The sequence below is a fragment of the Falco rusticolus genome, chromosome 1 (assembly GCF_015220075.1).
Source record: "Falco rusticolus isolate bFalRus1 chromosome 1, bFalRus1.pri, whole genome shotgun sequence".
Taxonomy (NCBI): domain Eukaryota; kingdom Metazoa; phylum Chordata; class Aves; order Falconiformes; family Falconidae; genus Falco; species Falco rusticolus.
This window is the reverse complement of record NC_051187.1, coordinates 82,817,452-83,102,493: the sequence shown is the minus strand read 5'-3', so window position 1 is coordinate 83,102,493 and position 285,042 is coordinate 82,817,452. Positions and strand designations below refer to the sequence as shown.

Below are 285,042 nucleotides of genomic sequence, written 5' to 3'. Positions count from 1 at the left end.
ATGACCAGGTGTTTAAAGCGTGAAAGCCCCTATGCATAGAAGAGGAGTTTTTTTCTGTATGAGATCTCATGTATGTTCAATACACACAAGAGGCAGTCGATAGCTCACCTGGAGAAACAAATACTTTCCCTTCCCTAAAGCTTCTCTGAGACAGTCAGCCAACTCTGCCTATATGTCGGAAGAGTTACTCTGCCCATCCTGTTCCTCACAATTTTGTTAATGATTCAGTACAAAATGTACATGCAAGGTACAATGAAGATCAACAGGGAGAGCAAAGCAAAATCCAGATGCAGGTAACAAATAACTTTAGATGAAGGGCCACTATGGTCACTGTCTAATGACTTGCAGAGACCACACTGTTCAATAACTACTTATTTGCCTCTCCAACTGACCCACTTCAGGTTCCCCGCTGCTTTTTGCAGCTTTTGCAAATAACAGAATAGTAAATCTCAACTCCAAGAGGTAGACTCTGGAATAACTCACCTCTGTGTCTTTCCTGTCATCTTCATCTGCTGGAGGAAGCTCTAATCACAATTCTGAGTTCAGGCACAGAGGAATGAGAAGATGTCTTTCAGAACTCAGCGCTGAATCTTGGAGGTTGAAAGATCTTTGGGCAAAGTCAGCACTTCCTTAAAAAATAAATAGGCTTGGATAATCCTGTGGGTGAGGTTAGGTGGCTCAGTCAAGCAGCAGAGACAGACTAGGAAGGATTCAGTACTGCAGACCATTCTGCAAGCAAAGCAGTTGGCTTCCTGGATGGTAAGGACAGCAGGCTGCAGAAAAGGTGGGTCTGTGCAAGGAACAGAAGACTGGTATTAGCTTACCAAAAGAATGACTTTTAGTTCACACCCAGGTTTTCAGAAGTGTCTGCTTTCCCTTCAGCACAGAGAGTGATGGGTGAAGCAATAGCCATGGAGACCCGCCATCTGAGGATCAAGTGAGAGGAACCACCAGTACGTTGGAAGAAAGGGATACAGAATGAGCTTGCCAAGTCAAAGATTCAGGCTGGAGAAAAAAAAAATTATGTTCCTTCAATGGCACAGATATACAATGCCTGTTGGCTAGCAGTCTTCATGGCAGGACTTGGGGATTAGGCTAGCTGAAGAATTAAAGTCAGCACATTGTGAAAGCAGCAGACACCATCCTGGGATGTGTAAACACCGGTCCCTTGAAGCAATCCTTCAGTCCCCTCAACACCAGTGGGGTTTTGCTGGAATAGGATTTCAGTTTCTCAGCATAACCATCCAAAGATGATGTGGGCTACTGGGGAGATGCTGGAAGTTGTTAACAAAAATGTCTGCATCAATCATAACTTACACAGAAAGGCTGGACAAACTGGGATTCCTTAGCCTAAGGAGGAGAACACAGAGCAGGAATAGGCTCACGGCCTTCACCTATGTAAAAGGCTGCTGTGGAGAAGGGAATGGTCTGTCGTCTGTGTCCACAGAGCAGCACAAGCAGTAATGGTCTCTGAATTCATTTTAGCCATTAGGAAACCTTTCCAGCAGTAAGGTCAGGAGGCAGGGGGTGGAGTGGGGGTGGGTGGGTGGGTGGGAGGGGAGTTGCTGAGCAGGCTGGGATGCCTGCATCACTGGACAGCTTCAGAAAGTGTACCCAACATGTGGAACAGCCTTGAGGTGTGGGGACAGACTTTTTGAAGTCCCTTCCAAGTCCAATGATGATGCCAAAAACTGAGGCATTGGTTAGAGAATTTTATTTCTACTATCTCTGAATTTTTCTTATGATTTTTAAATAGGGGATGGTAGAATTCATGCCCCTGGGTTGACAACTTCAGTCGTAGGAAAAACAAAATAACAGCACTAGGATTACCTGTGCACCAGTTTGCAAGACCAGGATATAAAAGACATAATTTATAAAATTCCAATGTAAACTCAAAAGTTCCTGAATCTGAAGGGGAGTTCCATCCCTCCAGTAAGCCCTTGCCTTATCAAAATGGTGAACAAGAATATAATCCTGCATTTCAGTAAGCCTTCAGCATGTGTACTTAGTCCTCTACTATCAATGTATGTATTTGTATACTCTTTCATTTTCCGACCTTTTTTTATTGGTGGTAATGGTGTAGTACTGAATGCAGAGTGGAATCTGTTTTCCAGCAAATATTTGTTATCATTCAGAAGCAAATGTTTATTTAGCCATCCTCACGGTGATGTAGACTCCATTCAGAACTGATACATAAACACGTTTTAGTAGCATGACTCATCGCTGAACTTTTAACTACATACATTTTTATTTGTGACTGTGTTAAGATTACAGACAAACGATACGCTGTTTTTTCTGGGGTTTGAGATACTGGCAAGTTTAACAATTATTTACATATCTACATGCACTACATTTCTGCTTACAGAAAGTTAAATCTGCAAGATCTAGACAGCTGTAATGTAGCATATATGGTGAACTGCATATTTTTAGAACCTTCCATAGACAGGGAGAATGGAGATCAATGATTACTAGCTACAAAAATTCGCAGGTCTTTTGAAGCTGTAAACATTAAAATTTTGCAGGCTGTTGAGTGACAGTATATGTACATTACAACCACAAGGATGGCCTGATGACAAATAACAATTCTTATTAAAATACCATAGTTTGGTATTGTCTGTGAATTGCTTAATTTTCATCTGCTCAGGTGGATTTTAGAAGTCCGAATATTAGTATGTCAGTAGGAAGATGACATTACTGTACTGCTGCTACTTATATTACTGCTAATGCTACTTAAGGACATGAGGGGCAGCCAGGAATGGGTGTCTATGGTCCTTAATGAAGGACATTTACTAAGCAATAGGCAGAATCTGCTCCACACCAAAAATTGTTATGTATTAGAAAACAGTGGTGGTAGTAACTGCTTGTGATCGTATCCACTGAGTAGGTAGCACTAAACTGTTTTGTGCAGTTAACTTCTAAACTTCCCTGGGGATGGGGACTCCTCTTGGCAGTGAATTTTGTAACAGAGAAGATTGCTAACCTCTCTGTTGGGAGTTTATACTTTTTGCTCTGTCTATAGTTCCCATGGCAAAGTACAAGTGTTTTCTGCTGAACTAATTCAATCCATGAATGGCATTTGCTTGTACCTACACAAGGAATTCGACAGCCTCCTTCAGAAATCAGCTGACAGTGTTCCTACCTTCCACTCACAGACTTTGCCAGCACCTAGCAAGCTGCACACACTCACCTCTTCCCATCTTTCCCCCCTCACAGAGCCTTTGCAAGGACTTTACACACACAAACTGTCCTCAGCATTGGGTGTCTGATGTCCCAAACCCACTGAAGTCTCCAAGCCTAGGGAGCTGCTCCCTGCAAGTTAAATTGGTTTTGGCATGCCTAAACATCAGCTTTGTGATTTAAAACCTTAAACACCAATTCTAGACTTCTAAGCTTGAAAATTGTGCCTTGAATGGTCCTCTCTTCTTTTTTACAAGGTATTGGTCAGATGTAACTCTGCCAGCACAGTGGAGTTACACTGGTGCGTATCTGCAGAGCAAGGAGGGAGCACCACAGTACATTAATGCACTTGGATGTGACTTTTGCATGATGGTGATGTACCGCATGCCCAGGCTGCTCTGTTATGCCAAAAAGCAGAGCCTGGATGCCAGATGTTGGCCCAAGTTCAGGTGCACTCAGGCCCTCAGAGCCCTTGGTCACTGCCAGCACTGCAACCACAGCCCTGGGAGCTGCAGAAGTGTTGGAGGTCTGTGCTACAGGGGGGAAATATGGAGCGCAAAGGGAATGGAGCTCACCAGAAACCTGAAAGGAAGAACAAGTGTAAGGACTGTCTGAATCCTGCGATTATTATTCTTTTGCTAATGTGCTCCGCACTGTTCTCTTTATAAATTACTGAATTATCCTTAGGAACAAAAGGTATTAGGGTCCTGCAAGCTTCTCTCAGTTTGTGGTAGGACTAATTCATTAATGTGGCTCCAACAGGAATGTGTGCAATGTTCTTTCTAATTGGACATGACTGGTCAAGAATGACTCGGCCTCCATCCAGATCACACTGTCACTTATGCTGTATAATAAGCTACTACTACTGGCCCATGAATCAATTTTTAAACAATCTCCAGTAATGAACTTGGACGGCCCATTGTTGTTGACAAAGAAATGCACAGTCCTGCTATTGTCAAGGGGCTCAATTATGGGTTCTTGCTGATAAAATAGAGGAGGGGGGATGGGGGGGGGGGGCGGTCTGCGGACAGTAGTGACAGACTGAAAGAAGTGTTTCATCTCTGGGGTCCTTACAGAGACTGACAAGCCAAAAGGTCAGTTTCATAGAGGTTTAACTCAAAATGTTTGAGGACAAAAAAGGCATCTGGAATCATTAGGAAATGTGAAGTTTGACTTGCACCATTGGAAATCCTTAATATATTATTTTAACTGTAGATCTGACAAACTCTTTGCCCACTGGGTGGGAAAGAGAGGTTAAGGGAAGTAAAAGCTTTATATTTCTCCAGTGGGGGGGAATAAAAAGGTTAATTTTAGTAACTCTGGGAAGAGTCTCGGGGAAACTGTCAATGTTTCAATCCATTTGCCATTGTCCTGAGCCAGCAGAGTCAACATGGGTAGCGGGAGAGGCTGCTGCCAGCACTGGCTGCTGGATGCTGGGGTCCCAATGCTTTCCCCTCAAATAACCTCACCAGTCACCGAAATGTCAGGGCTCTGCCCAGCTCCTCTTGCCTGGACCAGCCCTGTCAGCGTGGCAATGCTGCCTCTGCACTTCACACTTTGTTCAGGATTACTCGCACGTTACTGGGATTCCCTGAGCCTGCCAGCATAAAGAAAATAAATATATCTGAAGTGGTTCTAGCAGGCTGGGTCTGGTGTGGAAGAGCACGTGTTTGCAATACTCTTCCGAGTTGACCAAGGCCTTACAAAGCAAGCTCTTTGTCATGCCCCTGTGGGGCCACAGTTGCCAACTCTTATTTTAAAGCTCTAAAAATACCATGCAAATTCAGGGACTTGATTCCAGATTTCTTCCAGTGGTAGAGTATACTCCCATGAACCCATGGAAGAATGCACGCCCAAATTAAAAAAAAAAAAAAAAAAGCATGGTGCAAATTTGCAAATGAACGTGTCTACTGGGCCTGTGGGTAAAAACCTTCTCCCTTTCCTGGCAATTTCACCACAGAGCTGGAGAAGGCCAGATGGCAGCCTGCACTGGGCAACTCCACCATGTATTTCCCAGGATGGTGAGTCACTTCTGTGTCTGGATAAGACACCTAGTCTGTGCTCCCCAGCCCCAAAGCAGGACAGCCTCGGTGCATTCAGAAGGCCAGCCCTGAGCAAGAGCAGTGGGTGGGAGGGAATGAGGAGGGATCCAGCAAGGAAGTGGGGAATCAAGTGCATGCCAAGACTTTGATGGAGCAGGAGCTAATGTGGACATGCACAGCTAAATCCTGTTTGTGTCACAGAATCATAGAATGGTTTGGGTTGGAAGGGACTCTAAAGATCATCTAGTTCCAAGCCTCCAGCCATGGGTAGGGACACCTTCCACTAGACCAGGTTGCTCAAAGCCCCATCCAGCCTGGATTGTTCTGTCCCACCACCCTCATAGTGAAGAATTTCTTCCCAAGATCTAATCTAAATCTCCCCTCTTTCAATTTAAAGCCATTACCCCCTGTCTTGTCACTACATGCCCTTGTAAAAAATCCCTCCCAGCTTTCTTGTAGGTCCCTCTAGGTACTAGAAGGCTACTACAAGGTGCTCCTGGAGCCTTTTCTTATCCAGGCTGAACAACCCCAACTCTCTCAGACCATCTTCATAGGAGAGGTGCTCCAGCCCTCTGATCATCTTCACAACCCTGCTCTGGATTGGCTCCAACAGGTCCATGTCCTTCTTATGTGAGGGTCCCAGAGCTGGACGCAGTACTGCAGGTGGGGTCTCACCAGAGCAGAGTAAGAATGGGAGAATCACCTCCCTTGACCTGCTGGCCATGCTTCTTGTGATGCAGCCCAGGGTACGGTTGGCTTTCTGGGCTGCAAGCACACATTGCTGAGTCATGTTGAGCTTCTCATCCACCACCACCCCCAAATCCCTCTCCTCAGGGCTGCTCTCAAACCCTTCTCTGCCCAGCCTGCGTTTGTGCTTGGGATTGCCCTGACCCATGTGCAGGACCTTGCACTTGGCCTTGTTGAACCTTATGACGTTTGCACGGGCCCACCTCTCAAGCCTGCCCAGGTCCCTCTGGATAGCATCCCTTCCCTCTAGCATGTCGACTGCACCACACAACTTGGTGTCATTGGCAAACTTGCTGGGGGTGCACTTAATCCCTCTGACCTTGTCACTGACAAAGACATCAAACAGCACCAGTCCCAATACCAACCCCTGAGGAACACCGCTTGTCACCGGTCTCTACTTGAACATCGAGCCACTGATGGAAACTCTTTGAAGTGTGACCAGCCAGTTGCTTATCCATGGAGTGGTCCATCTGCCAAATTCATGTCTCTCCAGTTTAGAGACAAGGATATCATGAGGGACAGTATCAAATGCTTTGCACAAGTCCAGGTAGATGACATCAGTTGCTCTTCCCTTATCCAGCAACACTGTAACGCCATCATAGAAGGTCACCAAATTTGTCAGCTGTGGTTTGCCCTTAGTGAAGCCATACCGGCTGTCACAAATCACCTCTCTCTTTCCCATGTGCCTTACCACAGTTTCCAGGAGGATCTGGTCCATGATCTTGCTGGCCACAGAGTTGAGACTGACCAGCCTATAGTTCCCTGGGTCTTCCTTTTCTGCCTTTTTAAAAATGGGGGCTATGTTTCCCCTTTTCCAGTCAGTGGGAACTTCACCAGACTGCCACAACTTTTTAAATAGGGTGCACAGTGGCTTAGGAACTTCACCTGCCAGTTCCCTCAGGATCCACGGATACATCTCATCAGGTCCCATGGACTTGTGCACCTTCAGGTTCCTTAGATGTTCTTGAACCTGATCTTCTCCTACAGCAGGCAGTTCTTCATTCTCCCAGTTCCTGCCTTTGCCTTGTGACTTGGGCAATGTGGCTGGAGCCCTTGCCATTGAAGAACGAGGCAAAAAATGTGTTGAGTACTTCTGACTTCCCCATGTCCTGGGTAACCAGGTTTCCCATTTCCTTCTGGAGAGGGCCCATATTAGTTAGATAGTCCTTTTATCACTAACATATCTATAGAAGCTTTTCTTGTTGCCCTTGATATACCTGGCCAGATTTAATTTTATCAGAGCTTTAGCTTTCCTAATTTGATCCCTCGCTGCTCGGATAATTTCTCTTTATTCTCTCCAGGCTACCTGTCCTTACTTCCACTCTCTGTAGGCTTCCTTTCTGTGCTGAGCTTTTCCAGGAGCTCATTGTTTATTTATGCAGGCCTCATGGCATTTTTGCCTGACATCCTCTTTGCTGGGACACATCATTCCTGAGCTTAGGAGAAGGTGATCCTTGAATATTAAACAGCTTTCTTCTTTCCTCCAGGGCTTTATCCCATGGTACTCCACCAAGCAGATCCCTGAAGATGCCAAAGTCTACTCTCCTGAAGTCCAGGGTAGCGAGGTTGCTGGGCACCCTCCTCGCTGCCCTAAGGATCGTGAACTCTACCATTTCGTGGTTACTGCAGCCAAGGCTGCCCTTGAGCTTCACATTCCCCACCAGCCCCTCCTTGGTGGTGAGAACAAGGTCCAGCATGGCACCTCCTCCTCATTGGCTCCTCTATCACTTGGGGAAGGACATTATTGTCAATGCATTCCAGGTACCTCCTGGAATGCTTATGCCCTGCTGTGTTGCCTCTCCAGCAGATAATGGGGGGGTTGAAGTCCTCCATGAGGACCAGGGCTTGTGAACATGAGGCTGCTCCTATCTGTCTATGGAGGGTCCCATCTGCTCAGTCTTTCTGGTTGGGCAGCCTGTAGCAGACCCCCTCTGTAATGCCACCTGTCCCTGCCCTCCTTTTGATCCTGTTCCATAAGCTCTCAGATAGCTCCTCATCAAAGTTGGAGTCCAAACCACACCTGCCACTGCGAAGGCTGCTGGGGCTTGTCTAGCCCATCAGCTCACCTCACAGGATAGTCCTTACAAAATGCCCTTCAGACGAACGGAGAGGAAGGTACTGAGGACACCATGCTCAGCACACTCCGACACCTGCTGGAGTCAGTGGTAGATGCTCCAGGACCACACATAGCAGCACACAGGGGCCTGGCGGAGCATGTTGTGCAGGTGTTCCATGACATAGCAGAGAAATATCCCACATGGAAGCATGCAACTTGGCATTCTTGGCTTTCTGTTATTGCCCAGACCCACAGCGTACAGGAAAAAGTCTCCTGGGGAGCAATGGCACAAGCCTAGGGAGACCCTCAGCAGAGGAAGGTGCTGAGTGGTGGGCTGTAAGGTCTTTGCAAACACAAGCTGTCACTGTCAGATTATGTCCTTAGGACAAGGTCCAGTCGGTGGCACTCTCTCACTGAGCTCCCAAAATAGCCAGGTGGTTCCCAAGTTCCTCAAGGAAAGGAAGGAAAGCTTTCCCTCTCCATTCTCCCAGCTGGCAAGAAACCCTTTTTTTCCTTCCTAGAATGTGCCCTCCTGTGAATGTACCTGGACCTGTGGTACTAATAGTTCGTGATTCACCGGGCAGGAATGCATCTCTGCATCCAAGCACTGGGCTCTGGTTTTCCCACTGCTCCCCAAGATGGAGAAACAAGCAAAAGGAAGGGACTTGAGCCTAACCAGAGGAGAGGGGCTGCGGGGTGAAGGGCAGCAAACATGGGGAGTGAGGGCTGGTTTTCCACCCAGCACATCAACCCACTGCTCATTTTGGTCATCAGAGAGCTGAAGACAGCCCTTGTGCATACTGGCGGCACGCTGAGACACCTCCAGCCCTGGGCAAGCCATACAGCAGCAATCCTGGATCATGGGACAGAGCCAGACATCCCAGCACAGGTGATTCCCACATCAGCCAAGGTCTCCATAGGGGTGGGTGGAGGAGAAGGGTCTTGGGAGCTGCAGCTATTTGGGCACTGGCTGAAAACCCTTTACTTACACAGCCAGAGGCTGCAGGGGCTGTATTTGGTGCCTCTCTCAAGTCTGGGCGACCCCGTCTGTTCCCATTAGGAGGCCCAGGCGGTAAATTGGGCCCTGAATATATAATTAAGCAAAGGGCACCATCCTGAAGCCAAGGTTCACACTGATTTGTTGTGGCTGGGGTGGGAACAGCCCTCTGCAAATCAGTTGCAGGATGTTGCTCCTAGTCAGCTGGAAACTTGGTAGCTCAGCTCCATAAAAGCTGGATCTAACGCTTCAGCTCCCCAGCTGGTTTCGGCATCCTGACCAGCACGCAATCCTGTGGCTTGCTTTTCTGCACGACAGTCTGGAAACCTTCCTTGAGAGCCTCTTGTTTGCTGGCTGCCAGGATTTGCCATGCAGATTCTTGCCAAAGGGATAATATAAACAAAGCATAATGTCAAGTTTCCCACACAAGTAAGATGATCTATTAGCACTGCACTTTGTACTAATTATTGCACAGTGGGTGGGGGCTTGTGAAAGGAGATTTATGCATTCAGCTAGCCTCACTTTTATTATTTGTAAGTACTTTTTGGCAAGGAATGAGCGAGATATGTATTTTATTGTTACGCTGTTGCAAACATCCTAATCTTCTGCACTCATTAAAACCTCATAACAAATAGTAAGAATGATATATTGCAGCCACAGTGAGCATCTCATTCATTCCGGGGGGGTGGGGGGTGGGGTGGGGGTTGAGACACAGAGGAGAGGGAGGACAGGGGATATAGGAATGTGGGGTTTTTTGGGCCATGGTCATATCTGCAGCACATGGAGGGCCTAGGTACCCAAAGGGTGGAAATAAGGCAACAAAGAAAGGCTGCTGGGATGCCAGGGTGGATGGGAAGATCTGCAGTAATGTCCATGGAAGAAGGATGCTGCTGCTCCGAAGTGTGAGTCAGCGTTCTCAGAAAGCAAGACCTTCATCTATGCCCTTCCTGGCATGAAGCAGTTAAACTGCACATCTGCTCTGGGAGGGGGTAAGTTCACATCACTACCCACAGAGCAGCCTGGCTTGCAAGGCTTGTGCCCGTATGTCAGGATCTGGCATGAGGAAGAGCCCAGGGTGCCCTGGGAAGGTATCTCAGAGTATTCCTGCACTACCTGGACAAGAAGTAAAGACCCCAGAAGTTTCCCAGTGGGTCAGTTTGTCCTTGGGTAATACACTGCTGGGTGACAAAGGCTGGATGTCAGCACTGGCAGAGCTGGGTCAGAGCAGACTGATTGTCGATTGTCGTGATCATCGCTTTGATAACCTCTGGTCATGACTTAACTCCCCCAGTGCAGCGCTTGTCTGGTGACCCAGGAAGGAATGGAACAAGCCCAGAACCTGATGCAGGAGAGATGCAAGTGACAACCAAAGTGGGGATGGTTCTGCTACCACAGCTCTCTGTGCAATGCTGTGCCTTGGCCTACACTGATAGCCTCCAAACTGCCTTAGTAATGCACAGGATCACGGTGGACATGCCCCAAATATCTGCCTTGTGTGAGCAGCTCAGGACAAGAGTAGGAGCAGGAGTACCACTGGTCTTACCAGGGTAATACTCGCTGGAAGTCTTGTTTTCCAAACCAAAGTTCAGGACACCCTGCTCCCAGCTTTCCTCCTGATGACAGCAAGGCAAGTTCAAAGTGCAGCCTTTGGGTGTTGTACCCATTGAGCCAGTGCTGAGTAAAAGCCAAAACCTGCCAACTTTGGCTGTCATTTTGGAGGAACAAAGTTCAGTGGGAAAACTTATCACAGGTTGAAGGGCTCTGATGGTGCTTCCAGGGGGTCACAACAGTTGTAGGGCATTTTTTACTGGGAATTCTAAGGTAAAGTTCAGAAAAGACAATCTGGACTCATACACACACACTCTTGATGCATTGGAAAAGATTGCAGGAGGAGGTGAATGGATGGGTGGCAGGAACACCAGTCAGACACAGTCCCACATGCTCCCACCCAGGTCTGCGCACCACAGCTCTCAGAGCTATATCCAACCCTGGCTCATGCTCACCTGTGAAGGGCTAAGGTGTTTTTCCTTATAGCTGGTGGGCTCAGATCCCTTCTTGTCCAACATTGAGCCATCTGTAGGGGCTGGTTTAAGAGAAGGACTTTCATCCTCTTCATCCGTCATTCCTCCCCCACCTGAACATTGTGTTTCAAACATTATAGGCAGGGCTTGTCCCCAGCCCCAGGCTGCTGCCAGCCAGGGACCTTTCCCCTGGTCTGACCCCATTCAGATGTCCTTTTCTCTCTTCACCTGCTTCTTCCAAAATACCACTTTTATCCTCTCTCTCTCTAGCCTCCAATAAGTTACATTGCTGCACTGACCTCTGGTCACAGAGGAGGAGATTGTGACCCAGAGGCTAATTCTGACTGTCAGCTAGTGCCTGGGGCAGGGGCAGCGTGGAGCAGAGCTGGGCAAAAAGTCTCAGACACCCTGTTCCCAGCCCAGCTTTGGAGTGGCCACATGTGTCAGGCAGCCAACATGATCCTTCACTAGGTAACTCCAGGAGGAGGCTGAAAAATGGTACTGACTTTTCACCCCTCCAAGCTCAAAAGTCATGGCATCATCTTTCTTCTTCAGTTTCAGGTAAACAATGTTTTGGGACTGGGTAAAAAATTACAACCCAAAAGTTTTAAAATATCTGGGGAATACCTCCTGCATTTGTCATCTTCACCAAGTTTTTATGATTTTTCCAGCTGGTTTTATATTAGCCCTGGGATGTTTCTAGGAAAAAAAGAAAGAAAAAAAGACATATAAGATGGAAAGGGGGAGAAAGGGTTGAATTTAAGAAATAATAGATATTGGTTGGACCTTCAGCCCATGGCAAATGTAGAGGGAAAGAATATTTCACAGGGATCTTTTTTGGTGTTTTGTTTTTGAGCTGCCACTTTGATGTCTAAATGTTTCATACCCACTTCCTCTGGCTGAGCCCTGTTACTGCAATGGCACTGTGTTCCCGGGAGACCAAGGAGGGCATGTCTCCATGGGGGAACAGGATAATCACACATCCTTGGCCTGTGCCCTCACCCAGATATAGGAGGTGGAAGGGTGTCCTACTCTGCTCCACCATCTGGAAGCATGGACAGCTTGTTCATTACACTGAAATCATGACATGGCTAGTATATATGCAGAGGTTTGGGTCACATCCTCGATCTGTGTTGGATGTTCAGCTCGAACAGCAGCACCAGGTGGAGAAGTTGGTTCCTAATCCTGCTATCAGCACGTCCAGTGTGGGACATTGTGGAGATAGTTTCTGGAGAAAGCCTGGCTCCTCTCCCGGGCAGGAAACACAGGTGTAAGGGGGAGAAACCTGGCATCCAAGAGGGAAAAATGAGGATTAGGAAAGTTGCTGGCATGAGGTAACTCGTCTCTCAGGCTTAAGAAAGTGTTAGGTTGCCAAAACAGAGATCACAGAAATACATCCAGCAAGGAAAGGTTTGATACTGTCTTCGGAACTCCTGGCATGAACTCAAAATCGCTGCATTAAGGTCTCAAATTGCAGGCCCACGCTACTGAAGGAAGGGTTGTCAAGGCTGTTACTGCTGGTGGTGGCAGCGGGCCGTCAGTGAGTCTGCTTCACCACCCCACCATGGCGTGAAACCCCAGATGAACAACCTCACTTCCCTCCTTCCCATCACCGACAGCCCCTCTCACAGCTAAACCCTGCCTCATGCCTGTCTGGCCATTTGCCCATCCTCATTTGATATTTTGATCCTTTCAGACCTTACCCTGGTCATAAACTTCAGCGAGAACTGGGAAACCCCCTTCTTCAGCCAGTGTCTGTTGTAGCCCGGTAGTATTTTCATTCCTACCTTCCCCTCCAGTCATCTCCATCGCAATGCAGGCTACCGTCCCATCCCTTCTCCCGTTTCCCCCCATGTGCCGCACTCACGCTCCCTCTGCACAGGCTCACCCTGAACAAACCTCTTTTGTCGGGCCACCCCACACAACAAGAAAATTAGCATCATTCGGGCATGTTGAGGCCACCACAGCAGCTACAAGCCATGATTATGGTGCATGTGGTTAGCACAGCCTGCAACATCAAACAGCATGTTTACAACAGATGTAATCCATAATGATATAACAGGTGTATAACAGTCAATACCAGTGCTGTAGTGATCAAATAACTTTGTGGCACGTTCACATTGATCCGGTATTAATCCAGCTCCCTCGGGGTTTTGGTCTGTGATTTATATGACTCACTGGGAGGTTTCGGCACCTATTTGGCACAGTACCAAACTCAAGGCAGGGATCAGTATATAATTTACCTTTGCAGTGAAAGCATTTTAAATCCACGCTCTTAACAAGCCAGGTTTGTCAATGGCACTTTGAAAAGAAGGGCTTGTCGGAGCATGCAGAAACACGTTTCTTTCAAAGGGTGATTCATGTGCTGCAGCTTCGGCGACTGTCCTGGTTTTACATGCTCGAATGCTGATGAATTAAAGCAGCAACAGGAGCGTAGCCCTGGTCAGCTCTCACAGGCTCCTGCCCGCACTATGAATTTTCTCTGCACCCCTACATTAGCCCAAACCTATTACCTTAGCAAGGAGACATACAGGAGAGGACGGGATAAAAGCATACCCAGGGAAGGAGAATAGGGAGTTTCTGAATGGGAATTGAAGCAAAATCCCAAGGTGGCAAGCCCAAAACCAATGGGGGAAAGACTTTTCCACTCAGGCTCTGCTCTGGTCAAATTGTTAAATGGTTTAACTGTTAAATTTGAGACCGAAAAATGGGTGAGATTCAAGGAGAAGACAACCATTTGGAAGGGTAACAAGAATGTCTGCAGCCATCTAAGTCATGGGATGCTCGCCCGGGGCAGGCGCTGGAGCCTGGGTCGTGGCTCTGCTCTCACCTAACAGGAGTCAGCCCACCTCTGGCTAGTCAAAGGTCCTCATTTAGAAACTCATCACACACCTAATTTTAGTTCACACCTCTACAGGTAATTTGCAGGCAAAGCACCAGCAATCAAACATGCAGAGCAAATTAGGAGCTGCCTTTTAATAACGAGGGCAAAGCCCATTGCTGAAGGAGCATGGAAAGGAAGCTGGTGTTGCGCATGCTGCAATCCAACAAACGAGCTTCGCTTGCAGTGGTGGCAAGCTGGTAACTTTCATGAGTATTAAATGCAATTAAAGAAACAAACACTCTCCATCATTCCCCAGAGTGAGAGATATTATCAGCTGTGGCTTTGTATTTTTACATAATCACAGTTTAAAGGAATATTTTTCCATATGTGGAAATTCCCTTTTTTCTACTCCAAACGCTAACAAAATCCTTGCCGCTGGCTGGCTCTGCTCTCTTCACGACTCCCTGTTATGGCACTCCTGCTTGCCCCAAGGCCCCAGGGAGAAGAGATGGGCCCAAAACAAAAGCCAGAGGTGAACGTGCTGGAGATCCAGTCCTACACCCAAACAGCACACATACCCTCTGCTCAGGGTGTTTTTTGAAAATTCCCCTCTCCCAATGTTGAAAAGGCTTTTGTGATCTCAGAGACCTCCTCTTTCAGGCTTCCCACCCTCGCAACGTGATCAAGAGGCACGTCCCACCCATTGCTGCATGCCCCTCACCCTGAAACCTCCATGTCTAAGTAGTATGAAGGGTATGACAAGCCCAGGTTGCTCCCCAGGGTTTAGCCCAGCTGAGTCAAACCCACCTGTACCACTGGGTGGACACCTTGGGATCTAGCTAATGATAATGGAGGGCTTCCTTCTCTGATGCAATTAAGGCTGTTGCATGCAGTCTTACTCCAAAATGAAATGGGTAGCAGGTGGGTCTTTGACTCGGAGCTCAGCTGCTCTGCGGCAGCATCATGCTTTTTTCACTCTTCAACCCAATGGCCAGATTAATTGCCCCCTTGCCAGGGAGTGTGGCCAGGTACAGTAGGCTAGGAGGGAGGCTTGTGCCAAGGGTGCGCTCCTCAGTATGCCCGTATCTGCACGAACATGTTTGTATGCCCAAGCTGCCTCGCACACCCATCTAGAAGTGTCCACACGCGGTTGTCCGTGTGTCCGTCTACACCCCGTTTCAGTCCAGCCGCAATTGCTTTACCCCGTAGACAGATGCGCTTTGCTCACGTCTTCAAACCATCGGGCCAAGCACCCTTTGCACTGAGCGGTGATTTCTGGCTTGCTTACATGGCCTTTGCTCGACTTGTTTGTTTGTTTGCTGCGCACACTGTTTGTGTGCAGCTTGCCTGCTGAGCTTTTCTGTGCCTGCATTCAGTATGTGGGCTGACCTGCTCCACTCTTGGATATCATCTCGCTTGGTTGCAAGTCTGCAGAAGCTCCCTGGCTCTCCTGGCCTCCACCACTCAGCCTATGAGCAAGCCCCCAGCGTGACCAGGACCACTCCTAGGCATTGAGGTGAGGGTCTTGGGGCATCCTAAGCTCTCCCACCACCTCACTGCAGCTCCTGGAGACCTTCTCTACAATCTGCAAACCTGATCACCAACCCTTGAAACAACAAAGATCTGCTTTTCTGGTGTCGAAAGGAATAAGTCTAATGGCACCAGCACACAGTGAGTGGAGGCACTTTGTTACAGTGACCTACTTATGGATGTTGCCTAAGGAGACCTAAATCCACATGGAAATCATCCAGGAAAGTCTGTTGGTACTGAGTCCATCCCAGGAGACACTTAACTCAGAGCTGGACTTTGAAACCTGTATCCATTGGATGGTCCAGACAGATCAGCTCAAGACATGGGACACCAGCCGTGTGTCCAGCATCACGTAATAAAACCAGGAAAGAGTGAGGAACAGTCCCACCATCTTTCTGCCAAGCCATGCTGTGCTAGACACAAAATTCCTTGGGAAAGGTCTAAGCTATGTGGTATACTGACCCTTACTGTGTTTTCACACTCTCCTGCAGGCACATTCCCAATTTCATGGGAGACAGACAAGACGACACCCAGGCTTTGAAGTTTTTCTTAGACGAAGGCAGTTATTGCTGTTATTTTCCATCTGGCAAGACTTTGAGGACCTATAGCTGTTTTCAAATATGTTTTCTGGGAATATTACCATATTAGAAAGCATTTAGATATAAAACATCGCTGCTTATGGGAAAATCTTGTTAACATGGAGCCACCGGCAGGAGCTCTCATTAAAAATTCCTTTCTGCTTGATAAGGGCTTTCCTTATCTAAACAGTGGTTTGGTGTCCTCCCCCCGTGGGCTGGTGTTGTGTCATGGAGTGCGGGAAGACTCTTCCTTACAGGCACAAGAGGAAAGCCTAGATGAGTCCCCTTGAGTGCCGTTGTTTCAGTGGCTGCAGCCCGTAGCGTTAGTGTCCATTATCGCTGCCAGGGGAACCACCCGGACCTCACCACTTGATACGATGCTGCAGGCAGTGAGAACTGCAAAAATATTTTTGCAAAAAAAGTCCAAAATTAAGGATGGACACTCATCGCAGGCAGATCACAGGTTCCATGCATAATTGATGCTGTCTGTTGCATTGCAGAGTTGAGGTGGGACAGGTCTACCAGGGAGATGAGCCCTTGGGATACCGTGACACCCTCCAGGGACGTGTGCAGGTACAAGGCTCTGTTCTGATTCTGGACCCACTGGCCACGCACCTACCCATGTCCTGGAAGCAGAATCAGCCCCTCCATGAGCAACCTGATAACCACACTCAGGAACGCCTCTTCCCCTGTCTCTTTTCTGTTTCCCTGCTCTTCTTCCTCTGCCAAAATCAAACCATCCTGGATACCAATCATCTCTGATGCTCATGCTCCTTCAGCCACACAGAGCTACACGTAGCTGCTGTTTTTCAAATTTATTTCTAATCCGTTGTCATTTTTTTGACCAGATCCCTTTAAGCTCCTTTTAAATAGCTCAGGGACCATCAAGAGCTGTTTCCTAGCTTTGTTTCTCCTTGTGCTCAGTCTCTTTCAAGCACCTTTAAATCCTTTTCCATTTTTACCCTTTCTGTTCCTGTCAAGTAACCAGTGTATTGCCTACAGCAAAGGCTCAGGTCCTCTCCACTCTGATGGGCACCTCTGCAGACCAAGGATCTCCCTGGTGACTACTACATGAACTTGATGCCCAAACCCCCTTAGCTGCAGGAGCTCTAGCAAGGATGACTATTTTCTTGAGCAGCTCCCAGCTTTCCATGTGGATTGGAGGTTTCAGGGCTTGCAGGCTGTGAGGTGAAATGCTGCAAGCCCAGGGAGAGCTGCCGGACCCAGGTGTCCTCAAACCCCTGTCAGGTTATGCAGGATCCTAAGAGCCCATCCTGGGATGTCTGGATCTCAAGCTTAAGCCTGGAGCTGAAGGCTTGGTAGCTTCCAAGGGAAGTAACTTAGCGGAGTGGAAGAGGGGGGTCCCAGGACTTTTTAGATCTTGGCTTGCAACAGGGAGGCTGAAAGCCTAGAGGCAGGTTTACCACTCCACCCTTAGCCTACATGCCTAGGCCTCTGCTTCTGGTCCATGAAAGCTTTCTGAAGCCCAGACCTTCCTCTCAGAGGGAATACTTGAGGATGAGCAATTTGGCGTGTTTCTACAGTCCTCCACTTGCAATGTCCTGTGGCTGTGGGCATTGTGATCCTGAGCTGGAGGCTGGAGGCACCAAATTAACCTGGAACATCTATGTTCACCTATGTAGTGTCCACCCTGGCAGGGACCTCCAGGAGCTGAGTCCAAGACCCCCAAGCCACCTCATATGAACCATTGCTGTTTGGGAACCTCAGTGCATGGGCACAGCAGCTGCCACTGAATCCAGCTTGCCCATGGCCTGGGGATATCTGCAACCTGTGCCTCAGTCTTTGGTCTGTATTTTCTAAGCCTTTCTCACTCCTCCTCTTCCTCAGTCTCTCTGAGCTGCGAGGTGAGTCCCCAGTGATAGCTGAAGGATTCACTGCAGAGCATTGCTTGCATTTTTTGATTATGCAGTTCACAGCCCTCGAAAGAGCCCTGCAGCCACTTAGCTCATGATGACAACTGATACCAAACACCATTTCCTCTTATTGCAAGCAAGTAAAAATAAACAACATCCTACTGTACCTGCCTCTATCCAGGAAAGCACAATAACCGGTATTTATAGATAAACAGTGATACATTGCCTGCTGGGGTCTGCTGCAATGAATTTAGACCTGAAGATTGAAAATCCAATTGTGTTTATAAATCAGCTGTGACATGCCAGTGTCATGTCATCAGCGGAAGGCAAAGGGCATGTTTACTACAAGCAAAGGCACACGCTACAGTCATATGCATAAGCAAGTCTGCGCAGACAGGTTATTTTTTGCATTGTGGTTTTTTGATTTTTACATGACTTGAGGATAATGCTCTAGGAGTCTTCTTTTTTTCTTTGTGCATTTTTTTTTTTTAGTAACATTGTTTTTTCCCCTTTTGTGATTGACTGGAGGTTTTGTTCGGGTTTGTTTTTTTTAATGTTCTGAAGAATGTTTGTGCTTTTTTTGGCATCTTACTACATGCCTCAAAAAACCTGACTAAAACCCTGGCTGCTTCTAAAGCTCCTGCCAAAAGGAATTCATGCTCCTCTAAATCTGATGTTCGCATTTCTCCTTCCAACTGATATTTTTAATAATATGGTTACTAAGAATAGCTGTTTACCACCTCTGTCAGCTTCGGTCTTATATTTGGACTCAGATCTCATCCTTGGGTTAATTGTTTGTCTTGAACAAAAATCAGCAACATATAAAGACTCTGTGGGGACCCTCCCAGCAAGTTGTCTGGTGTCCTTAGGCTGTGCGGCAAGGGGCCAGCCTGGGTGCTGGCATGCTGCAGCCTCCTACCAGCCTGGAATCTTGGATGTGCCACGATTTACACAGCTAAGCCCAGGATTTCCCAGTCCCCGATCCCTTTCCATGAAACACTTTGTTTTCCCCGATGCTCCTTGTCGCCAGCTCCGCAGCCAGGTTTCTACATCCATCTCCTTCCATCATGCTAGCCAAGGTTTTTTAGCTGCTTTTTTCCCCCCTTTTTCTTTTTTTTTCCCCTCTAGACCAGGTCCTCTTATTAGATATGCCCTTTTCACTGACCCTGAATTATTGCTACCCATGGTCTTAGAAGAACAGTGCTGTTTGTTAGTCTAAGAGCACATGTGACAACCCTCTTCCTGGCCAACACCAGAGGTTGCACCAGAGATTTCCAGCCCAAAAAACAGGCATTTCAGCAAAAGCCACGAGCTCTGAATGTCATCTGTGGGGTCAGAAGAGGACAAGGGAATCATCGTCTATTTGGGGACCTGCCGGAAGACACTAATCAGAAAGACATGCACAAATTTAGTCTAGAGCATGCAAGAGTTTCCCGGGGCTGAATCTAACCTCCATCGGTGGCAAATATCCCATTCCCACTGCAACGGGGCTGCCAGCATGAGACGGTATTTTAATGCCCAGGAGTTTTACTACAGCCTGTCTGGAGCAAGCAGTGCCTGACCAAGCCTGCCCAGCGGCAGCAGGGAGTGGGACGTTAATGGGGAAGGGCATCCCAGTCCATAGGGGTCTGGGCTGAAGGAAGGTTCCCAGCTCCACGGCTCTTTAGGATTTGCAACAATTTGCAGATTAGTGTTGGCACTTCCAAGGCTGGGCTGGCAGCGAGACCTTTAACCAAGACAGACAGATTCCCTGCTGTGGCACTGTTCAGCGGGTTTAAATGGAATAACGACGTCTCTCCAGCTTGGGTGATATTGGGTCAATCTTTTTCTGTCTCACTGTGTTTCCACCCCCACCCACCCCCTGTCCCCATCCTCCCCTCTCTGCAGGTCACCGTCACCGGCAGCCTGGGCTGTTGGGAGGGCTGCGCTCTGCCACTCTTCTGCCTTTGTGCCCTTGGAGGGGTGGGGGGTGGGGGATGACAGGATCATTTTTATAACTCTTTGTACCAACGCAAGCAGAGCTAATGGTAAAAGGCAATCAAATCTTCTGCTCCAAGGCATAAGCTGGTTGCCTGCGGGGTCAGGGAGAATTTTGCCCTCCCTCCCCTCCTGGACTTGGAGGCTGCCCAGCATCAGCACAGTTTGAGCCTCACCCCAAAAAACTCTCTTGTTCTTGTAACTCTTCCCCTTTTTTCCTGTGTTGCACAGCTGTGAAAAATTACAAAGGGAATGATGGGTGCTTATGGGGTCCCCAAGGATGGTCCCCTTTAGCACCAGCAGTGAGCGGGGCTGGGGGAGCTGCTTATTGGCTCTGCCAGACCTCGGGCAAAACCCTGCTCTGGCATCAGGCTGCCTTTTCTCTCAGGGTTTTTGACTGCCTCCCATTCCCCCTCCTTGACACGGTCCTGTTCCCCCTTCTGCCTTTAGGTCCTTCCTTTTCAACTCCAAATCCCTATGGCTGCTGCATTCACGCAGAACTAAACCTTTACATGTGCCTGAAGGGTGGAAACCTTGGCGTGGGAGATGCTCCCACCACCACTCTGGCATCCCGACCTGAGCCCCTTCCCAGGGTAACAGCTTGCCTTAGCTCGGTCAAGGCGCACCAGCAAGACACACGGCAAAAATGCAAGCAGGCACAGGCAGAGAAACAACCGTTGGGAAGGCAGGAGTTCAGAGGTAAGCTGGCTGTCCTCGGGTAACAAACTCCAGGCCACCCACATAAGAGCACCAACCTCAGCTCCCTCCCAGCAGAAATGACCAGGGGCAAATCTCAAAGGCAGAGCCAACGAGCAAGACACACACCCCTATCGTCATGGTCTCACAGGGGAAGAGCAGGTATCAAAGGCATCACGGCCTTTTCTCCCGAATCTGGCTGTGCCACAGCCCCAGGAAGCCATGCCAGGGAGGATGGAGGTGCAGGGTGGCTTTGTCCAGGCTCTCTCCTGGCTCTCAGCACTCCTATTCTGCAGCTGGATCCACAGAGGGGTAAACCCACTGAGGCTGCCTCCCACGAGAAAGAAAACACACACACGTGAAAAAAAAAAAAGCTGGAAATCTTTTTTTCTGTTGCGTTCTGAAACCAATAATTACGTTTTAAAAATAACCCAACAACAATTAAAGCAAATTAAGTGTGAGGTCTAAGCTACAAGCAGAAGTTTGATTTGAAAACAGCAAAGCAAGCACTTCTTTCGGGAGCCCTGATATAGTTCGTCTCGTACAGATGGTCAGAGAGCCAGAGAGAGAGAGGGAGGGAGGGAAAGTGGGTGAGAAACCATGGCTAACACGGGATATGACCCAGAGATGGCATGGGACTCTCTGGAGCTGGAAGGTGGGCTACAGAAGCAGTTTCCCCCTCTGGATTTACACCAAAGGACCATTTGGGTGGCTGTGGCTGAGCAGCACTGGCTCCACTCAACCATCTCCAGCAGGTACAAGGTCTCTCAAAACCTTACCCAAAATAAAGCAACTTTGCCCCAAAATCAGAGAGCTCTCAAACCTAGAGGCACAGGGAGAAATGTATGGGAGATACTGTGTTCATAGGTGCGATTGCACCATCCATCCCCACTAAGCATTTTTTGGGGCATCCTTTTTTCCAGGGAGAAAATCCCACCGTTCCTTCCCATTCCTGCCCTCCTCACCTCTTGGGGAAATTTTGGTGCCTTTTTGGTCCCAGCCACTAAATTAGCCCAAACCAAGGGTGCCACCAGTAAACAGCTGTGTCCTTCTGTGCTCCGGCCACCAGCTCATCCCTTTGGCATGGCTGAACTCCCATCTCACACAAGGCATATCTGTGTCCCCCTGAAGGGGTAGACAGAGGGGCTTACTCTGCCATCCCCCAAAACACATCACTGGGCTGTGCTACTCAACCTTTTAAAAAATTTCCAAATTGTTCATTTATTTATTTATTTATTTATTTATTTATTTATTTGACTGGGTCTCAGTCCATCCTAAATCCTGGTCTGTCTAGGGAGATGGAGGAGTGGAAAGTGCCCTTTTCCTGCTGGCTGACCCACTTGGGCATCTCTCACTGGACACTCATAGGACCACAGTGTTCCAGCAACCTAATCTCTTGGGGTTTGAGGTCTTGGGGGTGACCCTAAAGAGAGTATTTTGGGCAACCTTAGGGGACAGAGGCAGCAAACCCATGGGCTCAGGGGAACCACTGCTGGCTGCTTCCCCCACCGCCCCCCTGCCCTCTGCAGCCCCCTCCCCACATCCCCCACCCACGGCCCTTCGCTGGGGGAGCCGCTGCGCGGCGCAGCCAGCCCAGGGCTGGCAGGTCTGCGCCTTGCGAGAGACATCAAAGTCTCGCCTGGAATGTGTGTGGCTCTGCGGGGCTGTGAGAGATACAGAGCCAGGGATCATGAAAGAGATACTGCGATGGTTATCGCCCCATTAAATCAAGGGGAAGCAGAGCGTCAGGCTTGCCAACAATACCTGTTATTGTTCCTCCCCTGTGCAGCACTTTATTAAGCGCTATAATCGTTTTAATATTCATGCATCTCCACAGCCATTCCACCCCCCTTCCCTTCTCCTCCTCTTTGCTTTTCAACATATTCCACATTGGAAAGTGCCTTTCTTGCATTTCCTGGGAACTCGGTTTCCCTCCGGGCAGCAGGTGTTTCGGTCCACAGCACCTAGGCAACGTCCCTCTCTGCCCTGAGAAAAGGGGATTTTCTCTTGGTCTTTTGCTTTGCTTCCCCACTACCACCTCCTTCCATCCACCACCACCCCCTTTTCCTTCAAGCAAAAGCTAATTGAACCCCACAGGCTCAAGTGATGGCATTGTTTCACTACCAATGCAAGGGAGAAGCTGGAAGCCCGTCACCAGTGCTCCTACTCTGGTGGCCTGTGTGCTGCTGCGACATCCCCTCCATCTCTGGATGGCTCAAGAGTGGTCCAAGTGTGTCTCTGCACCGATGCTGCAAGGCAGATGCTTCTCAGTGGCTGTGCATGGGGTTGGGGTTTGTACCAACCAGCCCTGGGACAAGCAATCAAGGCACAACAGTTTGCACCACTCGGTGGTGCAAGGATGGGGAAGTTTCTTTGCCCATCCTTCACAGACTCTCCAGACTTCATTCCTCAACTCACAGAATACAATTTTGATGGGTGGGTTTAAGTGTGGGTACCCCAGAAATCATGGCACCACTTCCCCAGCCTCCCTGACCTGGTGGCGCTGCTCCTCGGCACCAGGACCCAACAATCCCCGGTCAACGCATTAGCCCCAAAACAGACAAAACTCCATGCTCACCACCTCCACCCTCCTGCCCCATCCCTGGACTGGTGGCAGCTTTTCATGGTATCTTAGCTGGGCTTGGTGATTATCATGCAGCGCACAACAGGTTCAAGTGGCAGGATGTTTGTTCAGGGATTACAGCCCCAAGAAATACCTATGACATGGAGATTTATTTTGCAGTGTCTCATCCATTCTAGGCTGGGCAGTGTTTTCCCAGGGGTGGAGGTGTGCCTGTCACCAGATCCCTGGGAGCAGTGATGTGATCCGGAGGCTGTAAGTCATTGAGAAAACAGCAAATCTGGGAGTTGTTTCATGGGCAAATACTGCAAAAACCTCCTTCAAATGGCTGTTTATGGGATTAACTGGAGATAAGGGAGAAGTGTTGCAGCTGGCAGGCCCTTGCAGCAAAGGCTGCTGCTGAGGATATCGAGAGTCATTTGGAGAGGAGGCTCCAAGCTTGATGCTGTGCTGCTTAGCACCTCTCCTGGGTGCTCACAGTGTTGCTTTCCTACCGCTTGGCCTAGTTGGGATCCACCCCAAAAAATGAGGCCATAGATTCATGTGCTTTCCCCAGAGATCCAGGCAGGCCTGACACCAGGGTGAGGGACACTTCAGCCAAAAGCAAAGCCCAGCAGCAGCACCTCCAGCTGGCTTCCAGCTCCACCCAGAGCCCATTGCTCATCTCAAAGTGTACTTTCATTTTGAGGTACCTACATCCATTTCTGAACTCCTTCCTCAGTTCAGTAACTGAGCATTTTCACTTGGAAATGAGATGGGGAAAAGGTACCTCTGAAATCATTTGAGTGAAATTAAAATTTTTAAAAAGGCACGGTGGGATAATTGCCCAATTTCCCCCAAGAAACTTGGGATCCCTTCCAAACCCCGGCTTTCTGGTTACCATGTTTGAGTAAAACCTTCCCCTGGTTGTTGTATTCAGAGCACCTGTGGCAAAGGGAACGGGTGCACTCAGAGTCCAATGGGAAAGATGGAGGCATGGAGGGGGGACCTGTGAGCTGCTGGGGGACAGGCAGGGGGACAGCAGAGCCCACTCCAGGCCAGGGGAAGGTGTTGGCCACGCACCATGCTCCAGGGCCAGGCTTCCCATTGGCATCATCTCAGGGTAACCCACCCCAAAACAAGACAAGACTTCAAGCTGGGTCAGTTTTTGACTTAGGGAATGTGTCCTTCTTTTGCCTGTCCAGCAAAAACCCCTTTCCAGCAGCAGCTCTGAAACCTGGTGCTGGGCTCATCCCGGGACAGTGCAGGGGTGCAGGATGTGGCCCCTGGCGACTTCAGCTGCAGCTGAGGTATGCACAGCTGGGGCTCGCTGGCAGGGCTCTGCGCCGCTGTGGAGTTCCCCTGAGTTCAAAGCTCTGCTGCTGACTTTGTACCCCGCTGGAAGACACTTCCCCTCGCCGCCTTCCGGGTGAGATTTCATAGCTGCAGGAGAGAGGGCTTTTCATCATCTGGCCTCAGCCTTTTTTTTCTTTCTTCCCACCCACCCCCCCACACACCCACCCCCTTTTCTTTTTTTGGTAACAATATCCTATACAGAAAGGAAACAAACAAATTAACCACTCGGTCTCCAAGCTGAGGCAGCCTCACCCACACACAGCAGCCGTTGACCTTGATCCCGAAAGCCTTACATCCTACATCCCCTGCGCCATCCCAGGGGCACGGCTGCAGTGGAGCCAACGGGGGCAGCGGGGGTGTTGCAGCTGCACGGAGCCCCACTCACCCTATGGCAGAGCTCAAGGTCAGGAGGGGTCTGCTTTGGTAAGGCAGTCAGGGTTCAACCCAGGGCTTGGCATCAAGTGTTGGGGATCTGCAAGGCTGCTGTGCAAACATGCCTCTGCTTTGGTCTCCTTCTCCTGCAGGGTTTCCCCTGTGAACACAGAAGCTAGCAGGTCTTTTTCCCTGGAAGGGAGTATAAGCCATGTCAGGGTACCTCAGTGTGACTATTTCTGTAGTATTCACACCTCATGTGCAGTTGCAAAGCAGCACTAAGACTTAAGGGAAACCCATGGGTGCTTGGTGCCCTGTGTTCTCCTGCCCTGCCCCCACCCCCCCATGCATCAGCTTAATGGCAACCTGTGAGGTACAAGCCTCTACTAGTGCTGCCTGGATCATTGTGTCCCTCCAGGCAGGTCTCTTGGAACTGTCACCATACCCAGGCACAGTCACCAGGGAGCGGAGAGACACCTTGAGCTGAGGTCACGCATGGGACTGCACAAGAGGTCCTTAGAGGTCCGTCAGCAGGGATGTTCCATAAGACAACATAAAAGGTCTGAACCAGGGTGCAACTGAGAGGCTGGCAGGCAGTGATGAGACCTCAAGGCAGGCAAGGCTACAGGAGAGAGATGGCTTGCCCCAGACATGTGCCCCTCTGATGCTCTGATGACTCTCACTGGTGCTCCCATCCCTCCATGGCTCACACCCTGGGGGTGGGGTTGGGGTGGTTTTGGTTCGGATGGGGTCCTGGGCTAGTGCGGCTCAGCTGTTCTGGGAGGCTGCAGCTGTCCCAGACACAGTAAAAGCCTTGCAAGTGACAGTGGAGTCATGAGGGAGAGAAGGAAATTCATGCAAGCGCACCAAGGGACCAAGGATTTGGGAATGTACCCATTTTTCTTCTTCATCAGATGGTAAACAGCCACTATCTATACTAAACCCTTTAGCACAGCAGAAAAAGCAATTCAGCTCTTGAGAAGGTGGGTAGGAAGGAGATGTTTGAGTTTGTATGAAGCAGTGTAGGACCCTGGACCATTTTAAGGGGAAAAATTAAGCAGTGCCACTGACGTGGTGAGCACCTAGCAAGGCAAAAAACATTTGAGCACCAAGTTTCCTTGGAGCACTGTTGTGTTGATGCTAAATATTTCAAGACACAAGACCAAATTTTAGTAATTGCTGGGTGACCTAAGTCCCATTCCTAATTTTGAAGCGATGTAAATCTAATATGTAACCAACAGAATGAAGTAGCCTAAGTTTATTATGGGGCACGCAGTCATACTTATAGCTTATAGTAAATAGGTAAGTCAAGCGGCTCAGTGGATAACAATCACATTCAGGGGTTAGGGTATTGTTAAGAGCTGTTTTGCTAAGATAAGATTTCTGACATTCATCATTGCTTCTGTCAAACCCAAGAGGTTGTGAGCATAGTAAGAAGTTGTCGTGGTTTTGCTTTGTTGAAAGGCTTTCTTGAGTTTAGCAAAGAGATTTTAACAAAGATTGATTTTGCAGTGGGGATAATTCCCTGCAGATGGGTAGCATGCCCTATAGTATCTTAACTACTGCGCAACTATTTTGGGAGACAATTCTGGGAGCTATTTAACTATTCTTGTCTATTATCTGCCAATTTATCTTCTTATCTATTTATCTATTTTTGTCTATTTTATCCAAAACCAGCACTTGATCCAGGCAGGTAGCTATTCCTGCTGCTGTAGTTCAGCTGAGTTTGATGGGAGCCACGGCTTCCTGAGAGTCACTTTAGGTCTCGTGGTCAACAGCTTAATGGGGATTTACCATATTACCACTTGTTAGCAAAGTTGCATCAGGTTACCCTAAACAGGGTAATTCAGCCCAAATCTCCCTTGCTGAAGGCTTTAGCCCTCATTGGAGCTCTGCACTGCTCCGGGCTGCCCCATCCTCTCGGGGATGGAGGCAAAAGAGCAAACCTCCCTCTCCAAAGAGTTCAGATCACATGGGAAAACCACACAGCAGAGCGTGGAGGGATCTCGGTGTACAAATGCGCAGTGCCTCTTCAAAGCTCCAGCACAGAAGCTGTTTACACTGTAAATAAACAGACACAAGTAGCGGGTGCAATCCTTTTCCTCATGCTTCACTCCTCTGGGGAAGAAAGGCAGCTCCAAAGGTGCCGTGTCTGAGCTCAACAGCAGCAAAATCCTCTTTCTTTTTGTTTTTGGGGTGATGGTGGAAGGGGTCCTCTGAAATAAACTGAGCAAAAACATGCCAAGGAGGTTGGAAACAGTGAAATTGCAGGACCTCATTTTAAGGAGCAGGTTTTCAGAGAAGGCATGCGAAGGTGATGGTGGATTTGCTCCGGCCATCCTGTGCCCAGGCATGTCCAGATCCTCCACCGGCACGGTCAGCACTGCAGAGTGCTGGGAAACAGGGGCAATTCAGGACCGGCTGGCACTGCCTGTCCCTCCCAAAGCACCGGTTTCCAGGAGGGGAAAAGCAAACTTCAGATGAGCAATAACTGAATCATTTACTGCTGTCTGATTATTAAAAGAAAATCTGGACTGGGATGACAGGTTTAGTGAGTACGAGAGTTACTGCTGCAGGTACCAGGCTGCAGCTCCCTCACACAGGTACTTACCCAGGTTGCTGGGGGTCCTGCATGTAGGACCCCAAAAAGCAGCCCTGAGCAAGCTGTGGTAGGGAAAAAGAAAAAATTTTCCCTAGATTAGGTGGGGAGAGAAGAAAGGGAGGGAAGAAAAAGGCCATGTCTTAGTGATGGGGAATGTGAAGCAGGGCAGAGCAGCACTGATCCCTGGAGAGGGCAAATGGGTGCCCACCTGGTGTCCTGAGCACTCAGCAGGTGAGAAAGCAAGGACAGGAGCACCACAGGCTGTGTCTGAGCAGCTGCTCATAAAAGGTGCATAGAGGATCTCCCATATGTGACACTTTCAGCCAGGGGACAGCTCTGTGATGCTTCTCAGGGCTTTCAGACCTACCGGTCCCTTTGGCTCGACCACCCAGCACCCTGGCATCAGGTACCAGAGGAAGGAAGCAGAGCATGCCTGACCGTGAAAGCAGCATAAGACTTTCATATGATCAGGGACACACAGCAGCCCTTGGAGCTGCCTGCCCAGAGCAAGGTGTGGAGCAGCTCTGTGGGGTCTGGCAGCAGCTGGTGGGGTGGGTGGCACCAGTTGGACCAGCGGATTTGCAGCACCACTTGGCTTTTGGCCACCAAATGCACTTTACCTTCCTGTCCAGCCCTGTGGGATTGGATTTTCCTCCACCAGGTGCCCTGTGGTTGGGGCAGGGCCTGGTGAAGCTGGGTGGTGGTGGGCGAGAGAGCTTTAAAATAACCCAGGGTGTGGACAATGCTCTCGCAGTCATGTTATAAATGGGCCTGGTTTGCCCTAACAGGTATGTGCTGTGTGTCCTTGGCCCCCAGTGATGGGTACTTCTGCAGTGGTGGAGTCAGCAGCAGGTGCCCTCATGGTGGCCAAGCCTGTGAGGCTGGTGAAGGACCAACACTCTCCCACGGTGCATGGCAAAACCACCCTTTGCATGTCTCCAGGTAGAAAGGCTTTGGGTCAGGCTGCCCCAGGGCTTGCTGCCAAGCTTTGGAGAGCTGAGGTTGGACTAGGCGACCTCCAGAGGTCTCTTTCCACCTGAATTATCCCGTGATCTGAGGAATTTCCTTGTAACCGCAGGAGCACCTAGATGCACATCACGTACTGCTCTGTAATGAAGCCATATCCAAAACTCCTCCAGACAGGGCTTGGGCCATACTGTCTCTTGGTATAATGACACTACCATCTCAACCAGTGCAACAGGATCCTATTGTAAAACAAATGTTACATGATAGAAGTATGGGAGAGATAATGCCCAGGTCCATGGATGGGTTTTCACCAGGAGTCAGGAGCTGTTCTGTCTCCAGGCGTAAGAACCTGGTCCCACCACAGCCTGAGGCTATACGGCCAAGCCAAGAGGATACCACTCAGATCTCATTGCAGCCTGCCCATGCCAGTACCTGTCCTTCAAACCAGGCTCCAGCCGTGGCCATCCCCACCTTTGGGTGTTTATTTCTGCCTTGTCTAGTGTTGCCCCAAAACATTTCTGTCATGGTTCACAGCACCTCAGCTGGGCAACCAAAACTGGCCAGAAGATGAGGTGGGTTGAGGCCATGTGTTCCTGTTATGGGAAGAGGGGACACAGGGCATGACGATGACAGTACAGCTGGGAGAGTGGAGGTGGCTGCTCCTGCTGCTTCTGGATGGATGAGAGGCATAGGGATGGGCAGAGAGAGCTATCAATGGAGGGGGTCCTCAGCCCGTGGCTCCCACCTGCCATCAGCACAGCACCAGGGACCCCACCGCTGGGGGCTGGGGGCTTTTCACCAACCGAGCACCCAACTGCTCACATTGCCAAGGTCTCTGCTCCCCTCCCCCCAAGCCATCCTCAGCGCTGCCTTCCCCACTAACAAGGGACCACTAGCGATGAGATTCCCTGTGTTTTTGTTTGTGCTAGCTTTGCTGAGATAATTGCCAGCAAACACTGTAGCTTGATAAGCAAAACATTGGCAAGCTGCAATTTCTAAAGCATCTTTAGCTAAATTTGTAGTGGTTGTCTCCAATTTGCAGTCCTGTTTGTGTCTGTGAAGAAGACACACACTTTCTCAGCTCCCTTCTCATGTTCCCACTTGCCTTGTACAGCCATGGAGGTAGAAGGAGGATTCCCCTCGCTTTATGCAGCTTGGCTTTGACTGAATAGCTTCCAGTTACCTTGAAACCTAATCTTCTTTTGAACTCTTTTTAAGTCAGTTGCATTCTTGGAAGGAGATGAGCCTGCGAACTTGTATCATCTGATGAGAGAGATAACAGCTCTGCAGAACCTACGCCCGGTGGCAGGCACAAGCCAGAAAACATCTGCACCTGCTCACATGGAAAAAGCACCCAGGTATTAGAAGAGGTGATTTGCCTTTCATGAGTTTTGAGGTGTTTATTCAATTGGGGAGGTTCCCAGAGATGTCCTGGATGCCTACTTTGGTCCTATATGGGCCACGCTGGGATATGCTGCAAGACAAACGGGTACCTGAATATCTCCATGTGAAGATGATCTTAGAATCTTAGAATCATAGAATCATAGAATTATTTAGGTTAGAAAAGACCTTTGAGACCATGAAGTCCAACTGTTAACCCAGGACTGCTAAGTCATTCACTAAACCATGGCGGTAAGCACCACATCTATGCATTTTTTTAACACCTCCAGAGATAGTGATTCTACCACCTCCCTGGGCAGCCTGTTTCAATGCTTGACCGTCCGTTCAGTGAAGAAATTCTTCCTGATGTCTAATTTAAACCTCCCTTGGTGTAACTCGAGGCAATTTCCTCTGGTCCTGTTGCTTGTTATCTGGGAGAAGAGATTGACCCCCACCTTGCTACAGCCTCCTGTCAGGTAGTTGTAGAGAGCCATAAGATCCCCCAAGTCTCCTCTTCTCCAGGCTAAATAACCCCAGCTCCCTCAGCCACTCCTCTTTGGACTTGTTCTCTAGACCCTTTACTAGCTTCATTGCCCTAAGTATCTTGATAATTGCCTTTTTAGGGTGGTCTGGTGCTGGTTCACAGCTGGTAAAATGGGCTTACAGAAAGAAGCTGAGAACCCTGCCCCTCCTTAGATCCAGGATTCCCAAGCTTTGCTATTCCTCTTGCTCTAAAATAGGGACTGAGCCACAAGATGTGCTCAAAATTAAGCTCTGTCTTCCTTGCCAGTCTAGTTCCCAGTGGCAGTAGCTACTCATGGCGACTAGTGACCGTGGAGGGAGCCCAAAGATCACGTAATTTCTAAAGATCACATGCTGGCAACCCCTCTTCTAGGGGCTTCTATAGAGCTTTTCCCATTGCTGGCCCCATACCCTAGTGATTCAGTTAAGATGTGACTTTTGGGTAGTCTGTCTGGTTTCCTGCACTGATGGGTATCCCTATAGGGTCCAAGCGTCTCTGACGAGTGTCTGATCTTCCACCTGCAGGACCCAAGGGTTTGGTGTTCAGTTCTTCTCCTCCACATGGAGCCAGCCCAGGGTGGCCTTGCTCTGCTGTTGGCTTTGCATCAGTAAAGTTATTAGCTAAGAAATGAACCCAAGGAAGCCAGCAAGGAGAGGCAGGGACTATAGGAGAGAAGCAACCAGATATGTTTGCTCTCACCCATTCCTCCACCTAACCTGGCCACGAGACAAAATGGTGGCCACCACCTTTGGTCTCCGCCATGGAGCAGAGGAGCATCAAGAGAGGAAAGCTGGAGAGAGGGACGAAACCACCGCATGTAACTTTGGGAGGCAGGGCTGGATGCTGAGCATGGAGCAACCAACCTACCCAAGGGCAAAGATATGAGCCCTCAGGACTCCTGCGGGGAGCTGGGATGATGCCACCTTTTTCATATGCCTTCTGCACTCCTCTATGGCTCCTTGGATCCTCAGCTTCAAACACAGCTGCTTATCTTCCTGCATTACTCAAGTGTTTCCCTACGTGTGCTCTAATGCATCTTCAAAGCACAGCGCTCACCACAGTGAACAGACCGGTTGATTAAATTAAAGCAAGTTTTAATCGTCAATGGTAGCAACTGTGAGAGCTGGGGAGATGTTTTGGGGTAGCTGGGAATAAAATTGCCCTAAAATTGCTCATTGTGAGAGCCATCTGAGGCAATACTTGTAACGGCTCAGGAGCCTTCCGTAAGGTCTCACCCTTACAGGAGCAGAGGAGCCTCTGCAAGAGCAGACGTGTACTAATGGGTTTTCCTTTTTTAGTAGTGTTATTCCCACTGGGATATTAAAGAGCTACCCCAGAGCATCTGGGCAAACAGCTAATTCCCCCGAAACCCAGGGCGGTTCATCAGCCCAATCCATTGGCTCTGAGTTGTTCTCAACACTTTGAATGCCAGATGCGGGTTTCAAATTGTAACAGTGAGGGCGAGCAAGAGGAAACAGTCAGCCCTTTTGCCCCTCAGAATTCTTTTGTTCATTAAAAATATGGCAAAAAAAAAAAGTGGTGAAAACCTAAATTCTGGTTCCAGAGGGTATGTGCAAGCTTTCAGCTGGAGCAAAGCTGGGCTCCTAACAAAAACAGGCTCTTGGTCCTGGGCATCTCCTGGCCACTGGTGGTGGTCAGGAGGGATTTTTTTTCATTATATACGCTTTTCCAGCCATGGCATAGCTCTTTGGTTTTGCCCTTGTTCAAGGCAGCGGTGCCTGCCCTGTCGGCCATGGCGGGATGGCATTGGAGCCTCCCAATGACTGAAGAGGAGCTTTTGTCAAGTAACCCAGCTGGAGTCCTCCCAGTCTGTGATGGTCACATGATGGTTGTGGGGCTATGGGAAAAGAGGCGAGTGGGAGTGGGACCGCCGGCTGCCAGAACAGTTCATACAGCCCACAGCATGCTCCTGCCCACATCTGAGGATCTGTCGGGAAAGCGAATGAGAAGGAGGGAGCTGCGGACCAGATGTATTGCTCTGGTGGGCCGTCTCCAGCCTGCAGGCCATTGGGAAGGCACGCCTGCACCAACGCTCCTGGCAGTTGCTCTTTGATAGGTGCCGTGTAGCGAGATCGTGCATCGGAGAGAGAGCGGTGGGGTGATCCAGTCCGGGAAGTCATGTCTATCTTTGTTCTCCTCCTACCTGATTGCGGGATGACTCATCCCCTTCAAACCAGCAAGGCTATTTCTGACACGAGGTGCTACTTGGCGTGAGTAAAGATGGAAAAGCCTGCCCCATAACTTGGATGATAAAAAGGATAATAATTATGCTTTATATAGCAGACTTACAAATAATGGCTTGCTTCTTTGGCTGTTCAAGACCACACACGCTTTTTTTTTTTTTCAGGGGGAGAGGTGTGGGGGGTTAATTTGGGACTTTTTTAGCTGGAACAGGAGATCTGTGTGGTCCCGTAGGCTCCTGTATAATAATTCTTTTAGCTTAATATCTTTTGATCTCCTCTAAGTTATTCATCAGCCCTGAATAACACACTGCTTGACAGTCAGAACGTTTTATTGGTGAAACGGTGCTTCATTTCGCCTTCAAACAAAAGCAAGCTCGATGTTGTGCTTCACCAGTTACTGCAGGAACCCACGGGCAAGTGTTGGGTACTTTAGGAGAAATGGGATACTAAATGGAGACAGGAAGTAAGAGGAGGAAGAAAAAGGAGAGAGGTCAACAAAGAAACGTACAACTTAAAGGAATAAAAAGTAAAAAACAGCCAGAAAAAAAAAAAGGAGAGGTGCTGGAAAGGTAACAACCAGTAACAGTTTTGGGGTTTTTTTACCCATTTAAATAAAAATACAAGGGGAAAGAAGGGCTGAAGTGAGGGACAGGTAAAGGGAAGTTGGTTCAAGTCATCCCAATGCATTCAGTGACTCTCTGTTCCAAGTTCCCACAGGGAACAGACCTTGGCCACTGGGGAAAAAGGGAGTCTGGAGGAGAAAGTGGCCACAGTTGAGGAAGTGGGTTGAGGTGTTCAAGTCCAGGAAACCAGGCTGACCTGCAGAAGCTATCAAGTTGGGAAAGGCACAAGTGAAGACCACCTCCAACTGAAGAACAGCCCAGGCTCCCTATAATGGAGAAAGGAGGAAAGTGGTCTGTCCAGCTAAGCCCTCTGGCCTGGAATCAACAGCATGCTGCACGCAGAACATCTCCCAGACACCAGGAATGACAGTACATTTTTACAGTGTAAATGCTTTGGAGTCTTGAAAAATGGTGTAAGACTGCAGTGGCACACAGGGCATGGCAAGCTCCTCTGGAGGATATGGGTGATGCCATGAGCTGAAAGGGAGCGCAGACCCAGCTGAGAGCAAGCAAGCAGGGACCTGTGCAGGAAAAAATCAGCTGAAAGTAAACGGGATCATTACTGGGGCTCCCTAAGGATGAGTTTTTGAAATCATCTCACATCCTCCTTGGTGTTTTCAGCACGAAACCCAATAGCATGTTGATAAATCAGCTGACCTCAAAAAATAGGGGAAGAAGGTGAGGCATAACCAGTGTGAAAAAAGGCATAAACAGCAGTCCAGAAAAACTAACTGCAACAACAGGGACACCAGAAGTGGGGTGGCACTGAAGAGCACAGAAGGTAGCTGACACATTTAGGGTGGCATTCATCTGACCTTGTGTTGGCCAAGTAAGTAGGAAAGTAGTCCAAATACACTCTATAGCCAGTGCAGAGAGAAAGGCATGTCCAGAGGGTAGTTTCCTCTACATAAGGTGTGAGTCTGACTTTTCTACAGCTGAAAATCATGGCAGAAATTAAGCTCCCCAATAGGAAGCAGCAATGATAACTGCTGCAGCACATACACCATGTATGAGAGTATCACGCAAGCCAGTGTAGAAGGAAAAAACTGATGATTGCTCTAATACGTGGTTTTCCCTATGGAGAGGCACAGGCAATGCAGGACAGGGCACGTGCAATCACAAAGACACAGAGCCCCAGGGACATTGCCAGTGTCTCTGCAACACCTGCTTTAGGAAGCAATGGTCACACAACAGTGCTTGCCAGCACTGCGACATAGAAGTGCGGGAGACCACAGCAATACAGCAAGGAGCTGGCTACCCCAGGTGGTGGCAGGAGATGGCTAACCAGCTTTGGGTTGGCTGCTGGCATGTTCCCAGCTCATGGCAGAAGGGATTTTGAGTTTCCTTATCAAGTCTAGTTGGGACAGAATGGTGTTAATGCATCCTTGGGCCTCCTACCAGTGCTGCTGCCATGTCTGAGAAGCATTTATTCCCTGGCAAATCTGGAGGAGGGAATGGCTCTTCCAAGGCCTCTGCAGCTCATGTAATACTGCAGCCACTACTTCATCCACCCCAGCTAGGGAGGATTTCAACTCCATTAACAGCTGAAGGATGGCATTTCCCTTCCTTCTCCCTGGATGCCTATGTGGCTCACAAAGAGATCAAACCACAGTGAAATGAAGGCCATCTTAACGCATCTGGAACAAGATCACCTTAGTTCTGACATGGGGGACCTGCTGCTGCTAGGCTGAAGATGTCCCCTTGTGAGAGCAGGGATGCTGGGAGAGACCTGTGCAGTTTGGTGTCCACCACATGCATCTGTCCATGCTGAGACCTATCTCCAACACGAGTCTTGGGCTAGAAGCAGCAAACAGCAAGCAATTTCTGATGTCTGGGAAGCGAGGGAATAGATGCAGAGGTCAGAAATACAGTCCCAGTGAACTGTGGGCACCGTTGGCGAGCTACCCAAATCAGAGTTTCTCTCTCCAGGTTTTAACTCCATCCTCGCAGCACAGTAGACAGGTCAAAGCCTGCTTTGAAGCGAAACCCAGACTGTAACCTATATGCCCAGGCAGGCACAGGGCCAGGTTCACATTGTGCATTAACCCTGGCTCTTAGGGCTTGTGTGCGGACAGTCTGGGTGAACGCTTTGGTGGAAGAGTCAAAGCTGCGTGGGAAGTGTGCTCCTCAGGAAAGGGGCCAGCGGTGCAAAGGCTGCGGTGTAGCCAGGTGGCAAATGCTGGCGAGTGAACTGACGAGAGCAAAAGCAGTCCAGCAGTGGTGAGTGAAGCCAGTGGGTGGGAACCAGGACTAAGATCCTACATGGGGACAGCTGTGAGGAGACCAGCTCCAGCCAAGCCCCTGTGTTGCATTCCCCAGATGTGGTGTGGTCAAGACAGTTGCAGCATCCAGACGCTAGCAGAAGCAGGGCCATGCTCTGTCTTCTGCCCCTGTTGGGGCTTTGCAAACCAGCTTCACCCCGCACATGCTGCCCCATCCCAGGGCTACCCAGGAGCAAAGTCTTTAAGAAAGCGCTGGGAGAGGGAAGGCAGAAAGGCAGAGCTGCTAATGCACAGTCTGGATCTGGGAAATCTGCAAGGTTATCGGTATTAATATTTTGGTTTGGCCTGGAAAATTAAAGATGAAGAGCAAAGCATGGTATTTAGGTGTGGGTTAGAAAGGAACAGTAAATAATGGGCAAGAATGTAGCCAGGGCAGGAGAGAGCCATGGGTCTGGGTCTGAGAGGCGGAAGAAGGCTTGCAAATTAAAGCCGGGGCTGAGCCAGCATGCTGACAAATGTGTTCACAGCCTTCAAATACAACAAGCTACAGCTAGGATCCTGGTCCTGGTTTTCTATGGGGAAGTTGAGGGTGGTGTTGGGGTGTGGGGACCTGAACTGGGGGTTTCTGTCCCTGTAAGGACTGAAGATAAACCTGGCTCAGCATCCCTGAGACTCTGCTCTGAAAGTGGTAAAAAAACACATGGTGAAAACTGAAGCTATGGCTAAAATCTGCCCTTACTCTCATCGTGAGGGACTACAGGAAAGTCACTTTAACCTCAGCTAAGAAGCAGACTTTTTGACTAAAATTCTGTTGCCTTAAGAGAGATGTCGAGATGCACTCAAGTATCCCCCCAGCCCCCAGCTGCTGCTCCAGAAGAGCACCAGTCTCCTGTGGACACATAAGACAACCCTTGAGAACGTCTCAGACACACCAGCACCTCCCAAACAGCCTTGGGTACCCTGCGTGTTTGACAAAATTTGGCCTCCTCAGAGTCAGCAGACATGCTGGAGAGAGCTCATATGGCCTGGACAAGTCTATAATAGAAAGATCCCCAAATTTAGGGATTTATGCCTCAATTCTGCTCCATGCTCAAACTGGGGAATCTTTTTCCTGCTCATTACTGAGCCGCAGGCTTCCTTGGCCATAACGGTGGCTGCTAAAAACTGTCTCTTGCACAAGCAAGACACCGTGCTTTTAAGCAAAGCAAAATTCATATATGCAACACTGACAAACCCTCACGAGACAACAACAGTCGATGGGTCAGATGGGTCACATTTCCATATGGTGTAAATCAGCTTCTCTACATTCAAATGAAGGCAGTCACAGAAATTTACACCTACTGGAAAAGTGGACCCTAGAAACTTGATAGGAAAGCCATTTCGTCTGTCATGATTCGCTTTGCAAAGCAGGTCACAAGGCAGTTTATTGAGTGCAATGTTCAGGTGCAATATGATAAGGCACATCCATGCCTGGAAGAAACAAACACCTGTCTAGAGAGATTTTAATAATGACTGCCTTGCAAAAGGGTCGTACTGTTGGGCAGCAAATGTCCTCGTTCAGTCTGTGAAGAAGACCTGCATTTAGTGCTGGTACACCAGTTTTCCTGTTAAACCAGACTCCTAGGAAAGACTAATGCGGAAGAAGATGCAATCAAGGCAAGCTGGTGGAAAGATAACCCATCAATTACCCAGCGGCTTGGGATATTCCTTCAAAGGCCCATTCAATTAGACATCTCATTTGCATGTCTTTCCCATTTGCTGTAGGTACTCATTAGGAGCATTTAAATACAACCCTGACTGCAGCCCCACAAAGCCTTGGGTGGATGCTTTTGAGAACCTCATTTTAGTTTATCAGAGTTGTCAGAAGTTGCAATTACTGTAGAGCAAGAAACAAAGTGCTTTATCGCCCCTTTGAATCTGCTGGGATTAACATCCCAGGCCCCCCCCTGCAAAAATAAGTGTCTTTGCAGTCTTTAAAGATGCCAAAGATCAATATCTCCTAAGTCGCATCAGAAAGACAAACATGGTGACCCCCAAAAACCAGACTGAACAGCACCCTTTCCCCCCTCTTTTTAGTAGATTTGTGCCCAGCTGGTTGTCATCCTGGTCCATGTTGACTCATACCATAGTTCAGACTAAGCTGGGGACAGCTGTTCTCTCTTCAGCAAAAGACCGTGGCTGTGTCCTGCCTGTCCTTGACTGCAGTATCTTGTTTTTTTGGCAGTGGAGAGGGGACCGCCCTTCAGTCCCCACACAACAGGTCTGTCCTGTCCTCCTGTCCTCCCTCCCTGAACTTTGCTGCTCTGTCCAAGCCTTGCACTATCCCTGTCAGCTTTATAGGCTGAGCAGCTTTTTCAACATCATCTGAGCTGAAAAGGACCAGAGTGACATGTGGACTCCCATCCAGCTGTGGTCAGATGCTCGGCAGAGAGTTTGGATTCTTGGATAGGCAGCACAACCCCACCAAACCTGGCCCATGGTTGGGACGTGTACACTGTGTCTCTCCCATGTGGGTGCTGATCCCTACCAAGGTCAAATAGATCTGGAAGCTGTCCAGGAGTCTATTTTCATGGAAGATGTAGAAATTGAATATCCTCAAGTCCACCTTTCCCCCTGAAAATTTACCCAAGCTTCAAAGATTGCTGTGGAAGGAGAGAGTTGAGACCTGATAGATCATTGAGGAAAATAGCTTTCAAAAAAAAAAATCACCCCTCCCTTTCTCCTTCCCCCCTTTGGCAGAGCAACACAAGCAGACATGATGTAGACACAGCTGTACCTGCACACAAGGGCTTTGGTCAGCGTAGCGTGTGTTATCGTGGGAGGCAGTGCAGCTAAACACGCTCCAGCAGGAGAAATCCTTGCAGCATTGGCCCAACTTCGGTCAATATTTGTCCTGAGTTTGCATGGAGCCGGCCCCAAGGCTGGTGAGGACAACTTCACCTCTGCATGCATGCCAGGCCAGGAGACCCAGGGCAGGCACAAGGGCTGGGCATCTCCTCTAAGCACAGCGGTACCCCAGCCCGGGCAGGGCAGGATGGGTGCTGGAGGAGGCATGAGAGGGAAACCGGCGTGGCCCCACAACTCCATCCAGCCTGGCCCCACCAAACCCTTTGTGCGTGCCTTGTGCACCAGCACCCCAAACACAAGCAAGAAAGCAGATGGTGTTTTAAAAGAAGAAAGCCATGCTAGCCTTATCCCAGCCTTTGATTTCTGCTTGGATGTTCTTGTACAAGGTATAAAAGCAGTGTCTGTAATGAGATTACATATTATAGTCAGTCAGGAGCTGTTAAAGGGTTGTTTCTAATGGGATTAAAATGTATAGCACACAGTTATAGCTGTAATTGCATTACACCCCTAAGGAGAGCCTGTAGTGTAAACCGAAGGCAGGTCAGGGATTCGGCGCACACTGCTTCGCTTCAGTATCTCCTGAGCTACTTCCCTGTTTTTCCTTTTTTCCCCTGTCTTGGATGAAGAACAAAGAGGGAGAAGATTTAGCAGAGTGTCAGGAAGTGACTGGAGGCTAATCCCTCCACTGACACTCCCCAGCACCAGGGGGAAGTAACTGAGATCAGCCAAATTGGCATATCAAAAGCCTTCTAATTATGTCACTGGTGGCTTAAGCCAATTCCTAACATTCTTATTCATGGAGTTTCCAGCACAAGAAAACCCTTCTTAATCCAGGCTGCTGTTGTGCAGAATGTAATGTCATGGATGGGTTTCTCTTTGTTGGTGCTGGGGACACCAGGACAGCTCCCCGCTCCTGGGTTGCAACCCCGTGTGATGGCAGGATGTGGCTGGGCATCTCCCATTCACTTTTGTGCAGGAAAGTTCTATCAGCATAGATGTATCATCTAAAAAATAATCAAATCCCTCCTCCCCATACACTTACACTTTGGTCATGGACAGATGCAGTAAACTCGGCCCAGCTTTTTCCAAACAATGATGGTGTGACAGGAGAGATCCTGCCTCCCTGCATGTCCACCCAAGTTTGCCATGTTCAGCACCAACCACCATGCCGCCAAACCCCACTTGCACACCATGCAGTGACTTTCTGGTGTTAAACCCACCAGGAGCAACGTTGAAGTAGCTTGTTCAGCCCCAGCTCATAATCTAGCTCTTAAAAAGATGCTCTTCAGCAGCTCCTCACCCCAGGTTTACATTCCTTGCTGCCATCCCGGTGCTAGCAGTGGTGAGGGTCCATGCCAGACGGCACGCGGGATGTGCTCCACGGCCATTGAGCAGTCAGTGGTGAGGGCAAGCCAAGGACCCAGGGCATCCTGGCAGCCGGAGTCTGTCCTACCTGTTTGGCCACACGCCTCCCTTTAAACAGGGACACCCAGCTGGCTCAAAGGGTGTGAGTGTAAAGCAGTAATAACACTCAGTCCGTAGGTAGCACTTTTCATCTGCAGCCTCAAATCTCTTTACAAATACTGCTCGCAGTAGCAGAGATCTGAAAAGAACAAAGGAATTGGGTCTGTGCCCATCTTGCTCCTTTATAATATGCAAAGAGGGCCAGAAATCACTTTGTTCATGTTAGATTTCATTATTTTTTTTCTAAGGTATTAGAAATGCAGATTTTCATTGCTCAAGAGCAAACAGCACATCCATATCATGGAACAGATACTGAGCAGGTGACACTCGAGCAAACAGGGAAGTGATTTGTTCTCAGGCTACTTAAATCACCACCTTTTGTACCTTTCTGTTGTTACTGTTGTTACAACTCAAGAGCCTGCAAAACACTTGGGAGCAAAGAGACTTCTGGTAAGACCTTGGCATGTCACCATCACTGCTGAGCAGAGCTGAGATGCTCCAGGCCCAGCTGAGGTGTTGGAGCCACTGTGTCCAGCAGTGCCCAAGCCACACACAGGCTGTTCAGGGCATCCTGCCAGGGCACGGGGACACCAGGGCTTTAAAAAGATTTCAGTGCCCTTTACCCTTGGCACCTCTGCATAGCTGGGGTTTGAGTCCGTGTTTGAAAGCAGCACACAGAGGCTTCAAGTTTAGTGTTCTAGAAACCACCTTTTTTAACTCTTTTTTAATGATATAGCAAAGCATCAGCCCATGCAGGACCAGCACCCAGCCCTCCCAGCTCCTCGAATGGTATCTGTCCTCATCACCAGGCACTCCTGCCTCCAAAGCCACCTTCCTTTAACCCTCCTGAGATATACGCCTGGGAAACACCTCTCCCTAGCTCTGGCCTTCCCGGTGCTGCACAGGACTGCTGGTGAAGCTAGGGAAGGGGTGATGATTCTCATGCCAAGAGCCTGTTGGACCCACAGCTGGCCAGTCAGAGTGCCCAGTAGACCTGGAGATGCAGGCAGCATCTCCAGGCTCCCTCTGTCCTCCCCAGGCCCTGAATGGGAAGGAGAGGCTCTCCCAACCTACGCAAGGCAGGGCAAAAATCTGGCACCTGCTTACAGCCTCACAGTGCTCAATCAAAGGGGCTTGGTCCAGGGAAACGTGCAGAGTGGAGCGTAGTCCTGAGGTAGCTCTTGGGGAGTGTGGGAGTGAAACGGGGGTTGCCAGCCATCAGCAGGGCATTAGGGCTGAGAGCGTCCCTGCCAGTGCTGGGCAGGGACAAGCTCCATCTTCCTTGGTGGTGGGAGCAGGGATGGAGAGGGGATTGATTGCAGTGGTCCTGGGGAGACAGCGGTGGGGACAGAGGTCTCCTGAAAGCACAAGGTGGGCAGACCAGGGACCTGGCACAGGTTTTTAGCAGAAGACAGCATGGACCATGGCTCAGCCATTTCCTAGTTTTTTTGCAATATGGCTCTTTTTCTAGCTCAGGTGCTTGGGATTAATACAGGGTAAATGAATAACATATCCCCCTCTTGCATTGCACAGCTGGCGAGAGGAGAGGGTGTAAGCTCCTGCCTGCCCCAAATTCCATCAGTGCTTCATTGAAGGGATGTTACAGCCAGCAGTGGGGTTGATGACACTGGGGACAATGTGGAGCCCTTTCCCAAACACCTTCTGGGTAACAGGGCAAGACAGGGATGGGAGAGGAAAACAGGCTTCAGAAGCAGGAGGAAAAGACACATGGACGCTAAGCACTGAGCCGCACTGTCATCCCCATCCATCCGCCTGTCTGCCTGAGCTCCCAACAGTGGTTGCCGTCCTGGGGTGAGCTGGCAGCGGGGGACATCCCCTGCCCAGCCCAGAGGCCCAGCACAAGCCCTACCTCCTCAGCCAGAGCCCTGCATCAGAGCTCAAGCTGGAGATGCTCAGGGCAGGGGGACTCATTTCCACCCCTTCCCCTGGGGTAAGCTGGAGCAGAAAGGAGCCACCCTGGCTCCCCAGAGCTGGCTCCCTTGAGATGCTGGCGGGCAGAGCCGGGAGCCCAGCCAGGGGCTTCGTGCGCCAGATGCACGCTCCATCCCCTACCCCAGGCTCCATGTCTGACTCGCCTCCCCCAGCTACAGCATCACCTGCCTGTTTATACGGGAGATCTGAAAGCTGTTACCTCCAACTCTTTTTATACCTTGGTCTAATCTAGATACTGTTAATGATATTTACTTTCAAGACACTCACCTTAGATTGGCTTTTCAACATCTAAATTAAGCGTTCCATCCCAGTCTTTGATATCATGACGGCACTTCAGCTACCTTTGATCATATCTACTAAGTATTCTCATTAGTAATCAACATTACTTACTTAAAATAAACACATGTTTTCTTGAAGCTTTGTGGTTACGCTTAATCAGCCGCAAAAATTCCCCTTAAGACGGTTTGTATCATTCAAGGGCATATGCGTCCATAACCTTGTAAATAGTCGTTGCTTTCCGTGTGCTCTCCAAAATGCCATCTGCCGAGATCTGACTTTCCATTAAAAGGATTTGATATCCATAACATCCCCCACCCCCCCCACCCCCACCCCAAACCGCTGTTCGATACTGCTGTGTAAACTGAATCGCAGGGAGAATTGCTGTCAGCAAACTCCATCTTTCTCATCCCAGACCATCGACTTTGGCAGAGGGCAGAAAAAGGCTCCCGTGGTGCTGAGCCTGACCCCTGACTTCCCAGCAGCGGCAAAACCACCCAAGTCATGGTAGCACTTGTGAGAGAGATAACTGGTGGTGCTCTGAATGGGAGGCAGGTACTGCTGGGTTTGCACAGCACCTGTGTCCTCAGACCGTGCCATGTAATTTAGGCAGTATAGATCCTTACAGTAAAGGTCTCTCTGACATGCTGAAATTGGTGGGAAACTGTTACGTTTTGGGTAAGCTGTGTGAATCAGCTGCTATTGCTGCACCCTGGGTAAGTAAACTCTACGTGGCTCAGGGTCCTGCGTCCAACACACTTCACATTGCTAATGAGCAGCTTCATGCATGAGCAGCCCTGACTCATCCCTGCCTGCATCTGAGGAAGCCTCCAGGGGAGGCAAATAGCTGCCTCACTTCTTTCCCTAGCTCAGAGTGTGTCCCTGGGTCCCCTTCCACCTCCTCCCTCTGCTACTGCTCTTGCTCCCCCTATTCCTCCTCTTCTCCCTTGGGAGCCCCGTCCTAGTGTCCCACATCTTGGGGTGGCCCCAGATCCCCCAGATCCATCAGCAGCCACTCATAATGTGGGATGGCAGAGAAGGTGGGCCCCAGGAGACAGCAATGGTGATGCTGGGCTCCCACCAGGACTTCTCCAGCCCTCCTGTTTCCAGTGGGAGAGGACCACGCCACCTCCCTGCCTGCCAGGCACAGAGGGATTAGGGACACAAAGTCCCTTCCAAGGGGTGAATTTTGCAGGGTCTAAATCTTTCTTGCTGCTGATAACACTTCCTCCAGGCTTCACTCGATGATCCCCTCTGGCCTTTGATGTCAACTGGAGGCACCGGGTCTAGAACAGCCACTGCTGGTTTTTTTAAGACAATTGATTAGACCTAATTAGTCCCTAATGCCCTCTTAAATCCCATTTTAAAAGGGAGCCATTCAGTACATCCAGGGCTGAGGCAGCCCTGGCTGAAGGCAATATTAAGGGGTCCGTGATCAAAAGGCGAGACAGTGCTCACCAGGGAATTCAAGACAGCCGGGGTGCTGGGTGGCTACCGGCTCTCATGGCATCAGCACACACAGGATGGGCAGGAGGGAAGGAAGCATCCCCCTGCAACTGGGAGCACCACCACAAACCCATGGCTTCTTCTCCACAGAGGAACCTCTAGTGTTGGGGACAGCTCGTTTCTCCACTGAGAGGAGACACTGATTTCTGAGGGGGGGCAGGATCTATCAGTGAGGCAAGGAGGAGGAAAGGGAATGAAGGATCCAGCAGTCCAGGAACAGTGCATCTGGTTTGACTCCCAATAGCGATGTTTTTCTAACCAGATGTATTTTTAGATAACTGTTGAATCAATACCCCTTGAGGGCCATCCCTTGGTTGGGGAGAGTCCCTATAGTCCAAGTTACCATCTATGCGTGCAGCTTCCAACAGCTTCACAAAGTCTTCTGTTTTGCCTTGTCCCTTCTACCCAACTCATCTCCTACCAGTGCAAGAGTCATGAACACAGACAGGTCTGAGCGATTAGGGCTTTGGTTTAGGAGGACACAATGGGGATGAAGTCCCGTTTATCACATGCTCCAGTGCCACTAACGCTCGCGGCTCCTTGCTGCTCCATCCCCATTCCATCTCCTATGTGAGGCTCAAGAGCTGGGAATGAGATATTCCCAGCCTGGGCCTTTGCCTCAGCCACACGACCAACCTCCCGCCTTTAGGTCCAACTTTCTCTAGAAACCAGGCCCGTGTCCAAATTAATTTTCTGTATGTGTTGTTGGAGCGATTAGATCTGCAAATCAACATAGCCACAAACTGAATAATGCACCAGCGCCTAGTGCTGTCGGGGCAAAGCCCCAAGTTCCTTGTCAAGTTCAGTCCTGCAGAGCCTGTAACTAATGATTTTTCTCACTTGGCCGAGAGTCAGCACTCTGTCTCTCACATGCACACACAAACATTGTACGTGTGCCTCGTTAGCATAGCGCGATCTGCAGATAAAGGGAGGGAGAGCGGTGCACCAGGGCTGGGACACTTGTGTGACACCTCACCCTCAGCACCCGGCAGGAGATGCTGAGACCAGGAGAGATGGTGGGATGTTGGGAGAAGCATCCCACCACCCAGCTCTAGTCATGTTGTGCCGCTTGCCCTTTTCCCTTGCTGGGACGGTCTGCAGGTCTCTTTTTTTGTCCTGTTATTGAGGGCTGGCCCAAAGCCCACGGATATCAGTGAAAGTCAAGGATGAGTTCAGTGTTCTGGCAGGTTCCAGGCCTGGACAACAGCACGTGGCCACATGGGCATGGAAGTAGAGGGTGATGGCAGATCTTGGGAAGTCCTCATGTGTCACCTGGCTGGATCCAGGGAGAAGAAACATGAAGGAGAACCAGGTATGAGATGCCTTCTACAAGCATATGCTAGTCCCCAAGGTTTCTTTGATGGAGATGTTGGACCCTGGTAAGGGTCAACAAGTTAGGGCTTCCATCCATATTTGTACTCTTCTCCAAGCCACAACCTTCATCTCTGCAGGTGGGCTCTCCCATGGCCCACAGCCTTTCAGGCCAGAGATGTAGCCCTGTTTGGGACACACCAGGTGTGCTGGTGAGACACAGGAATGCCCTTCAGCAGGGAGTCCAGCTCTGGGCTGCTCTGCCCTGCAGTCATCCTCTCGCAGCCATAGTGGTGGGCCCACACTCATGAGCTCTCCAGCAGTCTGGCGGGAGGCAGCAAGCTTAAACTAATGGAAAGGGGGATGCTCATCCCCTAACTTACCTCCTAGAAGCTACATGTGGCATATCTACAGCCCACAGCGAGAGACAGGATGCCCCAGAGAACCATCTTGCTCCATCTTCTGAGACATGTCTAGTTGCCTGAGTTGCCCTATGGACATGGGTATTTTTCTCTACTGAAGAAGCCCAGGCAGCCAAGTGGGAACAGGGTGGCATTCACATCACTCACCAGTCTCCGCAGCATTGACTTCTGGGGCTGAGCGTGTACCTCAGCTCCCTTTGCAGTCACCAAAGGCTCTCTGGAGGTGCAATTCACCCAGCCTGCTTGTGACTGCTTTAGGACAAGATGAACTGCACCCTAAAGTCCCCTGGCTATACAGATTAGATCTCCATCAACAATCAAGGGAGCATAGCAAGAACTCCAGGCCTTTTACCTGTCTGCATTTAGTCATATAGTTTCCACTGCTGGTGACTGAAGCTGGGTGAGGTAACGATTTGCATTAAGGGAGGAGAAACCAGCTTAGGTGGGGCCCCCACGGCTGGTGCAAGGAGAAGGATCAGCAAAATGGGCTTGGGGGTGAAAAAATTGATATGCCCCACAGGGATGTCCCTGCTTGGATGGGACCTGTTCTGATGACTGCTCAGGACAGAGACGACCTCAGCAGTGGATGCCAGCTCCCAGGAGAGAGTGGGTATTTAGTCCCAGCTCCTCACTCTACCTAAAGCCAGCCTGTGGGGTGAGTGGCATGTCCTATGGCTCTCAGCACTGCCATGAAGTGACACAGATCAGCTCGTGGCTTTAGCTTGACCTAGCTAACCTGCCATTGCACCAAACCACCATGCTGGTGCCAAACCAAGGGAGATGTCATTTTTCAGGACTGCATGACATTTGCTGGGGCAGCACCTTTGTGAGTGGCTTAGTCTCCCAGCCTGACGTCTCTGTGTTGCAGATACATGATGCTTAATGCAAAGCAGAGAGCAGAGCAGCAAACCCTCCCTTCCAGTGCTGAACAGGATGCTCTTGTGCTCAGCTATAGCTTTAGTTGTGATCACCACTTGTATTACCCCCTTCATTACCCCGTTCAATTTCCTTATGATAAAATTACCTTTTATCCATTCTACCATTTATGCTTGGTTGTCAGTCTGATGTGATAACTGTAAAGAGGTTATTCTTTATATTACAGCTCCTAAACAGACTGGGGCCTCCTAATCAGACACCAGCAGAAGCAGATCTATCTCCAGCAGTCCTTTTTTCCCTGTCCCATGAGCGGGCTGCCACTGAAAAGGAACCCCTCAATGCTATTGTTTCTACTGTAGCACTTCTAAACACGCTTCTTGAAGGTCCTTTCAAAGGACCTTAGCGTGAGCCTTGAGAAGGAGGTTGTGTGCTCAGCCCAAGCCCATCTGTCCCATGCCCTATCCGTATATGCCTTGTCCTCTTCTTTGTGACCATGCAGTTGCTCACCCAGCTCGACAGTAACCTGAGAGGGCTTCATCCCAGTGGAGTTGAAAAAGTTTGTTTCTACAAGATTGGGATCTTGCGGGGCTGCAAACATGACCCCTGAGCCCATACAACATGCCATCTGTGCCAGATGATGGGAGAGGAGCAGCAGCAACCTGGTGTCCCCCCATCAGCCGCCTTGTGCCAGCACTGATCTCCTGAGGTAGATCTAGCTCACACCAGCAGGAAGGGAAAGGAGTCCTGCAGGTGTAGCTTGTACCAGCTTGCCAGGCAAAAGATCAGTGCAAAAGAATGTACCTGCAAGTATAACTTCACAGATTTACCTTGGGGCCTCTGTCGTTGCAGAACTATCACCCTAGCTCACGCCAACCAGATGTTGCCACACAGCAAAGATTTCAGGTGAAGTCACCCTTGGGAGAGGAGAAGCCAAGAGGACTTCTGCTCTGGCCTGGTTGTGCACCATGCACATGGCCACAGGAGGGACAGCCCAGGCTCCCCAGCCAACCACCCAACAGAGACCATCCACCCCTCCCCAGGGCATCCATCAGCCACCCGTTTTGCTGCAGGAACCTGCCAGGGGCTTTTTCCTCTTTCCATGGTTTTCCTCTGGGATACAAAGCTATAGAGCTGGCCAGACAGAAGCAGGGTATCTAGGAGCCTGGGAAGGGCACAGCTTGCACCCACTGCTTGGTTTGGGTGCCTTCAGGGAAGATACATTGAAATAGGTGTCCTGCCAGCAGCAAGCCTTGCACAGATGTCTCCTTTCTGCAGGAGATGGGGAGGGATGGTCATCACAAGCAGTCCTCATCTCCTCTTGTGTGGCATCTAAGCAGTGTCAGGGATATGCCCACGAGGCCCCAGTGTGCACCAGGGCATGGCATGAGGGTGATGGTCCCTGGCCAGATCCTGACACAAGGTGCTCCATGGGGAGACACGGCCCCAGGCTGGTCTCAGCCACCCACTCACACAGCAATCTCTCGGTACCCCACCACGCAGTTTCTCCTTGCAATGCCTTTGCTCTGCAGCGAGATCAAAAGGCATCCAACCCACTGATCGCTCGGTTTTGTGTCGAAAGGCTCCCTGATTACCTCACCATTAGCTGCACCCATTAAACAAAATCCTAAAGGTTTTAGACAAAGCTGAGGTTTCAGATGAGAGGGCGAAGGAATGACTCAGTACCTTTAAACGCCAAAGTCTTCTCCTCCGTCCTGTTTGTACAGCACCTAGCACGAGGGGTCCAGGTGCATGCCTAGGGCTCTGAAACACCGCCACAATTAAATAATAAGTGTAATAGCAGCTGTACTCCCACCAGCAGGGTTTTGTTTTATTATTTAAATATTCAGTTACGCTCAGTAGCACCTCTCAGAGATGCAGTTTACATCAGTGAGGTGGAGAATGACCCCATGGCTGGCCACTGGCGCCCACCGTTGCAGCACGGGTACGGCCAGGAGCCCATCGCTGCCTGCTGGCACCCATGGGAGCAGCCCTGGTGCTGGTGAAAGCAAGGATGGGACAGGAGGCAGCAGCTCAAGGGTCCTGTGATTCCCCAAGGGCTGGGAGAGGGTCTTTTCTGCTGATACTCGAAGCTTATAGACCTATAAAGGTGGTGAGCCCCACCTTCGGACTTGTCTGAACGAGACCCCCAGCTGTAGGCATCTCTCCAGCTGAGACCATCCAGGGACAACAATCACAGTGGTGTCATCTGGAGTTGGGTGCAGGCTCAGGGGAGCAGGGAGGGGTGCAGAAGTTGTCTTCTCCTCCCTTTCCACCTGGAGAATCAGCAACAACACATTTCAACCCTAAAAAAAAAAAAAAAAAAAAAAAAAGAGAAGAAGAAGAAGAAGAGCTGATACAAAACAAGCAGCACCGTGGTTTGGCACCGCTGCCTGAGGTTTGGGCTGATGATCATTTACTTGCTGTTGGGTACCAAACCCAATGGGAAGGCAACCTCCAGGACGACAGGTCTCCCCAGGGATCCTGGAGGCTCTCTGCCCAGCTCCCAGCATCGTCTGGCCACAGCCCTCCATGGAGCCCACCGTTGGTTCCCTGGGCTGATGAGGCTCCTGGGAAGCAGCTTGCCCTCAGCCTGGTACTTCTCCTGACAGGTCCAGCTCATGGTTTAGAGCAGTGGTGGGAACCACCTGCATTTATCACAGAAGAAATAGTGCCATCTACTGACATTAATAACTGTTCCTAGAAAGCGAGAGGTGGATGCTTCTCTCCCTTGCACTGATGCACATTTGGGGTCATGTCAGCTGGAAAAACACCCATAGGGGTCCATGCTGGTGGGGCAACCCTATGAGTGACCCACACACAGGGCTGGGGCATGCACACAGCTTGAAGCCCTCACAGACATCCAGGGTGAGCCCCGTGGCTGGGACAGTCTCAGTACTGGGACATGGACCATGAGCACCCCCAGGAGAAGAGCTGGAGGGGAAGGTGCTGGTCACTGCTATCCAACAGGGTTTAATCATCCTTTAATCCTCTTCACTGTTATTAATGAACAAAGCTAAACCCCTCCAACAGGCTGCACTTCAAGAATCATCCCTCATCCCTTACAATTCCTTAGTATAGCTTTTTCCTCCCTGACCTGTGATCCTATGTCCTCTGATCCTGTGGCGTGCTGGATTTACCAGGGCTCCTGGAGGAGCTACCCTTGGCTGCTATGGTAAAAGCTGAGATATTTTAATGGTCCTTTTCAGCCTCGTCAAAGTCTCAGCTCCCATACAAGTCCCTGGGAGGTAAATACATTCAGCACAATGGTCCCTACACGAGTTTCAGACTAGATATAAGGAAGAAATCTTTTATGGTGAGAGTGGTGAAATGCTGAAACAGCTTGTCCAGACAGGTTATAGATGTCCCATTCCTGGAAACATTCAAGGTCAGGTTGGACAGGGCTCTGAGCAACCTGATCCAGTTAAAGATGCTAAAGGGGGCTACAAGAAAGCTGGAGAGGGGCTTTTTACGAGGGCCTGTAGTGACAGGACAAGGGGGAATGGCTTTAAATTGAAAGGGTAGATTTATATTAGATATTCGTAAGAAATTATTCACTATGAGAGTGTTGAGACACTGGAACAGGTTGCCTGGAGACGTTGTGGATGCCCCATCCCTGGCAGTGTTCAAAGCCAGGCTGGATGGGGCTTGGAGCAACCTGATCTAGTGGAAGGTGCCCCCTGCCCATGGCAGGGAGTTGGAATTAGATGATCTTTAGGGTCTTTCCAGTCCAAACCATTCTGTGATTCCATGATTCTATGCAGGGGGGGTGTACTAGATGACTTTTAAAGGTCCCTTCCAAGCCACACTGTTCTATGACTCATATATATATACACATACACTATATATAGATTGTATATATGTTGTGCAGGGACCATGGCAGGAGATACCACCCTTCTCAGATGCGGGAAAGGTAAATCTTACTGCTTGTGTCCAAAACTGCTGGGAGAAACTCTTCCCTGGGAGGATCCTTGCCCACACAGGGAGGCACAGGACCCCAGGTGGGGAAAAGTCCTCTGACAGGGAGATGATCCCACATCGCCAGCTCCCCAGGGACAGGTGAGTCGCAGGAGACTGAGTCAAAACAAGATGACATGAGCTGCAGTGAGTCGCTGAAGCCAGGTGAAGCTCAGCCTGGGAACAGCCTGTGCAAAGTGAAGCTGCTGATTTTCTGATTTTCCGAGCTGACCTACCAATAGCAAAACCATCAAAGCAGGAGGCACATTCCTGAGGTCTGACCCAGTGCGGCAAAGTCAAGGAAAGGTTCCCACTGAACTCAACAGACACTGGACTGTGGCCACAACACTTACATATAGCGAGGGTTTATTTATTATTTTTCCCCATGGTTTTGTCCAAGTCTTCATCCTGCCAGGGATCTGTCTCACCCTGCAACAAAGAAGTCAAATTTATCCTGCAGAGTCATTTTAACACAACAGATAACCAAATATATATAGTTAGAAACATAAATGTGTATGTATATATATATAAAACACATATATATACATACAAATAACCTCTTAAATGAGAGGCCAGCATAGAAAACAATCAGAATAAACACTGTAATAATTCTAATTATGCAACATATTCTGCCTAATATATTTATTTTTAATGGTAGTCATTTTAATAGCTCTAAGGCCCTGAATTAGTCCAATATGTTCCTAACTATGTTCACTTTAAATACAAATGTTAATGACTTTTCCAGAGGGTCCAGCACCCTGGATGAGCTTGCTGCACACAAGTATATTCTCCTTAACATGTTTACTTTTAATAACAGGTTTAATGATGCACTCGGGGCCTAATAACTGTGTTTAGTCACAAAGGCAAAAACCAGCTACAAAATACCTTCTCCAAAAACCAGGCTACAGGGGATCGCTGCGCTGTTTCAAAGCCACACCGGCCATCCTTTAATGTGCCTCTGTGTATTTTTGCTCTGCCTGGACCCAGGCTGGGGACCCGGGGCACAGATGAGTAGCCCCGATGGACTTTTGGAGCTGGTTTCGGGGTAAGCAGGGGACCACGTGCAGAGGCTGAGCTGTTTGGGGTGAAGGACTGCTGCCAAATGTGGCCTTGCCTCCTCCCACCTGTGATGCTCAGCGGCTGGATCTGGTGAGACACATGGGGTGAGTTTCAAAGGAAGGTGTTCCTGGGCTCCGGCGGAGGCATCCTGGGGCTCTCACTGACGTCGCCGGCAGAGACGTGCCAAAGGGGAGCGCATTTGAAAAATCACACCCACCACCTATTAAAAAAAAAACCAACAACCAACAAACCACCAAAAAACCCAACAACAACAAACCCCAACTCCTACCTTCAGCTTTGCAAGAGCTAGAAGTACAACCAAATTAAGAGGCAGGAGGCAGCTGCTCTCTGCTTTCATGCCCAGATCAACCTATTCCCCCAAGCCTGCAACCCAACCAGCCCCACTCGTGTCTCAGCACTCCCAGCTGAGGCTGGGGGCAGACAGGACCCCCTGGCAACATCTACCCCAGCAGAGAGCTGCTTTGGGCTTCACAAAAGAGAGCTTCACACAGCGGTGTGTCTGACAGTGCTTTGCTCTCCCTGACTGCGTCCAGACCTGTCCAAGCACAGACCTATGTCCAGACCTGTGAAATCCCACATACCGGGGAGATGCTCGGAGCCGCCTCCACGACCTGCAGGCATAGGACCAGCCCGACCCATCCCTTTCCATCCACAGTTTGAAGGGTCACCTCATGGGGTGTCACAGATGTCTCCAATGCACAGTGGGTCCACGGCAGCATGTGCTGGCAGAGCTGGAGCTACCCCAGGGGCAGCACCACACTTATCCCCCCAACATGGGAGCATCCTGGGGCACGCATCACGCACCAAAAACTTTATGGATGGTCCTAAATATAATCGTGGCAGACCTCAGCAGACTTCAGCTCCACTTGCATGAAGAACACTTGCAAGGCTGGAACCAGCTCTAATTTGTATACCTTCTGCCCCAGGGCCCGAGCAAAACAGGGAGGGTGGAATCCAGTAGCATGTTGTGCATAAAAAGATTATGCCAAAGATAACCTTATTGCTAATAATAACCCTGGAATCCGATCCTGTGAATAGGCCCTACTGAATGTTTGAACACAGGCATTCCTCGGTTAGGTTTTTCTGCCTACAAATATTTCACTTGAGTCTTTAAATACTAATCACATAATTCAGACGAAGGCTTTTTATCTTCAAAGTGCTGCAGGAAAAAAAAATTAATTCATTAATCAAAGATAATTAAAGGGCACAAAACATGCCTTTTTCAAGCGCGGGGAGCCAACCAACGCAGCGTGAAGCCATCGTGGGGACTCCGAGCATCTCTCTCCCGCTGCGAACGTGATTTTCCCGGAGCGGCGCCCAGGCAGTAGCCTCGCTTGTTCCCAGCAGCTCCGCTCAAGCTGTCTGCCTGACATGTGTTAGGCTGTATGTCTGCCACGCAGGAAATAGGGTTTGAAGCTCACAGCCAGGAGCAAAAGCTGAGATTGAGGCTTTAATGAAGCTGGGATTGAGTGGCTAGGGTGGTTCAGTGAAGCAGTAAATGCAAACACATTATCACCTGAGAACTTGCTCCAATTTCACACCAATTAACTAGGAATGAGAGAGGAGGGCTGGGGCTGGCTGCAGAGATGGCTGATAATCCTGTGAATGGGCAGAAATGGCTCGTATGCAGACGCGCTTGTGCCAGAAAGAGTTTGTTAGATAACGCCAGTCCCGGCAATTTTGTCTTGGGGAGCGAGCATGTCATTACTGGAGCTGCTTTTATTAGCAAATATTAAAAGCATTTGCAGAAATACAGATGCCCGTGAGGGAAGTACGGGTGGAAAGTAATAAAGCAATATCTGATTATTTTATTTCTCTGCCAATGCATCATATCACAGGGGGAGGAAAGCGGCAGGGGAGAGGGAGAAGAGATCAGGGATGCGAAGGACAGCTGGTGCAGCTCATGGAGGGGAATATCCCATCCTTGCCGAACCCCTCAGATGCTCAGCTCTGGATTTGGGGTGCGGTTGACATCTAACCCACCACCTGCAGATGTAGGTCTTGAACCCCACTAGGAGGGCAGAGAGTGTCCCCAGACTTGCCTCGGCAGCAGCAATGGGACCCATCCCCATCCCCTCCACCTGCACAGGGACCCAGCCCACGTTCACCACATTTTAATATTTGAGCTATTTCCCTTTTTTCCTGCTGGGATTATTTCCAGGTTAGGAGTTAGGGTGGAAAAGGGGCAGCAATTTAGGGGACACACTATTAAATGGATTTCTATGGATTCAATACTACAACAAATTGTATCCTTAGTGTGTTTGGCCCCACATTATCCCTTCATTAACCACTAGTTTCGATGTCTGCAAGTGACCCACCGATCCTCCAAACCACACCAGCCATGATATGTCCTGCAATCAGCAGGTTGAACTAGAGCAGTTTCTTGAATTTAGATGAAATCTTACCTTCATTTTAAAATGCATCAGTGATAAAGAGGCCACTACAAATGCAAGGGCAAGAACCCCTTGCTGGGTTTCATGATGGCACACTGGGCTGGAGATCTCCAGAAAAAAATCGGGTCTGGGTTGTTTTTTCTCATTTGGGCAGGAAATCTTTGAGAGGTGGGGAGTTTCCCATCTCCTGCTGGGGAAGGTTCCAGGACAAGGCAGGGAGTGCTCCTCATCCTCTTCAGCCCAAGGTCAGATGGGTGAGAGCAAAGCCCTCCAGGTTTAGCGTCTTGCACCACCGTTGTTGCTACTCAGCCGCCAGGCTGGTCCCATCCATCTGAGGGATGTGAACGAACCGCTGGTCAGCAGCAGCACCTTAAACCATGGCAACGCCACAGCCTGGATAGCAAAACACACGGGTGCCCCTGGGCATGCAAATCTATATGGATTAGCTTGGGCACTCTAATGTGGGGTACCCAAGATGCACTTCATTAGGGGACTGAAAAAGTCTGCAGCATTTTTAGAAGACACACCCTGTGTGCACCGTTCACCCTGGGGCAGGTCTGTGCCCTGAGAGGGGTCCTTAGTGCTGCCCCAGCTCTTCTGTGGCAAGGCAGCACCTGGGAAGTTCTGTTATCTGTGAGAGCTGCCAGCCTGCCCTGCTCCTCAGCGGGGAGCTCCAACAAAATAATTGCAAGAAAAGTGCGAACAGGGGAAAAGCAGTCACCACGCTCCTCTCACTCAATATTGAATTACTCCAGGATACAGGAGGGACCGAGATATCTCCCTTTAAAATCATGAAAATGTTTTCTTTCGTGATGGAGGATGGATAGCCAGCAAGGGACCAGGAATAACCATAATATGCTAAAAAACCTCAGGTGTGGTCCACCTCACTAAGAGCCAAGGAGAGTACTGGAGCTGAGTGAAGTTGATACCTCACGTCTGAGCAAGGGAGGCCCTGGGTGCTCCCTGCCCTGCTGTGAGTCTGATGTTTGGCGTCCTGCTCACTTCAGGTGTGCATTCCCTTCTGAACGGGCTTGGGAAGGAGGCGAAACCTGTGGCTTAAATGATCAAGAGCCAGCACCTTCTGAGCCCGGTGCTGGGGGATGCTTTCCCCCAGGGCAGGGTGACCCCTTGCTCCAGTTGTTCCAGCCATGGGAGTGGGGACCTGCAGTCCTTCCCTGTTGTGGTGCTGTGGCGTGTAAATCACTCTCCCAAGCAGGAAAAACACTGCTAAGTGGCAAATCTCCCGTACCGTACACAGCGGTACGCCCAAGCCCCGGTGCAAATCCACAGGGCTCTTCCTGTCCGCTCTCTCCAGCCTGTAATTATCTTAAAGGCAACAATTAAAACTATTGAAACGCATGTGATGGGTTTAGGGAGCATAGCTTGGCTAATCCTCACAAGCATCCCAGAGGAGCGGAAGCAAGGAGCTCCCAGGGGCTGGATGCTGGTGCTTTGCTGGGCAGGTAGGGACTAAGTGGAGCTGCAAAGGACCAAGCTCAGGGTGAGGAGGTGGCAGCAGCCTGGTCCCCAGCTAGTGTGGGACCCCAGGAGTCTCCCACATGGCAGCATCCAGGCTGGTGCCAAGGGATGGGTGGGCTGTGGGAGGGTGTTCCCAGTCCTCAACCCCACCTTGGTGCTCCCCAGGGTCTTGCAGAAAGTCAGCAACAGAAAAGACCCCATCCCCAGAAGCTACTCTTTCACTTAAAGCTGTGATTGTAAACTTCAACAGCAAAAATGTTATCTTGCTTTTTCCATCTAGGTCCAGGATCTAGCACAGTGAGTCCTGTTCCATTCCATATGTCAGATACCAAAATAATGCTACACTCATCATACACAGCCCCTTCTGCCTTCCCCATCCCTTATTGCAGCATCCCACTGCTATTTCATATTCATCTGCAAAAGGCTGTGCAAACATCCACGATGATCTCTGCTCAAGGAATCCCAAAGCAAAAGCAAGGAGATGAATAACAAAGAAGTGCATGAAATACCACTGACCTCCTGTGCTCATCACGTCTTAATTATTTATTTTTCCAAGGAATCCTTATTTTTGCTATTTTTCTGAAAGCATCACCCTCTTGGAGCCATGTTATATGTGATTTTCCACTCTGCTTTCTTTAAGAAGTGGTTTCTAACCTGCCCTAAAAAAGCTGAACAGCTTTGGGAGCCCCAAAAGACAGGGAACTAAAGTGCAAAAAAGAGAACACAAACTCTTTGTTCTCAGTATCTCGTGATCTTAAAGTGCTCAGGGTGATCTCAGGGGCATCAGGGCAAGGACAGAGCCACTCAGGGCGGCCACTGGCTTCTCCCTTTTCCGGCCCTCTTGCTCCAGCAAAGCAACACTTTCCTCTTCCCCAGATCACCTTTTATTGTGATATGGTGTTTTAAAGTTTTCTGAAACTTCTAAAATTCCTGAATTTGCTTCCTTTCCCAAACCTCGAACAGAATTTTAACCATTTGGACTAAAAGTGAGTTATTTTACCTTCAAAATATCCTTTTTTTAGCTCAAATCTTTTTTAAAAAGTTTCTGCTCAGAATCAGCTCAGTTTTGGTGGAGCAAAGTCTTTTGTTACAGTCCAAACAAACTCAAATTCCTTTTCCATTAAATATTTCATTTCTAAATGCAAGCTAGCTTTATTTTCTTCTTTGGTTTTTCTTTTCGCTTCTCATTTCCCTCCCTTCCACATTTCTAAAAGGCAATTAAGTGAAAAAAATCCTCTTCTGAATCACTTCTGCTACTGCTGACATCAATAACTCCAAGGAAGCTCCCAGCCCTGTGCTCCCCTCACCTGGGAAGGAGCCTACAGAGGGTCCTGCACCCCCTCCCATGTTCACCACTCCCCATGGATGCCCATCCAGCTGCATGAAAACCACAGGACAGACCCAGCCATGGGGCTGGGGGGACATAAAAGCCTACAGCAAATCCATCCTTGGGTTGATAGGACACCAAAAGGGCTGTGGCTTTTTTCTGAAAAGTGTAGGGAGCCATCAAGGCAGAGGAGCATCACTCGGGGTGCCCACAGGACTGTGCTGTCCCAAACCAAGGACCCCCTTGCAGGCAGGCAGTAAGTCTGTCTTATGTTCTCTGTATATTTATCGTACATACTCTACAGACCTCAGGTTATAAATCACACAACTGCATCCTTAAATGTTTCCATTCAAAAAAAAATACATATGTGCGGCTGTTGAACACAGTCCCCACTGTCTTCACCGTGGTGAAGCTCTTCATTGTCATTGTCTGGTGAGAACTGGGTCCACCTACAGGTGGATGTGTGGATTTGGGGTGACTGGCAGGAGCTGGCTCCATTCCCACTCTATGCCTCCTCTCCTCCCTCCCATGCTGCCTGACATGGCTGTGGGACAGAAACATGTTTGTCATGACCCAGCTCTGACCAGGGCATCCTCCAAGCAAGCTGCATCTTCCCCCACCACTCTTATAAGCGGTACAGCAGACGGCCGGTGTCTCTTCATATATTTATTGATTAAGGGTAGCATTTTAGATAAGCGAAACCTTTGAGGGCAGGAGTAATGTTGGGTGTAGGTGTCGTTCAGCATTGTGGGCATAAGGCAAATATTATTTAGGGGTTGCTTTCCATCATGTGAGCATCTGACTTTTTTATTTGCATTTCTAGAGGGCTTTAGAACTAAGTTTCTATTTGAAGCCAGAGGGGCAAGAGGGCAGCAGGGCTGGTGGGAGCTCAGGTTTCCCTGGGAAGCACACCCTGCGCTGGGAGATTAATATTGACCACGGGAGCAGCACGGGGATGGGAATTTACAGCACTGCCTGTTTTTTTCACAGCGAGGGTGAAAAAACTGGGGAAATCAAGAAGCAAGTGAAAAAGGTGGACTCCTATCTCCAGATCTTCAGATCAAGATGTTCATAAGCCAACAAGTTGCCGAGCTCAATGAACGCAGCAGAGTGATGTTCAACAGCCTGTGTTGTGCCGGAGATCAGACAAAGTGATCTCCTCTGTCTTTAAAATGTACGAAGCTGCAAGATCTTAAGGGCATATAAACTTACTTTGATTGCAGGGCTGGGATCTTGGAAGTCACATTCCTTTAATTTCCTTGAGCTGGTTGCTTTTCCCCGCGAAGGACATGCACAGGGTGGTGAGTTTTCAATGGAAACTGGTTTTGCCCCATTTTCCACTTCTCTCCTGCTCCAAGAAGTGCAGAGCTCCGGAGGCCTGCCTGCCTCTTTCTATGCAGACAGAAAGGGCTGGGTGTCTGTGTTTAATTACAGCCTGAAAGAACTGCATTTAAAAGACAACAGCAAGCTATTTCATTAATACTTATCATTAGCACACATAGGAATGCCTAGCAGCGAATTGCAACAACAAAGCAACTCCTTTTTTTTTTTTCTCGTTCTTGCACTTGGGATAAATTAATTTTAAAAAAGAGTAAACAAATGATTTACACCAGATTTGAGAGGATTTTTTATGGGGTGAGAGTACTGGGATAGTAGGTATTACCCTAGGACAGCAGAGATCTCTAAGAGCAGGCTTTCCAATCTCCAGCTTTCCTGGCCAGGAGGCTTATCTTCACCTATCCATCTATCTATCTTTCTATCTCGGCATTTACGCTGGGCTCATCCCCATGTCTGAGCGCCTACTTGTCTTCATACCTGTCCATAAATTACATGGCACCCTCAGGGTATTATAAATAATAATTCAACTTCCAAACCTTCAGAACACTGTTTTAAAGCATTGGCTTATAATTCACCACGTTGTGGACTTCTCCTCCCAGCCCATAAAGGTAACCTTGGAGCAGAAAGGCATGATGCTCCGGTCAGCAGAGTCAATGCCCCCAAATCAGTTCCTTGGGTGGGAGGGGTGGGGTGGGTGGCTGTGAGTTGGAAGATGAGGATGAACATGGTGGCAAAGCACAGAGGAAGTCTGGATTGCTCAGCTCATGGGAAATAGAATCCTCTACCGCAGCCCACCAGGGATGTTTATATCCCCCTGAATTTTAACTCAGCCAGCACAGGGGACAGCCAGTCATCCCATGTCCTCCTTTAATTAACAGCACTCTTAATGACACTATTAATGGTGGGAGCGATGAACCACAGCCTGGTTCTGCTGCTGAGGTCTCCATGGGGTGCAATGCCAGGCGATGACTGCTAGCTCGGAGTTAAAGGGTAGACCCCATGTGTAGCCAGATCCCAGCCCACCCTGGGGCAGGCACCCCAATCCCTTACTGGACATGCCAACACATGGCTACAGCACAGCAGGATGCTTTGGTATGTGTGAGCTATTGGGTAGAAACCTCCAGCTGAGCCATGGGGGACCCTGTTCCTATATCCCAATACATTGCTTTTCCAACCCAACATATTGCATCTCCATCCCAACACATTACTTTCTCCCTGGGGTACGTAGACATTAGGAACATGTCCCAGCCGTGTCACTCAGTGTGAAGGGTGTCCTGACCTCTGGGAGAGCATGGGATCCCCACGGAGGATAGCCACTGGCTTGTGGGCATTACTGTGTCCTGGATCATGTGGGTCAGATCTGCTCAGAGGGACCTGAAACTGGAAATTTTGCTGGAGAAAGGTGTGAGCAGTTGATGTATGAGACAAATTATTTGACAAGTCTGTCCTGGATTTGTGATCAACTCTGGAAGGTGCAGAACTAATATATCATTAACCCCAGGAGCACGTCAAGCTGCCAGAGCTCAGAGCCACCCATCAAAGTGTCAGATGAGGAGGTACCAACTTTCTGCATGACTTTCTTCCCTCTGTTTTCCATCAAACAAAGCTGACCTTCCCTCTCAGGTGGAGACCTGAGGAGGAGCGAGCAGAGCCCTGAGCACACATTTTGGGGATGAAGTGGGAGCTCCTGGTGTGGGAGCAGCCAGGGATGCCATGGTCCACAAGCAGGCAGTGGGACACGGCATGCCCACAAGGCCAGGTTCATCCTCACATCCCTGGCACCCAGGCCACCACGTGCAGCCACGCATTGCTCTCTGAGGGAGCGTGGCCGCCCTGCAAGCCAAGCCTGTCTGTGCTCCTTCTGCCTCAGCTCTGGGCATGAAACAGGCTTTTCCTGCTGTGCTTCTGCCAGAAATGGCAGAGAGAATTTTCTTAGTGTCTTGCCCAAAAAACATCTGGTTTAGACTGGGAGAGAAGCAGCACCCTCACCCTATAGGGGTATCCAAGAGATGGTTAAGAAATAAATCCCTTTCCACCTCACATGGGCATCGTCTGCAGTGAGGCTGGACCCTTCACCCATCGTACTGCTTGGAGTGCTGGGATGGGAGTGTGGGATGTGTTTGCCACACTTTCTCCTTGCAAAATGAACCAATGCTTTGGCTGACTGCAAGCCCAGCATCCTTCACCCCATCCTTCCCGGTGGTCCCCAGCCAGGGGTCTGGGTTTGGCTCCTCACCCTCCCACTCCTCCTTCCTGCTCCAGTCCCGGACAGTAAGCTGGATTTGCAACCTCTTGCTTGGATGCAGAGCTGGTGTAATTTCAGGCCTCTTACCCCTCACAGGGTGTTTTAAGCTATGATTAAGTGCTAAATTACAACTGGGCAGCCATCCCTGGCCAAGAACCACAAGATGTGGGGAGGCAGCTATTAAAGGTGGTGGAGTCCGACGAGTATAACGTGCATCAATAATAGGGGCAGTCGGACGCAGGGGTCAGATGGGATCGGGGGGGTGGGGTGGTTTCATCAGCACCACCAGTGACTTGCTGCACCACCTCCCAGTGCAAAGCCATCCTTTGGGGTGAGGTTATTCCTGAGGACTAGGCTGCATTGCTGCTTAAATAAGAGGTATTTTGCTGGCCAGTTTGGCTCTTAAAGAGGGGTGGGTGATGGCCTTGTGAAGAATCAGACCTTTCCTGGACCCCACCACCATTTTCCTCCCAGCTGCTCTACCCATGCAACTAGTAGAGCCATTAGCATTAAAAACATCTAGCACCCATGTGCTGTGATTTTTTGCATCATTTTCAACTAAGCTGTTCCCTCATCCCCATTAGTTGGAATGGGGAAGGTGCGGGTCCCTCCTCTCCTGCAGGGTTTTGGTGGGATGGAAAGAAGCAGTGTGGGGCTGGCTGTGCTGGGGGGGCTGAGGAAAAGGCTGCCCAGGTGCCAGCAAGGTGGCTTGCAGCCCTGGCAAAGCTTCCCGCTCTTCCCGCACATTCTGCAACATCCCAGACTGATTTACTTCATAGAATTTACTTTTACCCGGCTAAATGCCACTAAACCTTCAAATTAATCCTCCCTTTACAGGACTTCCTTTGATGTCAAAGGGGGAATTTTTTTTTTATGGCAATGGGGGATTTTTCCCCCCTGGTGTAATTATTCCCAATTCCCACCCCCCACCCCCCACCCCTTTTTAGGCACAAGAGATTCCTGCCAGATGCATGACTTGTGGAGGCAGCTCCCACACAAGGTATTTATATATTTATATGTATATGATGGGAACGTGGTATTGAAAGACTCAAAGTTTCAGGCAGAAGATAAGGGGAATTTCCCATTTCCTATTGTTTTCATGGAAGTTGCCCAGGAAGAGTCTGCAGCAGGACTAGGACCAAAAGTTGCGAGACACAGCATCGGAAAGTAGCTCCTTAAGACAAACATGTCCAGGGAAAACATTTAACACTATCGCTGAGCACGTTTGGATACCTGGGAATGATCCCTGGCATTGCTTAAATTACAGGGATGGGTAAAGTGGATCCACCCAGCCCTGCATGTATTTCCCATCGAGCATCTCGGATGGTACTGGCATTGCTGGGCTGAACATCCCAGCACTGGGCCAGGATCACTGGATAACGCTCAGGAAGCTGGCGACTGTGAGAAGTGCTAAGGGAGCTTTCTGTAATAGCTAGTAATGATGAAACAGGTGGGTTTACTCAGCATTTCATCAGTTTTTATGAATTACTAGGAAAAAGGGGATACAATTGCAGAGCTCTTTACTGAAAATGTTATGAAATAGTCTAATTCAATAGCAAAGTGTGTTCTCACTGATAATTCATTGCATGGAGAGTATAGGCTCCTCTCCCAGCACAACACAGGGCTCTCCTGGGAATGGAAAATGAGCCCTGGGAGGCATGGGCCAGCCGTGCCCTGGAAGCTCAGGTCTGCGTGACTCCCTGCCCGGTGATCCCCTGCTGTCCCGAGGCAGCCAAGCAATGCCGCTGTGCCTCCCGCCACTGTGCCATGGCTTCGATCCATCCCCGGAGTGCCTGTGCCCAGTCCTGTCCCCGGTCCAGGGGGGTGGACCTGGTCTTCATCGCTGTTAAGGCAGTGATTTCAGGGGGAAGCTGGGGAACCAGGCCGGCTCGGAGCAGGGCATCCTGAAATTTGGCTGCAGAGGCTGGAGCTAAGCAACACCGGGGCGCGCTGAAAAGGAAAGAAAAGCAAGAAAACTTTTGATGTGAGCCCTGAGCTGGAGATGCTGCAGGAGCAATGGGGAAGGGATGCTTTGGTCCCTGATGCTCCCGACCACCGACCGACCACCGCTGTCCTTACCCATCTGGCTGTGAGTAGTGGTAGTGAGCAGCTACAGCGGAGTGGGGGCACAGCAGGTAGTGGTTTTCCTCCCAGCAGCGCTGCATGGCTCGCACGATGTCCTCATCAGAGGCCGAGCAGGAGTGCAGGGTCTCAGAGAGCTGTGGCCCCAGGGGAAACAGGGAGGTTTGCACAGGGCATCACCACCCTTCCCGTTCCCAGAGGGGCTTGTGCCACCGGCACTCAGCAAAGCAGGTCAAAATAGGGAAGCTGGAGGATAGGGTTCCCCAGGGACTGAAGGAAAAGGGGTTGCTGCTGCAGCCAGGGGATGAAGCACTGCTGGAAACGGTCACAGGGCCGGCATGCAAGTGAGGTTTTTCCATCCCCAGGTGCTGGGAGTGTGAGTGGAGAGGAGCCAAGACTCAGCTCCAGCTCTGCGCTGCTATTTGCATTCTCCAAGGGAGTTTCTGAGAGCCTGTAAAACCTTCCTCAGTGCAGTATTCTTTCTTTCTTTTAATAATGCAAATTGTTTGTATTTATTTTGCTGCTGCTGAAGCAGGAGTAGGTACCAGGCAAAGGATGCACAGTGAGGGACAGCAGGTGTTGGATGGGAAGAGGCAGGACTTTGCATCTGGCCCAAAGAGCCTCGCAATTCAAATGTTTGGGTTTGTCTTGTATCTCTCTCTGTGTTCATGCTTTCATCTGGTGTAACACTGAGGCTGAATTGCAGCACCCAACCCAGCAGACTCCCAAATGCCATACTCAGTTTGTGCCAACACCCACTGCACGCTGCCTTGGTGGCCAATGCCAGATCTGGAGCGGCCAAGGACGAGTGGTTTCATATCCTACGTAAATAATTGTAGGCATTTTTTAAATAGTTTTGCAAAGAAGAAAGTGGCTTCTTTTTAAAAACATAATCCAAAGGGGTTTTTTAGCATCTCCGTGCCCATGCATCGGTATAAAACCCCTGCTTTGGATTCACGCTTAGATTTTTGATCGGAAACTCCCCCCTATGATCTTTTTTATTCTGAAAAGGAGTTGAAAACAACTGGTAGCACACACACACACAGACCTTTCTGTGCAAATCCTCTGGCAGCGTAAGGCTTTTTGATGCACTGAATCTCTCCATTAGTGTTTTTATCAGGTGGCTATCAGAGCCTGAGAGCAGCCAGAGGATCCTCTCCACGTTGTAAGGTTCCTGCAGTAACAAGGCAATAGATGAGCAGCAGAAATGCCGGCATCCATCTGAGGGGGAGAGCACCTGTGTGGATTCTCTCACGTCTAATTAGAGTTAAGGTCCTACCACCACGTCTTTCTTGGTGGAAGCTGGGGTGGGCTTTGTGTCTTGTCCCTACACACCTACATCCCAAGAGAAGTCTTTGGGAACATGATGTCTTTCTGACTTCTGACCTGTCAGAGCAGTCTGGCAGTGACCATCAGATTAAAAAAAAAACAAACTAATGAAGGGATGACTGATAAGTCAACAGTGTGACCACATCTGTACAATCACCTTGAGGAACCCAGGCTAATAACACACTATGTATTTGAGAACCAGAAATATCCAGCTGTTTACTTAGTGTTGCAGATGCTGCTCTGAGTCACCCAGCTCCCGCGTGACTTAATGAGACACCCAGCGCCCTGCAGGGCTGACTGCTAACCTTTATGAACGTATAAGGCACATATAGGGCCTGACTGGCCTGTATGGCTGTGTAGCAATCAGTGTTGCAACACTGCAGCAAAACTCGGTGCAAGACCTTACAGGAGGGTCCCAAATCAATTTCACTGCTCACTGTCTCATTCCTGCATGCTCACAATCACTAAGAAACATTCATCCAGGTATTTTGGCCAAGATACCTTGTAGGGACAGGTGGCACAAGAGGCACCAACTATCAAGTCCTCATCACATCACATGGCTTCAAGTGCTGGTTTTGAGTAAGCTCTTTATGCTTTTTAGTAGATGACAGTGCCTGTGACCTTTTTTCTCTCCATCCTATCCTACCTTGGCGAGTCATCAGGACTTACTCAGCCTTTCGTGTCCTTATCTGTGTAGCTTGTGGCCCCAGTCCTGTTCTTCCTCTTCCCACCATCATCTCCCAGAGCCTCCAGCCTGTAATCTTCAGTCTAGTCTGGGCGTAGCCTGCCCTTGGCTTTAGGCTGTCCTTTGCTTCCCAGCCTGACTGTCCTGAGAAGTGGCATGTCAGTGTGCCTGGACTTTGATGACCTGCTACTGGAGGTGCCTCCAGCACCATCCTCCTGACACCCCTTCTCCCATCCTTCTTTCCGCAGCTCTCACATCCAGACCTTCCCCTTCACCCTCCGTTCATACCAGCCTTATAGTTTCCAATAGAGATCACTACATTGACACCAGTAAGTTGAACTGGACCAGGACACTGGTGTGAGCACCGGCCTTCCCATTTAAGTTACTAGCCAGGTCTCTGGTCTGGTGTTGCCCCATGCCACTAGAGTTGTCCAGGAGAATGTTGGGGCCCAGTTTGGAGGCCAGGTCATGCTGGGGGCTGTTCCCAAGGAAAGTTTTGGCATGTGGACATGAGCTGCGTGGGGCTTCCTGACCTCAGGGCCAGAGAACAGCCCTTGGCTGGCTTTAGGTATTGCAAAAACACAAAGTCTACTGTGATTCTCCTGGAATTGCTCCTTACAAGGCTGACCCACACTAGACTTTCTGCTTCACCTTCAACTCTTCAGTTAGCATCTAAATGGAAAGTTTTCTCTGCTTTAGATTAGTCTGCAGAAGAGGCAACTGAAAGAGGTTGTGCACTCTCCATCCTTGAAGGTTTCCAACACCCAACTGGACAAAGCCCTGAGCAACCTGGTCTGACCTCAGGGCTGACCCAGCTTTGAGCAGGTCCCAACTAGACACCTTCTGAATTCCCCTCCACCATGAATGATTTGTTGAGCTATTGAAATATTTGCATGGATGCTTCAGATTTGAGCTGAACAATGATGTCCCACGCAGCCGTGGACAGGGATGTGCAGAGGGATACACCCATCCATCTCCTCGGGAAACTCTGGACATCATCTCACCTGGCTGCCTTCCCTCATGGTCCCAAAGTCTGGCATATGCTTAGGTGCCTCAGCAGATCAGTGCTACTGAAGGGACACAAGAGGAGCCCAACTACCCTTTGAGTGCTGAGGAGCCCCACAAATTCATGCCTTGGGACGAAAGACAAGCTGCAGACCACAGCAGCCTAGTGGTAGGAGCATAACAACTTACTGCAAAGCATGGCAGTCCCTCCAGGCCCCCAGGTCCTCACAATGTGTTTAAACAGCTTTTGGAAAACACAGGTAGCTTAAGGCCACAGTGATACAACATCAAGTATTTCACATTTTGGTCACTTGTTTGGAAGCAGATCCAATCCCTGTGGATCACAGGGCAGGTATGAAATGGGAGGCATTTAGTTCCAGGCATATGGTTTCTGTACCTCCATGCTTTTCCATGGCTGAGGCCTTTCCCTGCCTGCTGAGACTTGTTCTGCTCTGGGCAAGCTGCAGATGGCCATAGATGAGGCATTTCTTCTAGGCTTCCCTACCTTCTTCCCGGTTTCTTCTCTTACTCTTGGTGGAGCCTTTCAGAAGCATCAACAAAGCCGTTGAGACACGATAGGATTTATAATTTTCTAAGTGTCACGTTTTAAGAAACCATCCCTCTCTTGTTAACCTTGCACATAATGAAACCCCAGAAACCCAGCATTCAGCAATGCAGATTACAAAGTCAGGCCCTGAAAAGTAAGGAAGAAGCTGTTTGATCTATCTCAGCTCAGCAGTCTGCAACATAAATGCTCAGTATGAGTCACACCTCTTAATGCATCGCTGAGAGGCATTGCCAGTGGCAGAATTATGGTCTCATAAACCAGGTAGAACAGAGTACAAAAAACCCCAACTTATACAAATATATAATATTAGGTATTTTCCCATTTGAGCCGATTCAGTACATACCTGAATATCCATGGCTGATGCTAATGTAGCCTTCACGCTTTCTGACAGTGAGAAATCTCCATGCTGAACAGTCCTGTGAATGATGTCGTTGCTGTTGACTGCAGCAACAAGTCTAATCGGGAGACCCATTTTCTGGGCAATACAGCCAGCTAGAAAAAAGTGAAAAAATACATGCACGCTTGATGAAGAAACAGCCAAAGGCAATTTAGCAAGTAAGTAGTCATAAAAATTGAGTAAGCATATAGTTCAGAAGTGGACACAAATGACATTCTCTAATGGACTCTGAGATACCTGACTTTAACGTTTGGTAGAACACCAGATTATAAAATCCAGTGATGCAGTGTTCCACCTGCCATGGAACACTGAGCCTTGGGCATCTCCACATTTGAAGATGGATGGACAGGGGACCGAGAGGTCAGGCAGCTGCTGTTCAAGCAAGAAAGATGAAACTTTTGGGCTCTTGCAGCTTATTAATGCTGCTCAGATGAGCAGCCTGGAAGTGCAGTGAATGCAGTTGAGTGCATCAAATCCTTTATTGCTTTCAACAGACAGTTGCATGCCTATTTGGGGATTAAGGCAATCAAGGACTCACATTTAGAAGACCAGATAATTCAATTAAAAATGGTTGTCTTGACTGCACATCTCCAGGCAAACCAAAGTAGGACCAGGCAGGACTCCACATCTCTGTTAATGTCTCACTTAGGAAATGAAAGCCCCAGTATTTTCCCTCTTTTCTGGATCAAATACATTCTGTCCTCTTCTAATGTGCCCATTCTCGAGATAGCTACAGTTGAAAGGGTGGTTTGGGATTTTCTGCACCTTGCAAATCATCAGTGACACCTGAATGACTAATAACTATCCATGAGTAATGAAATGTCAGTGGTTCTGAAGAAATCCTACCAGAGAGTGGGTGTTTTAATAAATAGCAATACCCAGTATCTGCAAAGTGCTTTTAGTCCACAGGTCACAGCACTCTCTCTCTTCCTTATCTAACATCTTTTTTCCCTTCACCTGTGATGTTTCCTCCTCCTCCTGTTGGCACAACAATTTCCACCACTGGCAGCGGGGTGGTATCCAGGGATGGGGCACACTGAAAGTAAGCATAGAAGTGGTGAGCAATCTGCACCATAATCCTCGACCAATTGACGGAATTCAGGCTCATCAGATTGTATTTTCTGGCAAAATCGACATCAGCAAACAGTTCCTTGATAGGCTCATCGATTTCATCACTGTTCCCATGAGCTGTCAAAAGGAGAAAGGAAAGATTAGATCCGCCAACATGGGTGCATCAGGCGTGAGGTATTTCTGCTCAGTAGGGTCAGTGTCCAGCCCTGGGGTTCGCTGCCACCAGGGGTGTCCCGAGCTGCCGGTCTGCCTCGGGGGCTGCACGAGCCGGGGGCTGAGTAACACCACATGGATGCCGGGTGGTTTCTGCAGACGTGGAACTCTGGACTTTTGCTAATACAAAGTATGTATTTGCCTGGAAGGCAAATGCCTGCACCCCTTGTGAGATGCCAAGGTGAGACCAGACCCAGCTGAGCAAAGGAGTCCATGGGACAGCTCAAGAACCCAGCAGTGATTCCTAACCATGGGGACAGCACACGGTAGGGGGTAGACCACTCATGAAGGTGAAGGGACAGAGGAAAGGGGTGACTCTTGATCCTTCTAGTGCCAAGAAATGGTGCTGAATTCAGTGCAGCTAAACACCAACCGCCTGCATGGAGGCAACTCTCATCTGTGGCCAGGAGAAAAGGAAGCCTTGAACCACTTGGTCACCAAACTGGGGGTGTCAGCCTCCGTTAGCCAGGTGTCTGGGCATGGTGACCATGATGGCAATGACCCAGCGGCCTCATGAGATTTTTAGGGTGATGGTTTTGACACAACAGGGTTGTAAAGTGGACAGTCCAACAGCAATGCCAACCAGCAAATACATGGACGTTGTCTTCAATGACAGTGGTCATCTGAAGTTCCTGTATCTGGGTGCAGAACCCCTTGGGGAGCAGAACAAAGATGTCCATGTTCTTCTGTCCTCTCACGCTTTCAATGGCCGAGCTCCCCGTGTCCCCTGAAGTCCCTGTTTCAAAGTGAGGGAGAACCAAGGAAAACAAAAATTGATGCATCAATCAAACTTGCACCACTGCACTTTAAGAAAAAGATAGAGAGGTGTTCCATGAGATGTTTTTGGCTAGAGCAGCCACGCTGGCATTGCCTGGAGGTCACTCGCCAGCCACCCACAAAGCAATACCACCCTGGGACAGCTATGAGGAGAGCCATGGGATGGTGGCTCTCAAGGTAAAGACCTGCCCAGAAATGTTATCCCCGACAAAGAGACATACTCACCCACCAGAATAGTGACATGCTTCTGCTTTTTCTCCAAGAAGTACTGTAAAAACTGCCCTGTGCAGGACAAGGACAGATCCTTAAATGCGTAAGTAACCCCATGCCAGAGCTCCAACACATTCAGCCCATCTTTCAGCCTGGACAGATGGACAACATCCTTGTGTCTGAACCTGCTGAAGGCCCTGTCGATCAAGTCTAGAGGGAAAATGGTTAAAGGGGCTGTTAGGTTGGGTAGGGGAATGTTTTTCTGACCTGTGGCTTCCTGCATCTGTGCTCTTCATGCTCCTGGGAAGCTTTCTGCACATCCAAAGACTCTCAGCTGCTAGAGAGGCGGTAGTTATCCTACAAATTATTTTTAGTTATTAGGAGTAAACCAGTCCAGCTTCATTGTGTTTGATAGCTCTATGGCAAGTAACCCCAGGAGACACCCAGATCAAGCTGTGTTTAAATATAAAATACAGGAAGCCTGAATTTTATTGTAACGTGCTGTTGAGACAGAGGTTGTAGCTGCCCTCTGGTGGAAGTAATAGCTGTTAAATGTTAAAATATTAAAAACTGGATCTCGATGAGAGCATGGAGCAGCATAAAGCCCTGCTGGAAGGGCAGGTCTGGAGCCCAGCAGGGTAGCAGGGCACCCCAGCAGTGAATAGCATCAGACATCACTATTGCAGCCACCAGAATCCCACAAGGAACACCTTTTTGAGAAGGTAACAAGTGGCAGCAAGGTGACAGAGGAGAACAGGGTACAGAAAGGAGCAGGCAAAGGTGCAGTAGGCTCCATCCTCTGGGGGCTGCGAAGAGGATGGAGTGAAGGCAGGCAGATGCATCTGAACACCCCAAAATCCTCATGCACACCCCTGCAAGCAGCTCCCCGCACGGCTGGGGCTCACCATTGAGCATGCTCCGCGGGATCAGCTCAGCTGTGATGAAGAGGGAGCACAGCTCCTTCACCAGCTCCCGGTAGGAGAGGCTGCTCCACCTGCGCAGGGTGTCCCCATCCAGCAAGGGGATGTGCTGGGGCATGAAGAGGCCCTGGTCAGGTGCGTACCCAGAGAACAGGGCTCCCTCGAAGTCAACAGTCCCCGTGCCTCCCCGTGTGCTGACGTACTCCATGGATGCTGGGGAGGTACCGCAGTCATTGCCAGGGTCCCAGAGCACCCCCCCACCTGGGAACAGCCCCACATCCCAAGCTGACTGCTTCAAAAACTTTCCAGGTGGACAGACAGTACCTTCTCCCCCCAAAAGTCACAGGGAGCTGGAGCAGCTGTGTCTGGCAGAAAGCATGCAGCGTTTTGCAGGCAGTAGAAACGCTGCCTGGGATTTGCACTGAGGTGGCTGGAGCCTCCTCGTTCTGCTTTCCCTGCGTCCTTCCCACCCTGCTGCGAGACACTTCCTGGCCTTAGCCAAAGCACTGACTGCGCAGAAGTCACGGCGCAAGCACGTCATGTCCCCTACGAGCTATTTGCAAAAGCTGGAGTTTAATTTTTTTTAAAAAAATCAATAAATGAAAGGAAATAACTATGCTTTTAGAGCAAGTTGATTTTGTTCAAAGGGGTTAAACCAAGGACAGGATTTAACTTAGTGTAGGAAGGGCTGAGCTAAATCCTCCAGATTCATGCAAATCCCACCCAGCAGCTGCCGGCATTGCTGGAAAAGGCCCCCTCTCACCCCGCTTCCATGGACCACCACGGCTTTTCCCACCTCGGGCAATTGGGTCAACGGTGCAGCCCCCCGACACAGCACAGCACAGCATGGCTGCGGGCTGCTGGACCCCACGCAGCAGCAGGAAAGCAGCCAAGCGACTCACCGCCACCGCCGCCGCCACTTGCAGCCCAGCCACCCTTTGCACTTGTGCTCATGGAAAACTTCTCCCCGTTGCAACCGGCTGACGTTCCCCTCGCCACGGAGCAGGCGGCAGAGGCGGCCGCCCTGAATCGAGCCTGGGGATAGGAATACGTGAGAAAGATGGAGCCAGCTGCTCCTGGTGGTGCCAGGCATCAGGGCAAGGGGCAGCAGGCACGAGCTGCAGCTGGGAAGAAATCGAGTTAAATATTAGGAGATAGCTTTTAACTGCGAGGGTAATCAAGCACAGGGTATGGAGAGCTTGTTGTCTGTCTCTGGTATAACCCCAGGGAAGCTCAAAATCCAACTGTAAAAGCACTGAGCCACCCGACTTAGCTGTCAGGTTGGATTTAAATTTGAGATTGAACCTGCTTGAAGTCAGGTTTGGGTCAGAAACCTTCAGACGTCCCTTTCAAGCAAAATCAGTCTGTAATTCAGCTGTGCAAAGCCAAGTGTTCAGCCTACGAGGCTGAGACATCATAACAGCCCTGTCCCACCGATGGGGAAACTGAGGCACAGGAGGGAGAGGGGACGTTTGCAGAGCTGTGCAAAAAAACTCAGTTCTCCTTTGCAGGGAAAGGTCACATGCATCCCTTTTCTTACTTTTTACTATAATAAATAAGAAGTGTTTTTTGAAGGGCAAGGTCAGCACAGGACTGGTGGCTGTGCAGACCCATGGTGCAGCACAGCATGTGCTGCTGGAGTGCATGCAGGGACTTCAGCCCAGGGAGGCAAGGTGCAGAGGTACAAAGGATGGCTGATAACAGCCAGCCATGAGTCAGGAAGCCCACGTCTGCACTAAGGGACACATCAACTGCCAAAGCATCAGAGTCTGACTGAACATGCATTGCCTCTAACTCTGGTGAGTAACTGGAGCCATGAGAAAAGGCTCTGGTAGAGAGTGGTTCAGTCTTGCCCTGAGCACCAATGTGGCAACAGGCTTTTCTGCACCCAGCATCCAAAAATGACTGTTTCTGCAAGCCCCTCAGTTGGAGGCAGGAGCTAAATTTCAGGCTTTGGGCAAAGTTGCCCGTGATGGTGTTGCTCAAGGCCAAACAGGACAGCTGTAGCAGAGCAGGAAGAAAACAGCAGCTTTTAAATATTTCTGAGCTTACTCAGTGGGCCAGAGCACTGTTAATAGTCTCCGTTTTCTGATGACCTCTAGGAAATTAGCTAGAAAGGGAGCTACTTATCTGTAATTATATAAATTATATCACCTAACCAGCCTGCATCTCCCCACTGTAGGGAGATCACTGGGTTCAACATGTCTGATTACATTGCAAAGATGAAGCCTGAGCCACCCAAACCTGCTGTGACCCCAGGGCTGTCCCTGTACGTGCAGCCACCAGCTCTTCACAGCACATTGGCATGTAGTGGGGCGCTGACCCTGTAATCGGGGTCCGTCCCGCTCCCAGATTTGCATCCAGGTCCTTTCACAAGGCACTAGAAAAAACAGGCAGCAGTGCTGGATATTGCTCTTCAGGGAAGGCTCAGGTTTAAACTGGTGGTGAAACCTCCCCAGGACCATTCCTGAAGTCGCCAAAAGCCTCCAGGGTCACCTGGCCAGCTGAGGCAAGTGGCTATTGTCCCCGAAATGGAGCCTTAGCTCCCCATCACGCTCCAGTGGTAGCTGGCACAAAAACCTTCAAGTAGCTTCTCTAGACAAAACAGTGAAAAACTAGAAATAAAGAACATGCTAAAAGCTGCAGGATACGTGATCTGGCTTTTCTACTCTAACCTCTCCCATGACAGTGTGCTGAGGTGAATCCAGGATTTTCCTTCCTTGCAGCAGTCTCTGCCCACGCAGAGGCAGAGCACACTTTGAGCCTAGTTCAAATTTAGGCTAGAAGGAGGAAAGGATCAAACCCACAGGAAAAGTTGGACAAGCTGATAGTTTTTATTACCAGCGTAATAATTTAGTATCACCAACGTGCATCTGTTTGTCCTTACAAGGGTCACCCAGCACATCCCGAAGGGACCTCACCTACTCCCACCACCATGGGACTTTATGTCTCTGGGCATTTGCTTACCATACGCATAATTCTTTTAATGCATGCATTAGCTGTGTGAGATAACTTCACTGATTCATCTATTTATTTTTCTTTTTCCCAAGTGAAGAGCTTACAATGAGATCGATGATCCCTTTAGCATTACACCCCTCCGGGGAGCATGCAGGACCTCCGCAAAAAAAAATAGGTTATACTAGGATACCTCCTGCTCTACATTCACAGAGAGAAATAGCAGTAGGGCTATCGCCACAGCTTTACCTGTGCCCTGGGCCTATCAGCACTGATAGTCCTGCCTAACGAAGTCATCCGTTAATGCTATGGCAGGGACTGCTTATGTGGTAGCCACAGGTGAGCACAGAACGCTGGGGAAGCACCTGGGACATGCACCGGGATGACTGTGCCATTTTCTGAGGGGGCTTTTCCCATGCTTGGCCCTGCAATTTCCATGCATTCAAGCTCAGCACCATTTCTTTAATATTGTTTTGAATTTTAAGAGAAAGGAGGGGAAGAAAGTGCCCGTGCTGCTGCACGCCAGCCTGTTGGGGCTCACCCACTGCAGCAACACATCAAGAGCTGGAAAATGTAACAGCCTTTAATTAATTTGGTCTTACTCAGTGCCTCTCTATTCCTGTTGGGATTTGCACTTCCTCTTTGGACCTTGTCTGTTCCTGAGCAGTTTGTGCTCTTTGAACTCACATGGCAGAAATCAGCTGTATTTGCAAACCCCAGCTAAGGCTGCTGTCAAACTTTTCCAACTTTTTTTTTTTTTTGTGCATCCCTCCAGATGGAAGTTCCTCAGCCTTTCCACCTACCAAACACATCCCAAAGCGTGGCGAGGACCGAGAAAGCAGAAGGGCACATACAGCAGTGACAAGCCAATTTTTTTTCCTGCGCAAGTCCCCCGAAAATTTCCAAATTTTCCGGAAAAAAAAATAAAAAATAAAAGCGTCAGCATTTGAAGGATCCCTGCCACGCTCCCAGCTCCGCGTTCGCTGAGCAGTTTCCCACCTTCTGCAGCAGCGCGCTGTGTGTCCCCAGGAGAGCAAGGCCGCGGGTCCGTGTCCCGGCCGGGGGCAGCGCGGGGCCGGCCCGCCCCGCTGGCACTAGGTGGCGGCAGCGCCCCGCGTCCCGGGGGGCCCGGCCCCCCCCCCCCCCCCCCCCCCCCCCCCCCTCCCCCTCCCCCTTCCGGGCCACAGCGCCCAGCCAGCCCACCGGCACCCCAGCCCACCGGCACCCCCGGCAACGGCCAGCGAACGCCCCCGCGAAGGGCCGGGCTGGCAGCCGAGGAAGAGGAGGCGCGGGCGATGCGCTGCGGCAGGAGGCTGAGGCGCTGCCGGTTCCGTCGGGGTGGGAAGGGTGTTCTTCGTGGGCACCCCTCTTCTCCCAGAGATCCGTCCTGGGCTTCCCCCCCCTCTTTCCAGCAGAATCTTTTCCCCTTCGGGGGTCCCCTCAGAAAAGGGGAAAGACCCCAGCTCGCAGCCAGGACCAGAACATGCCAAATTTAATGAAAAAGCATCACATAAGCCTGAGCAGCACAAAAATCTCCCCATATCTCCCAGTCTCTGCCCACAAGCTGCCTGGTGTCTGAAAACCATACAGAAACAAAAGCTTTCAGACCTAGAAGTGACCCAAGCAACACCAGGAAGGTCAATAAGCTGGTGATGACGATGTCGTCGGGGTTGCGGTGCCATTTACTACCCCATACACAGTCCATCCCAGTGGGAAGTGTGTTATGTGGGCTGAAAAAAACCAAGCTTGTCACTGGGAGGTGGTGAAGAAGTTATGTGTGCCGTGCCCTCTCACACACAGAGGTATGAACTTTCGCAAAGAGGGACATTCCAGGTAAAAACTGGAAGGTTTTGGCCAGAAATCAAACTATTTTGGTTCTGCCTTCTCATAGGCAGACCCACATGTTGGTGAGGTTCAGAGATCTATAGCAGGAAGGGAGTTAGGGAAGCCTGCAGAGTGACTGCAGCTGCACCAGCAAACATGCACCCAGAATGATTTGTTTGAGCCTCATGTCAAGGAGATAAAAGGCAGAAATGTACAACTGGAAATGGAAGGGCATGAAGCTGCCCCTTTGTTACAGCAAATGTGGCTCTTTTTCCGGCTTTCTAAACCTGATACAAATTGCCAGTATCTCAGTTGACATGAGATAGGATTTCCACATGGGACAGCACCTCTTGTCACCTCCACACACGCTTTTCCACCTCCACCTCTGGTGATTTTGCAGGGCAAGGAGCTGCCAGCACATCAGCCCTTTCCCCACGGCTGGGTGACACGCTCTTTCCTCACCACGAGGTGTTTCACAACAAGCTCAAGGACACTCGTGTTGTGGTTTGGGTCTTGTAGACCAAAGTGCAGGACCCACTCGTAAAGACAAAGCAGAAAGGGAGCATGAGGATGGGATTGGGCAGCTCTGGCTTCTGCTGTGGGATGTTGAAAATGCTGTTACTTGGAGAAGATTGTGCAATCTGGTCCTACTATGCCAAGGTTTACATTAAACCGCACAACCAAATTCCATCTCAAAAACTGCAGTCCCATAGGACATGGGCTCTATGAGCACCCACTAGGGACTCAGCAAGGAGGATGCTGTGGAGGCTGAGCAGTTACACCATGTTTGCTTTATCAGCTTCTCCAGGTGACTTTGGGAAGATCAGTCAGCCTCTGTGTGCTCTATTATGTGCAAAACTGGGATACTGGGTATCCTGCTCAGGGAGGTGCTTTGACTCTAGCAAACACGGGAGCAGCACCAAGCAGGACATGCACAGCGGCAATCATGGACTTTGCCCACAGCTCTGGCCTTGCTGGCACCATGGCTGTTTCCCACGGAGCATCTCCCTGGCTGTGAACCTGATGAAAACTCAGATGCTTTCATGCAGCCTCTCTGCCCTCCTCGTGGCAGTGTCCTGCCTCAGCACTGAGCCTCTGGGTGGTGCATCGCTCTTGTGTCATCGCTTTCCCCAGCCAAGGAGCACCATCTGCTAGGGAAGGTCTTGGGGAGGGGTTTTTTGGACTTTCCTTTATTTTAAATATAAACTGTGGTTATATATTTGGCTCAGAAAGAGGCGGGAACAGTGTTCTTCCACACAGCACATCTGCACATGCACTCTGGAGCAGTTAAGATACCAGGGTGACAATTACCCTGGAGTGTGAGGCTCCACTAGATATCATGGGTGTGGGACACCAAGTCCATTGTTTTGATGGTGATATTACATTTATGAAAAGCCATTTCAGGGAACAGGACATTCATACAGTGCATGTGTGTGGTGGTGAGATGAGTTTCACACTGGGGCTCGTGCAAACAGTAGGGCACGCAGGTGCACAGGCTCCTCCTCGTGCCTATATGGGCCTGAGAAGCTCTCCTTGACTAATTAGCTGCAACCCACTGTGAGCAGTCATTAAGTGAGCTGCTATGCTTCATAAGTCAGGATCGAGGCCAGCACAAGCCAGCTGGAGAGGTGAGCGCAGTCCCACAGCAACAGCCAGGTGTCCCTCCAGGACTGGAATTCATCTGACCACCAGCAGGCGCTTGGAGGCTGCTGTTCTTTGCATCCCAACATGCAAGTCTCCACTTGGTCAGGCAAAGGTTTATTTATCCTCACTGTGTTTCGGGGGCTTTTCATGTATCTAGATCAGATGGAGACATCTGCACTGCAGACACTGTGGGATGAAGCACATTTGCATTGGTTAAATGTTCACTGGCTGTACTCTGGGGGACTCTTCCAGACCCTCCTCACTCAAGAATGTTAACTGCTAACAGCTCCATTTCTTTCCCAGCATTTTCTTTCCCTGCCCCAGCACAAACTAGCTCCATAAGCAGAGAACCATTTTCAGTCCTTGTCCCCTGACTCCATCAGCTGGGTGGTGGGATGGAGGGCAGCCTCATCCCACCAAAGGCCAAACTGCAAGGACAATACATGTCCTCCGAGGACATGAGCAGGGGTCCATGTGCCGGGAGAGAGGCAACAGCACTGCAATGTTTGAGATAAGGCAAGTGGCACAGCCAGCAGCTTTATTCCTGCTATAAAGCAAGACCCCCAACAGCAAAGGCCAGCTCTTCTGTAAGCTTTGCTCCCCAGGTGATTGTTGGCAATCAAAGCTAAGTCAGCGATAGGTCTCATACTATCAGTGCAACCGCTGCCTTGCCCTTGGAGAAGCAATACTGAGCCTTTGCTCCCTTTGGGACCTTTGTAATACAACAACAAGGACTGAGGGCTGCCCATCACTGAATTTTGGCATTAATGAAAGCCTTTATTGAGCAGCAGTGCTCTGGTAAAGCCGCCGTTTTCAACAGTTTTATCAAGGCTCTGATAATAGCACATCTAATCTAAATCAATATGAACTGGCGCTTGCATGTCTACAGCTTGGAAGTTACAGCTTGGAGGGAGCCAGCCTCCAGGAGACTGCCACGGCCATTTTAAAAAGAAAATTTTGGGAAAGGTGCTTTATTTCATCTCATTTCTATCTTGGTAATGCAGCACAATGAAAACTTGGTGGAAACCAAGAGGAACAGACAGTTCATGGCAGCAGCATCATCTTTTCCCATCCCATCCAACCTTCTGCAGCAATGCAGCCATGTGGCCTGCTGAAAAAAACTTTGTTCCTGGAGGTTAAAAATAATCAGACCAAAGATGTGAAGCCTGGACAGCAGACCAAGTTCCCAAGTACAAACACAGCAGAAATACGGGTGACCCAAGCAACACAGGTTGAGGCAGAGGGAAGCCCACCTGGGGATCTCTGATTAGCAATGTTGTGACCAAGGTCTTAAAAAAATGGCCAGATTTGCACTAGAGAAATCCATAACTGAATCATCAAAAGCCCGGCTTGTAGCCTTCCACATTTGAGCTAAAAGAATCCTAGCGTACAGCCCAGTCCCAGCTTCCCAAAGCACTGAGGTGAAACCACAGCTTCACGGAGTCTAGGGAATCACTGGTGGGATAGATAAGAAAAGCGAGAGAGGAGATAGAGGCAAAATGCATGCAGACATTCCCAGACCTTCACAGCAAAATGCCTCTCCCCACACGGTGCTCCAGCTGTAAAGTCATTTTCCTAGTTCAGAACTTCAATAACAGTTTTAGTTTCAGGAGCCCTGAGACTCAAAATCCCATTCCCCACCATATAACATCCAAATTGCCATGAGGCAGTGCACATAGGAGGGTGGTTCCCCAGTGCCCTGGCAGACACTGAGTGGAAGTGGGAGCCAGGACTGGGAATCCCAGGGAGGGGTTGAGGGAAGGTGAGAACAGCCTGCAACTGCCCCACAGGCAGCTACAGAGATGATGGGGCCAAACTATTCTTGATTATGACGGATGTTATAACATGAGGTTTGGGCTGAGCACCTCTTCTTCAAGAGGTGAGTGGTGCAGCCCCAGGATGGGTACCCAGAGAGTCAGAGGAGGTGGTTTTTGAGATTTGGCCAAAGCTATGGCTGAGCTGATCCAGTGGTGGTGATGTTTTTGCTTTGAGCAGAGACCTTCAGAGGTCGCTCCCAACCGGCTTTTCTCTGATTCATCACCTTGGGACACAGAGCATTGGGATACCTCCATGGCTAGGAGGAAGCTGAAAAGTTTTGCATGTCTGTGTCTTTGATTCAGGTGCAAAAAGCAGAAATGAGACACTTGTGTCCTTTTTTCTGACAAGCTTCTAATGTCCTACGCTTTATTTCCAAAGCTACTTAAAGTACTTGCTGGCTTCCCTCAAGAGGTAGCTTTCTCAGTAGTTTTTGAAAATGATGCATGCCTTTCCTCTCTCTGCAAAACAGGTCCAGGTTTTAGGGTATGGATTTAATTTTAATTAAATGGTCAACTGACTCTGTCTTGTGTTCATGTAAATCAGGTGCATTTTCTTGGCCCTGGAAAGTTAAAGTGATGTTGTGTTTTAAAAGATCCTCTATTCTGGTGGGGAGATGTTCAAGTATTCTGAACTTTGCTATTGAGATTAAATTTATCTCACCTGCCGTTTGCTCAGCAGACCTGGCTAGATAATAATTACCTTGGCCAAATTTCATTCAGTAAGAGTTTCTTCTTTTTTTATAAGAACTTCTGTATTTCTTTGCTGGGGGAAATAAAAGAACGCAAGTCCAACAGAGACTTGCAGACAAAACAAAGAGGTTTTCTTTTTGATCATTGATTAAAAAACCAGTTGGTTGCATTTCCAAGCTTGCAAGCAATGATTCATTGTCCACGTTTATCCAACTCACCAAAGCTGTTATATCTATCCACACTAAGTAGAAGAGGAGAGGATACCTGCAGAGAACAACTTGGGTCCCAAATGGGGTGAATTCTCTCATGAATTGTCCATTTCTGCCAGCTACTCAAGCAATTTCTGCCCAATTACCAAGGAAGTCCTGAACAATTATATTCCCTTTTTAATATTTGATGGGTGACATCCAGACCTTAGGAGCCTGGCCTGCCCAGGGGGAGTTCTCACCCAATTTCTAGTGGTTTTCTAAGTGGTTTAGCTGCCCAGGTTAGGCATGCTAACCATTTAGAAGTTTGTGGGATAAAACCTGGTGGGCTTTTCCAAATCCTGTTTTAGGCTCAGGTCTCATTAGCTTGGTGGCTGTATCCCCCTTCAAGCTGGCATGGGTCTCCCAGGGAGATGATGGGCCTGGGAAGTCTGTGGTGATGGAGATGTCAGGCTTCCTCGGAGGCCAAGGAAAACAAGGTACTCCTTCAAGCACCTAAAATTGAATTCATCTTGGATAACATGAAACATTTACAAATGCCCTGGACATGAAAGCTTGTTTTGGAGAGGCCAGGGGTGGGTAGGCAGCCCTGGGACACTACTCATGATGTGTTTCTCCGATTTTTCGATTTATCTAGACATCAGCTCAGAGGTATTCATTGCACTGGACGTGGCTGAGGTTACCTGAGACAGGTCTCTCCCTATGACTTAGGGGCTACCCCTTCTCCCTAGCCTGCACATGGAACTGGGTGACAACGGGGCATCCTCCCCGGCAGTGCGATGTGGTCAGGCATGGCTGCTCTAGGAGTGCATCTCACTGTAAAATGAATGAAAAACAATTCCAGGCTGCTCTAGTGGATGATGGTGAGCTGTGCAGAGCTGGGGCTTTCCCATGGTGATCACCCCACAGTGCATCAGAAGCTCTGGGCTCTGGAATGAGTCAGATATACATAGAGAAATATTCAGGTGTTCTTTCAAGTCTGAATCTCCCATCATGCAAAGAGAGGGGACCCGAATTGCCTGGAGGAGCCGCCAGAGGTCCAAGGGCACGAATGCATGGGAGACACACAGGTACTTCCAGGTGGCCCACGGCCAGAGGCCATGACCTGGTGGGACGCAGGGAGCTGCCAGCTCTGGCTGCTGCCAGGACCCAGCCAGAGGTCAGTCACCACCATCCCCATGAAGAAGACACTGAAAAGGGACATGTTGTAATGCAGCCCTGCGTGACCCTGGGATATTCACCCAAGGGCAGGGGAAAAACCAAAATGCAGTTCCTAAAGTGACATCCCTGCTGGGAAGCGGGGGATAAAAGGGAAAAAGGCTGAAAAGCTGTTTGGAGAAATTGCTGAACCAACCCCCGCCCTGCCCCCATGAGTGCTCTGAACCTGCCTGGCCCCTCCGTGGTGCAGAGGGGTGATGTCCCCTACAGACGCACCCCCCAGCCAACCTCACCCACTGCTCACACCACTAGCAGAGGTTTTCTCTCTCCTGCCTCACCAGGCAGATGCTGCCTATACTAATTAACCAGAAAGTGAAGCTGGATGCAGTGCAGGCAGTGTCACTGCACCACTGCATTGCAGGTGGGTGGCAGCCCCAGCTGAGCTGGCAGCAGCTGGACAGGCAGCTGCAGAGGGCTCAGACAGCAATCTCCAGACTGGAAGGAGGCAGGTTTTTTTCACGCTTATCCATGATTTCACTTTTAAAAAGGCCAAAGATGCTATAGGAAGGCAGAATGGAAGAACTGCAAAAAGGAGAAGGCATGTGAGTGAAAAGGGGAAAAATCCCTGAGCTGGTGACTGGAGGAGGAGGAGTTCACACTGGCAGAGGATGAGATGGGAGCTGAGCCTGGGAGTCCAGATCCAGAGGATGTGGGTGTTCAGACGCAGTGCAGCAACATGGGATGCACAGCCAAGGGACTGCACCGGGAGAGGAGCCCAGCCCTGAGTCCTGTTTTGGAGGGGGGAGTTGGGCTGAGCTCGGAGGCTGCCACTGGCCCTACGGCTGGGGTGGCATTTGGGAGAAACACAGCTCCGAGGGACAGAATGCTCCTTCGGTACACGAGTGACTGTGGCTCTTCTGGGGAAAGGAAAGGAAAGGGGGTTTTAATGGTGGCTCCTGGCAATAGCCTTGGGAGATCCCTAATGGCACCAGTCCATCTATCCACACGAATCCCGTTTCTTGGAGGCAAGGCCATAGTGATGGAGTCTGAATTAAACTGCAGTCTTCAGGATGGGCCAGGTCAAGTCCAGGATTTGATTTTGACTTGTGTTTTTTCCTTAGGGGGCAGTGATGATCTTGTCACTACTGCTACATCTCTGTCACACCCAAACCCACCTTCACAGAGGACTGTGAGGCATCTGAAGGAGTGAGCAGGTTAGTCCCTGCCAGCATGCAGCCACTACTCTTCATGCCAGTGCTAAAGACCCAGCATTCACACATCAGTAAGTAGAAACCCCACTGGTGTTAGCTCCAGGAGACACCAGAATCTTTTACTGCTTTCTCCTCTCCCAGATGTGTGCTTCTGGACTGCAGGCTGATCAGATGGGTCGGCTCATTCTTCTGATAATTAATCTCTTTGCACATTTCCTTTTTTAATCATTTGTTTATGGATGCCACGTTGCTACTTCTATAAAGTGGGTTCATGGGGTTTTTCCTACCCCCACGTTGTAAATCAAGGTCTGTAAAATGTACAGTTTATCACTGACCATTGCCCAGTTTTATGTTAATGTTTGAACATGGCCATAAAAGAATTACATCATCTTACCTCTGACCAACTTTTAAGGCAAAAGGACCTTATAAAACCAAGCTCTGCTTACCAGCAAGGCACCTTCTCTTGTGTTGGGAGCACAGAGAGCCTTTCCATCATGAACTTCACTGGAAAGTATGAACTCCAGTCCCATGAAAACTTTGAGCCTTTTATGAAAGCCCTTGGTAAGTGCCTGCATGTGCTCTGTCCTGCTTTGCACTGGTGTTTGGGTGTCTTAACTGTGCTGATGTACTGATGATGTAGATTGACAGTAGCTCTTGGATTTCCTATTTCTGCCTGTCATCTTGCAATTGTTGGGTTTTTTTAACAGTATGCACGTGGAGATGTGATATCAAAATAGAAGAGAAAGCTTCTCTCTGGATGGGGGCTGGAGGTCAAGAGATGCTGCGTGAAATTTTATGGTCCCAGCAGGCTCTGCAAACATGGGCCAGGGTGGCAAAGTGCTGCACACACACGACAAGCCAGTGGTACCTTGGTGGCTTAGGGCCACTGCAGATCTGCTCCGTCAGGCTGTGAAATTTGAGGGCAAATAGGACATTGCTCAGCCCACTGTGCTGCTGCTTGGCGATGCTGCAAAGACCCGAATTCCACCATTCAACAGAAAAATAGTTGGGTTATTTAAATGCTTAATGATGAGTGTGGCTAGCTAGATTTCCACCAGTGTCTGTGCCAGGGAACATGCTCCTGCAAGGATTCAGGAAGCTTTGCACTACTTCTGCACAGTTATGTGCTGGGCAGACTCTACCTGTCAGATCAGCTTTGGGCTTTGGGAGAAGACTTTAGTCTTCTGGTTCTGAGGGACATAAATTTCATTAGAAAAACACTTGGTTCCTTCATTCTGCCTCAATTTATTGTATTTTCTCTGCTTGACTCTCAGTGAAGGAAGGAAAACAGGATTTTTCCTTTCCATCTGTTGCTTAGCTAGGGAGGTAGCTGTTCTGCTCCCAGCCAGGTCAGCAAGACAAGGGAGATGTCTAGTTCCACAGAAAACCCAGGATGACAGCATTTGTTATTCTTCATCCCCAGCAGATGCAGGTCCATGTGGCCCTTGGGGAACCATCGTCATTGCAAGGTTCTTCCACACTGGAATAGAAATCTTCCCAGCCGTGGGTCACCAAATGCCACCACGTTCATTCAGCAGCAGCAATCTGCCCACCAATGTCTCCAAGGTCCATCTAACGCCTCTTGTTCCTGGGCAGGGCTTCCCGATGAACAGATCCAGAAGGGCAAGGACATCAAGAGCATCTCAGAAATCGTGCAGGATGGAAAAAAGTTCAAGATTACTGTGACCACTGGCTCCAAAGTGCTGCACAACGAGTTCACCATTGGGGAGGAGTGCGAGGTAGAGATGCTGACGGGAGAGAAAGTCAAGGTGAGAGATCAGCTCTTCCTTTGCTGGGGCTGCAGGGGTCAGGGACTTCAAATTTCCTTTCTAGCCATCTCCTCCACACTTAAGCAAAGGGAATGACCAGACCATGGGTGCTAAAGCTGACACAGGGAAAAGATCTGGGTAATTGCCTGGTTCTACCTCTCACAGTTTGCATGCATGATTTAATATGATGGTAAGGGACTAACCGCTGAAACCAAGTCTGCAGATGTGACACCTGCTGCCCTGCTCCCTGCAGGCCCCCAGCAAGTCTCTTAGGGACACATTTCTGAAAGTGTTGGTCCATTTCTGAGCCACCTTCCTGAGCAACTCAGAGCCCAAGACTCTGAAATTCCCACCTCCCCTATTTGCTTTTACAAAACAAGCTTCCCAACCAGCACTTCTAGAGATGAAGCCTTGCATTTCTAAAGCTATTTTAATAGCCAGTTTGGAAAACACTGGAAGCTAGTGTTTTAATAGCCCATTTGGAAAAGGGAGATAGAGATGTTTTGGTAAATTTTTCTGAGAACAAAAGGTCTGAAAGATTTGAGGTGAAAAAGGGCTTGACTTTCTGTCATGTTGCAACACAAAACATACTCCCACGTTCATTTTGTTGACTTAAAAGGTAGTGCAGGAAAGTCAGCCAATTAATCATAAACCAACCAATCTGTCTTTTAAAGTCCTGGCAGCTGTTAGCTTGTCTGCTAGCCTTTTGCATTGCTTCTGTTTACACTGGGTGAGATGATTTGGCAAGGAGAGGATTTATCACCCTTGAAATTGGGTCAGCTCCTGTTCCTTGATGTTAGTTTCCAATGGTTCCTAAAACGTCAAGACAGTGCCACTGGCAAATATTGCTTCTCACCTTTACCTCAGGAGAAGATGATATTGCAGGGAGTTTTGAAAGCAGGAGGGATGATCACCAAAGAAATTACCCACTGAATCAGGCTCTGAGAGCTGTACTGGCTGTATCAGACTTCGCAGCATCACTGAAGCCCATTGTGCATAAACTAGGGGGAAATGGCTATTAGAAGAGTTTTACCCTCTGTAAATTAGCAACTCAAGGCCAAATGAACACATCTTACAGCTGAACAGGCAGATAAACAGAAATGTTTTTTGCTGGCTTATTTATCTGAGTAATTTCAATGACCAGTGATAGCTGCCCTGGGGGTGCTGGTGCTCTCTGTAGCCTTTTTAGATGTGCAGCTCCTGCGGGGCAGAGCCTCAGCAGATGTGCCTGTCCCTCTGAGATCTTTCCAGCCATGACTTTCTGAAAGATCCTTAAGCAGTTTCCCACATGGACTGAACCTCCCCCAGCCCCATGCTTTCAATCAGCTCCCCAAAGGAGCTTGCTGCAGCAATGTGCCGTGAGTGGGTGGTGGAGAGGAGACAACAGGGCATGCCCTGGCCCAGCTCCGGTGGCTCTGCAGTCCTCTCCCTGGAGACATGCAGCTCCTCTTGGTCTGAGTGCTGCACAATGAGCTGCCCCATAGAACATCAGAGCTGCACGGAGGCACCAGCACTGGCAGTGTAAAGAGCATTCCTTCTTCTGCCCCAAAAATCATGTATTTGTGTGATGCCAAGGGATGCCAAGGATCCCTGATCTGGCATCTGACAGCCATGAGCGAGTCTCAGTTTGAAGGGGAAAGAGGTAGGTATGGTGGCAAACCCACATTCCTATCAAGGCCAAAGTAAACATGCGTACCCTTCTTGTGTTATAGTCACCACCAGCACAACACTCTCTCCTCCTCCTCCCAGGAAAGCCAAAGTCACCAGGGGAGCAGCTTGCTCCAAACAGCTTGCAAGGGGGGTGGTGACAACTCAGTACGGAAGGGGAGGGACAAAATGCAGGGGGTAAGATGGTCTCCAGCAATAACATGAATGTGTCTGTCTCCTCCCTACTAGGCTACTTTTCAGATGGAGGGTAATAAACTGATCGCAAACCTGAAAGGGCTGAAATCTGTCACCGAACTCAACGGAGACACCATCACCAATGTAAGTGTAGAAGAGAAGGGCAACGGTTAGGGTGATGGTGCACACAGCTGCCTTCAGGGATCTGGCCCTGGAAAGCCCTCAGAGATGCTGGGGAGTTTAGGGAGGTGCTGGAGATGAGTACAGGCTTGCACTGCAGCCAAAGTTGATAAACTGGCCAGTCACTGAAGGCAGCTTTCCATTACAGTCCGACACAAAATGTACTCTTTAAGACCCTAGTAGGCATTTCTGATCAGTTTCCTGTAATGAGGGCATGTTCTCACCCACCCAGAGGCATAGGTATGTGTCTGGGCCTGGGACTTTTAAAAAAGAGAGGTGCAGCAAACTGATCAGAGTTGAGGGATGCCAGATTATCCCTACCTGCTTTGGGGTATTCATGAAGCTTTAATAATTCAGTTTATAGGAGATAGACTGGGGACCAGTCCTGTTTTGTTTTACAAAACCAGATCCTTTCCAAGGAGAGTTTGGAGCTATAAACCATGAAAAGCTAACACTCTCCATTTGTTTTTCAGACACTGAGCATGGGAGACCTCACCTACAAGAGAGTCAGCAAAAGAATCTAGAAATCCTGTGCATGTTAATCATTTTACTGTGTAAAATGTGTCCATTAAAGTAAAATTTGTACTAAAGGCCTCTTCATTATCATCAACCACTTCACTGTTACTATAAAGAGACGCCAGTCACCAAAACTCACAGAAGCCCTGGCAGAAACTGGGCAACAGGCTGATCCAAGGCTGTGCTGGAGCCAGGCTTAGGGCACAGGCTCAGAGCCGTTGAGTGACCCTCTGAGACGTGCTCCATGCTGGCGAGCACTGTTCCAGCCCCTTCCTGGGGACAGGTGCCAGCATCCTGCTGGGGATGTCCCAGTGGGTCGTGCACCCACAGCTGCTCTGGCTGGGTGAATGGAAGAGCACTGGGCAGGGAAAGGGCTCTGTTCTCTGTTCTTGCAAACATGGCCAAAGTGACAACAAGGTGACTGGCAGGGACAAAGGATGGGGTGGTTTAGGTGTGCTCAAGGAAATGTCAGTGATCCGGGCTAGAAACCTGCTTTGGGGAAGCAACCAGCATGGGGGCAGTTCAGGTGTCCCAACACCTTCATCCTCACACCTCCTCAACAGGATCCAGCCCTACAGGCTCTGACCACCCCATCCCCATCTCGCCATCCTCTCCCACCAGCAGGAGGGCCCCAGGCAGCCTTCAGGTGTCCAGAGTGTGTTTCACCCCAGACCACTCCCGACAAATTGAATTGAACAGTTCTTCCAGGGTGAAATACAGGGGGGGTTCTCCTGGCAGGAGAAAGGCACTGGTTGTTCACAGTGTAGACACAGAAGGAGCACCGAAATCATCTCCTACACTCTTGCTTGGCACAGCAGGCTGGATGGAGATGTGGCTTTCTGATTCACACAGGAGAGGAAACTCTTCCTTCTTAGCTGCCTTTTCCAAGCCTTTTGCTAGGACAATGACTGGGAATCATCACTGAGAAATGGGTATAGGGCTGGTGGGATACACCTAGCTGGGATAATGTTCCCACAACCTCTCAAAGCTGATCAGGGTGTTAGGACAACACCACCTCCTCCTGCAACCCTAAGACAGGCCCCTGAAGGGAAAATTTTACCTCACATGCATCTCTCCCAGGACTCCCCTCTTCTCAGGGAAGGTTTTCATATCACAGGTTGACATAGGTCCCCATACTAAGAACTGAACTAATATGGATTGTCACGCTGGGCATCAGATGGGAAACTCATGGACAAATGGAAGGGCTTAGACCAACAGCACCTAAAAAGCAGATGTTGGTCTCCAGTGAACTCAGATCTGGAGAAACACCAGCAAAATCACTGAGAAATGTCGAAGAGGAAAAGCCCTGGCTTTGTTTTCTTGCTATTCTGCTGAGGAGCAGGTGGAGGATTCTTGAACAGACCATCCCTTTTCATCTCTTGGCTGCCACTGGAGGTCTGGAACAAACCAGTTTGACATCAAGACAGATGGGCAGACGTTTTTTTATCTAGAAATCCAACCATTGCCTTTAGACTTTTCCTTAGGTCCGTTGGCTGTCCACTGGCAGCTGATCCATGGACTACCCCTTTTTTGCTCGGTGCAAAATTGATTAAGCACCTGTCTAAGCTGAAAGGCAGGCGCTGAAAGGCATCAGAGCCCCAGCTCACCTTGAAGGTGAGCAAAGGTGGATTGCCCTCCCTGGAAACCACTTGTTCAGTTAGAGCAATCCACACAGCCAGTGCATCACATCAGCACAACTGGTTTCTGGCACAGACTCATGTCCATCTGCTGCCATCATTGCAGACATTTTCTGATTTTTAACTAAGGAGACTAATTTACCCTGATTAATTTATCCTGATGAAGTAATTCCACTTAGTCTCGCTTGCAAAGTGCCCACAGTTGGATATTGCACCCATGTCAGCTGCAGAATAATTTTTCAGCAGTTTTTCATCAGAAAAACACCACTTTACACAGAACACCATCTGTGGGTCTTACTCTGTTTGCACTCAGTGCCCACAGGCATACATGACACTTTCTGTAACCAGCTTCCCACTTCTACCATCCCTCAGTCAACCACTCATGGGCATCACTGGAAAGAAATTATGTCATCAGAAGGACCTGATAGGAAAAAAAACACTTAGGAAAGAATCAATTAAAATTAAACAAGGACTTCAGCCTCAGGATTGTAAAGAGAGAAACAGGCTTTCAATACAAACGTAAATAATTTTATAACAGCTTTTTTTGTTTTGATTTTTAATGCTAGTGGAAAAAAGGGTGTTATTTCTGCCAAGATCTCTTCTACTTTGAGCCCTCTGAAGATATTTTAGGAGTCTCCTCCAGCAGGTCCATGCTGTCAGACCGGTGCCACTGGAAACAATCCTTATGGATATATCGCATTCCTTTATCACATTCCCAATTTTTGGAGGTGTCACAAGTGACACGTGAATTTGTGTCAAGCTTTGGGTTTATTCCTTCTTGTGGAAGAGGCTTGGTGAGGTCTCATTGCTGGGTTCAGGCATGACTTGAATCTTTTGGTTTTTGAGGGCAGCTTCCCTCATCTTGTAATACATGAACTCATTCTGCTGGAACATACGCAGCTCCATCTCGGTCTGGACACGCATGACCTGAGGGACACAACATGTTACAAAGCCTGTGATGCAGGGGGATCTTGAAGCAAGTGAATAACGTGCTGCCTGAAAATGGGGCCTGTCCTTCAGGGATGCCCTAGGCTGTGTAATGACTGATGCACCTTGCTCTAGGTGTCCAAGCAGCAGGACCAAAGCTGACTGGACACAGACATCCAGTTACTTCCTCAAACCTGGTTGCCTGTGTACTGTGAAGGTGAAGAACACATCAGCCCTTCCTTCACCCAGTGCCGCAGCACAAGCAAACCAGTAGGCTGCAACAAGGCTTTACTGTTGGTCAGATTCTACTGTCTGTGCTGTATCTCCTTCCTCCAGAGGTCAGACCACACTGCACCTCCTCCATCCAACCACGTAACAGAACCAGGCACAGCTGCACCATGTCTACATCAGCCAACCCACTGCCCCTGAAGCCAGCCCACACCTGTATGTTATCAATGTTAATTAACCCAGCTTCATTCCTCTACAATTCCCTCCTTTTTTTTCTTTTTTTTCTTAACATTTCATACCTTATGTTTTTAACAATCATCACAACCTTTTTACAAATAAATTTTTCATACAGTCCTCTATAATTCCTCTACAACCCAGCTCTTCTGCAGGCTGCTGGGAAGCCTCGTGCTCCCAAACCTGATGCAGGACCTAGAGGTAATGCTGTGCAGAGCCACGGAGCGAGTGTGCTTCCCACCCACAGCCTGGGCCTGACCCTTGGTGTGACTCATCACCAGGATGGGGGTCACCTCATGGGGGAGGAGGCAGGGAGCAGGAGAGGGATGCTCAGCTCCTCTTCAACCACATCACAGTTGCACTCCCTGCACCCCCGGATTCACCACAAGCAGAGTCATTCCTAGTGCTGCATTATAGCAGAGGCTCAGAAGGGATTTTAGAAAATCTTTTTACACCTGTCTGTGTGTTTATTCAACCCTGGTTCAGGAGCACAGAGATAAGCATGTGCCATATATCCATTAATTTCCTCCTAAAGTAAGTGGGAAGGAAAACACAGAAATGGAAGTGTTGGGGTCTCGACCTCTGCTAGGTACTAGGTACTCATTTTTCTGATGATATAAAATTGTGCTAATAAAGGTTATAGCTCTGCTATAGTGAGGACTAAGATATCAATAAAGATTTCATTTGGTATTGTGTAAATGTCTTGGCTAACAAAGGAGAATGCTGTAAAGCCAACAGGTCACATCAAGTGAATTAATGACTAAAGAAATTATAGGCCCCCAGCCACAACTGTAAATAGTTCATTGTATCTGAGTAGATGTAATTCCCTGGGATCTGCAACTCTTGACCCTAAGTTAGCAAAAAAAGTGAGGAAAAAACACATTGCAGTTTAGAGGGACTGGGGAGTGGTAAAGAAGAATGGACACCGATAAAGAAAATAAGTTGGTAAACTGGGAACGTCCGCCTCATGTAATTTGACATAGTCAAATGGTAATACCATCCACCCAAAAGCATGAGATCAGGCTGTTCGAAGAATGGCAGGCTCTGTCCTTGGGCACAGCAGTTTCCAAGAAGATTCAGGGGCTCAAAGGCTATTTTTATTGTCTATCCTGGTGCAGGATAAAAGCTATTTTTCAGTGATGAAATTTCCCATGGGAAGGGACATGCATTTCCCAGGAGACTGTAACATAGAGAAAACCACAACACTAGTAAGAAGCAGTCAGCTTCTTACACCTGTCAGCTGTTACAGATGGGTTGTTTCTACAGCTTGAATGTAATTTTCCCCAGACAGACAGCAAAGACAACACAGGAGACGACACCTACCTCTAGGTCTTTGGTAATTGGGTGGGAAGGTCCATGGGTTATCAGGAGAATGGCATAGGCTTTACAGATCAAGCCATGCCCGGCTTCAATGAGACCAGCATGCCAGTGAGTCACGCCTGCCCGCATCACAGCCATGCCCAGCTGTGCATTGTTAGGATGGTATATTTTCCTGGAAAAACATTGAGTAATTTTAGTTCAGAAAAGATCTGGGTTCCTAAATGTTTGTCAGTGACATAATATGTTTTCCAAAGAGCAGACTGTTTACTCAAGTGAAAAGCCTATTGCATGCGGTGCCACCGAAATGTGCAGGTCTGCTTGGAGAGGGGCAGGCATGAGTTACACAAGGACATGAGTTATATGAGGACATGAGTTGTTGTGAAAGAGGATGAACAACTTGCAAACAGAAAGTTGCACACCTGGGCTGGAGAATGCCAAGCTCTGTCATTCCACATTATTTTGGCACAAACAAAACCCAGATCTCACCCTACAGCCCAGACAGCACCAACTTAACTTCAGACGCTTGATGCCATGCCTAAATTGAGAATGCAACAGCTTCTCATTCAAAGTGGGGAGAGAAACAGGTGGTTCCAGAAACTCCAGAAATGTTCATCTCATCCCCTGGAGATGCATCCCTGCCTCAGGGGACTGGCAGATCACTCCCCTATGGTCAGTACCTGAGGTGGGAAAAATGAAACCTGGCCTCTACATCCAACTTTAGAAGCTGAGGCAGCTAGAATGGACTTACTCAAAAACGTGCCTTCAAGAGTTTATTTGGCCTATTGAATTGGCAGACCTCAAAGCAAGGAGGGAAATCACTGCAGTCCTCACCCTGGCCTCAAAAACCGAGAAACGGGGAGGGGAAGCAATTTCCTCCGTGTCATTCAATTAGCTCGGTGACAAGGCTGGGACATGAAGTGGTTTGTCAGGCTTGCAAGCTAGGGAGGTCACAGTCACTCTGCTGAAAAAAAAAAAAAATATCGCAGGCTTTTTGGGGTAGAACTGGCCAAAAAGACAAGTAATAGGTATGAGGTGCTCTCAGCAGAAGGGTGACGCAGTGGGCTTTTCTCTCTGCTCTGTGGTTTCCTTTTTTTTTTCTTTTTTTTTTTTTTTCTACTTAATACTCATCAGTCCTGTAGTAAAACCTCAGTAGTAATAAAGCACATAATTTTTACTGTGAGGTTTGCCCTGGATCTATGTGAACTAAACCTGAATTTCTTTGTTCTCACAGAGCTTTTACCACAAGACTTGCGTACACTAATCAGCCAATACAAAAATCCATGTGTTATTCAAGAATGAAGGGATATCTTGAGCGACAGCCATTTGACACAGTTTGCCTTTTCTCTGCAACTTCTCCTTCCTGCAGGGTGCAGAGGACCAGACCACTTCCTGCAGCCACAGCCTCTCTGCCCTGCACCCAGGCTGTGCCTTGCTTCCAGGGCAGCCCTGAGATGCTTCTGAAACAAAACCAAAAGCCTAATGAATGATGTACCCTAACCATTTGCCAGTTACAGTTCAGTAAACCAAGGTGTTAGGGAGCTCTTGTGCATTTAAGAAGGGGTGCCTCTGGCTGGTGATATAATCAGGTCCCAATCTGAATGGTGATATATATCAGGTCCCAATGCTGAATGCCAGCACCGCTAAGAATATTATTCTTAAACACACTGCCTAAAGTTGCATAATAACAGAAAGCTGCCAAAAATACAGCACAGACATACAGGTAGCCATCCACCATCTTCTTGGCATAGTCAGCTGCTTCCTCAAACATCTGGAGGTAGGAAAGCACCTCAGAGGCAATGCTGAGGATCCTCAGGAGGTAGATGTTTGTGTCCCCCAGCACAGGCTCCTGTTTCTTCAGGCACTCACGGCACAGCTTCACAACCTGTGCCCGGAGGAAACAGGGAGAGGAAGGGCAAGTCAGGGCACCTTTGGCCCCAAAGCTGCCACACCAAAACCCTGTGAGCTGCATGGTCTGTACCAGTCCTAGAAGCCAAGTGAGCCTCCATGAAAGTTGGGGAAGATAGGATATGCTTTGACTTGTTGGGAAACATCAGCCTAGTAAATGGTTAGTGCTCAAAGCTTTCTCTCCCAGGGTTACTTTCATAAAACTGGTGAGGAAAAAGTGATGTCTACTGTTCAGGAGAAGGAAGACTCCAGGAGGTTGGGTTTTCTCAGATACCAAGTGACTACAGGGCTTTTATACCGCAATGCCATCCAGCCAACCTCCTACAAGCACCTGATGCAACGAATGCTCTTAACGACCCCCTGGGGCTAGAGACATGGAGCTGTACTGTCCCACGTCTGCCTCATACCTGCCTGCACAGCTGTGTCACATCTGCACCTAGCCATGACCTGACCTCCCGATTTCTTCTCGGAGGGGTTTCAGCCTTTCCCAAAGTAAGTTCAAACCCAGAGGCTGTTGCTCAACCTGGAGTGTTTCCCTGAAGCTGTTACACTCTGAAGAGAACAAATATTTCCTGGGTCAGCAAAAGAGGGAGAAAGGAAGAAGTAGCTTGAGCTCTCTCACCCTTTGTCCTTATGGTCTGCTCCAGGCGGGGTGTGGGTCTCCCACATCACACCCCCATCCTCAGCACCCGACATGAACAACATGTAGGAGCCAGGAGGTGAAGAGGAGATCAGCACAGGCAAACATAGCCCACAGCGTGATGTGGCAACTCTCCTGACTGTGCCACCCCTCTCCCTGGGACTACCTGAGGCTACTTGGCCAAGCTGACTCATTACACTTGCCCATGTTTTTTGCCAAGGAAGCCCTTGGTTCAACACCTGTGCCAATCAGTGGAAGTCACTTGAATGTCCCTGTATCATCACTATGAAGGAAATCAGTCTGGGATGTTGTCTTAGACAGTGTCATGCTCTACAGAGGCAGAAACCAGTGTCAGACTTTGCCATTTGATCTGCCAAGAGGGCAGAACTCACATGGTGACATTCAGGTTACAGCAGTGGGGGTTTGTTTCATCCTTATACCATTGACATAGAGACTGACAAGACCTGTTTTCCCTGGCAGTGCGTATACAGCAAGAGAGCAAAAGTACTGGGACTCACCTCATGGTAAAGTCCCTCCATGCGGGCCTTGCTGATCTTCTCCAGAGTGTCCTTGGAGAACTGGATTACCTCCTTCACCGTCTCTGCAGAGGGCTGGGGACAACAAGAGGAAAACCAGTGAGGAAAATGCACTGCTTGACTACATGCCAAAATACCCTGGTTGAAGGGATGCTTGGTCCACAGTCTAGGAACCCAAATCAGCTCAGCAGGATGCTTCCCACATCACCTGCTACCTTCCTACCACTGGCTGTACATACCAGCGTGCCTCTCAGACCTGCCTGAGACTGGCCTGAAATGGCCCTGCTATCAAGCGGAGTAGTGAAGCTCCTCCTGACTTCAGCAGGAGTGTTGCTCATCAGGGTAGCAGCTATGTACATCTGACATGCAAAACTGGGTTCCTCGACTCTTCCCCCCACTTCTCTGGATATGGGACAAAATCGACTCTGCAACTGGGAGGTCTCACAAGATGCCAAAGAGGCTGTGAAAGCCACCAGTTGGTGTGTGTCAGGTGCTCATAGCACAGCTGCTTGAGAGAGATGAGGCTCTTGAATGAGAGATGGGTGGAATAAGGATAGGAAAGATCACTAGATTTTACCCACTCTAAGAAATGCTGTTATTAAGTCCAGCCACCATAAGAGGGTTGACGTCAGATTTCAGCCGCATCCAGAGTGTGAAATGGGTTTTCCCACAAACCTCAAAGGAGTTTGGATTTCACTGTGTATTTGAAGCCGTGATGCACGTGTAGGCATGCCTGGCAAAACACTAACCAGCTCACAATTAGCTGCCTCCTCTTCCTTCATTTAATGCTGAAATATAACATTATGATATCCAGCACCATCATTCATCTTCAGCTTTTCTGAGCCTTTCAAATTTGCATTTTCGAATGACTCTAGCTATCATGACCTTCCTTTTTGTAAATGGGAAATCTAAAATCAGCCCACGATCACGTGGCTCCAGGATCTTGCAGGAAGAGCCTGGTCTGGAGACATACAACAGAGCCAGAGCACGGGCATGTGCCCAGCAGCCAAGAAGGACCTCTGGCTGTGGATCAAAAGCGAAGACCCAATGCCATGAAGTACACAGATACGGAGTTAGGACCACAGGACACTCCCACTGTCTTTCCCACATCTGGTCAATCAGATTTTTGAGGAATCTGTGACATTCAACTAGTTGGGAAAAGCTCTTGAAAGTTTACTATGGAAGGAAAACCAATAATTTTTCAGAGCCATATGATGCCCATCTATTTATGGATATATAAGTATGTCTAATGATTTATTATTCTATATTATTAGACTGAAACTATCATAGCTACTCAGGTTTTGGCAGCTGTTTGAGCAGCACACACGGTGTCCTAGTGTGAAGAGTACATTCAAAGGCCACGTTAACATCACTGCAAATCACATTGTTATGCTGTCTGAGTAAAGACTATCAGAACAGTTACTTTAAACAGCATTTCCACGGTGGCTTTATCTAATAAAAATACTCTCTTGCATTTACTAAATCCCTAAGTCTGTTGCCATTATAAACAATGGGAACTTTGCTACTATTTGGAAGGGGTGAAGGACTGGAGGTCGGAGCAGCTGTTGAGGATGTAAACTGTCAATCTTGCATATATTCATAATGCTTTTTCCACGCAGCTGTGAACGTTACTGCTCTCAGGCAAGTGAGCCTGAATTCAGAAAATGCGATACAGCTGGCAGCAAGCACACGTGCTCTGCTGGTGAGGTCAGTCTGGATACTTATTGTCTGTGGATGGAGTGTATTTTTAATAGCTGAAATCATGCACCTTGCACAGTTGCAGGCTTTTACTATAAAAGCCCTTTGGATTACGGAGGACATTTACCCAAAAGCACATGTCTTCCCACTGTGTGCTGCAGAGCACCTCTAATGCTCACAGAAAGGGGATGGTGTATCCACTGCTCAGTCAAGGCTTGATAGCAAGTGTTGAATGAGAGTTCAGATTTTTTTTATGCTGTCCGCTGGAGGAGGTGTTTGAAAATACTTCTACAGAAAGTCAGATAAAAATGCTTCTGCATCAGGGGACTGAGCTCTGGGACAGATTTGTGTCAGAAGTGGTGAGTTTCAGTAGTCAGGATTAGCTTTAAAATGAAGCTTGATAAGTTAGCAATGGGATTATATAGCAGGGTCTTTTGCATTAGGGGAGAACCTGACACAGGTAGATCGATGCCTTGATAATACATTAAATTGCCCTGCCTTGCTTTGCCTTCCCTTATACACTTTGTAAAGCTTGCAGGAGTAAAAATCCCCTAAGCTAACGCTGTCACAGAGGACAAAAAATATGAACAATTATACCATTGGGCAGAAGAACCAAAAAGAAACTCTTAGAGCTACTAGCATGCTCATGAACTGGAGCTGTTGGCCAAGCAGCACATCCTACCGCTGACAGCAAGACACAGCCTTACACCCTCCCACTCATGACTTGTGAGACCTCCAAGGAAAACACAGACTACTTAAAAATGAACAGTCAAATATGTTAATTATTCACAGCCAGTCTGCCCACAGCAAGCATGCACAGATGCCAAGCGATGGTACAAACGCCCTGTGACAGATCTTTGCAAGGAAGGATGGGAAATTCAGGCTTCCTTCATCCCTGGAGCCAGTGGGATGGTACACGCTTTACAAACCATACTGCTTCAGCAGCGCTCCTTAGTCCTGTCACCACAAATCACCTGCAACAACTTTTCCTTTCTGCTGTTCAGAACTTTGATTCCCTCTCAGTTCCTCCAAAAAAACCCCGCAATCTAAATGCCAGCATTTTTCTCAGCTCTAGATCTAATTTTCCAATATTTTAGCATTTTGCCTGAGGATGGACTTTTAGGTTAGAGTTAAAGGCAACTTTTGTGGGCTTTTTGTAATTAAAAACTTCACTTACATTACATAGTGGGGATTAAATTGGCCTTGCATGGTGGGCTTGAATTGGTGGTGTGCTCAATCAAGGTTCAGTTCTGTTCTTATTTTTCACATTGGTCCTAGTCAGGCTTCAGCCAAAATCTGAATCTGTTCTTACTGAGTGTTTGCAGGCTGACAAACCATGGTCACAGAGACACACAGTTGTCGTGGTGGAGGAGATGCAGCCGCCTCTGGGTTTGGACCCAGCAGGACAAACCATACCTTGCTTTCCCCCGCCTTCACTGCCAGCATCAGGTCATCCTTGATCTGTTTCTTGCAGTGTTCACAGGTGCAGTCGAAGTAATACTGCTTCTTCAGCTGCTTCCGCCGCTCCTCACTCAGGTTGAGGAAATCCACGTAGGAAACAGTCAGCTCATCCCCTGGAGAAATCTTGCTCAGTGCCCGCAGCTCAATCCTGAGTGCAAAGGAGATGAGATGTGGACTTGCAAGAAGCAGCAGAAGCAAATGTGCAGCCATAAAGCGATCATCAGGAACAAATCCTGCGACCTGCCCCTGCCTTGCAGAGGTGAGCCCTTGCCCTAAGGTGCTGCTTTAGCTCTTCAGGGAGGTCATACAGAGATGCGCAGCAGCCTGGTTAACTGAATACAGAGAAAAAGCGTGGTCACATCAGTTTCTCCTGCCCCTCTGCAAGTCCCTGGTAGGGATATATAGAGTTTGAGCTATAAACAGATTACAGCTCCATTATTTTATCTGGATGGGGGCTGAATCTAGACATAAAATTTTATTATGTTGCAGGAGATGTAGCCAGAAGAAAACCCTGAGATCAGAAATACTCAACTAGCCTTGCAAAATGCTGAGTTTGAACTTTAGGGCTTTTTTTAAGTACTGCTTTGCATGCTACCCGCACATCCTTGGCTAGACTCCCAGATCCTGAGCAGTGCTGCTTTCAGTATCATTTTCACTCAGAAAAGTTAAGATAAATTCCCTCTAGGTGCTGGATAAGAGATGTCCTCACCCTGTTCATGCATCTCTACCTAAAGGCTCAGCAACAATTCTCTGGAAATAGTCTATTTTTTTAATAGTTAATTTGATCTGAGCTATTTTTTAATAGATCATTTATATTAGTAATCTGCCTAATGCTGATATAAACCACAATTCAATTCCCAGGCCTTGATGACAGGCTTTTGGAAAGCCAGACCTTTGCACCTGCCTTTCTCTCATGTCGTTCCCTGCAAAAGGTCTTAGGTAATGCGGGTAGTCAAAATTATTCCCTTGCTATTTCACTCTACACGCTAAATCCCACAGTTACTCTGGGCCATCTCTCATTTCCAGGGGCTGGACAAGCACAACTGGCTGAAGAATTTGGCCAGAACGGAAAAAGCTTCATCAAACACCATCTGCAAGGTGGTGCTTCTGTATCCACCTGCTCCCCCACCTACTAGTGACTCTAACCATGGTGAGAAATAATTCACTGCACTTGAGACCAGTGACCTTGGGCTCTCCACTCAGAACAGTTGGTTAAAGATATTTTTGCACCAGCCATACTTACAGGTTATCCCAACGAAGCCAGCCCCATGGTCTGAGCTCCCACCCTGCCACTGCACCGCAGTGTGGTGCATCAGTGCTGGGATTCCCTCACCATGAGCAGCGTGCCTTGATATCCTCCTGCTGAGCTCAAAGGTGTGTTTGATGTAAGTGCCTGCTATGAGATGGACCTGGGGGGGGACGGACACGACGACCTGCTGGCTCCCACCTGAACACAAGGTGCTGTAGATGGGACCCAATGAAGGTCTCACCAAAGGTATAGGTGTCATGGGACTCGAAGGTCTCACCAAAGGTATAGGTGTCATGGGACTCAAAGGTCTCACCAAGCGCATTAAAAATAAATCTTCTGGGGAGGACACAACTTTTTCTGTGTGATCATATTACTGCAAAGGGAGTGTCATTCTCTTGTAATTCCCTTTTAAATTCCTTGTAATTCCTGCTACAAGCTCTGAGCGCCGAGGGCGTAGCTAAGTATTTTAGCTGTGCCAAAGCTGCTGTGAAAACTACTCTCAGGCTGATCTGGACCTTCTCTGGGTGTTAGATCGTATCAACAATATATATAATACAAAATTCATCACTAAACATGCCATCATCACAAAGGGCAGCTATTAGTTATGTTGCAACCCCAGGACACCACCAGCCAGAGAAAGGTGCAACCTGCTACTCCAGGAAAAAGTGCGTGAAAAAGAGTAATTGCCACCAGAAAGGCCTACATATCTGAACATTCCTGTTCACACTTAATGGGATCCTCATTAAAGTGAGTCATGCAACCAGAGAAGCAAAATCAAGCCTCTGACTTTCATGATGCCCCTGATAGCCTAAGCACCGTAGGTATACTTTAAGCAGCCATCCCTTGTGTGGAGGGGATTGATAGCATTTGGGATAAGCCTGGAAACACATGGCTTATTTTAAATGCTATAGTTAAAGAGACACTGTCAGCCAAGTGTACCCACCAAGCTTGTCCCATGCTCTTTCCCCAGTGTCTGCCCCAAGCAGACAGCCCCCAAGGACCGTGAAAGATGCACACACAGGCACAATGAGGGCCTGATACCTCAAAACTCAAATTGCCCCAAAATAGCAACTATTATGAGAAGCGAAACTCATTTGCCCCTTTTTATGGTCCTATCTATAATGTACCAAGGGTCAGTGTTGAAGAAAAGTACTTCAAAAGCATTTCATGTCTTATTTGAGGAGACTGCATGTTTGCTTGAAATTAAAGTTTAAAGACAACAGTGTCCCTTTAACAGGACTGACTATAATATACCAAGTGCAGTGAGCTAAGCAAAGAACTTTTTTTTGGCATATATTTTGGTGATTTCTTTAGTTTGGATCAGGTAACAGTGGCATCATTAACAGGTAAGACATTAATTAGGTATTATGAGAAAAAAGAATGAAACCTACATTTCATGGTACAGCTACTGTAGGCAACACGTTCAACGGGCACTACTTGTTGCAAAAGAAACATGGACTATTTAGTATGTCAGTAACGCAGTCATTTCTCATCTCCTAATACGTAAGGTTTTATTTTGGGCTGCACAAGATTAGTGAGACCTTGTCCTGACTTTCATGCTCTTGCCGTAGTCAGGGGAGGAGAAATGAGAAGTGAAGGAGGGAAATACTGACAGGGAGGAAGCCAAGGTTGGGAAAGCAGAGCGGGAATTTGCTATGGGGGGAGACAGTCACAGTATTACCACTATTGTTTTAATTTACTACAAAATGCAGAGTTAAGTGAGGTGTGGGTTTAGTGGGGCTTTACACGGGAGAGGAGTGGAAGTTCAGAAAATGGGGAAAGTGAAATTTTCTGCAGAGAGAGCCCCTTGGGCTGTCTGCAGCTTTTCCATTAACACCAGGCATGAGGGGTATGGGGCAAGGGGGGAGGATAATGCTTTCAAGACTGACCCACCTCATCTGTGTGTGGAACATTGATCTTACAGCCTCATGACTGAAAGACAAAACAAACATCTGCAGTTTACACAGGTACAAGTACAACCAAAAAAAACCCACATGAGTAGACGGCGTAGGGCATATGGAAGACAAGGGGGTTCCCTGTGGCTGACACATGTTTCACTGCATGAGAGCTTCACTTTTGCTATGCAGCTGCCATAACCAAATTGCCCATCACTGGGCCAGGGAGAACTTGGCAGAGAACTGTCCTGGCACTGTGATTTTAGGAGCATTCTTGGCTAGGGGGTGTGCAAAACATGTTTGGCAGGCACAAGGGGGCTAGTTGTCCTGCACAGAAATGTCTCCACTGACATCAGTAGCCGTGCTCTCTAAAACACAGTTTGAAATAGAAATCAGACCAGGATATCATCAACGAGGACTGTGCTCTGTATGATGAGTTTAGTGGGTCCTCAAGTCCAGTATTTGCCTTGAGTGGCTTATAGAGAGTTCAGTTCCCACAACAGGGGATTACCATCAGGTTTCCACAGAAAGACAAGAAACCTTTATAATTTTCCTGGCCAGTAAACAGATGGTCAAGTTTAAAGTCAGTAACAGGATACATGTGGGAGCTTTGACAAGCTGCCAGGCAAACAAAATGCCATTCCTCTACTTACCACCCAGAAACTCAGACTTCAGGTTTGCTACCACTGCTAGTTACCTCCTCCACTTCCCAGGCTGGTTGGAGAGGCTATGGATCTGATCCAGGGCAACTGGATATCAGAGTACAGACTCAAATCTGACTTTGGATCAGACCCTATTTCCCACCAAGGCAATCATTCTAGTGTAGTTTTGTTTTCTGTTTGCTCGTTTACCAGCTGCTTGATAAATGCTGGTATAGTTTTATCAGGTAAAAGCAGCAGCAGTAACTGGAGTGCACAAACAATGCGTTAGTTAAAGAAGGGAGGCTGGGGGTTAACTTGCAGCTCTAAAGTTCGGTGAACACAGGAATTTGTAAAACCTTAGCAGAAAATTTGGATGAAATACGGTGGCTGTGCAGTTTGTGGCAAGCAGTTTCCCACAGTTAATGTCTTGCAGATGATGCAACTTGCTGCATCAGCAGCAGTTCCTATCTGTTCTGGCCTGGAGGCTGGGGAGAGCAGAGCAGCCCTCCTGTGGGCTGCCCCAGGCACTGAGAGCAGCAGCCTCTGCTCCCAGCTCTGTTCAAACAACCCTCCATTTCCCACTTAATCTTTTTCAATTTCACAAGTCCCACAGAAGTTTTTTCTTACAGGATTTGGGTGGGAATGGGGAATGCCCAGCAGCTTAGGGCATCCCGCACTCACACATGACTCAGTTTGCAAATAACAGTCATAATTCTCATTAAGATCCCTTTGCTAAAGAGTTAATTGGTGATTAATAGAGATGGTACACTTCCACAAAATGAGGGTTGTATTAGGAATGGTTATAAACACATCAGCAAATAGTGATATAGGGCTGATTGCAAGCTTCTGTTATGAAAAATTTTTGGACTGTGGACTCCGTATAATCTTTAATAATTAACCGCAATTGTTCCTTAACTATTTATAAATAAAGCCTCAATATAAGGGGTGATCTGGGCAGCTGCTTAGTACTTTATCTACACACTTTGAGTCTGGTTTCAAAACTCACAGAAACCAGGGGAAAATTATTTGCTGGTTCACTGGATTTGGGGTCAAATTTGTATATTTGTTTAGTGCATCAGACAACAATTTTTAAAGTAAAAATAATGAGAGAGAAAACAGTTCATTTTTAGAAAGAAAATCCCGATTATTTTTTTTCCTGAGCTAGAGAAGGAAACAAGAATGAGTAGATTTGCTGGGGCAGAGATCTGACACTGTGGGGTTAGCACACTCTGCTGAGTTGCCCATTAAGATGCATCCCCACTGCACCTGAGGAAAGAAATCCACTTACTTGCCGTTGTTGAAGATGACAGTACAGTTGGGCCAGCAGTCATGGTTGGCCTGGCAGAGGTTGGGGAAGATTCCCACACCAACAGCCTGCAGTCCTCTTTGGTCACTGAGGGTAAAGCCATTGCAGCTGATCTAATCCCAAAACAGGCAGGAAGAAGCATTAAAGGAGAAAAAGCTGAACTCGGCTATATTCAGGATTTCTGAATTCCTGCTGATGCTTCAGAAGTGGTGTATCTCCAGCATCCCATCTCCCAGCTTCAAGGAGAAAGGAGTGCCTACATGACCACTGCAGAAGGCAGTTGTAGAAACAACAACTTTAGCTGGGATAAAACATCAGAAGAGAAGCAATGCAGGACTCATGCAGATGGACCAGCCCAGAGCAGAGCTGAGTAAATGTTGCAGAATATTTGCTGTTAATATTCATTTGGGATGTCTAAGATAAATTTGGGTTGACCATACATTGGTTTCCTTTATTTGCTTCCTGCCAGTAATTCAGAAAAAGGTCACAGGAAAATTAATTTGAGGCAATTCAAGCAGAGCATTGGCAGAAAGCAAAGTTCACACATATTAAAACAGGTATAAGATAGAAATTAACCTTGAGAGCTGCACTCAACCTGGTCACATTTTCTGGGTGGCCCACAGAGCTTATAAAAACCAATTGCTATTGTTTGTTATGAGTTCCAAACAATTTTCAGAATGACTACTTTTGCATGACATACATGCCAAGAATTAATTATTACACTTTCCAACACAGTACCTTACTATCACATATGAATGGAACAGGTTTTAGTCACAAATATAAACAAAGGAACTATTTGCAAAGAGAAAATGTGATAGGATATACCAAAGGAAATTATTAACTCAGCTGCTAATTATTTTACCCTGTTAATTGTTTTATTTCCTTTCTTAACTGATTCTGTACTTTATCTGTACTTCCTTACTTCTGCATGGGCAAGCTATGCTGGTCACTAGTATACAGGTCCCCCTGCACCCAGTGGACTGGATTTCCTTTGTGGGGTGGGTACCAAGGGATGCTGTGTCCCCTTCCCATGCTAGGGCTGGCAAAGCCGGCTTCTCTGTGACACCAACCATCTGCAGAGCTAGGAGCAGAGCATGTGTCTCGTCTCAGCTCACCCTGGCCCCTTTGGCAGTGTTGCTAGCTGAGGGGTTAGTGCAGCCCAGGATACTCTGACTTGTACCAGGACTGGTGGCAGAGTAGCTCAGCCTGAACTGGCTTCTGGGAATTTCCCTCTCTGCTACACTGAGAACAAAAATTTGGAGTTAACAAGTTAGTAGATATTATTAAATACATTTAGTATAGTTTACCTATTTTTATTATAGATATACAATATATATATTTATATCATACATGTAAAAATCTAATGCTCATAATATATAATAGGCATTAATGTATATACTAAAACAGATCTGCTATATTCAAATATATTCTACGTATATCTAATAAAATATATTTAACTAGATTTTCTCAGTTCTCCCAAGTGCAGGGAGATGCCCAGTGGGATTTGTGATGACAATGCAGCACCTAAGGTTGAGCAAGCCACTTGCCTGCATGTTTAGACAAGTAAAATGTTTCAGACCTTGCCCTTGCTGTGCCTCAGTTTCCCCATGTCAGTGCAGAAGTGGTGCAGATGGAAATGGGCAATATTCAAACCACCTGCAGCAAATGCTGGTCTCAGCTATCCCAATCGCTACAGCCTCTTAAGAGCAAGAGAGGGATGAACTCAGCCATCCCCAACTCAGGCCAGCTGGAATCTCTCTCTGGGAAGCTGTCATTAAAAGCAGCCCCCCATTTATTCTCCCACCCATCTGACATACCACTCCGAATATGTGGGAGATATTCTGCATGCCAAACTGTTGGCTCTGGGGCGGCCAAAACTCCAGGAAGCTCTCCATGTCAGCACGGAGCTCCTTTTTCTCCTCCTCGCCAAAGCTGTCCACATGGTTCTGCAGGTCATCGATGGAGACCAGGCAGCCCTCTGCCAGCCCACTGCCTTCCCTCTCGATCTTCCACATGATGCGGGCAGCCAGCCTGGCCAGGAGAGAGCCCCAGATGTTAGCACCACCACCACCCACCACACGGAGAGGGACCAAAGGGCCATCAAAATTCATTTTATGGGTGGGAAACTGCACAGGCAAACAGACCAAGACAGGCTCAGCATTGGATGGCTGAGGGCTGGTTACTATTCATGGGCTTTTGAAGGAAGGGGAGATGCAGGGCTTTGCCCCAGCATCTACGTTCTCATCTGGAGAAGTTCTACAGACCACCCAGGTCCCCAGCCCTCCACAACAGCTCTCATTTCCCTGGGGATTCCTCTCATTTTCTTATGACAGAGCTGGGATGTGAAGCCAAATCAAAGACAAATTGGGGAAGAGCTCATCTCCTCTTCCACTCTTCCACCTACTCCACACTTTCCCACACCTCCTAAACTATCCCACATGGGTTTTCCTCACCACGTTCAGTTGCAGAGTTTTTGGAGCCCAGCACCAAAATAACACCAACCAGGAGCACAACTCCCTTGCACCCCAGATGCTCCTCCAGATCCCCATCCCTTCAGCTCAGGAATGCTTCTGGCCTTTCCCAAATGGTCTCCCACTTCCACCCTGCCCAAATCAGGCCGTCCAGCTCTTCCTTGCCACCCTCTGGAGGGATGCCTTGTCCTCTCCCACTGTCCCCAGGCTGCCAGCTCAGCCCCTAGGGGTCAGCTCTCACCTGATGTTTTCGGTGGGTGCTTTGCCATGCCTCTTGATGGCAGAGCACTCGTTTTTGTGGTTCAGCCAAGCCGCTCTCTGGCAGGTCCGGTCGCAGTAGTAGGCAAACTTGCACTGGCCACAGCGGTGGAGCCTCTCCTGCCGTTTGAAGCAGGTGTGACAGACAAGGTGCGTCAGGCTGGAAGGACAGAAGGACCCGTTGGCTCATACCTGAGTGAAGGGCCGGCTTCACCCAGCGAGGGTCCTGCCCTCTTCGTGTCCCTTGGCTCCCCCCAGTCACTAAGGATGGACCTCTCAAGTTTTTTTGGGAGAATGAAGATATATGCCACCCAGCTTAATCCTCGTGCACTTGTCCGGTGCTGTTACTTTTCTGTTTGGCTACGTCAAAAAGACAAATGTTTTGTTTCAAGAAGGACAGTAATAAAGCATTCCCCAGCTCTTGTCTGCAGCTCATCTGCTCCTCCTCAGCATTGCCACTGTTAATAGGATCTACAGTCTGTTTTCATTTTCTGTCTGGCCAACGCTGAAACACCAGCCACCCATTTGCTGAGCAGAAAGGAGATGCCTGATGAGTTTGTGGCTCAGGCAAGCATGAAGAAGAATGCGAAGACAAAGAGCCAGCCTGAGAGCTTCCCCTGCCTGCAAAGCCTATGAAGTTGGCTGAAGTGAACACCTCCCTGAGCACTAAGGCTCTCCTGGGCCGCACATGGACTAGGTCACAAAATGGAGCAGCAGCCACCACCATGCCCAAGAGACTTAAGAAAACATTGGGTAAGAGGGACAAAACAGGAGCACAGCTCTGAGCCATCCTAACTGCTCTCCCAAGTTTTCCTTAGGCACAGGCACACTGTAGGGATAAAAACATACAACAGAAATGAAGAACAATAGATTGAAGTGGTTGCATAGGGAAACTCTGTTTTGTGCTGCTTGAAACCAAGATATGTTTCCATGGATTAAAAAGCAGCTTTACTTGTCACTTCTTTTTGCCTCCAGGCTAAATGTGTTGCTGTAATGGAGTCATTACACTTGGCAATTGTGGCATTCTGTTGGAAATGGCATGAAGAAGCCAACAGAACATCCTCCATCGAGGTAGATCTCACCACAGAGTGTTTTACATCTCTTCCTCCTTCCTTCAGTTATGGCACATATCTCATGGCTGTCCACCATCAGCAGACAGCAGCACAGGGCCCCAGGCTGGGTGGTTTTGGGACTATCCTGGTCCCAGTGACTCCAGACAGATGCGCAACATGGATTAGTGAAGGTCTGAGTGACCAGGACAGGCTTCCAGCCACTCAGCAGATCCCCAGGCATGACTGCTGAGGGACAAGTGGATTTTCAGCTACTTGGGGATGGACACCAAACACCAAACAGCTGAACACAGAGGAAAGACAAACTCTCAAGAGCTCACAGGTGCACTGGCCAGGGAGTAATTTAAAATATTACAGGCTGGCTGTAATACCACATTTAGAGAGCAGTACTTGCGTTTATGAACACCATAAGATTTTACTAATAAATCCAGGTGATCTTTTGTCTTCACAAGGCTGTTATGTTGCTGAGCTGAGAACATCAATGATTTAGTGCTGGCCAGTGGTGCAGAATACACCACCGATGGGGGTGTCGTTAAGCATTGAAGATAATAAGCACAGTGCCTAATGTGAGAATGTGCTCTGCTCTCAGGGCATGAAGACCTCCCTGTTTAGTCCTGTGTCAGCTTTAGCAATGTGCTGTTTAGGCCACTTAAAGCTTTCCTGCAGATGGGCTAGTGACACACATTTCACCTCCAGATCCAAAAGTCTGACACGTTTTCCTCTGGTGCGGCAGCAGTAAGTGCTGCTCAGGAGTTATTCCTGCTCCTGGCTCTGCGGTTTAACTAGCTGAGAGGTTACTGTGAGTTAAGTGGTCATGGGATAACTGGGAAACATCTTCCAAAATGGGCAGGTTTCTTCTTTGTGGGGGTCAGAACAGGATTTCCAAGAAGCATCCTACAATTGTATGTATATAACCATAACAAAGGCCAGGGGAGGAATACATCAGAGGATGCTGATTGAAGAAGTCTAACTTCATGTCCTTGCCCTGAGTGCCCAGGGTCCCAGACCAAGGGGAAACCTCCCCCATGTGCCCCTTTCACATGTCCAGCTGCTTGCTCCTAGGACTTCATTCATTGGGAGAGGCTGAGACACTTTGATCTCCTGCCCAAACAACTCTGGGACTTTCCCCTTCCTGCTAGAGAAGGATTTTCACTGCCTCATTTGGTGTCCCCAGCTGTCTGATTCTCCAGGCAACGGCCCACTTTGCCTCCAGCCAGGCTCGACAGTACAGGAGAATTTAAATTTCCATTGCTTAGACACTGCTGGTCCCAGGAGGAAGGTTCTTCTCATTGCAAAAGCTCACTGACCACAGAGGCATCATTACCAAGGGAACATTATCATTTCCCACAGCTCATAGTGAGGAAAATGAGACACAAGGTAATAAAAAAATTATTGATGATGACATGAGGAAGATGTGCCACAGGCAGGAATCAGACCCACAGCCCCAGAGTCCCCAGACCCAAGACTGTCCTGCCTCTCCACTATACACATATATATATAAACATATGTATGCATATTTATATCTATCACAGTACATTTAAAATGCACTTTCATTCCTCTGGCAGTATTGTATGAGCTGCTGACACAATCCACCCTATGTCTTGGCTCTTGCAGGATGAAAAGGGCCATTGATTTAAAGCAGGACGACCTGCAGCAGCCAAAAACGAGGTTTGGAAAACAACAGTGAGCAGTGCTGGTGCAAGCCTGACACAAGCCAAGAACCTGGGATGGGGCAGGGGGGAGCCTGTGTCCGGGAAGGGGGATTGCATTCAGCTTCATTATATCAAATGAAAGAGCTAGGAGCTGGTGAGAAATGCAAGGCTGTGCTCTGTCAGCTGTCAGGGCAGGGGGGCAGAAAGATTACACTCCTTGTAAGGCAAAGGAGAGCCAGAGCGCTGATAAAACCTGCACTGTTACATCGTACCAGGAAGCACGGGGAGATATCTTCCACAGGGAATAGGGCTCCCTCCTGCTGCCTGCAGTTAAAGACACTTCACTGTAGAGAGGAATGACAGGTCAGAAGGGAATACAGTGCAGCAAAACCCAAATCCTCAAACAGGCGCTTGTCTCCCCTCAGCTTGCTCTCACAACAGAAAAATACTGAAATGGTGGCTTTGCATTTTGCTGTTTATCACATAGGGTGTCCAGAGTTTCCAAAGCAAATCCAGCTAGCAGAACTTACCGACAGCCCTAGAAAGCCCTCATTTCTGAGGAGATGCAGAAATGCACAAAAAAAAAGTTAAACAAGACTTTCCGAGAAAGCAAAGGAACAGTTCATGTGTATTAAAACTGCAGACACAATTACTCATAGGTAATCTGACTGGTAGATATAAAACATACTTCATCTCTCACAAAACCCTCACGGGATCCTTCATGCTCAGAAATGGTTTAAAAGAAGACTGGATTTATTGATTATGTGCGTCACCAGGACTGCAGAGGCCTGGGCTCAACTCTTGGTGCAGTAAAGAAATTAGGAGACACAGGTATTTGAGATCTGTTGCCTAAATCTTCAACTAACACTGCCTAGGCACTGTCTCACCCTGCAAGCACCTAAATCCCCCATGTGCTCCTAGGCGGTTGTGCAAACTCCTGCTGTCTCAGAGGACCTCAGAGCCGGACACCCCGAAAGGGCATGGCAAAGTGGGGCTCTCCCTTGGCCACAGGGCTGGACCTTACACCAGGCTCTGATACCAACTGTCCTGGAGGTAAACAACACCAAGGACCAAAGGCTTGCAGTGGTCCACAGTGTCCCCTCTCACACGCTCTGCGATCGTTAAGGTCCCCCAAGGAGAGAGGGAGCAGCCTGAGGTTAAACCTCACAGGATAAGCCTGTGGAAATCACTGGTCTATAAAAACTTCTCTGTCTGTCTGAGACAGTGTATAACACAACCCAGAATGGCTCCGGACAGCCCAGACTCCCCCTCCCTGTAGAGACAGCAGCCCATGCCCATGTATCCGGGCACTGCACGGCCAGGCAGCACTGAAAGTTTATGGAACGAAACCTGGGTAGGTACCTTCTGGTGTGGCACCCACCCAGGAGCCCTGGGGGTTTGAACCCTCAGAGACTCAGTGCTCAGCTTTCTTCGCTTTAACATGGACAATACTGCTGCTTTCTGCTGTGCCTGCGTGCACCACAGCCTCTGGGGTGATCTCTGGCCACCCATTCACTGCTAAATTCCACAGACAATGTGAACTTCTTTTTTTCACCCTGCCCAAAAGCAGGATCTTCATTAGCACAGTGATGACCTCAGCCTCTTAAAGCCTTGCTAAGTCCGGGATTTAAGACTGACTTGAAGGCGGGTACCAGTGACTGACTTTCTGGGGAGCCTCAGGTTTCCTTGGCCTCTCCAAGTATCAGCAGAGCTGAACTCTCAGCTTCTCATGAGCAGTGATGTTACATAGATGAGATACACAGCTCCTGCTAATCCTGGACGTAGCTACAGTCACAAAAGCAATGATTCAATGTGCCAGCCAACAAATGCAAGAGGTGACAGAGCACTGTCAACTAAACCATGGCTCCCGCAAGCACAGCTCTCAGTGAAAAAAAGAAAGCTCTTGTGACTTCTTGGATTGGATTCAGATGGATTAAGATCTGTTGGACCTGCCAGGACAGAGGGCTGAGCACTGCCCCAGGAAATGTATTAACCTCATCTCTGAGACATGCACAATCCAAATATCTGCCAATCATTTCCCATCCAGCACCCACAGCATCTCATTCACTGATCTGGAAAAGGCACTTGAGATGGCTATAGTGCAAAGGAACAGAGGATTTAATCGAATAGATAATGAACATGGTGAGAAGCTCACAAACTATTTAATGTGAGTGTATTCTATTCTGTACATCATAGATGATACACCCCGGTGACCTAACTTACAGCTAAGTCCACCTGCTTCATTTTTATTGTTTGCTGGCTAGGCATCTCTCTCCTCAACATCCTACAGAGAACAGCATAAGAATAGCCTAAGATGTAGGCAAAGTCTACTTGGCTTTCAAAGCAGAGACTATAACACTTAATTAAATACAACAACCTAATGCACCTATTCTTTCAGCAGTGAAAGGAAAAGGAAGGTATTCAATAGCTGGCTTCTACTGAGGATACCTATAATGGTGAATTATTAGCACAAGAATAGTTTTGGTCCTTTAAAAGGGAGTTGGAGCTTAGTACTTTTATCTTTAAAATGTCAGGGATGACACATCCTAGTTTGCCTGATTTGAGTGGAGGATTTATTTCAGACTAATTTTAGACTATTTTATTTTTAGTCTTTCATTATAAGATTCCTCAGCCCCTTTTTAGAGTTGTGAGTGTGATTTTCTTTTAAAAAGGTAGGTTTTCTCCCAGTTTTATTTAAGCTTTTGAACAAATGAGATAATAATAAAAAAATCAAACCCCAGAAAATTTTAAACAACGAGAATATGATCACATTAGCTCCCAGGTTTTATTGGTATCAACTCAAAGAATTTGTTTCCATAATCTTTTCAGAGTCATACTGTTACAGAAAAATACGTGTTTCTTATATCCCTTGGTTGTCCCAGCTACAATAATGGAGCTCCCCCCATTTCCCTTGGAAAATGTTTAGGGCCTGCTTTATACATCAAAAAGAAGTGCAAAAATTGCATAATCTCAGGTTTTGAGCAATTTGCAGATCACTGATCAAGCAGATTTTCCTGTGATCTTGTCTTTCTACCACACGACACTGCCTTGACTACTGTCTCTCAAACCCCACGGGTTAAAGAGCAAACCTTCTTTTGATGAAGGTTGACAGGGATATATCAGGCATCCCCATGCCCGTAGGAAATGTAAACTCTTACAGGCTTGACAGCCAACTGACATGCCAGAGGAAAATGTCACATACTGTACATAGAGCCCAGGCAATAGGAACGCCATCACCCTGAAGGTGGCAGTGAGGAAAGGAGAACTGGGATTTTCAAGGGAAGAGGGAAGAGAGGATTAAACCCCAGCACGTAAGCAGAGCACTAGAGAAAGCTTCAGTGAGAGGTAAGGTCAACAGGGAATGCACAGGGGCTTTGCAAATCAGAAAACGACCCAAATGAAAGCAAAGAATCCCTTGAGAAGGTCTATTTCCAACCTTCTGCATCTATTTTAGGGCAAAGCAGGCCTGACACTGGTGTTTTCTGAGTGTTATTTCAGCTGATAACAGCAAGGCTGACTCAAACACAGATCAGAGTGTGTCTGTACTTTATCCCAAGAACAAAAAACCAGAGATCATACCGGGTTCTGCACCACTCTTCCATTAGTATTCACTGTCTCTCTGATCAGCTCGCTCTAGTTCAGGTAGAAGTAGCAGGCCTGATGCAGGAGTCAACTCCAGGTAACCACTGTGTTAAGCAAAAGGTCTATATTTGGGTTGGAAGAGACCTTTAAAGGTCAGCTAGTCCAAACCCCCTGCAATAAGCAGGGTTATCTTTGTGAGTCATACCCTGGGCTTAAAATCTAAGAAACCATGAGCCAGCTGATGTCTGTAGGAAGCTTCTCTAGCTTCGCTTTGAGTTCTGTGTACTTCTGGACTAAAAGTCTCTGGCACTGGGTAAGAAACTGCCTCCCAGATGGCTATCATTGGGTTGAAGAGTACAAGCCCTCACCAGCCTTAATGACTTCAGGGACCTTCAGGGACTTCCAGTCTGCAGAATTAGACACCTAGATGTGCTCCTTTGTACTCTCAGTGTCTAAGCAGAGATTCTAACAAAACGGTGGGATCTGGAAAGTCATTCAGCTCACAAAGGTAGATGTCTGTATTCAGTGCTCGTTACTTATAAGGGGCACTTAGGACTTGATTCACTTGCCTGGACATAGGAGCCTAGTGTTATTTTAGACTCTGCAGGGACATGGATCTGTTCTGAGAGGAGCCCTGATTCTCATAAATCCTGTTTTGTACCTGTCAACCCTAAGAGGATGCCTCAGACACCCTGGGGCATCTCAACTGACACTAAACACCTATGGCAACTGAATCCTGCCCTTAGCGCTACACAGACACTTATACCAGACCTTAGCTTTGGGTATCTTAATTTGCAAGCCGAGTCTCAAAGCATATTGCCAGACAAGCTACCACATCACCCTGTAGGCTGACCCAGTTAAATTAATGGGTCTTACTTGCTCAGAGTATGATGGCTGATTATAGATTTTTGTCAAAGAAAACATTTCTTCTTTTCCTAGCAAAATAAAATTCCCAATGCCTCATCAAACTCATCCTCCTTCTGAAAAACAGCAATTCACACACTGCTGCTGGGTGACAGTGCCTAAAGAAAGGCCTTTGCATCGTTTCAGTCCAAAACGTGGTATATCCACATTCCTGCTGTGAGCACCTAACACCAGCTGCCAAGGTGAGTTGTTCAGGCTCCCTAGGTCCCTGTACAGTTGGGGCAAAGAGGTTTGTTCTGATAGTTTCTCAGTCAGAAAAATAGGTTTCTGCTATGCAACAGCCCTCTGGTGGGGTTTCTCACTTACACGCCTGAAGTTAAACACCTAGAGCAGACAATGCAAATTTTTCATTTCATAACTATGTTCTTTACTAGGTCGAATGATGATCAGTTTTTATGGGGCTCCCTCCTTTTCTGAACAGTAGGACCTCCCATCTCTTGACAGCTTTGTGCCCAGGCACAAACACAAGCTGCTTTCCATCCTGTAGTACGACCAAACCAACAAAACCATATTGTATCTTTGGAAAGCAGCTCCTACTAATCTGAAAAAGAGACCCTCGCTTCACCTGCTGTGTTGCCATATCACATGCAGTCATGCAGAAGATCGCAGTGTGGCCACTTACAGTACGATTGCTATCCATATACATAACATACAGAACTTGATTTCAACAGCAAAATCAGGGGCAGGATTTCAGGGGCTCAGCATCCACACTGGGCCCAGACTTCCCAAAGGACTGAGCTCTTCGAAGGGCTGCAAAGTACAGACCAACTCTGCAATCTAGCGCTTCTATGGTTGCCTTTATAAACAAAGCTGAGCTTTGTGGAAAATCTGGTCACATATTTAATAGGACCTGAGCTAAAAAATTAAACCCACCAATCAGTCATACTTGAATCCACTCTCCATAGCACACATATACGCTGCTTTCAGCAAGTGATGAAGATGCTGAGTTGAATTTGGATGAGGGACTCTGGACTTCAGGTTTCCCAATGCAGGGTGAGACCCTTTCTAAGAATGTAGACTCAACACCAATTTTAGGACATACACATATGTGTTTGTGGGCAAGGAAACACAAAAACTTCTTCACTGGACTACATCCACGCAGAGGCAATAGCAGTGTGGATTTGTTCTTGCAGGTTCTACAAGGATCCACGCTACCCTTCTTCGATAACTATCAGTTCAGTGAGGCTTTATACAATTGAATGCTCTGGGATAGTGGTAGAAGGTACCTTCAAAAACAAAGCACTGTGTGTGTAGGAAAAACATCAGGGCAGTTTTCGAAAGAAAAATGTATGTTTCCATTACATCTCAGGCCCAGCCAAGCACTAACCAACAAGCATTTAGTTGCCACCACCTGCTTCAGAGATTTTCGGAATGTATTTTTCCAAATGTGTGATGTGTATGAAGTGCTTTGGGGTGAAATCTGTCACGGGAGCATCAGAGTTCATTATCATTGCAAAGCAGCGTGAAGAAGAATCAGAGAAACAAGAATGACTGAAGCCATCCCCGTCCTCTCTGGTCGCAGAGAAGGGATGCATTTATCTTCCGTACTTGCTGCTTAATGTCTGGACCTGCCCTCTGGGACCTAAACAAATCCAGCCTGGGGAGGGAGGGAAGTACATCTCTCCCCATCCGAGTTTTTCCATTGGAAGCCTAAGCCTAAGACACAGTCTGCAGTCTAAGAGCCAAGTGGTGGTGATAGTTTCTCCCCTTATCTCACATTACACAAATGACATTTGAAAATGCAGTGAAGTTGTAGCTCTTCAACACAGGCAGCTCTACTCTATGCATGATGCTCACAACATTTTACATAGAAGAAAAAATAAATTCTCAACCAGCAAACAAAAGTCAAAATGTTTGCAATGGCTTAAAAGATAATTAGTATTTTTAATAAGGCATATGGGAGAAATAATTGTCCATAGCTAGTTCTGCAGCAAACAGTATTACAGCAAGATTCCAGCTAGTGACACAAGTGAAAGTTAAGTAAGAGCTAAAAGGACATATCAAGGAGAGATGGTTTTGTCACTAGCTACAGTAACTGAGCTCAGGATCAAGAATTCAAGAAATTAAAATTTTAGAATTAAATTACATTTTTAATGTGAGCTTTTGTGATGACATATTAAAATAAAAACTAAAAAGTGTCATTGCTGCTATTGTGAAGACTCATAAACACATTTACCCACTGACAGTATAAGGGCACCGAAAAAGTGAAAGAAAGACACAAAAACCCCTTATTTCCTGCTCTGTCCATTTAATCCCCAATTCTCTGCTATTGCCACATCACACACTAGCACAACAGCTTCAGCTACAAAATGACCAAGATTAAAACAGCAGCATGAGCTCTGCTTGTGTCCCAGGCTTTGTAAAGGGAGCTGATTTGATCAGAGAAAGCTCAGCTAAGCAGAATCACTCACCACCTTATTTAGTGTGCAGAATATTCCCTAAAGTCACTGGCAGTTTGGGGCAAAAAATTCAGTCTCGGGACTCACCATGATGCCGTTGAAGAGTGCTCACAAATTTCCTAAGCCCAGAATGAAACCTTCAGCTGGCATCTAACTCCTCGGTCTAAAGTTATGGGCCAAATTCTGTTCTCAGCACATTGTAAGACTAAAAAAATAATAATCCATTAATATCTGAAGGCTTTCTTCTAGATTTATCCCATAGCAGATTAACATAGAAATTGGTTCTTTATGTCCTTTAGCTATTGGGGTATTTAAGTGAAACTTCCACTGATTTGAAGGGCAGAAGTGGGCACCTACCAGCCTCACTGGCAGCACAAGTTGATCGGATGTTGCTCATCGTTGAAACAAGCAGCAGAAAAGAAAAATACATTTGCACCAGAATTCAGTTTCTGGCTACATCAGTGTGAACAAAAATTTAAACCCAGTCTCATGCAACCGTGAAAGCTGAAATTCTCCTTCAGTTAACTGTGCTAGCTATAAATACATGATCACTTTAACAGAGACAGTAGCGCTCACAGATCCCCACCAGCTTCTAGTTTGAAGGCAGCGGGCAATGAAGCTGTGTGTACAGCTGGGAGGTGGTACACATCAGCAGAGCACAAAGTAACTCACTTTTATCACACATTATACATTGGAGGCTTCGGCAAAGTCAGTTTGAGATTGCTGTACCTTAATTACACTAATTCTTGGCAGTTCATCAGAGTGTAACATGGGTCCAGTATTGTGAGGCATGGAATACACACAACTTTCACCGCATTTGGTGAAAGCTGGCAGCACCGAGCACCTTGCAAGAGCACATCCTGGAAGCAGATTGCACCATATTAAAAGTAAAAAAATGATTTGAGCCCTGGGAAGCACATTCATTGTAAGTTGTGAATGTGTCTTTACAGAAGTGCTTCTGACTTCCCTTCGCACCCTTCTCTGACGTTGTCCAGATGTTTTCAAACTTCTACCCACCCAGCCAGATGAAATTTTGCATCAAGACTACTTCTGGTCCGTGTTTTAAAAGTGCTTTTCTCTTACCTATCAAAAACCACGGCTGCATAGGCTGGCTCTGCAAAGATGACATCCCCAGGCAAGAATTCCTTCCGGGCTTTCAAGCCCCTGCCTTTGCCTTCAGACGTGAACACTTCGACTGACTCCATTTCCCCTTTGGTCATCCCAGGGACCCCAAGGCTTGGGAGGTGGGTATCTCAGAGCGAGCCAAATCTCCCGTCACTCCTGTCAACTTCGACTTGCTGCAAGACCACGCTTATAAAAGGGTTGGCCTCCCTCCACCCCCCGGAGCACTGTTTCCCATAGGAGGGCCAGGGGGTGGGAGCAGGAGAGGCAGGAGGTGCCGACCTATGCAGGGAAGGCACAGGGCTGGGACTTCTGCTTCAGACTCGATGATCTTAAAGGTCTTTTCCAACCTAAATGGTTCTATGATCCTATGGTTAAGAAACTCCACTCCAAAAGGCACTTTTGGAATTGTTTCTCCCAGCCACAAGCAGTTGTATATGTTATGACTTGGATTAATTTATACTCTCCCGCTGGAGAGAGAATGTATTCTTTTTGCAGGGTATTTTTAGCAACCACATGCTTCTGTCTCTCAGGAAGCAACAGCTGAGACAGTGGGACAGGGAAGGCTGGTATGCATATTTCTGACCCCTTCCACTGTCATCTGTTTTTTTCCAGAAATTAAACAATGCTGCTTTATTTTTACCCTCTAGGAGATGGACAGCATATTTAGAGGCAGAGATAACAGTGAAACACATGCCTTGAAATTCTCAGCATCCCCTGTCACCACTGGAGCCTGAAAAACTGGGGTCAGTTCCCAAATGCCAGCAGCAGCGTGTGCACGGAGCAGCATAGGAGGAGTTGGAAGGACAGCACTGGTTCAGCACAGGCTACAGAAGCAAGCAGGACATCTTGGATACTCATACTATTTTGGATGCACTAAACATCTTTGAAACAGCACTGCATTTGAGGAGAAGATGACAACACAGGACTGCTCAGCATCTTCTGCTAAAAGCTTCTGGCAATATTCCTTGCGTGCTAATGAAGTATGGTATCATGCTTCAGCACAAATATCCTGTGTTATAGTTTGCTCGCGTGTGCCAAGCACAAACAGTATCAATCCACAACTCCATAAATTCAGTGTGATCCAGGTGCTCATGTGATTATGAACAATCTTCCCCAAACAACCAGACACTTCCACTTGTCCTGAAGCAGGCCAGAGCCATCACAGAGCCATCAGCACAAACCTCCCAGTGTTTACACTGCGCAGCATAGAAAAGTCACTACAGGAAATTAGCCTCTGTAGTGGGACCTTATTACAATTTTATTACAATATTACTACTACAATCAATCACAATTTTAATTGCAATGCTCTGCTGCTGTGATCCATGATGTCAGGATGCTCTGATCTCACCTGTTACGCATTAAGTGCCTTTTAGATACATATATTTGCCAGCAGTACTTCAGCACCTCAAAATTAAGTGCTAATTTTTTTAGGAAAAAAAAGACACAATTTGGACTGTCATTAATCACACTAAACACTGTTTCTGATCCCCAGATAACAAAGACTATAGAACAGAATAGGATAAGATAACAAATAATGTAATTATAACAAGTATCTCTTTTCCTAGTAGCCAACTAAAACCAACAGATCAAAGTCCTTCTAGGACAGAGTTACAAGAGACCAGGTCTCTGCATGGGCAGGCAGCTGTGGTATACCCACTACAATCCACTCCTCACCCTTTCAGGTCACAAACACACACCCCCCACCCCACCCCCGGCATTTTGGCTGATAAGAGTGTAACAACAGTCTCACTTCTCCCCTTCCAGCCTGGTGGATGCCACAGTGGTGTGTGCTCAGCCGAGCAGCACAGGAGGAGCTGAGCCATCCGACTGCGTATCACATCCCTGGTACCACCGGACCACGGTCTCAGACCCAGCTGTGTGTCAAAATACAGTGGTAAGCCCGTCGATTTGGGAAAAAAAGATAAAACCCCCTGGGAAAGTTGGAAAGGACCAAGAGAGGCTGGGCGAGAGAGATTCCTGCTTTTTAAGTATGTATTTGGAGCAGTAAACCTACTTTCAAACCTCGGGAACACTGAATTTCAAAGCCAGCTGGAGAGGTACCAGTTGTGGAGCGGGGAGCAAGGCTGACCCCGACACAGCAGGCGATTCTGTGCTCGGGGCCTGCCTGGACACTGGGCTGGAAGGGCCGGTGGCCCCATCCTCCGCACAGGAGAACAAACAGCACCCTCTACTGCCCTCTAAATAATTATCCAAAGCAGAATTTAATCAAATTTAATCGCCGCAGCGTTGGACTGTGGGGAGCAGTACTCAGATGAGACGTGAATTAGAGAGAAAAAAGGAAAAGAAGAGTAGTAAGAGCCCTGTCCTAGGCAGGTGCTCCTCAGACTGTCATTATAAATGTTAATTATAATCACCTGCAGGGTGAGGGTGGGCCCTGCCTCCGGATGAAACCCCTTTCTGGGGTGACAGCGGGGAAAATCTGGGGCAAATGGGAGTGTTGGCTCTCCTGGGGGTGGGTGTGAGGGGGGCTGAGGGGAGCTGGGCCCGGGGGAGGGGGGATGTGTGGGGCCGGTTTGCGCTCCAGCAGCAGCTGGGGGGGGGGGGGGCAGTGCTGGGGCCAGCCAGGGTGAGGGGAGAGGTCTGCAGCTACCGGTAGTTAGCTACTAGGTAGACACAAAGCTGTTACTAGTAGTTACCAGGCAGTTACAACAGTGCTACTAGGCTCTTCCTAGTAGTTACTGGGCAGTTATTAGGCACCAGCAGTTGCGCGGCAGACCTGTGATGTGGAGCCCTGGAATTGAATCTTAAGGTTGTGGCTGAGAAATGGGAACTTTCCAGGGCCTCTCCTTCCCAGGTAACCTCTCCTGAGAGACATCACGCTCCTGATGTCTGGCAAATAGCACCCAGAAAACCCACTGAGCTAGGGACACCAAGCCATCCAAAATGGGTGTAAAATACTCGCATGTTGAAAAGCTTTGGTCAGTGGTTTGTAAGCATTGACTATTCAGTTGTAGAATTAAAATCATGTTAAAAAAAAAAAAGCCCCACACTTGCAATGCATAAACATGGGCTTTTTTCTTAAATATGTGAAACATCCATTAAGGGCAGATTTGCCCATTGTCAATTGCATTTACTAGTATTCTTGAAGAGAAATAACTGGTGGAATTAATGACTTAAAAAAGCTGACAGCTATTTTAAGCAGTCAGCTTAAGATAGCTGTCAACTTTCTGGAGAAAAAAAAACGCAAGTATGTATGTTCTTCAAAGGAATATAGTTGGGGAAAGTTAGGAATGCAGTCTCAATATCTTTAGGTTTAAAATCTGGTTTTCACATGTATTTCTTGAACTGAATTGGCATGTTCCTGAACTCCAAAATGTGTTTTGGTGCATTAGCAACAAAGCCTTTAACTTTAGAAGTACTTTGACCCCCTGAGAATTTCAAGGGATTTTAAGGGTCTGAAGTTTGTGTTTCATAAATTCTCAGTGTTCAGATGTAGCTCACATGATTATTTTTAGTACAGAGCTGATACAGGTTTTGTCGTGAGCCAGATGCAGCAAGGATCGCTGGTTATGCTTGTTGATTCATAGCTGTGCCAAGCAGAGCTGTGGAACTGAATATTATGGGTAGTTTCTGGTTCAACAGGCTGTTGAAGGAGGGTATCCTTTATTTAAATACAAAATTAGCAGTACTTTTGCTTTGGAAACTTTCTGTGGCAGTAGTTCTTGGCAGTTGATTCACTCACACACACACCCCCCTTGGGGTTTGTTGTTTATTTTAGCCTAAGGGAGTTATTTTGACTCAGTGGTAACAAGATAGAAAGCCTTGGTACCTGTAAAGAGTGTAGTTAATCTGTAGTTACAACCATGCATCCTTTTTTCAAGATTATATAGTGCTGTCGTGTTATAAATGACTAATTTCCCCTCCCCCTCCTTTTCTATCCTACATATTTTCTTCACTTACTGGAGGGGGGTAAAAAAAGAGTTGGGTACCAATTCACTGACTATGTTTCTCACCAGCGTTCCACAAGCCTGTCTTAAGTAGCACTGAGAGTAGCCAGAGAAATAACATTGCACAAATTGCTATCATACCATCATGTTTATGTGAAAGCATTTATATGTCAGGAGAGAGCCAGGCAGAAGGGTAAGTAACCTGTCTTAACCTACCTCAGAGGGTTTACAAAGTGGGGACTGGGAGGTGTATTTCTTACATGTTTTTAAGACACAAGGAGGGCTAAACCATGACAGAGTGAAAGGGGAAAAGGGTCTTTTATCCTAAGGAAATAACTCAATGCCTGGCAAGGAAACTTAACAGCTTATCCTGCAGCGTTTGAGAAGTCTAATGCATTAGATTCTTCTTCAGAAGGAATCAACCACCCAGCACAGATTAAATCAGCCTTCTGTTGCACCCTGTTCACATTTTGCCTGTATGTTTCAAAAAGTAAAGTACAGCTGGATCCAGCTATGCTCAGAGAAATTTAAAAATATCAGACTTGTTTTCTGAAATCCTGAGAAATTTGTTGCAGTAAAAATGATGACACTTCAAAAAAATTTGCAACTTTTTTGCTGGTAAATGCAGAATAGCTGATTCCAGTCTGCTTCAGCTGTGACGGGCTGGCCCAGCTCATCCAGCTAGGATGCAGGGAGCAGAGGTCAGTGTGATGTTAAGCAGAGGCAGGGAAGTGGAAACAAGAGGCCATCAGGGAGAGAAATTAAGAGAATGCAGGAACTGTATTGCAAGAAGTGGACACATTAATTTTATTAGTAGTGATTGATGTATTGTACTTCAGTCTTAGCGCTTTAAAATATTTTCTGTGTCCTGGCTGAGTTCAGCACTAAGAGAGCAGGTGAAGTGTCTTGTTACCTGCTCACCCTGAGCAATAGGGAGGGCATTGTTTCACATCAATTGCAAGCTTCTGCTGTTGTGTGTCAGGGCAGATCACAGATACATCTCACCATCAGGGCTTTTAGCACTGTTTTGGCTTAGTTTGTGCATTTGAGAAGGTTTGGGCAAGGCTAGGTTTAACCTCTGTTTTGGTAGGGTAGTTGCACACTTCAAAGGCCTCCTGTGTGTGTACAGGCTTAGCCATGTGTCTTAGTCAAATCTGTGATAACATGTGATATTCAAAGATGCATATAAATGCTTGTAAATTAACTTGTTACAGTATTCTGTGGGGAAAAATCTTACAGTTTGAGTGATGAAACTAGTTTATAGAAACATGAAGTGCTGGCACTAACAGCATTTGTTTCCAAAGAACAGGGTCTAGTTTGGCATTTAATTTTTTATGATCACCTGAGCTTTGGAAATGAAACAAAACAAAAAAAAATCATTTAAAAAGATACCAGTGACTAAACTCACTGAGAAAGTTAAAATTTAGTGCTACTACAGTATTGTTTCCTTGGAGAAACATCCTTCATCTAACTGCAGATATCAAAATCTGCCTGGTTCAGCCTCCATTCCTCATATGGGAATACAGTGCTGTAATAATACTGCAGTTCAGTATATTTGATAAGGGTTTTAAAGTTTGTTATCTTTGCCTGCCTGTTCTAGATTCAATGTGTATTGATATGTGAGCTTATGTCAAAGGTTGCTTTCTGACTCCTACTGTACAGTGACCGTGCTTTCCTGCTGTACTACAACTAAAAGTTCCTGGATTTCAGTGATGCTGTTTGCCTGCAGGTTTGGACAGCTGATAATCTAAGCATTCAAGCTTTTGTTCATCTTTTATCCTTTTACGGAGTAGGGATATAGTTGCCTGATCACCAGCAATAGAGTTTGCACATCTTGTAAAGCTACAGCCAGTCAGCTGAAATAACTGACTGTGCGCAGGCTCCTGCCATTCTTTCTTGCAGAGTATAGCAAATTAATGTAGTGCACGTGATGTAAATTAACCTGTTTTACTTTGCAGCTGGGACAAGCTTCAGCATGCACACTCAGTTACTGTGAGGCTGGCAGGTGGTAACCTGGTAAGATGTGCTAACTCCATGGTTTGTGCAGATGTGCCTTGGAGACAGCCATGTGAAAGGACTTGTAAAATGAGAAAACATGTGGGTCAGTATTTGCTCTTGAGAACTTGCAGTTGTTGAACTTGGTTCGTGTATATCCATCTATTTCTCATTAAAATGCTGTTTGCTGTTGGCATTTGAGGGCAGAATTTAGCTATGTCATTTTGTGGGTTTAGTATATTGAACTTGAAAGTTTATGCCTTTGCCTTAAGGGATTTTCTAGCCTAGACTTTTTCTTTACCACATTATTCTGCTTTCTGTCTTCTTTGCCCTCAAGAATTGGGAAAGAAAAATTAATAATAGACTAAAGCTGGGAGCATTTTCTTTTTAATCAAGTGGTAGAAAATCCTGGGCTGAGCAGGCTTTTTAAAATTACCTGGTTTCTGATGCTTTAATTAATGTTAGTATTTTTCCTAGCACATTTATACTGCCCTGAGGGAATACTTTTTTCCTTGGCCTTTCCCACATGGATGCCACTAAGATTCCTCTACAATTAACCTAGCAAAAGTGAGGAAACAGCAAAGGTTTAAAGTTGAAAAGACATCCTCTAACTTTTCTCAAGTAGTAAAATATGCAAGGACAAGAATATTAAAATGTTCCTAAGCTTTCTCACATCAGTGTTTTAATGGCTTTATTGAATTGCTTTCAATTTCAAAATTTATAAAAAAAAAAAAAAAATGCTGGGTGCACTTCTAAGGTCATCACTGAGAATCGAGAAGCAGTAAGCAAATCATTGTATCTTTCAGTTCAGACAGTAAGAGTCTGACTTATTAGGTAACCTCTTTGGTTCCAGATTTCAAAATCCACCTCTTGTGTTTTTGTTGTTTTTTTAAAAATGTGTTTAAATTGCTTCAGCTTTCTTGTTAAGAGAGCCTGCAGTTCCCATTGCCTTCTCAATGTCCCCGTATTTCAGTGTTTGAACATTAAAACAATCAAGTTGATCTTGTTTTAAGAATGTATTCCACATTGCCTCTTGATTGCTTCTCATTGTCTATTGATTTAGGCTGGCTTTATTCTCTATATTGAAAGAATAATTGTATAAAACACATCCCTAGAGAAGTATTTTTGTAAACACTAAATGAATAAGCAAGACTGTAAGTATATTTGATATCACCTGGATATTCAGGTGGTACTTGATGTTGTCTGTCTTCACCAGTGTTAGTCACTGTTATGTCAGACAGCTTTTAACTTCACTTCATATGAAGTTTGTAGCTTCTGTGTCTTCTGAAGGCTCTCAGAAGATGCAAGTCAGAAAATTATACCAATAAAAAGTATGTTGTGTTTTAAGCATATATTTATTGTTATGGTCTAAATCTGCTCTAATAACAGATTTTTCTATTGACTCGGACATTTTTGTAAGTCACCTTGGAGATAAGAATGCGAAGTCATTTTTACAAGAGTTAAAGTGGGTATGTTTAAGAAACTTCTTGCACTGGTCCTTGTAAAGTTTGAGTGGGTTTTGGTAATTAATAACTCTCCAGTGATTCATGGCTTGTCTTAATGGTGGAGGGAGGACTTCTAAGGGTGAGACCAACTCACTAAAACACTAGATTTGAATGAAATTATTAGCTTAAATCTTAATCTTAAACTTAGAAGGTGGCATCATAAAAAAATAGAATTATGAAGCAGAACTCCAAGTGCAACTTAAACAGAACATTGACTTAGAAGGAACAGTAATGCAGCAAATACGCTGACTATTTCTTTGAAGAGGAGTAGAAGACACAAGTGTTTTGGCTTGTGGCTTGCCTCTCCAGCCTTTGCAAACATCTAAAGCTGTACTTTTTTTTCTTTCCTGTGGAACTGTATCGCTTTCTTTAATTAGTGGCTATGAATTAAAACTGCATGCTTTTTTGCCCCTTTTGTGTTTGCCATCTGGAATGTGAAGATCATGACTCTTCGCTGGCTGGATTGACCTGTCTTGACTATGTGTACTCAGGGGTGGCTTGTAAATAGCTCTCTACATGCTGCAGCTCACCAGGCTTGAGGTTCCCATGTACTCTGATCCCTGCAAAGTTGAGCTACTGTTATTAACTTTGACCAGGACCAGTCTGCTGAGGCCACAGCACCATGAGAAAAAGGAAAACTTCCCTCTCTTACACAATTCCCTCTCTTACATGAGTGTGGAGCAGCCATCACAGTGAGAAACTATGGTGGAGTGTTTTATCGGCAATAACTCACTGAGTGCTTTTCAAAAGGTAACTTGTAAAAGGTAACTTGTAAAATGCAACTGAAGTGGGAAGGAGGCATTGTGTCCTTCTCTGATAATTACTACTTATTTCATACTTAAATAGCAAGCTGTTGGCATCTGGAGTCACTTACAAAACCATTTGGCTTGAAAAGCTTGGTTTTTAAACCAAGATTGTTCATGCCCTAACAGAAAACAGTAATTTAGAGTGATGCTGTTTATGCCAGTTATGTTGTTTAGGATAATATAGAAAGTGAGGAACATTAAAGTGAGGAACAGTTGAATTAATTTTGGCTCTTCCCTTTGCAGTAGGTAACTAATTTCTCCCATGATACTGTTGCAGAAATCAGATGGACAGAAAGGGAAACCAGAGTTTTCAAGCTTCAGTGCCTAAATACAAACGTACCTGCGTTTGAGAATGTAGGTTTAACGGTGTTGACCAAGTTTAACAAGCAGGCAGCAGAGCTGAGAGTAGACCCAGGATCCCCCAGTCAGGGATAAACGTATGTGTACGCAGGCACATGCATTTCCCTGGCATACAGTGCTTGAAGACAGACAGTGATGCTGCTGTCTGGTTTCAGGTAGGTTTCTCAAACGTTTTCAGTGTGGAAATAACAACCAGTCATTAGCATCTCAAATGAACTTACCTTGTTCCATTTCTCTGGGCAGAGGCATAAGCTATATTTCCAGCCTCGTCCTCTCTTACCTCCTCCCACCTCAGCCTTCCTTCTCTGTTAGGGCTCCATGGTGTCTGCTTGCATTGAATCTGATTGTAAAGCAGACCTTTGTTAAAATGCCCAAGTATCTCAGATGACTACTATAAATTAATAGTGATACAAAACTGACAAGTGATACAGATTGACTTCTGTGTATGTGTGCGTGGTTTGCTTTTTGATTGATAAAAAAAATCTTTTTGGCACCTATTATGTGTCCTAGACTTTAAGGTCTTGAATCATAATAAGAGTCAAAGTAATCACAAGAAATACTATAACGACTGCTGAGAATTAGTAGTCAAAAGAATGAAAAATATTTTATTCCTTTCTTTGAAAAAAAAATATGGAAAACTTCACCTGTTTTTCTAGTTTTCCCTTTGGGAACTATGTTAATTCTAACATGGATCATCACTAAGGATAGTAGTTGTCTCCAAGGTCTGCTTTTTTTGGCCTTGACAGCCCAACAACAATAATTTTTTCTCTCTTCTTTTTGTGTGTGTATCTGTTTTGGTTTTTTTTTAAGGACAGCCTATAGGTACTACATTCATGGAAGTCTAGACTGTCTTTCATGTTTTCTTCCTGGGCACGCGAGTGAAGTATGATGAAACAGGAAGATGTTGCCTGTTCCATTGCTGGAATTTTGCCCTTTCTGCCTGTGTGGTACTTGAATGCTCATTTCCCATTCTGTCTAATCAACTTTGACAGGTACATTTCTCAACCCAGTTCCCTCTGAAAAGAAATACTTCTTAAAGAGTTTAGGAAGGGTAATGGGACAAAGCAAATGATACAGGTGGGGTAGGTGGTGTGTTGGCGAGCGGATAATTATGTTTGCTTGAACTAAGAAATCTATAAATACACATGGTTAATATCTGCAGCCTCATGTTTCTGTAATTGTTCATTGTCACCCAGGCTGCTTTCCCTTTCAGTGCATCCTTTTGCTGTGGTCAATGCCACCTTAGATCAGTGCAGTAGGTCAGGGGGGTGAGGTTTGTGCTTGCACTATGCCCACTAGAAATGGGCTCTAATCCTTCTTGGTGCTTCTAGACACTTGCAAATCAAGAACTGCACTCTTGTTTTCAGCCCTGTGTGGTCACGTACCTTCATGTAAACAACGCACCCTCAAGACTACCAAAGCCCTAGAGCTAATTATTTTAATCTACCATATGAGACCCTGTGTCTTTTAGTGACAGCCTTACCTGATGTTAACATCTGTAAGCACCAACACATCGTGGATCACCTATGCATTCAGAAGGTATGCTGCTCAGGACTAGTCCTTGCAATCTCATTGTTGTGAGGTGACACTGAAAGAGGGGCCATTACTGAAGAGGTACCAGTCTGGTCTGAAGGATTTCTGAGCCCAGAAGCCAGAGGAAACTGTTAGAGTCTTCCATGCTTCCCATGAACATGGAGTTAAGTCTTTGAGGGATCTTTGCACTTCCTTTATTGGGACCTTATGAGTATCTGAGGTTAATTGGCTGTGCTAAAGTCACTTGCAATGCTCTTAGCATTTCAGTAGGATCAGATTCATCCTTTGATTGCCAGCAGCTCCATACATGTGCTGCTTCACTTTGTGCATCCTTTTACATACGTGAACTGCTGTTAGGATTTGCAGTTGCTATATTATGTCTTTTCTTAGGATGTCAGTGGCCTTCACAAAACATGAAATCTCACAGCATGTCTGTGGCAGTACCAGGCACCGTAGGTTTCATAATACAGCTGAGCAAACTGTGGCAAGGACAAACCATAAGACCTGCTAAGAATCACATGAGAAAATTGCTATTGGGTCATTAGCAAATAGGTGTGGGCTGGATTAATGTCTACAGTCCAGATAGTCAAGAGACCTGGTTTTTCTCCAAAGTATGGGCTGTTGACAAACATTAACAGTTTTTTTGGGGACTAGCCTAAAAATAAAGGAAAAGCTGCAGGGAAAATTACTAGTTGACTTCATCATGTGGCATGAATGTTTGTCTTTTATTAAAAAATAAATAAATAATTTCATGTCTTACATTTCTAAAACATTTTTGTCCATATCCTTTTATTAAGGAGCAGTCCCTTTGTGACAAACAGCAGTTGGGTGGTTCTGCAGTGAACCACTTCTTAATGACAGAAAGTAGATTTGTACAATTGCTCCGAATTTGTGATAATGGTACCTTTATTTAAACATAAAAGTTTAAAACATAAAGGCATAAAAATTACAAGGCCAGTATGGCAGTTCTGCAAGGCTACTGCTTTTGATTGATTCTCTGAAAAGTTTCTGATGGCATGGTTGCAAACTGTAAGATAAACTATTTTTAATCTTTTTTCTTAGTTGCCAGGAAAGATACCTTGTGATTATGAGAGCTGAAGACCTCAAATTCAGCTTAATATTTATAAAATTGGTTGCACACAGGCAGCAGTAGCATAGATCTCCCATTTTTGTGCGTCGCAAATGGTCTTGAGGCATAGTTAAAAAGACAAGGGGCAGATTTTTTTGTGAGCACATAACATGTCGCTTGGCAAAGAGGGCTGTTGATGTGTGTGGTTGCTATTGAGAAGAAGCTTGCAGTTGCCCAGACCAAACTGAAGACCATTTACAACTCACTGCCTTGCTAGGATTTAAGTGAGAGATACATCAGTTTATTCCTGAACTTGTCTCCATGCAGTTCGTCGGAAGACCATGTAGAAATACATTATCCAAGGCATATATATTTGCCTAAAAGTCCACTAGGTATACAGAAAATAAAGGAAAAGGCTGTGTTTATATGTACAGGTTTTAACGTTGTTTGAGGCTGAAGTTAGCAGATCAGGGTTTTTAAAGTGGCTACCCAGGGTTTTCAGAATTGTTAGGTAGCTGTGCTCCTGACCGACTTCAGCAGCAGCTGCTGTATCCTTTTTGTGGGTCGGGATGTTCTGGCCTTGTTTGGCTTAAGGAAAGCAGGTGAAGTTGTGCTGTGCTTGGCTGTATCATACTGACAAAGCTGGAGCTGAACTCCCATGCTGTTTGCTAGTGTAGCAGCAGGTGAATGCCAAGAGCTGCGCTAAAGCAGGTTTAGTTACCATGCTCATGGTGCTGGGCTGCGTTCCCCAGCCAGGTTATTGTTTGGGAGCCCTGCCTGTTTCATGTGGTATATGTTAATAGTCATCTTGTGACCATGGCGTAAAACTGACAAGAGCAAATCTTTAAGGTTCTAAAATCAAGGCAAATGTCGTGAACTCTTTACGTGTAGATGCTTCTCTCGTGTGGGAAATCAATTCTTGGGCTTGACAACACTACAAGTTTTAGAGTGAGGTAGGAGATTTCACTGAGATTATTGTAGCTCTGCATTCGTTGTTGCAGAGGGACAACAGTGTTAAAGAGGTGAAAAATGGAAAGACAATGAGAAATAGAAAAGACAATGCTATGAAGAGAAAACTAAGATGTGATAAATTTACAAAAAGAATCTTAAGTTCTGTCAACCTCGTTACAATATTGAAGAATGAAAACAGCTGTTGTAACAATGAAAAGCAATATTTAAAACTATCCCTAGGATATATTTTAGTGCAATTCATCAGTTACTGCAAAATGCTACTGAGGACAAGGACACAACAGGGTTCAGGATGGCTCCAGGAGGCACAATAGAAGTTACTTTGACAACCAGACTTGTGCTCCTGATAATCCAATTTTTCCATTGTAGTGGTCAGCCAAGAAAAAGGTGAACAAAGCTCCATTTTTAATTTTACGTTGTAATGTTTTTAATTTTTCACATTATAATGGTTTTAGGGTGGGTTTTTGGTTTTTTTTGTAGCATGCACTTGATTGGGTTTTGTCTGCCTAGAAGACTGCAATTCACTGTTAAGTCAAGGAAGATGCACTTAGAATACTGTCCTTAACTAATAAAAAGAAGTCTACCTTTGAAACAAAGATATGTTTTCCAGTGAGCAGTTATGCAAATTGAAATAGAGTGGATACTGCCCATGATAGCAGCATTTGATAGACTTGTGCCTAGTTGCATTGCAGTTTGCCTTTTGTTGTGTTTTTAAAATAGAGAATACTGTTCTATTTATCTTTCTCTAGGGAGCTGTTTTTATAGTTCAGTACGCTTGGACAAATTGATGTAATTTTCCTCTGTAAGTGGCTTTTCTGTTACAAACATTGGCAATTTGTGCATTTTGGGTACAAGGTGAGCTTTCATCTAATGGCCAGAACTAAATCATTGGATTTTCTTGTGTGGATCAACTCAAGTTACTGTGTGTGTCTTTCACGCCTCTGCTTGAAGGGGTTAAGCTAAGTGAATCAATAACTGTAGAATATTGAACATTTCTGGATGACTCATACGACACAATAAAAAAGTTCTAAAGGACTCATTACCTGCCCATTGCACCTCATGAAAATAAAGTTTTTATTAGAAAATTGTTATATTGGGGGCTGATGGCAAACCATGCCACAGTGGCATTTTGATACCCAGTCGTTGCAGTCTCAGCCGAAAGTCTCGTCAGAACCAGCTTTATTAACATCTGTATGTTAAACAGGTCAGGACTGCTGCTTTGGGATACTGAAGTGGGGTTAGCCATGCACACAGCCTGAGAAAGATCTGTGCACCTGCCATTCCTCAGGTTTTGTCAGTGTCTGTAGAGCTGCCGACAGATTTTCAGCTGATTGCACATGCTAACGTTGGCTTCTCAAAGCAGTTTGGTGTTCCTTGTTTTCGGGCTTCCACTGGAATTTGTGTGGCTCCTAGGGCTCTCAGATGAGACCTTCAGTAAGCCATGGACACTGGAAACACATCTGTCTCTACAGGGCTTGAGGCAGGTGCATCACCCAAGAGAAAGAAGGGAATTGCGTTGTCTGCCCACATTGTGCGGAGCTGGGGTTGCACAGAGAATCTGGAGCCTGTGTGATGTCTTACTGAAGGCTGCTGGACTGAGTAAATACAGGTAAGTTCTGAAAAGCGATCATTTAAAAGCAGTTCCATAAGACGCCATTTAGTATATCTCTTATTGCCTTCAGGCTGCAAGAAAGAATTTTCTGAGCCTTGATGTAGGATCTGAAAGGCATCAAGCTGTTGGTTTGCACCACTCAAACAGAGCTTTTCACTGGGTTCATCTGTTTGTGGAGGCACCTGTGCTGAGCTGCTGCTCTCAGTAAATCTGCCCAACTGAAACTTCCTGTTGTGGGTTGTTTTGGTGTGGAATGAAGTAGAGACCAGGGTCCTGAAGCCTTGAATTCTGTCTGATTTGTCTTAGGTTTAGTTTTGTGTGTTGAAAAGCCGTGAAAATTACTTAGTCTGCTTTATTTTTTAAGGACTTGTGTTTTGTGGTTGATTGCAATCTTGGATTTAGGTTTCTTCCTGCTGCTGCTAAGTTATAAATCTGAGTAGTTAGCATCTGAGCTGTCCAGTAACTTAGTCTATCCTCTGACAGACAAGCTTAACTAGATAAGTTTACTACTAAACAAAGCTGAGCAGGAACATGTTAGGTGCCAATAACATTTCATTAGTCAGGAGTCTCAGGAATCTGAACTCAGAGGTCCATGGGGGTTCAGCTTTAAGTTCAAAGTATACATAGGGTTCTTGTTCTGGTGCCCATCCTTTAATCTCTCCTGGTTTTTGTTTGAGGTCAGTAATGCCTCTGCTTTCTTCAGTGGCTCCTTTTCTTCCCTCAGAAGTTGTATGTCTTTCTATATCTTTCCAAAGACTCCTTCCATGGCTTTCCTTAGCCCTTGCTTGTCACAATTTATAATTAATTAAAATTAATAACTGCTTTTCTCCTTATTTGCTTGGGCAGAGAGTAGGTTCAATCAATTTACTTATGCCAACTGTTGCTGACAGTTATGAGCTGTTGTGAGCTGCCAGCTGCAGGCTGCTTGTATTGTCCTACAGTGTAACTGGGGCAGTTTTCAAGCACTGTCTCCTATATATCCTCTTTGCTTTGAGAATAACATGGGCAGCACTGCAGCTTGTCTCCCATGTAAGACAAAGAATGACTTTCTCTTCTCTCAGGACACCCTAATTTAGCAAACTAGGCATTGTAAGATCTCTGATATTTCTGCCACCCTGTCAAATAGGACCGTGCAAATATGACCAAATATGTACAAATACGTCTTCCACAGTTATTAGCAGCGAACTCTTACTCCGTGTGGTCACGTATGCCTCCTTCCCTTAGGAAGTTGTTCTAAGAAAGCAATCCAGCTTCCAGCAGATGAAAAGGCCGTGACGTAGTACTTGTACGCAAGAAACAGGCTAATTCAAGGGACTTAAAGAGCCAATTTACTTGCTTTTGAAATAAGAATTACATTTTTGGAAGTCAGGAGAAGGAGATGAACAGCTCTGAAAATATGGTAAAAGCATGAGTAGGCAGAACAAGGAGATGGTTTTGGTTTTTTCAGTTACCATTCCCAAATCTCTGCTTGAACTTCATACCCTCCTCACCCACCCACTGGAAACTGGTTGCACAAACTATGTAGAATAGCTCTAAACAAAGTTTCTTGGTATCAAACGTGAAAGATAAGATCCCAAAAGAAGTGTTCTTGCCACATTTTGATTAAAAAATGATAAATCTATTGTGCAGATGCTGCAAAAGTGACATAGCAGATTCTCATCTAGCAGAAGTGACTTAGAACTCTAATTTAGATAAGTGAGATCCAATTTTCTAAGGTCATAAATAATGATTGTTGTTTGTGTGTTTCCCAATTGCATTGTTCCTAGTCTTTCACATTTGTGCCAATAGTTATCTACACATTCGCATTTTAAAATACCAGGCACAGAGACTGATGACTTTATTTACCCTTTACTGTAAATATCTTTTTTCACTTCTTAGTAGCAAAGGCATCCACACTGTCTGTAATAACAGCTAATTCTCTTCATTCTGTTCCTTCCATTAAAACTACCAAAACATTACAATTCTGATGTGAGAAACAAAGTCACAGATCTTTCTGTCGCATCTGAGCAGAAGGACTTGCAGATCTGTCTGGAGACCCCTTGGAGTCGATGGTGTTCTATGCAGGTATGAGGGCTCCTCTGTGAAGGCCTAACGGCACTGAATTTGATCTGTCTCCTCTTTCAGTAAACTCATGTGCTGCTTGCCTTTATGAATGAACTGCTGTTATCAAAAAGGCAAGTCAAAACTGTGTCCATGTAGCAGAGCACAAAAACAAGGTTAAAACTGCTGTTAAAAACTAAGCTTCTAATGAAGACTCCTGCATTTCAGTTTTAGCTCTGTCCCTAGTTCATCAGGTTACCCAGATCAAGTATTTAATTCTTCCAAAGTCTCTTTTTTCATGTACAGATGGTGCAGAAAGGGACTCTGGCAGATTTGTCCTGCTCATATTGTGCCCCTGAAGCCAAGTGCCACTGCCAGTTTCCCCTCTTTTCTCCTGAAGGTTACGATCCTTGGGACATCCTTGTGTCCCTGCACCCACTATTCCCATTCACCAGCAAACAGCTCAGCTCAAACTCTCCGTAAGGACAGCTGACATTAGAGGGAGGCAAGATCACCCTTCTGCTGGAGCAGGAATAAAAAGAAATGCCTGAAAGCACTAGAGTTGCTTAACACACTTCATGGAGCCTAGGTACTCACCTCTGAAAGCAGCTGTCGTGTTCAGGTCCTATGAAGAGGGACATAAGTGTGCTGTTCTGCAAAATAGTGTCACTTTTTTTTTATAGTTTGTTTTCCTTTTTATGACTTTATACTTTGGTTTCATGACTAGCTGCAGGATGTGAAAAAATTGTAGTGAGATTCTAGTGTGAGGTCTGCCTGAAAAAGGCCACAACTGAAATGGGCTGTCTCTTTCTGCGTCTTGTGAAGCGAGCAAAAAGTTGTTTTCATGGTGGAAGGTTCTCTGTTGAAATGTTGTCAAAGAGGTGAGAACCACCGAAGCTGCCTTGCATGCCCTGAACTCAGGCTGTGGTTTCAGCGAGGCACACTGGGAACACTAACAGCTGGCAAGTTAACCCTACCGTTGGCCTATGAGACATATACCCTGGTCATATCTAACCTGCTAACTTGTCCAATGTATTTTTATAAAGATTAAGAAGCATTCAGCTGAAGTCAATGTAAATCGCCTAAATGCAACACCCTGAGTGGCATCTCTATTTTAGCATGGATCTGTGGAATCAGGTAACTGTAAAATGGTTGAGCTGGTTAGAGGACTATTACAGTTTAAGTTATTTTTTTTTCAGGGTGGAGCTGTTGGCCAGCACTGCCATCCAACAGCATGGAAGCTAACAGTGTGCTTAATGGCTGCATTTATCACCCAGAACACCAGGATGAAATCACCAGAGTGAGGACTGGGAGATGTGGATTCTCTTTCCAGCCTTTTCACAAACTTCTCCTGCGATTTACAGCTTGCCAGGAACATGGTGCCAGATGAGCTCTTCCAGCTGCAGCTTTTTTAACCTTAACATGTTATAGCTGCTGGTTCTTCACATCCACTGGTGGAAATGACCTGAGGGGGAGGAGGTTAGAGGCCTGTCAGATCTGCTGGTGTCTTTCCACCTGTACCTGTTTCCTATCCTGCTTATATTGTCAGGGTGAGTTGGTGAGCAGCTAGGCACAGTATCCTTTTAACTCTGACCAGCTGTAGCATTCCCTGACTGTACCCATAAACTGGTGATGTACCACAAAAAATGAGTCACAAAAAATGAATAAATAGGAAACCATAAATAAGTACAGTGCCATAAATCTTGCTGTGAGAAAGCTTTGGAAAAAGAGCAGCAGCATTCCTCATCTCCAAATAAGCTACTGTCCTTTATTTCGAAGAGCTCAATTTACAGTGGAAGGCAACAAAGTGCTCTTTCAACCAGTTATTTCTGGCAGAGCAAAGGTTTAGGCGTTGATTCCTATTAACTTTAAGAAAATTCTGTTTTGATTTCAGAGAGCTACAGCAAACTGCCTGTCCAGCTTTGCTGCTAGGTGTGTGCTGACAATCACTCCTACTCCAAGGTGGAAGGCTGGGTGCCTTCAATTTCCACAAGTGACTGACATGTGACATTTCTACAGGTCTTGGACACATACAGGAGACGACCTTGCACAATATGCTGGGTACCACTTGTCTCACAGTTGGGCCGCATTGTAGGATTGATACTTGCCACTGGGCCAAAAGATACCCTCAGGTCACAGACCTGTTGCTCTTGCATTGACAGGCTCAGATCCTTGGTTTTTCTTCACTTGATGCATGAAAGTTTGAAATAAAACCAGAATCTCAGTGAGGGGAGTGTGAAAGAACTGGTACATTGTTGGGGTTTTTTTTTTCTGAGAGCTGTGGGGAAAACTGAAAATATCTGTGTGTGGGAGGGAGGAGAGATTTAAAAGAAACATTTAAAATTAAGTAGGATTTCTTAGAATCAACAGTGAAACTGTTCACAGCAATGTTCTGAGCACTAATGTAACAAACAGTTGAAATGCGGTTGTTTTCCCCAAAGCTAAGTTCTAGGTGTTCCCAAACCACCTGCATTATAAATTCAAGCTCCACAGGCTGAACCACATTTATCGATAATGTCATGCCGTAGGAAAAATACTTTGACTATGATACCTCTTGCTCGTAGCTAAGCTTTTTCCCCTAAAAATGTTCCTTTTGGAACTGCACTATATCAGTCACTGTTGATGCTATTTCTGAGCCACAGTGGCAAAACCTTCCCATTTGTAGTCCGCAGAAATGATGATCTCTATTTCTCTTCGCTCCCCTGTGTCAGTGATATGTCAGAGGTGAATAACACACTGGCGTACCATGGTGGGATATGCAGGTTCTCGGAGCGTTAATCAAAACTCTGAAGTCTGTATACTTACATTCATTTGATTTTGTGCAAATGAAGTCTGCCTCAAGAGCATGACAGGAGAAGCTCTGGGGTCTTTTTTAATTAAATCACTCTGCCTTGCTCAGCTTCACCCCAGTAATGCTCCCTCTCTTGCTTTGCACTCCTCATGTTGCTGCAGCACCAGGAAACCATTTGTGTCTCCAGTCACATGAGTCACCTGGTGTGTGACCACTGAAATGTGAGATTTCTCAGCAGCTTGCAAGGTTTGGACTTTTGCCCACTGCTTAGAGGTCAGTAGAAATTTTGGTGCTGTAGCTTCATGCAAGTCCGGATCAAGGGACCATGCAGGACGCACTCAGCTCGCAGGGGTTTTCTCAGACGGCACCTGGGTTTACCTTCAGCAGGAACATCTGTGCATGCACTGAGGTTCCTCGGCCAGGAGGCTTAGGGCCCCTTGGGAAGGCACCAGATTTGAACGTGCATCAGCAACTCCTTCACACGTGAGCTCCTTCCCTGCTCCATGCTGTCATGCTCAGGGTGGAAGAGGATGCCCAAGAAGCCAATGTGAAATCAAGACTGTGATAGCAAAGTTGCATCCTACAAAGCAACATGGGACATAAACCCTACCCCATCAGGTTTGTATAAAGCCCAGAGTCTGGGAGGTGAGTGGTCAGCAGTTAGTGCTGCTGGTGTTTGTGTCTGTTCAAGCACTTACAGATCTGTGATGTGTTTTGAAAGCTCTCGGGATGAGTCTCTCTTCCCTGCTAAGTCATTTCATGTCACTCTGTGAGGGTATCTTTACTCACAGCCTAAGCAAGCAGATTTACTCATTTCCTTAGAATTGCCCTCAAAATGAGAGGATTGTGTGGAAGAACCTGTGTTTTAAGAAAAAACCCTTTCAAATCAGGCTGAGAAGGTGATGCCAGCTGCTCCACTGCCTGCCTTCTGGTTTGTTTACATCTCTCTTTATTCTTTTTCTTTTTTTTTTTTTTTTCTAGCTCAGCAAATGAAGACATCAGATGGCCCACACCAGCCATGCTCACTTAGGAGTGCTGCTCTCTGTGCCTGCGGTGAAGGTGCTGGGTCATCCAGGCTGAGCAGAGCTGGCATGCTGCTGCTGTGCAGCTGCAGACAGGGGCTCGCTGGGCACGGGGTACGTATGCTGGTGCATAGCTTGCCTTTCGTCTTTCCTCTCCACACTCAAACCACCAAGAAGCACCAGCTGGTGAAGGAAAGGAGGTGGAGACAACACTCACAAGCTGGTGTCCATCTCAACCTCCACTGTGTAGCCTTACCAGCTCTCCACCACTTGTCTCATAGCTATGTCATCTTTCGTTATGATTTTACTGCTCTGTATTAGCTCTGGCAACTAACTGGGTTAAGATTATCAGCCACGTTTATGAACAAGCATGAAGGAAGTGAGGTCAGACATAGCACAGCTCTTGTGGCAGCACTTTCTTGTTTATTGGTGGATGTGCTGTCGAGGCAAATAAGTGTTCGGGGTTTTTTCTTTTTTTTAGCAATGTTTTACAGCGTATTCTGATGCTGTTTGCTTAGGCAAACATAGGCAAGCAGGCATCTTTGTAGTGTTACTGCTACATTGGCTAATAGAAAGCAAGGATACTGTGATGGGAGCCTCCCAGTGAGGTGGATTTGTAGTGGTTTTGCTTCAAAATGTGCTCATGTGGCATTTGACAAATAAAGAGACTTCAGAGACCAGCAAAAGGAAGCCTAGGCTGGTGTTGTCTAAGCAGTCTTGAAACTTAATAAATAAGCATCTCTGTCCCCTTGTAGGCATCTGAAAAGGAGGTTTAGTTTTGAGAAAAGCTGACTACCTGCTGCTCAGTAGCACTAAAAATGAAAGATGGTCCAATGAACTGTCTAAAAAGAGATTTGGGTGCCTTGTGTTAGACCTCCAGGTTTGAAACTTACGATCTTTAATCAGTTTAAGGGTGGCTGCGGAAATGCTGCAGTCATTAAACTATCTAATGGCAGTTGCTGTTTGTTTTCTTCCTCAGGAAATCTGTAAAGATTCCCTTGGGAGCAGTTGCTGCATAAGCCATGGGGGCTCGTCACTTTCCCCACTGAAAGACACTTGGCTCTGACAGTGAGGTGAGTCTGCTGCTTTCCTCTGTCCTCAGTAATGCCTGATCATATATGGGTTTCTGAAAATATTTGTGTCAGTCCTTGTATACACAGTGTATTTTCTGTAAGACAGTCATGTTTTGGCTCAGTGCAGAATATATATCCGTGCAAGCCCGTCTGTGTCCTTTGAATGCGTTCGGAAAGATGATACTAGAATAATTTCCTGGAATTGCATGACAAGGCTAAACAAAGGGTTATATTAAAGTACTGACTGCATATTGCCAATAACAGGGAATTTTTACTCCAGATTTCCTTTCTTACTGTGCTGGTATCAGCTAGGACTTCAGTTATCATACTGGATAAACCTTCATCTGTTTGAGGGGTGGAAAGGGGGATATACATACAATGCAGGTGGCTCCAGCCATGACTTTTCTCTCTGCACTGTTGGGGACCATGCGTGGGCCAGTGCAGCATCCATGGGCATACAGGGGACAGCACCCATCTGGGCAGATGGGATGGGAGGGCCAGGCCTGTAAATTTGTGTCCAGCTGCACAAACAAGTAATCAAGAGGCAAAATAGGGCATGATTTTGCTGGCCAGATGTGTACTCTTGTCCCAGGACTGGCGTGAGTAACGTACCTCAGTTTGATGGAGGGAGAAGTGGCTCTGGGCAGACCCTGCAGTACCAGCCTGGGGAGTGCTATTTCCACATGCCGTAAATTCACACCATGGCTCACCTTGTAGGGATGTGCCCTACAGCTGCTTCCTGCTCGCAGATTGGGTCAAATGCCATTGCCACCATCACTCATGCAGATGCCGCCAGCTTCCTGTGCCTCGATGCAGTAAAACCTCACATTACTTCTAGAGATGCTAGGAAGAAAGGGAAATGTAGTTGAAAGTTCAAGAGGGGTGGTTTCCCCTCGTATCTTCTAGCCTGCACTATTCCAAGTAACTTCCTGTCTTTCTGTTCTCTTTCCAGGTACCTGTGATTCTTATCCACTGCTGAAACTGCTGAAAGCAGCTGAAGGAGCAAGGGTGTTTTGATTGCCCCATGCTGTAGAAGGCCTAATTCTTAATTACAGTCTTGTGTTGGCTTTGCCAAACTCAACAGTAGTGCTAATGATAGATCTCTCTCAAAATTGGAAATTGTTTCTATTGTGTTTTATTTTTGAAGAAAAGGAGTGAGCCCATAAGAATGTCCTGCGTTTCCCTCTGTGGGATATAACTTCAGTCATTTCACCACTCCTAAGAATAAACTGACTCCCTACTGAGTTATTCATAACGCCTTTTCAGCCAGGCTGATGTATATCAGATCACTTCCTGAGGCTGCTGTGAGGAACACATCAAGCATCTCCCCTCGTGCTGAGTGCTGGCACATCACAGAATTTCTGTGGGACTCTACAAAGAAATAAAAAATAAAAATCAACACAAGCCAGACTCTGTCCCACATCTCAGATGAGCTGCGCAGCTTTTTAGCTCTCAAACCAACTCTAGTCATTGCACCCTCTGATGTTCTTCCTTATTCTGCCTCCTAAAACTCATTTCTTCCATCCTGCCCATATGTAATAAATCATGATCGACCAGGATACAGCAGCTGCAGTACATCACTGGTTGTATCACCCTGTCCCTGGGGCTTTCTCGCTCTTCCCTTTTTACTGCTCTGCTCTACTGGGTCATGTCTACAATAATTTTATAGACTGTAAATAGTTGGGGCTAGTATGCAGCTGCTCTGTGAATCACCTGGTGTGCTCTGGGGTGGAGTAAAATGCTTGGGAGTAAGAGGAACGGGGGAACAGGTTGCCTAGCCCCTAAGCAGGGCTGATAGGAGTAAAACTTTTGTTCTCAACCATAAAGGTAACTTACGGAGGAGTTGCAGCCAGAGCACTGCAGCAGGCGGTCCACTGCTGCTTTGAGATTGAACCCTCCAGGGTTATCAATTTGCTTGCTGCTGCTTTTGCTATTACAGGATTCCTCTGATGCACAGTGGCTTACAAAATGCATGAGGTTTGGAGGACATCAGCCTGGAGGGGTTCTAAGGCAGAGGAATCCCCTCTCAGTGAATGTGCACGTACCTTGTAGGTGCTGGGTGAAGGCAGAGAGCCTTGTGATGTCCTGCTCAAAGCAGGGAGTCCTGAATGATGATCTTGAGTGACAGTCATGTTCAAGAAGCAAGAAAACTGGTGTTGAGGAGGGTAGAAAGCACCTGATGGAGGAAGGGGGTAAGTATTAGAGGTGGGAAGGAGAGAAGAGAGAGAGGGGAAACGTAGAAAAAGGAGAGCCGCAGCCAAGCCTTGAGTCTGGAAGGCTAAGTTCACACCCAAGAGTGACACTGGCCAAAATGCTGATGATGGGTTTAGGGAGGCAGCTCCCAGAGACAGGAATCTGCCAGCCTGGCCATGCCTGAAGAGGTGCAGAATGAACCCTGACAGTTTTCAGAGCCTCAGAGACAGAAGTCCCCCAAGAATTCCAAACTCTTTTGAATGTTTTTATGAAAATATAATCATGTTAACCTGTTTGGGACTGGGAAATCAAAGCCTGAGCTTTTTCTGCACAACACTCTCAAGCACAAGCCTAGCCAGGGGAAAACCGAGGCTGAAATTCCCTCTGCATTTCATTTAAGCCAATGTGGGATGTATAGGTTCAGGGAAGCCGTTAGGTCTTTACCCCAGGACTGGCTCTGGAGCTGGCCCCAAGCAGTCACAATCCAGATATCCCCATGTAGCCCCTCACTGTGGCTTTGGAGGAGATGGACGCTCTCCGTGCCTGCTCACATGGAGTGAGGACCTGCTGTGGCACCTGCATGTGGTTGCACAGCATGTCCCAAAACTGGCAGGAGCCTCTGCAGCAGCAGGAAAGGTCTGTCACATGAGGTACCGAAGAGAAATGATAGAATATCCCCACAGTCCTGGGAGATAAGCAGGTGGTCTGCATGGAAAACAGGCTCCTTGAGTTAAATTGTATGTTTGGTACCTTCCTGTCCCTTGTGGGCTCTTTTTAGACTCACCAGAGGACTCCAGCATGTCCAGGGTTCTACCGGGGCTTGTTTTACATCACTTGTTCCACTTAAGTCAAAACTGCTTCGCAGCAGCATTTTAGCCCCTGGTTTCTCAAAAGTTAATCTGAATTACTGCCACAGGACTAGACCAGTGGGGCTAGTGACCTGCCCACATCGATCTTTGCAGCCTAAAATAGAGGCAGCCAGACTGGGCGAGTGCTGAAAATGCCTCTTCCGTGTACTTAGAACCAAGGAAAAGCTGGAGGTTGGGTTAATTTGATCTGAAAGCAGATGGGTTGAGGATTTCCACAGGCTGCAGCCTGCACGCTGTGCACAGGCAGGCTCCCCTCCACTCCGGAGCACAGGGACAAAACCACCAGGGAATAAATCCAATTGAGCTTGCCGTGTGGCTCAGAAAAGCGGGTGAGCTTGGGTAAAATCTTTTATGGGATCTACTGAAATAACTGGAAAAGCAATAAAATCTCTTGAGGTCATGCTGCCGGGCTGCACCCAAAGCCTATCACAGCCACAGCGGTACTGCTGCTACTGCAAAAACAGCCCTCCTTGGTTTGCAGTGATAAACAAATGATGCTAAAAGGGGGAAGGGATATTATAGTTTTGCAATTTTCCCAAACATACGTGCGTGCGTGTGCCATCTCTGCAGAGGGCAGCAGCTCATTGCAGCTGCGGAGGAGGATGCTGCGGCAGCCAGCTGCCATGCAGGGGCTGCATTCAGCTAAAACGCATGTGTAGCTGTCAGAACCCCTTTCCCTATGGCTATGCCATCATCCCGGGGCTAATTCACACCTGTCCTGGTGCAAGTTTGGGACTGAAAAGTGTATAATATGAATTTCCTGTGCTTCCTTTTTCCCTTACAGGCTCCCAAAGAAGGTTAGAGGGATAAAGGCTTTGTATAAAAGGGTCACTATTTATAGGGAAATTAATTCTCATGACAGGTTTAAGGTGTTAGCAAGTAAGGTGCTTTAACCAGAATAACCATGTGTGTTCTGTGAGGCTTTGTTATGGGCAAAATGAAGGGAGCAGGCACCAGCCCTTTCCCAGACAGGTGGAAGGGCTGGGGGGAGAGTTTAGCCTCCCATCCCAAGGGTGAAAGGGGCATTTTCCTGGTGCTTGGAAGGGGAAAAAGGTTTTCTGTGGTTTTAGACTGATCTACTTTTCACATTTTCATGAGCTCACTTATAATGTGTGCTTCTTAAGGAGAAGTGTCTTTTCCAAACCCATATATTGAAGTTTTGCTTTTCTTTACAAAAAGTTATGCTGTGGCAATATGCTATGCTGATTCTTTGCCCTTCCCAGCCCAGGGACTGTGGGAAGGGGGGGGTTTAACTCATTCCTCGAGCTAGCCCAGCAGTTCGTGCTGGGTTAAAAGCCAGTTCTTCAATCTTTTTATTTCAGCCTGGATTGCAAAAGGCTTTTTGCTTCTGCAAACCCCCCCCGCCCCAACCCCATTCCCGGAGAGAGCAGTGCCTCTGAGAGCAGACACATAAACTACAGATGAGGTAGATAATGTAGGTTTTCTAATTGCCCATGTTTTTAAATTTTTTGAGATCCACTATGTAAATTTTAAGGTTGCTTCTGGATTTAGAGGCAGGGGGGTGATGCAAGTCGGGAGAGGCATAAGGAAAGAGGGGAGCAGGTTTGTGCACCAGCTCAGAGCCCCACTCCTCAGCCTAAGGCAGAAATCTTTGTGTTTCAGCAAATATTCTACAGACAAAAGCAACTGAGGGATTTTGTCCTACAAAAGGGGGAAAAAAAAAACCCACACCTTTGCTTTTTACCAGAATTTCTCTCTACCAGGGCAGCGAAAGTTACAAGCAGCTGAGCAGCTGAGCAGGTGGCGATTGAATAGACAGTTGATTCTCTAACAGACAGATTTTATTCAATACATGCACAACTAAGCAAAGCAAAGCGGAGATGTCCAGGCTCCAAAAACAAGATTTCACCAATCAGTTGGCCAGATGTCCTGGGAGTCTTGGGAACCTGGAGATAGCTGCTGCAAAGGTCCATGTGGATTCAGCTCCTTTAAGTCAAAGGTGAACACAGGGTCGTTCATTCTGCTCATCTTTTATCCTCTTTCCAAATGTGCTTTCCAAGTCTTTGAGGCTGGTAACACCTCTACTATCTTCAGTGGGTGCTTTTCCAAGCTCAGGCACTATGTCCCCTTCCCTTTCCTTCCAAAGACACTGTCCTTGGCTTTCCTTATACCTTTCTCCTCTGCTTAAGGAAGTCTTAAATCACACAGGAGCAGCTTCTTCACATTAGCATTTGGGGATGGGAGATTGAAATACAAGCAATTTATGCTAACTCTTGCTTTTTTACTGTGAGGGTGGTCAAACACTGCAACAAGTTTGCCCAGAAAGGTTGTGGAGTCTCCATCTGTGGAGATAGTCAAAACCCAGCTGGACGCCTGGGCAGTCTGCTCTAGATGACCTGCTTGAGCAGAGAATGGGCTAGACTAGATCACCTCAGGAAGTCCCTTCCAACCTCAACCATCCTGTGGTTCATGCCAACCACAGGCTTCTTGGCCTGCCCTTCCTCCTGGATGGCCCTCTTATCAGAGAGGAGGCCATCCCTCCCATCAAGGTCTGGTATGGCATGTGTCTCCACTGCTCAACGCCTACTGGGTTGCAGCCAACAGCGGAGCTCAAAGTTCTTCTTGGTGGCAAACACAGAGGCCAACCCAGTCTTGCCCTTGACTATGGTAGGAGGCGCTTGGCCAACCCCAGGTCTTTCACCTGGTTGTCAATGCAGAGCTTCACCTGCCTCAACCAGTAACAAGTCACTACCATGGCAAAGCACACACAGATTTGTATTAGCAGTAGAACTACAACGGGGTGCAGCAGCGTGTTGAAGATGCCGGTGGCCGTGGGCGACCAGCCAAAGAAAACTTCCCACCAGTGGTGTTCTCCCACCCTCTTAATTCGTTCCATTACCTGTTTTATAACATTACCATCATGATGTACAGTTATCAGGATCTTTTTAGCTTCTGCCTTAGCATTTTCTAACAGCTGCTGTAAAGTCACATGCTCTAACATTTCTTTTACAAGTGACAAATCCATACCTATGGGGGTCGGGGTTATACTACGATACAAGGTATAGTTTCTAATGAGCAATTGGCTAGTAAACACAGGCGGCTTATACACAAAATCACAACCTCTAATAACAGCTACATTGCAAGCGCACATATTTGAGTCATTAAACACGGTCTGATTATAAGCTTCATTAATTTGCACGTATTTACACATCGTTCTAAAGCACACGCACCCTTTCCCTACGTACACCAACACGGTTTGATTACTGCTCTGGGGATTGATCTCAAAGTGACAGACCCCTTCTTTGGTGTCAAAGCAAACATCACTCGCCTTAAGGGCATCATCTTCACAAATGAATCCTAGCCCTCTTTCCAAAATGCAGGCTTCCAAATCTACCGATTGCCACTTCCCATCAGACACCCTCGCCCACATGCGGTGGTCCAGAGGGTAGACCACGGACCCATTTGTGTTAACCCCCAGGGCCACGATGGGGTAGACCTTTTCGATGTGAGCCTCTGCCACAGTCAGGACATGGGCGATGACTGCATTGAGGACCTGATCGTGGGTGAAGTTGACGAGCCTCCACCAGGCTTGAAGCTGCCGCTCCTTCTCAGTGGCCGCGTCCCACACAATCTTTCGGATCTCAGTGGGGAGGACGCCGTTGTCACCATTTCTCAGGATACCTGCAACGACACTCTGCACCCACATCTGGGCCTGGATGCAACTAAGAGCAAGGGAGATGTTATTTTGTTCGATGCCCAGTGCTCGCAACAGCATCTGGTGGTCTTTCTCACTTATTTGTTCCCAGGTGGGCAACACCTCTGACACAAGCCACTGCCCCATCCCAAGGTTGGCCAGGGATGAATTCAGGGGACTGAGAAGGCCCTGCACGCCTGAGGTGACAGCCTCCAACTTGTTGGCCAAGACCTCAACATTCATACTGTTGAGGACTCCCAGTCCGGCACCTCCTCCTCCCAGTGCCGTGGCCAGCAGGTCCCTCCTGGCCCGGGTCACCTGGATGGAGCGGCTGTGGAGCCATGCCAGCCAGCCAGCATGGAGGGTGGATAGGAAGGGGGTACAGTGCGGTCTGACAGATGAAATATTAACGGTGGACAGAGACAGCACCACTTTTTTCAGTGACCGGACAGGCCCGGTCAACAGCTCTTGGATGTGATTTTGCTTGACTACATAAGGGCCTATTTTGGAAACAAAAGGGCGCAAGACAGCAACGATGGTCAACTCTTTTTTAAATCCTTCAGGGCCTCCTATCCACCATTTTCCTCCAAGCTCAGGGGACATTTCTACGCTCAGGTTTCCTTGGCACCACACCTGGAGGTTTATGACCCGGTGTGGACAGTGCCCATAATCCTGATTATACCATGAAGCCTCCGCACCCAATTCAGATGCATTAAGCGTTTTGCTCTTGCGGAGGCAGTTTACTGGCACAACCCACTTGTGGCTGTTAGGGGCAGCAACAGTCATGGTGGTGCCATCGATTTGCTTTGGATCGGTTATACTTTCCTGGGAGTATTTAATTTCCAATTTCACCTGGTTGCCAACTTCAGCATATTGGGCTGCATGCCAGGCCAAAAAATGGCACTTTGAGATTTTAACGGCAGCAAAGGAATGTGTCATCATGCTAATCTTGAATTTAAAGGACAGGCCCACGCTGTTGTGTGCCCAGAGGCAGACCACAAAGACTGGCTGGACCAAAGTAAAATTGCACCAACAATCCAATTTTTCCGCAATACAGTTTTTTTTCTGACTCTTCTTAGTTTTTAATTCGGTTACAGAGATTTGAGTTACTCGCTGGTGAGTGGATCCATTAATCACCCTGCACCCTACCTTTATTTCTTGTCCCACCTTCCCCAGCAGCTGTGGAAGTTTGTTTGTGCTATCCCAGCTCCACTCATTTTCCAAGTACACCTCCGTCCCATGCATAACCACCGTCGATAAATTTAAACCCTTGTTAGAATTTAATCCCATGCTGCCTGTATATTTTATGTGAGCTTGAGACCAGGGCCAATCAGTCCCAATTTTTGTGTACCTCCTAACCCTGGGCTTTGCTGTGGCCCAAGTGTCAAGGTGCCCTTCTAAGTGGGGATGACTGACTCTTTGTCTGAGGTGCTGGTGTGTGGGTTGGGCACTTTGGGTGCTCAGCGCTATGCACATACCAGAAAGCAAAACAAATCCTGCAACCACAAATTTGAAAGCATTTTCCCCGCAGTGCAAACAGGGCTGGTGATGCCACGAAGTGCGCCATTCCCGCTGGTCACAATCGCCTTCCATTTTTCTTTATCTGCAAAACATAAGCAAGACGGGCTCTCCAGCCCCGTTAATTTCCCTTCCATGCTTTCAGTTGTGAAGAATGGAGCCATTTTCCCTGCCTTTTCATCCCCTTTCTGATTTCTACCTGGTACATGGAGGGGCTGGCCTTGTTCACAACCCTAACGGGCCCCATCCATTGAGGTTCCAGAACCTGGTTCTTCTCTCTAACCACCCGATACATTACCAGATCCCCCGTGTTCCACTCCATGGGGCGCAGCAGCGCTCCCAGCTGCTTATCCATCTTGGTGATGTTGGTCTGCTGCACCGAGGCGAGCTGGTGGTACGTAGCCAACAGCGTCCTCAGTATGTCCTGGACCCACCTGTCCATCAGCACGCGGGGCTGAAGTTCATCCGGCAGGTCCCCTTTTTGCCACCAATATCCAGGCAGCCTCAGGTCTCTTGCAGGAGGCGTTTTTTGGGGGGATGCCATGGCCCCCCGTAATGCCAGCAGGACCAGTGGGAGCTTCTGATCCCAGTTTTTCTGTTGTTGTTTCATGAGCTTCCTCAGTGCCACCTTCAGCAATTGGTTGGGCCCCTCCGCCGAGCCAGGCTTCTGGAAATGCCCCATGATGTGAAGCTTTTGCTTGACACCCAGGGCCTGGCACACCCCTTTCATGACTTCTCCAATGAAGAGCTGGCCACGGTCTGAATCGATCTCCTTTGGGATGCCCCACTGTGAGAAGACATGCTCTACCAGAATCTTTGCGGTTAAGCTGGCTGTGTTGTTTCGAGCTGGAAATGCTTCCACCCACTTGGTGAAGTTATCACTGATCACTAGGCAATACCTGTTGCCTTGGGCCGTTTGGGGCAAAGGGCCAATAAACTCCATCTGCAATCTGCTCCATGGCCCAGAAACCCTCTGGTGACCCAGGAGGCCTTTGGCTGCTTTGGCATCAGAGCTGTTGGCTGCGCACATCAGGCAGTTGCCGACGTACCTCTCCACATCCTCCCTCATTTCGGGCCACCACCCGGTGCCCTGCAGCCTCACCATGGTCTTGTCTGACCCCAAATGCCCTTGCTCATGAGCCAGGGCCACCAGCTCCGTCCGGACAAGTTCAGGCACCACCCAGACTGGGCTGTCCGCCCCCTCCCTCTGCGCCAGGACCAGCCCCGATATGTCCTTCCACACCTTGCACCCTTTATACTCCCTAGCCTGTACCAACTCCCGGATGCTGGGGTCTTGTGCCTGCAAGCCCAGCAGGTCCACGGTCTCCCAGTGTCTGCTGGGAGCCACCAACACAGGGCAACTCTCTGAGGTCTTGCTGGCCTTCCACATCAGCCCTTCCTTTGCACCTTGCTTGGCTTTGGCATCTGCCTCCTTGTTCCACTTGGCCTCCTCTGTTCCCTTCTTGTGGGCCTTGACCTTAATGATCTGGGCTGGACACAGCCTCCTCTCCGCCAGCCTCATCAGGTACAGCAGCTTTTTGGAGAAGCTGACGGGCTTGCCGTCAGCGGACTGCATGTCGCTCTCCCTCCAGAGCGGCAGCCACTCCAGCGCCATTCGCACCACCCAGCCTGAATCTGAAAATATGGCCAGCGGCTGGTCGGCTGGCGTGTTTTCAAGGGCAGCCATCACGGCCACCAGCTCGGCAGCCTGGATGGAGTGCGGCAGGCACTTCCCCTTCACCACCTCCCCAGTGCCCCAGTTGATGGCAGCGTAGCCTGTGTAGGGCACCCCTTCCTCGTAGTAGTTGGACCCGTCTACAAACCACACAACATAACCTCGCTCCTTGGCCGCCTCCAGGCTGAGGCCGCTCTCAAACAGGGGTGCCCGCTGTGGCTTTGGCTCTGCCAGGGAACCCGCCGGCTCTTCCCCAACCCTCTCTCCACTGATCACCACCCTGTAGGAACCAGGTGAGGGGTCCCCAGAGACCTCTTTGTTGGTCAGCGCCAGCACCCAGTTGGCCATCCTGGGGCAGCACAGGGGACCATTGTCCCCCTTCCCCGACAAGAGGTACTTCACTGGGGTGTGGGAGGTCCTCAGCAGCACTGGGGCTGACCCCATCAGGTAGTCCCAGTGCTGCAGGGCCCAGGTCAAGGCTAAAACCTCCCTCTCATAGCTGGTAAACTGTTGCTCAGCCGGCGTCAGGAGACGCGAGGCATGGGCAACCGGGAGGAGATGGGCATCGTGCTGCTGGCCCAGGGTGGCCTGCAGCCCCCTCCTTGTGCTGGCCAGCTGCAGGACATAGGGTCTGTCCCCCCGGGGATGCACCAGCACGGGGGCTCGTGCCACACTCTCCTTTAAGGTCTTCACAGCCTCGTCCTGCTCTGGCCCCCATTCCCAGGAGACATCCTTCTTCAGGAGGTGACAGAGGGGGGCAGCTTTCTCCGCATAGCCCTCAACGAACTCCCGGGAGACCCTCAGGAGAGCTAAGAAGGACCTCAGGGTGGTGGCATCAGCTGGCGCTGACACCTTCTGTATTAGCTTGACCCTCTGCTTCTCCAGCGAGCGCCCTTCCTCACCCAGGGTCACCCCCAGGTAGGAGACCTCTGTCCAGCACAGCTGGGCCTTTGTGGGGCTGATTCTGAAGCCCATTTTCTGGACAGCCTCCAGCACCTCTGCCAGCACCTCCAGGTTCTCCTCCTTGGTTCGGGTGTGGATGAGGATATCACCAGCGCGGGACAGCACACTCTCCCGGTGGCTGAGCTTCTCCCACATCCTCACCACATGCGCATGGCAGATGGCAGGGGTGTTGTGGAAGCCCGGGGGAACTCTGGTGAAGGCAAATTGCCGTCCTCGAAGGGTGAAGGCAAACTTGTGCCAGGACTCGGGGTGCAAGGGGATGGCAAAGGATGGGCTGGTCAGGCTGAGCACTGAGAACCACTTGGATCCCCGGGAGATGGCTGCCATGATGTCAGGGTACTTGGCCACTGTAGAGGTCCGCAGTGGAGTGACATTGTTCAGGGTACCAAAGTCAACCGTCAGCCTCCACATTTTCCCATCAGCTTTCCACATGGGCCACACCGGGGCGTTGCTGGTGCTCTGCTGCTCCACCAGCACCCCTTGCAGCAGTAAGGCTTTGACTGTGTCCCACAAACCATCCTCAGCCTCAGCCGGGTACAAGGGCTGAGGCTGAGGAGGGGGATCTGGCCCCTTGACTGCCACGACAGCATCAATCTGCCCACAGTCCAGCTTGCTCCTGGCCCAGACCTGGGGGAACTGCTCCGTGATCCGTTTCACTCGGGGTTCCCACTCAGGGTGGACCAGGAGCTCAGGGGCTTTCACTGACATCACCCTGTGGCTTGCCGGGATGACAGCCACATCACTTTGAGGGCAGTGTAACAGCACTTGGTTTGCCAGGTCCACCACCACTCCCATCTTAGTCAGCGTGGAAATGGCTAAAATTCCTGGTTTTCCCTTCATTTCCATTTTCCCAAATTTTTCAGACCCTTTGGCAGTGCCAATTTCAAAGGGTACGGGCCCAGTGAATGGCACTGAGGATTTTTGGCCATTCAGCCCTGGCAGTTCAATAATTTCACAAGTTTGGAAGAGCCCGGTTTCACCAGGGGCCATATTAAGAATTGAGTAAGTGGCACCAGTATCAATTAACATCACTTGTCCAAGCACCCCTCCTCCAATAGTTGTATCAACTATCAGGCGCCCCCATGAATCGGTCTTAATCGGTGCCACAAAAAGGGGCGATGCAGGTGCCTGGCAGCCCTATTGCTGGGCCTTAGACCCTGGGTCAATGGGGTTTGAGCTGCTGTGCTTTTTGGCCTCGTGCAGGGCCAGTTTGCGGAAGAGCTCCGCATCCGGCAAGCCATCAATATCCTCCTGCTTCTCATATTTTATCAAACGCTTCCTCAGCTCAGCCCGCCAAGGGTTGGATTTCTGAAACCGCAGCCCCTGCTGGTTCTCCTTCCCAGAACAGCCCTTGCCATCAGGATCTTTTCGGTTGTCCCCTTGCATTTTTCTCACCCCTGCATTTTGGAAGGATGTGGCCGAGGTTTTCCCTTTCTTCCCCCCCAGCATGTACCCCGGGAATGCCTGCTTTTGCAGCTCAAAATTCTGGGTCAGGATCTGCTCCAGCTCCATCAGCGGCTTTCTGGCCGCATCCCCACCAGCAATCACCCGCAATGGGGGGGTCAACCCCACCACCAGTGGCTCCTTGAATTCAGGCCTGTCAAAATCAAGGGGGGACTCCTTTGAGCCAGGCAGCCCAGCCATCTGGTAGAGCATCTTCTTACGGTTAATGTAGGCATCTGGCCGCTCCTCGGGGTTTTGCTTCTCCTGGTGGAAGAGCACTAAGGGGTTAACCTCCGGGAAGAACACCTTCAGCACAGCCAACTGAACATCCCTGATGTCCTGGACATTGCCCATCTGCACGTCCCCCGGCAGTGCTGCAAAATCATCTGGTTTCATGCACTTTCTTACTATGTCTATCAGGTCGCTCACCAAGTTGCCATTCTGGCACCTGGGCAGCCGCTGGGCCCTGGAGAGCCAGTTGACAGCTGTCTCTTTCGTTAATGGCCCCAGCATCTTCCCCACCGTCTTGAGCTGCTCAGGGGTAAACCAGAGCACGGTCCTGTTGGTGTCTATGGCCTGGAGCGGGCCGTGGCTAGCTGGCTCATCATGGGGGACCTTTTTAGTTTTGGAAGCCTCCACCTCCCCTCCTTGCAGCTGGCACATTTCCTCCCGCAGAGGAGCATAGGGGGATGGCCTGGTGGGGCCACTCGTACCCCACACATCGTCCTCATAGTCATAGTGGGGCGGGTGCGGGTCCAGGGAATCCTCCCCCTCACTGTTCCCGAACCGGCTCCTCTTGCCTTGGATGGCAGCCACGATACCCCTGGACACCCCCAGCTCTGCCTGCAGCTCCTGAATCTTGGCGTGGCAGACCTTGTGATCAGGGCCAGTGCCCCGGTCCCGCTGGACGTCCTGCAGGACTGCCCGCACCGCGCTCTGCGCATCGTGGGTCTCCCCAATCCACTTGCCAACCTCTTTCTCCAACTCCTCTGTTTTCAGCTTCTCATAGCCCAGCTTGCTCTCCAGCCGGGTAATCTCCACTGCGCTCCGCAAAGAGTCCCCACACAACCCCTGCACCTCTGCCCGCAGGTTGTCCACCTGCATTTTCAGCTCACCCTTAGCCAGCTCCAACGTCTGCACATTCTCAAGAGCCTCCTTCAGTAATTTAGACAACTCCCTGCCCACCATCAACAAACCCTGCAAAGCCGCCCGCTTCTTGCACTTGTTTGTGGGTTTGGGCTTTTTGTTCTCCTCCGACCAGCTCTCCCACTGCTGGCACAGCTGCTGGTACGCATCTGGGCCCTGGAAGGCCCCTGGGGACCAAATTGGAGGGAGACATTTCTGGAGCACAAACTGCTCCAGCTTCCAATTGCTAACAATATCGGTCATCATAGTGAGGGGGACACGATCTGAAACAGCTCTGTCTCAGGGCAAATCTACCATAACACCAGCGCTGCCAACACACCCGCAGAGGAAGGCTGAGACCCCACGACCTGGCCCTCTGAAAATCCCCCTGGAGAGATGCCGAAACTGGCAGTGAGGGAAGGGGAAGGTGCAGACAAAAGGTCACAGCCAAGCGGGCAATCACCACAACCCACCAGCTCCTGGGGAGAGGATGGGGAAAGGATGCAGGAAAGGGTGAAATGAAGGGTGGGGAAGGGATGCGGGAGCAGGCGAAGCAAAGGATGGGGAAGGGATGCGGGAAGGGGTGAAGCGAAGGATGGGAAAGGGAGCGGGAAGAGGTGAAGCGAAGCAGAGGTGTAATAAGATCCCAGAAATAAAGATCTCACCAATCCTTGGTTTGATGTCCTGATAGTCCCGGGGAAGTGGAGACGGTCCGGCCGCTGCAGAGCTCTGGCAGATCTGACGCCTTTAATGTTAAGGTGGTTGCGAGGTCTCAGAGCACTGGGCTTTTATAGCCATCGCAGGTCTTTGTTTGGGGTTGATAGTGCCTCTGTTTACTTCCCTGGTACCATTTCCTCCTGCACGTGCTGCATCCCTCCCCATCTCCCCAAGGACACTTTCCTTGTCTTTCCTTATCCTTTTTGGCACCTATTACAGAATCTGAAAGTACACAGGCGCAGCTGCTCTGCCCCTTATCTGTTTGGGGGGGGGTGGTGGGGTTGGGGGGTGGAGGGCAGGATTAGTCACTGTTCCCTAACTTCTGCTTGCACCAAGTGTCCTGCAGAGGGAGAGCCGGAGCTTGTCCCGCCAGCATCCAGCCAGCCTAATGTCCCCCATGGCCTCCTCACTTGCTGCACACCCCATTAGCACCTGGGTTTTGGGGGGAGATCACACATGGGGGCTCACACCTGACACACACAGTCTCCCCACAAACCGCCCACCAAGCACAGAGCTGCTTGCTGAGGGCAAAGGAGATGGCAGGAAAATTTGCACAGTTCATCGTTTAGAACCATTGTGGCATCTGGGCTTCAAAACCAGCATTTTTCCATGCCACAAACTGGCTTGCCACCCACTGGCATGTACCTGGGGGGTACCCCATCATGTGTCAGAAGCCTTAACTGTGATATTGCAGCAGCTGAATTACAGCTGTAAATCTGCACCTGCAAAGGCAGGCAATCACCCCCCCCAACCCCACCCTACAAACCACATCTTAGCTTGGAGCAGTTTAGAAAAGTGATCTTGACCCACTTGATTTGGTTTCCTGATATTACACTAAGAAAAAGGTAGTGCTCATCTTCCTCAGTGAAAAATGCTGTCATGTTCATCGCTGCTTTTCACCCTAATGAACTAATCCAGAAACTACACCCTTCCCTGGAATAAAAACATTTAAAAAAATATAAAAAGTAAAAAATGTGAGTCATGGGGAGTTTCCGTTCAGCAGACCCTTATCCCCAGTGAGCCGTTATTTCCAGGTGCTGCAATACTGGCCACGTTGGGCCAGGCTTGAGGCTGAGCAGCCTTCCTAAACCCAAAAGTCAGCCCTTGTTTCCCCAAAAGCACAGAGGAAATGGATTTTTTTAATTTTTATGGCAACTGTTCCTCCAGCCTGACATTTACAGCCCAGCTGCAACTCTCTCTGCTACAACACAGGAGTTTAACAGAGATGAAACCCCAGCCAGGTCCTGCTTCTTGTCCTTAGACCCCTTTCCTGCTCCAAGCCCCCTAAAGCAAGTTGTAATAAACCCATCAGAGGGAGAAAAGAAAGAGTCAAAAATGTAACAAATGGGGAATTAGTGTTGGAGTGGTGAGGGGGCAGGATGCAGGCTGAGAAAAAAAAGAGGGGATGTTCCTTCAGGGAGAGCACTGAGATGGGGCAAGTAGCTGGCTGGGCTGGGGACTGGCATGGTTGTCTTTCAGTTCAGAAAAAGAATAAATTTCCCCCAGAAATTGTGCAGTAGGCTAGCGCAAATACACCAAAATCCAGCCATTCCCTCCATCTTGGCCAAACACTTGTTATCGGGAGCTGCTGTATCCCAGCAAGGTCACCAACAAATCTTGCTCGCATTAACAAATCAGTTCCACTTGCACCTGATTTCCTCCCCTATTTTCTTCCCAGGACAGCAGCCCCAAACAATGTGGAGATGTTACAAACAGCAGCTGCTCTCCTGCACACTCCCACAGTACTTTTATTTCTGTTGGCAATGGGCTGCCAGACAAAGATATCTCGCCTCCAAAATGTTTTCTTGTAGGAGAAACACCCAGCCCCGGGAACAGCTTGGCCACCAGAAATTAGCTCAACTGCACATAAACAGCAGCTTCAAAAAAAAAGAAAAGAAAAACTAATCCCTGTCCAGCACACACACTATGCTTTTACATTGCAAATATTCCTTTTTTGTTCCATAGAAGACACTCTACAGGTAAAAGCGCTGCAGGGAAGCATCTTTAAATCTGCTATAATGTCCTGGGGAATCCTCCCCAGCCAAAACACCTGTCATCAGCCTTGCAGCAACCCAGCGTAACTTGCCCCACGTCCAAGGTTGTAAAGGTGACAAAAGCCACCTCCGAGAGCACTTTGGTCCTGGCCAGGAGGCCAGAAGATGCTCCAGGTGACAGCAGCAGTGAGACAAGGGGGATGCAGCTATTGCAGCAGCCAGGGATGGCAGGCTCAGCTCACCGACTTCACCATGGGGATAAAAGGAGAATACACTTGCAGTGGCACTTCTCATGTTAAGCACACACACACCCAAAAAAGGGGGTGCCTACACCCCATTCTGGGGGGGTCCTTGTTTGGGAGTGACATGAAAGGGAAGGGGAAAGGCAAGCAGAAGCTAAGGAGGGAGAGAAGCAAGGGGTGCTGCACCACCAGTGGGGGGCTCAGCTAGGAAACAAGAGCAAAAAAATGCTGAAATGTGTTTGAAAACACTAAAATTGCTTTCTCTTTGCCAGGAAAGAGTTAAGGAGCGATTCAGCCGACCCTAAATTGTAGCAGCTGATGGGTTGGTGGCAAGGTTTTCGGCAGTTAGCAACCCACTTCAAGCAGGAAATGATTTTAAACAGAAATGGGGAGGGGATGTGTTATGTTACAGCAGCGTGGAAAAACTTGGTACAAAATGGACCAAAAAAATGACACTGTATGCCAGCTCAAACCCTGGGGGCGGTTTCTCAGTGCCCTGATGTGAGAATCCCTGGAAATCCCCCCCTTCCTGGGCAGCCAGCTCCTGGGAGATGCAGAGGCTTTGTAAGGACCACGAGTATCTGCGCAAGGAGGGCATAAAAGAAAACTGAACCCCGCTTGGCAGCCAAGGTGGCAGTGAATAAATAAAACCAATAACTAATTTATCTTTTTTTTCTCAAACGTGGAAATATTGAAGGCTGCTGACATCAGTTCACTCTTTTAATTTTTACACCACATATTTCACTCTTTAAGTCCTAAACCCCAAGTGCATTTCAAAACCACTCTGATATTTGATCTATCAATCATTTAAATATTTCTGCATATAAGCCATGCACTGTTGCAGCTACCAAAATAGCGCTTGCTGCAAGGTGGTGAGCCCCAGCAGAATTTCCTTATTTTTGCGGTTTTTCAGCCACTGAATTTGTTTGAGGTTTCTTGCTCTTGGCTTTAAAGTTCTCTGTGATGCCTTGTGCCTCTGCCTTATGGCAAGCTTGTTTGGCATTCAGCACTTCCCAGGCCCAGAGCAAAACACCTCCTGCTAAAGATTCTGCTGAAGAAAACAACCCCACAGCTAAAATTGCATCTTTTCCTTATTTTGAATTATTTTTTATTTCAACAGAGGAGAAACCAGCCCAAATTCATCCTTCTCTGCTTTTATTTTTAACGCCAAGCTCCTATTAATTGCATGGAGCTAGAATAAAAGAAGAAGGAAAAACTAAGTGATGAAATATGAAGAAATCATAATTAAAAATCAGTGACTTTTCATGATTTCTCTTCCTAAAGGGGGGACCCTGTGCCGTGCTGGAGAAGAGCATGGAGCTGCCATCCTGATGCATACCTGGATTTGAGACTCATCACAGGGGAAGGTGCCAGGCTGAGGCGCTAAGTGCTGCTGTGGCAGATGCTCTTCGGCAGCTGCCAGTGAGACATCTGCGCTGAGATGGGGAAGAACCTCCTGGGGTGAAGCCAGCCCTACCACCAAGAGGTGGCCGTGCATGGAAAGGGGGACCTGACACAAAACCCTTCCATCATTGAGTCCACCACCATGGCCCGGCTGTGGCTCCATCTCTGCATCTGCCTCCAGATCCCAGGTAAGAGGGACATGTCTCTTAAGGGTTGAGGGCACCTAAAAACATGCTGGAGCCTGTTCTCCACCCCGCTCCAGCACATGGCACGTGTTGTACACCATCTGGATGATGGAAGTTTAACAATACAGGCATAGTAGAAATCTTACAGGATATTATTACCTATCACTGCATAATTTTGGACAACACAATTAATAACATGCTTTAGCTTTTGGTCACCCCTGAAGCAGTCAGGCAGTTGGATGAGATGAGCATTATAGGTCCCTTCCAACTGTAATAGTCTATTTATTCTACTCTATTCTGTCCTGTTCTGTTCTATTCTATTCTATTCTATTTATAGAGCAATATATAATGGTATAGACACCACAGAGTTTGTTTTTACTGCACCTTCTTAGTGCAGACGGACTGCGGGAAGCTGCTGATGGAGAAGCTAAAGTAGCACCTATCTGTGCTGCCTGTGTAACACAAAGACAGTAAACATCCCATCAAATTTTCTTCCAAATCTATCCAAGGACTGAGTATTTCCCCAAGGGCCACAGCTGGACTCAGAGTGTTATAAAACCATGTTACCTTCTCCTTATTGCAGACAGGTTGCAGGAGCTCTGGACTGAATATATACAGTCAACGTTGTGGCAAAGTGGTAGAATTATGCTTCAGAGGACAAATTGTGCCATCAGTTCTTAGGTGGAAAGTGTTGAAAGCTTGAAACCCCCATTAAATCTATATATTAGAGTGGCAGCTCAGGTTGGTGCCCTGAGACATCGCCCAGCCCGGGTCCACAGCTGCCCAGCATCCTCGCCAGAGGCTGTCAGGACTGCAGGGTGTTGTGTTCACATCGTGTGATGGTCATCCAGCCACAGTGCAACACAGCCGATACGGCACCAAACTGCCTAAGGTGCTTTATCGACACTTATATACAAGTAATATCCTACAGATCTATATGGTGGGATCTTTGCTGAGAACCCCCCAATAAATTAGAGTTTGCTCCACAAGAGTGAAGGGGAAAGGGGCTGGTTTTGAGCTGCTGCAGACGGGTCTGACCAAGCACATGGAAACAAACCAATTCCTCATGGTCCCCTGCAAGCATTTACACTGGGAAAGGGAATAGGGAGATTTTGGGGGATGAAGGTGTGGCAGAGGATGAGCTTTTCTGCTCTAGCTCCATCCCAGCTCACCCCACTGCAGCTTGACCACTGGCTCAGAGCTGAGCATTTTCCAGGATCTCTTCTCATTCCTTCTGTTTCATATAATAATCTCCAGCAGCTTGAGGCAAAGGTCTCCATGGGAGGTTAAGTTTCCTGCGCCCAGCAGAGCCAGACCTGAGGGCAGCCGAGGAGATCCTGAAGCCACTGTGCCCCATGGCCACACACATTTCATCCTCTAAAAAAACACACAGGTGTTTGCCAAAGCAACGTTTAGCAGGATTGGAATCCAAACTCTGAAAATTATGTATTTTAATAATGAGATATTTATATTGTCACAGTGCCAGAGGATGTGGTGAAGTGCTGAGCTGCTATGCAATGCCTGAATTTCAGCATTGCAATATTAGGGTTGAAGCCTGTTCATCTCTGCAGCGCACCTGCAGCGATGGGGCCGTTGGTGTGGGGATACAGGAAAGCTGTGGACCTGTGTGAGTCACCAGAGCCCTCTCCTTTGCCTGTCCCCATCAGGTACATGGAGAACATCAGGGACATGGGACACAGAGATGGCTTCAAGCGTTCTTGTGGTCATGCAAACCCATTCCTGCACCACTGGCTTTGCAGGGCTGCATGAAGCTGTTTGCAAGCACTGCTATAAGCAGCTTTGGGATTTTGAAGGAATAGGGACATTTTTAAGGTTAAAAAAGCCAAAAAAACAGGTTTTATTGGGCTTTTTGCGCGGCTTTAAAACACGCCTGGGAAACGGACAGGGAAAGCAAGAGCATCCTTATCTTCAGAGGGCTGTTTTTCACTCGGTCTTAGACTATCTGCAGCCTTGTAGGACTGTTTGCTGAGCAGAAAGGATCACATGTCACCTGTTATTCCTTTCACAAGGACACATCCTCGCTTGCAGACAGATATCACTCACATCTGCCTGGGCCAAACACAATTCAGATAATTTCTACAAAAGCTGCAAAGCCCCAACAGAGTGATGCGATGCCAAACTGAAGCTTTCAACTCCACCGCTATCCCTCACTGCCTCTCCTTCCCCGGGTCTCAAAATTTATATGAAAATAATGTCTTCTGAAAACTAATATCAAATTAGCCCATTTTTAACTGTTTTGCACAATTTTTTGTCTTTTTTTCTACACCTGAGATTATGTTTATCAGTTGCATCTGTTAGAACAAAAATCCGACAAATAAGAGGCTCAAAAAAAAATCTGTGGAGCGGTGAAGCCTCTCTGAAAAATGAGAAAGGAAAAGAGGGCAGGAGAGGGGCACCCACAGGAGCAGGTGGGGATGCCCTTCCCTGCACATAAAGCCCTGAGGACACCCTCAAAATCATCCCTCCATCCCCCTCTGTGCCACCAAGCCTCCTTCCTAGATGAGTGTTTACAGGGAAAACTCTACCTGTATTAACAAGGTTGTCAAAAAATTAGCTGGGAATCCAAAAAGGCCTGAGGGAACATGGGAGCATCCTGATAAAGATGCTCCAGTTTCTTGCTTGTGTAATCCACTGGTCTGTAACTTAACTACCAGTTAAGTGGTCTGTGACTGCTCTTATTAAGCCCAGAAAGAAAATCTGTACTTAGCATGGGAAGGAAAATAATGAAAAGAAAATACTAATTATGTATTCCTGTTACTTTTTTCTTAGGTTTCTGTACAAATCTACTTTTACTCCAGACTCCAGAGCGTATTTTAGCCCAAACTAACAATAAAACAGAAATGCTTTGTGAGGTGAAGAAGGACCATACTGGGGTGTACTGGTACCGCTGGAGCCAGGAGAGGCAAAATTTCGAGTTCTTGCTATTTTCCAACCTGTTGGGCAAAGCCACGTATGGCACAAACATCAGAGAAGACAAGTTTAGTGTCCAGGGAGTGAGGTCCCACAGCTCCTACAGCCTGCACATCAGCCACCTCCATGCCTCAGACAACGGCACCTATTACTGCTCCATCTCCCAGTCCTCCCAGCTCCTCCTGGGCAGCGGGACATGGCTTGGTGTGGGTAAGCATCACCCCTGGGGTTCCAAAATGTGCTACTGGCAGGATGGGATGAGGTCCACTGGGTAAGGGATGTTGGAAGAGCCTTCCCAGTTTTGAAATTCAAGGTGGGGGCTCTGGGTTTTTTCTGGTGACCTATGAGACTGGGTAAGGCAGAAAATATAGAAAATAGCTAAATTTTAGGTGAGCTGCATGTGATGGTCCTTTTGCCACCAGCAGTTATTCTGCTGTGATCATGCCTTGAGCTCCACATTGGTCCTGGTGTTTAAGCATTCCCATGGGAAGACCCTCAGCCCCTGTTATTGCTGTGCCCTGTGCTTTACTCATCCCCTGCAGTACTTCAGGTGAGAGGCTGGATGTGTGCCCTGCTCAGCTCCCAGGTTCTTCTGTGCCCTGGTTCTTCCTCACCCTTCCTCCAAGTGACAAGAGCAGCATCAAGGCCAGAGGACATCACCCCTCACGTCTCTGGGGTGGCTCTGACAGCAGCTTCACGGATTGAAATGGGATTTATTCCTCAAAGCCCACAGCCTGCTGTCAGTGGGGAGCCCCGACCAGGAATCAGAGCTGTCTGCAGCTGGCACTGGGGGAGTGATGCTTTACAGTCCATTTTTCAGCTCTTTTCAGCCCATTTTCCCCTTGACCACAGAGCAGGAGGTGATGTAGAAAAACTAGCATGTTTGAAGCAGGATTCAGCCCTTTGCAAGCTTTTAGGGAGACAATAACTTATTTAACCAAGATGCAGCTATGGCTGCTGCCTCTAAAGCAGCCCCAGTCCCAACCTTTCTGGCTGTTTTTTTGCAGCCATGCCCTGCACCTTGAGCTGGCTGAGAAATCCCTTTTGGATTCTTGCTGGCTTAAAGAAAAGCTGGTTTAAGATAAAGGGGAGCTGTTTTTTATCAACTGGGCAGATATCTATGTGCAAAGCAAAGCATGAAAAACAGGGTTGAAATTCAGCATGTCCAAGGACATTCCAATTTAAAACTAAACACCAGCAGGTGCTCTGAGAGGACTCAGGCTCTGCTGGATATTTTCTGTTTAGTACTCATGATAAACCAAATCATCTTTAAGTTCTTTTTCTGTTATAATGTAAGGGAGAAGTTGTCCAAAAAAATCCCAGGCACCCAATGTCTCACCTTTCTGTGTAAAAGAATGGTGGTTTCTGTAGGAATTTCAGTCCTGGGTAGAAGCTGAAAAAAATATAGTTTTGAATCACCCGGATTTTTGAATAAGTACAGTTGGAGTGGTCAGATGAACAGCTATTTAATAAAATTACTGGGATATTTTCCTGGCCAAATTTACAGGGAGACGAACATACTCAGTTGTAATTCAAATACATCATAATAAATCCTGCCCCTATTTTTTTTAATCAGAAAAAAACAATATGCAACTTTGAGCAAAGATTAGAGCAATCTGAATACTGAAAAGATCCAGGGATCCCTGACAATCTCCCAGAGCTACTGAAATCTCTTACCCATGATCTTGTGCAACACTGATGAGATGGTGCCTGGCAGTAAATTTTAGTAAACTAAAAAAAGGAAGGTCTCTTTTTCTCTGCCTTAGCCTTCTGCCCTTGTTTGCCTGGTACATTCTTTTATTAACGCTTTTACAAGCTTTCAGAAACATCTGTGGCCACCGAGACATTCAGGCCAAGCTCCCAGCCTCTCTGGGCCTTTGCAGGGGTTGCTGAATGGGGTTAGTTTTAAAGGCCAACATTTCCAGCCCTTCTTGCCTGGCTGTTTGAGATCTCCGTTGTGCTCAGTGCCATAATGACCATCCTCTTCTCACCCACCAGTAGATGTTTTGCCTCTGCCTCTGAAGACCACTCAGGCACCACCCTTGAAAAAACCCGTGCGGTGCATAACCGAAAGCAAAACTACCAGCATGAAAGGTACAGCACCTGCTCAGCTCAAGCTGCCTTGCAAAGGGGTTCGCTGAGCTCCTGGGGCTCCCCAGGGTTCAGCTGGAGTTTGTCCTGGGGTGGGGCCAACCCCAATGTGACCCTGTAGGTGTGGGCATGAGGGTCTACCTGGACCCACCACTCTGGATGGAGCTGATTTAGGTTTGGTTCCCTGGGATGTACAAGAGTTTAGGGGGCAGAATGTGTGCAATTTAGGTTATCATGACTCACAGCTAAGTTCCCTGCAATGCCTTCGGGTGTACTGCACCCTCCAAGGGATACTCCAGGGTGATGGTCACGTCCTCCACCTCTCCTCTGAGGACCTGCTTTGCTTTTCTCCCTTTCCCACCCCACGCTTCACCCCCCAGAAATGCTGGGGCAGGATGGTGCCAGGTGGTGAGTCCTCTCCTGCTTTCCAGGTGTCTGCAGCCCCCTGGTCTGGGTCCCACTGGCCACCAGCATCCTGCTTCTCCTGCTGAGTCTCGTCCCCATCACCCACCACCTCCACCGTAAGCATCCTGCCAGACCCAGGGGACGACGAGGGGTATCAGGCCCTGGCACAGCCCAGGAGTGGGATGGGGAGCTGGGAGAGGGTCCTGGGGCTGATGGACACTGTCTCTCCCCAGGTCTGCGGCGGAGGCTGTGGCTTCGTGCCCACAGGCAGTAAATCCCACTGGCTGCCCCTGCCTTGGGCAGGCAAGGACCCTGCCCTGCACGGTGCTGAGCCCTGCCTGAATGTGACCCAGGAAGGATGTTACAGGGGACAGATGTGGGCTTGTACTACAGGACAGACATTTCTTTCCTGTGACAGACCATGACTTTAACATTTTTCCTCAACACAACAGCTGGCAAAAGAACCAGGCTGGATTCTGCAGTCTGCTGAGCATTTCTCAAGGGGCACTGAACAGGATGAATGCCACGGCTGGGGCCACACTGGGGGCACTGCATACCAAAGGGATTCAGATGGGCTGTGAAAATGCTGTGAACTCACTGAATCTCCTCTGTGTCCGGCTGTAGGACAGCACGAAGGTGCTTTCGGTTTGCTCCTGCTGAGGCTGGCTAATAAGATGAACACTTTGAGAGCAACCAGCAGACACAGGGGCAGATCACTGCACAACTTGTAAAGGCCCTGTACAGGCACATGTGGCAGCAATAGTGACTGTATTGCTTTGCCATTTTGCTCTGCAGGCTGGTGTCATGTGGCCCTGCTCAGTAAAGGGCCATGGTTGTGTGTCAAGCAAGGAACCATAGCCTCCGCCCAAGAAAGAGTTAAAGCAGAGAAAAGTTCTGGGGGGAGCAGGTCTGGGATCGTATCTTCTCTCATGGGAGACAGCAGACAGCCAAGAGTGGGAGAGGAAAGCCAGACAAAGTGATGTACACAAGGTCAAACACCTGGTGCAGCTTGAAGGCCAACATCGCCTCTGAGAACAAACAGGCAGCTGAAGGCTGGCCTGGAGCCCAGCAGCACGGCACAGACCGCAAGAATTGCCCTGAGTAATGCCCGTGTGTGTGCTGAGCCCCATAGAGCTGAGCCCTGAGCAATGCTTGCACATCCTGAGCTGCAAGTGATGCCCACGTGTGCTGAGCTCTGAGCAATGCCTCTGTGTGCTGAGCCCCAAGCAATGCCTGTGTGTGCTAAACCCTGAGCAATGGCTACGTGTGCTGAGCCCGGAGCAATGCTTGCAAGTCCTGAGCTGCAAGTGATGCCCATGTGTGCTGAACCCTGAGCGATGTCTGTATGTGCTGAGCCCCAAGCAATATCCACGTATGCTGAACCCTGAGCAATGCCCATGTGTGTTGAGCCCTGAGTGATATCCACGCATGCTGAACCCTGAGCAATGCCAGAAGCAGGGTAGGTGTCCCCAGGGACAGTACCAAGGCCGAGGCGCTGCCTGGGGCTGCAGGGCTGACGTGGGGTGGGAAATCCAATGTCCCACTGAGTGCAGGCAGTGGGCACTCGCTCTCAGATGCATCCCCAGCCCCACATCTCCACTCAAACAGGGTCACTGGCACAGGGCTGTACCAGCTACCGTGAGTGCAAGGGGAAGGCGGCCCAGACACCTTCAGTCCCCACCGTGGGTGGGAAAGCCAGCAGCGATCTTTGCTGCTGGGGAAGCAACGGGGATCTCCTGTCCGGCACATTGCGTGCGCCCTTACAGCTGCCACAAGCCAAGGGCTGATGTGGCTCCAGAGTCCCCAGGGCCGGGGCAAATGCAGGCACGGGAAGACCTTGTGCAGGTATAAAGAGCTTGGGGGAGAGTGGCTGGAGAGCTGCCCGGTGGGGTGTTGGTTGTCAGCCAGTTGGGCATGAGCCCCCAGCGTGCCCAGGTGGCCCAGGAGGCCAGCAGCGTCCCGGCCGGTGTCCGAAACGGTGTGGCCGGCAGGGCCGGGGCAGCGCCCGTCCCCCTGCCCTGGGCACTGGTGGGGCCGCCCCGCGGGGCCTGGGCTCAGCATTGGGCCCCTCACGGCCAGACAGACACTGAGGGGCTGGAGCATGTCCAGAGCCGGGCAGGGGCTGGGGCAGGGGCTGGGGCACCAGCCTGGGGGGGCGGGGGGGTCAGCCTGGAGAGAAGGGGGCTGCGGGGGACCCGGTGGCTCTGCAACGGCCTGGCAGGAGGCTGTAGCCAGGGGGGTCGGTCTCTGCTCCCCAGGAACCAGCGACAGGAGGGTTACATTGAGCGTGAGGGAACATGTCTGCACCGAAAGGGCTGTCAGGCATTGGAACAGGCTGCCCAGGGACGTGCTTGAGCCACCATCCCTGGAGGTATTTAAAACCTGTGTAGATGTGGTGCTTAGGCACATGGTTTAGTGGTGGGCTTGGCAGTGCTGGGTTAACTAAAGGTCTTTTCCAACCTAAATGAGCTCATGACTCTACAGCATGATAGCGGCACCACAGCATCCTTCTGGCCTTACCCTCCCTCCCCTCCCAGCTGCAGGGAGCTGTGCTCTCCACTTTAATGCAGATTTTTCTGGAGGGTCTGGTCTCAAACCTGGCTGTGGGTGCTCCTCATGATGGATGACGCAGTAACACAGCCATCGGTGGACCATGCTGAGCCAGCTTTCCCAGGCTGCAAACCTCACCCTGGCTCTCAGCCCATGCAGCTCATAGGCACAGGGGACACCGACCCTGGACCTCATCCCACCACACATGCTGGGGTGAGGGGTCCCCAACCACCTCTGCTTCCAACCTATCATACCAGCACATATTTTAGCTTCTGTGAAAGCTCAAATGAATTAACCCACCAGCTTTCTACCCTGCAAGCACTCGAGATGCAGAGCTTCACCTCAGGAGCAGGTGATTTTTATAACATGTATTTTTTACAGGTCAGCTCTAACGCAACCCTTTTGAAACTGCCCATGGGCAAAGGTTTATTCTTTCAAAAACAGAGCTTTTTCCCTCTGCCCGCAGCTGCTTTTGAAATCCCAGTTCCATTTTCCCTGGTTGAGGCATCCTGACCTTAACATCCATATCTGCTTCACCTCTCGGCCAGCACAGGAGATGGCCTCCCGTGGGCAAGCAGCCAGGGACGGGTTTTGGCAGAAAGAGGCAGGCTGCAACAGCCCCATCCTCCTCTCCCCTGGGAAGGGGAGCAGCCTAGGGGATAACCCTGCCCAGTCTGCTCCTCCTCCCTCCATCCCCATGCTCAGGCCATCCCCACAGTGTCCAACCCTCACTGAATCCCCCCCGCCCCCTACCCCGGCCCCGACACCACTGTCTTGCATTGATCAACTTCAGCCACCGCATTATCCAAAGTCCAATAACACCCATTCAAAGTATGGGCTTTTATCCCTCCGCCTGCCCGTGAATAACTGTAACAGGCAGCAAAGGATTTCTCAATATCCAAATTCCCCGATTTGGTTTCATTTTTCCTTTGTAATTTGAAAAAAACCCCTAAACCACATCATCTGTGTGCAGTAAAACCAGAAGAGAACAGCAGCAGTTAAGGATGCTGCTGCCCTGTTGAAACACAGGCTTGGGCAGTTTACCAATAGAAATTATTATAGGCATTACTACAGTTTTTCATCATCAACAAGGTGTTTTAAGAGAGTAAACTTCAGAGAGATCTTAGCAGCAGGTTTCACAACTCCGAGAGCCAGTGGAAAAAAATCACCTCCATTTCATGGATTTATTTTTTTTTCCCAGAGCATATATAAAGAAATAGAAACACTAATAAAAAAAATGCTTTTATGTCTGAGAAAATTAGCCCATCCCCTGATACTGCAACTTCTTTGGTTTTCTTCCCTACCTCATCACTGTGCTGAAGCACAATGACGATACCAGCCAAGACTCAGTGACATAGTGTTTTGGCATGTAGGACAGAAGGGATGCTTCCATCATGAAAACTAATGGGAAAATATTTCTGTGCATCTCTGCTAATGGCATGGTGCCTGCATCCACAGAGGGAGAGATACGGGCAACACCAGTGCATGTCACAGTGTCACCCCAGCCACAGTGTCCTGGCAAATGAGTCCCTAATTTATTCCTCATTCCTTCTGAGGATGGACCAGCCTTCTCCCAGCTGCCATGTCAGCTTCCTCCCCGCAGCAAGGAGCATCCATACCTAGAAGGGAAAATAATGGGATTTTATATATAATCCCAAACGCTGACATCAGCAGTAAATAAACGATATCATTTAAATGACAAAAGGAGACGCTGCAAAAAACTGGACAAAGACAAAAGGCTTTAGGACAAGGTGGGTTTTACAGGTCTATGGGTTTAAGTACAAAGCATCACCTATGTGGTGCCCACCCCTGCAAACCATCGGGCAAGGAATTGTAAAAGAGGTCAAAATTTACATGTCACAATAATCCTGTTGTTGTTGTTACTATATTATTATTATCTTACATCTATATTTATATTCTGTATGAACATGTTATAAAAAATACTATAGTTATTCTTACAATAAATTGCGTGCATCTCTTGAAAGCATTAAAATTTTCAAAGGACAGAGAGCAGAGCAGGAATACAGGTATTTCAGGCACTGCAGTGAATAGTCTTCATGTTTATGTAAAACTTAGGTAAATGGATAAAAAGAAAATTGTCAGTCTTTCCAGAATATCTGTTACTGATCTAATATTGGCAGTGCTCAATTTTTCTTTACTCTTTTAAGCCACCCAGTCATTTTTAGGTGGATAGTTTGTGGTTTTATATAACAAACAAGTAAATTAGATCAGGTGCAGTTGAAAACATTAAATTGAAAACAAGCTAGTGACATGAAAGCAGAAGTTGTATCTGGTTTTAAAGCTCCAAATATATAAAAAAACCCCTATTTTGCAGAGTCATAAACACAGCTGAGTTGGGCATGCTAACAAAGAAAGGATGAATAACATCTATTAAATTATTAAACTTGAAATCCATGCAAAGGGAAAGGAGATACATATATCCATGGGTGCCGTTTAAATTCTTTCCTATTTATCCTTGGCCAGAACAGCTCCGTGAATGGTAGCTGCTGATTAAATATATCCTCCTGGCAGGAAAAATGGATTCACAGCAGGACTTCTAAGTATGCAGATCAGACCTGTTCAATGGAAATTTCAAAATATCTTTCTGCCACTATATAAAACCAGATAGATCCCAAAAGCTATTAAAAAAAAAAAATATCCTGATTTTAACTTGCTTCTCCTGAACCCCATTACTGCACAGGCGTAGCCCTACACACACACATCCAAGCAGGCGCATGGAAAATTCTCCTCCCTGTCTTTCAGAAGCATCCAATGCACAAAAGCCCTCCTCCACCCAGCACACCCCAGCTATTCTGCTATTCCATATATCAAATAATGTACAGGAGCCTTAAATATAGAAATATTGTAATTATTTATATTGACAATTTTCTAGCTATATATTATTATATACAGTTATACTATAACTTATGTATTACAGTTAACTGCATTATATATAATTCATTCAATATAGTTATATTTAAATATATTATATATAAACATATTGCAGATATTAATTTTCTATATTGTGTGTTGTATATTATATATAGCTATATATGTGTTATTATATATATTGACAGTTACATAGATTGACAGAAACCCATAGAAGAAATACACCGGGGAACAAAAAACTGTCTTCAGGCAGCCTAAATCCTTCTTGCCCATATTTCCCTGGACTTCGACATTCAATGAACTAAAAATAGTAATGTATTAAGTTTCTGGTTCAATAAACCAGAAATAATTTCTTTAATATTATTATAATTTGTATTTCATAGTATTTCTGGTTGTTAAATAAAATATTTGCTGAAATAACATATTTGTGTATATCAATTTATCTATATTGCATGCACTCAGAGTGAGATCTGCAGCTGCCGTGGAATTATATACAAATATTTGTTATTCCAGCATTCATTTAACTGAAACATGTATCAGACCAAATTAAAAATCAATTTGTATAAGGTTTGCATTTTGCTTCTCTATCACCTTGCTATGGGAAAGCTTACTCTGAGCTCATACACCAGTGGTTCTTTCACATGAAACAAAATTCTCCCCTTGCTGTAACACTTGCAACACGTGGGAGGTTTAATATTCCCCCCCCATGCCATTAATTTCTTCTGCTAAAGTTCAACTTCTCACTTAGCCTTTAAGATATACACGTATGAAGGGGAACTGCACCACACTCGTAAGCAGGGGAACACCATTATGACTATTTGCACTTTCTGATCTAGCAAATAAATTAAAACCACATGTGAAACACTCCAAAAAATCCCAATGATGGCATCAGTGCAGAATTTTTTCTCTGCCGGTAGAACATATCTATGTGCTGTTACAATGGGAATCTCACACAACCAACTTATTTAGTTCATTTAACATAAAACCAAAAAAAAAAACCCTGAGACAAGTCACGCATGGAAAGCAGCTGGTAGCCAATATGAAAAGGAAACCTGCTCAGATGGTAAAGCCCTCTCCACCCTCCCTGAAAAGCTCCTTGAAGGGGTTGGGAGCCCTCAGGCAGCCAGGCTGATGCAGGCAGCACCCATGAGCTTGTTTCCTTGTCTTTTTTTGAGTCAGTCTAAATTTCATCTCTCCCAAACTGCACTGAACCTCTGCATCACACAGCACAAAATCCAGTCCTGCAGAAATCTTGGGCATCTGCAGGCAAAGTTTTGCAACGTGGAGTATTTCAAAGGCTTGAGCTTTGCCAGGGAACACCTAAATACGCCTGCTTTCCCCAAGGAAAGCATGGGAAGCGATGGATGCCTCCAAAGCAAAGCGATGAGCCCACAAGCTGATGCCAACCACCAGTACCCTGTCTTCTGCAATCAGCCCCACGTCCTGTCCTACCCCATGCCTTCCGCCACCCTGCAGGCACAACAGAGCAAACCTTACCCTGCCCAAGGTGAAATCCACATTGATTTTTCTGCTCTTTTTCTCTGCTTGTGGTTAAAACCTTCAGCAGGGAGGCTGAGCACCAAGATACGGGGTGCAGCCAACCTCCCTCCCCACACGGCTGGGCAGGGAGGAGGAGAGCTGTGGCTTAGGAGGCGTCTCTGTCCCCAGAGCTACACGTGTGAACTCACCCACCATGTATCCTGTCACTCCCAGCGCAGGTGGCTGGGGCTGCAGGCTGCGCAGGCAGCATGAAATGCAGCACAAAACCTCCATGTTGGGCAGCTGCCTCCGGGGACAGGCAGGGCATCCTTGGGGGAGCAGGGTGCGCGCTGCTCTTGCACGGTACAGCATGACCTGTGGCACAAAGCACAGTTAGGTCCCACCATGTTTGACGTCTCTTCAGGCACTACCACGGGAGGAGATGCTGGGCTGCTGGGGGCCCTGCAGCCAGCTTGCAGGCAGGATCACAGGCAGAACCACTGCTGCTCTTCAGCAAAACTCAAGGTGCAATCATTGTCCAACATAAACACAAGGTAAACTCACCAGCTGATGGGAGAGGTGCTGGGCTGTGCCAACACCCAGCTACAGGGCTTCAAAACATAATGCCTTAACATCAGCACCAAATGCAAAATTCCAGTTGGGATATTTCCTATCGCTCTCTCCAAAAAAATTGAGACAAAATATTCCTGGGGGCTGGGATTGTATATGCCTGCCCTAAGCAACAGCTGCAAATGACACTGCTGTTATTAAAATAGATCTCTCAAGACATCTCTATGCAGGAGGAAACGAACCAGGCGGTAGAACAGCCATTACTAAAATACATGACTTTCCTCAGGTCGTTTTTAGTCTGACTCACCCGCCACTACCATAGCCAGGACAATTTTTATATGACTTAGAAATGTGGGTCATATCCCACTGCACAGAGGCCAAGCTGCCAGCCCCAAGGAGATGCTGGGGGAAGGCAGTTGTCACCATGCAAATTCCCCTGGTCCCCAAACCTGGGTCTCTTCTCACCTCCCCAAAACTGGGACACAAACTGAGCTAGTTGGCTGGGGTCAAACACCTTTCCTGGCCATCATCCCTCTTCCAAGACGCATCCAGGGTAACCTGGACTGTAAACAGTCATCTGGGTGGGCCTTTGCTCTGAATCAAATCAGCCATTTTTATATTCTTAACTTTATTCCTTATTTTACAACAAGCCAGGACAAGGTTTCCTTGCGTGCATCACTGCACCAGCTCCAAATTTCACCTGCCCCTGTACTGCCCATTCTCTGAAAGACCCTTCTGCAGTTCTATATTTACAATACATAAATGCAAATACATTAATGTGCATTAAAACAAAAGTTTGCAGGATATGTTTTAAACATGAATTGCTATATGGCTACTGAGAGCAACACTCACAGATGGGGTGGGAGTGGTACTTCTAGAACAGCTATGGAAAGAGTAATCACACACGTCTCTTCACAGTAATGGTGGGGATCATGTTGTTAAACTGGATTTACCGTGCTTTGTTGATGATGGGAGAGCATTAAATCAGCTGCTGCTTTTTGATGCAGCCACTTCTGCCCTTTGCCTCTTTTAAACAAGGTATCATGGCTTAGGGTTGCATCTTACCAGTCTGATTCTACAGTGAGCATCGTGTTTTTTTTCAAGTAAACAATAAATCAGGAAAAAATAAGTACAACCCAGGCAACGCTATTAAAGGGATCACAAAATAGACCAAGCAAGTAATCTCAAGCAAGCCACAGGTTTCCATACTGCCAGCACTGTCAGCAGGAGGGGTTGATAAACCAAAATAGGAACACTTCCTCCATCCCACCAGCTGTAACCAATGTCAGAAGTTCCCTCTCAAATATGTTAACAATAAAAATGTACAGCAATACCCTGGTCTTGAAAAGTCCTCCTGTACCACACAGATGGGTCCAGAAATCCCTGCAGTATGTTGACCAGACTTTCCTGCCCAAGGTCTTCAGGGGAGAAGGTCAGCATGCAGCGAGGAAGGGCACCACACATGACAAGACTGGATAGATGGAGGCAGGAGAAAGTCAGCTCCCTGGGCTGTGGGGATAACACCGAGACTATGAGACCCTGGAAGGAAGCTGAACTAGGAGGACAAATACCAAGTAGTGCCTCAAATGCAACAGAAATTTGATCATGGGCATGGGAAATGAGGTAATGAGCCCAGTTCAATAATTAAAAGACTTCCCAAACTGCTATTCAGACAAAAAAATGACGCAGTAAAGCTATACAGATAATTTCCCTTTTCTGAATGAAAGTCTCTGTTCAGCGTCAGAAAAGAGGAAGCCTTTCTGCAGGTCTGGGCTGAATCTCTGTGGTATTTAGGAGACTGGACCTGCAGAAAACCAACCTGTCCACTGCTAACTCCAGCTGGGGCACTTAGAGTGTAAGCTGTCACCTGTTCACAAAAGATGCCACCACGGAATGCCGATCCACCAAATGTCTGCACAAACAAGCTACGCAGCACCAAGAGACAAGGCGTGGAACAACTGTACAAGGAAAACTTGTAACACATTCAGGTCTCTGTTTATCAGACTCTCAGTACCAACAAGCATGGAGAATACAGCGATTTCCAACCCAGTGACCTGGTTAGAGGTCTACACCACCGAGGGGTGAGAGCACCGGAGTGTTTGTGGTTTGCATACTGTTATTTTAAGGTACGTGATGTTCACAACTGAGACTACTCAGAAGAGAGGGAAGTATTGACCACTGAATTGGAAACATTGCTGCAGTGGAAAAATAGTGTGTGAGGGTATCTGGTGCATGACAGTTGTGCTTGACATTCTACAAACTCCTTCAGGTCTGCAACTTTGCAAGGCAAAGGGAGGCAGCATGCTGCTCATAAACCACAACTTCATTTCACACCGGAAGCTTTGTACACTACAGTCACAACATTTTTTTCCTCTATTTGAAACAAAAGTTCATGATTTGTAACAAATTTTTTAAATCTCCTTGAAAACTTTCCATTCCTCCTTACAAAAAGAGATCCTTCAAAGGTTAACAACAGAACGAATCAGCAATGCTGAAGCAAACACAACCCAGTGTCACCCCCCCCGAGTTACCATCACTGATCACTTGCAGGGATGAAGCAGCATCTGCTCATCAGCAGCATGATGCTACACATCAAGTCCTAGAAGGAGATACCATGGGCAACAGAACAACAGACTGAGAGAACAGTCATTTTGATGCTCCTCTTGTGTCTGCCAACCATCACAGCGTAACTCCCATGTCCTGAGATGCGCTCCCACTGCCAGTCACGCATACTGTGAGACATCCATGCGATGTCTGATATTACCATACCAAGAAGCCAAAGAGTTTCTTACCAACATGAAAAAGTCACTGAGGTCCTTCCACAAAGTGACTAAGAAATCAATCATACCTGAAACACAGCATCTCCTCCTGCTCTGATGCCCCAGGCTTCCGCTCGTTTCCCACATCTTCCCTGGTAAATGGATGTAAGCAAGCACAGAGAAAAGTAATCCTAAACTCACGTCCTGCCAAGCCCCAGCCAAAACAGGTAGACCCTTCTTTGTCTCTTCCCTGCATGATGATTTTGTCTCTTCTCTCCTTGCACCTGTCTCCTGCTTAATTATTTGACACTGATTAAATACAGATCTAGGCTGGTCTTAGTATATAAAGATAAAACTCAGTCACAAGCACCTTAGGCAGGAGTTCACCAGCAGAGCCCTGCAACCTTAGCTAAAGTAAAATGAAACTTATTGGTAGGTTTGGGGAAAAAAAGAAATGACCTTCTACCATCTAACCAACCTCCTGTCTGGTCTTCTGACATCTTTTACATGATGCTCTGCAGAACTAACTGCTTGTCTGAGGGTTTTCTTCTTCCTTACTCATACCGTAACTGTGGTACTACTACAGAAATTACTAACAAACCATGTCATTAATGCTAGTGTTTCACTGATTTGACTTCGGTTCTCAGTCTAACAACAAGTCTATTGCAAAATATCATCCGGAGGACAAATTGCCAAACCAGAGTATACTAAAAATCAAAGAGATTCCTTAATTAATCTGATTAACACCTACTCCTCCCAGTTCTGGAGTAGGTCATCAGGGTAAAACTTACATATACTGATCTAAATTATTTATACAAGTGTTGACTTTAAATGAGAGCTTTTCCTGGAGGTCTCACTTGTGCCTGCAGTTTTTCATAATCAAATAATTGCCATTGCAACTGGCTTAGTTTTTCTCATTTGATACTATGCAAAATAGAAACAGCTCTGTGCTAAGCAGTACCTAAACACAGAAGCCGGGGCGGGGGGAAGATCCCTGCCCCAGCTGATTTCTTATTTAGCAGACACGAGATGGGGGCACAAGAATTTCACCTGATCGCACCCTGACATCTCCACCGGAGCTACTCCCCTGGTTTCCCCTCTGACCAGCAGAGTGTGCCCATACTGAAGAGATGCGGGACAGCCCGCTTGGCAGCTACATCTCTGCTGACAACAAGCTTTTGTCTCACCTGGAAAGTATATATTCATTAGCAGTTTACTGCAGGCAGCAGAAAGGAACAGCTTCCCCTGAAGCCACGACCTGTGGCTCCCCAAATGTCCAACCCCAGCACAACAGGCAAGCGTCAGAAAAGACGTGTTAATGGAATCTCTCGTGTAGTGGTGAGTCACAAAGCGCTTCAGCAAATAAAAGTATGAAGAGAAAAAAAGAAACCTCTGAATGGTGACGCAGGGTCTGAACATGACAAAGCAAATGTTAGCCTTGCATAAAACCCAGACTAATCCATGAGCCATGAGGACCAAGATCCAGGACACCTCTACACCCAGCAGAGGAATCTCTGGGTTCCAGTTTGGTACCCAGGACTGAGTCCTAATAAAATTTACCATTAAACAGAGGCAAGAGAGAAGTAAGATGTCCCTACTATGAAAGACAATAGCCCTTTCCTGGATGATCCTTTAATTGTATAGGTTCTCCCAGCGCATCCACCACCACATCTCTAAGGACATGTACTACATGCTGTAACTAAGCATCCATGCTCTACAGCAGAGTGAGAGCTTAGTCCTGGCAAACATTTAATTCATCCTCATTTGCCAGCATGTCCACTTCCATTTCAACCACGCTGAAAAATGGGAATAGGGAATTTTCCTACTTTGGTCTCAGGAGGGTTGTGCTTTTGAAAATGCTTTTGAAATGTCACTTGCTGGTGCTGAGTTGTGATACTTGTGATAGTTGTGGTACTAGCGATAGAAGTGTGGGGGCACACACAACAACCCCAAGGGATGGCAGGAACCAGCTCACTTCAGCATCTCAGAAAACACGAGACTCAACTGCAGTCATCTACAAGGCAGGCACATAGTTCCAGTTCCTTGTCCACGTTCCTCCATGAGCCCGTGAAGACAGGCGCTTCCCAGGAGCAGCTTGTCCCATCATAAAGGGAGGATGAATTCTACTTAGGATAAGGAGAATAAACTGCCCACTGAAACCAGCAGGAGCCTACAGAAGTAGCAATCACTTGATGTCTCATCTGGACATAGCTGCAGTGTGAAGAGGTGACATGTAGCTCAAGACAGATGTTCACATTTCCTTGACAGGATTCTGAGACCCTGCCTCTTGTAACGTTATTTAACTGACGAAACCTATTTGCTCTTTATTTTGACAAAATCTGCTCTGTTTCAGGGAGATATCACAAGTCTTCCAGCCTCATGAAAGTACGAATTTCACACATCTCAGTGGGCCTAACAGCAGCTTTCCTCACTCACCAACATGCTCTGATGCCCAGTGAAATAAACCAGATCCTGAGCCATTTTCCATCACTCATCTCTAAGCAGCAGCCACAACAGTAACAGCATCAAAGTCAGCAGCACCTGGTTTCTGACATGCACAGGACAAGGGGGCTTTCTTTGCAAAGGAGTAAGAGAGAAATACCTAGCACAGGAAAACAATCAACAGGAAAGCCAGGGACTGCCAAACAAAGAAATAAATAACACACCATCCCAGCCCTTCACAGTCTGGTGAAACTGGTGCTATTGTATGTGCAAAGGTCCAGGAAACATCGCCCATACCCATGTGTCAGTGGTCACCTGGAGGCAGCGGCGAGGGCCCTCTCCATTAAAGCATACAAGGGCTTTTTTTGGCAGGGCGGAAGACGCTGTGGTTAGAGAAGAAAACCACAAGATGTAAAAAACCCCAAAAGAATGCATACCTCTGGGGCATGGGGCTTTCTCAGTGGGTTTCAGATCACAGACCACCTGCCTTGCACAAAGAGGCTTTTGCAGAGCAATTACAAAGAACAGCAAAGAACAATTGAGCACCTGAAGAATTCGGCTGCATGTCAGCAACGTTTGTGCTTGGAGATAAATAACATGTATGGATATGTGTTATGAAACGCCCATGTCCTGCTGGCTGGCTAACAAAATACAGCGTGCTCTGCCATTTGCACAAGAGCCTTTGAACGCACGCAAGCAAAGGCAGCAGAATCCCTGCCAAGCAGCACAACCTGGGGCCTGCAGCCAAAGCACAGGGCTTGTCCATGACTTCTGCAGAGCTGGAGCCGCTGTGATCCCCCCACATGCTGGGAGACGGCAGATTGCGGTGGCTGATCCTACCTCAGGCACGAGCATCGCCAGTCAATCCCCAGCAAAGTCATCAAGGCAAAAATCCTTGACAGACCGTTAAGAACGGGTAACAATCAATGAGCCCAAATTCTGGGCTAGAACTGAATTTTTTCAGAAATCTTTTTTTTTTCCTCCTCGTTTTGTCACAGATGCTGTGACATGTGTGTCAAAATCACCTCTTTACCCAAGAGGGTCCCGGATGACATCACATCCTCTCCGAAGAGCAACGCAGCCTCCCAAGTCAAGTGAGGAAGATCAGCTCTGCTCCGCTACACCATCCCCAAGGACAGCCACCCCTAGGAGGAGATGACTGGGTCTCCTGCGCTGCTCCTTCTGCTCACTCTGGGGCTCTGTGAGTATGGATATGGGATTGTGCATCACCTTCACTGGGAGGGGCACGGAGACTCCTTCACCAAACCCAAGAAAACGGGACTAAATAGTTCAAGGGAAAATGAAAAGCAAACCAAAAAGGCTCGCTTTGAGGTTTACTCTGTAACTGTGGGGATAAAGGCAGCATGGCCCCAGCCAGCATAGGGAAGCCAGAGGGGTGGCTGCAGCATCACATGCCCCGGGAAGGGAGCCTGGTCAGAGAAGTGGTTCTGGAGGGGAGGAGGAAGGGGGAAAACAGGGGGTTTAGCAGTCTGTGTTTTCAGGGAGTCACTTCAAGTAATCTGAGAAGGGGTATCAGCCCTGAGAAGGCAGCTGAAAGGGCAGTGCCCACCTTTAAAGCCCAGGTGGCTGATTGCCAAGCACCCCACACACACCGTCCCAGCAAGGACTCCAACAGCACAGTCCTCCCTCTGTATTTGACCTCACACCTTGTGGACAGGGAATGAGGTGTGCCTGGAGGGGATGCGGCTCGTCCCAAGCGGTTTCTGCAAGGATTTCTCTCCCACAGGCTGCCCCAGGATCCATGGCCACAGGTACCAGATGACAGCCACATTTCGCAACAGCAGAACCACACACCCCCAGGTGGGACAGCGGCTGGAGCTGGAGTGTCAGACCACCAGGGATGACGGTAGCATATTCTGGATCCACCAGGACAAGGGTGGGACCCTTCACTTCATCGTCTTCACCTCTTCCCTGAGTCAGAACAACTTCAAGGGGAACACACCGATATCCACACGCTTCGAGGCAAAGAAATACGGCAAGTCCCACCATTTGGTAGTGAAGTCTTTCTCGCCACAGGATGAGGGAAACTATTTCTGCCTCATGAACATCAACAGAGTGCTGTACTTCAGCCCTCCCCTGCCTGTCCTCTTGCCAGGTCAGCAACACCTCCACCCAACTTTGCTTAGCTCTGCCAAAATGCCCAGGACCTCTTACCCCTGCCTTTTTTAATCACTGCCCTCTCCCACAAACCCCATTTTCCCTGCTTGCTTGCACGAGGCATCTTGTGACCAATGTACCAGTCCTCCTGCCAGAGGCTCCTGCCTTGCCCTCCCTTCTCATGGTATTGCTCCTGCCCAAAGACAACGATGATCAGGCAGACCCAGCATTACCTCCCCAGCCCCACTTCCCCAACCCATTCACAGCTTTGAAGGGATAAGACTAAAGCGGAGTACACCACCACCTCCTCCTTCCTCACCTCACATAGGTCCCAAAAGTCCTACCAACCTCAGGGAACTTGGGCTTTCTGAGGATGGTGGCAGCTCCTTACTGGGTCATGGGAGACCCTCTCTGGGGGAGTCACCGTCCAAAACGGGTTCTGTGAAGTCCCCTCCGACCTGAGCCCTATGCTGGCCACAGCAGCAGCTGTGCCCTGGCAGGGATAGGAGGGCAGAAAAGCACTATTTTATTGTATTACCCTATATGCTGTATTCATCTTATTTTCACTTATAGTTGTCACCACCATCACCACCGTGGCACCCACCACCCAGCACAACATCACCGAGAAGGACCCCTGCCTGAAGACCCGGGATCCAGGTAGCCGAGCTGCAGGGAGGGAGAAGGAAATTGCTGGGCTCTGGTCCACTGATACCGAGGGGGATCCTGCAGGCATTTTCAGATGGGGAAGGGGGAGCGAGAATCCTTTCTCAGAAGGAATAAATTCCAGTGCTTCATCCCACGTAGGGAAGGCTAAGGATGATGTAAAAAGGACGAGCACGCCTCACATGTGGCCGCACTGGGGAGAGGTGGAGGAAAGACAGACAGAGCCTGGGGGGCTGGGGCTGGTTTTATCCTCGGCGGGGGACACGAGAAAACTTTTGGCTACTTGTGCTCCCTCAAGTCCCCAGGAAACTGCCGAGAGCAGCAGCACTAACAGGGATGGATGCTGCGCTTCCAGGCATCGCTGGTGGGGTAAGAGGAAGCCCTCTGCTACACCACCATTCTCACTGAGCACCAGCGGGCAGGTCCCTTGGCTCCAGCAGAGCTGGCTGTAACATCAGCTGCGAGCACCTGGTGGACCTTTCCTCTTTTCTGTTCCTGCAGAGACCAGCAAGGAGAAAGATCTGAATTTCCTCTGTGACATCTTCATCTGGGTTCCCTTAGCAGGCACTTGCCTCCTGCTCCTCATTGCCCTGGCAGTCACCATCGCTCTGTGTCAACGTAAGAACATTAAGACTCACCCATAAAACCTGTAGATATTCCTCCAGCCTGAAACCGCAGCCCTGTCCTTCAGGGGAATGGATCTTCTAGCTAACCCCTTTACGTAAGCATCAGATGAGCAGGACACGGTCAGTGCAAGAGGACCACTGTTAATATCAGCCTCTGTAGTTTCCTCAGCAGCAGGCTTAGGCCGAGAAATAATTATCCACTCAGAATCATACAATCACTTAGGTTGGAAAAGACCTTTAAGGAAGAAAAAGAGATTATAAATAGAGAAAACTTGGCTCTACCAGCCTTGACTTGCTGCATCAGAGGCCAAAAGTACCAGAACCTAAAAGACTGTGACAAAATAGGGCAAACATGCTCCAGCATGGGGCTTGCAGATCCAAACGCTGAGACTCCCATTACCAGCTCGGGCTGTAACCATACTAGCAGCTTAATTACACAGGTTCAGGGACTGCTATGGTTAAAGCAGTAATGCAGTTAATCTCTGGGTAGGCAAAAGTCCCTTGGTGAAATTTCATGTTTGAAATGTCTTTAAGTCAGCTTGAGCAAGCAGTGAGTACAAATGCATTTAAATCAATTTAATGCTCACTGGAATCAGTTTAACTTTCTGATACCTCCAGAAGTTACACTGATTTCATTAACCCAGCTCAGCTCATTTGCCCAGAACACCAAAGAGTTTTACTGTTGAATTAACCTAACTAAAGGCTTGCCTACCCCACATCCTGGAGCTGATGTGAATTTACCAGCTAATCCAGTTAAAAAAAAAAAATAATAATAGTAGTATGATTTTTCAGCAGTCCTCAGCCCTGAAAAATCACCATGGTCTACAGCGATAGGAAGGAATATGTGACAAAACATTGATGAGCCACAGCCAGAAATCAGCCTACTTGAGGGAAATAGCTGATGATGCCGCAGAACGCCCAGCCTTGGTCCAAATTCCTTCTGAAGTCATCAGAAGCCAAGAGACCTTCACATGCACTGGGATTCTCTGGTGACCTGCAACATCATTATCCTGCAAACACCGCTCAGTGACTTATTTCTGTCTTTTAATGTTGATGTCAATGACCACTGAAAAGCCGTTAGCTGCAATTAATCTCTGCTGCAGCAGACAGCCTGAGCCCTTAAGGACAGATTTTTATCTTGTGCTAAAATTAACAGGTGGACATTGTATTTTGCCAAATACATCCCAAAGTAACAACATAGATATAAAATGGGGAAGAGTATCGTTCAACTTGGTTGCATGCTGCACAGCTTCATCACCACTCGCCTGTTGTAGCAATTAATTGCTGCCAGTGGATTTTCAGCAACATACTGAAGTCAGTTGAGACAGCAAAAAAAAATATAACACAGTCAGTGGTCCCAGGCTGACCCTGCTGCTGTTACCCACAGGAACATTTAATTCATGAAAACGCTTCAGTAGACTGCTGGGGAAACGTGAGCTGCAGCATCGCCCTCTTGCGTGGCTTTCCTCAAAAATAAACTTGATTTACCTATTATTACTCTTAAAGATAGCAAGTTGCTAGGGAATGCCAGCCCTACCTCACTGCAGTGTTTCTTCACTGACCTCTGACTTGGTATCTTAGAACTAAAACATTTTCTATTTTATTTTAGAAACCAGAAGACGGAGATGCAGATGTAAAAGGTTAGTGACAAATGTTGACAATTCTCTTTTAAACATGACAGCATCTCACCTTCAAGCAATAAAGCAGGCAGGTGCCAAAAGTGACCTAAAAATTCTTCATCTGTACTCAGTGGATGGGAGGGGACTGTGTAATAAATTAAGGGCAAAAAAAGAGTGAGGAGATTCTCTTCTCCTGTGTTTGTTTTTTTAATGTTAATTCAAATCAGTGAGCACTGACACCACAGTAGATACTAAAAAGAGAGGTGTTTGTCACAGACTAAAAAAACTTTGTGCATCACCCAACACTATGACTAACCACGTTTGTGTGCTTCTCCAACTTGAGCCTGGGGGTGGTTGTATTTCATCCCTTCCCCTTCCTAAACGGTTCATTCGATTTCATCACTGGGCCTTCACGTTGTGCCCACTGATTAGATGCAAGTTAAGGCATCCCAAATCCCCCTCTGCATAATTTTGGACCAACATCACCGTGGCTTTATAACTCTATTACCCCAACAGGCACTAAGTAACAGGAGCAGAGGCTGACGCAGCCTTGGACAATTTTCCTGAGAAACAGCAGTGCAGATATGTATAGCTTTAGAGTTAACTACTTTCTAGAGCAGACAGGAACCCTTTTTTTTAATGCTTTCCCTTCTGCCTCCCCAACCCACCAATCACCCTGAGTCACCAGGAAAACACTTGCAGAACAAGAACTGCACTTTGCCAGTTTGCAAGAAGAAATCCTTTTGCCTGCTGCTAACATGCATTTTGCTTCAGTAAATCGACCCTCCCTGCAGCAGGTTCCTTCACCTCACCTGCTCTGCAGAAAACCGCTTCTGCAGTTTTGCAAGCCCTGTGCTGACAGTGCACCCTAGGGCTAGTGGCAAGAGTGCTCCAGCACCAAAAACCCCAGTACTGCTCAGGCCAGGCCAGCACTTGGAGTCATAGAGTAGTTTAGGTTGGAAACCTTCTCCAGTGCTTGATAGCCCTTTTGGCAAAGACGTTTTTCCTAATATCCAATCTACACCTCCCCTTGGAAAAGCTGGGTTGCAAGAAAGTTTGGAACAGTGTGTTCACACCTCTGGAGGAGGAAGCCGCCTTTTTGCAAATCAAGCATCTTTTAAATGAAATACATTCATGTTCCTTGTTATAATGGGTCTCATGGCAGTAGTTTTTAGTTGTCCAAAATTACAATCACTCAGAAAGAGCCTCCCTCCCCCTACATTAACAGAAAAAGGATCCCCTAGGATTTTATATCCTTTTTAAAGGCAGAACGCAATAGGAATCACTGGCTGAACGGTAACAGTGTTTAACGGCAGAGGCATTGAGTGGCAACGCCTTCTGCCCTTTGGGTTCAGCCTCCCTACGTATGTATCAGAATACAGCTGCACCCCCAGACACGCGCTTTCTTCTGCCTGTCTGAAAAAGGGAGCAGCCTGTCATTTTTAGGATGGGTATTTATTACGTTCAGTGCTCTTCCGATACCCGCCTGGCTTTCCAAGGGCAAAATGATAACAAAGAGCTCTTCTTGCAGCCTTCTTTAGGACTACACTCGCGTTCTTCACTTACCTCAATCCCTGTTGCCAGCCCTGTGCAAAGATGTTTTGTCCCTAAGGGGGGAAATAAAAAAAAATAAAACAACAAAAAAACACACGGCACAGCTCTTCAATTTTGTGCCGATGGAGTGGCTGGGTTACAAGTGCCTCAAGAAATCATCTCGTCAAGGACAGCTTTCCTTCGGCTGCACTAACATGACAGGGCTCTGGTTTAAGCAATTGTTGCATATTTAAGCTTTCCTTTAGAGAGGAAGTCCCTGCTGCTCTGAGCAGTTCCTGCCTATTGAAATGAAGCTCTTTGGAAGTTAATAGTGCAATTCACTCAATTAAAGAGCGCCTGAGGATCTGGCCTGGGATTCTTGCTGGCAGCTGAAGGATTCATTTTCCACCATAAATTAATCTTGAGTGAAAACGGGTGCCAAGTCTCCAATTCATTAAATCAGCACAAAGCTATCAGTTGCTGGAGACCAGTAACTTCTACTTCTTCAGGAGCACGCTGTCTAGAAAGCCTCCTTTTAAACTCCTGCAGGAAACTGCTTTCCAACAAGAAAAAAAGTCTTTACGAATTGATAACAGCTTCCCCAACTCCAAAAAAAGCCCTGAGCTCTTCTTTCCTCATTCATTTCTGAATGTGGAGAAAGGCTTGATGAGAGGACACGACTGTGCAGAAGCCAGAGGTAAATTCAAAAAAGCCTTTTTTGGGGGGTTGAATTTTTTTGTTTGTTTGTTTTTTAAATAAGTAATATAACAATTGATCACCAGCATATTTTAAGAAAGTCCTACTGGCTGTCACTAGTTGAAATATTAGCAGATCCTTCACTAGCACAGAGGATTTAGGAACACTTTGCAGCCTGGTCTTGGAGGTCCTGGGCTGCAGACCCAGGCTAAATGAGCTGACCAGCAGCCATATGTTAGTTGCCTTCTTGTTCCTTTCACATAAATAAAAAAAAAAAAAACTTTTCTCTCTTTAGACCTGCAAATGGGAAGCCCAATGTGAAACCTAGCATGCCAAGCCACCATATATAAGCATCTGCACCTTCTGGATCGTCTCCTGGGAGCTGTCACCACATAAGCCCATCACCTATGTTACCTAGAATGCTACTACTTCTCATGCACTCTGCCCTGACAAATTCGAAAAGAAAAAAATGGAGCAGAGACACACAGACAGCAAGCAGGCACTTTTTCTGTGAACTGCACCTGAAGCACAGCTCCTTCCAAAACCTGAGGTTTCCAAATTAATTCCCAAGGCCCTCCTATTCCCACTGACAGGGCTCTGCAGATCAGGCAAAAGAAACCAGTCAATCCTGATGTTGTTGACAGCTGGCAGTGATAAGCTGATGAGAAATAAGGATATTAGCTGTACCCTTGCCCAAGGGTATGTGACATTCTGTCTAAAACACAGACAAAATTTGCATTTCCTACAAAATGACTTACACAAAAATGCCCTCACGTAATACACCCTCTTTTTGTGGTGACACGTATCACTTCGGAGTCCTACAGTTTCATATAATGTTATACAAGGCTGCACTGAGAAGATAAATTGGGATTTAATGAACCTTACCTTTTTGGGTTTTACAGTCCTGGGGACTAACATTTACCTTTTTTCTCTTGCTATCCTTGGTTCTGCTGCTAGCTCCACTTCCACCAATTTCAGCAGGAGTTTTGCCTGCGCAAGAAGGGTGGGATTTTCTGTCTTTCTGGAAGAAATAGCTGAGTGGTAAAAAACAAGTCTTTGTCACTTGCTTTGGTTAAGCAGGATTCGGCATGCTGACCTGGGACATGTGGATTGACTACAATGACTTCTGGGTTTTCAGCTCTGTATTTGATGTAAATATTTCCTTACTACATTTGCAAATTGGGTACAGAGTGAAAAATAAAACAATGTTTCTAGTCAGACTCAATGACATTTCTTTCTTTCTTCAGTTCCTAGACTCAGAAAAGCTACGCTCCTTTGTGAGGGTAATAAATTAGGGTCTGAGGAAGTCTTCAGTAGGGCAAAAGGCAGTGATTTATATAAGAGCCTGAGCTTTAGCATGCCAGAGTTCAGCTTCCAGCTTGCCACAGCCTAAAGTGATCTAAAAGTATCTTCCCAGGGGCTTGCAAGATGGGCCCCATAGCACTCCTCCATCCCAGGGGAGTGCTGTGAAGGTGGCAGAGATAAACACTCCGGAGGTTCTGAGGTATTCTTGCCAAGGGGCTGATAAAAACCTGGGGGGAAAAAGAATGAAAGCAAGCCCTTGCTAGTCTCCTCCTCTGCAAACAAGCTGGGAAGGAGAGAAATTCACAGAGAAACAAAGTTCCTCCAAACTTAGCTTTTTGTAAAACTATGGGTAAAAAAAAAGGGGGGGGGGACGGACCAGAGAAGTATATCTAAACAACAGCAGGCAAATACTGAACTACACATACCTACACACACAATAAAAAAAAATTAACAGAAAAGCCTTAACACTGAAATGTCTGTGAATTCGCAGCCATTAAGAAACACTGAGACACATTCAATCTATTAAGGGTGACCTCGTTCAAACCCCAGGTGCTAAAGCTGGGGAGATGTTAAAGCTGGGGAGAAGTGAGGGTCTTGCCACACCTGCAGTGCCAGACTGCCCCAACACAGTCAGCCTCATCACCAAGGTGCGGCTGCATCTTGACAACACCACAGAATCACATTTTGTTAATAGTGTGTGAAGGAGGTTCTCGACTACGTGGCGAGATGACTGCACTGGCTGCAGGGCCAAAGGCTGGAAGCTGTTACGGGTTTGTAAGAGGCACATGGGAGTCTGAGATACAGAATGACTTTCAAAAAGAAGTGGAAGGAATACATTCGCTCAAAGATTGGCAGTTACCTAACTGCAGAGTTGCTCACAGCTAATAGTGGAACACCTTAAAACTCTCAGAAGCTGGTGGGCTAAAGGCAAACAACCTGGGAGTTAACACTTACTGGTGGAAAAAGTAAGAGCTGACATACAGTGTAAGCATAATCTCAACCAATAAAGAAAAAAGGCTTCAAGGTGGTCACTGAAAGCCCCATGGAGCTGAGCAAGGCATCAGACACCCCTACAACACAGAGCATCCAGAATCTGTTGCATTTGTTAGACACCTGCTTCTAGTCCCATTCAGTGCTTCACTTACTCAGAAATATTTTCTGAGCAATAAAGAGTTTTGAGGAGTTAAATAAGCTCCAGGTAAATAATACAGCCAAAACAACTCCAGAAGAGCCAACAGCTGTACTGGTCAGTTAAATCACCTTGTCTGTCCACGCCTCTATTTGACAGATGACCTGTCACAGCAAAGACACGTAACCCTCAACCCAGACTCCTCAGACTAATGCTGTGGCACGTTCCACAACTGCTTGGAAGCCACCCCACAGACGCCATACCCTTGCTGCTGTTTCTGCAGCACTCGAGACAGAAAACCAGAGTAAGGCAAGGAAAAAACTACAGAAGTCTCTGAAAGAACAGTAAATAGACACTGAAATATGACCTTCCTATAACAAGGTCTCTTCTGATTCATCGGAAATTAAATTTCTTCGACATGTAGGGGCAGCGTGACCTATCCATCATTGCATTCCCATCCTGAGCCATGCTGAATAAAGTCGTGCATTTTTGCCATGGGAGGCCCACCACATCTGTTTGTGCTCCACGCTCCTGGAAACCTCCTGCATAATTTAGAAACCTTAGAAAATACTGGAATTTACTCTCAGTTCAGGGCGAGGGGGAAAAAACTATCAAACAAAAGACCTGTGTTTGGGTATTTAGTTCCTTCCCCCCACAGGCAAATGTCTCACTGATGATGCTTAAGACTTGGACTGAGACACTGCATCTTTCCCCATCCCTTTGTTCCTTTAGCCAAAGTAAAGGAAAACCCACAGCGGTAACTTGGCATGTAGTGAGAAAGAAGAAACCAAGAGCAGTGTCACTAAGCCCGAAGAAAAACACGAGGCAGATGAAATGCAGGAGAAAAGGGGATATCCATTTCAAAGGCTGAATTCAGGTAAGCTTTGCTCAGCCCAGTCCGGGTCACAGCACCTGCCAGCCTCAGCACCGAGGCTTCTTTCTACTGAGCACTGGAACTGTGCTGTTTGGCTACATTCAAAATAACCCTCCGGGATGTGGAAAAATTCTTAGTTCTAATGCGCAATAGGAACTAGATAAACACTACCAGGGCTTTTACATTTGAATACACAGATACATCTGTCCTGCAAAAACTACAGGTCAGTGTGGTCTGAAAACACCAGTTCCTGCACACCAGCTCAGCAGGACTTGGTAAAAGCTTACAGTACAGCCTGTGAACAACTCCTACTTTCCGTATTTCCCTATAGGACTGCTCCTCTAATGCAAACATGGAGTCATAAAGGAATATTAAGTCACTCTTCTCTCATATATTATATATATCTAAAAGAATAGTGGTTTTCTAAAAATGTCTTTTTTTTTTTTAGTTTTAATTAAATTCAGAACAGTAATGTAACACTACATTACAGCTTTACTCACTACAGATTGTTGCTGCCACTCATTCTTTTTTCTTCTTGTTCTCAAAGTGCCTTTCCCTACACTGTAGTCTCCTAGTCACACAAGGAAATCACAAGGATTGGGATGGATCAAGGAGCATGAATTCTTTTCCTACTAGAGACAAATCAACCTCTGCAGCGATAAGCACAGAAAGGAAAACAGTACCTTGCCGCAGGCAAACAAACCTTGCAAGGAAAATCTAACCCAAACTTACTGTGTTAAACTTGGCAAGGTGGCTCTTGAGTAGTCACAAACAACTTCAACCTTAAATTTTAGCAGCAGCCATCCTGTAAAATGTTACGAAGAAAGAACGAAAGCCACAAGAGAGAGAAAGGTCTAAGTTAGCAGCGATCAGAAGCACCAACTCATTATTGTAACACAGCTTTTGCTGCGGCTTCTACACACCTTAATTAACCAGACTTATATGACCATACAGTATTTCACTACGGAAACACTGATTTTTAGGAGTGTAGACTGGTTGTTCAGCCATGCCTACTTGCAACAGGTAGTGCTGAAGTCACTGCAGGAAGAAACTTAATTCAAAAATATTTCACAGAGCAGCTGATCATCAAGAGTACTAATGGGAGGTGAGGACACGAGCTTTGTGTTAGTGACCATCACAATACTACGAAAATGATCAATACCTTTTAAGACGAGAAAGGCTATGGACTAGTTTCACTTCCTACCATCTGTCTTTAAAGGTGTGATTATGTTTTAGAATGCAAATCAGACTTGAAACCCCACAAGAACATATCACAACAGTCTTCCCATTTAAGATCTTTACAAACATTAAAACTCAGTCTATTAATACATGTAGAACTAACACTATTAACAAGCTGCTGCTATGGAAGTCATATTTCTAAACATCCATTAGCACCCATAAGCTAAACCAAACCTTTTATATAAATGTGGGCAAAAAGTACTTGGTAATGTACATTGGTCTTAAGCTAACTGGTGCACTTGCAGCTGTAGAGCTGCTGTTCTGACACATTTTGTGAAGAATCAGGGAAGCACCAGTTGCAAGCCCAATGCAGTTTGCAGAAATGACACAGTAATCTGGATGCACACATAAATGTGCTGTCTCTTTACCCTCATTATGCAGCAGTCTCATTAAAAGACACTTGCTGCACAAAAGGACTTAGTTAAAGGCTTCACAATCTGGTCTAAAAGTGTAAGAGACAGAAATCAGACGCCACTGTAGTTTTAAAATCAAATACCTTTTTTTTTTTTTACACTATGGATATTCCAAACCCTGTTAAAGGTACATGTATCAGTTGCTAACTATATCTCAAGTATGAAAACCTCAGAATATTATTCCCTTTTCCTCCTCGAAACACTTTCTCTAGTTACCAGAAGATTATCAGGCAGTAGTAGGAGACAACTTGCATCACCTCAAAGGGCAAACCAGACAGCTGTAAGAACCAACACAGACATGTTTTACAAATGCCCAGCACAATACCCCATTTCTGTACGCACATAACCCCACTCCACATTAAACCACTAGCATCATCTGTTGGTGGAGCTTCAAAACTGCAAGCAATAATTTTTAAGTAAACATACAGCTAGGAAAAGAACTGCAATTCCCTAGTGAAAACAGAGGAGTTTTTGAATTAGCTACGGATCTACAATGCGTGCTACTTAAAAGCAAAACCAAGACCACTCTATAATATAAACATTCTAATACACAAGTTGAATTTGTACCTTATTGCCATTTAATCACTGTGCCATTCTTGTACTCTAAGCAATTGTATTAGAGGCACTATCAACACTGACCAGTGTTTACACCAATGCCAATATACTGGCAGTGTAAAAGAGAAAGAGAGACAGCACTTACACTTCAGGGTGGTTTTCTAGGGCTTTGTTATTACTGTTTTTTGGTTTTTTTTTTTTAAATACTTCATATGCCATTTCATATAAATCTGAAGCATTAAGCAATTCTGCTCCAAAGAAAAGATTAAAAGCAATTTCAGCAAGACTAGGAAACCTACATGGAAAATAATATCCTCACCCGTTTATTGTTGATTTTACCACCTGGTAACGCGGCTGTTTTGAACTCAGTGTGAATACAATTTTTTTGCAGGAAATCACACACCTGTATTTTTCACATGTATCAAACACATTTAAAGTTTAAAATTTGTGTGTCTTGACTTGCTCCTTTTAATGTCTCTTTAGGGTTGTCCGTTGTCACTGATCCGGTAAGAGTCCAACTCAGTCTCTCAAGTCAGGTGACATACAAATTCAAAAGGTGTAGATTTCTCAAAGACGGTCTTCTCTGTAGTGCATTGTGCTAGTGCATTCAACCAGTGTGTCAGTATTCAACCATATAAGCTTGGGGGTTGTTTTTTTTTAACTACACAATACAGAAATATAATTTTACATGTAGCTTTGCATGCCTTATGGCTGCTTGCCCTACTATAGGACAGTGCAATAAATACAAATATATGCACACTAGAAAAGATTGAACTGCCATGATCTACATCTCATTTATGAGTACAAATTTACCTAGTCAACAATATGACAAATTTAGCAGAAAAAGTGGCAATGGCAGCAATATTCTACTACAAAAACAAGGCTAGAAGCAAAGTGTTCTCAAGCTACAGGAAACTTGCTACCTCCTAATATCTGATGTAGGGCCCAGTTCTGCCAAGTGCAGAGTCATGATCAGTAGATTGCATCAGAACATGCTTTTCCCCCATTTAACAATGAATACTTCTACAATTTATTTGGTTTTGATAACTGTTTATAAATAGCACACTATAATGACTATTAAACTATACAGCAACATGACATTTATAGCCTAATCCTGAATACAAAGTTCAAAGAACATGACTACAAAGGCCAGAGAACAAATGTCATCGGCTAAAAGCGTTTCCACTTCAGAATTTATTGAATGTTCTCTTACACAACCACTTCTTGATGGTGAAACCAAAAGGAACAGGATTTCCTATTCCCTCTCTGCTCCAGTAGTAATTTAGCCACACATCACCCTTATAAATTAGCGATGGATTTTAACAGGTAGCCCCTTGGGGCTATATATTTTATATACTTTATATATATGCACATTTATTTTGAATTCTATGTAAAAGTTGAAAAAAATGTTTGAAAGAAACTCAGAATATATCACAGCTTTTTCAGCGAAAAAAATACAAATTAGTTTTATAACCACTATCTGATTTATCAAACTTTTTTTTCTGAAGTATTTACCTTTAATTATGTACACATTACAGGAAATAAAACTTTTTCCACAAACATTCTCTAAGGTGACAGTTATCAATAGAATGATAGAATAACAGCAGGAAAAATATTAAACAAATGGGGGTGATCAATTTCTGCTTTTAAAAAGTAAAAAGTCAAAAGTCACCATATAGTTAAGTACAAAAACCTGCATTGAATGACAACTGCTGGTGTAGTAACTTGATCAGGTATGGAGACCAAGAGTATAGTAAAGCCCTATGGTAATAATATTTCTGTAGCATTTCCACTTGGTATGTATATACTAAATGTTGGCAAAGTTTCTGTAGCATTAGCTTATACAAACATAGGAGTCCTCAGTCTGCTGCATAAAACGGAACAAGTGTGTTTTAATTCTCCTGAAATGCACCTGAAATCCAGAGTGTCACTTACAAACTGCATAATGAAACTTTTCTTCAGAAAAATATCTGTTTCGCATCTCCAGGGCTCTGTTCCATCGGACAATAGGGGCATTTTAATCTGGGGACAAAGACAACGCATTACAATAGTGGTAACATGCGACAACTGAGCATTAAATGTATCGAGTTTGCACTGACAGTCCTTCCACTCTTCCCCCTCCCCATAGCATCAAATTACTCTTAAACTGTAATGCTTTACTTGGCTCCATTAAAAGTCACTTTTAGCAGCTCTAAGAGACCTTACCATGCTTTTTCTTCTATTTATATTCTTCCTCACCTTTCACCCACACACCCCTCGAATTATTAAAGAAATTACTCTTCAGGATTAATTTATTATTTCTACTTCTGAATTAGTTTATTGCATTTAGTCATTTTAAAATAAGCTAGTAGCTTGCATTTTGACTTCCTCGGTATCCAGTGCAGTTTACTGTCTGATTCCCAAAATGCCCTGATTTTACAACCCACCTAAATCAGCTCCTGCAGCCTATGACTGAAGAGGTCAGCCTGGCTTCCTTGCTGAGGTCTCTGCTGATATGATTCTACCTGCTTACAATATTTCTTCTAGCACTGATCCATTTTTCCCCATCTCTATGTTTGGACCTTTGTCCTCGCCCCCTGCCCTACCCCCCCGGTTAATATTGTCAGAGCTGTGCTGTCACTAAAGCCAATCAATGAATGCACCAGGAGTAAGTGATCAGGTACAGAAATAATGCAACAGCAAGTTTACTGACTTAAATGTCTACAGTCACCCACGAAGGCATACCTGTAGGCTTTTCTAACAGGGCAAAAATTGTAAACACCACTTGACATTTTCATTCATGGCATCCCTTATTTTCACACTGGATTTTACAGAACAACTTACGGCTCTAAATTAAGCTGACAACCCTCCACTGAAGCTGCATATGTTCAGTCCAAATTACCACTGGTTCTTCCTCCAGTAAATCTGTATAGCTCATTCTATCCCATTTCCTCCTTCCCAACAGCCTGTAGGCACCCCACTGATATCTAAGGAGTATTTCCACAGTGATAATTCAACTAACTCCTCAGTTACTAAGCCTTATTTCCCCCAGAGGTTATTTTTAAGGGATGTTTCATGCATTACTAACCTTTCTCCCAACAAAAAAACCTGTGTGCGTAAAAGCCTCTGTTTTGAATTTAAGACAACACAACGGTACTTAAAACTTGGAAAATTATTTTGCTCATTGCATTCCTTCACTTAATCTCACTATCTACAACATCAGAGGGTTTACTACGCTTTTCTCCAGTGCATCAACCCAGCTTTATCTGGCTTTCAAGTCATTCTCCAGGATTAACAACCTTCCACCAATTATGGACTCAGTTTCCCCAAAACACAGTATTCTAAGATTTGTCCTTGTCTGTATGTTGCTTGAAATAAAAGAATGGTACTTACTTGCTGCCATTAAACATTTTATTCAGAGCATCTCTTGATATAATATGACCACAGACTAACTTCATAGGTGGATTATTATCTGTTGTTTGCTGACGAAGAATGGGACAGGCAAATATCGAATGATACCAGCACTTTTTACCAAGGTCCACTTCAATCTGTGAAAGAAATTTACATAGCAATTTATCTTGGGAAACTACATTTCCAGACAATTATCCCTTTTGGTCATGGCCTTTACTTAATGGATTTCACAATTCAGCCATGAAGGCAGCAAAACCTATTGTGTGCATGCCTGACAATTCCCCAGCCAAAAATACTTAATTGTGATCCTAAAATGGTGATTTATGTTGCTTCCCCCCATCCCCAAAGCAGCAGAGTATTCTGCCAAGGAACAAGTGGATATTTTAGTGCAGATCTATGCCCTGCCAGGCAAACTGAGCTGATGACCCAACAAGACTTTCTGTATTTCCTAGCCAGTGATTTCCAGAGTGGTTCACAAAACAGATCTTATTGGGAGGGGAGGGTAGGAGGGGTGTTGTGAAGAAAAACTCTTGGATTATGTTAATGTTCTATAGCTTATTGAAAGACTCTCCCAACACCTACATGTCGTGTCAATAACAAAGTGTATCAGAATAATTAATTTTCAGTACCAACACAAAAGACACTGGTACAGCACAGCTTTTGCCATCAGGATAAAATGATTTCAGGAAGGGACATCTTACAGATAAGAACAGATCTGTAACTTCAGGAATCGACTGAGAACTGCAAAAAATCACAGCTTCTGTACTGGAAGCAACTCGTTCTGACCAGTATTGAATTTTGACATGTTTAACCTTCAATAAAATCTGACAACATAATCTTATCACGCTACTTAATCTCTGTCTTTGCATGATCAAAATAAGGCTGCCCATCCCCATACTGCCTTAGCAGTACACACTAGAAACCCTTCAGTTTAGAGGGGTCTAAACAAGGTCTATGCAAGGATGAATGTACATATTATTAACTGATCTGCATCTGACAGCAATCATTCCCAAATGCTCCCGAGCTAATCATTCTTGTCTGGACACAGGGCATGAATCTGTCACACTTGGAGGTTACACTCTCAGTGTTACAGAAATCATAGCCAGGAGAAACTCAACACACATGCTTACACTATAAATAAATCTCTTCCAGCTACAATCAAAGAGGCTAACTCAGTTCATGACCAGTTCGCACTAAATAGGTTTTCTTTCCAAATCAGGAGCAGGCCACTGGAGAGCTGCCCACACATAACAACAGCTATAAAGAGAAACTGGGGTTTCGTAACAACTGAACTTTATTTCAACTGATACAAATAAGTTGGGCTGGAAACATAACGCACTGGATTCAGACCAATTCAGTTCCCGTGTCCCCAGATGTAGCACTAATTTTTTCATCTCCTATCTGCCTGACAAAGCATCAATGCAAAGCAGCCCATGGACAGAACTCAAGCTTAGTTAGCTAGAGGAAGTTAATGTTACTCAGTGGGATGCATTGCCCTTCCAGTTATATAGAAACATCTCATACATTGACTGTAAGTTTAAGCAGAAGGTGAGAGCATCTGTTTTGTTAAGGTCATTTGATCAAAAACCTTTTCAATGCAAAAAGGGGTAACAAGTGAAGGGGGGGAGCAAGAAACAAAACCAAGATACACAAACCTGACAAGCATAACAGAGACAATAAAAACCAACCTTGCCAGTCAGACTAACTGATAGGTCATGAAGAAACTGCAACAAAACCTGGACTTTGCAACAGGTCAGAATGCAAAACTGAGGGTCTCCGAGGAGAAGGGGTCAGTAGAACTATATGAACTGCAGGAGGAAAGTGCAAGGAAAGGGGATTGAGGAAGAATGGCCAGAAAGGGATATAAAAGGGGCCAGAAGGGCCATGCCAGTATTTGAGGGTTCATGAGCATGCATTTTGCTTGTGAATCTAGAGTGGGGGGGGTGTGTGCTTTCACCAGTGAATTTTAATCTTCACCAGCCAAAGAGGACGACAGGATCTTGGCTGTCTACACTTATGTTCTATGCCAGTCCTGTATATGGGTGCTGCTGAAGGCAACGCCTCATCTGTGGTAGCCTGTGCAGCCAGTCGTATCAGCGTCCTTTGTGTGTGTGCGTGGGCGAGTGTTTGCAATTCATGTACAGCTTTGCTACTGGTTGAACCTACAAACAGGAAAGCAGCAGGTACACCCGTTGGACTGGGATGGAGACCCCCAGGGTCTCTGTATAGTAGGAAGCCCCGAGCCCCAGAGCTGGTGGCCACATCTAACATCCTTAACATTCAGTGCAAAAGAAACCTGAAAACAGCATCTGCCATTAGAAATCTGCCCTGGGATAGCTCAGCATCGACTCACCGGTAGCTCATCCTTCTGGTTCCAAACACCCGTGCATTGCCTTTGTTCAATAACTGCCTTGATATTAATTAGAGCTGGTAATGCTACACAACCTGCTGAAAAACTGCAGAAAAAGGAAATGTTAACCATAAGGTGCCTGTCTGGAAACCAGCTTTTTTTGTATTTCTACTTTAAATGTTAACTGGGACACAAGAATGTTGTGCTACTTCATTCAGTTCTTGTCTGTACCTCTAAGCTCCCTTCAAGTATAACAAGGAGGAGTTTTAGGGCACGTTTTCAGTTACTCTGTGTCTTAGGCTAGGGCCCTTACGTACTGTATTCTAGACTAAAAACTACTGTTAATCCCTGCTCCGAGTCTTATAATGAATTGATTTTCTGTACCACCTACTTTAATTTTGAGCTGTACAGGAGGAAGACGTCATGTTAGCTTATACAGGTAGTTGCTCTCAATCATGGAAGAGTACATGCAGCTTAAGAGTTTCCATGTAACACACACACAACCCATAAACCTTTAATTATATGCAATTACCATGTAAAGAAACATGTCTTTCCACCTTTGCCTTAATTCAAGAAAAGAAATGTAGAAAAAAGCATTGGAAGGCAAGCAAAGGAAGGAAAACCACAGCCTGTAACAAGAATGTCAGTATAGAACTGACCAAAGTCAGTGTCCCAACAGTTCAGCCTGCTCTGGGAGTCACCCATTACCAGAACTTACCACATTATTTTGAAATATTTTACTACATTACAAAAGAAAGTATGACACTGAGTTTCCACAAATCAACAGATGTTTTGATGGATTTAAATCTCATGGCAATAATATAGGCCTGGAAATCAGCAGCAACAGAAACAGGATTTGACCAGCTCTGGTTTTTTGGCAGATTATTTTACTATTTGTGCAAATTTTATTATCTACAGAAGTCATGACTTTCCTCTCCACTGTGCCCCTCCAGATACTTTGTTTTCATGTTTCTGCAGGAACATTCTGGCTAGTTTACTTAGGTGGGAGAGACGTGCCTGAAACCTATGGATCTCTTGCCTAAGCTATAAAAAAAAAATATCATATTCCTCACCTTTAACTGGCTATTTTAATCCTTACGCTTTGCTTTTTGATTATTTTGGCCCTGAGTGTAACTTGTGTAAACCATGTGGAAAGTTTAGACAAATAGTATTTGCAGAAATAAAAGCATTAAGGCTTTAATGGTTCTGTCTGAAAACATCTCCGGAAGAGCCCTTTAAGAGTATAACAACTGAAGTAAATAGTAAATTCAAATGGTGTCCTGTAGTCCTCCAAGGCCCTGAACCGCAACCTCCTTAATACACCAAGAGTCTTCCCACTGACTCTACTCAGTAACTCAGACCACAAGGTCTGTACAGGATTAGATAAATACTGGAGAAGCCAATCAGCCTTAAAAAAAAGGGATCGCTACTCACATTCTAGGAAGTAATATATTTTACAGCAGGGATTTAACTTCAAGCTGGTTTAATTTCTAAAGGATTTGCAGCACTCAAAGGTCACACCAGTTTAGAACAGTCTCATTTATGACAAGAATATCGATACCACCTATACAGTAAATATATTTCAGTGCAACTGATTTCACACCAGGCACAAAACAAGCACCCAAGCAATCCAAACATCACTAACAGGGATTATCCAACTTCACTGAAAATCTCTCAGCTCTTTGCACTGAAAATCCCATTGCAGCGTCAGTGTGTGAGCAATTAAAATGTAAAGGGCTGCTATTAGTTTGACTGAAACAGGAAAAAGACGAAAAACAAAAAGAGAGACAGAACTTTTAGATATCTTTAAAACCTACAAACTGAAATTTGTAATGTTTGTTGTAGAAAGACAATCTGAAAGTGCTCCCTTTGTTGCTTCTGTTGTATTTTGTGACAGAGGTGCAAACAGGAGAAGCAGAAGGTCTGACAATTTAAGAACTCAAAACTAAGCACAGAAGTCTAGTAATAATAAAATGTAAACAATAAAAAAGCCAAACAAAACAAACAACAAAAAAACCACCAAAAAAAGAAGAGGTAATGAAGCTTATGCTAAGTACCAAATCTAGCCTAGAAAGATACATATGATTTTTTTACTTAATCTCTGAAATGAAAATGAGAACATCACGTTAGTGTATTGGGGGGAATTGACATCCAAAGGCTAAACATCAGCTAATCTGTTTTAGCTTCAGAGTAGCCAGAAGGAGATTAGGTTGGGTTTTTTTCTTCACACTTCCAACAGCCTCCTACAGATTTGCATTTTGTCAGATTAGCTACTGAGCTTTAAAGTGCCTCTCTTCTTTGCAAATGAGGTCCAGCAAACAATTTTAGCAGCTGAAATCACTACATAACTCATAAGCATTCTTCTAAGGAGAAGACAGGTAAAGTAATGTGTGGATTAAAACCCAAGATGATCAAATGCCAACAGAATCACAGCCACAGTTTTGGGTATTTTTCAGTTAAACAGCAGGGACAGTTTTCATACACTTGCTGTGGGGAAAAGTCTGGCTGATTGCCATCCTCATCTTTCACAGCAATGCCTAAACTATGGAAGCCAAATTCCATCCACAAATGCTTCCTCTTGAACTGCCAAGGTGCAGAATAAAGCAGAGCACACAAGAACCTCCGATTTCTAATCTTTCCAAATCTTGTTAGGGCCAATTGCAACTGTACCCTTTATTTAATAGAAGCTAGATGAGACTACTTCTCAGAAGCCATTTATTTTGTCCTGAACAAGAAACAGAAACCAAAACACTGTGTAAGTGAAAACCAGCATACCTAACACTGAGAGGTGATTCAACCGACAGACCCAGAAGAGCACAGGCATCTCTTGTAAAGATATCACAGATGTCTGCCCACTGGTTTGCATCTAACAGATGAACGTACGGAGAGTTCTCTATACCTTGCCGCAGATACACCAGGCTGCCCATCAGAACCTGAATATCTGCAAGGGATCAGGAACAATTAGTTATTTTACACTACAAATGAAAGCTAGCATCTACAGGTTTAGCTTTTACATAGAAAACGGGCAGACATACCAAATCAATAATACACATCCGCACCTTCACAAAATACAGTTATAGCCATCACAGGACAGATGTCCACAGGCTATGGACAGATGGGGGGGTGGGGGTGTCATCTGCCCCTTACAAGCACACCATGCTGCCTGTTAAATTTCCTTTGAACAGTTTTACTTTTCTTTAAGCTTTCTGACAAACACAGTACCCTAATCATTAGGCTTTACTGCATTCAGTTTGGGATGGTTCACTTAACTCATGTATTACACATTTTTCAGAAGTTTCATTTCTCTTTGTATTAGCCCACGCAGCTGAAAATAGCAGATGACTATACCAAGAACACTTCCGTGCATTTTTAACACTTTACCCTGGCAGCGGACCTATTCTAGATGTAATCTATGTATTATTTAAAGAGCCAAACCCCTACATTTAAGCAAATGCACAGACATATTAAAATATAATTTTGTGCCCTCTTTAACAAAAAAAACCCAAAAGCAAACAAAGGAGTTAATTCAAATTCTAAGTGTTCAGGCTATACACGTTAAAGAAAAAAATAAGAAGCCTCTAACAAAACAAAAATAATGGAGTAAACCACATTTGGAACATGACTTGTATTTTACTACAAGGTGCCACATCAAGGTGCTTTAAATCCCCTTAGTAAGACAAAACACTTACCTTTCTGATGATTTAGGGCAAAAGGCTGGAAGTTTTTCGCATACTGAAGCGCTTCTCTTTGATTTGCTGTTCCACCCATCAATAAACTAATGAAATATAATCTGTGTAGTTTAAATTCCAACGAACTATTCTGTGCCATAAGCATTTCTCTGTTGGATACCGCCCACCTAGAAGAAACAAGGAGGTACAATAGGACGGATGTGACACACACAAGGGTAATAAATGTCAGCCTACACCATATGAAATTATTACAATTATCAACCATCTATTTCAAGGAGAATATGCCTGTTCCCTGAACTTCTCAGAGGCTATACAGAGCATGGAAAATGGCAAGACCCTTTACAAGTAACGTTGCTACACAGGGTGCACATGTGAATGATGGTATTTCTGATGCTGCTGTACAGGTTAACCTCTGCAAAATTCCAGCACCCACTGGCTGGAAGGGAAGACTGAATTAGGCACAATATAAGACAGAAATAGCTAGAATCTACTGTATTTGGATTAATACCACTCAATCTTAACAATTACAGATAGTCTTCAGCTGCATGTTGAAGAAGTTTGACCAAGCCTTTCAAGAACGTATTTTCCAGCTTCTCCATTCAAACATTTTCTCTAAGCCACTATGTTTATTTGCATATGTGCGTTGCCCTGGAGAGGGTAAGTGCATCTATGGGGGCCTCAAAAATAAGACATTATCAAGACCTTAAAATAGGGGATAGGGGGAAGGGAAATCAGTTTAATTATCACACTTTACCCTGTTTAAACTTTGCCTTTGGTGTCATTTTCAACTTGGACAATAAAAATATTCCTCACTTTCTGGGTCTCATTCACCACGACAACACTAATATGTGGCTCCTAAATAACATATAAGAATTCTTAAACACACAACAAGTAAAGTGAACTGGAATTTTCAACGCATTTCATAAAACGTTCCTTTCTTGCGTTTTTGTGGGTTGGGTTTGGATTTGGGTTTTTGGTTTTTTTTCCTTAATTCAGTCATGCCTAAGCCAATCCAATCTTTCTCTTACGAACTTCAAGTTACAATGTTCTTCAGTACATCTGTTTCTCATTAGCGTTAATTAGTTATACCATTTTCACTGGGGGGGCCCCATTATGCAAAGAGCTTTTCACTTTTCAGCAACAAACTGAGGTAGCCTCCATTCCTTAAAAAGAAAGGGTATGCGAGGCTTCTGTTCTTTTCAACCAATACTAAAATAAGAAAATTAAGCACTCTTACAGCACTGGTAAAGCTTTCCAATGCAAGTTAGCCTTCTACATTAAGATGCAGTGTTAATGAGCAAGTATCTACTTTCAATTTGTTGTGGTGAAAGTGTCAGGAGTCTGACTTTACTGGCAAGCCTTTGTAATGACAGCAGTAACTTTTCAGTAGGAAACAGTGAAAAATGCAGCCTTTGAACTAAGAACAAGCCCTACTGTTCCTAATTTCAAGCAGTTTCAGATGAGCAGCCTCAGAAAACTGTCAACACTGTAAGCTCCACTGGGAGGGAAGGGTAACGATGGGTGGGTGGTTGGGTTGGTTTGGGGGGTGTGTGTGTGTCTTTTGTTGAGTTTGTTTTATGACCACAGTCCATGGTTTAAGTCAGGTATAGTGGCAATAAAGCTCACTCGCAACTAAGAAAACAAGAGCCTGAAGTTAACAGTGATAGCCTAATAAGCAGCTGAAAGACAAAAAACTGTTCTCAATAAACAATAAGACTAGTCCACAGTCCCATTAATAAGGTATTAATCCATATTGCATCAAAAAAGCCTTCATCCTCTCCCTGCCAATATTTGCTTCTTGCGGTACTCCATCTTGCTGAGATCAAGTCTATTTTTTCCAAATTAGCTTTTAGGCAGGCTTTCCATTTTTATCTCTTTGAGTGGCAGCACAGATTTGTATCAGAAGAAAGCAGCCACAGAAGCAAGGCCTGAGGTGTTTGGTCTAGCACATGCTGTTCCTACTTCCAATGGAAAGACAAAAACCCAGCAAGTGAGGTTTAAAACATTCAACCCACATATTCTCCACCACTGTCCAATATCCTTAGTAATTGCAGCGCCTATCTTCCTGCCTCCTCTCAAAATAATACTTTCAGAGTGTTTCCACTTTCAAGACTCAAATCCATCTGAATTTTTTGAAGTTTACATTATACCATTCAAACCACAGGTACACAGAGCTCTCTTCTAGCTCCCACATGGAATTTAGTTAAAATTAATTTCACAAAGCCTAGCAAAGTTTAAATTAAATTTAAACCATACCCCAAAGGTCCCAGCAAATACCAGGACATGCGCACCTTGCTGCTTTACAGATAGAAGACAGTATCTCTTCCCTAGGAGATTACAGTCAAAAGCTTTGAACCTGCAAGTCATTCCCACCAGACCTTCACATGGAGACCCACCTGAGCTCACAAGGGCCAGAATCTGCCCAGAAAGAACCTACAGATTTCCCTCCCCCATCACCAAACCACAATGAGAAGAGTCACTGGAAATTAACAGGATCCTGTGGAGGTAAAGATTACACAGTTTAGGGTGCAGGGCCAGGCTGGCCATCTACAAAGTCACATTACACACCGCATAAAAAAAGAAAAATGGTATGGCCAGTCATACTATGTTTAATTCTGAAGTATAGTATTTTTACATGTTAGAATATGTATTAGTAAGAAAATCTGAAAAAACTAATGTTAGGGTCTTTTTTTTTTTTTTTTTTTTAAATCAGATATAAATACTAACTTTTCCTCTACCACCACAGCAGGGCTTTGAAAATATTTTCAAGAAGTCCACCCAACAGCTCCTTTTCCATAGCAGCGACCAGGAGCCACCTGTGTTTGCTTCATTTCCAACACTGACTTAGGCCGAGCACTGACAGAGCCAGAGAGACTGGTTATTGCTTTCATCCCAACCTTCCGCAATTTTGCATGAGTAAACCCTGCTATCCTCCCCTTCCTGGTTTGTGAGGCTGTAATTCATTATCCTTGTGAAATACCTCTTTCTGCTTCAACACCACTGTCAGTAGCCTAACCCTAGAATGGGCCAGTTTGGAACTGCTTTTATGCACCCCAAAAGCTGTTTTTACTAATGCAAGTTTTAGCCATTCATCAGCTTTTCATCCAAAGAGCACAGCGCCACCCCTCCAAGCCCCTCTCACACCACGGCAGTCCCTCCAGGAGCGGTTTCTATCCCTTCTCCTGAACACCCAAGTCTCCTGGGAAATAATATGGGAAATATCTTCACTAGTGTCAGCAGTTCTGTGTGATACCTGGGCATTTAAGACACTGGTTACCCCCTAAACTGTGTAAATTTGCCACATTTTGATCATCCTCACTAGCCACCATGTTTTTTACATAGGCTTCACTATAAATAAGGACCCAGCATACAAAGAGAAGCAGACAGCTTTTGCACTGAAGAGTTTAAACAGAATAAACATTATTTAAAAATGAGACAGGGTGGGGGAGGGAGACCAGCATATAAACTGCTAACAATACACCCTATTCTGTGTCCATTCAGCTGTCCTCCTAATAAGAGCTCCTTTGAAGGACCATGCCTTCTCCTTTGTTTGGAAAATATTTAACACATTGCAGGAACTACAAGATACAACTGAGGAGCAATAAGTAAGGCATAAGGCCTAGCAAACTGCAACTAAAACGAATGTAGTGACTTCAAGTGAATTGACATTAAAAGCAAGTTACTGTTCCTCTGAGAGTATTTTTCACAACAGCTATGTTACTACTAGAACTACAAGAAATACGTGGTGTAGCTGACAATAAATCCTGTTTCACTGGTGACACCAGGCATTTCAGTATTGCTTCCCTGCAATTAGCCAGTTCAATAGCAATAAACCATCTGAGCAACTATATTCAAAGACCAACTATTTAGGTCAAACTCCACATGACCCTGAGGCATAATCCAGGATTTAGTTTATGAACACCACAATTCGAATATCAGAGTATCTCTGCACTTGGTTTAGATGCCAATAAGCTCTGAATTGACATACCTGCTTTGGTTCATGTTAAAGGGAAAAGAAAACCTTTGTTAATATAAAACTGTACTTAGGTATCTTAAGTATATGAATTATGCTCTGGAATGAAACACAGAAATTTTGAATTTGCTTTGGTTTCATTGTTTCTATTTTTAAAATATCACTTCAAAGCTGGTTTAGGGTCTTTCTGTTTGTTTTTCGGGTTTTGTGTTGGGTTTTTTTGTTTTCTTTACTTCTGAGACCAACCTAAGCCTACGAAAGTTCTTGCAACTTGCAAAAAAGGAAGAAAAAAAAAGAAAACCCAGGCTGAGGATTTGTTTGGGGTTGTCTTATTTTTAAAATAAAAGCTATTCAGAAATGGTACTGTGCAGTTACATACCCACTACTGTAAATCATAAAGCAGTAGCTCACGAGACATTTCATCACCTTTCCTCCTCACTGTCACTCTTAGCACCAGCTTACACATCTAATGTTGTAAGGTCAAGGAACTATGCTGGTCTGAGGTTGATTGATAGATCTCAGATACTCCCAGACTTGGTTTTCACCTGAGCATTCAGCATTATCCACTGACTTGCATGAACTGAATTGGTTTGTTCAGAAGAAATCTCACTAACAGATCTCACTGTCAGTCCAGGCTCCCAGCAGCAACTCACCTCTCACCCAGCATTAATCAACAGCTACCTGGCAGCAGCAAAGCACACACCTATCCTTTCACTCCCTCTTCCCACTCTGTGGTTCCTTATCTGGAAAGGGAGAGTGACTTGAGGAAAAGCAAGAACTTCGATCCTGAGTCAATTTCTACTCACTCCAAAGGCTTCATGAACCTAAAAAGACTTGGTGGTACACAACACCTTTTGTAAGTCCTGGTACCCTTCATAATTGGGCCTTTTAAAATAAGGTTCACTACCGATTCACTGTAAGACTAGGTATTGTCATGGCACACAACTGTTTCTCTAAGCGATGTTTCTTCCCAAAACTTTAAGTCAGCATCACAAATTATTCAAGTTAATTCTTAAATCAAAGAAAGAGACCCTTAGTTAAGGACTGCCCATAGGAAGGGACACAGAGGGGACAAAACCAGGAAGGGATTCATTCAGTAACTAGAGCTCGCAAAGGACAAACGGGGACATGTCAAAATATACTAAAGACAATACTTGATGTGAAAAACTAAGGATTTGTTAAAAGTGTTCAAAAAAAGGCAGGAAAAACTGAGTAGACTCACTCTAGTGCAGGTCTCAAAACTCTCACTTTTAATGCTTCCAATATTCGATTTAACTCCACAAATGGTTCTTTTTGACTTTGATCTATTGATAGCCCAGATTCCTGAGGGGGGGGAAAAAAAAGGGCAGTTTTTAGTTAAAGCATAAGAAACAATAGGATTAAACCACTGTTTTTCTGACAGTTTAAATATTCACCTGGAACATTCAAATAAGGACACAAACACAAAGCACAACTCTCCAGGGTGGATAACATTAAACATCCACACTTATCATTACCTGACAAAGTTCCTCAGCTACATCCAGCATCCCCTGACGGAAGAAGTGCTCCACCATCACCTCATTGAGGATTCGCTGGCTGTCAGCCTGCCAGCACCCATCGATCCCCACACTGCTGATGTCAGAGTCAAAATTCTGAAATGTACAAATTAACAGTCAATAGGCTAGAACAAATCATCCCACGTAATTTTTCTTTAGTTACACAGGGCACCTATATCTCCACCCTGATGTCTTCTGCCTATTACTCAGTTGGCCCTCAGTTACCTCCTGTTTAAAGTGAAAAGTATGTCAGATGTTTTCATTATGTCCTGTGTACAGGAGAGAAAAAATTCTTTGGCGTCTTCAAGTTCAAGGACTCATTTCAAGTCTGAGTACTATTCATTATACAGAATTACACTGACATTACAAGTCTAGCTAGCAAATTGGAAATCTAGTTAACTAATAAAGGATTTCCAGACCATGATGTGTTTTTGAAGGAAGGATCTGCAGAAAATGCTTTTGCCATATGTGAAAACTGAAAATGCATAGAGAACAGAAAACTAAATCACCTACACTAGAATCAAAATAGCATACCAATGCATCACTGTCACTACAGTGCACCAAATTAGAAGTAAAAGCTTTAACTCATTTTTTTCTTTGTACGTAGCTGGCAGGGCAGACGATTCTGAAAAACGAAAATGTCACTTCCCCCGCGCCCCCCCCACCCCCCCCAAAGAACAATGAAATTCAAATCTCTGAAGACCTCAACATCCCAGCAACAGGATGAGCTCTGAAGATGAGAGATCTTTTACAGATCTAACCCCGATGGTCCTACTGCCGTGTATTTTTAGGCCAGTGGCCTAGAGACATATTCCAGGAATAAGTAAAAATATTGTCACAGTGACTCTTCAGTAACACTTGGCACTGCTTGGCATCGTGCCTCCTGGCAGTGGGAGAGCAATGCTTCTCTAATCCAAGATATTAAACAGGATTTTAACTGCTAACATGTTTTATGATTGGGGCAGACGGGTTAATTTTCATAAAATCCTCACCCATTGCTTAAATCAAATCTCTTGCAAAAGAGTCTAGAAGTCAGTGCATTGCTTGCTGCCTGATCTGATGACTTCAGAAATCAGAACTTTAGTGAAAATAGGAGTGCTTCAGCTGCAGCCCTGTGAGAATCGATACCCCGGCGCAATACGGGAACAGCAACCTAGCACAAATCCATGCTTCTGCCAAGGCAGGCAGAGCAAGTAACACAAAGCCGGTACGAGCGATCTTCGAGTACCCTGCACAGCTCAGCTTCATAGTGTGTCTTCCTTTTGTTCGCAACTTATTAATGTCCTTCATCAGCCACCTCCACATCTCCTTTGATGCTGCTCTGTGTCATCAAGAGAAAGGGGCTGCCTTCTCATCCCTGCATGTGTGCCGCCTTCAAAACCACTTCATTCAGGTCTCTTCGCAAACTTTCAGTAAAACCTTAGGCTAGCCAATTGTCTCTTTCATCTTTCAGAGGTGGGTGATGGAGCAAGATGAGCATTTAAGTTATTGTCACCGCTTCCAAGTCTCACATTTAACAACATTTTCACTTGGGTCTCTTAACCTATGAACCTCCTTGTCATGCTGCTCATCTTTAAGCTGTACCTTGAAAAAACTTAAGCATCTTGAAAACTAAATACTGTTCTTAATTGTGCCAACACTTTGAAGCCTTTAAGGTTCACCACCGTGGTGGATTCTGGTATCACTGTCCAAACACCACTAGCAGGTAACAATTCCATTGACAATGCATTAAGGAAGTATCAGAAGCAGTATTAAGAACCCACAAGCTTGCTTTTGTTACTTAGGATTCCGGAGCAGGATCACCAGTAATATAAAAACAATCAACTTTAAGTTACTCTTCATGCAATTTTAGGTGCTAGCAAACATAACCCTGTAAGAAGAAACTCTATTCTTCTGGGCAGTTCCCAGCCATTACAGCTGAACTTATGCCTTAAATGTTGTCACATCCTTCTCATTGCTTGGGGGCACAGGTGGTAAAGCCACTTACCTTATTAGTTCCTTCACAAAATCCACATTTTGTTCTGAAACAACAAACTATGAGCCTTGAGAAACTTTTCAAAACTCCACTGTAAATTAGATGTTTTTTTAAGTTCCACAAAAGGTGACAATGATAAGTCTTATCAACCTAGATGAGCTGTAAACTGAGGACCTCAAGTTTTTTTTCTCCCCCCTCAGCCATTCTCCACTCAACTCAGACTTCACCAGGTTCTCACTTCAGTAACTTCTTAAAAAAAAAAAAAAAACACAACATTTTTTGAGGTCTTTATTATACGTGGGATTCTACAGCTCTGCCTTTTCTGGGTCCTGAGGAACTTCAAGAACTGACTGCACATATTACAGTGAGTGACTGTCACATGTCAGAAGAAATTAGTGCTTGCCTTTGGCTCACATATTTCATAACTGTCATGCATGCGTGACATGCTGGTGACTACACATCACCCAGTTTTGCTTTCTAAATGCTAACAGTATGCTAACTGATAGCATGTGGGTTTTAATAAGATTTCAAAAGTTGAAATAAATTCTGTAAGTTACAAACTCCAGGAAGATTATTTTGTACTTTTCAGGCTTTAGCTTCGAAGTGTCAGTTAATATTCTGAAGAAACAAATCTTTTAAAAGCCTAACTAGTAAGCCTAGCACTAAAATGTAGGCTATTATGTGCTAAATATACCGATGATAACAATGTAAAGTACATTACGGGGAACTGCTAGAATCTGAGGACTTCAAGATTCACACACACACACACAAGATGGACCACTTTAATAAACACACAACCTCCCATGTTATTAATAACAACATGATATGAAAAAAATGATGATTAAGGCCAGTTTTATTCCTCAGTTTCCCAGTTGAGATTATTTTGTGCACTTCTCCCTTCTTCTGAATTCAGACCCAGAATACAAAGACATTTGTTTACCTTCTCTGTCGAATTCATTTGTTCATAAGATAGAGCTCAACTTGCAAAGACTGTATTTATGCAGCCCCATTCTTCACAGTAACATAATTAAATTATACACAAACAAACTAAAAACAAACTAAAAACCTTTACTGAATGTAAGTTTTTAAATGAACAAACACTAACTTAGGGTAAAAGTTTGCTTTCCCAAAACAAAGATTGGATTAAAATGCCGGCCCTTTAAAAAGAGGCTTAAAATTCAGGGGGAAAATGGAAAGAGCTACCATTTACTCCACTTACTCTCCTGAATGAAAGCATTTAACCAGTACTCACAACAGATTGCTGCTAGAACGAAAACATTTACTACCCCCATCAAACATGCTTTGAGATGATTTCAAATCATTCCAGAAGAGTTGATTGATTTACAGGGAGACTGATGAGTGAGCTACCAGAAAACAACTTGCTGAGCAACACTGACCTGAGTTCTGGAAGCAGAGCAAACGCTAGAAATGCTAGAAAAAAACTGGACACAAACATTTCCTTTCAAAGGGCAAAATACTCTTTGGAAGAAAGGGTAACCCTTAATGGATCAGAAGTATGCAATCCATGTAGAACTACTACGAAAAAAGGTTTAGCTTATTAGAAAAACTCTCCAGGAACTAACTAAAAGCAACACACAAAATACTGGCATTTCAGACTTTAACGTGATTCCTAACTTGGACTTGTTTTTCAAATGCTTAGGAGCTTCTGTTCTCAGAGTGAACTCTGCAGGTAGACCAATCTAGGTCCCATGCGCGCCCATAAGCAATGAATACACTAGCTTAAAAACCAACCAGACTAAACTTTACATATAGATATAACCCCGCCTCAACACTGGGGAAAAAAAAAAAAAAAGAAAAAAAGAAATTTAACCTGAAATTTGCCACAAGCAGATAATACAGCAAGTTTTTTCAAAATCCAAGTTTGTCAAGTAGGAAGCTTATTGAGTGTACAATCAACAGCTGTAACAACAGCTGTCATTTGGATGCGTCACAAAATTGGTACCAATATTAGCATGTTTCCTAATCTCAAGTCAGGCAATAAAATAATGAGTAACATTTATCTGTGCCTGAGCATATACAGCTAGGAGGACCATAAGCATTGTTCTAGAGATGTTAATCCATCTATAAAATAAATGATGATTTACATGCAACAGAAAGAAAATTCAAATCTCATGAATCAGGGCAAGGGCTGTGCTCCTTTAAATTCTAATGAGCATTTGTTTAGGAAGCAGCAGTATTTTGCACAGAATGTGTGGAGAATCAATTCACTACACCAATTACACTTAATTACTTCTTCTGGTTTAAGCTTAAGTATATTATAGTGAAGGGATGGAGGGAGGGCAATTTCAACAGGTTATGGGACTCCATGCCAACAAAGACTTTGTTGGCAGGTTTCAAGCATACACTCCAGCAGCACAGGGAAATCGCATTATATATGTATCGAAGAATTTCCTTCAAATGTCACTGTCCAGGGAAGAATTCAATTCCACCTGGATTTAAACATTACACATATTCATCTGACAAGCAGGCCAAGACTACATGGTACATTTTTAAAGTAGTCCCTTTAAAATACTACAGTCAGTGAAAACTAATAAAATTCAAACTACCTGCATTTAAAAAGTCCAACAAAGTTCTTATTTAAGGAGACAATCCTAACCGATGCTCTGGACTTCATAGAAACACATCCCTCATTATGAGCAGAACTGGGTACACTCCTGCAGTTCCCACTGCTTCTAGGTTTTTGCTGTAAACACCACAGACACTAAACTTGATTGGTAAACTAAACTAAACTAAACTAATCTTGGTAAACACCAAGATTGAAAGTGCAGCAGAATAAGCACACTGAATACAGCACGTTGAGCTAATTTTTGAACACCTCACTGAAACAGCCTTTCTGACACTCAGCAGGCACAGAGCAAACTGGTATCCTTTCTACTGTTTCACAAAACCACACACTTGAAAGTAAAAAAAAACTTTTTTATTTACAGCTATCCTTTTTCAAATAAGAATAGCAGATGAAACAGCAGGACAGAAACAACATTGGGAAAACTATGCACATGACAACTGAAACAGCTATTTGGGGATTAGACTCAAGCCTAAACTTCATTAAGATTTCAAGTGTTGCTTTCTTTGGCTTCTAAGAAATAGTACCACCAATTTCCATTGAATATTCACACCCTCTATACATGACCTAGAGCTGCTCTATTTCATAGCATATAAATGAAAAAGGTATAGCCAAACCTGAAAGCTTATCTATACAAAGTCCACTTGCTAAAGTAGAATAGAAAAGTTTGAAACTTAGGACAAGATTACACAAATTTATTTCAGGCTTCAAGCCAGTAATAAGGATGGAATTTTACTCTAGTTAATTGGTTTAGATGCAGCAGCAAGGATTAGAGACAGATGCATCCTTAAGCTTTGGATAACAGTGACGCTTGGATTAAAGCTATTAGTACAAAGTTTGAGCTCTCCATGATTATCAGTCATAGATATAAGTAAAAAAATATAAATTGCACAGATGTACTGCCCAATAATACAGTACTGTGTACTTCGCTGCTTCAAAGCACTACTGTTAATTTATCCTTTAACAGATTATCATTACTAAACAAATTTTAAATGAGACTCCCAAGGGATGAATGAGTATTTCGTAATGCTGCAAATGTCTTTGTCCACATGAAAACTTACTTACTAGTGTCCTTCTGAGTAAGATTATAAGGTGTATGTCAAACCAAATGTTTAGACCCATCAACATAAGCATATTCTAATATGAAACTATCACTTAGGAATATCCAAAAAAGCAGCTGAAAGACTCCTTGCATACAGGACTACCTTATGTGAAAGAACATACAGATGGAGAAAAGCACAGCCGGAAAGTATACATACGGCACCACTTACTGCAAAAAAGGAGTTTTAGCATCAATTCAAAGAATTGTTAGTATCTACCTTCAAAAATATACTTGGATCCCAGTTACTCTTGAACCTGGATTTCATATGAAAATGTCTCATATGCAAAGCTTCAAAGATATGCCACCCTATCTTATTATTTGTTATGGCATAGGCACAGATACTATGAGAAGCTAAATTTACTCACATTAAGAACACTGTTAGAAAGAACACCGCATGTTATAAAATTAAGCCCTAAGAACTGACAATACACCTGAAATACATACAAAATGTCTTAAAAAATTCTGGTTTATAGTCTTCTAGAACAAAATACCATTTTGAGTTATTTGCTACTAACAATTAAATAGAAATACAATATACATATATATAAACCCCAGTATTTTTTTTATTGAGACAGATATTGAAACAAACGTTTAGCTAATCTGATATAACACACACTATTACTAAATCTAATAATATCTATAGGGCACGTTCTCTCTGAAACTAAGAGATCTGAACTGCCCCAGAAGGAATACTCTGTATGCAACGAGTTCTGAAACCAAGTACTGTACACCCACCCTTCTGTGTTGCCTCTGCCCCAAGCCTAGGCTTCTGTAGTTGACAGGAAGAATTAATTAATTGTAGTATAAATCCAAATTTTGTAAAGCAGAGTACACATCACAGAATATATGCAATAACACAATCAAACCACAATATAAATACCTTATCAATGGCTTTTCCAACTCGGGATACGCTGCTGTGAATGTCTTTATGATCAGAGGCCAGTTTTTGAACTGTGTCTTTTATTCTTTTACAACACTGTGTCATAACAAGTGAAATTGTCCCCGACAAGTCTCCATCTTGATCTAGACAAGACAGAGGAAAATTACTAGTTTTGTTACAAACAAATCATAATATTAAATCTCTTCATATGCAACAACATATAAAGACAAGAAATGGTATTAAAAGAAAGAAAAGCAAGCTAGAGAGCATTTGCAAAGCTAGATCAGTTTAAATGAAGGAAGATGTACAGGACATGGCTCACCCATGGAATCAGGAATCAAGTTGGGTGAACAATAACACTGAACAAGTGCAGCAGTTTAAAAAAATTAATGGACAGTTCTCATGTGTCTGATTACTAAATACATCTCAAAGAAACACCCCAATCCACAAATCTCACAGGCTATAATATTAAGCTACAGAACCTGCTACAGGATCAGTTTTCTTTTAGACAGTTACCAGAAGATAGGTCAGAACATCATGTTTAACTTCAAAAAGGTGCAAGCAAAATTTGGGTTAATAAGAGCCCAATTCATTCTTGTCCCGCAAGCTACCCACTTGTATCAGACCCTGCTTGCATTTGAGATCTATGCAACTTGCTTCCCAGCTTGTGGAAACAGCTCTAAACAGTTCAGCCAACCAGTCTCCAATTCTCAACAGATGAGAAGCAACCTGTAAAAGACCCAACTGCAGATATCAGATCCACTCATTCTTGTTATAAGACTTATTATCTAGAAACTGTCATTTTTAAACTGATGTCCAACCAACAGCTGCAATGCTGTATGACCTGTTCTGCAGGCAAAACAATAAATACAGAAGGTTTACAAGCCCCTGACCACATCACCACACTTCACAGTTTACACCCTTCATGCCTGGACTCAAGTATCACTCAGTAGCTTCAGCTGGAAAAAAATTACTTTTTTGTGCTTTATTCCAGCCCCTTCTTCCAGCTTTTGATTTCAAAATACAAGGAGGAACTCTTTTCCAGTCTTACCTCTGAAGGCCTCTACTTCCTCAAATTTCATTCTACATGAAGAATTTTTCCTTTAAGGACACAAACTTAACCTTCAACTCCATGGGAAGTCTAATTTAAGCAGGACAGCAGCCCAGAAACACTTCCCTAACATTCCGGATCCAAACCCTTCATGTGAAAAAATAACCCCTGCAAAATATCTCTTTAGAAGAAAGATTTAAAAAGCAACCACATTTTCCATAAAGTTTGTTCCTTTCTCATTTCATATTTCAACACCCCTTTGGTTTCAACGTCACATTAAGAGTCCAGTTTCTGGTATTTCATGGAAAGCAAAATGCAGGTGCATCAAACTGCTGCTGCAGGACCAGCAACCTGAGACCCAAAGCAAACTGTCAGTGTACCCTTAACAATATCCCTCAGAGAGCAAAGGAAATCCAGAAAAAAGCTGTAATCCTAAGGGGTAAGTCATAATTTACCAGCCACTTATTCTAGATACCTTCCTTCATGCATCCTAACTCCTGACTTGCTGATGTCAACAGCGACAACAACCTTCTGTTGTTACATACTAAAACCAGCTTGTCTTTAGAAAAGCAAATAGCTCCTATTCAACCCCACAAGCCCCGGCTGAGGAAGCTTTAATAACAATTTTGCAACAGCCATAGCTTTTAAGAAAAAAATTTTTTTTTTTTCTCCCTCCAGTCCCAAGAAGCTAATGATCACATCCCAGGCAAACAGCTAATAGGGCGTACTACATAAAGTTCACTTCCTAAAGTTATTTCAAGAATAATCATTATTTCTGGGTTGCTATTTAATTTTTATGACAGACACTTAAAATCACATGAAGGATCTTAAGTAACTCTCATGACTTTCGCCAAGACAAAATGATCAGTCAGAAATTATGCAACAAGCTAAATGGAAATACTCATTCCCCAATAAACAGAGAGATTAAAATATGCTCTCTTAATAGCCTTTTTTTCCCCTAAGAAAAACCATTAAGCTAAAACCCAAACAGCTTACACGCATAACTGTTTTTACCCCAAGCAAAAAAGTGAATTACTGGCCCCTAACACTTACTGTAGCAGAAATCAACTACAGTAAAGCAATGAAAACATCTACACAGGAAAAGCCAACAAAGTCATCATAGAAAAGTTTCCCCCTCTGCACCCATCTCTTTCAACTTTAATTAAACTATGAGCTTCTTCTAATAAGGCAGCAGAAGAAAGCCTGCAGACAGCTATCCCAAAAGCTGACAGTTTATCCCTGTATTGTGTACAGTCACAATTTTAAAAAAATAAATATATTAGCGAGCAGACACTACACACAGAGTCCAAAGCCAAGTTTACTCAGCCAGACACATTTATACTGTCCAGGAATATGCAATCATGCCTCAGCTGCTCCAGGAGGCAAGATACATTAGGGGAAGAAAGAAAAACTTTTTCTTCCTATTCACAACCTTCACATAGGGCTGTTCTGTACTTCTGCTTTAATAAGAAAGCAGCTCAAGGAATTTTGAGACTGTATGTGTGGAGAAAAAGAACCAGTTTAGAGGCTGAAACAGCTTCTAGCAGTTTCTTTTTCTCCACCCGCTTCCTTTTTATATCCACTGCCTGTTTAAGGCCTTTTCATACATCTTGTCCTACAGCATTAACTTCTTCTTCAGCAGTCAAATTTTTCTTTTCTTTTCTTCCTTCAAGATGATATATACAAGCACATTTCTGCAGTTCATACCGCTGAATTACAGAGCTCCACATTAAGATGTTTCGCTACTTCCACTTCCATCAATTTTCAAAAACACTCTGGGTACAGTATATAAAAGCTGCAAATACTTGTCCTTATTAGAAGGTTATAAATAACATGTTAAGGAAGAAAAAAAAAAATTTTTGCTACCTATGAAGACACCTTACTTTCAGATGCCAAAACTGAACAGACTCCCCAGATGTTTGAGAGTGCGCTAGCAACATACTGGCTTCATTCTAGAGTGCTTACTAAAAGAAAGCTCAATTTAGGGTGTACTCTGCTGGGACAGCATCACTACTTATTTGGTAAGTCCCAAAAACTGTTAAGCCAAGGCTGGCAGGGAAACCCAATGAGGGCCCTGAAGGAACTGCACACTGGAACCTTTTAATTTTATTACAAAAAGTAAATAAAAGCTCCAGACCTGCAACAGGATTCTCAGTGACAAATCTTTACAGCCCAACAGAGTCCTACAAAGATCAGTACAACCACGAAGGTCACACTGCAGCTTTCCAGGCAAGGTTAGCATCTCAGTTTGTGAAGACATGCATTTTATTGATTGTCCTTAACGTGCAAGCCCAAACTGTTTTAAACAGCATAAAATAGATTTATTGAAACACATTTCAAAACAATGACAAAAAGACCAAATGTTATTTCGTTCCAAATAAATGCCTCAAGAAGTGCAGTTCCGTGTTTCTCTCTATGGAAATTGCTGTGTACACACACGGCAACTCTTACTACACTCATGTTTATCTTCCTGGAATTATGCGCACTTGTGAGTGAGCTTTGCCCCCATATTTGTACAAGACTACCGCAAACACATTTTTCTCTGAACCAAACAAAAGCAGATTCTGCAAAGCAGTGAAATAGCACAGCTTGCTCTCAAGTTTGGGCTCAGGAGACTGCAAATTCCTATTTTTAATCCCTGAGCCATCACTCACTTCCTGCATGGCCTTGGGTCAATCACTTCAGCTGTCTCACCACTCCCTCCCACTCCATCGATAAACACTGCATTACCTCCATCTCAGGGATTTCGCAAGGTTTAAATATCTCATGTTTATAGTGCGCTTTGGCCATCTAGCCCGCCTGCGTAAGTGCTCAACATCAGCTGTAAAACACAGTCAAGTCAGGAGGCCGTGTTTACTTCCTGCTGAAGAGTGGCTTTACCCTAAAACACTTCCAAACCTAGCCACATCAAAAGAAAACAACAGTGACTTAGGAGGAAAAAGTAAAGAATTAAACGGGGGGGGAGCAAACAGGGCAGCCCTGCTGTTTATTTCCCCTGGGGCTGACTAACCCCATTGTAACTCAACATAAAGGCGCAAGAGGTACCAACACGCTGACCAGGGTTCATGCCGTACCTGCTGATAGGGAACAAACGCTCCTCTTCAGCAGCCCACACAAGGCCCGAGGGCCGATACCTGTTCCTACCTTTTAACTTTTCTCTGTCAGAAACGCACGCAAAACTCCGACTCCCGGGGGGTGAGGGGGGAGGCCTCCAGCTCTGCTCCCCCCGCGCAGAGACCGGCCCTGCGCCCGGGGCCGGCCCGTAAGCTGAGCACGACGACGACCACCACCACCAGCCCCCCCGGGGCCGGGAAAGGGCTGTTCAGCCCCGGGGCTGGGGGTGGGGGCTCTCCCTGGAGGGGGGGGGTCTCCCCGGAGAGATCCCCCAGTCCACAAAGGCCCAAAGTTGTGGGTCTTTTAAACCCAGAGGAAGGAGCCGGGCCCGTTTCCTGAGGGAAAGGGGGGTGGGGAACGGGGGGGTCTCCACGTACTCTCGGTCTGGAGGATCTCCCGACGCAGCCCGCCCGCGTACTGGATGAGTTCTTCCAGGCTGCGCTCGCAGAGCTGCCCGTAGCCCGAGAACTTCTGCAGCACCTTCTCCAGCTCCCGCTCCACCGTCACGCACTGGTCCATAGCGGCCGGCACCGGGCCGCGCTGCTGCTGCTCCTGCTGCTGGTCCTCCTCGTCCTCCTCCGCCGCCGCCACCGCCGCCGCCGCCGGGCCCCCCTCTCTGCCCGGGCCCCCCCGCCTGCCCGCCCCACCCTCACCGTCTTCCGCCAGCACCGTCTCAACGGCGCGGCCCCGCTCGGCCCGACCCGGAGCGCCGCTCGCTCCCAACTTCCCCGTCTCCTCCGGCTGCGGCAGTTGTGCGCAGGCAGTGCCGCGGGCAGGCGGGGACCTCAACGCCGTTTCGGCTCAGGCGGCGCCCCGGACACCTCAGCTGGGGACCTACCCGCAGCCCGCGAAGGGCGGGGCAGGGATTATTAACAGGCAGCGCGGCGGGCAGCCCTCGCCTGCCGCCGGAACCAGGCCGGGGGCGGCCAGGTGGGGGTCAGGTTACTTCTACCGGGTGCCCTTGGGGGCCCCGGGCGGCGCAGGGCTGTAGACTTTTCGATTAGGCGGCCCTTGGGGCAGGCGGTGGGGAGATCAGCCTGGGGCAAGGGGATGCTTGAGGAGTTATGACTCAGGCAGGCAGGTAGGTAGGCAGCTAAGAACGGGGGCCTGAGGGAGGCCGCTGTTGCCGCGGCGACGCAGAGGCGGGTGGGGGTGCCCGGGGAGGGGGCGGCGGCGGCGGCCGGGTGGTCCTGGGGACGGCAGCTCCCCGGCCCCGCAGGAGGCCTCGCGGGGCTGGGGCGGCTCCTCTCGCTCTCGGGGCGGGCAGCGCCACGCCTTGGCTGGCGCCCAGCGGCGCGCAGCGTCTGGGACGCGGCAGGCTGAGGCCTGCGCTAGGGCCGCTGGGGGGGGGGTGTAGTGGCAGCGCTGAGGTAAAGCCCCGGGCGGCGGGCAGGCGCGGTGGGGGGTCAGCGCAGTACTGTGGCACCGGGGGCGGAAGGGGCTTCGCTTCCGTGCAGGCTGTGGGGGACGCATCTGGCAGCAGCCCCAAACACTTCACAAGTACATACCGAAGAGCAGCTTTAAACAGAGTGAGGGCTGTGGTAAGAAGCCTGCCGTACAGGACACAGAGCGTTCAGCCTGTTATTACACTGTTAACTTGGTCAGTAAACTTCCTCTGGAGTTTTGGGTTGATTTACAGACTGAAATTACACAAGTCATTTACAAGATTGGCAAGCATCTTGTAAAAATACACTCAAAAGAAATGTCTTGGTTCGCATACCATCCAGTTAATGTAATACAACTTTGGATTTGGAAGCTGTATCAGAAGCCAGATACAACTATGGGATTTCTGTGCCACTGCATAATCAAAGCTCCTAATAAACTGGGACAAAGTTTACTGCAAAAAGCAGCATTTGGTCTGAGTCTGGGGTAGTGTCTATACTGCTAGAACAGGACAAGAAAACCAAGCAATCTGTAGTCTCACAGAATACATTACTTCGGTAGGTGCTTACAAGTCATTCCGTCAGATTTAAGCCCAGTCTGCTCCTTGTTTGTGTTCGTCCTCTTTATGTATTCATAGATGATGCTTAGACATGCACAGATCTTGTTTCTTAGGTCACGAGCACAGTGGTTTAAGTTGTTTACCACTATGGGCTACTTGGTCATCTCAGCATATTCAAGAAAAAGTCTGCTAATTTTTATTTTATTATTTTATTTTGTCATTAAACAGAGCCTGTCTTCTCCAGGGGCAACAGATAGTTTTTCACTGTTACAAAAAAAAAAGAAGAAAATACCAACTGCCCAGGAAAAAAGTGTCTTTATCCTCAAGCTTTCATTAAATGTATTGTGCTCCTGTAAGTTGGTTTGGCCTTGATTGATGTACATTTCTGTGCTGTTGACTACTGCATGTTTGTAGGCAAGGAAGATGGCCACAAGGGGGGAAGGGGTGACTGTTATAAAACTGTAGACTGCATAAAGCCCTGAGCAACCTGCTCTGATGTCACAGCAAACCCTGTGCTGAGCAGGAAGTCAGACTTCATAACCTGCTGAGGTCCTGTCTGACCTGAATTGCTGTGAATCACTACCTGATCACATCAGGATTGCCTCACCCAAATAGCTGGTGCTTTTAGCTGAGGTGTAGATATTGGCCACTGTATTAAACAATAACACCTATGTATTAAATCTGTTTCCATTGGGCCACTTGTAGATAGTAGGAAACAACTTCTCATTTAAAATTCCTCTACACACAACAAAATAGTGTCTGGGCTGCTGTTGTCACTCTTCGAGTCTCTTGTACAGGCTTGTTGGTTTAGTTAATATCAGAAAAAAACAAGTAGTCATGGTTTCATATTACACAAAAAGGTGCTGAGATGCACCTATGTTGTTTAAGAAGTACATCAAGAGACTAGTTAGTGAACTACTAACAGCTGTGTTTATAGAGTTGGCTGGCTCATGGGAAAACTGGGTTTCAGGTAGTTTAAGTATTTGTTTGCTGAAATTTATCTTGATACATGTCAGCATTAAAACGGTCCAAAAAAAAGGGTATGATAATATGTTAACATGGTAAGGGATTGAATTAATATTTTCAGTCCTCAGTTTTGCTGACTTCAAAATGACAATACTTTCCTCAATGTTCCCCACAGAAGTCTGGAAAGTGGATTATTATTGGTATTCCCAAACTGTGCAGTCAGCAACTGCTCGTAGGAGAGGATGGGGGAGGAGGGGGAATCCTTGCCATTTATCAACGGGCAACAGAGACTTCAGATTTGGCTGTCTGACAGGAAAAGATGGCTGTCCCAGTTCTCTGGATTTGTTCTCATTCTCTTATAAATCACAGTAAAATATTTTTGCTGCCAAAATTTTTTAAAAGCAGTCCCCTGCTTCAGGTTTTTGTTTAAAGGTGGAATTTATATTCTTCATTCTTTTCACAGTTGTAATACTTGCTCTGTGAGCACAGGTCTGACGGATGACTGTTTAATGTTGTTAATTAGGTAGAGTTAACCCTGGGGTCTTTAAAAATGTCAGCGTGTGTCATCTCTGTCTTTAGCCCAAATTAATTTTAATTCACTGTTGAGATATTTAGAGTTTCCAGATAATTAAAGCTCCCTGAAAAATTGTTTGCAGGTGACATGTCAAAGATGTTGTGAGTTGCAACTGGAAACCAAAAAATAATGGCTGTTATCTAGAAAATACACATTTTCTGCTAGGGTCAGCTTAGTAAATAAAGGATATAAAGGTAGGGAGGAAAGAGAGAGCCAGAGAGCCTGGGAAAGGAACTGAACCTGTTTAGGTTTACTCTGCCAGGCCTTTGGTCAACTCATCACCTGCAGTTCTTGGTCATACCCGTCCCTGCTCTTCATTTGCAGCTCTGCCCCTGCCTCGTCTTGTTGCCTGGCTGCTTCTGTGTTGGTAGCTGTGTTGCTTTTGGTTGTTCTGGGGGGGGTTGAGTAGTGGTTTCAAATACTATTTTTACTTTCTTGAAATGACTCCAGGGTTTTTGAGTTTTGGCAGATGATTAGCTTTATCTCTGCAGGGGACTCGTCATCATTTACCACTGGGCAATGTTAAGAATTGATTTAACTCAGCCCATGAGCATTAGGAAGTGACACATTGGTGACAGCCTTCCCAGCAGTTGGTATTGCAAATAGTTCAGCTGTGAGCATGGACTCGTAATTGTTGCTAGGTGCTTTCCTGCTGGAGGAAGTGAGGGCATCCCCGAATGAGTTACAGGGGAGAAGCCCAGGGATGGGGTCGAGAGGGTTCTATGGTGCAGAAAACTCTGCAGAAAAAGAAACCAAGAAACTCCCCCAAAAATATGTTTTCTAACTGAAACTAAATATACATTGTTCCTCTTCAAACACCTAACTCCCATCTCTTCCTCCCACCCATCGCTTCGCATACACTCAAGCGGCTCACTTGAAACAAAAGGTAGAGAAATCGGGCAACTTCTTGCACGTGACAAAAGAAATGGGGCTTTGTAAAGCTTTTTCAAAAGAACTGTGCTCCTGGGGTGTGTTTTCAGGGCTCGGGGAGAGCCTGCCTCTGGCCTCATGACAGGTGAAGTTGAGTGTGGGTGTTACTGAAAGTCCCTTGGCTCTGCCAGCTGCAATAACAAAGCCACTCTCTTGGTTTTTGCCAAGGGGAAAGGATTCATCTTACTGATGCTTTGCTGCTTTCTTATTATAGGGTGATGGGCGCCAGCTTGTTTGAAGGGGGAGTTTACCAAACTGCAGCGGCTTTGAAGGAGAGAGCAGCACTTCATCCCGGCCTCCCGTGAGCTGTGCCTCTGGTACGTTCTGGCCCAGCTGGACCTACTGACCAAGGCTCACTGCAAACCCGACGGAACTGTGGAAATCCCTTTGTATTTAATCAAGCAGCATCAGCAGAGATAGGGTTTGCCATCAACCTCTAATCCTTTCCACATAAAAAGTCTGAAGAATAAAGTTTTATGTGACTCCCAGTGTAAGGCACAACATTTTCCAGCCCGTAAGGGCTTAGTCTGTGAGCAGCTACTTATGCAGTCCCTCTGCTCTTCCCCTTTCAAGAAACAAAATGAGCCCATGGCTGAAGAAAACAGTGCCGTGATTTTTGTTCTTAAAGAGGCCATGGTGGCTGCCTGACAAAACAGGCTGAACCTGTGCTGTTTTGTTTTGGGGTTTTTTCCCCCCTTTTAAAATCATATCAGCATGCTGAGATCCCTGTAAATGTGTTTTGAAGGCTTTGAGGAGCATGGCCATTTGAATCTAGAAACAGGTCAATATTAATGTCTCTTTTTGAAATCCAATAGTACAAAATTATTTCAGCGTGTACACTCTGGGGGGTTGTCAGTGTTTTTAAAATTAAGCTGTGCTATTTTTGTGCTCATCTGTATGGGCTGGCAATTTTCATGCAAATTATGGATTCTTAAAATAACTGAAGATACAAAAGAAATGTTGAGTTTCCTTTGGAGGAGAGCCTTCGTCTCAAAGAAGCATCTTGATTTTAGTGGTTTTTTTGCAGCAGACTAAATTATATCTTTGCAGCCTAACACTTCTTGTATAGCCTGGGATGATTATTTGCGTGATCCACTTAAATGAGGATTCACACCACTCTCCACATGCTTCCGATGCCAAGAACAGCCGCGATTTAAACCATTGTCAGAAGTCGTGGTAGTGGTTGACCATGACCATGACCATGACCATCAATGAGCTGCCTGCCAGCGCTCGGGTATCAACTCCAAGCCGCAGAATGCGAGTTTCAATCCATGCCGATGGATTTCACTTTATTATTTGCTTTAGCAGCAGCGAAGGGCTGGGAGCAGGGCTGGTGTGTGGGAATAAGTTGAGAGGGGCTCATACCTACACCCACCAGCTTGCAGCAGCCTGAATCCCAATAAACCATGTCCGTTAGGCTGGCTTAAAACTGGGCAAACACATCGACGTGATTCCGGCTGGGTAAATATTTTTCTTCTCGGGAAAAACGCCGGCGGGGCTCGCATCACCCCGGTAACTCGTACCCGAGGTACCGGTACGTTATTTTTTTTGCAGCGAGAGCGCAGCCGCTGGGTCCCAAGTGGATGCCGGGGGCAGGGACGTAACCACAGCCAAGCCCGCCGGCCCGAGCTCGGCCCGAGGTGCTGAATCACGGCGGGGGGCGGTGCCGGTCGGCGGGGCAGCACCGGGCGCCCCCTCCCGCCCCCCGCCCCGCCCGCTGCCGCCGTCCCCGGCTGCACACGTCACTTGTTATGTCTCCACCGGCGGCCGCGGCTCCGCCGGGGCGGGGACAGCGGCGGGAGGGAGGTGGCGGGGCCGGGGCCCCGCGGCACTGACAGCGCCCCCCCGCCCGCCTTCCCTTCCCCTCCCCTCCCCTCCCCGCCCCGCGGCGGCCCGGCCCGGCCCGGCCCTCCGGCGCGGCTCTGTGGCCCCGCGGCGGGCAGCCCCCGGCGGGAAGATGTGGGTGAAGCTGTGCTGCTTGCTGCTCTACTTCCTGGCGCTCTTCGTCCTGGCCCGGGTGTTCGAGGCCGTGGCGTGGTACGAGAGCGGCTTCTTCGCCACGCAGCTGGTGGACCCGGTGGCGCTGAGCTTCAGGAAGCTGCGGACCATCCTGGAGTGCCGGGGGCTGGGGCACTCGGGGCTGCCCGAGAAGAAGGATGTGCGGGAGCTGGTGGAGAAGTCAGGTACGCGGAGCGCCCCCCTCTCCCCCGTGACCTCACGCGTGGGGAAGGCGGCCGCCGGTCACCCCTCCGGGGCTCCCGCTGCCCTTGGGCTGGAGAGCGGGGCGCCGCTTCCCGCCTTGGCGGGGCCGGGCTGAGCAGCCACCGGCGTCCCCCGCCAAGGACCGGGACGCCGGGGCGGTTAAATGGAGGAAGGCGGCGGCGGAGCTCGGGGATGGCGACGTTAAAAAACCGCGGCGGCGGCGTGTTAAGCCCGAATGGGCTGCGCGGAGGGAAGGCCTTGCACCGGGAAGCGGCCCGGCCCGCGGAGTTCAGCCGGGTCGCGGCGAGCAAACGGGGTCAGGGGTGGCGGGTGGCGGCCGCGCAGCGCCGGTGCCGCCTGCCGTGGGAAGCGGGGCGGGGAGAGCCCCCTGCACGCAGTGGGCTACGGCTCACAGCCGTGGCGGCCGTGCCCCGTGTATGCCTCTCCCTGCCCGTTTCCTGGTGTTATTACGGGTATTGCCGCTAAGATAGACACCGAGGGGGGCAGTGGGTCGATAGCTGAGGAGCAGAAGGGATCGGGTACCGAGGAATGCGGTGGTTTTGTAGAAGAGGACCAGAAGTAGATCCTACGTACAAAAAAATGGCTTGGAAAAAGGCAGGGAGGCGTTTCAGAAGTAGGGAAGAGCAGGTGAAAGAGGTGGACTTTGCGGGGAGCGATGGGTAGCGAAGGATGGAGAGCGGTGCAGATGGAGGGGGTGGCAGAAGTGTCTTGGAAGTAAGGGTGCTGGCCTGGAGCAGCTGGAGGGAGCTGGCCCCAAGGACTGGGAGATGGGGCTGATGTAATAGCTGTAGTGCCAGCCAAACAGGAAAATGTGAGTAGCTGCTTTTAAATCAATGCTCGAAGGGCCGCTGATCCAGGAGAGAGAAATCCCAGTGATCGGGATAGGCAACAAGGGGCTCATTTGTCCAAGCAGAAAGAGGAAAGGATTTGGACGAATACAGTGAGCACCATAACCTTAAAAACGCTTTTTTAAATAATTGATATTAATGCCGCACATTTAAATCTCATTTGCTATTATTGTTCATTGTTTATTTATGTTGTTTATTTGCTTTGCTGCTCCAATGGTAAAAAGCATCAGGCGATTTCACTCCTTGGCTGTCAGGTACTTTCATGATGTCATGATGTTTGGGTTGCAAATGCTGCAGGGAAGTGTTTAACTCCAAACAGACTCTATTAACCGACTTCTTCAAATGCCATGGAAACACTTCTCATACCAACAGGCTTTGCAGCATTTTTCCAGTTTTGTTTTTTTTGTTGTTGGTCGGTTTTTTTTAAATTCTATGAATACTTTTGAAAACCCCTCAAGGGTTTCAGCTGTGACAGTTGTGGGGGTTTTTATTTTATACTTTAAAGGAAAGAGCCTTTTTGTACAAGATTTCATTTCTTCAAGCTTAATGCTTACTAGAATGCTAGTTGTCATTAACAGCGTTTGTAATGATTGTGAAACAGTACTTGGGAACAAAATGAAATTACAAACGAAACATTATCAGATGATTTTACTGTGAGCTCTTTACATTGCTAGGATTGGAGTTCAAGGGAACTTTTTCCTACTGTACAAACAGAAGCCAACAGCTAAATTATTCTACCTGAGATTTTTACAGGCAATGGGACAATCAACACGGGGGAGGTTTGGTGCAAAATTATTGACTGAAATTTTGGAATTCTGTTTGAATTATCAGTGTTAAGAAGTTGGCTGCTGCAAAATTACTATTCTGTGAAATGCAAGCAAAGATACGTTGATTAAAATTGCTCTTGGCCACTAAATATTGTTATTTTCAGACAGTGAGGCTTAGAAGATGTTCATTTATTCTATTGTGTGCTTGCTTGCATGTGTCGTACATCTGTGTAGTCAGAAACATAGCGTTCATGTCTTCTGTGGTCTGACAGCTGAAGTCAAATTGTTCATAGTCATGTAACTATAGACAGAATTATAATAACTTTAAAGTTTAGCTGCCTTTGTACCAAAAAGGTTCATTGAGCAACCATGCAAAGTATATAGCTAGTTAAATAGTTATTAGAATTTATGAAGTGATCCTTTTCAAGTGCTATTTTAATTAAATTTCTCCAATTGTCTCTCTTTCAGGAGACCTCATGGAAGGAGAGCTTTATTCTGCTCTTAAGGAGGAAGAGGCCTCTGAATCGGTTTCCAGTACAAACTTTAGTGGTGAAATGCACTTCTATGAGCTTGTAGAAGACACAAAAGATGGGATCTGGCTGGTACAGGTATAGAAATTTGATAATTTATTTTTCTGTATTTATCACATCCAAAATGTGTTTCAGAGGAGGAGTTTATGAGGTTAGCTAACTAGTAGTAAAAGTGTGTAACAGAGAGATGGTGACAAAGGTAAACTACATCAGGGAGATCACAAGGCATGAATTTGTTCGAAAAAAACAAGGAAGGCTGGAGGTGACAGAGTTCCTACACAGACAGGAAGAAAAAAGCCCTGTTATTCTGTGGATTGCTTTTGAAAAACCAGGTGCTTCAGAACCAGAAAACAAACAAAGCAGCACACACTTAAGTACACAGACTATGCAAGTACTTGGCCCTGGTATTGTAAGAGCTTGTGTAATGTCTGAAGTAGGTGCATTAGGTATAGATGCTCCCAGCTGGCACAGGAGAGGTGCTTCTGGTGTTGCTCTTCCTTTTGTTTGCGTGACATGCTCAGTTCCAACCAGTTTAAATTTCTGTTTATCTAAGGGGCTTAGAGCACTTTTAAGATCTCTGTTGCCTCTTGACAAAGGCAAGATCTCAGTGCGCTGCTTCCCAGGCTAGCAGGCTGCTTCTACAGCATACTCCAGTAGCTTAAAGTTAGCCTTCCCCCAAACCGTGTGGGCCTGCCAATTTTAGGGCATGCTTCCCCAGGGCTGCATGAGAATAAGAAAACACTTAGGGAAAGAAAGACTTCTGCAGATAGGATTCAGAAACAATTTATCATCACTCTTGAGAGCACAAGTAATCTAGACCAAAATGTAAAAATGCTTTTTTGCATTGACTTCTGTATTGGTAAGAGGGTTTTTTTAAGGCATAAGTTCCCTACTAACAGCTACATCAGGCAATCAGAATTCTTCTCCAGTTAATTGTTCAGTTGACAGCTCTCCTGCCTGGTTTGTCTGGTCTCCTCACTTCATGTTTTCTACTTAAATAGATGATCGAGATTTATCAGACCTACGCTGTCACCACATCAGGCCTCACTCTAAAATAGACAATGAGAGGAAAGATTACCTTCACAGTCGAAATGGCATTTGTGTTTTGGGAAAGATGTATTTGGAGTTTATTGAATCTTAAGTTTCAGGTTTAAATCATACAGAAGGGCATTCTTCAAGCAGAGAGAGTGTTGAAAGGAAGTTTACACATCTCCAAGCTAGTTGACAAATACCAGCATGAATATGCCATGAAAAACCCTCCTTCCTCCCCCTGCAGCTCAAAAGAGTAAAATATGGTAGTTCTCTGTTGTCTGTTGCTTGCAGAATTTTATTCATAATGTATTTTCACCTAGCTTTGTAAGAGCAGATCAGATAGGATGTGTTTGATATCTCTAGTGTGATGAATGTTGTCATCATTCTGGGAGTATTTGCACAGCTATTCAGTTGGTCACAATAACTGTGGAGAAAAAATTCAGTGGAATTTACTGAATAATTTACTTGCTGAACATTATTTGTCTGTTTTTCCACAATAAAACCCACTAGACATGTCAAATTTATTTTTTTCATGCTTGCTTTTTGACTTTTCATCACTTTTGAGTTTTCATTTGCTCCTTTCCCCACCGTAAGTCCTGCCTGGGTAACTTCTGTGCTGGATTCTTTTGAGTCCTTTCAGAGGTCTTCCCGTGTTTTTTTCTAGACCTCATTCCTGCAGAGCTGGGTTTTTTTTTTATCATAATTTCTCTGTTCTGATTCTTGATTACCCTCCCTTGCCCATTCTCCTTCACCTGTTAGGCAACTGTGGAACCTGTACAGCTAATTAATCAGCTCGATGGTTAGGCAGGGGACGGTATGAGAGTAAGGATGCCTCATGGATGGGTTTGGTGACCACAGGCAGGGCTGGAGCATTCCCCTGCTCTGTTGTTGCTGGCTGTGTAGCAGGAAGGACCCTTTTCAGGTTCCTGACCCTGAATGTCTGTGTGTCTGTTCCATGGGGGCTGCAGGGAAGCAGCAGGGGGAGGGATACAGTTCTGGCTCAGCTAGCACAAGAAGCTGTTGGTTGAGTTGGTTTTGAACACTTTATGATGATGTATGGGAGCACAGGGACTCTGAAGATTATTTTTATTTTCCAGTGCCTGTAAATGAAATTTATGGAGTGGCATAAGCTGGTAATGTGATAGCCACCACTGTCAAAGGAAAAAGAGGATACAGTTATTATTTCTTTATATGTTTGACATAAATTCAGATGTGAATTTGTCATTTAGAGCCGGCAAGATCAATTCCTTGAAGAAAGCTAAAGTCCATACATAAGGAAACAATGTTTTGTGGCTTTGTTTCTTTATCTTCTGGAAATCCACATGCAAAGCATCTAGGTTCAGTGGTAATTTGTTTACCAGTGTAGGTGCCCGCTACTCCTGTGTGGAGCTTCTGTAGAGCCATAGACAGCAGCATGCTCTTTCTCCTATTAGCTGATGATCTCATCACCTTTCTTTTTCTGCCTTTCTTCTTGCTTGCCAGCTGCTGTTGTGCACTTCTTTGGCTGGCAAGGAGGATGAGTGGTAGTTTCTAGAGCTGCTTCGCATGTTGGTAAAGGAGTAACACGTAACGTTCTTGCTTTTCCAGACTCAGCTATGGCTCATGCTGTCTGGTCAGTCTCTAGACAGCTGTAGTAATTATGACTTTTAAAAAACACACCGTAAATGATCTACAAATGAAAATCCTCTTTGAATGAAGTTAAAATGTAAATTAATGCATATTTTTATTTTTAAAGTCACTATTGTAACATAGTGGTAGAGGTAAACGGAACTTTCTTCCTGGCATTGAAGCAGGATGACAAGACTTTTGATCATGTCTGGTAGAGATGCAAAGGACATTATTATGGACATAAAATGTTGCAGTATATTCAGCATCTCAGCTTCTTGTTCAAGTGGTATAATCACAGAGCAAGGGGCGTGCCTACAGGATTTTGGTGGTGGTTCGTTTGTTCTTTTTTGCTTTTGCTTGCATGTAGGATGAGTAATTTTCATATTTGCCTTTTTAATTTTGCCAGGTGATCAGCTGTTCTGACTACAAGGAAATTAAATAGAAACACCCAGTTCTTTTAAAATGCATTATTCAGTATTTGTGCCTTTTCCAGTAGCCCATCAGGAGTCCCCAGAGGGGACTCTCTTCCCTGAAAGTCTTCATATCCAGTCAAGGGTGCAGAATACCATCAGCTAGAATGTAATAATTCTCATATTGCCTACATATCTGTGTTTAATTCATTACAGAAGCCCATTTATACTCAGGCTCTGGCTTAACTGACAGCTCTGCTGAGCTGTTCAGACTGGTGCATAGATCACCCCACCTCCCTTGAGAAACTATTCGTAATTTTGAGGTGGTTAATTTTTGCATGCTATGATTGATGTAGTCTTCTGTCTTTGACTATTTTGACCTAATTTCTCATGGTCTCTTTCTCAGAAAAGAAAAGCAAAAAATTTCCAGAATTCTTTAATCCTTATGGATGGATTTTGAACCTGTTGTGAGTTCTTAGGAAAGAGCAACTATGCAGAAATTCAGTTTCATCAGCACAATGCTGAATAATAAACAGAGGGAGATGTCTCAGAATTAATAAAAGTACAGACAGTCATGTAGAAACTTACTGGTGTTATCTAGAGTAAGTCAGCTTTTTTCCATACTTCTAATAAATAACTCACCAGTCCATTTATAATTAATTGTATTTCTAAATGCGAATTGTCCAAATGTTTTTACTTCTGTTTATCTTTACTTCTGTTTATCTATGAGAGGATAGTTTGCAAACACAGCTGTTGATTATAAAGGGTTCTATGAAAGCACGTAGGTAGCTTAATTAATAGACCAGGGTTTTTGAACCTTTGTATCATTGTGGATCCTTAAAAATCTTCCAGCGAGTGCATGGATTCTTTACAGTAATATTGGGCTTCCTTTGCTCATTTACCCTCTACAGGCACTGTGGAGGAGTTTGTAGATCTGCAGGAGCCTGGGTGTCTCAAACTGGAAACTGCTGAACCAGACTAATGATTCTCATATGCACACTGCCTTCCCAGTTCATTAAAGAAGTTAAAAATCAGTGTTGCCTTTGGCAAAACCACAGTTTGTTTCCCCAAGTTGAATGTCTGCACTCCATGCAGAGACTGACTTTCTGAGGCTGGGCAAGGATTGACCACTCCCGAGAGATCTACCTGTATGTGTGTGTGTGCAGCAGGAAATGGTGTCCCTTACTTTAATAGGTTTTGTTCTTCCTGGTGGTTTGAAGCCTGTAACAGTGCCCTAGTGCACAGATTTTATGAGTACTTGGAGTTATTATCTTAGTGGCTAAGCTGTAAAACCAAGTTTTGACGATTCATGTGTACGCAAAATAGTGTGCTCTTGGTATGAGCAGGTGTGCCTGACACCTGGTCTCCTAGCTAGAACTGGTTAAAATAATGAGAGTTGAAATACCATGAAATGTTTGTTCTGCATTTGTCCATCTCTGAATAATTCTCATGCCTTGTGATATTTGAACATTTCTAGTTGTGAGTGAGCTTCAAAATTCACTGAAATGAAATCTTGTTACCATGGCCTGTTTTGAAATCTCTACATACCTGTCTAAAAGAGATTGAACAAGGTCTAATTTAAATGCACAGAAAATGGGAGAATGTTTAAATGAGGCTACTGTCGTGTCGTGCTCAGGTACTACAGGGGTACCAAAAAAGGAGTCTGTCTCTGCATATTGCATTGCTGCAGCAAACTCTTTAATGTCAGTTAAATTCCTTGAGCCTCTTCAGTTTCTGTCACATCTTTTACTTGCATTTTAAGAGTGTATGCTTTGTAACAATTTAAAAAAGAAATCCTTAATGATAACTGAAAATTAAGGAGCAACTGCATCAATGACAGTTATGAAGCAGTTATTGCAATATTGATGTGTCTGCCCAAGACACTTTTGTTTTAGATTAGGCAAGAGAGGCAAAGTGACTTGCTGACATTGTCCTGTTTTTCCAAGTGTTTATATCTTTCTGTCTCCAGGCTGTTTGCTTTTAAAGTTGGTTTGCTTTTTTTAATGTTGTAACTATGACTATCTTAACATAGAGATAAAAATCATTCTATTAATTACGTTCTTGATTGGCCTGTTTTGGGACAGTTCTGTCTAATTCAAAGTCAGGACAGCTCTTCCAATGCAAAAGCTACCTATTCAAATGCCCGTTGAAATCATCAGGATTTCAGTAGTTTCAGTATTACATGTCCCCAGAATTCTATTTTCATTTTGTTTTCTGTGGTATCTGAAAGCTACCTTCTTAGGTGTTCATGGAAACTAAACAAGAAAACTCAAAATGTGTAGAAATGAAGGATATTTCCAAGCCCCCATCTTTCCATTTTTACTTTGCACACCTTGGTGGCATAACCTACCTGCAGTATTTCGCAGCTGTCAGCTGAGGATCTCCTGTCCTTTTGGAATATGGTGTGGTCTTCCCAAATTCACAGATGGAGTACGAAGAAACTTGCGTCTGAGACTTCAGAGGAAGTTTGTGGATGGATGCTCAGTGAGGGCCTGGCCTTCTCTCCAGCATCTTCCACTAAACATGCTAGTAATTCATATGCAGAGATGGTAATTTTGACCCTGCAGTTAGAGCTAGTCCTGTGGCATAAGTTAGGTGTAGATTAGGGAGCAGATGATGTGGGGTTGTTAAATGGCAGGGTTACTTTGATCCTATTGAATTCTTTTAGCTGATTTAAGGTGATTAATGTATTAATTGAGTTATCTTCATTGTCTTATTTGTTACTCTGGCATAGGATATTTTACAGATTGTGAACACAGATAATAACAAGAAAAGCTTCAAGGGTTTGTGTTCCTCTGAATGTGGTGTTTGTTTCCCGGCTGTGCTGGCTGATCTCATAAAAGATACCTTCTATGAGCTTTCTCTTTATTTCTTTAAAATGAAATAGAGCATATGACTGAAAGGGACCTTCTTGATGAGCAAGCTCAGCTCTCAGCTAGGCTGTGGAATGTGTGTTTATAAAATACCTTGCTGTCTCTCTTAAATTGTAAATTGTGTGAGTGTAATACTCCTATTGACTGTTCTCAGTTGGAACCGTGTATCTGACTCCTGGCTTAAGCGTATTCATGGCTAATGTGTTCCCATTGCACTTAAATTGATGTCGCCCTTTAGTTTCACTGACTTCTGATGTTTACTCCACGACTCCCAATACATAAGGTCAATCAATCTGTTTGTTTTGTCGGGTATAATATATCCTGGGCTTTGCTTATTTCACAGCCAGTTAATATTGATGGCTCATAGTTCCTTTTGGATCAACTAATAGACCCAAGCTTTTTCTCCCATTGCTGTTTCTAACTGATGAACTCCCTGACTGTCCTGTTCATTACTGAATTCAATTTCATTTCTGACACACTGCATTACAAGATTTGTGCAAGCTCTTTCTTACGGCATTATAATCCTCTTTTGTACACAGACGTGCTTCCCAATTTTATGTCATCTACAAATGCCTTTGGGAGACTTCAAGTTTCTGCAGGAAGGGCTTTAATAGGAATATATGCTGAACTGAGCTCTAAGGTAAATCTATTAAGAAGTGTGCTAGACCTTTTTGGCATTTTCATGTTTTCTTGCCTTAGCCAATTTCTTACTCGCTTTAAAACTTTTTTTTTAACTTGCTATCAAAGCTTATTTCCAGTTCTCATGAAAATTTTCCATGTGGCACGATACTCTGCCAAACTACAGACAGGGCACTACACTCCCTTTGTGTTGAAACTCCGTTCTTTTCCTCCAGGAAAAAATGGATTTTTAACTCTCAGTTTAATCAGGAATTATACATGTTTAGTAGTTGTGTGCTGGAAAGGGGTGGAAAATGCAGCCATCTCTGCACCTTTAAAATTTGTTTGACAGTTTTGCATACTGTTGAGATAAAACTGGTGGGATAATTTTTTCATTTGCTCTTAAATATAGTTACTAACTTGTGATTCTCCTGTCAAAATGTAAATAGTCTGACAGGGGTTTTATAAGAAATTTTCACAGGTTCATCTGTGATTTTATGTGCTCATTGTATTACAGTTTTGGGATGGAGATTAGCTGCTTACTCTGATTTAAGTGCATTAAGTTATTTGAGTTTTGTTTCCATCTTCAGGTGGTGCAGTCTCTTCTCATAAATAAACTCACTAACCTGTCCATGGCCAGCCATCTCCTTCTCATTGAAAACTGAGTCAGAGCATTAATTTCATTTTAAAAAGAAAATTACCTTACGCTTATATCCTGTCTTCATTGTATGGTGATCCTGCTGCTTTTCCCCCTGTTCTGTTCTTACTCATATGATTGAAAAACCTTTTGGTGCAGCTTGTAGTATTCTTTGTGTGCTCTAACTCAAAGTGCTGACTCTTCCTGAAGTTTTTTTTTTTGGTTTCTTGCATATCTTTCTTTGTTAGCTCTTCCTTTTGACCTTTTTTTCATTCCGTGTAGATTCTCAAACTGTTTCTGACATCTTTTTGGAAGTGGTTGCTAGGAAGAAGTGCAGGACTTGACAACTTTTTTCCCCCTTGCTTGAAATACATAATCCTGATAGCTTTTAACACTTTGGACTTGAAGAACTTCCAGGCCTCTTCCACATTCACATTCCTGGTCTCAGTCACAGATTTTAAAGTTAAATTTCTTAGCTTATCAAAGGTGACACTTAAGTAAAATCTGTTACAAGTGTTTGCAGGTTATCTTTATTTTAAGCTTAATTACATTGTGATTACTTAACCTGCAGTATTTTCTCAGACTCCCTCATCCACAGACATGATGACTACTTTCCAAAATACAAACCCTTGCCTCTGTGTGGTGAACTCCCAATGTTCTAAGTGGGTGTTGCCTGCAAGGAGCAGCTACAATGGGGATGTTTATTTGGTTTGGGGTTTTTGCCATAATGACATAAAAAAGCACGAGCCCAAGAAATTTTACAAATCTTCAGTGTGCAAAACCATAGTAAGGTTCTCTCTATCTACTTACAAAATACAGACTGCTAGTTCTGTCATTGTCCTTCAGCATAAATAACTTTTTCAGTTATTTATTTTTAAGAGGAAAGACTTTTTCGTAGGAAGGGAATTAAACTGTTATTTAAAAATTCACCAGTACAAACAACCAGATGACAGTAAAAGACACCACTGACTTTATTTACAACAAATCTTCTCTTGACACTTAAAGTCAGTACTGTAATATCAGGCAGAAGAAACAGTTGAGCAGGATCGGTCCTCCTGCACATCGCATTAGCCTAGTTAAGAGCTGTGAGAGGCTTTTGCAGAACATGCACACAGAATTTTGGAAGAAACTGATCTCTGAGTAGTTGTACTGAAGAGTAATCCAATTATCAATGTTTTACTTCTATGCTTACTAATAAAGCATAGTGATTCCTTACTATGTTGGATGGATTTATCATGCTGAAGTAGCTCTGAAGATATACTGGCATTAAGGCGCCTTTAGCAATGTGGTGTCTTTTAGTTGAAGTACATGAAAGAAGTTTAAAATATCGAAAGTAATTGCTTCAGTTACATTGGGTGATGTAAAGAAGCCTCAATAATAGAGCAGATTTCCCGAGCTGGTTGTCTCAGTGCTTGAAGGTTGCATTTAGCTAATCAAAAAGGCTTTTCTATGTGATGTGTGTGTTTTGAGAATAGCTGGAAGGATGTTTATCTAGTCGTTCACCTCTGGTTTTATGTAAACATTTTAGGCTCAGCGGAATGGGGGTGTAATCTGTAACTTCAGTTTAACTCTGTTTCCCTGCGTAGAATGTTCTGCTTAGGGAATTCTCTTAAGTGTCTGAGAGGATGCTGCTTACCACAAAGCAGGCAGATTTTTTTGAGTCTCAAAGGCCCGACACGCTTTCCAGGTCTGCCTCTCAGCCTGTATATAAACTCTTAATCATGGTGACAACCAAACTTCCAGAGGAAAGCTGACATTTGAGGCCATTAAGTTGGGAAATGATTGGGAGAAGTTTAATGGTAGGTAAACAAATACCTAACAAATGGAAGGTTCAAAATCTTAATTTAAAATTATATAAGTGGTTGCCAGTAAGCCTGCAGAAGCATGTGATGCATTTCTAAAATAGAAAATGTGACGGCTCATGGAATAACGCATGATCAGTCATGTTATTCAGAATTACCTGTCAGCTGGAGGCAGGCAGGGTTTTCTTTTTCTTTTTTCTTTTTTTTTTTTTTCCCATCCCTGTACAGTTCCAAGTCAGAAGATGAATGCTTACTCTATCATTTGCATCTGCAGAAGCTTACGTCTAGGTAACCTGAAGTACTACTTTAATATACTAGGTTAGAACAAATTAGACTAAATCACAGTGAATTGCCATCCTGAAATGGCAGATGGGACAGTGGAGTTGGTGGAACAGTCACGTAAAGTTAAAGTGAGTCACTGGCAAAGCTGGAGGGAGTCAAGATTTTTAGGCATTACCTGGGGGTTTAATCACTAGTTTCCACTGCTTAGAAATTATGGTTGGCAGTCTGATGTAGTACCAGGTTCCAACTCATTTTACTTTCTCTGAGACAACATTTCTTTGTTACATTGTAACTTTTCATCGAGAACTGCAATAAAATAATGGTCTTTTTTTTGCTGCGAAGAAGGGGGACCTGCTGCATCCTCTTCCTTTCTTTTCTACTATGAGCTGGTTAATGATAGTTTTGTTATTTTCCCAGTGTTTTTCTTAACTACCACTGATTTTAGTATCTTAACAGGTATTTAAAATGATGATGCACTTTTGTCTTCCTGCAGAAACTATATTTCTGCTTTGGAGCTTCACTCTCCAAAGACCTTTAGTGTGATTCCTGGTTGTATATACCTACTCTATATTCTAAGAGAAGAGGAAAACAGTATCAAGGGTGACTAGATCTCTGTTTTCATGAAACTTGCTCAGGAAACTCAGGAAGCAAACTTGGTGTGATACTAAATTATTATTTCCTTTTGGTAATAGGTCATAGCAAACGACAGGAGCCCACTGGTGGGTAAAGTCCACTGGGAGAAGATGGTGAAGAAAGTATCAAGATTTGGCATACGTACTGGCACTTTTAACTGTTCCAGTGACCCCAGGTATATTCTCAAAGGATTATCTAAATCCCAAGAGTATCTTAAGGCTCAGCTGTGTTCTGGCAGCAGGGCTTGCTGTGTTGTAAATTAGCTGTGACAAAACATGGCTTTATTCATGGTTTTATCTCTACTAAAGCCTGTTCAGAATTCTCCATTACATTATTCACCAGCAGCATAAACACAGATCTGCAGCTTCCTAAAGCACCATGTGGGAAATACATGATTAGACTGTGTAGAGCATAATACAGCAGTGGAAGGGAATGGATAGAAGAGTTTGGCCTTATAGTCCAGGCATTCAGGGACAAGAACACTGCTTGCTTAGGACAAAGCCAAATATATATAGCCCATGTAAGAGAGCTGGATCAGTTGCAGAGTTGTTAAATTGCCATCTGGAAAGGAGGAACACAGGTTAGCATGAACCTTGCAAACAGTGCCTGCTTCTCAGGATTACTGACAAATCCTGTTCCCTGACAAATGTGTGTATGTTTATAGATAAACTTGCACACACCCTTTGACAACATATAGTGTGCTGTGCAAGGTTCACTGTTGTTTGCGTATGATTTTGACCAAGGAAGAAGAGCAGAGCCAAAGAAGCTATTAATAATTTTGTGCTGCTGGAAAAATAATTTTTTTGAACATTTGTTGGAAGCATTTGCTTCACGTGACAGGAAACTTTGTCAAGAAGTCCAGTGGCATGTATGGATGTGCATGTCTTGCACAATTTAAGTCCTAAATGTTTACATAAGTTTCAAAGTTAATAATAAGATCAGATTCTTAGACTTTGCAGTGCTTATGCAAAATAATCTTGTATAATCAAAATACTGGCATTTGAACATCTTAAATTTGGCAGTGTTTCTCTTTGCATAGCTCCTGACTATTATTAATGTTATGATCAAATACTATGTTTAAAATTAATTCATTTTTTCCTAATACAGGAAATGTTTTGTTGAGTAAACCCTCATGAATAGTTTTCATCATGTTGTAGCTGAAATTCAGAAGAGCACTACACGCTACAGTAGTCAGGATACTTTTGTTAGAAAGGAAACATCTTATGGCTCCTTCTAAAAATGTTACGTTCAGATTCCTGAGTGGCAGTTGTAATTGCCTAAATACATGTTGATAGATCAAAACCAGGGAGGATGTATAGGTGAGGTGGCTAGTGAATGAGGCTGATGGCCCCTGTTTCAGTGTGCAGGGTTCTCAGACACAGCTTGCCTGCCTGTTGGCTATGTAATGCTTCGATTGTTGAAACCTGCCAGAGGCTTCCTGAAAGGAGGACTAGCTAAATTGGGTGGCATAACAATGCTGGTAGGAGAGAGATGCATGAGATAATGGATCTTCTGAGTCATCAGACTCTTCTCATAGTTACTGGGGTCTTTAGCCTTGAAGAGCCTCTTTTAGGTATGGATTTGGAGTTCATCCCCTCTCCGCTCCCTGCCTGCCAGACAGCAGGGGTATGCTTTTGGCGCAAAATCATCCAGCAGCGTGTCTGCTTCCTCCTCCACTGGTCTGTGATGACCTCTCTCACCAGACCTCTTAGCCTGTCTGCATCCTTCCTAAATGGCCCCAGCAGGAGGTGGATGCTTGTCAGCTTTGTTAAAGCAACTGTGAACAGGCCAGTGTCTTGTTAACTTCACCCCACTGCTTCTTGGCAAAACTAGGATGGAAGGAAGCACTGGGAAGGTTACCTGCAGGCTCAGGAACTGTGTGGGACATTGAGTTACGCTGTAGTGGTTATCATCTTAGCTGGAAGGCCAAGAAAAAATAGCTTCTAATACTAAAGCTTTATAATGAAGAGTCAGCTTGTGTATTTTTAAAATCCAGTTACAAAGCATGAATATACAGCCTTGTTTACTATAATGACCTATGAAAATTAATGCTATTCCTCTTCCTGTTTTATGAATACATATCTCTCTACAAGATTTCTGTAAGATAGATTACAGATGTATTGTAAGAATAAATACACTTTGCCAGAGACTATTGGCTGCCTGTATTTCCTACTACTATATATAAATGTTCCCAGGTGCTCAGCATGTCTCATTTTTGGGCTCGTAACAGAAATTCAAGGGCTGCAGCACCAGGGTTACGAAACTTGTCATCTAACCTGCCATTTTCTTTGTAGATACTGCAGGAGGAGGGGTTGGCTGAAGTCCACCCTCATTATGTCGGTTCCACAAACCAGTACCTCCAAGGGAAAAGTAATGCTTAAGGAATACAGCGGGCACAAAATCGAAGTGGAGCATATTTTCAAATGGATCACAGCCCATGCTGCTTCTCGGATCAAAACCATCTACAACTCTGAACATTTAAAAGAAGAATGGAACAAAAGTGACCAGTACCGTGTGAAAATATACCTGTTTGCCAACCTTGACCAGCCTCCGGCGTTCTTCTCTGCACTAAGTGTAAAATTTACTGGAAGAGTAGAGTTTATTTTTGTGAACGTTGAAAACTGGGACAATAAAAGTTACATGGCAGAAATTGGTATCTACAAGACACCATCGTACATACTTAGGACTCCTGAGGGGATTTACAGGTATGGAAATAACACTGGTGAATTTATTTCACTACGTGCCATGGATTCTTTTTTGCGCTCATTACAACCAGAAGTGAATGATTTATTTGTCTTAAGCTTAGTTTTGGTTAACCTGATGGCTTGGATGGACCTGTTTATTACACAAGGTGCTACTATAAAGCGTTTTGTGGTTCTTATAAGCACTTTAGGGACGTATAATTCATTATTAATTATTTCCTGGCTCCCTGTGTTAGGTTTTTTGCAACTACCATACTTAGACAGCTTTTATGAGTACAGTTTAAAACTCTTCAGGTACTCTAACACAACTGCGTTGGCTTCTTGGGTAAGAGCTGATTGGATGTTCTACTCTTCACATCCAGCCCTCTTCCTCAGCACATACCTTGGTCATGGTTTACTAATTGATTACTTTGAGAAGAAAAGAAGACGCAATAACAACACCGATGAAGTAAATGCTAATAATCTGGAGTGGCTGTCAAGCCTGTGGGACTGGTACACCAGCTACTTGTTTCACCCTATTGCTTCTTTTCAACACTTTCCTTTTGACTCGGATTGGGATGAAGACCCGGATCTGTTCCTGGAGCGGTTGGCTTTCCCGGATCTCTGGCTTCATCCTCTGATACCAACTGACTATATAAAAAACTTACCAATGTGGAGGTTTAAATGCCTTGGTGATCATTCTGATGAGGAAATATTGGAAACCTTTCAAGACGGTGAAAGTGACTCTGACAGTGAAAACAAAGAGGTCTTCAGTAGTGAAAAAGAAGTCTCGGAGGACGATGAGCTAAACACATTTCATAGGCGCAGTGAAAGAGAGCCTCGGTGCAGTGTTGAGACCTGTTTGTGTGCCAATAAGTATTGTCATCATGAGCCCTATGAACGGAGAGTGAGGTCTTACGGCTCATACAGCACCGCAGGTGACATGGAGCCGGACTGGTCAGCCTGGCCCTCCGACATGTTGCACTGTACAGAATGTGTTGTGTGTCTAGAAAATTTTACAAACAGTTGTCTGCTGATGGGCTTGCCATGCGGCCACGTGTTCCACCAGAATTGCATCGTGATGTGGCTGGCTGGTGGGCGACACTGCTGCCCCGTCTGCAGGTGGGCTTCATACAAAAAAAAGCAGCCATACACACATCCGCAGCCTTTGTCGAATGACTCCGCATCTTAGCTGTGTGCTGATGTCCTTTGTAAGCTTTCAGGATATTACTGCTTGCCTTTTAAATGTTAGTCACTTAAACGTTTATGTGGTTTGAAGTTTTAGTTTAAATGTTAGTGCAGTGAACTAAAATATACATGATGCTAACGTTAACAGAATCATTTGGTTGCCTTGTATGTTGAACTGAATGCATACTTATCATAAGTACAATAACTTTTTCTTCTCAACATCTGGAAACTTGATGCTGTTTTTGTAAGCACAAAAATCAAGCCTGCAACAGAAGTGTATTCCAGCAAACATTTACAAGTAAGGATGTGGGTGAAATTGAAATTCTAATTGGAGACAATTGCTTAATTTAAGTGTTTCTTATTTTAGAGTCTGTTCAGCACATCTTTGTTGAATAATGTATGTTGTAAGACAGTACCATTTAAAAATAATTCAGTGAAATAAATTATTTTAAAAGGAGATTTGTAATGTTAATTGTTTTGATAAATATTTTGTGTGTATGGTTACAGATGTCTTGCTGGCCTGATTTATCTGTGAAGACAATAAAAATATAACACAACTTTTGTGACTAATAAATCATCTCCTAGTGATGCAGCATTGCTCCAGTGTTAGCTACTGGCCAAGCAGAAGGTGGTGGTGGTTCACTGGGAACGACTTCCTTCATTAAGTCCTCTGCATTGTGAGGTGCTTCTCTGCTTGAGCGGTGTTTTTCCAGTTGATTACAAACTGCTGTATCAGACAGACTTTCTTTTACCAGCTGTCTCTCCAGCACCCTCATCTGCAGACATCTAGGAAGACTTAAGAAATGTTTCATGCCTCCAGGCACCATCTGTCCTCCCAAGTGGATATTCTTGTAATTATTGGAAGAGCTGTTTTTAATTGTATTTTTTTCCTCTCTTGTTTCCTTTTTCCTATTGCAGTACTGAAGCAGGCAGGTAGAAGGGGCACAGTATCACCAGCTCTCTTGTGGTCCAGAAAGTAATTGTTATTCCAGTTGATGCCTGCCAGTACATGCCCTTTATCTGTCATTACAGCCACAGCAGAGCAGCGGAGAGGCATAATGAGGGCAAAGATCACTTCTGCTTCCAGTTTGTGTGGCAGTGTGATGCTTAGCCTATGTGCTTATCATGAGTAGCTGGGGTTGAAATCCACGTTGTTTCAGGCCTGTCTTGAAACCTGCACTGCACTGATGCCTCACCATCCCAAAAGGGGAAGTGGCAGTGAACTTCTGTGGATATAAATAAGGCTGTAGTTGATACGCTGAAGTGCACAAGCCAGCTGCTGTATCACAGTCCGCTGTTGCCTTTTGCTGGTACCTCGGCATTTTGCCAGTGAGCAGTAAGTTCAAGCAATGCTGTGTCCTCAGGGCACCATGTGCTTCTGGAGCGAAGCTCTGCTGCTGACAGCTGACCTCCAAGTACAAAGCCTAAGCAGCTCCACTTCTGTGCACAGGTTCAGCCTTATTTGCAAACCATTATGCACATCAGTTTCAGCTGAAGACTTGTTTTAATGACCTCAGTTGCTCTACTACTAGTCCAATTCTTTTGATGAATGACACAAACTGCTGTTTAATTAGCAGGAGAGCCACAGAGGGCACATCCATATAGGCAGATAATTATGATCAGTAGATGGCTGTGACTGAAGGTTCGGTCCCCTTGTGTCCCTTAGCCTGGGTTATATGAATTGTTGTGATCTGGTTCCTGGTGATGCATCTGTTTCAAAATCTACAGCAGCTGGTGTAGTGTATCGGTAGTCCCAGCAGGAAAGAAACTGAAAAAAAAGCAGTTGGATATATTTATTTCATTAAATGCTCATGTCAGTAGCAGCAGAAGCATCCAAGTAGGTTTGTTTTCTGTGTAGTGCAGAATCTCAGAAAGCCCTTACTCAATGCGTTGACAGTTTAAAATCCGGAGAACAGAGCAAAGACTGCGCCTGTAACAAGGTCAGCAGTTTCGTTGCTTGCTTGTTTTGCCTTGCTGGGCTGGGTTGTGCTAGTACTTGTAAAGTGTCTTGAGTTAACTGAGATGCTAAATGTTCTTGGAAGTAGTGTTCTATTCTCTGGCATCTTGTGCCTGAATGCTGGAGACCAGCTGTCAAGAGAAAATGTCAAACGATTGATGTGAGATTACTTATTTCAGTAGGTTTAATGAGGGCAATCAGTGTTTTGTGCTATTTAGAGAGGGCAGGTTTAGATCATTTCTGAAAGTCTTTGCCAGTCTTAATTTCAGCAGTAGCTGTTTTGTTACACCGCTGGTACCCAGTCAGAAAAAAGAGCTCTCCTTTCCAAAGCGTATTTAGACCTGTCTTTGTTCTGCATTGGTTTTTTGGTAGGAGAGAAGACAAAAGATGAACTGTACGTTTTTGTACCTGTAATTTAAAATGTCTTCCTCTGGGAACTGGATGATGAGTGTAAGTATAATTGTATGGTATTAAGAGTTAGATTAATCTAATGCCCCCTCTTTCTTCCTAAGCTTGTGCACTCCTGTGCATGGGTGATGATTTCTGGCCCTCTGTGTCTCCACTTGTGCAGCGGGGCATAAGGAGATGGTGTGACTTGCTGGAGCTTACCCCGCAGCACCCAGCGGGGTAGCTCCAAGCTGTCCCATTGTTTTGGCCAGGTGACCCGCCGTGTGGCGGCGGGTGGAGGTGATGGCCAGGAGACTCGCCGTTTGCGGGCGAAAGTGGCGGCGGGTTGGAGGTGAGCCCGGCCCTGCGGCAGGGCCCCTCCGAGGCAGGCCTGGCAGCTGCAGGGAAGCAGGCACCACCTCCGGTGCTAGCGGCCTGGCTCTCCCGCGGGTCCTCCTCGGCTGCGAGGGGGAGGCAGGAGGTGTCGTCTGAGCGTCCCCTCGCACGAGCAGGTTTTACAAACGCTCTCACAGCGCCTTCCCGCAACCTGTGTGACCGGCCCCGGGCGGGTGGGGCATACCCCGCCCTGGCGTCTGCTCTGGTAACTGCAACGGCCCAGCACAAACCCCTGCCGGTCCGCTATGCAGTGCCACCGGCCTGCCGCCGGAGGGGGTGCCCGGGCTCTACGGGCCCCGGGGCCCAGGACCGTGCGGCCCCCCGGGGCCGGTCCCCGCCGGCCGCGCTGAGGGGCCGCGGGCGGGGCCGCGTGACGCCCAGCTGCGCCCCCGCCCGACGAGCGCTGGGAGCCGGCGAGGGGCGGGGCTGCTCGGGCTCCACCCACCCCTCCCCGCCCGGCGCGCACGGGCAGCGGCGGCGAGAGGAGCCGCGCGCGTGCGCAGTGCGGGTGCCCAGCCCCTGACGGCGGGCGGGGACGGGAACCCGGAAGGGCCGGGCGGCGCGAGGCGGCGGCCGCCATGGGCCTCTTCGGGAAGACCCCCGAGAAGCCGCCCAAGGAGCTGGTGAGGCGCTGGCGGCGGCTCCGCCCGAGGCGGCGGGGGTCGCGGCTCGGGGGCCGCGGCCTAGCGATGCGGCGTTGCCAGGCGCCGGGCGGGAGCGGCGGAGAGGCCGGCCGCGGCCCGAGCGAGGTGTGGCGGCACCGGAGGCCTCGCCTGGCGCCCTCGGGCTGAGGCGGGGCGGGGCGGCCGCAGCCCCGCGGCCGGAGGATGCGGGGCGGCGGGGTGCCCCGGTGAGCCGCGTCCCGCGGGGCTGGGCCGCGGCGGCGGCTGAGGAGCCCCGGTGCTCCATCCGCGAACGGGCCGCGGCACCGCGCCCCCTCACTGCCGAAACGCAGCGGCTTCTTCCCGCCCTGGAGTGCCGGCGGGACGCTCCCGCGCCGCGGGGTGTGCAGGGCCGTGAGGGCTGCGCCGGCTGCGCTCTGGGCGCCGCGGGGTGGGGTGGCTGAGCCAGCAGCCTCTGGATTTTTAGCTGGGTGTTAGCCGCCTTCCCTAACCTGTAGGTCTCCAGCGTCGTTAGGGACTTCTAGCTCCTGTTGCAAAGTCAGGCTTAAAAATATGAGTTGCTGAAGTATTGGAACCCGGGGTTGCTTTATTTTTGAGTCCACAGACAAACTGTGTAAGCCTTGCTTCTACCCACAGTTTTCTAATGTCACAGTAAAATGCAATATTCAAGATACTGACGTTTTCACTGTTGTCTTTTGTACATCACTACTACTGTGTTAATACAGAAACCTGCTGTTTGGTGAGGGGAAGCATCAAATACGTTGTTGTCTGTAATCTTTCTCCCTGTTGCGTTTTTTAGTACCTCCAAAGTTGAAGGCTTAGAAGAGCTGCAATGTCACAGATATTCCCTGCTGCTTTATAGCAACCAAGTCCCAGGGGAGCAGGTTATAGTCATCACCTGTTGGTCAGCGTTAGATAAGGAATGTACCTTTGATAGCGTACTTTCCCTTCCTTCTCTACTTGTGTCGGGGCACCATGCAGGTTGGCTATAGCTTCCTCCGTCATCAGTGGTGTTGGAAGATAATGCAGAAAGAACTGAGATTTGGAGACTGCTGCTCTCAATGGTGGGATAAAGCATCAGGCAACTGTTAACCCGCATGATGTGGTTATACTGCACTCATAACTTCTTGTTATTTCATATCTGATGGCCACTCTTTCACCTTCTGTAACTGACAGACTTGTCATGTTTTCCAGTAACACAGCGTGGCTGTGGGTTGTCTTGGAGCTGTTTTCAGAAAAGCCTACAAAGGCACTAGAAAACAGGCTCGTCTGACCCATAGGGAGAAGTGACGTGGGTTGTCTTGCTGTCATGAGCATGCTTTTGGGTTGCAGGCTGGCGTGATGACTTCAAACGCTGCAACGGTGATATTGAGAAACCAGTAACAGTGAGAAATTTCTTTTCTCCTGTATCTAACTGCAGCTTTAGAAAGAAGTTACTTCTGCTTACTAGATGATGGGGAAACAGCACCACTTACCTCATGTCTGCCAGCAGCTGTAGACAAGATCCTGCCCCTGAGTAGGGCTAGGGAAAGCAATCTGAGCACCACAGGAGGTGGCTGGTGATGGGAGGAGGTTGAGATTTTTGTGGTGGCAGTGGTTCGCCCTGGGTTCATTTGTATACTTACTGTTGATGGGAGAGAATTTGTTTAGGAATGATACAGGGCAAACATCTTCAGTCCTCGTGAGGAGCTGCTGATACACTTCAGCCTGTCTAAAGCTGGAAATCTACTATACATTTTAATGCCATGTTCAGCTTAAAAAGCGAATTTTCCTCCAGCGTGGTCCAAGGTTTATTTCAGCTTGGTGTTTTGCTGGCTGACTTTCCGGTGTGATGCAGTGCTGTGAGAAGGATGTTTTTGTTTATGTCAGAAGTGGGAGCAGAGTAGCTTTGTCAGCATGGAGTTGTGCTTTGAGTAATTAGCTTTACTTAGTCGGACAAAGTACTCCTATTCCCAGCATTGCTACCTCTGTGGTTCATAGCCCTGTCCCTGGTGTCCTGGGTGAGATTGGCAATACAGCTTCTTTACTGCTCAGTAGGTTGCTGTGTCTCATGTAACTGGAAGCGTGCTGCACTCTAGATGAGAGTCAGCAGAATTCCCTCCTCCTTTTATACACAAAACAGGTGATGAGCGTTGGGTAGACCAGGGAGTGCAGAGGCACGCAGCTCTGCCTTTATGAGGACAGTTGTGTGAAGCAGCTTATTCCTGTGCAGTTCGAGGGATGAGCTACCAAAGAGTTTTCTGCTGTCAGAATTAGCAGGGATTGATGACAACATACAGCTAGTTGTGGTTTAATGGTGTCTTTGTGCTGTTGTGCATCACAGAGACAGCATCTGTAGTTCATTTGACAATTGCTGACTGTGCTTGTACATGAAGGCTTAGTATGTGTTGGTTGGTTTTAGAATGCAAGTTGTAGAGCAGATCTCTGGAAGGTGTTAGGTTTGAGACATGACAGTGAGCCAGCCAGAGTTAAATCGTGTTTTACCTTGGTCTCTTCCCCTCACTTTTCTCCCTCTAGCATAGGCATACTCGAATGAGGGACCTTCTTAGCTTCTTATTGGGGTGAGGAAGCAGTCTGCAGAACGTATTCTGCTCTTTTGTGAAGAGTAAGAGGGGAGACTTCAGTCCGTCCTATAAGAGTTGTTTCAATTTGGGGGTTTTTCCTCCTGTAATAAAACAGGCTTCACCTAAAGGTGCAGGAGCTTTCTGAAACCCCTTCAAAACTTCTGGACACCCATAATATGTATGCATAGAGCTTTGCAGAGCTCTCAGGCTTGGGGTTTTGTGCAGCACATTTTGTGCTTGGGCATCCTGGGTGGCAGTTGATGCCGGTAGTCAAAACATGGTCTTGTTCACTGTGACTGAGAGCATTGCTTTTGAGACCATTAAAAGTCTAAGATGGTCTTGCTCTGCTGAACTCGTGCACTGAAGAGCGCTCTTTTTACAGCTTTGTTATAAAACATATTCAGGTAGATGGAGCGTTTTATTTGAATTAAAAAATCACATAAAAATCAGGGTGATTTTCATATGAAACTATTCATGCAGCCAACAACTTCTTGAATGGCCTGTGCACTGGCATGTACGGTGTGCAGGTGGATCCATGAACCATAACTCATCTTAATGCTTATAGGGTTTGTTTAGGTACTGTGCAAATCTGTGCTGCTAATAATAACAGTAGCATCAGAGCTTTCACTCTGTATTATCTTCTGATTCTTGTGTTCTGCAGCCCCTTTCTGCTTCTCAAGTTGCCAGAAATGCTTCCAGTTCTTGGTTGAATGTCTGTCAACTGGAGTCTGTCTGATGTCTCTGCTTTCCCCAGAAGGATGGGTGGGGCAAGTGGTGCTCCCCACATCCTTCAGCGCCCTGTGCTGGAGGAGCCAGGAGTGCTGGAACAGAGATCTTGGCAAGTCCCAGCAGGGGGGCTGTAGAGGGGGTGGCAGTGTTTGAACCCTGCCAAAGGTGGGGTAAGGGAAGCTGGAGGGCAGAGCTGCTGTGTAGAGGGACACTGAGCAAGCAGGGGGAATGGGCCAGCAGGAACCTCATGATATTGAGCAACACAAGGTTGTGCATGTGAGGCAACCATCCCTGCACGTAGGGGTGTGCAGCCTGGGGCTGGCTGGGCAGCAGCTCTGTGGGAAAGGACCTGGACTTCCCATGGATAATAAATGTGAGTTAGCAGTGCATGTGTGCAGTGATGAGGGCAAGCTGGGCTGTGTTAACAAGCTGTAATAATCACATTAAGGCAAGTGGTTGTTCAATTAACTCTGCTACTTTTGGCATTAATGAGGCCATATCTGCAAAACAGTGTCCTGGTTTGAGCACCCAGTTCAAGGGGGATATCAACAAACTGGGGAGAGTGTGGCAGAGGGCTCAGCAAAGTGGTGGAGTGGAGCCCATGACACAGGAGGAGAGGCTGAGGGAACTGGGCTCATTTTAGCCTGGAGAAGAAGGGGCAAGGGCCTAAAGCCTTTCACTGCCTCTAATGGGGCTGTAGTGAAGACAGAGCCTGTTGCTTTTCAGGTGTGCCCAGTGACAAGAAAGGGCTACAGCCACAGGTGGCCAGAGGAGAATTTTGAATTGAACATGAGGAAGGGTCTTCACCACAGGAGTGATTGCATGCTGGAACAGATGTCTGGAGTGGCTGTAAAGTCTCTGCCCTTGGACAGTATTAAAACTCAATGGATGAGGCCCTTGAACAACCTGAACTTGGTCCTGCTTTGAGTAGGAGGTTGGCTTGGGGTACCTTCCAACTGAAACGGGTAGTAGCACTTTTGGTGCTGTTGTCCTGTCCCAAAGTTCTTATCTTATGCTGAAATCCCCTGTGGCAAGTCCCCTCTGCACAGTGATGTCGATGTGATATGGGAAGTTAGCCAGGCAGTGAGTGCCTCTTTAACTCCTTGTTTTAATGTTAAGAGGAGTGCAATAATTGGTTGTATCTCTGCAATGTTTCTGTTATTATTATTAGAATAATGAAACATTTAAATGTTACTCATAACTTAAATCTTGTGCATTTTGAAGTGCTTCTTTTGATATGGAATGTTTAAGTTACATGAAAGTATTAAAAGCGTAGTTTTAAAATTGGAATTTCAAGTAACTCTCACTTTCTCTTTTTAAGGTCAATGAATGGTCCTTGAAGATAAGAAAAGAAATGAGAGTGATTGATAGACAGATCAGAGGTTTGTACTTACATTTCATTTTTCGTTTTTCCTTTCCCTGTCTGCCTTCAAGGGTTTTTTTGCTTTAATTGGGGGAGGCTGTGAAATCTAATAACCTGGGATACTCTTATCACATCTGGAATAAAGGAAGATGAATGTGATCCTGGGGCCAGAGTCAGTCAGTGTTACAAAATGATGTCACTGTGAAGTTCTCCAAATAAAATTTTCTAAAGAATCTGGATATTGTATGCTTCCAGTAGGACAATGCTCTTAAATCCCCTTTGATAAGATTAATTAGACTTATTCTCCAGAATTTCACCCATATTGATTTAATGAATAGTACTGGTGTGGTATGAAATTTCACATGTAGAAAGTTCTGTGGGTATGCACTGGCGTGAAGTGCACATGCTAAACAAAAGTAGCTTGCTGTCAGCTTAGGGAAATTACAAACAGAAGGAGGGGGGGACCAAAACACTTTTCTCAGTGGGTGTTTTGCTATTAAATTACAAACATCACACTTCTGAAGATGTCTTGAAAAGCAGAGTAGTTGCTTACTATTATACTGCTGCTAGTTCAGATTTTGTTCTCTCTTATGTTCTTCCCAGAATCAAAAGTAGGTTTGGGGCTAGACTCTTATTTTCCCTTTTTCATCTTCTGCCCTGCCTGCAGGATTGGTCCATTGGATGTGCTGGTAAAGGATATTTTGTGCCAGCGTCTGCTTTTTAGGCACATGCGTATTTTGAGTGATTCCTCAAGGTATACGTTCTCCCTTCCCCTGTCCATCCGCAACAACTTCTGGAGTAAACTGGCAGGGTTGATGTACAAATCAATGAGTGGGAGAATATGAGTTCGTTGGAGAGAGATGTTTGTGCAGTACAAAGTCTGTCTTTGTCTTCATCTGTAAAATGAGGAACAGGGTTTATGCCCCTTCCAGGAAAACTGATGTACAGTGATGCTCGTTTTTGTTTTTTTGATGATTTGATGAATTGCTTTGCATTCTCCAAGGCACTTTCTGTGGCTGTATCAGGCACAGGGCAACTGAAACATGGCTGGTCTGGTTAGCAAAGCTTGTTTTAGAGGTCACATCTCCATGGGAGGAAACTACCCATGTGTTTGCTGTCAATGGTTTCTTGAAAGTTTGGTTTTCTTTCAACTTTATTTGTGCCCTAATACTTCTAATGGCCTATATAGACTTTGGGTTCTGTGGTAGTCTAATATTTTGATGTGGATGTAAATCTAATTATTATAACAGCTCTAAACATGTCTGTATATGTATTTCAGAGTGTTACATTCAAAGATACAGTTCAGCTTGTGCGAGCTTAGACTAACCACCAGCCATCTGCTATTCTGACAATTCCTGTTAAAATAAAGTACAGGGTATCTTTGTAATGCCCATATTGTGCTAAGATTTCACATCTTGCCAAGTGTCAGCTGTGGAAGTATGTGGTTGTGCTGGACGCTTACCGGGCTGGCAGGCTGCTGCTGAAAGATGATAGCCATGTGCCACTAAGGTTTTTCTCAAAAATCACCCCCTGTAGTTGGATTCTGCCGTGGTTTATTATTTCAGTTGAGAATTACACAGGAAATTGCTGCAATCTTTGAGTAAGGATGCTGAGCTGAGACCTGTCTTAGTTTCCCTGGGGGAGGCTGTGGTAGATTTGTTTTGATACGGCAATGCTCGGATCCACCTGGGATGAACTGAGTGGGCTTGGATCACACAAACACTTGGCTCGTCCAGTCAGCGCAGTTACTGATATAGCAACATGCTGTTTCAAACCATCTGTCGTTGGACTCTTGCTGCTGTAGTGGTTTCTGTTTGGTGTAGGTTGCTTTTGAGGGCTTGGAAGATTTGAAGAAATGAAAGGTATCCTTGTGACTTCAGAAATGAAATTTTCAAGTTAATGTAGTTGGAGTTATACAGTGACTTTGTGCTTTACTGAGTTCACAAGTTACATTCGCAGGTGCTTCGCAGGACTGGTTTGTGCCTCTGTTGTGCATGGTAATGCTGCAGAGGGATTGGTGTAGTGACTTTGGCTCATGAGAGCATATAGCTGGCATTGACCTTCAGAGACGGAGTTGGCTGCTCTTGCATAGTTATGCCACTAATCTCATATTCAGCACTTCATCTGTGAAAGCATTCACTTGAGTACGGGGCCACCCTACGCTAGTTTGGATGTAGTAACACAATACTTGTGGTTGTTTTTAGCTTGACAAAGTGGATGTTGTAGTTCCTGAGTCCTGCTGGAGTACTCCTGGCGCTTTCTATTTTCTGCTGTACTACTTCAGCTGTTTCTTACCTGTTCTGATATGCTGGGGCTCAGCTCACTCCTGTGCCTGACATAGAAATGTCTTTGAGCTTGTGACATTTCTGCAGATGATAGTGGGAAAGCAGCAAGGAGTGTGTTTTTCTGATTATGAGCCTACATATTTCTGCCAGTACTTTAGGATAAAAATGCCATTGAATGATATTGAGAGAATGACTCATCTTGAGTACAGGGCTCATTAACTCCCACATGAGAAGCTGTGTCAAAGTCTCCAAGTCAGCCTGTGCCAAAAAGTGTGCATTGATGCCTTTGTTTTTATAAAAGGGCACTGATTCTTGCCTACGTGTCTGGTATAAATCAAGAAGATTCGAACAAAACCAAATTTGAATAAAGCCTTTGCTAGAAATAATTGTTCTTGTGGTTATTTCCTTCAGCCCTTTCCAGGAAGGTGAGCCTAACCCTTACTACATGAATTCTCTATTTACTTTAGGATAATTTTTTGTGGATTCTTAGGCCCACATTTCATCAATGGCTAATTTATTGCTGAGTATGGAAGAGGGAGGAGGTTGATAATGGAATCATAGAATATCTCAAGTTGGAAGGGACCTATAAGGATCATTGAGTCCAACTCCCTGCTCCTTGCAGGACTGCCTAAAATCGTATGAATTACGAATGTCATCACTTGTTCCTGCATTTCTTACTCTGTGAGCTTTTTGAGGTACCTGGCTTCTGCTGTACAGCCAGCATCATCTGACAAGGCAGACATATGAACAGTCACATCAGATTTGCTAGAGAAACCTGTGTTATTTAAGAACTCCCATTTGGAGTACAATGTTTCAGATCCAGCTATTTGGTGCTGATTGAGTATAGTCTCAGTTCAGTATTCCTGCTCCAGTATGCACATATAAAAAGCTGTTGAACGAAGCTGGGTGCCAGGAGAGTTTGAACAGGCTGTTTTAAGTTATATCTAATGATTTACCAGCATACTAGGTTTTCCTGATAAATTAATCCATAGCTTTGGTGCCAGCCAGCCAACTTGTAATGTGAATGTGCTGTTTAAATGAACACCCAGTGCATGTGTGTTTGAAGTATGAGCAGTAGGAACTCAGGATCTTAACTCCTGAAGTACAAGTATAGATTTGGTTGGATATCCAGTTGAGGCTCAATGAGTTGTGCCTGATGGAGGAAATAAGTCTGTCTGCAAGGATGAAGGCCTTTTTTGGCAGTAATTTAACAAATGTGTGGTTCTAAGTAACTCTTAAAGTCGTGGATGTGCCCTTAAAAATTCACTATATAAGTGGTTATGCTTTTTTTTTAAAGACAATGTATATCTAAAACTTTCTAGTCTCTGTGAGAGCAGCCTTCTGCAATCTTTCTGAATTAATTTTTTTCAGAAAAACACAATTCAGAGATTTAGAAACAGTGACAATTTTGCATACAGCAGCCCTCAAATTCACCTGAAGGTGGGTTAAGCTTTGGGTGGGTTAAGTTTAACCACATACGGGTTAAGCTTTGAATGTAGTCTGACAGGTAAATGTTTTACTAGTAAAATGCTTGTCTGTCTTCTGAGACTACTAGTTTTTAACTCCTTGTGACAGCTTTGTTCCCTCCTGGTGAGGTGGGGTTACCTGGTGATGAACACGAATGAGGTAATCTTGTAAGCAGAAAGTCAGTAGTCTTAAACTGTGTGTGTATGTATTTATATATATATATATATATTTATGTCAGGCTGGTTTAATAGTTGGGAAGTTACTCTGAAGCTGTAAGTCAAGTAGTGATCTCAGAGTACTTTGTTCTTACTGGACCTTTTTTACTTCTTAAGAATTCATCTTAGTCAGCTCACCTTCATGTAGAAATATTCCTGGACAGACCTTTACAGTACTCTTAACTGCAAAGGAAATTAGAGCTGGATGTTCAGTAATGAGAATTTTCCTATTCATATTTATTTGCATTAATCAGCTAACATGTAAATCAGCCTAGAACAAGGCCTTTGAGTAACAGAGGGAATCTGAAATCAAGCAGAAACAATTCTTTGTGTTGAAAATACACCCCAACAAATGACTGGTTTATCTTCCAAATTCTTAGCAGCTTGTCACTGTTTGTTGTGTTTTCCTGTGCCCCAGATATCCAGAGAGAAGAGGAGAAGGTGAAGCGGTCAATAAAGGATGCTGCCAAAAAGGGTCAGAAAGACGTGTGTGTGATCTTGGCGAAGGAGCTGATCCGCTCTCGAAAGGCCGTAAGCAAACTCTATGCATCCAAAGCTCACATGAACTCTGTTCTCATGGGGATGAAGAACCAGCTTGGTAAGAACAACTTCTGAGCCCAAGTACGATGACTCCTCTAGCATTAGAAGTGAGGTCTGGGTTTCCATTTTCAGAGTCAAGGTCAAATGCAGGCAGAGCTTGAATTTGGAAGCAATCTGACTCTTGTGAAAGGCAGCGCGTTCCAGTGAGCTTCAGGACCCAGGGAAATTCCTCCTGTAGCTGGCCCAGAGGTGTGAGGCTGCTGCAGTTCCATGCCCCTACATCCAGCTAGGCTGAGCACCTATTCCCAGCAGGCACATACACCCACACATGCTCACAGCAGTGCCTTTACCAGCACCCGTGTAAACGCACGGCTTTCACACAAAGATGAACAGCACTGACAGCTCAGTCCTGGTCTTCCTCTTCAGCTGATCAGGACTAAGGTCCACTAGTAGAACGCATGTGTATACATGCACACAATATATGGGTTGTTCCAGGCGCTGCTCTCGGATGCTTGGCTATCCAGCAACTGGCCACAGATCTCCGCCTCTGCCTGAGCTGCAGTAGGCCTCTGAGGTTTGTGTGTTCCATGGTCCACTTCAGTCCCTCCCATTTTCTACCTTTGGCTGTTCTCCTAAACATCCCATAATTAAGTTTCTCATGTTCGGTCATGTTGCTGCAATTCCCTTAAAAGAGACGTAATAATTTTTTTGTGAGTCCAAACATGCTCTTTTCCCTTGTCATACCGAAAAAAACCAACAAAAAGAAAACCGTCTAGACTTCACTTTGTAAGTTTAGAAGGCAGGCATTCTTTGTTGCAGCGCTGGGCACATGGAGATCAGCATTTCAGATCATGTGCGCCTATCTGACCAGCATTCCTGAATTTATTGCAACAAAACATATGTATTCATCCTATTTCCCTGCAATCTAATACATATTACAGCTACTTCCCCAAAATGATATATATATATGCATAAGGCACTTGCGTATGCACATTTTGCTCCTGGGGGTCTGTCTTAGCATATTTTGAGACCCCTGGTGGTCAACAAGTTGGTGAACTTCAGCTAAACTTCCTTGGGGAACATGCACACTGCCTGTTCTTTTATGACTTGGTTTGTTCTCTGTGCTGTATGGTTTTGACTGCAATGTTCCATTACCCCACTTCTCTATTGTTATATCCCAGCTGTCTCGGAAAGCTTGTTACGTCCTAGTGAGCTTTTTCAATAGGTAGAGTTAATCATTGCTTTAGTTTCAGCCTCTGTTAGTGATTTCTGTTATCTTAATTATATTGCTCGCATCCCATGATGAGTCCTGTGTCCCTGTAGGCAAGAACCCCTTTCAATCCGGAGGCCATTTCCCTGCTGCCCTGTCTGGGTGGGTTTCCCACCCTGAGCTGTGAAGTAGTTGGGGCACTCCCAGTTAGCTTCCTGGCGTTCCCACCCTCATTGTTCCCTGCAGCCTCGCTGGCTCTCTGTGTTTTGTCTGATTAGCTGCTCAGCAGATAATCTGACACCTCTTCTCAGCACCTGAAGGTTGCAGTGACATGAGAATCACGTACTCTGAAACGGTGATTTGGGGCACGCTTTCAGTGTGTGTTCCTAAACAGTTTGGATGAATGCCTAATGTCCCTGTGTCCTTGTGGAGCCTGTTGTTACAGATCCTCTCAAAATCTGTAATAGCGAAGTTTGTTTCCTTCAGTAGAATCCCCTTCATCTTGTAAACTGTTGTTCATCTAGCAAGTGTCTTAGGACACTTTAAGTCCTAAATGGAAGTGAGGGAACTGCATTTTTCTGTGGTGGGTTTGAATCTATTTGCCCTGTGGCTTGATACCTAGCTCTCTGTAAACCCTGCTTTGTCCTTCGGGCTCCTCCAGTACCCAGGGTATTTGCCTCATTCCTTATCCACGTCAGCAATCTGTTGTCATAGATTTCCTGCAGTATTTTCCATACCTTAGAGTGTTCCAGCATAACAAGAGCAGAGCAGAAAGCATTAAAGACAGGAGGGAAAGACTTGGTGGAGGTTAACACGGTACTGAAATGTCAAAGTACTTCCCCCCCAGGCTAGTATCCAAGCCAGGTGCTAGTAGATTTTAACACTAGATGAGTGATGAGCCTGGAGTCGTGATGTGAACCTTAAGCCCAAAGTTATGACAGGTCCAGTATGCGTCCAGTATATCTCCCCACATGCCTCATTCAGGAAGGGCCATCCTTGCAGCTTGAGATGTCCCTTAAAATGAACACTCAGAGCAGCCTTCACCTTATTACTGCTACCAGAGTCTTCATCTTACTGAGAATGTTCCCTTACGCTTACCCAAGCAACAGGAAGGGATCTAGAATTCAGTCTGGGGTTTGTATTAACTTGCTTCATCAGGGGGAAATGACCGCTAGAGGCAAGATTTCCATTTATTAACATTGCAAGTGTAAGGCTCTTAAATAAATTATTGAAATGAAAAATAATATATGCTGTGCCTTCATTTTGCTTCATTAAGGAGTGACCATTTTATACACAAACAGGTAAGTTCTCCGTGATTAGGAAGCTGCAAAGTTAGATGGCAGAATTTAAGAACCTCAGAGTACCCTTAATTACTGCGTTTTGGTATTGATGTAACAACATGTATGAGGAGAGTTTATAAGCTATGTTATGAGAATAGCCTCTGGAAAGAGTATTGTTAAATTCCATTTAAACTACACTTATTTCCAGGTTATTTGCTTCAGTATTAATTTTCTAGCTTACTTTTTGCTATAGAGCTATTGGATTAGAGTTTCTGCCAGAGTTAGTTTCCACTACCCAGTGTTGGGCAGAAGGTCCCTAGTTTGGGCAGCAGGCAGGCGTGGAGCTGGACTGTAGCTCTGCCGGTGAAACCCTCAGCCAGACCTCTGGCTGCTGAGGGGCAGAGGCAGCAGCTCCTCAGAGATCTTTTTTATGAACTGGGTGCAAGGGGGTTGAAATCTCTCTGCAGGCCAGCTGGATTGCTCCAACTAATCATACAGGACTCTTACCTTTGCTGTAAACATAGTTATTTCAACATGGGTGGAAGCTGAGCTTTTCCAGGAAGGTACACAAGAATGAAGGAGCGGGATACCCATTTCCTTTTTAAATTGCCTAAACATACACAAGTTTTTGTCCATGTAGGGAGCATGTAATTTCTCCACTTATGGTGGTGCAGGGATTGTTCAAGGTTTTCTATACCTCTCCTTCACAGCTGTCCTAAGAGTAGCGGGTTCATTGCAGAAGAGCACAGAAGTCATGAAAGCTATGCAAAATCTAGTAAAAATCCCTGAAATCCAAGCAACGATGAGGGAGTTGTCCAAAGAGATGATGAAGGTAAGATCTATAACGTAAATAAGACTTGGGTGAACAAGAGGTGGTCATTAGTGTGCTGTGCAATCGCTTAGGTGGCCCCTTTGTCGGAGAGCTTGTGTAAGCTCTAACCAACAAATTATAGCAGCATATTAATAACTGGGGGCTTTCTAGGAAGTTATTGTATGTGGGGGGAAAACTCTTGACTCAGTGATGCTTACAACATGTTCGGTGTAAGGCTTGAAGCCGAAAAAAGCTGCTCACGTTGATGATGGAAGGAGGAAGATCAGTCCCCAGGTAGAGCAGTGGCAGCTTGGTCATCCTAGTCCAGGGGCTGGGGGAGACCAAGGCTCACAGCAGGATTCACGCCTGTGCCCAGGGACCGTTGGTGTCCTGAGGGAGATTGAGTTCCCTGCTTTCAGGGATGAAAACATTCATGAAGACCTACCACAGCCTGTTGTGGAGTGTCAATCTGGAAGTCCTGTCTTAGGTGAGATGGCCAGCCCGATACTGGGTTTAAAACACCTAGCTTCGCGTCTTCATGTGATGAAAGTGATTTTAAAGTATTTAAAGTATTAAAAATTCTCTGTCATGGTCATTATCTTTCCAACTACCAAAATTGCTTTGCTTTTTCCCTTGCCGCTTTAGACTGTTTAGTTCAAATCAGTTTATATCTTAATAATTTTACAGTTGTGCACCAGAACAATTTGGCCAGATCTAGGTTGCAGGCCCTGCAAAAAGAACTGTTTTCAAATGCAGGTAGAAAAAAGGAAAGCCATGCCAAACACTCAGCTTACAGCATGTGACACGATTGGTACCTCATGACTGAAGTTCACAGTTGCATTTCACGTGCTTGGAGCAGGCTGGCTTGTCAGTGTTTGGACACGCAGCAGCAATGAATATTAGCTTGAGGGTTTCAAAGCGAGAACACCTGTATTTAATCCTCAGTTTTCTTACTGCTTTTCCTGTGCACCAGTTGTACAGATGCCTGCTTAAATTGTGGGTGGGTGTGTTGGCCACCCTTATGTGACAGGGCAGCCCCAAACTGGAAAGCCCAAGTAGCCAGCAAGCAGTTTTTAAATGCCTCACTAGGCATAGCTTGATCTCGAAGGTAAGGGGTGCGTCCTCTTACCCTGCTGCTGCCTTTTTGTTTTCTGCCAGGCTGGTATTATAGAGGAGATGCTGGAGGACACCTTTGAAAGCCTGGAGGATCAGGAGGAAATGGAAGAGGAAGCAGAGATGGAAATTGACAAAATCCTTTTTGAAATTACAGCTGGTGAGTGAGTTTGTGCGGAGAGCGAAGCCTTGCCCACTCTATTCAGTAAGAGGCGGCAATCTAAATCTTCATCTATTCTGCCTTAGCCGCGTGCTCCCAGTGGTGTCTTTGCCTTCGCTAATAGGCAGAGGGCTCTGACAAACTGGTTTCTCAGGGCATACTGGCGGAGGAGGCCAGTGCGGGTCAATACAGTATGAGTAATGCGTGTCAGCTGATGCCTGTGCAGTTCTGTAACTGAGGCTTTAACAGAGCAGTGTTTGCACAGTGAATCCTCTTAACAAGGTGAAATTCATATGATTGACTAGATATACTGTTATTCATGAAGCCAGGAGCTAAACTTGGCTGCATTGCCTTGGGTGTTGGGCTGTGTTGTGATTCCTGGCTGCAAAATGCTGTTAGTGTCTTGTTGGGGGGAAAACAACATCAAGCAAACAAACCCTAAACCAAAACCCCACCCAAACCCCCAGCTTCTGCCTTACAGCTCATGAAGTAATGATCTGCTGGTTGAGCTGTTTGACTTAGTAATGCTTGTTCTTGTGACACGGCGTGACGAATGTGAGTACCGAAGCTGTGCTGAGCTGTAACAGGCTGGAAGCGCAGCTCCCCGGCTCCTGCCCTGCTGGTACCTCATGCCCAGCCGCTGGCTTGTTGCCCTCTGGTTTCTCATGTCCTGTTTTCCTTCCTGTTTCCTGGCTGGGCGGGCGGTGGGAGCCCCCAGGTGAGCAGTAGCCTCCACCCCAGCTCCCCGGCAGCACAGAGGCTTGGGGAGGGGTGGACAAGTGTCTGTCACCGCATCAGCCAGCAGCTGATTGAGTCAAACATTTTTTGTGTGTGATCTCTATCAAAAGTGACTGAATTATTTCTGATGTGCCCGAAAGCTGCTAATTATTAAATGAAGACCTGATGTGCACTAATGAGCCTGTTTGTTGTTTGCAGGGGCCTTGGGTAAAGCACCCAGTAAAGTCACAGATGCTCTTCCAGAGCCCGAACCCATGGGAGCGGCCGCTGCTGTTGACGAGGAGGAAGACATCGAAGCGATGCAGTCACGGTTAGCTACCCTCCGTAGCTAAGGACGAAACGAATGTGTATAGTTTGCCTTTTCGCAATGGGATATTCTGTCCTACCTTCAAAATGCAAAACTTAATATGTGAGAATACTTTATGTAATATGTATATATATTATTTTTTTTTTCTTCCTGGGGATTGTTATTCCCTAAGAAACTGCTGTAATATAATTCTCGGGGAGTGCAGTCTATAGAGATTATCTTACTGCTTTCTGTTCAGGCTGTCTCCCCTGTGAGAGGCTGCGGTGAAACGATAATAGTGGTGTAACGTTATGTATTTTAAGATATGAAGTCCTGAAATACATTCTTAGCTCCAAGTAGCATCTTTCCCTAAAAGGCACTTCGGCTTAATCTGCTCCCCAAAACCTCCAGTGGTGTAGTATCTTTGTTTTTCGAAATCACTACGAATTTTATTAAAGCTGCTCTTAACATTCACTCCTGTGCATCGGTTTAATCTGCATCACTTTAAGCTCTTTTCACAAACAATATCCACCAATAGCAGTTCCCTCTGGTTTTCTAACACCACTTTTCTCCCCCCCCCCCTCCTTTAGCACATAGTTAAAGAAAAGCTCTCAGTCAGAGCAGCTGTTAAATAGCTGCTCTGTCCAGATAGCTGCTCTGTCCAGGTATGGTGTGTTCCAGGGAGAGATGTGAAAGTGGTGGCTGCTCAGCAGGTGGAGGCGGGGGATGGTGAGCAGTTTTGCCAGCCCTGGAGGCAGCGGCTGGCTTCCCCTGCCCTGGATCAGAACAGGCCCTAAGACTGATCCTGTGTAATAACCTCCTTCAGTCTTTCAAGATTTGTAAAAATTAAGCGAGGTTCCCCCCGGCCTTCTGAGAGCAGCTGCAGCAGAGCAGCATTTGTTACCCACTTTGCTCCTCTGCGAGCCCAGTTAATGGAGTTCAGTGGTTTTACAGACAGTTGCTACACGGAGGTTTCCAGCCGGTATTTTGTCAGTCACTGGAGCACGGGCCCCAGGGGAGGTCGCTGCAGCTATCCCCGCCTTTCCTTAATCATTCTGGGTACTATCACCCCACTGTTGCCCAGCCGCAACTGGTGAAAAGCCATCTGCTGCCTAAATGGCACCTTTTTAGGGTCAAAGGAGAGGGGTGTCTCTTCTCAAGGAAAAAACTTAATGTGAAATGATAAATTATTTTGTGTTGTGAGTCACAAAAGGCAGTTTGCAAAGCAAGTATCTGCTGTGTCAATGCCACAAGAACCTCATCGGCAAAATGAAAGAGTTTATAATTTTAAGGAAGATTTACCAAAAGAAAATGAAGCCTGTACCTAATTGTATTCCCTCAGCAAGGGCAGAGGAACAGGCAAGGCACACACCACCCCCAACTCCGGCACAGGAACCCTGGTGCTGCAGGGCTGGGCACTCACTGGGAGAGCCCTTCCATCCTCACCCCAAACGCAACAGGCAAATGGGACAGTTTGTTTCTTGTGGTCTTAAAAATCCAGGGAGGACAGATCAGAAAAAAATTAAAATCAGTTAAGAGTCAGTAAGATTGGGTAGAAAACAGTGCAAGAAACCCAGGCTGAACCGCAGCACATGGGTGAGAAAGGCCAAAAATCCAACTTCAACAACAGGTCTTGTCATACACATGTGTGCACATCCAAGATGGGTGTGACTCCTTTCCTTCAGAGGTGACATCCAGCTAACGCTCTGCCTTCAGGGACCCTTCACTACTTCAGGCACAAAACGCCAAATGAAGGCTGTGTTGCTCTTCCCTAGAAAAGCCAGCTGAAGCAACTAGAAACAAGCCCCACTACTGTGCGTTGAGTTGGAGGGAGGTTTTGGCTAACACAGGCACAACTGAAGCTAGCAGCGCCTCCCTTCCTCACCTAGCATTATGGATCTTGGCACAGGCAAAGCCAGCTGTACATGTCACCTAAAAGACCTGCGGCTCTGTCCTGCAAAGGGACTGCCCTGGGGGCAGGGCCAGGCTGCTGCACATGGCACCCCCAGAGCCAGAGGCAGCCACCTCGCAGCTGCTTCACTGAGGGTTTGTTCTGCGGCTGGAGTTGCGCTGGGTGCCTGCTTCTTGAGGGGAAGGAGGCAGAGGCGCCTATTTGCAGTAGACAAACCTCCTGTCACACTTTATGCTAACTGAAGAGACTCCTACAAGTCACTGCATCTGTTCCACTTCAGATCCTGAGGGATAGGTAAGAGCAAGTTTCTTTTTTGGGGAGGGGAGCTCAATGTAGCAGGTGAAGTAGGATGGGGAGGGGAATTTGCACAGAGGTTGTCAATTTGTTACATAGAGTTCAGAAAAAGTAATTTCTGGTTAAGGAGGAGGTTCCCCCTCCTACAGCTACCCCTGCGCATCGCAGTGCTGGAAAGGACGCTGAAGGACAGAAAGGTTCATTTACCTCCGCTGATCTCATGAGCCCAGAGATACACTTTTCCACTCTTGACCCCTGTGACTCTTTATGAAGATGTTTTCAGTCTTTCTCCAAGCAATTTTGGAGCAACATGTGTGCCACTGAACTGCAAAACTGACTTGATGCAGACCATAGTACTGGCAGAGAAGCAGCAGTCAAGCTAAGTCACACTTTGGTTACCTAAAAAAAAGCTATTAACAGGTCTGGCGCTGCATTCATACCCTAAGTCTTCAGATGCTTTTAACAAACAGTATATGATACATAATTTTCTTTTGCATTTCAAAGCACTGCATCAAATTAACTACATTTTTAAGAGGCAATTGAAGAAGCCAGGCAAGGAACAATATTTGAAATAGAAGAATTTTATGTAGACCATTCAGTGTTAAAAACCAGAGAATCAAACATCAGTTCAAATTAAAGAGCAGTTTCAAACAGAGGACATTTGATTAAAAGCTTTTTTTAACATTTAGAAATTTAAATACATTTACCTAAAGATGGTTAACCCCCATCTCTATGTTACTATACAATAGCTTAAAGCTACTTTTAAATGCTAGTTCTATGTTAATGTGAAATTCCAGAACTGCATTCTTATTTTTATGTAAATTGGTTATGAAACTGGGTGACTCCCTACTTCCTCCCACCCCAAAATAAATTTTAAAAATTGGAGCTTTACAATGTCTTGAGTAATATTTTTCAAATGAGTAATTTGGAATAGTTTCTGACAGTTTTATAGGAGGTATTTTGTACAGTTCGGAGAGCAACTCCATATAAAGTTCTATTGCAACCGAGCATTCACAGTATGCCACAGTCCATACATATTACTACATATACATATCAGGTTTGTAAACATTGGAAGAATACACAGAACATAGTACCACGATCCTCTGGTACTGCTGAAAGGAAGATGAGGTAACATTCATATAATCTCAAAGTCCACAGAGGTCCTGACTGAGTAGTTAAAACAGCTGCCAACGCTTCTGTTTCATAGTGTGTGGTTAAGGCTTTCTACCTTACGGTCTGCTAAGGCTGGATTCGTTAGCTCTCAGTATCCCAACTGCATCTTTAACAGCGTGGTATATCACATTCTTCACCTAGGAGGAAAAGGCAGCTGCTTAGTTTTACGAGTAACAGCATGGTTAGGGTCACATCGGAAGACTGACGTAAAGAACACACCTGCACAGCTTTCCCACCTCCCCACAGCCTACGCAGCTCCCTTCCAGCTTAAACACCCTCACCTGCACGACCTTCACGCACATCACTAACTTGTGAAAATAAGGCTCATCCTAACAGGGTATAAACTGACACCCTGTAGGCCTGAGTATTGCGAGTTCAGCTCAAGGGAAAACAAACTGAAGAAGAAAACAATTCGAGAGAAGCTTCAGAAGGCTTCCTCAAAACTACTAAAAAGCTGTAACAACTCAAAAAACTTACTGAAATTCCTCTTCGAGACCCAATGCATCAAAGCTGATCTGAACATGAAAGCAACTTGGGTTGTGTGAACACGTCCCCTTACAGGTTTGGTGAGGGTTGGTTGTTGGTGGGGATTTTTTTTGAAAGGGTTAAGAGGAGCAGGGGTCATCTGGAGCACTGGTGAGTTACCTGCAATTTATCTTCATGGTTCGTATGCGTATGCGACAGATATCTGAATTCCTGAGTAAGCCAGAAGCAGTGTTTGACATGCTCTGGGGATACAAAGTCTTCTGCAACTTTAATACAACTGTACAAATTATGCACCTAGAGAGAACAAACAAGCATTAGCCGTGTGCTCAGAAGGCTGCCCAAGTGGCCAGGCTGTAACAGTCTCCCTGGTCCTTGCCTGATGCGGAGCTCCTGCTGGAATGAAAACTACGTCTCCTAGAAACTGTACAATAGCCCAGCCTTGAACTCCATACTCTTGATGAAGGCGTTTTCTTAGTGATCGGTCCAAGTACCAACTCTGATCATGAATGGGATCATGGTCGACGGGGTTTTCTTGACCTTGTTCTTCTGCAACCTGGAAAGTCAGAAGTTGACAGGTATCACCATATACCAGTCTTACTGGACAATCAAGACCTATCCGTGGTGTTCCACATAGACACGTGCCAGAGTGATTTGCACCATGGGTTCAGGTATAAAAGAGTTACACAACGAAAGCTCTGGATTCCTGTTCTGTCCTTACTTTGTCAAGGCTTCATCGTTTCTCAGCCCCTCTCGCTTTACAGATGCGTTGCAAATGCAAACGCAGGAAACGCAAGTAAACCCAATTTACAGCGAGAAGAAACAGAAGGGCAGAGTGACTCACGTGTTCAGTGGGAACTACCATCATATATGGATCAATACTCTTACACTACTATAGCCTGTAGCTGGAGGAAACTACCGAGTGTGGAATTCAGCCCCGAGGCCAGCACAAGCCAGTGTGCTTGCTGACCAAAACAGAGGATGCAAACTAGATTTTCAGGAGATACAAGGCTAGGAGGCACAACAAGCACTTTAGAAGGGAAAACTGAGGGCTGTGGGGAGAGATTTCTGCAAAAAGTTCCAGTATAAATCCAATTTACTGTGGCAATCATTTACACCCAGGACTATAGCCCCAAAACTTATTGGGCAGGAGATAAACAGCTTGCTTCTACTCCCAGACAAGCTGCTGAAAGCCTCACACCTGCAGGTAAGTATGCTACAAGGGACCAAGAAGAGGTGTGAGGCACATCAAAACTCAAAATGCCAACACTTGCCAAATTTGGTATCATGTTTTATCAAGTATAAAATTTGTTCTTTGTTAATACTAGATCTGCTGTAGCCTCTCTAAGCTTCTGCCCAAAACAGCTGTCAGGCTAACAAGGCTGACTGTTGTTCAGATCATCCCATTTATTCTTTTAAACATCAACGTACTAGCTCTTTCCACTTCTACAGCACCAAAGATGTCCCAGAATTAAGACCAACAAGAACTCTGGACCATTTTTTTTCCTGAATTTAAACACTGAAACAAGCCCTTTTGGATACAGTATCCCATCTTTACTAAACCTTTAACTCCCATGAAAACATCACTTGAAAATTCCCTTAATCCAAGCCTGATAAAGGTATGGGGAAAAAGAAATGTAGGAAAAGGGAGAGAACAAGGAAGAACTTTATGTACCACATATTGTTCTGACACATCCCAAGAACATCTCCCATGCATGCTTTTAAGAAGGATCTAGTTTAAAATTAAAACTGTGGTTTTGTTTAAATCTACGCCAGCTATTTGTTTGTTACATAACATTACTCGTGCTATAAGAAGTGTAGGCAAAAGTGATGCATCTACACAGAGGATAACTTCAAGCTTCAACTCCCTACCCTCCTCAGATCCTACAAGATTCATGGCACAGTAGTTTTGCATTGAATACAACTCAAGTACATTTGTTTCCAGAACAACTGGGATAGAAAGGAGAAGAGTTGTCCACGGATAGGTATTTGCAAGCCCATACAGAACGGCTTACCTTTTTAAGGAATTCACGGATCTTCTCTGTATCTTTAGCAGCATAAATGTGCCACAGAGCGCCAGGTTTTTCTCGACTTTCAGTAAAACGCTTAATTGTCAATTCATCAGAATCGCCATCTTGTATGGTTTTAAGTACTTCTGTGGAGAGTAAACATGAGCAGTTACACTAAAGGAGATTCCCTCCAACCACAGAAATACCCTCCCAGAACATAAAGACTTTACCCTCTTCTTGGTCAGCCTGGCCTTTGGGGATACCCACATAAACCATAACATTAGCAGCATCAGACACATCCAGATGGAGATTTGTTGTGCCGTATTTCCTATCCTCTGGTGTTATTAAGCCTGGGAGAAGGAAAAAGAGAAGAAAAAAAAAAAGCAGGTACATTAGTAAGACAGAAAGAAACCTTATGCCACTCTCAGCAGCACTATTTCAAAGGACCAGAGAGCTTTTACTTTGATCAGCAAATAATTCCAGTACAGCAATAAACTTTACATCCAGAACCTTGCCCCATCTTGTTTGTGTCTTCCCAAGTGATCTGTATCTTATATATACGGGCTAGGTATACAGTTATGTTTAAGTCCTGCTAGAAAAGGGTTTTACAGCAGTTTAGAATAAAGCATTCTCAGAAAGCATTTCTGTTTCACTCTAAAAGGCAGCTGCTACAGCGTTTACTAGCCAGGATCTCTTTACTGGCCATGATCAGGCTTAGTTTTAAATGCCTTCTGAGTAACAGCAGATGAACTAGCCATAGAAAGAACTGCTGAAGAAGAGATTAAAAACTAGGCGATACAGCCCAAAAAGGAGAATTAACGAAAGCAATACAGCCAGAAACAGCAAACAACAGATATATGTGGCCAGGAAAGAAAGGCGGTGTATGTACATGTGGAGCAAGTTGCTTGGAAGACTGGAAATAAGTATTATTGACTTGAAACCACCTGGACAAAAAACATTTAATAAAATCATACAATGCTCTGGATATCACTAATACCTGTAAGTAAGCCAAAGTTTGGTTTTCATATCAATGGTATATTATCTACAACAACAAGGATTCATTTAATTCACAGTAAATTGTAATTTGAATGTGTGGTCAACATGACCTTTGGAGTGAAAGAGATTCCTTACCATATGCATTGTACATCTTAGGGCCCAAATCTGGTCGTACAAAATAGTTGGGAAGTCGAGAGGCAAGGTTGAGCTTGCCACCTCTCCTAGTGTATTCCGGCAATGGAATATTTTTCATCAAATCATCAAACCTAAATTAAAACAGCACATTTCATGTTAAGAACTGATTAAAAGCAGCAGACTAAAACAGACTGCAACAAAAGCTTTCTCCAGTCAAAAACCTGTACTCCTTCCACCAGGGGTTTTACTGGACACCATGAAAAGGAACAGAACAACCAAGATATAGGAATATAGCAGATAAATAAATGTAACTGCTCTGGAGTAATGCTATTTCCTTGTGTAATTATCTCAACTAATATCAAACAGAGTAAGTCAGAATACTTAAAAACGTTTAGCAAAAAAATAAGCTTCAACAGAACCTTAGATTTCAAAACGACCGAGGCTTTTGGGAAGCTTCCAAAGTTTAACCAATCATTAGCAATTTTAGGTACTCACTTTACCTGGCAATAAATACAACGAACTATGTAAAAATTTATCATAAAACTTGTTTAGCATTTCAAGCTATGTCAGGCATCTCACAAAATTGTTCACACGCGACCAACTGCTTCTCAAAGCTGAAGCAGGTGTCAAAATGTAACAGCATTCCATTATTCTGAGGGTGTACCACACAGATGAACAATTTCTTTGTGAATTCATACCGGGAAGGCATCATATCTCTGAAGTCTTCTCCTGGAGGCCAGTCTTTAAGCTTCAACACCATTGGCTCTCCTTCTTCTGTTCTCAGGCGACCTATTGTCAAATATTAACAAGTCTTAGGTTTTAACAGTTGTACAACTCAAAAATCTAAAAGATCAAAACAAAGAAATCTTTATCTTAGTTTAAAATCATGTTCATTTCACAACTATGGATTTAGAACTAAAGACAAACAAGTTCATCTGACACCACAGTTGGGTATTATTGCCGTGACAAATGTGTGATGACAGGAGGTTTCAGACTAGACAAGTAGCCTTTGCCAGCTCCCCTGCCCAAACACTTCCTACAATTTAGCTCAGGCAACGGTCTTGTATTTGATGTTAGAGTAGCTGATGACAGAACCAAATCTTTTCAAAGATCAAGTAAAAGAAAGGTGCAAGTGAGCCTTCCAGCTCCCACTCTTCTTGCCCCAAGTACCAAGTTCCATAAAGTTTGCATCACACAAACAGATGAAGTAGAACTCCAGAAGCCATGGCAAGTATTAGTGCTCCTGAAAAAAGTTTGTTTCCACCTACGAGTGAAAACAGCACCAAACCTCATGCTCATCTCCTTTCCCCTGCCTTTGTGGTTGTGGTTTTGGGTTTTCCTTGGGGGTGGGGTGTGTGTGTGTTGCAGGGTTTTTTGTTGATTTTTTTTTTTTAAACCAAGTAACTTTAGTTCCTTAGGAACAAAGGACACATGTAAATTAAAAAAGCAAAACCCAATTATCCTGTGAGCAGCAACCCTACACACGCTCTTTTATGTTTCAGTGAGGTGGGCAGAAAAGCTGACAGGTGAACCTACTTACTAGGAAGATCCCAGACTTTCCCAGAATGCTTCCCCAAAAGACTAAAAGGCAGCCAAACATACTTTTGAAGGACAGTCCTCTGTAGGGCTGGCAGTTTCGATCCAGTCCACCATCCCACATACATGGTGAGAATACATTGCAGACACACTGTCCAGGATGAAAAAAAAGCCTGGAACATCTTTTACACTGCTTAAAGATGACAAATTCATGCTAGGGCAAAATTACTGCTGCTGAAAGTTTTACATGGTGGAACAAGAACTCACAGTACTTACTTGAAATATCTTCAAATCCATCCCAGAAATCCCCTACAGTAGCTCCAGTGATGATTTCATTGGTCCTGCAATTCACCAGATCTACTTCCTGTTGGCCAAATTCCTTCCTAAAGGACTCAGGTCTCCAGAGGTCTGCATTTAATTTGTGATGCACTCCTGACACCATTACAGGCTGTGAAGAAGAGTAATACATTCTGAAGAATTATTAAACACCAACAATTCTAATTCCAACCAGAACAGGGTAATGCATAAAATGTACTGAGCATGTGAACACAGGCACTTTGCAAACATTGTATTTTCCAAAATAAATCCTCTTACCAGAATTATGCCATGCATTTGATCATTCTTTATTTCAAACTGTGAGACAGCTTTTTATACAAGCTTTAAGTTCAGCAGAATGCTTAGAAACTGATTTCAAATAGTAAAATATACATCCTTTTATCCAAGGATTTAACTGTTAGTGTAGTACGTTTTATGAAGGCTGAGCATTGCTTATCATTGCAGTAAATTTGTACCCACACTTCAATTAAAGGGCAAAGCACATGAACTGAAAACCCAGAAAAATTTACCTGTCCCTGCTTCCAGCACTCCCTGAAGACATTCCAATTACTTTCATTGTTGGGATCTTGAAGACATAGCAAGCGGTTATCACATAACCAGTAGTGAGGCGTATCAAAGCCCATTATTGTAGGCTTTATAGTCAGTCCTTGAGGCTTCTTAGGCAAGTCTGTAATGGTTCTATTTTGCACCAGAGAAGCAAAAATGTCATCAAGGATTTTGGGTGTAGTCTTGAGTCCATTGTCTGTCTGGTTTAAAAAAAAAATAAAAAGAAAGAAAAAATAACAAAAAAGACAGTGGTGTACTTTTCTGTTGCCTGGTCCTGCAGACTTAAGATAGTTGCCACTTTCAAAATTTTTCACTTGAGCTCACAATCATGCATAGAAACAAAAATCTGCAGAACTTTGCTGCCTAGAAACTCACCATCATTAAATGCCAATGCCATTGCTGACATTCTGGCATAAGAAGTTCTGCTCCGATTTACATTTCACCAACACTGCAGAAAACCATGAAATACAGCATGGAACAGGACTTTCTTTATATCAAAGAACTGAAATGCAGTTACACCAAGGAACTCTCAAAGCCATGTTTTACCCCACCATTTTGAAGTCATATCTATAAGAGCAAACAAAGCCCAGGAACATCTGAAGTGAACCAGTCTGCAAATGAACTATGAGAAAGTCACTCACCCACCACAAAGATGGAGGGAAAAACATTCTAAGTTCCTTGATGCTTATTTTTTGAGTCAAATGGACATGCCAATTAATACACCTGCCACACACTAGCCTAAGTAAATTAAGCTGCTTTATCAGTCAGTCCCCTGTCCCTCAACAAGCAAGACTTGCTGATAGTGCCACTAAGCTGCTACTCCAGAAAGCACAAACTGGAGCAACACAGAAACTAAATTAAGTCCTTTTTCCCAAATGAAAACAGAATTTTACTTACTGCAATAAACATTTGTGGTAATTGTTCACAGGTTTAGAACAATAGTCTAAGGCTGGTATCAACTCAAACCTGTAAAACGAAATTTTTCACATACCTTTCCTCCAGAAGAGTTTAACAGATTCCGGAGGAAACCTGTGTTATTGTTGCTCACAGGTGTTAATATTGCACTGTTGAATGTCTGCAGGGCTGCAGAAGGCTTGGCTAAAGTAGGGAGTGGCTGAAGAGGTTTATTTTCATTCTTTGAAATAGGTATGAGGAGTTTCTCTGAAATGAAGAAAAGAACACATCTGAGAATGAAACAAGAATTAATCCTCTGAATGAGAAGTATATGATTTGGATTAATTTTATTTAAGGTAACGAGATACTTCTATATGCATACACATAAATATGCACATATATATATTTATAAAAATAAACCCCTCCCCTCAATACGTGTGGATGAAATACTCCTTTTACTTTCTTCAATACTGCAAAGTTTTTAAAAACACGTCTGAAAACACATTCTCAAATTGAATTTTCAAGAATACTTGCACGAATGAGGTATTAATTCAGCTTTCAAAAAAAAAAAAAAAAGCGCTAACCCTGTCAGGTTTTACTCTAAATCATTGCCATGGACCAGTTTTGCAGCTGACAGGCACTGAACACCCATCCCAGCAGGCAGATTATAACATTCTCAACATAAGATATTGCTGGGTCTGATCTATAATCTTCTGACAAATAGCCACAAAGTGTTTATTCTTCACAGGTTCTGCACATACCTTTGTTCTCTTTATTCACGTTTCCACTTGTTAGATTTGATAACCAACTTAATGAAGGAGAAGTATTCACTGAAGCAGTTTGTTTACTTCCAACTGGTGACTTCAGAGGAGGATCATGTGTAGTGACTTGTGGGCTTGGGGCGAAACTGTTATGTGGAAGGCTGGTCCTCTCTCCAGGTACCAAGTTCTGAAAAAACAAAGCAAAACAAAACCACAAATCAAAACTCTGTTAGATACAAACACACTCAGAAAGGGGAAGCAAGCAATAACATCCAGACTCATTTTTTTATTCCCCCCCCCCCCCCCCCCCCCAAAAAAAAAGTTTGTCCCTTCTAACAACATGTGATCTCCACAAGAGGTCAGCATTGCATCCCAGTTTCAGCCAGAGATGACAGCGCAGCAGGATTCGGGATCTCCTGACAAAATTAACAGCAGGCAACAGAGACATCACCCCTCCAGACAAGCTCAGAAAGCTGAGTTTCCCAGATGCATTTTCTGGGACTGCTTTGGGAACCAAATGTGGTTTTAATAGCATGCACTTGCAACCCTAGGGATAGCCAACGTTCAGATCAGGGCTAAGCTGGAGGTCTAGCTCAGTAGACGGAAATACATAGTGCTCCTAAATTTTTACCCTGAAAGGCAGCAGAAGTCCACTCACCTGCCAGGTCTAAAATACGCACACATATGAGTGCAGCACCAGCTAGCCAGCGCAATCCAAGCACAGGACTGCTGTACATCTCCTGTGCAGCTGATCCACCTACTTATTTGGAGATTCTAGGTAACAGACTAAGCAGAACTACTGCTTTGGCCTGGGATCCTTGCGTGACTGGCTAGATTTCTTCTGTCTGCTCAAATATTACCCAGTCAAGAAATTATTCTGTACCTATGTCTGCTTATTGCTACATTCTTTATTTCATCTCTTAATAAATTCTAATGCTTGGTAAGGATTCCAACTATAATATAACATAAAATGCTTCAAACTAACAAGCTTATCCTCACACAACCAGTGCAGTACCTAATTTTACAGAGAGGTATAGATAAATTTCAATGCAGCTCTTTGTCCAGGGTCACAGAGGAAATCTTGAGAAACAGAATACTGAAGCTAGTCAGTTGTAGGCTAACTTTTGAATCATGTAAGCATCTTCCTCACTTTTAACACTTAACAGTATCTTTTATCTCTTCTGTTGATTACCAACACCAAAATCAGGTTCAGCCTGCTTCTCACATTTAACATATTTTCCTCAAAGTAAGTTTACAAATAAGCACACAGCAAAATTAAAATTACTTAATTAAAACTGGTTTCTTGCAAGATGCTGCAAAACTAGGCCATTAATTTGTGCTCTGTTTTCAAAAATGAAAAAATACTAGCCATTAACAAATAAACATATGGTGTTGGTTTTGTTTGTTTGTTTTTTAAATATAATGATCAGCAAACTTTCTACGAGGATTCTCAAAGAAATCAGCGCTTCTCCTCACTGCTCTACCCCTCACAATTTTATTCATGGTTTGTTCTTTTATGAATTTCAGTGGTCTTCCACCCTGCATATTCTTTTAGATGCTGTATGTATTGCATCTCCAGGACCCAAGGGATACTTCACAACCATTCCCACTAGTCTATTCTTAAGACTCCTCTCTTAAGGGTTCTGTCAATCTAATCCTATTTTTGCTCTAAAAAAATCCTTACTGAGTGTTTTTCAAGAATAGGTCACTTACTGAGGCATCAGCATGTCAAAGGGACACAATGACATTTTCCCCAAAACTCAAAAAAACAAACCAGAAAGACAAATACTGAATATAAATTTTGAAGTAAAACCTACATGGTGGGGTTATCAGTAGCGGTCAGGATTAGCATGCCTACAAAATCAATTACCGTGGGCTCCACATATGTCAAGTAGGAGACTGAGGCAAACCTATACTACACAGACATAGCACGAGGCAGTAGCAATACCTGTTTTGAATCCTCCTTTAGAGTTGGCTTTGATAGCGCCTTGAACTGCTTATTTGCACAAGGACAATTTGCTTTTATTCCCCATTTTGTTCTTACGGAGTGAACAATATCACCAACATCATAGAGAGCTGAAGGAAAAGAGTCATTAGTGAGCTCACATGTAGTCAGGGCATCCAGCATTCAGTAAGACTTTTTAAGAAACTGTGTAGCCTATGGAGGTAAACAATAGTACACGAACACAGTTCATCATTAAACAAAAAGTTTAGCTAAGTCTTTGTAAAGGTCAAAGATAAAATATTACTAAGTACACAGGCTGTTTCCAGTCCTTGGGCAATAAACACTAAGCTTTTACTAACTTTATTACTAAGAAAACCCACCCCCTCACTCAGTACAGTATCAACAAGTTAGAAAAGACAGCAAAAGCCTACAGAATTTTTCATATCCATCAAGTATATGAAATACCTTTTCCAGGAATTATTTGCGTAGGCATTAGATTCTCTGGTTCATGTACCTGCCCCTTCACACATTTAAACCAGGAGAAAGTATCCGAGTCATCATCTGTAAAACAAAACAATTTAATTGTTTTATTAGTGCATCTTTCATCCTCCTCTGGAAAGTTACATATTTTGCTGTTATTGATATATGAAACTATGGGCCTACAACATGTTCTTTTTGTTGGGAAGGCTTATCGTCTTGTTGTTTCAGGTTGTTATTGACTTCCAAGTTCAAAACACAGGTTTTCTTTTCTTTCTCCACTCCTTCGTTTAAAGCAGCAATGTGCATTCTCACCTTCATGTAAGCTTTTTTTCTTCATCCTGTAACAATCCACACACACGCCAAAGCCACACTTAGAGCAGACCCAATGAAGGTTGAAGATTGTGGTGTCACAGACATCACACATTTCTCGCACTCCACGAACTGCCCGCTTCCAGGCTACCTGTCCTGCAGTAATTGACAGATCAGTCAAAGTTAGTTTAAAGAAAACAAAGTATTTGAATGTTAAATATATCTACATTAAAGTAATTCACTAATACAAGACTCGGACATGTTTTTGTATAGGAACTCCAAAACAAAGCCTTTGCTCTTACGGATTCAGAAAAGTAGGTCCAGAACAGAGTCTAAGCAATCAAGACCATTTTGCCGTTTCCTGTGCAGCGCCAACTACATCTCTTCTAACATGTATTTGCCCAAGTTAACATGCACACTGCCAACATTCTCCTATATGGAAATTCCACAGCTACTGTAGAAAAAAGAAAAATAGGGTGCTACTAGCAAGCTACACTTAATGCCTAGCTTGCCACAACTAGCTTGTCCTTGTTCTTTATTTAATAGCGTAGTGGGCAAGTAGTTTTCTTCCTTTTAGTAGGTTCTCTATACATTTATAGGTGCATATCAGACCTCAGAATGGTGAGCTGTTCTTGTCTGAAGAACTGATTACTGCTGTTCAGGTTCCTTATGCACCTGTTATATTCCACCTTTCCTCACCCCAAGTCACCTCTTGCTTTTGAGCAGAATATCCCAAGTGTTGACAGTAATTTCCAAAAAAATTACAAGCCCTTCCAGAGCTGTATTATGTGCAGATTATTTCTATCTGATCTTCATTTCACTATGTCACAGCTAGAAAACTAGATTAGACAAAAAGCACACATCTGCCTCCTCCTACCTGCTTCCACGCTTATAACTTCTCCAAAACTTCTCTGCCCACAACACTTCTTACTTTTAAAAGAGAGTTATGAGAGACCATGTCCTAACGTATGCTAAAAAACCCACACCAGGATCCAAGACATCTGTTGCTTTTTATTCTGTATAATGGCCATGAACTATGTATGGAGAAAAACTAGAATAACTTGGCACAATTTGTTCTTAAGTAGGAGGCAAAAATTGTCTATTTGCTTCAAAATTCTTCTAGAAGACAGAGGTCTAAATATCACCAGCTCCATTCTTCTCTGCCTTTTAAAAACATGCACTATATTTACCATTTTCTAGGCCAATCCTCCGATTTCCCCCAAACAGGATAAAGGGGTTTTTGGTTATCTTTTGCATGTCACTTCATATTTTGGTTTTCTGAATTATGTTCTATTCTACTTTTCCTATTCTTTTGTTTCCTTTCTGTAGTTTGTAGTAGAACCTGCCTCCTCCTTCTCTAGGTCTCCTTTTGGTACTTGGTGGCCAAGAAGTAATGTGATCTAAGAAACTGTTCTTTCTATACTAGTCAATCTTTTACTACACAGGGATGATTTCACTCATGCTCTTCTACTAATCCCTTAATGAACTCTCTTTAAGGAAGTTCTCCCAAATTATTTTCTCCACACTTGCCATGTGGTTCTACCTACCAGTCCAATAACTCACTGGTAAAAAGAAAGGAGGGCTAATCCTTAAGACATACTGTGGAGTACAAAAATAGGGAAACATAAATGATCCCCTGGCAAGTAGCATCAGCCCAAAATACTTTGACATGTTGGAAAAGTTCAGTTTACCAGAGGCAGAATTTTTATGAAAAGGTATAATTTGATGTGAACTCTGCCGCAGAAAGTTTACCATAACTTCAAATTGTGGTGGCAGAAGAATCTACCTTTTTCCCATGCCAACTGAGTGAGCACTCTTACACAGAACCATTCAAAGAACAAATATCTAGACTGTAAATTACTTCTTTCCTACTGAGGACAATAAAAATATCTTCCATTTTAATGAAATTAAGTTCCCTTACTCTCACCAGCTGGGGCAGTAAACAATCAAAGAAGAATCAATGACATTTTGTTCCTTTCAAACCAACTTCAGAATTCACATGTGTCTTGGTTTTTTTTTAAGCAGAGGATGTTTCTGGTAGGTATGTTAACAGATGGACCCTCTGCTATTAATAAACACCACACTTCCCTTTTGTTTCATGAATTTCACCCAAAACTTCATCCTCCTGAAAGCATTTCAGTATTCCAGTCTGTACCTCTCACTGGCTCCACAAGCCTAAGCATGCTCCAGTTCAAGTGAAGAGCAGAGCTTGCAGAGCCCAAGCAGCCCAGGCTAAGACCCCACAGCAAGCATTTCTGAAGTATCTCAAGTCTTCCTTCCCCTTCTGAGGGACGTTCAAGCCTACTTATTTTTTTTCCTTCTATTCAAAACCTTGGAATGACTAGTAAACCAAAATGATCTTTACATAACATCAATACTACCCAAATGCAGAAGGCCTTGGGTAGATTGTCTTCTAAACTGTCCGGCATCTCAGTCACATACTTAGAATCCAAAAAACAAACATGGTTTTAAGAGTCATTCTACTCTGAGAAGCAATTATGCAAGATCACAATCTTCCCCATTTGTCTGCTCCCGTTTGCTACAGAAAGGTTCCGATATAGCCAAAAACCTGTGTTCAAGGATGCAAAGTTTTCCTTGTAACTGACAGTACAGCTTCATCAGTGCAGACTCCACCACCACCACCTCTCTGGTCTGTTCCCAGTAGGGCTGTATGTATTGCTGGAAACAGTCCTACTGGAAACTTCCAAGTTGAAGGAAAAAGATTTCTTCACTGACCTAACAGGCAGCATTAGGTCCATTACACAAGAACAACAAAACAGGACCAAAGCAACCTAACAGAACCTGTGTGGTCAAAATGACAGCTTTTTCATTTAAATGCTAAGAACAGGGGGTTTTGGTTGGTTTCTTGGTGTGGGTTGGGTTTTTTTGTTTGGTGGGTTTTTTCCACACATTTTTTTTCATAACAGAATTACACTCTCTGCAACAGGAAAAATAACTTGATAAATTTAGAATTCTTTTGACAAAGAAGGGTAGCATTACTCTTCCCTTGCCCCCTGCCTGTGAGCAAAGAATTGTTGACACTAGTTTACACTGGATCTTAACCATTACCTCTCTGAGAAGACAGGGAAACAATGGAGTCTTATATGACATTTCTAAATGAACGCAATATATTCATACACAGGTTAGGAGCTTAAAGTTTCACATAAAGCTATTAACATACAGATTATTTTAATACAAAATGATCTTACTGTGTGGTTCAATCGTAGACATAACTTCCTTTTCAGATATCACTAGCTGACAGAAGTGGTCTCCAATGTTGGCTAGGATATACTTTGCTGTGTCAAGATCTAAACCCACAACATTTTTTGATAAAGGTAGCCACAAGCTAATAGCCTCAGGGTCATACTTATTTGGAGTTAAGAAACCTTCCTCACGCAGTATTCCATGCTTATTAAACTGCAACCTGTGGAAAGAGGGGGGGAAAAGAAGAAAACCCCATTATCTCAAATGTTTTATCAGTTCACGTTCATTCCAATGAATCAATGCCCAAATTGTAAACATGTGTACTGTATGTCAATGAGTGTAACCCTTAATGATTACAACAGACATGGGTAAACATATTGGTCATTAGTGTTAAGCTTAATGTATTGTTAGTTAAAAAAGCAAACAAAAAACTCAAAACATCAGGTTTTTTTGTAGTAAGTTCCTAAAGATTTTTTTTTGTTCACACAAAATCAAATCAGGTTAACAATTTAAAAAAATGCACTGGCATTAAGGATCACATCTAGAGGAGGTAACAGTAAGAACTTAGTAAGTACAACTCACAAGAGAAGTTATAACACCTTAAATACAGAAGGTATTTCAGTAACAATTAATTTGGAAGTAGTTGCCGAAAAAACCAAACCTGAACAGAACTTGTGTAAGTTACATTCTTGAGTGATTCTGAGCAGGCAGAAAACCCGGTATCAGTATTGTTAATAGTTTATTAAATAAAAACCATCAAGAGTTCCGCTCATGTTATCAGGAACCTTTTTACTAAATGCTGTAGAGGAAGTTGACTTCCGATGACAACATGCGCTCACTATAGTGTTAGAGTGTGGCAAGAAAACACATGCTGGCAAGCAGTATCACCAGACAAATGCCATCTTCAGACTTTGCAGATTTCATATTCAGTAAAAAGGGATGGTTTCGTTAGCTTCAAGTTCTAAACAGAAGGATTCAACTGCTTTGAACTGCAAGTCAAAGTACAAGTCTGGATTTTTACCCTGAGAAGATGAATTAGCATAGCCTGTTGTTACTCTGGTCTTACGTGTTTTTGAACATTTCAATTAACATCAGATTATCCCCAGATTTATTATAGTAAAATCTCTAATCTGACGTTAAATAACACATTAGGAACACTTTTTTAAAAAAAAACCTTTCAGCTAGAAAGAGTGCAAGGGGGACAGTGTTGCAGTGAAAGAATAAACTTCAAGAAACAAATGAAAGAGTGGAAGAGTATTTTTTTCGTGATCTTTGCAACCTTTCCACTCTCAGTTTTCTCTCTTCAAAAGGTCTTCGGGCCTATAGCTTCCTTTTTATTCTATCTAGAAACTCAAAAGAAAGTAATTCCTCTGAAAATCAAAAGGAAACCGAAAATAAACAAGCTTTCCACTTCCCTTGTGATAACTAGTATTTTTGCTTTTCCCTTCTAACATCACAAACATTACCTTCTTCCCATAAAACACAGTCCATACCTCAAAGCTTAAATGGGTGTGGGGAGAAATAAAGAGAAGCATGCAACAACATCTGGACATGAGATCAAACAGTTCATGGAAAAAATTTACACAGCTTGAAAACAAAGGAAAGGGCACGTTAAAAAACAACCAGACACTGCAGTTTGACAACATCCACCCTGGCCTTACAGACAGGCTTCAAGTAACAGTTTAACACCCTTTTTGAAAGGGTCCCTCATAGTGTCTTAAGAGCTACAAAGATAAAACATCAAAAGACTTTGACTGTTCAGCTCAAGAATCAGGCTCTGGGGGTGTGTAAAGGATCTGAAGCTGCAGATTAGGTCTGGAAAATCAACCACCACTTGGCAGTCACTGGGTTTTCCTTAAAGTTGTCTTGCTGACCCTCCCCATCTGCCCTCCTGAAACCTAATAAGCATACTCATTAAACAGTTCTATGGCAAGCTTAAAGTAGCAGCACAAACTATCAAGTGTAAAATGGAACAAAGAACTGAGCAACATAGTTTATTATTTTGCCCATCACTGTTCCATGACTCCAGCTGAAAGCTCCAGCCACTTGCTGCAACTCTTCTGCAGCTGTGGATGTATGTCTAACATTCCATGTGTCCAACTGCTAAACTTTGGGAGACATGCACAGAATCTACCCTCTCACTAGTATCTCCAATACTACTGAGCTGTAGCACTCAAACTAAACTCACATTATCCCGTTGGCACTCAGCCCAGAATAGCAAAATAAAGAGCTCAAAGTCCTGCCAAAATATTTTCTATTCAAATTACACAGTTATAAAAATTTTAAGGGCTAAAAAACACACAGGCAACCTCTCATTAGTTAGGTATATTAGCCTTAAAGTTTAAAAGCTACACACTAACATCTAGCAGTTCCGAACCAGAAACCTAAATGAGTTATTTTGATCAAATAACTGGTTTTTTTCATCTATCCTGGAAGGTGAAGTCCATGTTACAACTAACTGCAAGTACTCAACAGCCCCCCTTTTAGAGAAGGAAAAATGGTCAGATGTCCAACTCTGACGCAGGGCATGTTTAAACAACATCAAGGTCTATACAGAGTCAGAATTTTTCCTACCTTCTAAAGTGAAAGAATCGACAAAAGACAGTGGAGTCTCTTTGCTCTTTGTTCTTCCGATAACTGTCCAAACGGCATTCCCTGCATTTATGCAAGTGAGGCGCGATATTATTGCAGGAACCATCCTGTACAAATGCTTCTCCACTTTGCTGAAGCTTCTTCACTTTAGAAGCATCTGCTAAAATTGACTTGCGAACAATTACTGCAGGGAAGAGTAGCATAGATTAGACAAACCTAAGTTTCTCACATAAAGGTGCAAGCAAATATATTTTACTGAAAGATTCATGTCAACTTATAGGAAAAGTTTCACATTACATTGAAACAAAGTTACACTAAAACATATGCAGGTGGCAGAAACCTGTTTTCAGGTCAGTAGCAACTTTCTCAAGCTATAGTTCCATTGGAGTCATAATCTGTGGGCTCAAGTTTAACAGCTCCTTTTGCTCCTCCACATGGGCATATTCTGAAAGAGCACCTGCTTTTAATGAAAGTTCTTCAGCTATCAGGGCTGGAGTATCTGAGCACTGAATAGACCATGGTATGAAGTGCCCAGATGTCCCAAGTAATAAAGACAAAAGTACAAACTGGCCATTTCTCAGTCATGTTTTCACCCTAGTGATGCAATGGTTTTCAGCATCTTAGCATAACAGATTCCAAACACCTCTCTTCCTCCCACATTGCGGGTGAGGCCTAGCAGGGCCCAACAGTGACTGCTTGGCTGACTCTCTATCTATGTTAATTATGGAATAGCAGATAGTAATCCAAGACGAAGCAACATGAGATTGAAAAGAAAGAGGTGGGTGTGTAGGCAGATTCCCAGAACCCTGAATGATTAGCACCTGATGCACAGCACAATATGTAGTATCAGGAGTCCAGCCCTTCCCCTTCTGTCCCATGTGGAAGGCTCAAAGAGCATGTCAAGTGGAACTGGGCCACAAAAAGCATAGAAAAAAAGGTGGATTTTTTGGGGGTTGGGTGGTTTGGTTTTGGTTCAGGGTTTTTTTGGGTGGGTGGTGGCTGTGGTTTTTTGTAGTTGTTTTGGGGGGTTGTGTTGTTTGTTTGGGTTGGTTTCAGTATAGTTACTAAATGAAAGACCCTCTTAGACAAAGCTTTATTGAGAACTACCACCATCTCTCACCCCACTTACAAAAGTTCAGACCAAAAAAAGCAGTCTCATCATACCATCAGAATTTGTATTCCAAACAGAGCCCTGGGTTTGTAACCTATTTTGCCATTCTGTTCTGGCATACATTTCCTAACAATTTATTTCTAGAAATTATTATTGGTACTTTTCCTTTATCAGGAAGGGACGTTCTTCCTCAAGTTTATTGCAAAAGAACCTACAAATTACTCAAGTTCCAGAATCTCTCACACAAAGTAAATTACTAATTTTGCGTATGTTACAAAGGACCTATTTCTATGTAATTCCACAGAAACTACAAGGACTTCCAAATGACAGGAAGCTTCAAAAATACTTACTATTGTCCTGGACCTTGGCACTTCCAGTCCAAAAGCTTTCATTTTCATTTCTGTCATAAAGGATCTCATTTGAATTTCTTCTAATAAAAAATTCCATGTCCATAAGTTCATCAATCTTGTTTCCTTTGTGGCTGTTTTGGCTATTGTAATTGCTCTGTGATTTAACTCCAGACTCAGTAAAAGAGAGAAGATGAGCATCTGAGGTTGAGGGTCTACAATCTAAAGTCCGCTGCAGTTCAACAGTGCTACTGACTCTGGGTATTGCTATGGAAGAGTTAAGATGCTGCAACTGTTTTACAGAAATGCATTCTTTTGAAAAGTTTGTTGTGGGCTTCAGAAGAGGTTCATTGGAATTTTTCAGGTTGGTTCTTTTTTCATTAGTTGAATCAGTCAAAGATGAAGATCTTGAGGTTGCCAAAGAGGTGTATTTACCATTTTGATCATCAAGATTTTGCGTTTGTTCTTTAGATATAAACCCCACTTTAGGAAAGGCCATCAGATCTTCCTTCAATGGTTTAATTCCAGTATTAAGACAAGAAGGATGACTTTCTGGTAAGCTTCGTCTACACGTGCTGAAACACACGACATACAATAATTAGACAAAGAAAAAGGTGTCAAATGAATCAGGATGTCAGCGGCTCAATTAGTCACATTTAAACCTTGAAAGAAGAAACTAAGTTGTGTACTTTGAATTGTGACATTGCAAGATTTTTAATTTTGTGGGAGGTTAAATAGGTTTGTGGTTTTGAGCTTGGTTCTTTTATTTAGGTTTTTTGGGGTTTTGAAAATATCAAAACCCAAGGAACTGAACAAAATGATAAAGCTGTACACACATGTAGGCACACACAAATTTAGGTACTGCAGCCACTCCACTACCTTCTCTCAAACAGGTACTTACATTGTCTCCATGCAACAGCTGTATAAACAAAAGCATTTCACTTGCATGTCTCTGTGAGAAGATTCTAATGCTCAAGGAAATTCTGGCTGGCACTAGAAGTCTAGATTGGAGACAATAGAAGTGTTCCACGCAAAAAGCTCAAATAAAATAATCATCTTTTCCACATTTATCTTGTGAGATATATACACAAAACTAAGTGGAAAAAAGTATAACGCTTTTTAAAGCTAATACACAAAATTTGAGTTTTCCTGTCATGCTGTTTCTGCCATTACGTTCATTTTTGTGACAGAGTTGGGGGTAACAAAGGAGTTTGAAGGCACTGGTGTTCAACAAATATAATTGAGAACCTGTACTTGATCTTCAAAAGAAGCTAGTGTACAGGACACCTGCCTGAACGTGTTCCATTTTTCTTGGGGCCGGGGAGGAATGTGTCTGACAAAAAGTAGGCACCACATCAGTTTACAGATGGGTACGATGAAGCAGTAACATTTGCTTGTAACACTGAAGGGCAACTACCTAAAGGTAGAAAAGAATATGGCGTAAGTAAATTATGTATTCAGGGCAACCGAGCCTAACACTTTTCTAAGCCAATATTACAGAAGACTAATTACTTGAGTTCTTTAAAAAGACCTCCAAGTTTGTTTTGCTAAGAATTGGAGTTATTTTGGGAGCAAAAAAAGTCTGCACGAGTATAAACAGATTCCTTACCCCTGAGGAGTTTCTGCACCAAGATTGGGTGGCGAGTTAGCTGGCAGGGGTAGGCCTTGGTGCCTTTGGTCTTTATTAGCAGGAGTACATCCTAGCAATGCTTCACCCAACACAGTTGGTACTGACTGCACATGTCCCTGACTGGGAGAAACCTGTAAGGGAGGTTTTAATGGTTAGGAAAATTCAGGATAACAGAAATACTGCTTCGCAGAGTTCAGCTTAAAAAGAAAAATACACTAATGCCCTTCCCACCACATTTAATAAAGCTTGAAACCCAGTCCCCACTCAGTCCATAAGATGGAAAGGCTTTACTGTTCTTTTAAACTTTATAGGTTTCATGAAACACCATTCACATTAATTCATTTTCACCCCAGTTAACAAACTTTTTTGAGGGAAGGAAGGTGTATTACGAAAGTAGAAAGGAAGACAGAAAGCTCTGCCCTTCATAACCTGCCAAAGCAATAATCTTTCTAAAATAATTGCAGTAATCAGAATTCAGAAATAGTTTTCAGACCTCATCTGAAAACTGTAGAAAAAATTAAAACCGTGAAGTTAGTCTGACAACATTACCAAAAATCTAGATGTGAACTTCCTTGTGGTGAGAAAATTTCTATACTAGGATTCTAGAAAGTGTTAAGTAAAGAAATTCTGTGCTGATCATAAATCTACAATTCTTTTCGGAATACACTGGCCTACCAAATTAGCAAGTATCTTTAGAAACAGTAGTTTTCCATGGAGCTCCTTCCTCTGCTCTAACATCCATATTCCACTCCCACATGCTCAACTTACTGCTGGAAGTTACACTACAGACCTATTACCATCAAGTCCAAAATATTTCCTTTCTGCTTTGGTGTAACACAGCTGTCAGGCATCAAGACAAGCTCTCAAAACCACACTGGAATTAATTAACTCCATATTAGAAATCAAAGTACTATCAGATACTAAGTTAAAAAAAAAAATGGCTTCAGCTTATCATTCCCCTATATTCACATCCATCAAAACCAGAAACAGAGCTTCTGTTTTCCTCATTAGAAAGTACACTCACTTGTAACCATTTTGAAAAAATAGTTGCAACACATTTCCCAAAGAGTACAAAAGCGGTAAAGGATCCAGTCCTTTGAAGGAAAGCAGACTAGAAAATTAGAAGTAAATAACTTCACTACTTTAAGGAAAAGCTATGGTGAAAAAACAGATCATTATAACTCTTCTGCAGGACATTTGGAATGTGAAATACATGCAAAGCTGGTTGGTATCAAGCAGACTGCTCAGTGACTGAGTATGCAGAAAGCTAAAGAATGTCAAAATGAGCACCCAAAAGATGCTAAAGGTGCTCAAGCACAAGTTATAGAAACATCAGTAGAGTATGACTGCAATGCACTAGCTACTTCATTACTGATTTGCTGCATGCTCTTCCTCAGCAGTAAATACAAGGCAGATGACTCTTCATTGAGGAATCATACCCCGTACTTGCTACCTCATGTTGTGTCTTTGTGAAGCCCTTAAAGATTTCTAATAGCAGTATCTAGTCACTAGCTAGATCTACACAGTTGACTTGGCACAGGACTGCCTGCACAGAAGCCAAGAAATGAAGCCAAAAACCTGAAACAAAACTGAACCCTCCCCCCACCACCAGTCTAAAGCTTCCAGAAGGCTACTCCTTTCTAAAATGCAGTTTTTGTTCTGAAACACTGGGGCAAAATTATAAGGCAAGTTTGAAGTACTGGTCTTCAGCCAAACCATTATTTTTTCATTTGCATTTCTATACTTAAGTTACCCAGATCATCTTCTGACCTTTGAGACAGTTTTCTTAGGTCTCAGTGACACTTGGCAGGTCACTCACAAAAGAAATAAATGTAAACATGCAAGTAATAGAAAAGTAGTCCTATTCCTTTTTTCTACTGGAACAACATTCTTCCAGACTGCTGCTTGTGCAGCGTGAATCCCCAAAGTGTGCAACTGTAGCTGAGGTGGGTTTTTTTTTTTCAGGTTTAAGTACAAAACAGTTAAAGAAAGAAAATGGAAAGCAAAGGTTATAGACTTGAGAACTGCTTTGCGTTTCCTCCCGCTACAGAATACAGGACCAGACAGGCTAAATCCTAAGCAAAAGGAGTGGGCAAAAAAGCACAGTAAAAAAAACAAACCCCAAACACACCACCACACCAAAAAAAACCCAACCAACATTAGCTCAGTAACTTCTTCTCTGATTATCACAAGGCAAGACGTTTTACCCAAGCCTAGACAAGTTTCAAAGAACTCACCACACCCTCCCAGGGATTATATTTATTATTCCCCATTCCTATCTAATTCTTATTTAAGACTGTTTGGAGAAATGACATAACCATTATGTAACAATCATATATAACATAGTAAGACATTACCTCAGGAGAAGATTTTGTGTGTTTATTATCAACTTTTCCACTATTCTCAGGTAACTTCCTTTTCGTCCCCGCAATTCTTTTAGATTTATCTGGAAGAGAAGGTGATCAAGATTAGTGTATCACAAATATGCTACTTAGTGTTTAAAGGAGAAACAACAATAGGTCTTACCACATTTTCCATTGTTGTCATATATGATTTCAACGTGAATTAACTCTGGATCAAGAGTTTTTAAAGCTGGAATCTTGGAAAGGAACAACACAGAAGCAGCCATTTAGAGAAGTGAAAGCTAATGTTTGACTGTATTTCTCTTAGGTGCGTTGGTACAGACTGAGCTTAGATGCTTAAATTCTAAGTTTTTTGAATACCAAGCTGAATTTAACAATATATTGTTGTGACAGTGTCTCTGCATGAAAACACACATATAAACTGGTGCTTCAGAGCACTGTCTACACAGTACAGAAAGCAAAGAAACCAGGATCATACAGTTGCCTTGCTCTTCAAACAAAAATTCCAGGTTTCCCTCATTTTGCAAAGGCAGCCATTGGTTACTCTATAATTCTACCAGCACCATACAGAAACACTGTGAGGTAACAAGATTATTCTGCACTATGCTGATCCCCATTTTTTTTAAACTTATTACAGTAAGGACCGAATTAAAAATGGTGTTGGTGGGTATATAAAGACAAGTTCTCACCCATTCCCCATCTCAGTCTGTAAACCCACAGCAACTGGTTCTTACCTCCTGACAGTTGACTTCTAGAGTTCTTGTAGCTGGATTACCATTGACAACAACTGCCGTGAACCACTGAGTAGATGGATCCAGGCTATAAATTCTAATTTTTGAACCAATGATATTTTTTCCACCTAAAAAAAGAAAGAGAGCATGAAGATCATCACAGTTACCAAGACAAATTTCCTGACAGGACTGTATGCAAGATGCAAGTAAGCACAACAAACAGATTCTGAGATTTGAGAGTGGAAACTGAGACAATTTCCACACAGCTGAGGGGCAAGGGGTGGGAAAGAATGATAAAACCATATTACAGCCACCTCCTTCCTGCAATAGTTCAATGAATTTTTCTGCACATTAAGACACACAGCAGAGGCTAGAGTGACCTCCAGATTTCAGACAGTAAGACAGGTAAGTAGACACAGAAATGAAGATTCAATGATTAAATGTGAATTTTTCCTCTCTTTACAGTACTGGAAATGACAACCAAGTTGCAATATTTACCTTTCCATAAAGGTAAGATCTTCATGCATAAGCAAGCACATGACTAGAAATATGCTCATACAAACAACATAATTAAGAATTTGAAGCTGGCAAATCTAAAAATAACAATTTTAACATGAATAAAAAAGTAGTACCTATATAAAACTTTGAAGTTTTATTAAACAGCAGACTGGAGAAAAAAAAAAAAGAGGTACTTGAAGCAATAAAAAACTCCAAGTAGTTTCTGTGACAGTTGCTACAAATTTGATCTCTTTCACAAGCACCTGGTCATCTATATGCACCTAAATTATGTACTCACTCCTACAAAGGAAATATTCAAAACTCTATAATCCTTCACATTTTACGTTCACTGCTGCAAAGGAAAGTGGAAACAGTACTTTAAAAAGCTTTTAGGGATAAAAGAGATTACTGTAATTTACACCATCACTGCAAGGATTTCCCTTTTGACTGAAGTATTTATGGTCAGAGTTTTCCACTACAGAGTATGCTTGTACCTTGTACTAAGCGTGTTTCATCTAGATGTTTCTTAACCAAAGCCTGAATTTCTTCATTAACATTTTGATCATCCTTAAGAGGAAGCCTGGAACTGTCCACATCCTATTTAGGGGGAAAAAAAAAAGTCAGTATTAAGGGTAATGCTTTTGATTAACAGAACCACATAATATTTAGAAATGAGATAGCAGCAACTCATAGAAGTCCAACAAGTTTCTCATTACTCAGTGTTCCTTCAGCTCCTAGGATATTGTATTTGAGGCAGACATCGTTTCCTTACCACTAATCTAGATTGACCATCTGCAAGCCAGACTCAAGTGAGCTTTTCTTAATTTACAATGTTAATTTAGGATTTTAAGTTCTCAGAAGCAGTAATTTAGTAGTCCTGAGCAAATGTAAATGCCAGTATTTTAAGTTTTATGTTTCTACTTATGATAATGATGGGATCTGGTCCATCTCAAGATGACATTATAAAATGTTCATATGAATGAAAAGTCAGCTACATCTAAATTATTCATAATTATTCAGTATAATGTATTTATATTTTAGTAATAGAGAAAAAAAACCCTATCTAAAACAAGCTGCTTGACAACATTTAGAATTATTCTGAAATGAAAGTTTAAAGCAAGCTTTTACCAATGGTTCCAAGTGCTAATAAAAAGGGGGTTGGGTTGGTTTTTTGTTTTGGAGGGTGGGGTGGGGTGTCTGTTTGCCCCAAGCACTGCTCTGGTATTTGTAAGCAGAAGGCTGAAGAGCTAGTAGTCAAGAAACTGTTATTCACAATACCAGAGAAGCAATCTTCTCCATTGCAGTATTGAGATAAGGTTTCTACATAAAGAAATCTCTACTCTGTTGCTGAGCCAACACGGGCAAGACTACAATCTACAACTCTAATTTTAAGTGATTCTTCTATTAGTTTCTCAAGAGGAGCTATTTGCTGACTGTTAACATGTCAAAGTGGAATACTAATGACAGCACTACCAACAGTCTCAACATGGGGCATCTATTACTAGTTTCATTTAGACTGTTTATAGGTCTTGAGAGTAGTTTCCTGGAAAGGTAAAATATTTTATCATTGGCAGACACTATTCTTCAAAATACCTGACCAGTCAGTCAGGTGGGGCAGTTGTTTCAACCCATCTCTACCTAATTTTCACTAACAAACTTTCCTCCTGGTGCTCAATAGAGACTGCACTTCAACCATCTCATTTACATCCTGTCCAATTCCTTACTTGTTTAGGATTAGAAGTGATGTGTTTATATTAAATAGTAAGATCTATTCCAGACTTCCCTGCAACTCCTTTCATAGTAACGAGTCGTGTTCATGAGAACAAAGGAAACTATTCCAGATTATCCCCGCCATCAGCATGATGCAATTTCTGTCACCCCAGCTGAATAACTACTGTCCTAGCACACTCCCTCACCCCCTCTCTTAAGTGACCATATCCTGCATCAGCCTCAGAAGTTTTTTTTTTAATCAACAGACATATTACATTCAGAACTGATATTTATGAGTTATGGTCATAAACACCTACTCCCAAGTTTTTACCCATCTGAAGTTGCATTTAAAAGATATTAACTTGACATAGCTTAAATATTAAGAAAAAAATAATTATCTTCCATCTTTATAGTGCCACACAAAGTTACCTGAATGGGTGTCAAAAGGTCTTTAGAAAGAAAAACACATTTCTCTTCACCAAGATAGCGCACTGAAACCATTGATCCCAAACCAGCTTTGTCCACTAAGGATTTGTAAGTCTAGAAAAGTGATAAACATTTTCTTAGAAAGAGAGTAAGAAGATCTCATGAGTCTTCATTTGCATTTAAAGTTACTTTAAATTTAATTATTTTTTTAAATTACCTCTTAAGATACCACTTCTAAATGTGGCAACTCTTGAAACAAAGTGACTTTCTAATAACACTTCTAATACATGCTTAATAAAGGAGTTACTGGACTGTACTTAAAACTAATTTCATTTATCAGAAAGATTTAGGAATTCAGTTCAGGTGGCTGTCATTAACAATCATTAATCATTCATCTCACCATCAAGAATTTACTAATACTAAGAGTTCTAATTGTGGATACGGTAATGAAAAACCATCCTTATGGTAGACTGGGGGAATAACGAGCAGACCAATGAAGGTGTGCTGCATGGCTTACAATGAAGTTTCAAAGCTCATGCAACATGGACAATATACTGAAGCCTTAGCTTAGGCAGATGTGACAATTTGGATAGCCTCATAGTTGTTACACTGCTGTAATACAGTGACGAAATTGTGTTCAAGCATGCCAAAGGATTCAACAACAGACAAGAAACAAAAATTTCCTTTAAAAGCTTCTGAACTCTTCCCAACATGGTCAAGGTTAAATACTGTCTAGTCTTGCAATAACAGTTCTGAGTGGTAGGCATAATGACTGGCAAGAATAACTCCTCCCTATGTGAAAGGTACATTTGTGCTCCATTTAAAAGAAAAGAAGTCATTCAGATAGGGTGTGTATTTGCATTTCCAAAGGACTGATCAAACGAACAAAGACCTTCTTCCCCTTTGTTGTTTTCACTTCAGTTAGGACAGCATTGGCAAAGGGGCAGTATCACCCTTAAGAGAAACAAGAGTGTCTCCAGGAGCAACTGGGCATTACAAGAGTTCTGCAAAGCTATTCCATTTATCACAAACACTCTCCTGTATACTTGAATCAGGAAGTTGTGATGAAGATTTAAATAATTAACCCACACACCTCTTTTCTGACCCCTTCTTTCCTGCCTTGTGTGGTGGTAAAGGGAAAAAAGTCTTTTTTGCCAAGGCAAGCTCCAGTATCGTGCTTTACTTTATCCTACACCATTCCTCTGCTAAATGAGCTTTGAAACATGTATACTGCATGAACTGACAAGTCAAACATATCATGAGGAAAACCTTATGCAAAAATTGGAAGACAAATATCCAGTAAGAACTGTTCAGATACTTGGAAAGGGACAACAGCTAGGTTTTCAGAACATTGTATCCACAAAATCTACTAGTAGAACTACTGATGTCAATGCACAGGTCAAGAAATAAAACTAAGGATTCATCTTTCTTCTTCCTCTTCCATCCTATTTGGCCTACTTCAATAAACATCTACTTAGGTTAGCTTTGCTTAAGAAAGCTCAGCTAAACTGCAGCAATAAGAATTACACTGCATACTTTACACCTAGCAAAGAGTATTAAAACAGACTACACCTTTAGCATAATTAATATTCAGCAAGTTTACACCTTCATTTATTTCACAACTACTTTTGAGCAGCAACATTAAAAGCAGTCAAGTAAAACTATACTGGCTGAATACATTAAGAAATGTTCCCTGTTAACCTCTACTGGCTAATTTGCCTAGCCAGCCATGCATGACAGTTACAGAAAACTTAGTTCTCTCCAGCTTCTACGATGCAGATCAGGTTTTCATATGCACAAAATCCAAATTTGACCAGTCATCTGTGCCAGGCAGCCATCACATAAAAGTCATTCAAATTATTTTTGTCTCAGATCCAGAATAACTGAAGAATTAACAGTACTCGAGGCAAAGAGTAAAACAAGAGTTTAAGACAAAAATACAGGCTATCCTTAGAAACCTATTATTTACCCTTTTTCTCTCTATTCTTAACTGCAATTTCGTGAAAGAAGGCAGAAACACGAGACTAGAGGGAGACTGAATTAACATTGTACAGAACAGTGGTCTGGGAAGGAAATAAAGTCATAAAAACACATTTGTATCTCCGGGCACAACATATCAACTTCAAATGCTTACAAGCTCTGCCTAGCTCTAGCTGTACAAAGAGATTTAGTCTCCCTTCAGATTGCACACAAGTGAAGCTATACTTGAGAAATTCACATTCGTAAAAGCACTGTCCCTAGAAGGTGGAACTGCAGAACCCAAGTTAGTTAGGTCAAGCATATACTTGCCATTGCAGGCCACTGGACAGAAGACATAGAACTGGCTTGAGATTTTCTTTCAGCCAGTACCAGCTTTTGCTCCACCAGGAATACTTTCATTTTATGGCTGTAGACTTCTATCCACCTTCTTTTTTCCCATGACTCATCATCAAATTCTATGCAAATCTAAAGAAGGGAAACAAAGCGAAGGAGTGACTAACCATAAAATTAAGATATGTGCAAAATGGAAAAGGATAAACACACACCACTTTCCTAAAAGGAAAAAAAAAATCATTAAAAGTACTTATAACACAAACATGATTATTGCCTTTCTGTCACACAATCAAGCAATCACTAAATTATGACATAAATAAATTTTATAAGTCATAGTCAACGTTAACTGGTTTGTCATCATTACTCTCATATAAAACATTAATATTGCTATTTAACTCTACAACCCTCCCATCTCAATGAGTCCTCTGCTGCTCAAGGATCGTTACATGTGTTAACTTTACCACCAGTGGTTACAATCTGGGAGAAAACATGCACCCCTTAAAACTCTGAAGAACTGCAAACACAGTGGCACATGCATTTTCCACAAACTCCTAACTAAAGTACTTGAATAAAATATTTCTGGAAAAACAGCTTGTTTAAAAGTAACAGTCCCAAATAATAATTTTAGTTAATTCATCAAAAGCACAAATGACATTAAGCCAAGTGATCAAATTATATAATGTGAAGAAGGTCATTTGCTGCCTGCTTTTAATTGGTATTTATCTTCACAAATCTCTGAAGTATCTATACAAAAGAGCAGTTATGTCACAGCAAAAATATGGTGGCTTGACCAATTTCTTTGGGATGGCATTACCCTGCTTTCACTGGCAACATGTGGAGATCAGCAAAGGATTGAGAGAGATCACAAATATAACTTTGCTTGAATATAAGAATTGGAATGTCTTGGTAGAGAACATTACTTTCAGAAAAATCACTCCCTCATTCCATAAAACATAACCATCTGGTCTAAATACGTTTAACTGGCAGCAGAGAAATCTAAGCTGAGTGACTCTTAGAAATATTCCCTTATGTTTAGCTTCCCTCTGAGGGGAAAGGCAAGTAAAAGCACGCACAGAAAACAGCATTACCACAGACAAGACTCTTAGAACTAATGGGTGCAGAAATTAATTTAGTCTTTTGGAAGTTCAAGGAAACAATGAAAGAGATAAGCAAATAACACAAGTACCAGAATGGCTTGTTTTGTCTATAGCATCAACACCTCACAAACAGGAAAATAGAGTTGAGAAAATACTATCAAAAGCAGTTGACAGCACTTCTATTCTGTAGCTTGTTCCTGAGGGTACACAAAAAAGCAAAATCTGAAAGACTAAACGTTTCTACTCCTTTAGAGATTTCTGTCCCCACCCCGCAATCCATTACTATTTTGGGCCTAACCAGACATTACTTTAACATAGAGCTGCGAGAGAGGAAAGGTGACGTGTGTTTGGTACAAAAGTTCGCTACGCCTTGACTGTCTACTTCACAACTTTAGCAACACTTTTACTGTAGAATGCATTAAGTCTATCATTTCTGGAAAAACCGTAACCAGTTACAATGTTCACAGTAAAGCCACTAACAGCACCTGCTCTTTTTCCTTTTAAGTCCCAGAGAAGGTCCTTAAGAACTTTCTGCAGCAGCAACTCCTCCTCCTCACTGCAAGTAAGGCACGGCCCCGCCGGCCAAAGATGGAGAAAGCTCCACCCCTGCCATAGATACACAACAAGAAGCTCGGCCTCCAACAACTCGGGACTCTTCATAACAAAGTTTACACTTTCAAAAAGAAGAGTTAGAAACACCTACGATTTCTTTTTGTTTGACAAAGGAACAAGTGCTTCTTCAGTTAAACAGAGAACACAAAGTTCTTCCCATTAAAGAAAAAAGGCAAGGGAACAGTTTTAATTGAAAGATTATACTGTTCTTGCTCTCATACAACAGCTTACCCTCAAACTCCCTTACAGAAACAAATAAGACCACCATGTAACAACACGCCATTACTACAACAGATTTGTCCTTAGCAAGTACTTTGTATACTATAGTAATAGCCCAGACCTGGTCAACTGTGAAAGTCGCTGGACCCAAAATACATGGTTAACAAATTACACTAAGGTTGCAATGATTGATTGTGTGTTTAAAAATCCCCGTTATTATAATAATCCTTATTACCAAGTGGTCACAGTCTAAGCAGAGTATGAGAAACCTCCAACGCCATACATTAATTTGGTACATCTTTCAAGATGGTAGAAGTGCTTGTTTATAGCCAGCTACTCCAAAGAGCAAGAAAGAAAAGTCACCAGTCCCAACAACCTAAGAATGTTTCCCTTTCAGCTCTTGGCTGGAGGTGGCGGAATTGTTCACAAGTGGCAAGATCTCGTATTATATTTAGGAAATACACAGAAATAAAACCTTGGCACAGCAGGTGCAAGAGAAGCCACCTCAAGTTTTCAAAACGCTGGTGGAAGAAAACATATTTATAATTAGTTTGAGGTAATTTCCGGCACTGGTACAAGCACACTGGGTGCTTTTGCCAGAGACGCACATGTTTTCAAGCATGTTAAGGAGGCAAGTTGACCAAGATTATGTCTCTCCCGCAACAACAGCGTGTATATACATTATGTGTATACACATGGCCACACGCACGCACACACATGAAGTTTCCAGGTCACAGGGTAACCACTCTCATTTTAGAAGGTCTCTTTCAAAGGTCCCAGTTACCTTCAGGTCTTGTTTGGATATGTCCGTGTGTGAAACCGCTCGGATCCTGCCTGACTTCCAGGGCCATTCTGAGATGCGGCTGGTGTCCCACGACCTGTCGTCTTCCTCCGACAGGCTGAGGAACCTCTTCCCCACGAGCAGCGACCAGCTCCCCTCGAGCCTCAGCACCATTTTAACTCATCGGGAGGCCTCCAAGGAGGAAACGGAGGGGAGGAGAGAGATAGGAAGAAGGGAAAAAAAAAAAAAAAAAAGGAAAGAAAGAAAGAAAAAAACCCAACAGAACAAGGCGGCGGTCAGGTGGCAGGCCGCGCTGCGAGGCGGGCCGGCGGGCTCGCCCCTCGTCCGCTGTTCCTCACGGGGAGCGGCAGGGGCCAGGGCGGGCGGGAGCGGTGTCGCTTCCTTCTTCCTCTCCCCGTCCCCCCCGCTCCCTCCCCCGCTTCTTTTCAAGCGGCTCAAGCCGAGCCCTCAGTCACCCACAGGACGCCTCCTTGCCCACGGTCCTGTTAATCATTGCCTCAGCGGGGGCGGGTGGAAGGAAATACCAGAAGCTGCTGCAGTGCAGCTCCCAGCCATTTCCACCCCGGCCGGCCGCCACCCTGCCTCCTCAGCCTGCCCCCCTCCGCCTCTTTGTTCCCTCCCTGCGAGGAGCCGAAGCGAGGAGCGGCAGCTGAGGGGAAAGCAGGGAAGAATGCGGCCGGGCCAAGCTCCTTCCGGACGCCTGTCCGCCTCACAAATACCCCCTTCTGCCCACCCAGGCAAGCCCTCGAGTCTTGGCCCCTACCCTCACCTGCTTCCCCCCGGCCCCAGCCGCCGGCCGCCACCCGGCACACCCCGCGGTCACACGGCGACCGGGCAAGGGGCTCCGCGAACGCAGCGCTTCCCCTCCACCCCCAGCAACAGCCGCTGCGGCGAGCGGCGCTACTCGGCCCCGCGCTCACGCACACACCCCCTCACCCGCGCGCCCGGCTCCGCTCCGCCCCGCCCCGTCGCTCCGTACCTCACGCCTATTGGCTCTCCGGCGCCAAAGGGGCGGGGCTTGCGACAACCCTCTCGCTGCGATTGGCCTAGAGGGCGGTGCCCGCGCGCCTGGCCACGCCTCGAAACCGTTGCTCAGCAGATGGCGGATTAAAAAAAAAAAAAAAAGGGTATCCTTCCGCAAAGCTTCGAGTGAAGGAGTCCGCCAGCACGCCCACGTCCGCGAAGAGCCCAAAGGTGGGGCCAAAGAGAAAACCAGATGTTTCGGGCTGTAGCGCGCCTTCACGCTTATCTTTGTGCCTCAAGCGAGCTAAGCCTTAACGCCATAAAGGCCGCCTTCGGAGACGGCGGAAGGATCTGTGGGAGACAAGAGGCGTGAATCGGCCTCTTATACGTGCGGTTCGCGGCGTACTCAGATATAGCACAGGGGGAGGGGGCACCTGTGGGGTGCTTCTGCGCAGGCGCACAGCGGCAAGGTGCACCTGCGGGGGCGCTGCGGCCAGCCCTGTGCGCATGTGCAGCTGGGGAAGGGCCTGACACCTGCGGGGGGCGGGGTCTGCGCCTGCGCGCCGGCGGCTCGCGGCGCCCAGGGACGGGCGGGGTCAGGCGGAAGCGCAGCGTCGGCCACCATCTTGTTGGGCTGCCTTGGGGGCTGGGATCCTGTGTGACAGAAATTGCAGGGGGCAAAAATAATAAATAACATGCAGAAGAGGTTCCTTGGGAGGATGGCAGG

General features: G+C 45.6%; 9 protein-coding genes and 2 long non-coding RNA genes across 26 annotated transcripts; 5 read left to right on the top strand and 6 right to left on the bottom strand.

Annotated features, from left to right (window-relative positions):
• Positions 1–61,253: 61,253 nt before the first annotated feature.
• On the bottom strand, positions 61,254–70,159 carry THNSL2 (threonine synthase like 2). 8 transcript variants are annotated; one of them, XM_037387398.1, is made up of 10 exons: positions 69,958–70,157; positions 69,041–69,268; positions 68,151–68,345; positions 67,742–67,884; positions 66,822–66,900; positions 65,811–65,959; positions 65,297–65,440; positions 62,929–63,054; positions 61,878–62,017; positions 61,254–61,748 (listed from the first exon to the last, which is right to left on the bottom strand). In XM_037387398.1, exons 1-10 carry the CDS (start codon positions 70,007–70,009, stop codon positions 61,481–61,483), a joined length of 1,524 nt encoding a protein of 507 aa, XP_037243295.1. In that variant the 5' UTR covers positions 70,010–70,157; the 3' UTR covers positions 61,254–61,480. The 8 variants fall into 8 exon arrangements, with proteins under 8 accessions (XP_037243295.1, XP_037243288.1, XP_037243320.1 ...); XM_037387391.1 differs by having other exon boundaries at positions 66,822–67,052; positions 67,732–67,884; positions 69,958–70,156; XM_037387423.1 differs by having other exon boundaries at positions 66,822–67,052; positions 67,732–67,884; positions 69,041–69,164; positions 69,958–70,156.
• Positions 70,160–80,967: 10,808 nt separating this feature from the next.
• On the top strand, positions 80,968–84,941 carry FABP1 (fatty acid binding protein 1). Its single transcript, XM_037387389.1, has 4 exons — positions 80,968–81,121; positions 82,157–82,329; positions 84,226–84,315; positions 84,825–84,941. Exons 1-4 carry the CDS (start codon positions 81,055–81,057, stop codon positions 84,873–84,875), a joined length of 381 nt encoding a protein of 126 aa, XP_037243286.1. The 5' UTR covers positions 80,968–81,054; the 3' UTR covers positions 84,876–84,941.
• Positions 84,942–86,985: 2,044 nt separating this feature from the next.
• SMYD1 (SET and MYND domain containing 1) lies at positions 86,986–114,192 on the bottom strand. Its single transcript, XM_037387378.1, has 10 exons — positions 113,984–114,192; positions 103,257–103,433; positions 102,362–102,575; positions 100,527–100,657; positions 98,596–98,634; positions 95,409–95,601; positions 92,277–92,369; positions 90,932–91,095; positions 89,217–89,385; positions 86,986–87,431 (listed from the first exon to the last, which is right to left on the bottom strand). The coding sequence occupies exons 1-10, from the start codon at positions 114,118–114,120 to the stop codon at positions 87,273–87,275; spliced, it is 1,476 nt and encodes a 491-aa protein (XP_037243275.1). The 5' UTR covers positions 114,121–114,192; the 3' UTR covers positions 86,986–87,272.
• A 19,412-nt stretch (positions 114,193–133,604) lies between these two features.
• Positions 133,605–136,058, top strand: LOC119159307. The gene is made up of 3 exons (XR_005108074.1): positions 133,605–133,749; positions 134,615–134,708; positions 135,661–136,058. It is a non-coding gene; the product is annotated as an uncharacterized LOC119159307 (long non-coding RNA).
• Positions 136,059–146,335: 10,277 nt separating this feature from the next.
• Positions 146,336–147,114, bottom strand: LOC119142908. The gene has a single exon (XM_037376477.1). It carries the CDS (start codon positions 147,091–147,093, stop codon positions 146,719–146,721), a length of 375 nt encoding a protein of 124 aa, XP_037232374.1. The 5' UTR covers positions 147,094–147,114; the 3' UTR covers positions 146,336–146,718.
• Positions 147,115–152,363: 5,249 nt separating this feature from the next.
• On the top strand, positions 152,364–158,849 carry CD8B (CD8b molecule). Its single transcript, XM_037395605.1, has 5 exons — positions 152,364–152,694; positions 155,482–155,832; positions 157,621–157,716; positions 158,145–158,234; positions 158,743–158,849. The coding sequence occupies exons 1-5, from the start codon at positions 152,649–152,651 to the stop codon at positions 158,847–158,849; spliced, it is 690 nt and encodes a 229-aa protein (XP_037251502.1). The 5' UTR covers positions 152,364–152,648.
• A 3,050-nt stretch (positions 158,850–161,899) lies between these two features.
• LOC119147889 lies at positions 161,900–175,809 on the bottom strand. Of its 2 annotated transcripts, XR_005104220.1 has the most exons (3): positions 174,227–175,809; positions 165,246–165,411; positions 161,900–162,287 (listed from the first exon to the last, which is right to left on the bottom strand). It is a non-coding gene; the product is annotated as an uncharacterized LOC119147889 (long non-coding RNA). The 2 variants fall into 2 exon arrangements; XR_005104218.1 differs by lacking the exon at positions 174,227–175,809 and having other exon boundaries at positions 165,246–167,933.
• Positions 171,102–179,282, top strand: CD8A (CD8a molecule). 2 transcript variants are annotated; one of them, XM_037387356.1, is made up of 6 exons: positions 171,102–172,008; positions 172,555–172,923; positions 173,499–173,582; positions 174,090–174,206; positions 175,824–175,854; positions 178,358–179,282. In XM_037387356.1, the coding sequence occupies exons 1-6, from the start codon at positions 171,963–171,965 to the stop codon at positions 178,410–178,412; spliced, it is 702 nt and encodes a 233-aa protein (XP_037243253.1). In that variant the 5' UTR covers positions 171,102–171,962; the 3' UTR covers positions 178,413–179,282. The 2 variants fall into 2 exon arrangements, with proteins under 2 accessions (XP_037243253.1, XP_037243251.1); XM_037387354.1 differs by lacking the exons at positions 175,824–175,854; positions 178,358–179,282 and having other exon boundaries at positions 173,499–174,124.
• A 4,497-nt stretch (positions 179,283–183,779) lies between these two features.
• Positions 183,780–209,855, bottom strand: RMND5A (required for meiotic nuclear division 5 homolog A). Of its 2 annotated transcripts, none has more exons than XM_037387349.1 (9): positions 205,671–205,756; positions 205,056–205,198; positions 198,476–198,610; positions 198,202–198,302; positions 193,007–193,173; positions 192,093–192,258; positions 189,321–189,423; positions 186,950–187,104; positions 183,780–185,599 (listed from the first exon to the last, which is right to left on the bottom strand). In XM_037387349.1, the coding sequence occupies exons 1-9, from the start codon at positions 205,690–205,692 to the stop codon at positions 185,536–185,538; spliced, it is 1,056 nt and encodes a 351-aa protein (XP_037243246.1). In that variant the 5' UTR covers positions 205,693–205,756; the 3' UTR covers positions 183,780–185,535. The 2 variants fall into 2 exon arrangements, with proteins under 2 accessions (XP_037243246.1, XP_037243237.1); XM_037387340.1 differs by lacking the exon at positions 205,671–205,756 and adding an exon at positions 209,598–209,855 and having other exon boundaries at positions 183,874–185,599.
• A 211-nt stretch (positions 209,856–210,066) lies between these two features.
• On the top strand, positions 210,067–250,362 carry LOC119147850 (charged multivesicular body protein 3). 5 transcript variants are annotated; one of them, XM_037387333.1, is made up of 7 exons: positions 215,557–215,815; positions 217,939–218,078; positions 239,742–239,802; positions 244,169–244,348; positions 247,491–247,612; positions 248,750–248,864; positions 249,801–250,362. In XM_037387333.1, exons 1-7 carry the CDS (start codon positions 215,590–215,592, stop codon positions 249,932–249,934), a joined length of 978 nt encoding a protein of 325 aa, XP_037243230.1. In that variant the 5' UTR covers positions 215,557–215,589; the 3' UTR covers positions 249,935–250,362. The 5 variants fall into 5 exon arrangements, with proteins under 5 accessions (XP_037243203.1, XP_037243220.1, XP_037243194.1 ...); XM_037387306.1 differs by lacking the exons at positions 239,742–239,802; positions 244,169–244,348; positions 247,491–247,612; positions 248,750–248,864; positions 249,801–250,362 and adding exons at positions 210,067–210,150; positions 213,847–213,949; positions 227,955–228,070; positions 230,190–232,321 and having other exon boundaries at positions 214,683–215,815; XM_037387323.1 differs by lacking the exons at positions 239,742–239,802; positions 244,169–244,348; positions 247,491–247,612; positions 248,750–248,864; positions 249,801–250,362 and adding exons at positions 210,067–210,301; positions 213,847–213,949; positions 224,463–224,563; positions 227,955–228,045 and having other exon boundaries at positions 214,683–215,815.
• Positions 250,363–252,655: 2,293 nt separating this feature from the next.
• On the bottom strand, positions 252,656–284,348 carry KDM3A (lysine demethylase 3A). Of its 2 annotated transcripts, none has more exons than XM_037387277.1 (26): positions 284,122–284,268; positions 283,335–283,523; positions 280,599–280,754; positions 278,313–278,423; positions 276,668–276,770; positions 275,679–275,803; positions 275,108–275,180; positions 274,939–275,027; positions 272,561–272,712; positions 270,955–271,526; positions 269,476–269,677; positions 266,907–267,121; positions 263,701–263,853; positions 263,374–263,469; positions 262,912–263,039; positions 260,964–261,150; positions 260,300–260,469; positions 259,272–259,508; positions 258,703–258,874; positions 257,589–257,679; positions 256,891–257,021; positions 255,990–256,109; positions 255,766–255,905; positions 254,130–254,306; positions 253,913–254,047; positions 252,656–253,404 (listed from the first exon to the last, which is right to left on the bottom strand). In XM_037387277.1, exons 2-26 carry the CDS (start codon positions 283,503–283,505, stop codon positions 253,324–253,326), a joined length of 3,987 nt encoding a protein of 1,328 aa, XP_037243174.1. In that variant the 5' UTR covers positions 283,506–283,523; positions 284,122–284,268; the 3' UTR covers positions 252,656–253,323. The 2 variants fall into 2 exon arrangements, with proteins under 2 accessions (XP_037243174.1, XP_037243182.1); XM_037387285.1 differs by lacking the exon at positions 284,122–284,268 and adding an exon at positions 284,332–284,348 and having other exon boundaries at positions 252,660–253,404.
• Between the last annotated feature and the right edge of the window lie 694 nt (positions 284,349–285,042).

Excerpts from the sequence above, each read along its gene's own strand:
- THNSL2 (XM_037387391.1), bottom strand. The coding sequence starts at position 70,009 with ATGAGCACAAGTGCAAAGGGTGGCTGGGCTGCAAGTGGCGGCGGCGGT. Across the intron at positions 65,960-66,821 it reads AGGAGGAGGAAACATCACAG|CTGGCTGTATTGCCCAGAAA; the intron begins GTGAAGGGAAAA and ends ACTTTTTTCTAG. Across the intron at positions 63,055-65,296 it reads AGCCATGGAAAAGCATGGAG|GAACCTTACAACGTGGAGAG; the intron begins GTACAGAAACCA and ends TTGTTACTGCAG.
- LOC119142908 (XM_037376477.1), bottom strand. The coding sequence starts at position 147,093 with ATGGAGCTGGAGCAGATCCTGACCCAGAATTTTGAGCTGCAAAAGCAG.
- FABP1 (XM_037387389.1), top strand. The coding sequence starts at position 81,055 with ATGAACTTCACTGGAAAGTATGAACTCCAGTCCCATGAAAACTTTGAG. Across the intron at positions 81,122-82,156 it reads GCCTTTTATGAAAGCCCTTG|GGCTTCCCGATGAACAGATC; the intron begins GTAAGTGCCTGC and ends GTTCCTGGGCAG. Across the intron at positions 84,316-84,824 it reads ACGGAGACACCATCACCAAT|ACACTGAGCATGGGAGACCT; the intron begins GTAAGTGTAGAA and ends TTTGTTTTTCAG.
- CD8A (XM_037387354.1), top strand. The coding sequence starts at position 171,963 with ATGACTGGGTCTCCTGCGCTGCTCCTTCTGCTCACTCTGGGGCTCT. Across the intron at positions 172,009-172,554 it reads TCTGCTCACTCTGGGGCTCT|GCTGCCCCAGGATCCATGGC; the intron begins GTGAGTATGGAT and ends TCTCTCCCACAG. Across the intron at positions 172,924-173,498 it reads CCTGCCTGTCCTCTTGCCAG|TTGTCACCACCATCACCACC; the intron begins GTCAGCAACACC and ends TTTCACTTATAG.
- KDM3A (XM_037387285.1), bottom strand. The coding sequence starts at position 283,505 with ATGGTGCTGAGGCTCGAGGGGAGCTGGTCGCTGCTCGTGGGGAAGAGG. Across the intron at positions 259,509-260,299 it reads TAAACTCTTCTGGAGGAAAG|ACAGACAATGGACTCAAGAC; the intron begins GTATGTGAAAAA and ends TTTTTAAACCAG. Across the intron at positions 257,680-258,702 it reads TGGATTTGAAGATATTTCAA|GTCGCCTGAGAACAGAAGAA; the intron begins GTAAGTACTGTG and ends ATTTGACAATAG.
- CD8B (XM_037395605.1), top strand. The coding sequence starts at position 152,649 with ATGGCCCGGCTGTGGCTCCATCTCTGCATCTGCCTCCAGATCCCAG. Across the intron at positions 152,695-155,481 it reads CATCTGCCTCCAGATCCCAG|GTTTCTGTACAAATCTACTT; the intron begins GTAAGAGGGACA and ends CTTTTTTCTTAG. Across the intron at positions 158,235-158,742 it reads CATCACCCACCACCTCCACC|GACAGCACGAAGGTGCTTTC; the intron begins GTAAGCATCCTG and ends GTCCGGCTGTAG.
- RMND5A (XM_037387340.1), bottom strand. The coding sequence starts at position 209,739 with ATGGACCAGTGCGTGACGGTGGAGCGGGAGCTGGAGAAGGTGCTGCAG. Across the intron at positions 198,611-205,055 it reads TTGGAAAAGCCATTGATAAG|AATTTTGACTCTGACATCAG; the intron begins GTATTTATATTG and ends TGTACATTTCAG. Across the intron at positions 192,259-193,006 it reads TGCCCTAAATCATCAGAAAG|ATATTCAGGTTCTGATGGGC; the intron begins GTAAGTGTTTTG and ends GATCCCTTGCAG.
- SMYD1 (XM_037387378.1), bottom strand. The coding sequence starts at position 114,120 with ATGACCAAAGGGGAAATGGAGTCAGTCGAAGTGTTCACGTCTGAAGGC. Across the intron at positions 89,386-90,931 it reads AAGATGGTGGATGGCTACCT|GAAAATATACCATCCTAACA; the intron begins GTATGTCTGTGC and ends ATGTTTTTCCAG. Across the intron at positions 87,432-89,216 it reads CAATTACCAAAGACCTAGAG|GTCATGCGTGTCCAGACCGA; the intron begins GTAGGTGTCGTC and ends TGTGTCCCTCAG.
- LOC119147850 (XM_037387306.1), top strand. The coding sequence starts at position 215,590 with ATGTGGGTGAAGCTGTGCTGCTTGCTGCTCTACTTCCTGGCGCTCTTC. Across the intron at positions 215,816-217,938 it reads GGAGCTGGTGGAGAAGTCAG|GAGACCTCATGGAAGGAGAG; the intron begins GTACGCGGAGCG and ends TCTCTCTTTCAG. Across the intron at positions 228,071-230,189 it reads AACTGTTCCAGTGACCCCAG|ATACTGCAGGAGGAGGGGTT; the intron begins GTATATTCTCAA and ends TTTTCTTTGTAG.